The following is a 229,508-nucleotide window of genomic DNA, read 5'->3' on the forward strand; positions in this document are numbered from 1 at the left end:
GGTGTGGGTCATATGGTAATGGTCGACACCACTAGGTTGACATGGGACAAGGTCGACATGGTCTACATTGCCAGTGAAAAGGTCAACATGGGGATTTTCAATGATTTTTTTACCCAAATGTCGACACAGTCGACATGGACACAGGATAAAGTGCACCGCGTCCCCTCGCATGGCTCGCTGCGCACACTATACTCTGCACACTATTTTATTCTTCCACCACACCCTAGTGGATGGTAAGGCATGAAATACCGCCTTTTGGCACATGTCGGCTCAAAAAAACTGAAAAACCCCATGTTGACCTTTTGACTGTTGACCTAGACCAGGTCGACCCAATGTTTGTTGACCTTTCAGCATGTGTTCCCCCCCGAGTCCGAATCTCTTCACTAGCATTCAAGGTGATGTGTACGGTAACACATCCATGCGCATGCGGCTACAAGGAGGATAAATCATTTGATGGTCGCTATTCAAATGCTTTCTCCTGCTTTTGCTAATAAAAGTTAGCCTGAACTGCCTTTTCTAGCTGCCGATATCTGCCACATTGTGGGTGGATGCTGACATCATGTGATGTGAGCTGCCCACCCCAAGCAGGTATCAACAATTGTGCATCTGCCAGGGTACACCCATTGTTTTATGGGCATGCTCATAAAATGCCGAGCATTCCCCTGCCTATTAGCCTTCCAGTTTATTTTTAGATTGTGAGATAAACATGGACTCCCCACAGGAAACCCACTTAAGCACAAGGAGGCTATACAAACTCTGTCTGTGCTGCCTCACAACCTCTGTGCAATTTCCATACTTAATAAACATGTGGTTTCTTGCAACATATGCTATCAACCAGTATTTATAAAGTGCCAACTGTTGGTGTCCACACCTGTAATTTCCTTCATTAACAGCTACACCAATCTAGCCTAGATATCCATATAACTGTTCCAAATCCTTTCTTATGGTACCGGTTGATAGGTCCAACAGGTATTAGGTCAACACATGAAAAGCAGTGGCAAATGCAGGGATTTTTAGAGGGGGGTTTCCAAATATACACCAAAATCTCCCACTCTGCTGCACATTGGAGTAAGTATGGGAGTCTGGGGGAGCGGTAACAGCCCTGAAAATTGGTCTTTTTATACAATGGATACTGTATGAAATATTAATATTTAACTGTAAAGTTGGTCTGTAGTATTGGGGGTTTTAAACATTTAAATAAGATAAATGGTCATGAAAAGCAGTACTGCACTTTATAAGCTCCCATTCTTCCACTTCATGGTAAGGCTTCTGTCTCTTCTTCCTTGCAGCTGCTCTCTGGTCCATTGCGATGTTTAAGGGCACTGATCAGCGCATACAGTAAATGTAAAAGAAGCTGTAACCACTTGGCATGTGTAAAAGCTCCACTCTGTACCTTACACTGCATGATGTGGTGGCAGCTCTATTGATCATATTATATACCAGTGCTATTGTCATACTTTAAGGCACTTACCAAGAGAAGGGGGGTTTCTAAGCAACCAGAACCCCCCCCCCCCCCCCTTCCCCTTCGTTTGCCTATGAAGAGGGTTGACATGCAATTGGTAGACATTGAAAAAAGGTTGACACACCAAAATGTCGAAATGACACTAGTCTATACAGGAAAAAAGGTAGATGTTTCATTTTTTTTTTTTTTTTTAAACCAACTTGTTAATGTCAATCCATGCAGGCATAGAGTGAGATCATAATAGTGTGCTGAGAACAGCGAGTAAAGTGTTACACTTATTGGGTGGTCCATGTTGACATGGACACCAAAAAAAGGGAGAAACTCTTGTCACCCATTTACATGTCAACCTTTTGCTTGTGTTAAACTTTTATCAATGTCGACTTATTGCAGGTTCAGGACTACAACTATCTGACAGCCTACTAGCTCTGTACAGGAGTGCAATTACAAACACCAATATGTATGGCACCACTTTAAACATCTACCAGCTGTGAATGACCATCAGTGGTTTCTAGCTATGACTGGTTGATGGCCAAACTTATGTGGATGTAAAAGGGCATTTGCATGGTTGCTTAGTATTCTGAGTGTGTGTAATGGGCATGTACTGTAGATGGGAATTGCGAGGAAAGATTGTATTTTGGATTTCCGGCAGAGCACATGTACAAAGGAAAGGTTGGAGCAAATCTACTTTCACAAGTAGTTATAACACAGGGTAATGTGGTCACATAGCTGTCGGAAAATCTGAATACATGCAAAGATCCACCTTTCTGAGTGCACAAAGCAGGCAACTGGCATCTCCCAATGAAGACCACTTCACGCATACATAGTGCATTAAGTCTTTTGAACCTTAATCCTGAATGCAGAGTACTTGTTCTTTTCAGTGTCCCCTTTAAGGTCCATACACACTGTGCGACTTTGCCCAGCGTGTATGGACAGCAATGATAGCTTTCATCGCTGCGGGGAAAGCCACTCAGTGCATACACACAGAGACTTTCCCTCTGCCCAGCGCCGATGGAGAGGGGGGAGGACGGTGTTGCATAGCGAAGCGCTATGCAAAGCCGTCCTGAAAGTCGCTCATCTGCTGGTATAACTAGCAGATGAACGGCTTTCCCGGCGATGTTGCGGGAGCGCGCAGCAGCGCTCATTGCCGGGTCATACACACTGGGCAGCTTTGAGCTTTCAGCTCAAAGTCGCCCAGTGTGTATGGGCCTTTACTGTGATAAATACAAAGTCAGTTCTTTGCATAGTCAAAATTGTATAGTCCATAAGCCAGAATTGGTGCACGGTAAACACTGTCTGGGTTATTATTCTTAAGGGGTGTACACACTGAGACCTTTTAACAGGAGATTTTGACTAGATAGTCAAAATCTCCCTATTTTTCTCCTGCTTAGTCAATATTGTCTAGCAGAAATTGCTTAGCATAGATTGACTGTGCAGGCAAGGCAATTTTGACTAGATCATAGTGTTGAAGTCTAGGTGCACACACGCCATTTTGTGATAGTATGGCCGCCATTTTGGTTCACAAAGTTGCGCAAATAAAGTTACCATACCCGAGTATGTGTGACAATGTGGACCAGAAGAGTAGACATACTATCACACATAAATTCATAATAACACACTTACACGAAATGAAATATAGTTAAAAGGTTTAGAACGCCACACATAGCTTAGTTAGCCCTGCACACACCTGTCTATATCGTGTTTAGTACCGTTCCGTTCAGCTCATTATGCGAAGTATTCCGGTCATTGCGAATATTTCGCAATGTACACTGTCCGATAGTTATGGACATATTCCATATCCCAGAGACAGTTTCTGTTGTAAGTGGTTAACAAAGGAAACCAGATAAAACCGGTTCTTATCCTTGCTGACGCCGAAACCACCAAACAAAGGACTCTTAAAGTTCACTCCCCTGCACCTGGTCAGACCAGGTACAGCGTCTAACCTCCAATCACAGTGGACCGGACATATGATCTCTGACCAATGAGAATGGCCTTTGACCTCCCCCTTCTGACCCTATAAGATAGGCGACCCGGAGCAGGCTCGGTCACTTCGGCACAATTACCTTCCCTGGACCTTCTTACCGGACTATCGCTCATTCCTGAACGATAGTGAGCTCTGACCGGACTGCGCTTCGCATACTAGAGTGAGACGGGTAACGGTTGCATTTCACGGTATTTATCTTTGTAGTATCGTTGGCTGATTGTGTCTTGTATTATTGTATTCTTTCCCCTTAGCAAAGTTTGTTAGCATTCATTGTTAGTATATTGTATCACTTGTTATACCTGTTTATTTCTTATTTCTGTAACCCCCTTTTGTCCATTAGGGACTTTAATACAACCTTTTTATGGAGTTCTAACCTCCTTACTTCTATTCAGTGGTCGTGTCTGGTTATTCGCATAATAGCGATAAGGTACATTGCGGACTCTGTCCTTTAAAGTATATTCGCAGAATTAGAGACAAAGTCCTGCGAAGAGATCTCTTATCAAGGTATTGGTTCTTAACTGTATAACATACAATTAATAGGTACGCTACGCTGCGCTACGTTTTGTTCGCACGTAGTTAGGTATAAAGGGTAAGCCAGTTGCGGACACATTACGTAACCTGCGCTTTTCACATATTGTATCTCTGGTCATAGTTTAATCACCATTAACAATAGAATGGGTGAAATGTAATAGGATGAGAGATTCAGAAAGTGGGAGATTTGGTAAGAAATCTCCAGTTTTTTTAAAGTGGCAATCATTGACACAGCAAAATCACACTGGTTTTGCTGTGTAAATGATTGCCACTTTAAAAAAACTGGAGATTTCTTACCAAATCTCCCACTTTCTGAATCTCTCATCCTATTACATTTCACCCATTGGGTGAAATGTAATAGGATGAGAGATTCAGAAAGTGGGAGATTTGGTAAGAAATCTCCAGTTTTTTTAAAGTGGCAATCATTTACACAGCAAAACCAGTGTGATTTTGCTGTGTCAATGATTGCCACTTTAAAAAAACTGGAGATTTCTTACCAAATCTCCCACTTTCTGAATCTCTCATCCTATTACATTTCACCCAATATGTCTGTTGTTTTGTTGATGTCTTTCTATTTATTGCCCTCCCCTTATACTGTATGTGTCTGTCTGGTCAATAAAGCTTCGGGCATGTGATTCCACCCTCCCTCACCCCCCCCCCCCCCTACCCTCCACACCAGGGGTGGGCAACTATTTTGGCTGGGGGGGCCACTTAACACTTCCAGTAAATATTCGAGGGCCGCACACAAAATATCTTGTATATGTATTTGTCTTGTATTACAGAAGTGTTCACGTGCAACATGAGTCCTCCGATAAGGGAGGCTACCGCAATGTGTTTACATTAAGATTATTGCTTAGCTAGCGGTGCACATATCTATTATTCTTATTGTCTGGGTATACAGTCTAGTTATGCTGTACTAATGCTGCTTGTTAACTGTTTATCTCAGGCTCTTAAGCTTAAATGTATAGGTTTGTATCTGTTGCCACGGCAACTTTTAACTGTGTCATTGGTTCATTGTAGATCATATGACGCCCTCCGTGCGTCCGTGCGTCGCGTCCAACATTGATTACGTCATTTCATCGCATCACTCGGCGCCACACCGGGCGGCATGAACGGTATCAGGGGTATATAGGTGAGTTATTTTTTGTATGTAATGTCTTCACAAGCACCTTGATAAAGGGGCAACGCTGTCCCAAAACGTTGGTACACCTACCTGCTTCTGTGTTTTCTGTCCGAGTGCCGCCGCACACAAATACTTTATTGCACCAGCAGTGTGGAGTGCCGCCTCAGGCACACACATATATACAGAGCCGGATTAACAATGGGCCTGATGGAGCTACAGCTCCAGGCCCACTCTCTAAATAGGCCCATTTTGTAGCTGAGGGCCAGGGCTTTCCAACGAGCCCAGCCCTGCGTCTTTAGCCCCCCGGGAACCGGAGATACTGCCAGGCAAACCTGGAATGTTTTCCCCATAGGATAACATGAGACCCACAAATTCCGACTCCCACCTGGTTCCAACGGCATCACAGAAGCTCAAGGTTGATCTCAGTCTAACCCAAATTGCTGGGCCTTCAATCTGATACCAGGCTGGTCCATATGGGTTCATTGGTTCTAGAGATATTTTGTGTAAACCGATTTTTTTTTTTTCATTTTTGAAATGTAATTTCATGGTTGTTCATGTTGTTTGAGGACAGATTTCTCTGGAACCAAATGGCCCAGTTTCACAGGACCAAATTTATTTGAAAATAATTTGAATCCCTCGTGTATATGGGTCAGTTGGTTCCGAAGATATAGCTGGTTGTTTAAAGGGGGAGGGTAGTTTTCTCTCCTCCTCACGCCAGAAAATGCAGGAACTAGGCTGGTGTAAAAGGGGCCAATCCGGGAATGTCCCTGCATGATCCTGGGTCAATATTCCTGGGTAAATCCCTGCATTTTCTGGTGTGAAAGGGGTATTATATCAAATAGCTGGGACCTACATTGCTCTGAATACAGCCGGGCAGCCCCCTGCTCTCTGTCTGGCTGTCAATGGCTGTCATTTCTGCCTGGCGGCGGCTGTCCCTCAGTCACCACAAGCATGTATTCCCCTTGGCATGGAAACTCTGGCAATGAGCATGGAACCCCTGGCAATGAGCATATAGGTAAGCAACACTTATGTAGCATAATTTTTAATAGGCATTATGGTGTTTGGCTTAATACGTAATGGACATTATGGTGTGTGGCTTAACATGTAATGGATATTATGGTGTAATTTTTAATGCACACCTTTGGCGCGCAATGCCCGTTTATGAATCATATTGTGCATTATTGCTCAATCTGTTTGGTATAGTGTGTATTTTGGCTCAATCCATGTGGCAGAATGTGAATTTTTGCCTTAATCTGTGTGGCATAATGTGAATTTTGACTCAATCCGTGAACCATAGTGTGAATTTTGGCTCAGTCAGTGTGAATTTTTTTCTCATTCCATGTGGCATAATGTGTAAGAGTATAAAGGGGTGTGTACAGTATAAAGGGGTTACTATTGTGTTGCATGATTTGTCTAAGGGATATATGGGGTCCGGTATGATATGCTGGCGGTCGAAATACCGACGCCGGACTCCCGACTGCCGCAATGCCGAAAAGGGGGGGCTGTGGATCGCTCCCCCTTTCAGGTTCGCTGCACTCGCCAAGCAGAGGGCACGGTGCCTTGCTACGCTCGGCACACTATTTTATTCTGACTGGAGTGCCGCCTCACCCCGCAAGTATCTTAGGACATCGGCATCCTGCGGGTGCACCTTTGGATATCTCCCTGCATTTTTCCTATGTCAGCCCCCTGCTTTTTCCAGGCATATATAATTAGTTGAAAGTATTTACAAAAATAGAGACACACCCATGAGCAGACCACCCAACCAGAACACTGATCACGCCCCCCACATTATTAGGTGCTGGCCACAACCCCTATTATTGCGCATAATAGGCCCTTGATCATTTTCAGCTCCAGGCCCATTTAGACCTTAATCTGGCTCTGCATATATATATATATATATATATATATATATATATGTGGAAAAAGACCGTCGTTTTGCGCTAATTACAGCAGCTACTCTATAAGACCTCCCTGTTAGTGAAGGTCAACATCGATAGAAATGTGCACAGGTATTGGATATAGAGAGCGCTATATAGAAACCTCCACCTTACTGTGATATTCAAAAGTGGATTCAAATTTTTTACGATTTGTAAACAAGTTTTATTTAAAAAATAAATGACATAGTCAATGTCAGACACTATTCACATAAAACATAGTAAAATTATGATACAAGCATTTCCAGTGAGTCGAGACCCAACGCGTTTCACCGATGAATGGCTTCCTCAGGGGTAGTTGACTCTATAAGAACATAAAAAGCCCTTTAGATACTTTTAGTTGTAATGTACAGTATTTAATGGTATGTGAAGTTGTGTATACATACCGGGATTCTGAGCTTAGGAAGGTCTAAGGTAGAGTTTTTAAAAAAACTTCTTATGACGTTAAGATGACGTCTAAAAAAATTTAAAAACATGTACATAAATAGTCTGGTGGAGGGAGAGCATGTGACGAAAAAAGATAGGTAAACAGGAGGTTGCATGTTGAACCTCTTGGAGGGTACGTACCCTATGATGTTAGAGGATCTGTCATACAGATGTCTGTCAAATACTTATGCGGGTGGCGCTGTCCAAAGGTTAGGAAAAAACCTAAATAATGATGGATTTTAATTTTATATATTGTGTCCATTGTTTTTTCAATAAAGACACTATTAGTAATTTCTCTAGAAGGTTTCCCCACAGAAAATCACAAAAAAACATGTCTGCCTGGGAATAGTTTATCGTGACAAATCCCATGTGTATACATGGTCTTTTTTCCTAGTGGTGGAACAATTTTATGGCACCTATGAAACTGTGCTTAGTACATATATTTTTTTTTTCCCAATACGTGATATTTTCTAATTTTGTGCTGCATGGTAGCACCTTTTTAAACCTTAAGAATTTTAGGGCTATGGCGGTTAATTATGCCACTGTTACAATAGTAACAATATATATTGATTTGCACCTTACCAGTGTCATCTCCTTTATTTGAATTCTGCCGCTGTGATGGAGCACTCTCCAGTTTCTTTAAATGAAAAAAGAGGGTTCGTCTTAGTATTCCAATAATAGGCAAATTATTAGCAATGTGGTGTTACTCTCCATAAATGCTCCGATGTTTCGGTCCTATTAGAGGACCTTTAACAAGGAGCTTGGAGCAATGAGGTACACTTCAGTCAACGTAGTAGCCCTGCTTGGGGCATCGGAGCATTTATGGAGAGTAACACCACATTGCTAATAAATTGCCTATTTTTGGAATACTAAGACAAACCCTCTTTTTTCATTTAAAGAAACTGGAGAGTGCTCCATCACCACCCACCTTCTGGTGTGTGGATTCTGGACTATATTTGGTGCATGTTACCGCATGCATCTTAGATGGGCACCCCATTGCTGTAAGGCTGGGTGAGAGTGCAGGTTTCCTTCTCTCTCTCTCTCTCTCTCTCTCTCTCTATCTATCTATCTATCTATCTATCTATCTATCTATCTATCTATATAGATATACATATATATATATATATATATATATATATATATACACACACACACACACACACACACAGATGTAGTCCCTGCCATCCTTGGTGGCTGGTGAGCGCCAGCGGCAGGGGCTACACTGAACTGGGACGCGCGTGCATCCCAGTTCTAACTCGCTTTGCACTTGTTACATTTGCCCCACCTGCAGAGCAACATAGTTTTGCCCATTTGCTAAAAAATGTGCTTTGTGATCAGGTCAGATTAGAGCTCCATGCGAACAAATGTTCAGTGATTTCACCCGTTCCTAGCATGCATTTTTGACCATTTGGCAGGGGGTTGTTAATGATGCACGTGAGTGTGCATCATTAACAGTATTGAGTGTAAACATTTGACTATATGAATGATATCAGTAAAAATATTGTTAACCATGTATTGCCTAATGTGCATGGGGCTTCAGTGCATCTACTTCAGTGTCTTCCTTTTGCAGCTTCTGACAGCATCAAAGAAATAGAGGGTACTTGTGTAGTTTCACGGTGCCACCGCGCGCACAGTCTGTTAGAAACTTGGCAGCTTGCCAGACTCTGTGCGCGTGCCGCTCTAGCTGTTCTCAGCACTACGTTACCAGCATAGCGTGTGCGCGTGCCACTCTAGCTGTTCTCAGCGCAGCGCTACGTTATCAGCGTAGCGTAATGTACACGCTACAATTGAGACGCTTTATCGTCTGAATCCCGAGTCCTTGCAAGCCGCTAAGAAGGGGGTTATCTGGATTCAGACGCTAATGCGTCTGAATTTCGTAGGGTGTAGGGGTACATAGGGGTGCACTGTGCAAAACACTCCTAAACCTGTTCACAATGACACTAGTTGACGAAACAGCTGTCGACCTTGTTAATTCCACTATCCACGAAAACCCGAAGCGTGGCGAGCGGCGGCGGTACACATCCTACGACCTTTTCATACCCCCACTATCCACGTCGGCGTGGAGTTGAGAACAGAAAGTGTGGCGAGCGCAGCGAGCCACCGAGCCCGAAGCGTATACCTTCGGATACCTGTGAAGCCCGCGAGGGGACGCGGATGCCCGCGAGGGGACGCGGATACCTGTGAAGGTATCCGCGTCCCCTTGCGGGGCTCGCTGAGCTCGCCACGCTTCGGGATCGGTGACTCGCTGCGCTCGCCACACTTTCTATTCTCAACTCCACGCCGACGTGGATAGTGGGGGTATGAAAAGGTCGTAGGACGCATACCGCCGCCGCTCGCCACGCTTCGGGTTGGCGTGTATAGTGGAATTAACAAGGTCGACAGCTGTTACTTCGACTAGTGTCATTGTGAACAGGTTTAGGAGTGTTTTGCACAGTGCACCCCTATGTACCCATACACCCTACCAAATTCAGACGCATTAGCGTCTGAATCCAGATACCCCCCTTCTTAGCGGCTTGCAAGGACTCGGGATTCAGACGCTAAAGCGTCTAAATTGTAGCGTGTACATTTCGGAACCCCCTTTGTCAGCGGTGCGCAGGACTGCCTATTTCACTGTGGAACTACAAGTACCACAGTGACCTGTCAGCGCTGGGCAGCTGCTGCCCGGCGCTACGCTGATAACATAGCTTCACATATGGGAAGCAGCCACGTGCTACGCTGAGAACAGCTAGAGCGGCATGCGCACAGTTAAACAGAGCGTCTGGCAAGCTGCCAAGTTTCTGAGACAGACTGTGTGCGCGGTGGCGCCGTGAAACTACACAAGTACCAAATAGAGTTTAAAACCAGTCAGGTCTGTTTTTCCGAAAATGGCCGTGGATTGTCAAGTTCATGGCCAGACCTTGACAGTCTACTTCCATTTTTGCAGACACGCCACACCTCCTTTTCGCTGCTCCACAGGCGGAACATTGAAAGCCACCTGCCAATAAACGGGCGAGCTGACCGAAAACGGGGCAGGATTCCAACTGTCGAAACATTCTGATCCAGGATTGAATACCCCCATTAAAGGATTAAAAGAGAGTATATGTACCATGGATATAATATGCTGGCACCTTGAGCCTAATATAGATGATATATAAATAACCCATTGGCTATTATGTAGAGTTACTGCTCTGCATTGGCAGCACAGCTGGTGTAATGGTTAGCATGACCTGAGGTCATGGGTTCGATTCCCACCATGGCCCTAACTGTGTGGAGTGTGTGTTTCCTCTGGGTACTCTAGTTTCCTCCCACATTCCATCAATGGAGGAAACTGGAGTACTCGGAGGAAACCCAGATACTCCAGTTCATAGGGTCGAGACATGAATAAGGTCGACATGGTTAAAGGTTCAACAGGAGTTTTCATGTTTTTGGCTGTCTATGTCAACATGGACACCGTATAACTGTACTGCATCCTAGCATGACCCTCTTTGCTTGCCACACTCCCCCCACTATTATAATCTAACTCTATATCTACTTTAGAGGTCAAGTATGAAAAAAACACTCCTTTTTTTGAAGACAAAACATGTAAAACTTATGTAGACCTCAGTAATGAGGTGACCTGGAAAACCCGAATAGTGAGGGGTCCTGAGGACCGAGTTTGAGAACCAGTGCCCTAAAGTGTCGGCACTGAAGTCATGGGTTCAATTCCTACCATGGCCCTAACTGCAAAGTTTGTTTATTCTCCCTATGTTAACCCTAGAATATATGTGCGTGTACATGTGGTAGGGAATATAAATTGTAAGCTCCACTGGGGCAGGGACTGGTAAAGAGCTGTGGAATATGTGTGCGCTTTATAAATAACTAGTAATAAATAAATGCATCGGTTCCACAGACAATCGTGAACTACTTGTGCCAGAGCTTGGTGGCTGACAAGAAGATGGACTCACTGTAATTGAACCTTATTGTTGTGCTCTTGCACTAGTATTTGCAGTTAGTAACAAATAAAAAAGTTTTTAGTAGAGAAAATGAGATATCTCCCTAATTTTCACCTCATCACAGGCCTCACAAAGCTAATTTCACAGCACCCCTGCTAGTGAAGCTGTAGCCTACACTAGGCATATACTCTGCAACTATTCCATGAAAGCAGGGCCGGTGCAAGGCACCGGAGCGCCCCAGGCGAGTCGGGCTGGGGGCGCCCCGGTGCGGGGGTGGGGGGGGGGGGGTGGTACCTGTCGTTCGGCGCAGTCTATTTCAATCTGGCGGCGGAGGCAGCGGGGGTCCCTGCAGTCTATTAAAAATCACGAGCGCTATCCGCCGGGCTATGCGGAAGCGCTTCTAGTGTGAAAACACTGGCAGCACGCTGATTGGCTGAGATCAGCGTGCGCCGTGCTGCCAGAGTTTTCACACTAGAAGCGCTTCCGCATAGCCCGGCGGATAGCGCTAGTGATTTTTAATAGACTGCAGGGACCCCCGCTGCCTCCGCCGCCAGATTGAAATAGACAGCGCCGGTAGGACAGGTACCCGGGCGGCATTTTCCGCCCTCCAGTGGCCGGCGCCCTAGGCAAATGCCTAGGTTTGCCTAGTGGTGGCGCCGGCCCTGCATGAAAGTATTGCTTTTCTGTAGTCAAAGAAAAAGAGGCTGTACACTTTTCTGGCAATGGAGAGGTACGGGTACAGGTACATTGTCTTCATACACCTCATAAGCTCAAATATGCTTACACGAATAGGAAAAACACTAAAATCACTGCCCTCTGCAATGTTACAGGAAGTACACTTTCATACGGTGCACAGAGCATACATCACACAAGGTCAACGTAAGCACATGGTAGTAGAAGAAAAAGGCATCTGCCCTAAATGTAATACAGCTAACGCACTATTCAAACACAATTTTTGGGACTTTATTAAAATCAAGCGATACTGGTATAAGGTGGTAAATTTTATTAATTATACTTTCCAAATACATGTAAGACTAGACCACAAGGCATTATTGTGGGCAGACTTCTCCGAATGGAATATAACACATGATAGAGGGAAGCTGGACACAATACTAATAATAATAGTAACGATAGCAAAGAAAATCATATTGAAGAACTGGACGACAAAAAAAGCCCCTATGTTAGAATCCATGAGAAACATCGGTACTTATGTAGTATCTGGGCTGCCGATTTTTTGATTGTATGCCTTAAGTTAAGGCATACAATCAGATGCTATGCGATGCTATATCGCATCGCATCGCATGCGACCATCGGATGCGATGACCCGATTTTTCCATAGGAATCAATGTTAAAATGGACTGAGTCCATTTTAACATGGAATTCAATGGGAAAAAGGGGTCCTTTTCATACCCCTACTATCCAAGTGGGCATGGAGTTGGATATAAACCTGTGGCGAGCCCGAAGCGTGGCGAGCGAAGCGAGCCCCGCGAGGGGGCGGTATTCTGTGTCCCCTCGCGGGGCTCGCTACGCTCGCCACGCTTCGGGCTCGGTGGCTAGCTACGCTCGCCACAGGTTTATATCCAACTCCATGCCCACTTGGATAGTAGGGGTATGAAAAGGACCCCTTTTTCCCATTGAATTCCATGTTAAAATGGACTCAGTCCATTTTAACATTGATTCCTATGGAAAAATCGGGTCATCGCACCGCATCGCATCGCATCCGATGGTCGCATGCGATGCGATGCGATGTACCCGATTTAGAAATCGGCAGCCCAGATACTACATAAGTACCGAAACATCTTATTGAAAACCCTGTACCTGGAAAAATATAATGCGTTACCAGAAATAGAAGAGGGAGGCAAGAAATTTTATAAGATAGGGGGGACCTTCATCAAAACGTTAGATGGACAAACTCAACACCAAATTATGCTTCCATTCATGGAAACACAATGGTACGTAAGATCTGTAGAAGAGGAGAACCACTAAGGAAATATACATTCAAAATTTTTGGGTAAAGGCTAATTCCACTATAAAGAGAAACTAACCTCTCCTAGTATAGGAGAAACATAAACATCACCTCTCCCCCCTATCCTTCCCTAATGTGTCTGTATTGTCTTGTAGATTGTCGATAAGATTAGTGTGATTATATTCTCAATAATAGTATGGATAGTTGAATACATCCATAAATATTCATACAAGCAAATAAAGACATAGAGATCTGTAAAACACTTAGCAGCATAAATGGAGCTGAATAAGTATAAACCTAAGGGAAACAGCCCGATGACTGGAGATAGCTGCAGAGACGTCTTTATGCTTTTTAACCAGTGTATGATTGTATGTGTTTTTTTTTTATATGTGAAATATGAAATAATAAAAATAATAATTGAGAGGCGCAGAGATGTTTCATGTTCCGCGCCTCTCATCCGAATGATTCTATTGGCCGCCTAGCGGCCAATCAGGAGCCTAGAAAGTCGGCTCCTGATTCGCATCTCAAAGTCCGCCTCTCAAAGTCCGATGGGTACCGGCGGCTGACTACGGCTGAGACGGAGAAGATGAGGGGATCTTCGCCAGAGGACCTGGGTGAGTAGGATTTCCTTCCACAGGTCCCCCATGGATTTCTTCGGATCCAGGACCCCGGACTCTTCAGCCCTGGAGCCCCGAACCAGCCCCGGAACCAAGGCACCGGAACCGGACCCTGGGACCTACCGACAGGCTCAAGATAGGTAAGTATCAGTATGTATGGGCTTTGTATGTATTAAAGCTTTATTTTTAATGGGTGTCAGTGTGTGTTTATTTAACTATTTCTTTTACTGTGGAACTACAAGTGCCAGCGGGCCCTTTAATGCCCCGCATGCTGGGACTTGTGGTTCTCCAAGTCCCAGCATGCGGGGGAGGTTTGCTGGGACTCATAGTTCCACGGTATAAGACAATAGTTTATCTATTTTTTTACACCAAATATCAGCTCGATGCCCACAGCCCAGGGGCATCGAGGACAGCCCCGGGCTTCAGCATGGGCAGGTAAGTTCTGGAGGGGGGGGGGACCCGTTCTTTGAGGGGTCCCCACTCCCCCAGGACCCCTGCCCATGCTAACTGGTCGGGGGGTGAATGCTTTGGCCGGGGGGACTTGTATAAAAAGTCTCCCCCCGGCTGTGGCATTTCCCTGCTGGCTGGTTGGGCCCGGTGCTGGTTTTGTCATTTTGTCCCCCGTATTTTGTGAACCAGGACTGGCCCTTGAGCCTGGTGCTGGTTTTATAAAAATCCAGGGGAACCCTATTTGTTTTGCCCCGTGATTTTATGAAACCAGGACCGGCTCTTTGAGCCCGGGGCTGGTTATTCTCAGGAGAGGGGACCTCACCCCGTTTTTTTTAAGTTTTTTGTTTTTAACTCTATTTTTACACCAGAAACATGCACAGATCACAATGATCTGTGCATGTCTCTGACCAATTCGCACATCAGAGCCTGGTCTGAAAAAAGTGCGATTTATATCAACCAAAAAAGTGTGATTTCCGTTTGCGCATGCCATTAAATAAGCGATTTGTATTCTTTTCTGTGCGAAAACATCTGGATGCGAATTAAGTGCGATTTTTTTTACGCACTTTTAGAAAGTGTGATCTATCGCCAAAAAAAAGGCGAAAAACAGGCCGCTGCGCACCCTATTAAATATGCGATTTGGCCAAAAAATATCGCAAAAATACACAAATTGACTCCTATTAAATGTCAGCCAATGTATCATATATACAAACCTCCAGACATTGCTACTCATCGGGACCTGCAGCCAGTCCAAAAAGGGGACGGTGTTAACAGGAGAGTGGACAGGGCCTTGAGTAAAGGGCATGGCCCAGTACAGTGACTCAGAATTTTATCATTTTCAGGGGCAAGCCCAGCGCCCTCCTAGCGACTGGGCACCCCCTCCCTGGAGTGAAGAGATGCCATACACAGGCATCTCTTCATGCCGCCCCCCCCCCAACTGCCCCCCCGCGCCAGTGGGACATTGCCACTCAAATAACAGGACTGTCCCGCTGTAATCGGGCCAGTTGGGAGGTATGTAACTATGTCGTTATTGTACATCTAGTTAAAGATATCATATAGCGTGTACTCACCTTTAGAAGAGCACAGACGGTATGTTAACGGAAGAGCTGTGATGGATCGGAAGGATCACAGCTCAGCAGCATATTGGAGGGAAAGAACAGAAAATCTGAAAACGTGTTTGCTAAGAGCAGTGACATTGAGAAGAGCTAAGTGCTATTGATAGAGGCACAACCGTACCAAGTGCGTACTCTTCCCTGCAGTAAATGTGAAAAAGCCTTTGTTATAAATGTGTATGGAAAATACAATAAATAGGATTTAAGTTTTATATTATTGTAAACAAAAATTGTATTGTGTGTGGCCTTCGACAGGTTACTAAAACTTGTTTACTGCCCGAACCTGATGTACAGGGTGAACAAATGTGAAGTCATCCAGACTGATTTATATGCATGCTGTGTGAATCAATCTGGACTGGTTACAAAGGGCAGGGACTCCTCTGCCAACATGTAGTAACACTATATATTAGTACAGATTAGTACAGACCAATGTAAACTGTGTAACATTCGTGTGCTTGTGATCAGCAGCCCTTCCACATAGTAAGGTGTAAGGGTCCTTTAAAGGACTATATATTAGCAGCAAACAGCATTGTTGACAAGATTGTGCATGAGGCTAATTAAATGCTGTAATCTGGTGACCTGCCAATAAGAGCTAAACTCCAATCCATTCCCTGGCTTTCCCATGTTCAATTTAGCTTTATGAGTCAACACTGTGTGCCACACTGCAGTCTGGATTCAGAATAAAGCCCCTTACACATGGGGCGACAGGAGCCCTGTGCTGAGCAATGTGCTTCAGCACAGATCGCTGACACACATGCAATGCAGCAGTGATGCATACCTCCCAACTTTCTTGATAGCAGTATAGGGGCACTTGCGCGGCTTATGCAAATTATGCCGCGTCCCCATTTTCGGTCGCGAATAGACGCTGTGCGCATGCGCACAGCGTCTATTCGGTGAGATTGGGGGGAACTCCCAACTGCCCCCCCTCCCCGCAGCGGGACATTGACGGCCGCGGAGGGACGCGGGAACGTCCCTAAAAATCGGGACGTTCCCGCGTTTAGCGGGACATTTGGGAGGTGTGGTGATGTGTGCTGAGTGATTCGAATGGACCAGTGATCTCTGATCAGAACACTGGCGATATGACTGCATTGTGACTGCAGTCGAAATCTAGTCAAGCATTGGTGATGCATGAAACACGCATCACCATAGCTGGGGGGGTATACCAGCGGGCACTGCTATCTACAAGATAGCACATCGATATGCGTGCGGGGGGGGGGGGGGGGGGGTAGTGTATGAAGGGTCAGTAGCACTGACCATTCCAACAACTGCAGCTATCTGCAGTTGTTGCCTACACACCACAGCAGGGATAGTCCTGTAAGTAAAGAGGCAACACAGAGTAATACAAGGAGTCAGTGGCGGATTCAGGGGGGGCACCTGGGCACATGCCCCCTGTCATTTATTGTAGCTGAGGACCAGGGCTTTCCAACGAGCCCAGCCCCGTGTCTCTAGCCCCCCGGGAACCGGAGATATCGCCTGGCAAACCTGTAACGTTTTTTCCCCATAGGATAATATGGGACCCATCAATTCCAACCCCCACCCGGTTCCGATGGCTGCCAGTTCCCGCCCTGGCATCACAGAAGCTTGTGATTGATTTTATTCAATTCCAAATCGCTGGGCCTTCAATATGATACCAGGCTAGTCCAAATCGGTCAATCGGTTCCAGAGATATTGCGTGTAAACCGATTTTTTTATTTTTGAAATGTAATTTCATGGCTGTTCATGTTCTTTGAGGGCAAATTACTCTGGAACCAAACGTTCCAGTTTCACTGGACCAAAATCATTCAAAGCCCACTCAAAAGTTCTTCAATATAATACTTGTCTCATGTAAATGGGTCAGTTGGTTCTGAAGATAAAGGCGGTTAAATGAGATAACTGGTTAAAGGGGGGAGGGGTGGTTTTCTCTCCCCCTCACACCAGAAAATGCAGGGACTAGGCTGGAGTAAAAGGGGCCAACCTGGGAATGCATTTTCTGGTGTGAAAGGGGTATTATTTCAAATAGCCGGGACCTGCAGTGCTCTGAATACAGCCAGGCTCTGCCACTGTCAGTGGCTTTCACTTCTGCTGTCCCCCATTTACCACGAGCATGTATTCCCCCTTGGCAATGAGCATGTAATCCCACATGGCAACGAGCATGAAACCTCTGGCAATGAGCATGGAACCCTTGGCAATGAGCATGTAGAGAAGCAGCACTTATGTAGCATAATTTTTAATAGGCATTATGGTGTTTGGCATAACACATAATGGACATAATGGCGTGTAACTTAACGTGTAATGGACATTATGGTGTAGATGTTTAATGCGAGCCTTTGGTGGACAATGTCCCTGTTTATGAAGCGTATTGTGAATTTTGGCTTAATCTGTGTGGCATTATGTGAATTCTGGATTAATCCATGTGGCATTATGTGAATTTTGGCTCAATCCGTGTGGCATTTTATGCATTTGGCTCAATCCATGTGGCATTATGTGAATTTTGACACAATCCATTTGGCATTATGTTAATTTTGGCTCAATCCCCAGCGACCTGCACAGGGAATCGAACAAATATTGATCATGTTTAAAAGTTCTGATTCTCCGATCCCAATTGAAAGCGGCATAATTTCCCAGATTCCTTTAAGGATCGCTGAGCATCGATTGGTTTTGATCTTGAAATCGGGGCCAAATATTTATGGCATGGTTGCCTACCTGACCCTCTCCATGAGGGAGAAAATGTTCTGTTCCTGGGCTTCCCTGGTAATGTATGATTGCCATCACCTGTGGTGAAGCACCTTTCTTATGCTGGCCACATATCAGTTGCTTGGATGGAATAAAAATATGGTACTGTATGGGAGCAAAGGACAATCAGAAATGTGCTCACAAACCCAGGAAAATTGATTTTAATAATTTGACTGAATGTTTTTGTCCAACAGGTTCAACTACAGTACTGTGAGCGACAGTTTTTGACCTTTTCAAGATTTTGGGAGCAAATTTCTGAAGTAAATATTACATTTGCTCCCATCCAGTACCATATTTTTATTCCATCCCAGCAACTAGTTGGATGGTTAGAGGAAAGTTGGTCTGATGTGTGGCCAGCATTAGCAATTACCTGGGCCCCCACAGGTGATGGCAATCATACATTACCAGGGAAGTCCAGGGACAGAGCATTTTCTCCCTGAAGGAGAGGGTCAGGTAGGCAACCATGATTTATGGGGGCTGATGGATCATTTCTAAGCTTTTTAACATGAACTGGAACAAACTCAAAAGTTGGTCAACCTTCTACTTAGTAGTTTGTGCTACTTGTTGGCATTTGATGTTCGTGACCACATCTGCTTACTCTCTGACCTTGGACTGCTTCTTTTTCCACTTACACCGGTGTTTTCCAACCTTAAGCTAGGTACACACACAAAGATTTAAGCCGTCCAATTTGTCTGGTTTGAACAAAGTTCTGGTTATGTATAGGAGCAAATTACAATCAACATTTGTTCCCAAATACTGAAAAACAGACAAACAATTGATTTAATACCAATAAACAAATTGGGCATATATCTGTGTATTGATTTAAACCAGTGGTGTCAAACTCGTGGCTCTCCAGCTGTTGTGGAACTACATGTCCCAGCATGCCCTGACACAGTTTAAGTAATCCATTATATAAAATCTGTGGCAGGACATGCTGGGACATGTAGTTCCACAACAGCTGGAGGGCCATGAGTTTGACACCACTGATTTAAACAGTTTGTCTGACTGACCAGTGTGCAAATATTTGAATGTCCTTTGCTGCAAATTTATTTCCAGGTTTTTGTTCACACTAGTTGGATTGGGCAGATACATCTGTAGGTGTGTATCCAGCTTTAGTCCTCATGGCACACTAACAATCCAGGTTTTAAGTATAGCCTTGCTTGAGCACAGATGGTTATATCAAAATAACTGGGGGTACTGATGAGGGCAGAGGGAGCAGGAGTGGCAGCGTCATCTGTGCTGGGTCAGTGGTGGCAGTGTTGACTGAGGCAGTTGACCCAGTTTGGGCTGGGTCAGTGGGGGCAGTGTGGGATGGGTCAGTGGATGTAGTGTATATTGTAATACAGGGGTGTGTGTTCTTGCTGTTATATGGGGGGATGTGTGTTTTGTAATATAGTGGTGTAACTATTGGAGGGTACAGAGGATACAACTGCTGTGGGGCCCAAATCTTCAGGAGGCCCCAAGTCCCAGCGGGCACTCCCCTTCATCCTTTAGAAGGTTTTTTATGTAGCGACGCAGGCAGTGCCAGCGAAGTCCCATTATCCCTCCGTAAGCGGTGATGCTGAGGTCCCATTCTGCCACCACAAACGACCCTGCCGCAGCCGGTTGTCCCAATCTCCCCCATCGGCATTGGCGAGCGGAAGACCCTGAGCTGCCAGCCCTGGTGAGCAGAAGACCCAGTGACCATTGGTTCAGGTACACAGTGCAACCTCTCTCACACTCTAAGAAATATCTACCTCTATCTGCACATGTTACATCTGCCCCCCCTGCAGTGCACATGGTTATGTCCATTTGAGAAGGAATTTGCCTCTGATAGTGAACCAGAATAAGGCCCATAGTGCAGAAATTAAGGAAAACTATTGCCATTGCCCTAACAAGCCATACAACAAAGCCTAATAAATAAGGACATACCTCTATGGGCATTTTCTGGCTTAGTAGGTGAAGGATAGTCCTAAAAGATGCAAAATCATGCACTTGGGTTGCAAAAACTCAAAGGTTGAATATAGTATCAATGATATTGTAATTGAAACTACTGAGGAGGAAATAAAGTTAGGAGTCATTATTTCAAGTGACTTAAGGCAAAGAAGCCATTAAACAAAGCAATGAGAAGGCAAGACAGATGCTTGTTTGTATTGGGAGAGTAATACAGTAGTAGTGGGAAAAGAATAATAAAGCCACTGTAGAGGTCACTAGTACAGCCTGATCTTGAATACTTGTTCCAATTCAAAAGAGAATCCAGATATAAATGCATTAGCGAGCATACAAAAAAGGCCTTACATCTAAAATGGTGCATCACACAACTTACCCGGAAAGATTAAAGGATCTTAACATGTATAGTTTGGAGGAGGAGGGACATGATAGAAACTTTAAAATATAATGAAGGGTTTTAACAAAGTTCAGGAGGTAATAAGTAGAGAAACAAGTAAGGTGCTTACCTGGAGCCACAGCTCCAAGAGATAAAGAACGCATGCTAAGAATTGTAAAGGCAGCATGAAAAGATGGGGAGGTGGATGTCATCGTCCACCTAGGCACAAATGACCTGGTTAATGCTGAAGTCATGGCCGTAAAAGATGAATTTAGAAAGTTAGGAATTGCTCTAAAACAGGTGGCAACCACTGTAACTTTTTCAGAAGTATTGCCAGTACACCAAGGGGAACATAGAACTCTGAGAATTAGAAACTTAAATGTTTGGCTAAGGAATTGGTGCAACGAGGAGAGATTTGGATATTTAGGTCAAAGTCAAGCTACCTGTTAAGACAGATCCTTATATAAAAGTGATGGCCTGCACCCATCTTCAAGGGGAACGAGAATATTAAGTGAGAAGTTTGGAAGCTTCATAAGCAACTTTTTAAACTAGCAGAGGGGGGCAGTGAACCAAATAAGAATGAAGAAATCTGCTCCCCCAACCTAGAGGTATTGTCTCTGCAGGCAAATGGAACAGAAAGCCTATCCACTGCAACAGAAGATAATGCCGATCAAAACCGAATAGATATAGGCAGAAAGATGAACATAGCTAGCAGCAGGAGAAGCACAAACACAACTTTAAGAGCTATGTGTGCAAATGCTAGGAGCTTAGGAAATAAAATCCCAGAACTAATTGCAATAATGACAAGAGATGAACTGGATATTGTGGCTATTACAGAGACATGGTGCAATGAAAATCATGACTGGGACATAGCTATACCAGGATATACTTTATTTAGGAAGGACAGAATGGGAAAAATTGGAGGAGGGGTTGCAATATATGTGAAAAAAATATATAAAGACTACCTTAATACAAAGTATTGAAAAAAAAAAGCGGAGGCCCTTTGGGTGACCATAGAAACAGGGGAGAAGGCGATTCTTCGTATAGGGGTGATCTACAGACCACCAGGTCAGGAAGAGGAACTAGACAAGAGCCTATTGCAGGACATCAATAAAATGGCATTAAAATGAGAGGTGATAATCATGGGAGACTTTAATCTACCTGATGTAAACTGGGAGCTGCCTGTTGCAAGTTCCACCAGAAGTAGGGGCATGCTGAATTCCTTGCAAGGAGCATCCCTCCAGCAATTGGTGAGGGAGCCCACTCGTAAGGACGCAAAATTAGACTTAATACTTACAAATGGTGACAGAATATCTGACATAAATGTGGGTGAAAATATGGGATCCAGTGACCATCAAGCAGTATGGTTCAAAATAAAGACAGAGACTGACTCATCGCACACAAAAACAAATGTGTTAGATTTTAGGAAGGCTGATTTTGTAGAGATGGGAAACTCTGTAAGGGATTCTTGGCAGAGTGGAAGAACTTGGAAGGAGTGCAGGATAAGTGGGAAAAATTAAAAAGTGCAATTCTAAAAGCAACAGAACTTTGTGTCAAAAGAGTTAGGAAAAACACAAGAAAAAGAAAGCCATTGTGGTTTGCAAAAGAAGTAGCAAGTATTGTGAAAGCAAAAAAGTTGGCCTTTAACCCCTTCATGACAGAGCCAGTTTGTGCCTTCATGACAGAGCCCTTTTTTTTCAAATCTGACATGTCTCACTTAAGTGGTGATAACTTTTTTTTGCTTTTACTTATCCCAGTGATTTTGAGATTGTTTTCTCATGACACATTGTACTTCAAGTTAGTGGTAAATTTGGGTCGATACAGTCTGTGTTTTTTGTGAAAAATACCAAAATATCGTGAAAAAATGGAAAATTTAGCAATTTGCAAAATGTTAAATTTTCTGCTTGTGAGACAAATAATCATACCACTCAAAATAGTTAATAACTAACATAGACCATATGTCTACTTTATGTTGACATCATTATTTCAACTTCCTTTTAATTTTTTGGGACACTAGGAGGCTTCAAATATGAATAGCAAATTCTCAAATTTTCAAGAAAATTTCAAACACTGATTTTTTTAGGGACCAGTTCAGTTCTGATGTGACTTTGAGGGACTTGTATGTGAGACACCCCCATAAATGATGCCATTTCAAAAACTGCACCCCTCACAGTATTCAAAACAGCATTTTGGAAGTTTGTTAACCCTTTAGGTGTTTCACAGGAATTAAAACAAAGTGTAGGTGAAATTTCAAAATTTCTTTTTTTTTGCAGAGTTTCAATTTTAATACGTTTTTCTAACGAACACAGTAGATTTTACTAGAGAAATGTGACTAAAAATTGATTCCCCCAATTCTTTTGTTTTCATAAATATCCTATATGTGGCCCTAGTGTGCACGTTGACCAAACCACAGGCTTCATAATAGAAGGAGCACCTACTTGATTTTGGAGCCTCCTTTTTATGAGATTTTTTTTTAGGCACCATGTAGGTTTCTAGGCACCATAAGTGCTAAAAGTTAGGAACCTCCCCCACAAGTCACCCCATTTTGCAAACTACACCCTTCAGGGAATTCATTTAGGGGTATAGTGTACATTTCAAACCCCCAGGGGTTTCACCAATTTTGATACAACTGGGCTGTGAAAATGAAAAAAATTAATTTTTCATTTTCACAGCTCAGTTGTATCAAAATTGGTGAAACCCCTGGGGGTTTGAAATGTACACTATACCCCCTGATGAATTCCCTGAAGAGTGTAGTTTGCAAAATGGGGTCACTTGTGGGGGGGTTCCACTGTATGGGTGCTTCAGGGGTCATTCAACCAGAATCTGTGCTGCAAAATCCAAAAATCACTCCTTCCCTTCTGAGTCCTGCCATGCACCCAACTGGTATTTTTGGTCACATGTGAGGCATTGCCATACTCGGGAGAAATTGGGGCACAGATTTTGGGGTGCTTTGTCTCCTTCATTCCTTGTGAAAATGAAAAATTTTGAGCCAGATCTGCATTTTTGTGTAAAAAAATGTAATTTTTTACACAAAAATGCAGTTCTGGCTCAAAATTTTTCATTTTCGCAAGGAATGAAGGAGACAAAGCACCCCAAAATCTGTGCCCCAATTTCTCCCCAGTACGGCAATGCCTCATATGTGACCCAAAAATACCATTTGGGTGCATGGCAGGACTCAGAAGGGAAGGAGTGATTTTTGGTGGTGGAATGAATGGTGGGTGCTATGTCGCATTAGCAAGACCCCCGAAGCACCAATACAGTGGAACCCCCCCACATGTGACCCCATTTTGGTCACCAGCTTTGGGAGGGGGGCTGGCGCTGCGGCTGGTGGGGGGTTGGGAGGGGTGCTGGCGCTGCGGCAGCCGGGTGGGTGGGAGGGAGGGGGGCTGCCGGGTGGGAGGGGGGGGGGCTGGCGATCGGTGGTGATCGGTGCTGTACTTAACAGCACCGGTCACCACCGATCACTGTGTTACCGAGCGGCTTAGCCGCCGGTAACACAGAAAACGCTGCAATTGGCTGTTCACATTTGAACAGCCAATCGCAGCGATCGCCGCGAGGGGGATGTCTGCTGTCAGGGACAGCAGACATCTCCAAACTGTCACCGCGTCTATAGACGCGGTGACAGTTTATAAAACCATGACGTATATATACGTCTTCGGTCGGGAAGTACCTCCCGACCATGACGTATATATACGTCATATGTCGGGAATATCTGTCTGGAAGCATATATATATATATATATATATATATATATATATACATATATATACACATATATATATACACATATATATATATACACATATATATATGTGTATATATATATATACATATATATGTGTGTATATATATATACATATATACACATACATATATGTGTATATATATATACACATACACACACATATATATATATATATATATATTTATATATATATATATATATTTCATTATAACCCAGTTTATTATTTACTGCTGCTGCTGCAGCTTGCGGGGGGGGGTGGGAGGGGGGAAGCGCTGCGTGCGCTGATGCTGTTGCTGCTGGGGGAGCCGGGTGAGCCTGCTGTTCCCCTGGAGCTGCCGGGTGAGTGCCGGGTGGGTGGGAGGGGGGTGCTGCCGCTCGGTGGTGATCGGTGCTGCACCGATCACCACCGTTTTCTGTGTTACCGAGCGGCTTAGCCGCCGGTAACACAGGAAACGCTGTGATTGGCTGTTCAGATTTGAACAGCCAATCACAGCGATCGCCGACCGGGGGGGGCACCCCTGCCCCCCCTGGGCGGCGAGGGGGGATGTCTGCTGTCAGGGACAGCAGACATCTCTTAACTGTCACCGCGTCTATAGACGCAGTGACAGTTAGAAGCCATGACGTACATGTACGTCAAATGTCGGGAAGTACTTCCCGACCATGACGTACATGTACGTCAAATGTCGGGAAGGGGTTAAGAAATTTAAGCAGACGCAGAAGAATGAGGACAAAGAGGTGTATCTTGTTAGACAGAAGGAGGCTAAGAAGGTAATCAGATGTGCAAAAGCACAGGCTGAAGAGAAAATGGCCCAGTCAGTGGGTAAAGGGGGGAAAACTTTTTTTTAGGTATATAAGTGAAAGGAGAAAAACAAAAAGTGGAATAATTAGACTGAAGACAGAGTGGAAGTTTTCTTGAGGGGGACAATGTAATAGCAGATAATATTAATAATTATTTCTGCTCAGTATTCACTGCTGAAAGAGAGGGGAAGGGGCCACAGTTAAGTTGCAAGTATAGTCAGAAAACTGAGGGAGAGACAAGTACATTTACAGAGGAGAAAGTCCTCACAGAACTCTCAAAACTGAAAGTGGATAAATCAATGGGGCCAGATGGGATACATCCAAGGATACTAAAAGAGCTTAAAGGGGAGCTGGTAAAACCAATAACAGAATTATTCAACCAGTCACTAGCTACTGGAGTAATCCCAGAGGACTGGAAAACAGCGAATGTAGTCCCACTGCACAAAAGTGGAAGCAAGGAAGAGGTAAGCAACTATCGACCAGTGAGCCTTACATCAGTAGTAGGGAAATTGATGGAAACACTCTTAAAACAAAGAGTTGTAGAATATCTCAAAACCAGCAATTTACAGGATCCAAAACAGCATGGGTTTACTGAGGGAAGATCATGTCGAACAAATCTTATTGACTTTTTTGACTGGGTGACTAAAGTAATAGATCAAGGTGGGGCTGTAGATGTAGCTTATCTAGACTTTAGTAAAGCTTTTGACACTGTCCCACATCACAGACTGTTAAATAAACTTGAAAGCTTGGGATTGGATTCTAAGATAGTTGAATGGATAAGAGCGTGGTTGCAGGACAGAAAACAGAGAGTTGTAGTAAACGGAGTACAGTCAAAGGAGGTAAAGGTTACAAGTGGAGTACCCCAGGGATCTGTACTTGGACCGGTGCTTTTTAATATCTTTATTGGTGATATTGCAAATGGAATTGAGGGTAAAATGTGCCTTTTTGCAGATGACACAAAGGTATGCAATAGGGTAGACACACCAGGAGGGGTAAAACAAATGATTGAGGATCTAGGTAGATTAGAGAAATGGTCAAGAGAATGGCAACTACAGTTTAATGCCAAAAAATGCAAAATCATGCACTTGGGTCTCAGAAATCCAAAGACTCAATATAGTATAAATGGCACTATAATGGAAACTACTGAGGAAGAGAGGGATCTAGGTGTCACTATTTCAGGGGACTTAAAAGCAGGTAGGCAATGTAACAAAGCAATGAAGAAGGCAAGTCAGATGCTTGGTTGCATAGGGAGAGGTATCAGCAGTAGAAAGAAAGAAGTAATAATGCCACTGTATAGGTCATTGGTACGACTTCACCTAGAGTATTGTGTTCAGTTCTGGAGGCCATATCTCCAGAAGGATATAAATACATTAGAGACTGTACAAAGAAGAGCAACTAAAATGGTGCATGGCCTACATCACAAAACGTACCAGGAAAGACTAAAAGATCTTAATATGTATACTTTAGAGCAGAGAAGGGAAAGGGGGGACATGATAGAAACTTTCAAATATATCAAGGGTTTTAACAAGGTACAGGTGGGAGACATTCTTCACAGGAAGAGGAGCAACAGAACACGAGGACATGCACTGAAACTAGAGGGAGGAAGATTAGGGGAAATGTGAGGAAGAATAACTTCACAGAAAGAGTAGTAGATAAGTGGAATAGCCTACCATCAGAGGTGGTAGACGCAAATACAGTAGTACAATTTAAACATGCTTGGGATAAGCATATTGATATCCTTACAAAAAAATAAGGATCAAATATGGTTTGAGGTAACATGTTTAAAAAAAGGGGCAGACTAGATGTTTCTAATATGCAGTTAAATTGGCTGAAGGTAGGTACAGGGGAAAGTCAAAGCCAAATGACTTCACAACAAGGGTAGTGGCATCGCTTCCTGTCAAAGGTGGTAGTGGATAAGTCAATAGAGCAATTTAAACATGCTTGAGATAGTTATATGAATATACTTACAGATAATGCTGATTATGTACTACACAATGTGTGTGCCAAGTGACATTGCAGTTGATGGGACCCAACGAGGAGAGACAGTGCAAGGGCATGGGGCCATGCTGTACTTGTTTGCATTTACTGTATGTACATATGCCAGAAGATGTCGCTGATGATGTGCAGGAGCACACATAGCCAGCAACAGAGCACACACAGTAAATTATGTGAACATTTTGTTGTTCCGACCCATCGAAATTGGCTAAATTGTTCAAATTATCATCCAGCGTGTACCCAGCTTAAGGAGCAAATAGGGTAAGATTACCTAAAATATAAAAGTAAGGGGCAGAAAAGATGGGAAAAGTAGTTCTTATCTGCTATCAAATATAATGTTGTTCTATAAGGCTTTTTCTTCATCCTTAGGAAACAGAGAAACAGACACTGTCTTGAAGTAGATCAGAGGGCTACGGTACTTGCCGTCGTCTTAAAAATGTGCTTTGACCCTAATCATGCAGAGACTGACCGGCAGAGCATCATGGGAAAGCCCACATTGCATCCTAGCTTGAATCCTGGGACGGCCGCACCCATGTACTCTAGTCTACATCCCCCATTGCCGTAAACAGCACCACCAGCATCTAGCTCCTGTTACCTGTCAACACTCCTGGAGCACAACCACGCACCACACTTTCCTCAGGGCACAACCCTGCTACAGACAGTGGTTCAATGAATCACATTGTTGGGCACATTGAGGGAAGTCCAGCATAGAAAACAAGGTTCATTACTCTCAGTCTAAACTAGGAGACAAAAAAAAGGAGCAGGACTATGGGGGTGATTCTGGTTGGTTTGCAAAAGCAAACTCCTTCTTTAATGGACAAAACCATGTGTACTGCAGATGGAACATGTGCAGAGAGAGTTGGCCCTATGACCCATACCCCTTTCTGTACTCTGAGCCTCAATTCAGCATGGATAAGCTGCTCTCAATGCAAAGCAGGAGGAGGTGCATTTGTGATTGCTAAAACTGCATTCACTTCGCAGTTCTAGGGGAATATACTGACCATAGGTCATCACGCCCTCTGTGACTGCAACCTGAGTAAGTCTGACCTTACTCAGACTTGCAGTTGTAGGGCAGCTTGCAGTGTAAAATACAAAAAGAAAAAAACAGAGAAAAGCAGCGCTCACATTCAATAATGAGTGAATCAGTTCTTAAAATTTAGATGATTTATTTTTCAACCATAATAGTATAAAATTCATGCATGTGGCAAGCACATATATATATCTACAACAATGTAGCATATATTACAAAAAAATTGTGTACACTGTAACAAAAAATATGAATAAAAATGTTGTTTAAAACAAATGGAGGTAACCAGATCTCACGTGTATCGGGGCAATCCCCATACCGGGTGGGGGAACAAAAGGATCCCGCACTGTCCACACTGTGCAATAGTCCCAGAATTGAATAGGAGTCAAGAAACGGCAATTTGTATTCCTGTGGGCACACCGAGGGAGTGGCTGATGTTTTGGTAGCCTACCTTCAACCTCGTGGCCGTGAGTATCCAGGTGTGATGAATTTGAGCCGAAGACTTCTGATGTTATTTGGGGAGTGCAGTGGTCAGATTATTGAGCAGGTAGGTCCTCCAAGAAATACCCAGGATCTGGCATCCAGCAGTACCAACGCGTTTCGCTGTCCAAACGTCAGCTTTGTCAAGGTATACTGCTATGTGCTTTGAGCTGTGTGTGTGTAGAGGGGCGCCTTGCAGGTAACAGAGGAGAAATAACATTTTAAATATTTAAAATATTGGAATTTTATAGCTCCTCTGTTACCCCCTCACAGTGTGGACAGTGCGGGATCCTTTTGTTCCTCCACCCGGTATGGGGATTGCCCCGATACACATGAGATCTGGTTACCTCCATTTGTTTCAAACAACATTTTTATTCATATTTTTTGTTACAGTGTACACAATTTTTTTGTAATATATGCTACATTGTTGTGATATATATATGTGCTTGCCACATGCATGAATTTTATACTATTATGGTTGAAAAATAAATCATCTAAATTTTAAGAATTGATTCACTCATTATTGAATGTGAGCGCTGCTTTTCTCTGTTTTTTCTTTTTGTAATTTTTGTGGAGACTGACCCTCTCCACGGGATGCGGTCATTTGGTCGAATGCATTATGGTCGAATGTCATTACATCGAATCCATTAGGTCGAATTGCTAAAAGGTCGACATGATTCTAGGTCGACATGGGAAAAGGTCGAAATGATTCTAGGTCGAAAGGTCATTAGTTCGACAGGTCATTAGGTCGACAAGGTCATTAGTTCGACATTGTCTAGGTCGACATTCACAAAGTCGACATGGGGTTTTTCACTGTTTTTTGAGCCGACATGTGCTGACAGGCGGTATTTCATGCCCTACCATCCACTAGGGCGTGGTGGGAGAATAAAATAGTGTGCCGAGCGTAGCGAGGCACCGTGGCCGACGCATAGCGAGCGCAGCGAGCGATGCGAGGGGATGCAGTGCACTTTAAACTGTGTCCATGTCGACTGTGTTGACATTCAGGTAAAAAAAACAGTGAAAAATCCCATGTCGACTTTGTGAATGTCGACCTAGACAATGTCGAACTAATGACCTTTTCGACCTAATGACCTGTCGAACTAATGACCTTTCGACCTAGAATCATTTCGAACTTTTCCCATGTCGACCTAGAATCATGTCGACCTTTTAGCAATTCGACCTAATGGATTCGATGTAATGACATTCGACCATAATGCATTCGACCAAATGATCCCAACCCGTATTCAATGAGAATTTTGACGATGTGCAGCGAATCCTGTTTAGGATTCGCTGCACATTCGCCACTGCCCGCCGCGTTCCGGAGCCTCGCCGGCTCCAGTATTCAACGAGTCAGGGGCTCACTGCCCCTGACCGGCGAATTTTAACTCCTGAGGACTGAGGCTGAGGACTGAGATGGAAGTCTCCCTGCCTGCCCCAGAACGTTTGTGGGGGGGAGGTGGGCTCCCCGGGAGCCAGGCAGCACAGGCTGCCCCCCGGGATAGCCAACAGGGGACCGGGTATTCACTACACCTGATCGGGTGCAGTGAATATATGAATATCTAATGAGCGGCTCGGCTCCCGGCCCCCTGTGTTAAAAAAACAAAACAAAAAAAACAACATTTTTTTTAAATTAAATATATATTCATGTGCTTACAGCACATGAATAAAAATAGCATGCCCCTCCTCAGAATAAAATTCCTGATTTTTTGACACCAAATGTAAAAAACAAAACACTTTATTTTAAAAGTTCACATTCCACTTCACCATAAAAAGATAGCGATTGCTACTCGGTGAATCATGGCGATAAAAACCTTAACCCCTTCCTGACAGAGCCAGTTTTTGCGTTCCTGACAGAGCCCTTTTTTTCAAATCTGACATGTATCACTTAAGTGGGGATAACTTTTTTTTGCTTTTACTTATCCCAGTGATTTTGAGATTGTTTTTTCGTAACACATTGTACTTCAAATTAGTGGTAAATTTGGGTCGATACAGTCTGTGTTTTTTTGTGAAAAATACCAAAATGTCGTAAAAAAATGGAAAATTTAGCAATTTGCAAAATGTTAAATTTTCTGCTTGTGAGACAAATAATCATACCACTCAAAATAGTTAATAACTAACATAGACCATATGTCTACTTTATGTTTCCATCATTATTTCAACTTCCTTTTAATTTTTTTGGACACTAGGAGGCTTACAATATGAATAGCAAATTCTCAAATTTTCAAGAAAATTTCAAACACTGATTTTTTTAGGGACCAGTTCAGTTCTGATGTGACTTTGAGGGACTTGTATGTGAGACACCCCCATAAATGATACCATTTCAAAAACTGCACCCCTCACAGTATTCAAAACAGCATTTTGGAAGTTTGTTAACCCTTTAGGTGTTTCACAGGAATTAAAACAAAGTGTAGGTGAAATTTCAAAATTTCATTTTTTTTGCAGATTTGCAATTTTAATACATTTTTCTAAGGAACACAGTACATTTTAATAGAGAAATGTGACTAAAAATTGATTCCCCCAATTCTTTTGTTTTCATAAATATCCTATATGTGGCCCTAGTGTGCACGTTGACCAAACCACAGGCTTCATAATAGAAGGAGCACCTACTTGATTTTGGAGCCTCCTTTTTATGAGATTATTTTTTAGGCACCATGTAGGTTTCTAGGCACCATAAGATGCTAAAATTTAGGAACCCCCCCACAAGTGACCCCATTTTGCAAACTACACCCCTCAGGGAATTCATCTAGGGGTATAGTGTACATTTCAAACCCCCAGGGGTTTCACCAATTTTGATACAACTGGGCAGTAAAAATGAAAAATTACATTTTTTTGCACAAAAATGCAGTTCTGGCTCAAAATTTTTCATTTTCAGAAGGTATGAAGGAGAAAAAGCACCCCAAAATCTGTGCCCCAATTTCTCCCGAGTATGGCAATGCCTCATATGTGACCAAAAAATACCAGTTGGGTGCATGGCAGGACTCAGAAGGGAAGGAGTGATTTTTGGTGGTGGAATGTTGGTGGGTGCTATGTCGCATTAGCAAGACCCCCAAAGCACCAATACAGTGGAACCCCCCCACAAGTGACCCCATTTTGCAAACTACACCCCTCAGGGAATTCATCTAGGGGTATAGTGTACATTTCAAACCCCCAGGGGTTTCACCAATTTTGATACAACTGGGCAGTGAAAATGAAAAATTACATTTTTTACACAAAAATGCAGTTCTGGCTCAAAATTTTTTATTTTCAGAAGGTATGAAGGAGAAAAAGCACCCCAAAATCTGTGCCCCAATTTCTCCCGAGTACGGCAATGCCTCATGTGTGACCAAAAAGTGGCAGGACTCAGAAGGGAAGGAGTGATATTTGGATTTTGCAGCACAAATTCTGGTGGAATGTTGGTGGGTGCTATGTCGCATTAGCAAGACCCCCAAAGCACCAATACAGTGGAACCCCCCACAAGTGACCCCATTTTGCAAACTACACCCCTCAGGGAATTCATCTAGGGGTATAGTGTACATTTCAAACCCCCAGGGGTTTCACCAATTTTGATACAACTGGGCAGTGAAAATGAAAAATTACATTTTTTTACACAAAAATGCAGTTCTGGCTCAAAATTTTTCATTTTCAGAAGGTATGAAGGAGAAAAAGCACCCCAAAATCTGTGCCCCAATTTCTCCCGAGTACGGCAATGCCTCACATGTGACCGAAAAATACCAGTTGGGTGCATGGCAGGACTCAGAAGGGAAGGAGTGATTTTTGGATTTTGCGGCTCAGATTCTGGTGGAATGAATGGTGGGTGCTATGTGGCATTAGCAAGACCCCCGAAGCACGGTGAAATTATGAACCTAATAATCCATAGATGTGTGGTATATTTTAAAACACTCCTTTATACATAGGCCGGGTTTGTCGGGGCAAGTGTCACACTGGAAAATAGTTTGCTTTCTTATTCCCTTTTTATAGCAAACTTTGCACCTTTTTTGTGTCCTGCCCTTTTTTCCAGTGGAGGGGATTTCATCAGGAAAATGCTGCCCTGGTACAATACGGGGGCCAGTACTAGAAGTACTGGGGCCCTCTGCCTGCTGGTTCCCAAATATTAGGCCCTTTATGACTTCCTCTTGAAAGTGCATAAATGTCCCCCTCTGGCTGGTAGAACGGAATAGCACGTAAGCGTTATACAGTGCCATCTGGATGATATACACGGCCAGCTTCTTGTACCAGATTTTTGTTTTCCGCAGGGCACTGTACGGCTTCAGTACCTGATCTGAAAGATCCACTCCGCCCATGTACTTATTGTAATCCAGGATACAATTAGGTTTGGAGGTGTGGGTACTGGTACCTCGTACAGGGACGGAGGTGGTACTGTCTCCGTGAATTGTTGTCAGTATAAGGACATCCCTCTTGTCCTTATATTTGACCAACAACATATTTTCGGTGCATATTCCCCTGCTTTCACCCCTTCTCATTACTTGGGCAATGTGCGTTTTTGGGAGGCCTCTTTGGTTCTTGCGCACAGTACCGCAAGCTGCTGTACCTCTTGAACCAAGGGCCTTAAACAGGGGGATGCTGGTGTAAAAGTTATCCACATAGAGGTGATAACCTTTATCCAGGAAGGGGTGCACTAAATCCCAGACAATTTTTCCACTAACACCTACGAGGGAGGGGGGGCATTCTGGCGGTTCAATTCTTGAATCCTTCCCTTCATATACCCTAAACCTGTGGGTGTACCCTGAGGTGCTTTCACACAGCTTATACATTTTTATGCCATACCTTGCCCTCTTACTGGGAAGGTACTGGCGGAATTTAACCCTTCCTTTAAAATGTATAAGGGACTCGTCAATACAAATAAATTTTTCAGGGATGTACATCTCTGCAAATTTGGCACTGAAATGATCAATGACCGGCCTGACTTTGAATAGCCGGTCAAAGGTGGGATCATCTCTGGGAGGGCACTGTGCATTATCGTTGTAATGCAAAAATTTAAGGATCGTCTCAAATCGAGCCCGGGGCATGGCCATACGGTAAAATGGGGTGCTGTACAGAACATCTGTACTCCAATATTGCCTAATTTCTGGCTTTTTTACTATGCCCATATGAAACACCAGACCCCAAAACGTCATCATCTCTACTGCATCTACAGGGGTCCACCTAGCAAATGATGACGTGGGGTTTTGAGCAATAAACTGCTGGGCATATAAATTAGTTTGGTCCACCATTAAATTTATAAAATCATCAGAGAAAAATAATTTGAAAAAGTCAATTTCTCTGAGACCTGTGGAATCAAATTGGATTCCTGGCATGGCCAAAAACTCAGGAACCTGGGGCTCAAAATTGTCTGGTGGTGGGGTCCATACGAGATCAATTATTGGGGGGGTCTCAGCTGCTCTACGGGGGCGTCTTTGAGGGGGTCCCTCATCACCAGAGGAGGAAGAGGAGCTTAAGACAAATCCTTCAAATTCCCCGCTTGCATCACTGGCTGTGTCAGAGTCAGAGGCAAGCATGGCATATGCCTCCTCCGCTGAATACATTCTTCTGGATGACTGGGATGACATTTGGGATGACATTTGGGATGACATTTGGGATGCCATTTTTATTTTTGTGTTACTGGTAGTGAAATGTTTCAACACGTGTATAGTGTAGGGGGGGGGGGTACAAACTTTATTTCAACCCGGGGGGTATGTAGTGTGTAGTGTGTATGTAGTGCAGAAAAAAAAAATACTTTATACAGGAATTTGATCCCAATAAAAAAAAAAAAAATTGAAGGGGTTAAAAAAAAAAAAAAAAGGTCCTGCGCCAAAAATTGAGCACAGATGTTGGTCAGTAACGTCCGTCACTGAACAGCGCTCAAAGGCAACAGGAATTTGATCAAAAAAAAAAAAAAATAGATCAACCCTGTGCCGAAAAAGCTGATCAGTGATGTACGTCACTGATCAGCGCACAGTGGCCCCAGGACACCCACAAAATCACAGTGTGTGTAAAAAAAAAATTAAAAAAAGACCCCACAGCACTCTCAAAAAAAAAAAAAGGTGATCAGTGATGCGACACTGATTACCAGTGAGGGGCAGCAGGTGCACAACCTTTGGTGCAACTGACAGTGCAACTGGCAGCAACTGACAGGTATATATAAAAAAAAAAACCCTGCGCCCCCAAAAAGTTGCTGATCAGCACAGATATACTGATCAGCACAAAAGGGGGGGGTAGCAGACACAAAATATACTCTCTCTGTCACTATCTCTCTCTATCTCTCACTATCTATCACTATCTATCACTATCTATCACTATCTATCACTCTAGGACACTGCAGCAGCAGCACTGACAGTTATATGTATAAAAAAAAACCTGCACCCCCAAAAAGGGGGGGTAGCAGACACAAAATATACACTCTCTATCACTCTCTGTCACTATCTCTCTCTATCTCTCTATCTCTCACTATCTATCACTATCTATCACTCTATGACACTGCAGCAGCAGCACTGACAGTTATATATATAAAAAAAAACCCTGCACCCCCAAAAAGGGGGGGTAGCAGACACAAATCTCTCTATCTCTCACTATCTATCACTATCTATCACTATCTATCACTCTATGACACTGCAGCAGCAGCACTGACAGTTATTTATATATAAAAAAAACCTGCACCCCCAAAAAGGGGAGGTAGCAGACACAAAATATAGCTCTCTCTGTCACTATCTCTCTATCTCTCTCTATCTCTCTCTCTATCTCTCTATCTCTCTATCACACTGCAGCAGCAGCAGGAAGTCCCAAGAAGTCAGATCCAGGAAGCGTCCAGCACACTACAAGCAGTGATCAGGTGATCAGGTAAGGTATTTGCAAGGATCAGGTAAGTATTAGCAAGGATCAGGTCAGTATCACGGCAGATAGGCACGGTGACCGCTCTGCACGCTATTCCAGACCGGAATGGCGTCTGCAGCGCAGTCACCGTTAGTTTAAATGTCGCGCCTTGGCTGTGATTGGTCCGTGGGTCCCACGGACCAATCACAGCCTTGGGGGCAGGTGGGGTGAGGGTGGGGTGAGGTGTCATCGTCACCGATGACCCCCTCATGCCCCCTGACGCCCGGCGGTGATTGACACCTGTGTTACCGAGCGTCTGATTCGCTGGTAACACAGGAAAACGCTGTGAATGGCTGTTCACACTGAACAGCCAATCACAGCGATCGCCGACGGGGGGGCGGCATCGCAGCCCCCCCTGGGCATGCAGGGACATGTCTGCTGTCAGGGACAGCAGACATCGTCCCTCTGTCACTGCGTCTCTAGACGCAGTGACAGTTTAAAGTCATGACGTACATTTATGCCATGTGTCGGGAAGTACATCCCGGCCATGACGTAAATGTACGTCAAATGTCGGGAAGGGGTTAATGTATTCGCCATCTGGTCATTGAATAGGGTGATTCACCGTTTTAGTCCAAAAAATCGCCTTACAGCACGAAAATAGCACAAAATCGCCATAAAACATGGCGAATCAGCCTCATTGAATACTGAACACTGTATTAACCCAACTTTTGGTGCAGTGTAAAATAAACTGCAGTCCCTCAACACGAATGCCTCTGCCTATCAATCCTGCAGAGGCATTCCCATTAAAGCGATGCAGCATGCGCAGAACAGGTCCTGCTCAAACATTGGGAAACTTCATAGGGTATCGCTTATGCAAGTCCTCCTGAATGAGCGCCTTTGTTCATTAAGACTTAAGGATATCCACTGAATAGTTCGACAGTGTCTAGGTCGACAAAAAGTTGACATTACAATCCAAGCACTTTGTTTTTTTATTCTTTACTATCCACGTAGACCAGGGGTAGCCAACTCCAGTCCCCGAGAGCTACCAACAGTTAACATTTTCCAGGTCTCCTCACAGAATCACAAGTGAAGTAATTAGCTCCATCTGTGGATCTTTTAAAATGTGTCAGTCAGTCATGAGTGCAGTTGTGTACCTGTGAGGTGAGCTGGAAACTGTTGGTAACTCTCGAGGACTGGAGTTGGCTACCACTGACGTAGACTCTGACTGAAAACTACAAATTGACACACAAATAAAAACATTAAAAACTAACTGTGACTTTTTCAGGTGTCTACCATTTATATGCCAACCTTTTGCTTGTGTTGACCTTTTGTCTATGTCTACCTATACCACAGGGTTGCCGACCCTCCCGAAAATCGGGGCCCCCTCCCGGCCCCCCGGAGGGGTGGGCAACCCTCCCGAATTCAGGGGGGACCCCCGCTGTCCCCCGGATCGCGGCATTAAAATGCCGCAATCCTCGGGTCTCAGAGGAGGGGGCGGAGCTAAAATGACACAATCGCGTCATTTTAGCCCCGCCCCCTCCACGGAGATCCCTGAATTTGCTGGTTTACCAGCATAGGGGCGGGGCTTAGTGATGTCACGCTTAAGCCCTGCCCCCTGAGCGGCTACTGAATCTCTCCTCTCCGGGCTTCTCCCAGAGAGGAGAATAAGAAAGTAGGCAACCCTGCTATACCAGTGATTCACAAACTGTATGCCTAGACACCCTGGGGTGCCTCAGGACACTTAAAAGGGTGCCTCGGGTTGGTGATCCAAGATCCAAAAAATATTTAAGCTCAAAGTGATAGACAAAACCAAAGATGGTGACTGCCAATTATAAAAAATGTCTACAATTAGAATAACAACTATGACCACCACATAACAGAATCCAAGGGTAACAGTTAAGCACACTTAATTTATTTTCAAGGCACCCCTGATACGCCAGGGTGCCATGATTCAAGAAAGTTTGGGAACCACTGACCTATACCATAACTCAAAAGTCACAAAGCGGCAGGAGGTGCAACAGACCATAGCTGCCTACCCTCCTGCATTCTGCAGGAGACTCCCTGAAATAGCAGCAATCTCCCTCTCTTCCTCATTAGTCTAGCAATCTCCCTCATTTCACCTAGCCCACATTACACTGTTACATTTTTGGGGGAAAAGGAACAAGAGATAGATTTACATTGAATAATCAGTACCATTTCCCAGCACTTTACCAAGTATAGTAGCTCTCACTAACTGCTTTGGGGCTCATCTACATTTGTATATAAGTTATTTTAAAAGGTTCCTCTCAGATGTAGCCAGGGCCGGCGCCACCACTAGGCAGCTCTAGGCATTTGCCTAGGGCGCCGGCACCTGGAGGGCGGCAGTTCGCCCCTCACCCCCAGCATGGAGGGTTAGCGAACTGTGGTACCTGTGTAAAAAACTTGTGTCCCCGGCGTCCCTGCAGTGCTGGTGCGTGCAGGGGTGTCCATGCTGCTGGGGGAACCTGCGGCGCTGTTATTGTGTATAAGCTGGCCGCGGCCGGCGGGGTCCCTACAGTGAATAGAAAATAACTAGCGCTATGTGCGCGGCGGCGCGGGAAGCGCTAGTTATTTTCTATTCACTGTAGGGACCCCGCCGGCCGCGGCCAGCTTGTACACAATAACAGCGCTGCAGGTTCCCCCGGCGGCACGGACACCCCTGCACGCACCAGCACTCAGCAGGGACACAAGTTTTTTACACAGGTACCACCCCACCCTCCCCCCCTGGCACTGGGGCGCCCCCACCCCGACTCGCCTGGGCCGCTCCAGTGCCTTGCACCGGCCCTGGATGTAGCAGTACACACCCACGCTTCTAGGTGCCATGTTCACAATCTGTTTTCACAATATCTCCGTATATGGAACTAGACACGCCCATTGGGTGGGGCATGACACACCCCCTCAATTGGGCACTTTGCAAAATTCTATTACCAACTATCTTCACCCTGAAACTAGTTTTCAAAAGTAAGCAAGTATGCAACAGACTCTTCCAGAGATTCCCCTCTACTAACTCATCTGGCCTGGTTTTTATATGGTATCTGGTCTTGATTAAGGAAAGGGTTCCACTCTGAGCTGTAGGTGATTAACCATTTCCTCACCATATGGGAGAGACCCGCTTTGCCACACCCACCAACTGTCATTCATATATCACTAAAGCCCCGTACACACGGGGGAGATATATTGCTCAGCAATATATTGCTAGCAATATATTGCTCAGTTTCTACTTTTCATCAGCGACCAGAGATGGTCGCTGATGAAAAAGAAACTGCCGGGGGGAGCCCGGCAGTGGAAATCAGCTGGTTGCAGGAGCATATTCCTGCGACCAGCGATCACTACGGGGGTAAAAACGGGAGCACGCACCTGGCGATATATTGCCGGTGCACACTCCCATTGCGGGCAATATGGTCGCTTAGTCGAAATTTTCAGGGGTGTGGCCTAATTTGGGGGCGTGGCCTATACTTGCGGCTCCCCCCCGCGAGGCCACGCCCCCATTTTGCCGCTATGGGGGCATGACCCAGAGGCTCTGTGAGCCTCTAGCCATGCCCCCAGCCCCCTGGCTGTGGGAATAGACGCTGTGCGCATGCGTGCAGCGTTTATTCCCCGCTACTTAGCAGCTGACACCACAGCCCCCCCACACCGCGGGACACTGCCGCCCGCGGGTGGGACAGCGGGACAGCCCCTGACAATCGGGACTGTCCCGATAAAATCGGGACTGTTGGGAGGTATGTCCTAATGTAGCTTTCACATCACACTTTTAAAACGGTATATTGCCGTTTTTTTGCCTTTTAAAACGTTTAAGGCTGCAGTGTGAAAGTGTCATAGTTGAAATACCATTTAAAGTTAACTGGTATTTCAACACGTTTAAAAAGCAGAGTCCTACCCGTTTTAAAGCCAATTCAGAGCCATTTTTTGTGCTGTCTGAATGGCACTGAAATGGTATTTAGTACAAAATAAAGGTTAGAGCACTGTGATAGGCTGTCCCTTGTCTTGTGTCCCTTCCCTGAACCAGGAAATAAGCTGTGGGTAGAAACGTGTTCAGAGGTTAAACGGCTTGACTGGTGATGTGAATTGTACTTAAACGGTATTTTTAAATGGTAATCTGCTGCAATATGAACACTAGACCCGTTTAAAATACCATTTAAAATTACAGTTTTTCAAAACGTTTCAAAATGTTTTATGTGATGTGAAAGCTACATAAGAGAGGCCAGACTACATGCTTAGCTGTTGTTTTTAAACACTGCAGTGTGTTCACTGTACAACTTTACATATACCACTGGGAGATCCTGCATTTGGATCAGCACACAAAATGCACAGTACAGCAGTCAGCATGACCTTTACAGCAGGGATGGGGAACCTTTGGTCCTCCAGCTGTTGTTGAACTACACATCCCAGGATGTCCTGCTACAGGTTTGCTATTTGGCCATGCTAAAACTGTTTTTAGGGCATGCTGGGATGTGTAGTTCAACAACAGATGGAGGGCCGAAGGTTCCCCATCCCTGCTTTATAGGAAAAGCATGAAAATATGTAAAATAGGCCTAGTGGTGGAGCAATATATTTATTCCATAATTCACAAGGAAGTGTCAGTGAATGACATGTGGATAGCCATGCAGGAAGGGAGAGTAAACCTGAGATTCACACTGTAAGGTACAAATGAGTGCATGTAGAGCAGAGACATTTTAATAGAGATCCAGGCCAGTGTCCAGGCTTTGTGCGGGCCCCTCCTCTGTGGCACCAATGTAATCTCGAGCTCCGTGCCAGAGTCTACTGCAAATGTGAAGGTCTCTTGGAACATGACCCCTGCACTTTGTTGCAGGGAGCACAAATCACCATTAAATGCACCAATTTCACAATGATTTCTGTCTGCAGTGCTGGATGCTGCAGGACCCTGGAGGAGTAGATATAATTTTATGGGTGCTGGGTATTTATTATTATTATTATTATTTTTATTATTATCCTTTATTTAAATGGCACCACATAGCAGACAACACTGAAATAAGAATCAGGGAGGCAGAAATCCATGGAATTTGTTGCCATCAAAGATGGTTTAGGAAGGGAAGGAAAAGTACATGAGGGAAGAGTGCCCTACTCTTGAGTAGTAACTGTAATGGGGAGGGGCAGACACACAGGGGTGACACAGATAAGGTAGATAACAGTGAGCATGGGACAGAGTGTTAGGGTGCCCATACAGTAGTACGCTTTGAGATGATTTCATTGTGTTTAACATCCCATCCGACCCAACACGTGGTTCCATGGACATCGGGTTGGAACTTGGAGATTGAACCCCCTCCATCAGATTGGACCCATCAGCGGCACATCATGGGTGCTTTTAGCACCCATGATGTATTTGGCCCAATACCGTAGGTGTGTGCCAGCGGTGAAGCACTGCTAGCACACACCTTTGTGCAGGGGTGGGCAGGGGCAGACATCTGTGAATGGCGGTACAGGCAAGGTTAAATGCCGAATGGTGGTGAGCGGCAGGTGGCGGGGCAGAAAGCAGCAGTAGAATTTAAAAAACACTTTCAAAAGACTGCCGACAGCTGATTGGCTGAGAGTGCTCTTAATGCCCAGTTAATTCCCCCACTGCTGCCCGCCCCGCTGCTCACTTCTGCCCAGGACTCTTACATGTGATTAATTTCTTGCAATATATCACATGTAAAAAGGCACATCAAGTACCAAATCGTAAGTGAGCCTCCTGGGGCACTGTTGGGGAGCTCAAGGGAATTTGATTTGACTTGTCCTTACAACAAATCGCACTAGTGTATGGGAGCCTTTAGTTTGAGATTTGCCTGGGTTTGGGGAAGAGGTAGAGAATTCCATATAAAATGAGCAGTATGCGAAAAAGTCTTGGAAGTAAAGGTCCCCACACACCAGAACGATTTTTTGGCCTATTGTCCGATTTCCGACTGATCGTCTGATATATCGGGCGATTATTGCCGATTATCAGTAAAAATCGGACGATTGTCCGATATAACGGATGATCGGTCGGAAATCGGACAAAAAATTGTTCTAGTGTGTGGGGGCCTTAAGAGTGGGAAGAGGTATCGGTAGGCAGAAGAGGCAGTGTGCATTAGCGGAGCAAAGAGGACGGACGGGAGTGTAAAGGGAGGTATGTGGTATAGGCCTCTAGACCCAGCTTCCCATGTTCACTCACTGCACACCTTGCACTCATTACAGATACACCCTTGATGTATCATTGACTGGATGCTGTCGATATCTAAGCAATCGACAACTATGCAAGTCCATGTAGATGACAACGAAGTGTCAAAGGCAACGCTACAAAATCTATCACCTGAATTTTACTTCTTAGTGACTTTAAAATCTTGTGCTGTTAAGCTATAAACAGATTGTAAGGGAAGCTGCAGCAGTTCCAGTTCTGCATTACTCACAAAGAATACAAGGTCAAACAGCCTAAGTACAAGTGTTTCCTATCTTACAAAGACATAAGGCAACTAAATGCAAACTGGTATATGCAAGTGACATGCAATAAAGAATGCATGACAAAAAAAAAATCCACTTTTAAGTGTCACAGACAGACAAAAGGAAGTTTTCTGATACATGGGGCAGTAATCAATGAGAAATCTCACCGTGTGCAGCGAATCCTGTTTAGGATTCGCTGCACACTCGCTGTGTTCCGGAGGGTTGGCTGCCACTCGCTCTCTCCATATTCAATGTTGGAGGGGCGAGTAGCCCCTTGCGGCGAATCTTAACCCCTGCAGCGGACGAGTGTCCGCGGCAGGGAGCCGTGGGACGGTGGCAGGCAGGGAGATTGAAGTCTCCCTGCCTGCCCCAGAACGTATGTGGGGGGGGGGAGGTGGGTTCCCCGGGACCCAGGCAGCACAAGCTGCCCCCCCCCCCCAGAGCCAGCAGGGGACCGGGTATATTCACTGCTCCTGATCATGCATATGTAATGATCGGGTGCAGTGAATATATGAATATCTAATGAGCGGACCCCTCCCGGACCCCTGCTGGCTGCTCTGTGTAATAAAAAAAATAAATTTTTTTTAAAAATGAAAATATATATTCATGTGCTATAAGCACATGAATAAAAATAGCATGCCCCTTCACAGAATAAAATTCCTGCTTTTTTTACACCAAGATTAAAACAAAAAAACTTTTATTTAAAAAGTTCACATTCCAGTTCTCCATGAAAAGATGGAGAATTGCTACATGGAGAGACACAGCAAAAATCACTCAGAAAGACGGCGAGAAGTGCACATTGAATAGGGTTGCTCGCTTTTTGAGAGCAAAAGTCTCCATCCAACGCGAGAAAAGAACAAACTCGCCATAAAACATGGCGAATTTTTCTCATTGAATACTGCCCATGGACCTGGGAGTCAGGTGGTCATTTTAATTGCAATGAAGAATCAAGGATTCAAGATCAGATTTGGAGAAGGCAAGTGTGTTGAGAAAACAGGAGAGACTGTGATAGCAACAGCAATCTGGTGCCAGCAATTATATGTCCTAGACACAAAAGAGTGTTGCACAATCACTGTATATGATTCAAGCCAATATATGTGACACAGGCTGCTAGGCCAGCTGGGGTAAGAGAATGCCAAGAAACTCCTTGATGGAACGGTGACTGCAATAGCTGTGAGTGACAAGAGAGGCCAGCATGTGGAATCTGTATAGTCAGTGGGTAATCATACATGCTGTCCTTTCTCATAGTCAGCAACCAGTGCTGAGGCACTCCTATCATTGGTGCATAAAGACATGAGTAGCACGATGAAGTTGAAATTGATAAGTGGATACAGATACTTTCTGAAATCATTGTTGACTTCACAAAAATTAAACCTGTTTACTTCATCAAAAGCCAAAAGTGAAGTAATAAGCAAAACTGCAGTCTACAAGAATTTGTTTAGAAGCTAAAAATCTTGAGAACTGACAATGGTGAAAAATCCAAAACAATAAATGTAGCAAGCTTCCTTCCTGAAGTCAGTGAGTGTGATAAATGCAATCATGGAGAGAGCGCAGACTATTTTAACCCTTTCAGTGCTAACGTTGCTAAGAGAGATGTGCAAAATACCTCCTTAAAATGTCAGGGATGAACTCGAGGAATATGAATCACTGCAGTTATTGCTAGCAAATGATCTGAAGTTTTGTTAAACATTGTGCCCAAACAGAACAGTCACTATGAGCGACTCTGGTGTTTTAGCGAATATTTTGCAGAAGTGCCAATTTTCCAAGGTTTCCAAGGCTGCCATTGTAAAACTACATATGTTCACGGACCAGCTTTAACCCAATGGATGTAAAAGACATTGCTGAAATTCCCCACTGCTTCGTCACACTCCCTCTCAGGGGCGGATTTAAGGAGGTGGAAGGGGTGAGACTGCCGCCAGTTCCTCTTCCACTGTCGGGTGCAAAGTTGGCGGAGGTAGCGGTGACGCCTATCCTGGCTGGGAGGTGGCAATGGTGAAACGTGGCCGGGGGCGGGACAGGAGCGCACATACCGGAGGGTGCATGCTGACTTCATAGTGGTCACTGTGGTGGGTGGCTGCTCTGACTGCACTGAGAACTAACCACAATCATCCGCTTTTTTAATTAACCTTTGTATTTAAAAAAAAAAATTATTGGAGAAATTTTTTTTTTATTGGAAATAAATTACACAAGAAAAGATACCTTGATGAGAGTGACCTTGCCTTACCCACTGTGAGTACGGGTACGAATCCCGATTTCTTTCCTGTTAAAGAAACCCAGATGTGTTTTACACTAACTCCACATTCTGTGAGTTTGGTACGCCTTCCAACTCACACATATCACAATTCAGTACTGTACCTCTAGGTACATTGATACAAAAGTCTAACAGCCCTTCACATTGCCATATTTTTCTTCATTTTCATATTCCAACGTCTGGAGAGTGATACAAATTTGTGGAGAAAACATGAAGTGGAGTACGCGAAACACAGAGTAAAATCAGGGAAGTAGACACCATTTTTATATACCTTATACCAATACGCCTAACTGTCCAAAGTAAAAGGGAGCGCCCAGGTATCTATACCACCCATCCTATTTAGCATTTCTGTTTTCGGGGGTATACTTTGGGAAACCCCTTAAGGTATAGATCAGGCAGATCCCTAGTAGAGATCTACTCTACTCAAACCACAAAAAGACATGCTCTGACTGCACTGTCTGGTGGGAGCTGGAGGCTGAGGATGCACTGCGGCAAGGTGAGTATACCAAGGGAGCCCAACGCATCTATACACAGCCCGTGTGGGGATGTAGGGGAGCCGCAGACAAAGCGCAGCCGGGCTCAATGGTGTCAGATGACTCCATCGATGCTGCAGCCTCCTCTCTCTCCAGCCATAGCAGGTATAGTGACATTTTATCCCACAGTTTCTTCTCTTTCTCTGCCGTACTTCTCACAGCTTGCTCCCAACCATAGGTGCCGATTCTGTGGGTGCTCAAGGGCCCGAGCACACACGGAAATTGATGTGCACCCACGAGCCGAGTCGCGCTGCTGGGCCGACATATTAACTTGCTAATTTGCAGCTGCAGCACCCGCATCGCCAGCCCTGCCGCCTGGCAAACAGTATGCCAGGAAGAGTGTATTCCGTCCGCTCTTTAGTGACCCGGAGGCTGCCGCATAAAAGATGCTGCCCAGCGCCATTAACAGAGCTGACAGAAGCATCTTCCCAGCATTCCTGTGCATGGGGGTACGTACGGTTATCATAGAGAAACAGCTGCAGGTCCACAAGTTATGTGTAAAAAGGGAAACTCTGTTGTCATAATTTGAATATTGGAGACAACTGTGCTGCGTACTGGTATTATTTTGTGACCACGCCCCTTCCCATTGAAGCCACTCATCTATATTTTTGGCTTGAGCACCCACCAGCAAAAACATAAATCGGCACCTATGAACCCTGCAACCTGCCAGACCTTCCACCCTCTGGCTTAACCCCTCCACAGCTGGCATGGGCACTCCTTGTGGTGACAAGTCTCACAATGTGGCTACTCACTGCACCATATAATATACAGAGGGCTCACATTATAGGAAGAAAACTGCTGTTATTGATGTGTTATAACTGCATATGTTTAACCCATACCAATCTGCACATCTGTATGTGTGCCCATATACAACATGCAGCGACAGTTAATGGTGTGCAGCACCCACCTATACCTCACACCTGGTGATTAATGGGTAATTTAGTATTATGCTGCATTTCAACGTCAAGCAACCCACAGGAGTAATAATAGTATTTCACCATCACGTCATATATTTTTTCTTTTTGATAGAGGAGCCAGGACTGGAATGGGGAGGGGCCAGGACTGGGGAAGGGATGGGCCAGGACTGGGGAGGGGTCAGGACTGGAGTGGGGAGAATCAAGATTAAAAGGTAAACCGCCCCACCAGAAGAAAAGTCTAGATCCGCCCCTGCTCCCTGTGATCTGGACCAAGCTTCAAGTAGTATGGACATAACTGGCCCTGTATTTGAAAAAATAATTCAATATTCTTTGCAGACAGGCATTTTCCTGAACCACTTAATTTAGATCTTAAATACATCATCAACTATAGACTGATATCAAACCTTCCGTTTCTAGGAAAGGTTATTATGAAAGTGGTTGCAACTCAACCAGAAACCCATCTGACAACCCATGATATTTATGATCCGTTCAAGTCAGGATTCAGAAGAAGACATTGCACTCAAATGACCCTGGTATGTGTGTTTTTAATGACCTTCTAATGTCAAGAGAAAGAGGAGACTGTCCAATCTTAATCCTTCTCTGCAGTATTTGATTCTGTGGAATTGGAGTATACTCATCAGCAACAGTGCCACTGCTATGTTGTGTTCCACAGGGTTTTATACTATCTCCCATGCTTTTGCCGTATTGTACATGCTACCACTGGATAAAGTAATCAGACATCCTTTGCTCCAGGTACTGAGGACCCTGCTCCAGGTACTGAGGACCCAATAACAAAATGGCTGTTTAGCTGACCTCCAGGAGTGGATAAGTGCCAACTGGTTGTGACTGAATGCCAATAAAAAAATAAAAATAAACCATTAAAAGGATAAGGCTGCAGCATAGTCAACCAACTGAACTTACAGTTGGGGGTTTAGCATCACAAAACACTGATAATGTGTGGAATCTGTGTTGTCGTGGATGGTGGTCTGGCACTTAGACATCAGATATCAGCCACAATCAAACCCTCATTATTTCATCTGGGGAACATAGCCAGAATTCATCTGGGGAGCATAGCCAGAATATACCGGGTTATTACCTGGTAATGGGTTTTCCTCTACTCCGCCATGGCAGCCATCAAGAATGGGTTTCTCCCTGCTGGGTAGTGCTTTGGAAAGGAAAAAAAGACCTCTGGCTCCTATAAGAAGGCTCCTCCTCCGAACACCAGTGTCTTATATTCTTCAGCTTTAAAATAAACGAACATCATTATTCCACATCCACCCCCCCTTTCTGAGCGTTCCACTCAAGGGAGGGAAATACCGCTGCCATGGCGGAGTAGAGGAAAACCCATTACCAGGTAATAACCCGGTATTTCCTCTGCCTCCGCCATGGCAGCCATCAAGAATGGGTCATGCCCAAGCAGTACTGTATTTCGTAGGGAGGGTATACTCACTTATAACTTAGGAACAGGCCACCGGCCATATAATGCATAACTCAATAGAACGTTTCTTCACATTTCAATTTACTGCTGCGCTCAGGATCTTTCTCCCAAATTTAGCATCTGCGGAAGACCAGACGTCTACTCTGTAATGCTGTGTAAACGTGTGCGCTGAGGACCACCCTGCGGCTTTGCAAATTTCTGTCAGTGATGCAGATCCTTTCTCTGCCCACGACGATGCCATTGATCGCGTTGAGTGTGCTTTAAAACCTTCTGGTGGCTCCTGTTGTCTTGTGACATATGCCTGTCGAACACAACTTTTAATCCACCTTGACCAAGTCTGTTTAGAGGCTCTTTGCCCCTTTCTTTCTCCCTCTGATAATATAAACAGGTTGTCGGCTTTACGGAATTCGGCCGTCCTTTGCTTGTAAATGGACAGGGCTCTGACCAAGTCCAGACAGTGTAACCTGTTTTCTTTACTATTCGTCGGATTTGTGCAGAACGTAGGCAATATAATCTCCTGATTGATATGAAATTCTGACACCACCTTTGGTACAAACATCGGGTTTGTCCTTAAGACTACTTTATCCGCATATATTTTGTAAAACGGCTCTTTTATCCATAACGCTTGGAGTTCCGATATTCTCCTAGCTGAGGTCATGGCCACTAGAAATAATACTTTCCACGACAGAAACTTTAAAGCTACTTCTTGTAGTGGCTCAAACGGAGATTCTGTTAGTACCCCTAGTACTAGATTCAAGTCCCACGAGGGTACCGGGCTTCTTATCTTTGGTTTAATTCTTTTTACAGCCTGCATGAATCTTTGTACATATCTGTTCTTGGCTATGTCCCAGTCCAGTATGCATGATATCGCTGAGACCTGCACTTTCAGAGTACTTGGGGAGAGGTTCATCCGTAGTCCTTCTTGCAGGAAGGAAAGGATGGTGACCACACTGCGAGGATTTTTCTTATTCTCCTTTGCCCAAAACGCATACTTTTTCCAAATCCTATAGTATATTTTCATGGTTACTGGCTTTCTTGCCTTCAGCAAGGTTTCCACTACACCTTCACTGAACCCCTTCGCTTTCAGACCTCCGATTTCAGCAACCAGGCCGTCAGTTTCCACGATTCCGGCTGCTTCTTGCATACCTCTCCTTGTACTAGTAGGTCCTTGGTTGAAGGTAGTCTCCACGGATCGTCTATTGCCAACTTCTGGACTGTATTGAACCATGCTCTGCGAGGCCAGTACGGCAGGATCGCTATTACTTCGATCCTTTCCCTCTGCAGTTTCCTTAGTAACTTCTGAATTATTGGTATTGGGGGAAAAACATAAGCCCTCTCTATGTCCCAGGGTACCGACAGGGCGTCTACTTGTTCTGCCAGCGGCTCCCAGAACCTGGCAAAGAACCTGGGTACTTTTTTGTTTCTTGCCGTCGCCATAAGGTCTACCTGTGGACGTCCCCATCTTTGCACCAGCTTTTCGAACACCTCTTGGTTGAGACCCCATTCTCCTGGCAGGCATTCCATCCTGCTTAATTGGTCTGCCACCACGTTTTCTTTCCCTGCTAGGTAAACTGCCGTGATGCTCAGAACCCGGGCTTCCGCCCACTCGAACAGTTTGGTGGCCACATCCATCAATGCTCTGCTTCGTGTACCTCCTTGCCGATTCACATAGGCCACTACCGCCTGGTTGTCGGTCCTCACGATTAGTTCTGTACCTTGTAGTTGGTTTTGGAACCACCTGCAGGCTCTGACCACCGCCTCCATTTCTCGCAGATTGGAGTGAGCTTCCTTCCAGTCCTGCTGCTACTTTCCTTGGGCCACCTGATAATTGCAGGTTGCTCCCCAGCCTGTTTCGCTGGCGTCTGTGGTCAGCGTAACCTGTGGCTTTGTGCCAAAGTATCTTCCTGCTGTCATCCTGCTTTCTGCTGCCCACCAGTCTAAATCTTGTCTGGCCCTTGTGGACAGGATTATTTTTTTGGGACAAATCTTTTGAATTTTTGTTCCACTGTAGGAGGAAACAGTTCTGCAGCTTTCTTGTATGGAATCTTGCCCAAGGAACCACCTCTATTGCTGATGCCATCAGGCCTAGCACCTCCATGCAACCTCGTGAGGATGCAACGCGTCTTCTTTTCAGGTTTTTTACTTGGTGGATTAGCTTTTCTCTTCTGACCTCTGTTAAGGAAATTTTTTGCTCCTTTGTATTTACTACTACCCCCAGGTATGTTATCTCTTGAGCCGGGATCAGTTGGCTCTTTTTGTAATTCACCAGCCATCCGTGTTCCACCAGGCATTGCACCACTCTGTCTGTGTGTTCCTGGGCCTTCTCCTCGGAATCTGCGACTATTAGAATGTCGTCGAGGTAAGGAAATAATCTTATCCCGCTCTGCCTTAGTGCGGCTACCAACACAACTAGTACTTTGGAGAATGTTCTTGGGGATGTTGCCAGCCCAAATGGTAGGGCGTTGAACTGATAACTTTTGCCCATCAGCCTGAACCTCAGATATTTCCGATGGCCTATGCAAATTGGGACGTGCAAATAGGCGTCTTTGAGATCTATCGTCGTCATGAAGTCCTTTTGACTTAAGTCCAGTATTACTGACTTGATACTGTCCATTTTGAAGGATTTCACCTCTATGAACTGATTGAGTCGCCTCAGATCTAGTATGGTACGAAAACCCCCTGTTGCTTTTTTTACTAAAAAGAAACGGGAAAAACATCCCCGAAATTCCTGCCCTTCTGGCACCACGCTGATTACTTCCTGTTCCAGCATCTCTTGCAAACTTGCCATTAAGGCTTTTCTCTCCTCCCTGTTTTTGGGAATTGGAGATTGAACAAAAAACTCTCCGGGAACTCTGTTGAACTCCACTTTGTACCCGGAGGATACTACCTCTTGGACCCACTTGTCTCCAGTGGTCCTGGACCAGACGCTTGCAAATTTCAGCAACCTGGCCCCTACTGTTTGTGACCTGACGTCACTGTGCCTCCTTTTTGGAGGAGAATTTATCTCTATTTCTCTGGGCACGAAAATTGCCCCTTGATACCCAGGATCCCCTTCTATAGGGTCTTCCTGGTCTATAAGCCCGTGACTCTCTGTAGTCCTGGGGCTGAAATCTCCCGAACTTGGCTGGAGGTACTCGTCTGCCCCCCTTATCTTGAGGAAGCCAAACCGACTTCCCTCCTGATATTTTAGCCACAAGCTCGTCCAATTGTTTGCCAAACAAGTAGTCCCCTTGAAATGGCATGGACAGGAGTTTATTCTTGGACTGTACGTCCGCTGCCCATGGTTTTAACCTTAATGGGCGTCTTGCCCGTATCCTCCTTAGGTGCAAACGTATCAGCCAGGGCTGTTTTCAGCATTTGTACTAGGCTCGCCATCTGAGCTGGGGGAAACAACTGAGACGCCTTACAGCCTTCACAAACAGCCCCTACATGTTTGTCCGGCAGCGTCTTGTCACACGCTGTACATTTGCTGAGCACCACTTTCTTCTGCTTGCTTTTCCCTTTATCCTTACTAGACTCAGACCTAAAAAAGGTATCAACCAGTCACTACAAACACTACACAACACCACACCATGTGGACACCCTACACCATATATTGCTCACCCCGTTTTAGCTCCAGACTGCCTGTCTTCCTCCATCATGAGTAGTGCGCCTCTAGAACAATACAGTCACGTCTATTAAGTACTGTTAAGTTAGTCCACACCTTACATACATATGGTACTAACGAAACACAGCCCGCTGTACTCACCTCCGTGTCCGTACACTTCCCCCCGCCTGATCCGCCACTAGAAGCTCGCGCTACCAAGACCTCAGATCAGCGTGACACTGAGCACGCCGGCTGCCTAAGACCCGACGCGTACCGGAAGTCGCGCCCTAATGACGCGCCTCCTCTGTGTACACGCCGCGCGCACTACTCGGCGCCCGCCCTTAGCACAGAGCTGGGGCAGGGGAAGCTTGTGCCGACAACGCCGTGCCTGCCGCCGCATTCCCCCCCGGACGCCGCCGTATAGCTACCCCATGGGGCCCGCATTCGGCATCACGAAGCTTACGCTCCACTCTCCTCTGCATGAAGCCAAGGCAGCTGCAGGGAGCGACAGTCTCCATCTAAGGTGAGCTGGTGTCCACATGCCCTTGCACTACCCGGAAAGGAAAAAAAGACACTGGTGTTCGGAGGAGGAGCCTTCTTATAGGAGCCAGAGGTCTTTTTTTCCTTTCCAAAGCACTACCCAGCAGGGAGAAACCCATTCTTGATGGCTGCCATGGCGGAGGCAGAGGAAAAAGCACTTAAGTCCCTCAGAAGATCTGCCTAAAGTCATACATGCATTTGTATTATCACAACAATACTACTGAAACCCCTCTACCTTGGTTTTCTAGCAAAATAATTGTACCGCTTAAAACTGGCACAAAAACGCATCTGCCAGGCTGATAATCTACCCAACACCATTCCAGCCACATAACACCCATTCTATTCTCTATCCTCTGGCTGCCTAGAAAATGGTAAATAGTACTCAAAATGGGCTTACTGGCTTCTAAAGGCCTATATGTTCAGGGTCCAAGGTGCTTAAGCACCTGCTAAAGCGACTGACTTCTAAAGGCCTATATGTTCAGGGTCCAAGGTGCTTAAGAAGGTTCCCCGGGATACGGTGACGTTTCCCTCGGATGAGGGCATCGTTTCCTTGTTAGGTGAACCATGGAAATGTCCTGATAAAAAGCTCATATGTCAAGGAGGTTTGCTAACATGTACCCAATGCCTGAGGAACATTTAAAATTATGGGAAAAAGTCCCTTTGGTGGACGCACCTGTGGCTAGGTTGTCTAAGGCTACGGCACTGCCTGTTCAAGGGGGTGCAGCCTTTAAAGTTCCAGTAGACAAAAAGGTGGAAGGTTGCCTTAAGGCAGTGTTTGAAGGGGTGGGGTTTACTCTTTGCCCCATTATTGCTTCTGCTTGGGTAGCCAAAGCCATGATTAAATGGGCTGAGGCCTTAGGAAATCAAGTTCAGCCTGATGCAGATGCTTTCACACTGGCAGAGAAGCTTAGGTGTGCTACAGAATATATTTGTGAGGCTGGGGAAGAAGGGGCTAGGATGGCCTCAAAAGTATCAGCCACTTCTATTTCTGCTAGAAGAGCTCTATGGCTAAAATCTTGGGCGGCAGACATCGAATCCAAGAAGTCTCTGGACACGCTGGCCTTTAAAGGGAGAGCTTCTTTTTGGATCTGAGCTAGACTCCATTATAAAACAGGCCACATGAGGGAAGCGTACCTTTCTTCCCACTACTTTGAAACATTCTGGATCCAAGTTTGGGGCCTTTAAACCATCCTTTCGTCCCTCCTTTCAGGGGGGGGGGGGCTCTAATAGAGGACAGACAGGAAGAGGATGGTTTCCTGCCTCCAGGTCTCGTTTCAGAGCTTTCGCTAAGGAACGTGTCCAAGGGAGATGATAAGTCCTCCGCATGATGGGGCGGAGACTCCCCGTTCTGCCCCCCCCCCCCCCCAGGAGATTTCTCCCTACTCCTTTACTGCGAGAAGCTCGCATGTGCAGGGCTCTATTGGAGGTGGCAAGTCTCCTCTAGAGAAAGGGGTAGTGGTCCCAGTACCTCAGGTGGAACGGAAGAAAGGATTTTATTAAATTATTTTCCTGGTCCCCAAGCCGGATGGGTCATTCAGGCCCATTATAAATTTAAAATCTTTAAACCTGCATCTATGGGTGGACCATTTTCGCATGGAATCTCTTCGGTCAATGCTATTAAGCATAGAATCGGGAGAATTTCTGGCTTCAGTGGACATCCAGGATGCTTACTTGCATGTACCTATTTTCAAGGAACATCAGTCGCTGGTACGGTTTGCAATAGGGGAAATGCATTTGCAGTTTGAGGCTCTGCCTTTTGGTCTGGCTACAGTGCTGAGAGTCTTCACAAAAGTGATGGTGGTCATGGCAGCAGTCCTCCAGTTGAAAGGAATAGTAATTATCCCTTACCTGGACAACCTACTGTTCAAGGAGTGAGCAGAGGTACCACAAGAACATCTGACTATTGCAACAAAGTTTTTTCAGGATCAGGGGTGGTTGTTGAACCTCCCAAAGTCTCATTTGACACCCACGCAGACTGCAGTTTCTGGGGGGGATTTTGGACACACACTTACACCGAGTGTTTCTACCAGAATCCAAGGCCGTGGACATTCACCACTTGGTACTGTTAATCTTACAGTCCCCCAATCCGAGAGTTTGGAAAGGGGTAAGACTACTTGGCAAGATGGTGGCAACCTTCGAAACACTGCAGTGTGCAAGGTTTCACTCAAGGATTTTTCAGTGGAACATCCTCTCAAGTTGGTCAGGGAATTCAAAGACCATGAAGCAAGAGAATTTTTTGCTGTCTCGAGAGACAAGGGAGTCCCTGATCTGGTGGATGGATCTGGACACTCTGCAGTTGGGGAGTTCCCTTCGCTCATGGGAGTGGCTGGTTGTTATGACCGACGCCAGTCTCAGGGGCTAGGGGGCGGTGGCCCTTCATCTGAGGTTGCAGGGTCTGTGATCCAGGGAACAATCCAGACTTCCAATCAACATCTTGGAACTTTGTGCTGTTTGAAACACCCTTTTTCAGGCCGATGATCTTTTGAAGGGATCACCAGTCCGTATACAGTCGGACAATGCCACAGCTGTGGCGTACTTAAATCATCAAGGCAGGACTCGCAGCAGGATGGCAATGCTGGAGGTCTCAAAGATTTTCAGCTGGGCAGAGGTGAACATTCCTACTCTGTCGGCTGTGTTCATTCTGGGGATCCGGAATTTAGAAGCAGATTTTCTCAGCAGGGAGGAGCTGCTGGAGGGAGAGTGGACGCTTTATCAGGAGGTTATTCAGAAGATAGTATCTCACTGGGGGCTCCCAGAGATAGACCTGATGGGGTCCAGGAAAAATTGGCAAGTTCCCAGGTTCTGTTCTCGGACCAGGGATCCGACCGCTTGGGCAGTGGATGCCATGACAGTCCAATGGCATTTCAACCTTGTCTATGTGTTCCCTCCATTTCCCATGATTCCCCGGGTGTTGAAGAGAATCAGATCCCAGAATGTGCAAACCATTCTGATTGCTCCAGACTGGCCAAGGAGGTCGTGGTATTCAGACATACTGCTGTTGACGATGGACTCCTGGCGCCTTCCTCTTCGACAGGTGTTACTCAAACAAGGCCCATTTCTACACCTGGCTCATCTAAATTTGACGGCCAGGCTTATGAAACTTCCATATTGAGGAAGACGGGGTTTTCGGAAGCGATCATCCAGACTATGCTCAGTGCTCGCAAGCCTGTGTCCGCAGCTAATTACTATCGAGTCTGGAAGATCTATATCAGGTGGTGTGAGCGTCAGAGAGTGCACACCTCTAGGTTCAACGTATCAAGGCTGTTGGATTTTCTCCAGGATGAATTCTCAGCAGGACTCAGTCTGCAGTCTTTAAAAGTACAGCTTTCAGCTTTATCTTTCTTTCCCGCGAGGGGACATGTATTATGTTACATGTATTACGCGTCCGCTCGCCACACTTCGGGCTCGGTGGCTCGCTGCGCTCGCCACACTATATAAAATCAACTCCACGCCAATGTGGATAGTGGGGGTATGAAAAGGTTGGTCGGACGCATACCGCCACGCTCGCCATGCTTCGGGATGACGTGGATAGTGGGGTGGGGGCAAAATAAATGACATTATATGTCATTTTACCATTAAATGTCATTATTCTAGGTTCCATCAGAACCGATATCTCATCATTTTTTTTATCGTATCCTATCTTTTTAATGGTTTCACAGACACAAAGCAGTGAATACATTACATAGGAAAATCGCATTGCATGCCATACAAAATGCAATGGAATTCCGATGCGATTTCACTACGTTTGCGTACGTAGTTAATTCGGGCGCCGTGATAATACACAAGTACCAATTTTGTAAATCGCATCGCATTGCATGCCTTTATGGTATGGCATGCGATGCGATTTTGACGCTTATAATGGCATTTAATGTACTATAGCATTAAATGACATATAGGGTGACATTCTATGGGATGAGATCTGCGTTTTTTTGCGTTAATTAGTAAAGAAAATGGCGATATCGCATTTGTCCTTCAAAACGCATATTTAATAGGATGCGCTAAGGGACAGAAATCGCATATTATGTGCGTTAATGCATGCTGACCAAAAGTGCGAGATAAATTCGCATTTTTAACGCATCCAGATGTTTTCGTACAGAACAGTATACAACTCGCTTATTTAATGCAATGCGCATTTGCAAATCACACTTTTTAGGTGTCTAATTAGCGCACTTATTTCAGTCCAGGTTCTGTTTGGCGAATGAGCCAGAACCCTGCACAGATCGCAATGTTCTGTGCAGGGTTCTGGTGTTAAAATAAAATAAAACGGTTAAAATTAAAAAAAAAAACGAGCGCGGGGTCCCCCGCCAGAGCATAACCAGCCCCGGGCTCATTGAGCCGGTGCTGGTGACATAAAATCAGGGTCCCCGACAAATCGGGGTCCCCTTGATTTCATGAAACCAGCACCAGGCTCAAGGTCCGGCGCTGGTTCCCAAAATACGGGGGACAAAATGACTAGGGGTCCCCCGTATTTTAAGAACCAGCACCGGACCCAACCAGCCAGCAGGGTAATGCCACAGCCGGGGGACACTTATTATATAAGGTCCCGCGGCCAAAGCATTAACCCCCTGGCTGGTCAGCATGGGCAGGGGTCCTGGGGAAGTGGGGACCCCCCAATGAAGGGGTCCCCCCCTCCAGGACTTACCAGCCCATGCTGATAGTCCGGGGCTGTCCCCGATGCCAGGCATCGGGCTGATGAATTGTGTAAAAAAAAGAATATAAACTATTGTTTTCTACTGGCGAACTATGAGTCCCAGCAAGCCTACCCCGCATGCTGGGACTTGGAGAACCACAAGTCCTAGCATGCGGGGCATTAAAGGGCCCGCTGGCACTTGTAGTTCTGCAGTAAAAAAATAGTTAAAGAAAACACACTGACACCCTGAAAAATAAAAGTTTAATACACACAGAAACCACACACACTAATACTTACCTACCTTGAGCCCGTAGGTCGGTCCCTGGATCCTGGGTCCGGGCTCCGGGGCTCCAGGGCAGAAGAGTCCGGTTCCGGGGCCTTGGTCCTGGTTCCGGGGCTGGTCCTGGGGTTCCGGGGCTCCTGGGCTGAAGAATCCGGGGTCCAGGATCCGAGGTAGTCCCCAGGGGTACCTAAGTAAGGAAATCCTACTCACCTGGTCCCCGGCGACGACCTCGGCATCCTCTCCGGCTGAAGCGCTGCTCCCATCTGGTACCCGGCTTACAGGACTTTCACCGGCGCAGAGATGTTTCTTCCTCGGCGTCTCTAGACAGAATGATTTCTGGCCAATCAGGAGCCTAGAAAGTCGGCTCCTGATTGGCCAGAAATCATTCTGACTGGAGACGCCGAGGAAGGAACATCTCTGCTCTAGATGCGCAGAGATGTTTCTTCCGCGTCTGTATTCAGAATGATTTCTGGCCAATCAGGAGCCGACTTTCTCGGCTCCTGATTGGCCAGAAATCATTCTGTCTAGAGACGCCGAGGAAGAAACATCTCTGCGCCGGTGAAAGTCCTGTAAGCCGGGTACCAGATGGGAGCAGCGCTTCAGCCGGAGAGGATGCCGAGGTCGTCGCCGGGGACCAGGTGAGTAGGATTTCCTTCCTTAGGTACCCCTGGGGACTACCTCGGATCCTGGACCCCGGATTCTTCAGCCAAGGAGCCCCGGAACCAGGACCAAGGCCCCGGAACCGGACTCTTCTGCCCTGGAGCCCCGGAGCCCGGACCCAGGATCCAGGGACCGACCTACGGGCTCAAGGTAGGTAAGTATCAGTGTGTGTGTGTTCTGTGTGTATTAAACTTTTATTTTTCAGGGTGTTTTCTTTAACAATTTTTTGTACTGCAGATCTACAAGTGCCAGCGGGCCCTTTAATGCCCCGCATGCTGGGACTTGTGGTTCTCCAAGTCCCAGCATGCGGGGTAGACTTGCTGGGACTCATAGTTCGCCAGTAGAAAACAATAGTTTATATTCTTTTTTTTTACACAATTCATCAGCCCGATGCCCACCGCCCAGGGGCATCGGGGACAGCCCCGGACTATCAGCATGGGCTGGTAAGTCCTGGAGGGGGGGGACCCCTTCATTGGGGGGGGTCCCCACTTCCCCAGCCCATGCTGACCAGCCAGGGGGTTAATGCTTTGGCCGCGGGACCTTATATAATAAGTGTCCCCCGGCTGTGGCATTACCCTGCTGGCTTGTTGGGTCCGGTGCTGGTTCTTAAAATACGGGGGACCCCTAGTCATTTTGTCCCCCGTATTTTGGGAACCAGCGCCGGACCTTGAGCCTGGTGCTGGTTTCATGAAATCAAGGGGACCCTGATTTTATGTCACCAGCACCGGCTCAATGAGCCCGGGGCTGGTTATGCTCTGGCGGGGGACCCCGCGCGCGTTTTTTTTTTTTTACTTTGCGCTTTCCTGCAAACGTGCGATTTTCAGACATGAAAATCACACCTTTTCAGGACTAAAGACAGCGCACCAATTCGCCGCAAATCGCACCACTTCGCACTTTTCAGACTCCAAAACGCATCACATTAAATATGCGAATTTTGACTGAAAAGTGCGATTTGCAAAAGTGCGATTTGCGGCGATGTGGTGCGCTAAAAAAACATGCGCATTTATCTCAAAGCATAGAATGTCACCCGCTATGTCATTTATTAATGCCCCCGCCCAGTATCGACGTGATCCCGAAGCGTGGCGAGCGCAGTGGTTCGCGTCCGACCGACCTTTTCATACCCCCACTATCCACGTCGGCATGGAGTTGATTTTATATAGTGTGGCGAGTGCAGTGAGCCACCGAGCCCAAAGCGTGGCGAGCGTGGCGAGCGCAGCGAGCCCTGCGAGGGAACGTGTATTATGTTACATGTATTACGCGTCCGCTCGCCACGCTTTCGGCTCGGTGGCTCGCCACACTATATCAAATCAACTCGACGCCGACGTGGATAGTGGGGGTATGAAAATGTCGGTCGGACGCATACCGCCGCGCTCGCCATGCTTCAGGATGACAATGATAGTGGGAGGGAGGGGGGCCAAAATAAATTACATTATATGCAATGTGATGCAATGTGATTTCACTACCCTGAATAGCCCTCTACGCAAATAGAGTAGTGGGCGCCGTGATAATACACAAGTACCACAAAATTTTATAGGTTCCATGAGTTTGCGTCGGAGGACGCTTCATTTGGACAAGCAGTGATAAGAACTTTAAGTCTGAGCGTACCCTCCCAAAGAACCGGCTCTTGAACGTCCCAAGGTTGAAGCTGTGTCACCAGGATGGACAAAAGAGAAAAGGGGATTTTTGTAAGAACTTACCGTTCGAACCCCTTTCTCTGAGTCCATCCTGGTGACACAGCGATCCCTCCCTTACTCTCAGTAAGTTATACCGTTCATGTTTTGTCATGTTATTGGTTATATATGGATTGTGCATATAAGATGTTCAGGTGTTGTACTGAGTTATGTTATCCTAGTGTGCTTTGGAAGTTGAACTGAAGTATCCAGGGATGCAGAAGGGAGGAGCCTGCCTCTCTCAAAGAAGTCAGCATAGGTGCCTTGCTCCTGCGGACCCTCCTACATCCCAAGGTTGAAGCTGTGTCACCAGGATGGACTCAGAGAAAGGGGTTCAAACGGTAAGTTCTTACAAAAATCCCCTTTTCTATCTATACATATTAAGATCTTTTAGTCTTTCCTGGTACGTTTTGTGATGTAGGCCATGCACCATTTTAGTTGCCCCTCTTTATACAGTCTCAAATGTATTTATATCCTTCTGGAGATATGGCCTCCAGAACTGAAAACAGCACTCTAGATGAGGTCGTACCAATGACCTATGCAGTGGCATTATTACTTATTTAAGCAAGCATCTGACTTGCCTTCTTCATTGCTTTGTTACATTGCCTACCTGCATTTAAGTCCCCTGAAATAGAGACACCTAGATCCCTCTCTTCCTCAGTAGTTTACATTAAAGTGTCATTTATACTATATTTAGTCTTTGGATTTTTGAGTCCCAAGTGCATAATACTCCCACTCCTGCGAGTCCACGTCCCCCATTTTTTCCACTATGGAGGGCATGGCCAGCACTCTGAGAGCTGCTGGCCATGCCCCCAGCCTCTCTGAATAGACACTGTGAGCATGTGCACATCGTCTATTCACCGCAGGACACTGCCGGCCCGAGGTGGGATGCAGGGCAGCCCCAAAAATCCATTATGCCACACACCGCAATGCCCCATACACAAGATTCTGCACACACTGTACAATTTTTTTGACTAACTTTTTTGACCAATTTCGTTCATTTCGACCATTCTGAATGAAATTGATAACGAATGACGAATGATGATGCGCATACCGGCCAGTTGTTCATCAAGGTTGTTAGTCAACTGTGCATGCAGCTCACTTTGGAGATCTTTCAAAAAAGAGCCTATAAACTGAAGCTAGATCTTTCGTCTTTCGTCTGTCATCAATATCTTTTGTCAACATCTTTCGTCCAGGACACTGGGTTCAAGGGAAATGTCTTTCAATGAAATTGGTCAAAAAAATTGTACAGTGTGAATGCAACTTAAGGCTTCTAATAAAATAAAATGTAAATTACCTGCTTGCTACAAGGGGTTAATTTTTGTTGCAGGGGTTAATAATCATTGCCAAGGGGGTCACTGCTTGCCCCCTCCACTATGCCCATCTTTTCACATGGGTAAAGTGGGCAGTTGCACCATAATAAATTTCTCCATAATAAACTCATCGCTGCTGGCTGCTGCAGCGTTCGGAGCTCAGCTCCATTATCCCCCTGCTGGCTTAAGAAGTCATTCTTCCCCCACACCATGCTAGAAGTCATATTTAACATCATCTGACAGGGAAAGGCACTGCAGCGTTACCCGGAAGTGCCGGGAGCGCTTAGCGCGGTGCTGCCTGTCAGATGCTGGAGGTCAAATATAACTTCTAGCATCGGTCTTCTCCGGTTCCCGGGACAAGGACTACGGGCCAAGGCGTGGCTACATGCCTGTTGCGGGGCAAGGCGGTGGTGGCTGTAGCGACACAAGACGGGTTCCCGGAACAAGGACTACAGGCCAAGGTGTGGCTACATGGCTGTTGCGGGGCAAGGCGGTGGTGGCTGTAGCGACACAAGGCGGTGGCAGCAGCGGGCGGGCAGAGAGTAGTGGTCGAGCCACCCGTTTTGCTCAGGCGAACTACTAGGAATTTGCGAGCGACAGGTTGGCGACCACTGCCCATGACCATTAATCTAATCTATCTAGATCATCAATTATTTGTTTTACCACTACTGGTGTGTCTACCCTGTAGCATACCTTTGTGTAATCTGCAAAAAGGCACACTTCACCCTCAATTCCATTTTCAATATCACCAATAAAGGTAATAAAAAGCACTTGTCCAAGCAGAGCCAGATTAACAATGGGCCTGATGGAGCTACAGGCCCACTCTCCAAGTAGGCCCATTTTGTAGCTGAGGGCCAGGGCTTTCCAACGACCCCAGCCCTGCATCGCTAGCCCCCGGGAACCGTAGATACCGCCAGGCAAACCTGGAAGGTTTTCTCCATAGGATAACATGGGACCCGCTAATTCCACGGCTGCCAGTTCCTCCTCTGGCATCACAGAAGCTCTAGGTTGATCTCAGTCGAACCCAAATCACTGGGCCTTCAATTTGATACCAAGCTGGTCCATATAGGTTTATTGGTTCTAGAGATATTGCAGGTAAACTGATTTTTTCATTTCTGAAATGTAATTTCATGGCTGTTCATGTTGTTTGAGGACAGATTTCTCTGGAACCAAACGGCCCAGTTTCACGAGACCAAATAATTCGAAGCCCACATGTAAATGGGTCAGTTGGTTACTAGGGACTAGGCTGGTGTAAAAGGGGCTAGCCCAGGAATGTCTCTGCATGATCCTGGGACCATATTACTGGGAAAGTCCCTGCATTTTCTGGTGTGAAAGGGGTATTATTTCAAATAGCCGGGACCTGCAGTGCTCTGAATACAGCCGGGCAGCCCCCTGCTCTCTGCTCAGCTGTCAATGGCTGTCATTTCTGCTATAATGGCTGTCCCCCCCAGCATGTATTCCCCCTTGGCAATGAGCATGTAATCCCACATGGCAATGAGCATGGAAACTTTGGCAATGAGCATGTAGGTAAGCAGCACTTATGTAGCATAATTTTTAATAGACATTATGGTATTTGGCATAATACATAATGGACATTATGGTGTGTGGCTTAACATGTAATGGGCATTATGGTGTAAAATTTTAATGGTGCGCAATGCCCCTGTTTATGAAGGATATTGTGCATTATTGCTCAATCTGTTTGGTATAGTATGTATTTTGGCTCAATCTGTGTGCCATAGTGTGAATTTTGGCTCATTCCATGTGGCATAATGGGCCTTATTCTAGTTCATTCTTTCTGACAAAATCCTTCTTTGATGGACAAAACCATGTGCACTGCAGGGGGGCAGGTGTAAAATGTGCAGGTAGAATTAGATTTGGGTGGGGTTTTACTTCAAAGTGAGATCTATATTGCAGTGTAAAAATAAAGCATCCAGTATTTACCCTGCACAGAAACAAAATAACTCACCCAAATCTGATTCTCTCTGCACATTTTACATCTGCCCCCCTGCAGTGCACATGGTTTTGTCCATCTAAGAAGATTTTGTCAGAAAGAATGAACTAGAATAAGGCCCAATTTGTAAGAGGAAAGTAGGTACTTATATGTTAGTTGGGCGCCCACTAAGCTATTTGCTTAGTTTTCCGCGTCCCCTCGCGGGGCACGCTACGCTCGTCACGCTTTGGGCTTGGTGGCTCGTTGCGCTCCCCACACTATATAAAATCAACTCCATGTCGCCATGGATAGTGGGGGTATGAGCGTACTAACTTTAGTGGGCGCCCAACCAGGGCCGGTGCAAGGTTTCTAGACACCCTAGGCAAAGCTACATAATACCGCCCCTGCATCCCCAAATACACTCTGCCCAGCCACTCACATTCACTTCTTTAAATATAACTAGATTATTTTTTAGATTTAAGAACATAAATACAAAAACAACATGTAATAGCCGTCCCTCCCACTAGGCAGCGTTTGTGATCACTGCCAGTAGAATTGTGAGCTGAGATGGGTGCAGGGCAGATGGGCCCTTATATGGCCTGATCCCTAAAGTAAAAGCACCCCCTGCACCCAGGGTAGTTATGCCAGTGGGAGATGGTTTATCACCAGCACAAAATTTACATTGTGAATAGAGCCCAGGCCATGCCCACTCCATGAGGCCACGTCCATTTACAGCCTCAGGTAAATTATGCCTTCGAACCTACACCTTGCAAATGACAATGTGTGTGTGTGGGGGGAAATATACTGGGTGCGACTGCAGATGCTGGAGGGGCAGGGGCGTGCAGTGCTCCTCTGCTCCCCAGACATTGCTTCTATCACCCTCCGGGCTGCGCCTCTCCATGCCCCTCAGCACTGATCATCTGCCCCCTCCTGCCTTCAGCACTTCTCGGTCAGACCCTACTCAATCAGCTTAAATCCCCACCCCCTACTCACAGCTACCGGGCCCAGGTGCTCCATTAATCCCTCCCCAACACACGCACACCTCCCTCCAGTCTTCATTCAAGAGGACACAGTGAGTGACCTGCACAGGCTGCACATACCCGCGTCCCACTCTGCCCCAGCATCATTCCCCCTAGCCCAGGCGAGTACTCACTATAAAGTCAACTCCGTTCTGTGTCCAGCGGCAGCGTGTAGTTCCCGGTCTGGATCCCGCCTCCCCTGGATATATAGCGTCCGTGTGGTCGCTGCGGCTGAGCTCCTGCACACACGTGACAGTGCAGGAGCTCAGCAGCAGCACCACGCTGATACCATCCAATCAAAGGGCAGCGCATCTGACTCTGCAAACGGGAGAGGGCCAAGAGCTGACTGACAGCCTTTATTCTTCTGCTGGGTAGGCAGGGTTTATTATTCGGCGGAGCGATAGGAGCATCCCTGACTGTAGGTGCTTGAAGGAGCAGAGCGCCCTCTAGTGGCCACCGCCCTAGGCGAATGCCTAAAGCTGCCTAATGGTAGCTCCGGCCCTGCACCCAACTAACATATAAGTACCGGCAAGTACAGTATAAGGGGGTTACTATTGTGTTGCATGATTTGTATAAGGGGTATATGTTGTGGTAAATTTAGGTGACCACATAAAAGGTGCTGAAATGGGGGGCGTGGCTACGGCGGCGAGCGGGTAGGACGTGTTTGGACGGAGCTCCCTGGCTGCCCATCCGATTCCTCATCCTGTGCCTCTTACGACACCTGATCTCCCCGCCAGCGGCTGCCCGGTGACTTAGACTTACCCCGCACTAGCCGCCCGCCCGACAGATTCGGTCCCGGCGTTACCACCAGCCTGCCGGACCGAGGAGAGGACTGCGGCCTACCTCCCCCCGCCGCACAGCACACATCCGCCCGGACGCTCGCTGCTGAAGCCGCGTCACGGGGGTGCCCTCTCTATGCGACTCACCCGCCGGCACCATCCACCTGAGAACGGCGTTCATCGTGGGGAGAATATCCTGCGTCTGTCCACCCGGAGCCTGGTGAGTCCCGTGCTGCGTGCGCCATCTTGGGCTCAGCAGCGCTCATACAAGCATACAGCCTGCAGTAACCCCCTCAGCGGGACTTCACATCCCCCGCCTGCTGCACCTGCCCGGAGATCATCACTATAGCCTCCCATCGCCCTGAACTGTCTGCCCTGGTGAGGGTAACACACACCCGCTGATACCCTCTGCCTGAATACGGCGTCCATTGTGGGGGAAACATCCTGCACCTGTCCTCCTGGAGTCTGGTGGGTCTTGTGCTGCGGGCGCCATTTTGGGCTCAGCAGCGCACATACAAGTATACAAGTACACAAGCCTGCAGTAACCCCCTCAGTGGGGCTTCATATCTTCTGCCTGCTGCAACAGCCCAGGGTACATCACCACAGACCTGCCATCGCCCTGTACTGCCTGCCCTGGTGAGGGTAGCATACAACAACCCACACCCCACCTATTGATCAAGCACTATAATCTGCACCAACAGAGACTGCCTCAGCTGGGGAAGGGGTACATCAGCCTGGCACCATTCAATCATGGTGAAGCAGAATCATAGCACCTCTGCAGCAAAGCTGGCCAAATTTGCAAGGGGGCAGGAGGCGCAGGGCCCGCAGGCACCGCCGGGGGACTCTGGGCAGAACTCTGGGAACTCAGCTGGCTCTGAAGCCCCCCCTGATGACACTTCACCTGCACCCCCATCTCTCCAACAAATCCTGGAGGCCATTGCTGGCACTGAGAAACGTTTATCTGATAAAATGGAGAAGGTACAGTGCGACCTATCCCTCCTTAGACAGGACGTGCAGCGCATGAGGGAGCGGGTGGGGGAGGTGGAGACCCGGGTTTCAACGGTTGAAGACGCAATTGATCCTATGAAAACCACAGTCTCTACCCTGACACAACAGGTCACAAGCATTCAGAATAAATTAATGGATATGGAGGGCCGTTTGAGGAGAAACAATGTCCGCTTCGTCGGCCTGCCAGAAAAGGAGGAGGGCACGGCGCCAGAGGCTTTTTTGGAGGCCTGGCTTATCGAGACATTTGGCAGAGAATCCTTCACCTCCCAATTTGCTGTCGAGAGGGCCCACAGAATCCCCACCCGTCCACTCCCCCCGGGGGCTCCACCCAGAACCCTTATAGCCAAACTCCTACATTATAAGGACCGTGACACGATCCTGCGTCTGAACCGCACCAAAGGCCCTATGATTAGAAATGGCGTCACCATTTCTACGTTTCCTGACTTCGCCATAGAGGTGCAGAAGGAGAGGGCCTTTTTTGTCCCCGTGAAGCGCAGGCTGCGAGAATTGGACCTTCCATACTCCATGCTATTCCCGGCCCGGTTGCGGGTGGTGGCGGAGGGAGAGACTAAATTCTTCAACAGCCCTCGTGAGGTGGCAGCCTGGCTTGATAGATTTGCGCCTGGTGCTCGCCAGTTGGCCCCGGCCTGATACTTTACAGCAGCCAGAAGAAGGACTTGATCCACACCCACTTAGTCATTTCATTCCACTTTCCTATGAGCTCTCCAGGAGATCCCAAGTCACCTGAGTGGAACCGATGCTGCTGATTTCCGTGAATATTATTAGAGCTGTGTTACAATTGATTTGATTTATTGTGCCTTATGCGGGAAAGGGGGGGGGGGCGAGGGGGGGTGGCGGGGGGGAATGTTAATAAATGTTGTGCACTTTTTGCATAAATGTCGTTTTAGGCAAGTGAAGGCCAATATATGGCCAGGGGGCCCCGATGCTTGCATTGGTAGTTATTAACTGACTGCTCCCATAGTTTGGTAGATATTGCGACCTTTTCTTGGTCTCCATAGTTATTAGGTTAGGGATATAAGTATGCCTAGGTTGGGGGAGGTATACAGGGAGGGGGTGTATTTTGTTGGGATTGTTTTTTCTATGTCTTCTTGCTTTTCTCTTTTCTTTTTCGCTATTAGTCATGCAAGGTATTCTGATTCGATATGCATACAATTGGGGGGTGCGATATTTATTCAGGTAATGGTTGTGGTATATTCAGGTCTACAAGGTGACAGCACTGCTATAACAGCTCCTTGTGGCCCGCACCCTATAGTCCAATATGACGCAACTTAATATTTTAGCCTGGAATGTCCGGGGGATGAATGATAGAGTTAAACGTTCCCTAGTACTCAAAATGGTTAAGCAGTACGGTTCGGACATTACCTGCCTGATCAAGACTCATCTGGAGGGAAATAGACTATTGTCATTACGCAGGCCCTGGGTGGGATGGGCATACCACAGCTCCCACACTACTCACTCTAGAGGGGTCTCTGTACTAATTAACAAATCTGTACAATTTGCGCTGATAGATGTGAAGACAGACCCATTGGGCAGGTATGTCTTTCTCCAATGTAAATTATACTCCCAGCCCTTCTTTATCCTCGCGGTCTACGTCCCCCCCCCTTTCAACTATGATGTCTTAAAATAAGCTGCTGCCTATGTGGCCCAATCCCCTGATACACCAGTCATATGTCTTGGGGATTTTAACAAACTAATGAATCAACGGCTAGACAGATGGTGACCCCCTGGCTCCGCCCCTATCGATGACCGCCCCACAGGCTTTGCAAAATATGTAGAGTCAATTGGTTATAGGGATGCCTGGCGACTAAAGCACCCTGCGGTAACTCAATACTCCTGCTTTTCTAAGACTCACCACTCCTTTTCGCGCATTGATCTGGCCCTCGTCACTCCCTCAGTATTGCCCAGACTCCAAAACATCTGCTATAAAGCGAGGGGTGTCTCAGACCACTCTCCTCTGATGCTGACGGTGGGGATGGAATGCCAGAGGGGACAGTCCTTTTGGAAACTACATCCCTCCTGGTTGTTGCAACTTGGAGAATCCTCGGACCTCCAGACTCTGTGGGATGGGTACTTTGATATCAACACAGGCACAGCCCCTGCCCCGGTAGTGTGGGAAGCATTCAAGGCTTACCTGCGTGGCACCCTCATATCTAAAATTGCCTCTATTAAACGAACACACAAAGCTAGGGGTATTGAATTGGAGGATGAATGTCGGAACACAGAGATTACACACTTGGAGGAGGGCTCGGAGGAGTCCAGGGCAAGGTGGGAGCTAGCACAAAATACCTGGGTCTCCCATTTAGAGGAGCGCAACGCTCGTAGCCTGTTATTCAAATCCCACAAACTGTACATGAATGCGGACAAAACAGGCAGCCTCCTGGCTCACCTGGTACACTTGGACCGTCCTGCCAACTCTGTGGCCCAAATATTTGACTCTGACGGAGTACTGAGGACATCCCCCAGGGAAATAGCAGATGTGTTTCTTGACTTCTATCAGGAGCTGTACCGTTCACGCCTAAAATGTTCGCAGGGGGAACTCACCGACTATCTAGACCGTATTGACTTACCTACACTGTCTGGGGAGGCTAGATCTTCCCTCGAGGCACCTATTACAATTACTGAGATAGAGGCCACGATCCGGTCCTTTTCCGGCGGCAAGGCCCCGGGGGTGGATGGGGTCCCAGTTGAGCTATACAGGACGCACTTGGACTCGTTCGCCCCTAAGCTATTGAATCTATTTAATGACCTTATTGACCTTAATGTTCTACCGGACTCTATGTCCGAGGCCGTTATAATAGTTATACCCAAGCCCGGGAAAGACCCCGAACACCCCGACTCATACAGACCTATCTCCCTGATTACCACTGACGTTAAGATCTTGGCGAAGGTCCTGGCTATTCGGCTAAATAGTGTGATATTGTCCATTATTCATCCGGATCAAACCGGCTTCATGCCGGGTATGTCCACCAGTATAAATTTAAGACGGCTGTTCACACATATTCAGGCCACCCATGCTGAGGAAACGTACTCTGCCATTGTTTCATTCGACGCAAATAAGGCCTTCGACTCAGTTGAATGGCCTTATCTATGGCAGGTAATGAAACGTATGGGCTTCGGCCCACAATACTTAAAATGGGTCCAGCTGTTATACCTCCGCCCGATGGCCAGGGTCTCTGTCAATAGCCATGTCTCACCTCCCTTTGCGCTAGGAAGGGGTACTAGACAGGGATGCCCCCTTTCTCCTGGTCTTTTCGCTATAGCTATTAAACCGCTTGCTTGCATTCTTAGGACACACCGAGACATTGTTGGGCTCCAACTGGGTCAGAGGACGGACACAGTGGCACTTTATGCCGATGACTTACTTCTCTTTTTAAAAGACTATAGACTGTCTGTACCGATTGCCCTGCAGTTGATGGAGGAATTTGGCAGTTTCTCTGGCCTCACTGTGAACTGGTCCAAATCCTCCATGATGCCCCTGCGAGGCCCACCACCGTTGGCCCTGGGCACTCCTCTCCCACTTAGCTGGGTCTCCCACTTCAAATATCTGGGGATTATTATCACCAATACTAGTCAGGACTTTATTCCTAGAAACCTACATCCACTGCTGTCAGTCGTCAAGGACAAACTGTCGGTGTGGACCAAGTTGCCCCTAAATGTCATTGGTAGGGTCAATTTGGTAAAAATGATCCTACAGCCTAAGATAACATATGTCTTAAATCAGTCCCCGGTGTATGTGCCTGCTTCCTTTTTCAGGCACCTAAACAGCTTACTGTCTTCACTGATATGGGCTAATAAGCGCCCCAGAATTAGTATCAGCACCCTTACTAGGCCACGGACAGATGGGGGTCTAGCTCTGCCACAATTCAGACTATACTACTATGCTGGCCAGTTCTCGCATATTAGGCATTGGACGCAGGACACTGACCAGAGTTCGCTCCCCACCACATTTCTGCACCAAATATGTCCTGACATCACACCCACGCAGCTACTATTGGGTGGGAGGATACCCCGGGGTGCCCCTCCTCTGGTGGTTCAGGCCATCAAGATATGGCAGGAGGCCCAATCCTTGATGGGATACACGGCTATAGACCCTGGACCTCCCCTCTGGCATTCTACCAAATTACCTGAACTTGTCTGCTTGTCGGGTAGGAGTCTGTGGTCGTCTGGGGGAGTGGTGACGATTGGACAAATATATGAGGCAACCGTGTTAAAGTCCTTCCAGCAGCTGAGGGGGGAGTATGAGTTGTCCCAGGTGCACTTCTTTAGGTACCTGCAGTTGCGCCACGCCCTAAATACCCAGTTTAACAACGGCCCCCCTGTGCTACTAGCCTCCCCGGCAAAAATATTCCTGTCTAATCTCGGACAGGTCAAAACCATCTCTCTGGCCTATTCATTTCTGTTATCCTTTTTACATAAGGACTCGCTTCCCGCCTTAAAGGCCAAGTGGGAGATCGATGTGGGTGCCTTTGAGGTGGAGGAGTGGGAGGAGACACTGGCATCACCACGATATGCCACGGTCTCCGCAAGATTTCAACAAGTCCAGCTATTTATTATACACAGAACATATCTAACACCATGTACTTTGGCTAAATTCGGTGGACGGGCCTCTTCGGCCTGCCCAAAGTGTGGTTTCACACAGGGGAACCTATGGCACCTCCTCTGGGAATGTCCCCTGGTTAACTCTTTCTGGGCGACGGTTAGGTCGGTCATTATATCCACTGGGATATCTGGGCAGACCCTGACCCCCAAGATGTGTATTTTGGGTAGTAAAGCAAATACATCACTAAATAACACGGAGGGACAATACGTGACCAATTTGTGTTCCCTAGCTAAAGTTGTCATAGCTAGGCATTGGATGGCTAGCTTGGGACCCACGGTGATGGAGTGGAGAGCTCTGGTTAACACCACAGTACAGCACGAAAAATATGTATACATGTCTCGGGGCACCCTTCCTTAATTTGACAAGATATGGGGCAGGTGGCTGGAGTCTCCGCACTCCGCACATATTTGATGATACAAGGCTGGGCTGCATTGTTGATTGTGGACGCTGATAACCATACCGCTCACATTCATCCAAGAACTAGTCAACCTAAGACTACATACTGATGTGCCACCCTGAATGGGATTGAACCCCTAATATGCACATTAATTAGTGACTAATGTTCTCTCTCCTTCTTCTACTTCTTCCTCTTCTCTTCTCTTCTCTTCTATCTTTTGTTCTCTTAATGTATAAACTCAAAATTAGCAAAAAAAAATCAAATATTGATACTCAGTCAGAATAGGATGGCGATATCATCTCCTTTTCTATCAATTGATTCTTTATTGTATTTTGACACACATGTAAGGTGACGATACTGTATGTGAATATAATGTACATTTTGATACTCTATGCTTGACTTGGATTGACCGATTCACATGCACAATGTTTGATTTGCTGTTCTGTTCTGTATGTATGACCTGCAAAATAAAAACACTTTATTAAAAAAAAAAAAAAAGGTGCTGAAATGTTGTCTACCAAGTTTTGGCTTTCAGTATTTTTTTTTATGAATGGAGTGCCGCCTCACCCCCCAAGTATCTTAGGACATCGGCATCCCATGAGCAGACCACCCAAACAGAAAAGAACACTGGTCATGCCCCCCCCCCACATTATTAGGTGCTGGCCACAACCCCTATTATTGCGCGTAATAGGCCCTTGATCATTTTCAGCTCCAGGCCCATTTAGACCTTAATCTGGCACTCAGTCCAAGTACAGATCCCTGGGCTACTTCACTTGTAACCTTTCCCTCCTTTGACTGTACTCCGTTTATTACAACTCTCTGTTTTCTGCCCTGCAACCAAGATCTTATCCATTCAACTATCAGAATCCAATCCCAAGCTTTCAAGTTTATTGAACAGTCTGCGATATGGGACAGTGTCAAAAGCCTTACTAAAGTCTAGATAAGCTACATGAACAGCCCCACCTTGATCTATTAATTTAGTCACCCAGTCAAAAAAGTCAATAAGATTTGTTAGACATGATCTTCCCCCAGTAAACCCATGCTGTTTCGCTTCCTGTAAATTGCTGGTTTTTAGATATTCTATAACTCTTTGTTTTAGGATTGTTTCTATCAATTTTGCTACTACTGATGTAAAGGCCCCCATACACTAGGGCGACTTGTCCTTAGGACAAGTCGCCCCCGACTCCCCCCTGAGCTTCCCCGGCTGCTCCCCGGGGGAGCTTGATTAGATTGGCACTTGATGTGCCATTTTTTACATGTGATAAATCGTCTCGATTTATCACATGTAAAAAACCCAAGGAGCAGGGGGGGGCACTACAGAGCAGGGGACGCTGCGGACGCTGCGGGGGACACAGGCGGCATAGAGCCGGGAGCTGTCAGTGCTAGAAAAAAAAAGCCTATACAATGAATGGGCAGCCTGTGATTGGCTGAGCGCTCTCTCAGCCAATTGCTGACTGGCTGAGAGAGCGCTCAGCCAATCACAGGCCGCCCATTCATTGTATGGGCTTTTTTTTTTTCAGTACTGACAGCTCCCGCCGGCTCCCCCTGCCCGGCTCTATGCCGCCTGTGTCCCCCGCAGCGTCCCCAGCGTCCCCTGCTCTCTCTACCGCCGCGCCGCCCCGAGGGTAACTTGAGATCGATCCACACCTGCTTTGAGCGAGTGAGGCTATTCTAGTCCAGGATCCGACCAGCAGCGCTGTGTACAAAGGGGAGAGAGAGAAGCAGCCAGAGCAGCGCTGCGCTCAGTCAGTGCCACATACTACACTATGGAGAAAGAGAAAATTACTATAAAGGTCCCAAGTCGGGTGGTCGGATGTGCAGCAGGTCCGACCACCCGACGCAGATCCGATGCGCACGGGACCGCGCATCGGATCTGAGGGGACATCAAAACTAGCCGATTTTGGTCCGATTTCGGCCAGATCCGACTGATCTGGCTGAAATCTGACCAAAATCGGCTAGTGTATGGGGGCCTTAAGTCTCACTGGTTGATAGTTGCTTACCTTTTCATTGTTTCCACTTTTGTGCAGTGGGACCACATTTGCTGTTTTCCAGGGAATGTGGTATGGTCTGAAAGTAGGCATTTATATCCAAAAGCAAATTCCAGTGTTTCCCAATTTATTTTTTAATCACGGCCCCTATAGTATGACCATTTTTTTTCTCAGCACCCCCAGGGCCAGAAGTTTCTTATTGAGAAATTTTGTTAAAATATTAAATTAAACAAATTGTGTTTTTATGCCATCCATATGTTCAGGAATGTGTGAGGGACAAGACTTGCTTCTGTTTGTGAAAATATGTTAAGATTGGCAGCAACTAACACTACTTTAGTCTGTTATATTTACAATAAACAATTTAAATTTGCCCCAGGCCACCAATCCAAGGCATCCCTAAACATGTTCTGAGGCACCCCAATGTGCCACATTATACAGTTTGGAAACCACTGGCCTATGACCACATGTAAAAAGAAAATATATTTAAGCTGAACCCAAAGTCAGTGGAATGTATCCTGCTTGGATACTGAAATTTTTTTTCTTATAAAATCCAGAGATGTTGTGTTCTGTGAAACAATGGCCCTTATTCTGGTCGGTGCGGCCGGATCCGATTATGCGGCCAGGACCGTGCGTGCGAAACCCCGCCTTCCATACGGATCGCCAACTCCGTCCGTACTCGGTAAGAAGCTTGCCGAACGGACCGCACGTGTATTTTACACGGAATACGCCTCCTCCATCTAAGGGAACCTCCCCCATCATTCGATGGTCGCAGACCATCGAATGCAGGACCGAGTGCTCCACCAGCTCCCGCAACCTCAGACCACACGGACATTTTTCAGTGCAAAAGCAGAGATCTGGGCGGGCAGCTGACATCCGGCGATGTCATATGTCCGCCCCCTACACGTGCGTCACGGCCGCATTACCATACGTACGCCCAGCGTTTGCATGGGAACGCCCATGAAACGTGGGGCGTATGCATATGGTAATGAGCACAAATAGCCCTTCACGCCCCTCTCCACCCCCTGTTCGGAGTGTTCACATATCATGCGGGATTTGGCCTTACGCCCCGCTCGCACATGCGCAGAGACGCCTCTGCACATGCGCAGACACAAAACATCGGCGGCCCGAATGCACGCGGATATATCCGCACCAACCAGAATAAGGGCCAATAAAACAATGCAACCTAATGTGAATCTAAAAGGAAACTCACAACACAAGCTTGTTATATTAGACTAGTAAAAAGCCTGTCAAAATTACATCTGTTTGGCCAGGCCATTTCTCATCGCATGGTAAGCAGCAATGTTCGCTGCTTACAGAGCCAAATAGGATTAGGCCCCATCTCCAGCAAGTTTGAAACAGAACACTGTCCCTCAAAAATTGCTTTCATTTTCTTTCAAGACTTTTTAGCACAGAAAGGTGTAATTTGGTCCCTCGAGTGGCTTCTAGTGGTCAATGGTGGTACTTTACCTCATAGTGGTGAGGAGATATTATGAGGCGTTTGCAAATATTTCTTTCTGTGAACCCTAAGATATCTGAGAAGCAAAGACAAGCAATGACTGGGATAAATGGAATTCAGCAATAGATACATGCTATGGCATCCTTGGATTACCAAAATACAATCCATGGCGTAACAATAGCCCCACTGGCAGGTAGACACTGAGTAAGTGTGGGTGCCTGGGGTCTGCGGGGACTATAGCTCCACTGCTGCCTCTATTACCCCCCCATTGTCACTTGCCACTGCATATGTAACCGGGACACGCAGATCTACTTGTCTGTGGGCCCGGCCCTCCTCCTGGCTCGGCTCCTGTTGCTAATGAAAAATCTCCCTCACAAAATGTCTGCCCCCTAACAGCAGACAGTTTTTTAGGATGATGCAAGATATATGTGGATTTTTTCCCCAGTTCTGTGCTACCTTAGGCTGCCACAGAAGTTATAGGCAAAGGATATTCCCAAATCCTTAAGTATTATAAAACAAAAAGATTATAACTTCAGACGGCGCCCCAGGTGAAAAAGAAACAATGTGATTGACAATATCAACTGAGGGTGATTATGGATAAAATATAGACTTCTACTTATACTTTATATATTTTATTACACTTATACTTCCATTATCATTTGTGAAGATACATCATGTTTCCATATCCGCATCAAGGAATTGTCAATCGGATATGTTGCTCCAATACATGAAAGAGAAAAAGGGCTTATAATAGTGAAGCCAGTTTTAATATGTAAAAAAACATATACAAACAATATCTGATAAAAACAATAGGTACTTGTGTATTATGACGGCGCCCACGAAATCGGCCGAAAATCGGCCGCAAATCGTATGGAAAAATCGGATGCGATTTTGCGGCCGATATTCGGCCGATTTTCGACCGATTTTTCACTTTTTCCGGCCAATTTGCATGCTGTTCCATTATTGCACAACTTGCACACCCCCAATTTCCATCGTAGTGCATCGCATGCAATATAGTGGCATGTGATGCATGCCATGCGATGCATGTGAAGCGATTCGATTTGTAATTGTACAATCACCCTGATGGGTGCTTACAATGTTAAATGCACCGCCATTGTTAACGCCACCCCCACTATCAACGCCAACCCGAAGCGTGGCGAGCGCAGCGAGCCCGCGAGGGGCGGCGGTACGCGTCCTCCGACCTTTTCCTACCCCCACTATCCACGTCGGTGTGGAGTTGATTTTAGATAGTGTGGCGAGCGCAGCGAGCCACCGAGCCCGAAGCGTGGCGAGCGGACGTGGAATACATGTAAAGTAATCCGCGTCCCCTCGCGGGGCTCGCCACACTTTCTATTCTCAACTCCACGCCGACGTGGATAGTGGGGGTATGAAAAGGTCGGAGGACGCGTACCGCCGCCCCTCGTGGGCTCGCTGCGCTCGCCACGCTTCGGGTTGGCGTTGATAGTGGGGGTGGCGTTAACAATGGGGGTGCATTTAACATTGCAAATCACATCGCATCGCATGCCACTTGCTGGCATGTGTTGCTATGCGATATTTAATTGTACAATCAGGGGCATTTTCCCGAAAATCACATCGCATACCATCGCATAGTACCTGGGGGTGTGCAAGGATGGAATAACATGCAAATCATCAGGAAATGGCCGAAAATTGGCAGAAAATCGGCCGCAAATCGGCCGCAAAATCGCATCGCAGATCAAATCGGCCAAAAATCGGATGCGATATCGGATGTGATTTGGATGAAATCGGGCGCCGTTATAATACACAAGTACCAAACAATAAAAGGAATTCAGACAATGGGTGCAAAAGGAACAATTACCAATACAGGTATCAGAACTGGTTTTTCAGCAGTTTGTGCGTTTGTTTGTGAATAGTCACCAGTCCAATGCTCGGGTGCCAGGTCTGGGACAGTTGTAGAAGGTAGCGGTCCTTAAGCCCTCCCTGTCTGGTCGTTCTGTGCCACAAAACTGCGCCACTCCACTAGCATCCTCAAAATGGTCTGCTGTTAGGGGGCAGACATTTTGTGATGAATATTTTTTTATTAGCAGCAGGAGCCAGGAGGAGCGCAGGGATCGCAGACAAGTAGATCTGTGGGTCACGGTTACAGACTCGGCAGCGACCGCAATGGGGGTAAGGCAGGTGGTGGCACTGCCAAAAATTCCTGGCTGGGGGGTGCTATTTTTGGAGGCTGAGCCACCCCAAGGCAGTTAAAAAAAAGTGGGTAAATAAAAAGTTAAATGCTAATGAATGCATTACCCATTAGAAAGTCTGTCTTATTGCAAAATAATATACACAGAAAGGCAGGATGGACTATGGTGAAATCTGCTAGTCTGCGGCAAGGTCAGGGCCGTCTATTCATATGGGCTTAATGGGCACTTGCCCAGGGGCCCCAGATAGCTGAGGATCCCCTTTTTCCATAGATAACAGAATTTTGAAAATCGGCCCTGGGGAACTGGAGATATCCAACTTCAAAGCAGCAGTCCACATCCAACCTGTTAATTGCAATTCCCAGTCATATTTCTCAGGTTCTCTCTGAGAGTATATTCCAAAAGCTGGGACTCTCCCCTTTCTGACACTAGAGCCTTGTCTCTATCATGCCCAGAACCAGAGATATCAGCCTTCCAGCAGCCGGTCCCTGCTCCAGCTCCAAACGTCTGGTGTACAGTTTTATAGTTTTGTCAATGAATTGCTCTGGCTCCTGATCTCTGATCCCCAAGTTCCCAGCACCTCCTGAAAGTTGGGACTCTAGGTTTTTATACTATTGAAGGCTAAGAAATCGATTTCCAGATAATGGCGATATCTGCAGTCAAACAAGCTGCACTTCCACCGGAAAATGACGAATATTAAGCCCACTCCATTATCCAACCCTCCCCTGCGTATAAAACACCCCCTACCTCCCTGGAAGTCATTTACAAGGGACCCTTTATTCAGCTCAGTGTCTCCTTCCACATGATAGTGTTCTCCCTCCCACCACGTGTGCAGTAAAGGAGTAATTAGCAGAAGTTACTGCTCCAGGTCCTAGATGTTGAATGGAAGATAGAGCACCCCCGCCACCCTGGGACATCAAAGCTGCTGATAATAGCACCCCCCACCCCTAGGAGGGGAGAATGGTAAAGGGCCCCAGTGCATTGCTTTGCCCAGGGGCCCACACTGCTGTTAAGATGGCCCTGCCGCAAGGTACAGTGTATTATGTCATTGACATATCTTTAATGCATGATTTGTTGCTACACTAATTATACTTTAACTTTTTCTTAAATGAACAATTAATAGAAGATATTTATATGAATCCCCTGAGTATTACCATACAGTATGTTCCACGAATGGGGAAGTCTGTTTGCTAAAACAGAGTGGTTGCTGTTGGTACTGTACATGAAGTTACACCAGCGGTCAGGGAACAAGGCTAATTTACCCCAAATGGGGTAAAAATGTAATTCCTGGGGGTAATGGACGGTCACACTGTAAAAACACAGCCGGCCATAAGAGTCTGTACTGCCACTGCGACGCTGAGTTTCTTTGCCTGGTTTTAGGCTCCTGTCAAGGTATACCCATCTCTAGTTTAGGGAAAAATTTACACAGACTGTCACTATATTATCTTGAAATACATAATAGTTGTGTGGACGTCACATTATAAATGGCTATACCCGACACAGCCTGGTAGCCATTGATGATGATTACCATGTATAGCTGTGTGTGATACACATTTTGTACCACACACAGCATATATGGTTATCATCATCATTATCAATAGCTGCCAGGCTGTGTACCATACTAGCAGGGTTTATCATCAATTTCTGGGGGTACAGAGTGTATTACAATTATAGGATTTCCTTCCTTTCAAATCTAGGGGGTAACATTGGCGTATCTAAACATATTTTGGGGTAAAAGGTAAAAAAGTTCCCTGACCCCGGAGTTAGACACTGTAATATTGGAGATGGACTTTGTATGTTCAAAAACTGATCACTTTCTTTACGCGTTACTAGTGCAAACGTTATTCATCATTGTGTCTGTGGATGGTCTGTTGCTAGCAGGTCAGAAGAAACACATAACAAGTGCTAAGCATCTTTGCAGAAATGAATGTTAGAACTAAGGCCAGCACATGATCTGTTAGTTAGCCTGTTAGGTCAAGATAATACACCGAGGGCCAGCCCATAAGGCTTAAGGATATTACAAAGCTTGGAGAAAGGAACTGTCACAATTGATGATCAGAATACTTTAAAAGTGCACAATGTCAGAAGCAAAGCCGGGTGGGCGTGTGTGTGTGTGTGTGTGTGTGTACGCAAAGGGGGGACACTTGTGATGGGAATATCTGGAGTTCAATTTCTGTATACCCCTTGCCAGTGCTGTAGTCATCAGTCTAAACATGAAAGAGTAGGATGGTCACCTGTACCTGGCATGTTTTGTGCAGTCTGATACTGTGCGTGTGATGTCATGTGCTGTACTGCAGAGAAGCCTAGCCATCTGTGAAGATGGAGCAGCAGATTCAGCAATGTACAGTATACAACAGGATGTAAGTGAGGGCTGGGAAGACATGGGTCAGGTAATTGAGATATGGGCAGGTTGGGCAACACAGAGAGGCTGACCCACAAAGGGAGGAAACTGAAAAACAGGGGATGGAGAAGTTGCTGAGAGGAACAGAGGAAGGCTGAGCCACAAGGGGAGGGGGAGGCTGAGAGGTACAGGGGAATGGGGAGGCTGAGAGACACAGGGGTGGGGGGGGAGTTGCTTAATCATAAGGGAAGGGGAGAATAATAAACAGAAGCAATTGGGGGGTTGCTGACACAGGGAAGTCTGAGCCACAAGGGGGGAGAGCAGTCTGAGACACAGGGAGATGGGAAGGATGGTGCTGCTGTACAGGTGAGTAGTGATACTGGAGAGAAAGACAGTGAGGCTGGAGAGAGACAGGGAGTGCCAACCTGCTGTAGCCTTATCTACCACTGAGGTGTATTACATGGCACATAAGCTACATATGGCTGATGTGTAGCAAGCCGTGGTCTCAAGCCATGCTGCATCAGCCGAATGTAAGTGCCTCCTCTATGGATATTAGGAGGTTGGCTGTACAGCACATGAGATGTGACCTCTGCCCCAGAGTGTTATAATATAGGTGTGTACTCAGCTTAACACAAACATATGTCCCGGTGACTATTTCTCCCTCTCTCCCTAACCCTCCTCATTGTGGCTAACTTAAACCATCCCGGTGTCTTCTAATGCTAACCAAACTGTTGAGATTTCATAAGGTGACATTTCAGGTATCAGTTTGAGGATGTCAACCTGGTGTCTGTCGGGTTTGAATCATGTCCTTTGGAATATTGACATTGTCATATCCTCCAACTGCCATCCCAAAAAATGCCAACTTGGACTCACTGGCAGTTGGTATGCCTCCCATATTTGAACTTTGGTCTATGCTGCATACACACCTCTGCAACTGGCAAGGCAAATCCAGGAAGATAATTTTGTACCTAGTGTAATGGGTCATGTTTGAGTTGAGGGTATGCATTGTATACTTACATATATATATTTTTTTGGTACTTATGTATTATCTGGACTCCCATGTTAAATGCACCCCATTTTTTCATACCCCTACTATCCAACTACGCATGGAGTTCATTTTATATAGTGTGGCGAGCGCAGCGAGCCACCGTGCCCGAAGCGTGGCGAGCCCCGCGAGGGGACGCGGTCTCATAAAAAAACGGGAGCCCAGATATTATATAAGTACCATTTTTTTTACTTCTCTCTGGGAGAGGCCCTGACAGAAGATGCTGATATGCACTTCAGGGGGCATGGATGGATTCTGGCATCAACAAACCCAGCCACATTCTGCGATTCCTGGGTCTACGAAGGGGGTAGTGCTAAAATGACCCAATTTATGTAATTTTAGCCCCACCCCTCCCTGTAGCACCATGATTGCAGATCCCCAACGTGATGCAGGACATCTGCTGCTTTTCCAGAGGTCCGGGAAAGTTTCCCACAACTTCCGGGAGAGTAGGCAAGTATGATGCTTTTTGTTGTGGACATTATGACCACCTACTGACAGGATACCCCTTTTTAACCCATGCTTGCCTGTATGTGTGGCCATCCATCAACTACAGGTATATTGTCAGAGGCTACTTGCAATTACAAGCAACAGAACTTGAATAACTAGAATAAATGTGGTTTAAGTTTCTTTAGTACAAACAAAATAAAACTACTGGCACATAACAAAAAAAACTGCATCCAAAGTTCCTGGTTATGGTAATGGTAAGGAGAAACATATACTAGATGGACAATGTACACAGTATTGCTATGTACTATTAGCACTGCAGAGAATGTCTGAAGGGACAAACTCCATTTTCATGTGCAACCTTTGAAGTGGGAGCAGTGCTGTTAGTGCCAGTTCCTGCTGACCTCATTACTGACACCTCGGGCTGATGGAGCAGACATCCCCCACTCTTTTCCCTGTTCTCCATCTGTTCTCTTCTATTTACACCCTCCCTTTCCTTCCAGCAGAGTCTGTTTTCCCCAATTGCCTAGCATCTTCTATTTAGCAGTCTCTCCCTTGTTTTCAGTATATCTTTCCGGTTTCCAGGCTCTCCCTGTTACCCTGCCTCCAATCTACCTTTGAACCTTTATTCTCTTCATTAATGTATTTAGGCTGCTCTTTGCTGAATCACAGGGAAACGAGAGACGAGGGTTAGGTAGCACAGAATGTAGAGGGGGAGGTTTGCAAAGGGAGAGAGATAGAGGTGATGGGGAGATTAAAGTCAGGGAAAAACCTTAAATGGACTGCATGAGACAGACAAAAACAGTAAAGGCCTCTTCCTCCTCTCTCCCGCCTTTCCTCTGGTAACCATGGCAACGTGTCACCCTCACACCTTCTGTCCCTGACATGTCACACAGCTCCTGGCTCTGTCCCCAGCCCCTGACATTGAGTGACAGTAGAGAAGGAAGTGCCTTGTACAGACAAAACTCACAGCCATGTCTCACATACACACCATCTATAATCATTTTCTCGCACACTGCTCTGCATCAACACATTTTCATACATCTTTATATATACACTGTACTCTAACTTTGCTTCTTATTCTATAAAGAAAAATAACATAGCTGTATTATCGTGGACAACTTGCACATGACTTGTGTCTAGCAATCACCTTAGGATATATACCAAGCCCAGAGTGTTGTGTGTGTGTGTATTATCATAAAGTATGGTAGCAGAAGCTTTAGTCTAATAAGAAGGCTGCCACATAAGTCAGTCAAGCACTGTGGTACCTGCTGTCACATCTTGGTTAGCATGTTCCTCTGTTCCTCCGTTCCTCCATAGTGCTAAGAGCACTGATGTGAAAATTCTCAACTCATACATCTGAATTCCCAAGTCAAGAAAGTCTGATTATAAACTGTAGGAGTAAATTAACACTAAAGCCACGTGTTCATATTATAAAGCATGCATGTGTCACTTGCTTCTAGTGTATTATTATTCTACCTAATCCATGAGCAGGCTGCATCCACAGGAACACCTTAGCTTGTTTGTTCCTTGAATGCCCAAAAAGAGGTAAAATACAATGTACACAACTACATAAGATGACACAATTTCATATAATATGGACGCTTGAATGAGCAATAAGCAAACATTGTTCATCTGAAGGTAGCAAAATAAATGTCTGTATTTGAGGGATATTTCTGTCACAAATAAAGCATGGCAATGTGAAACAGGCTTTTTGCCAGTTTTTATGTTAAATTTGACCACTGGATGGCAGCGTTCTAAAGCAGTCTAAGGGCTCATGCACATGCTAAATAAAGCATTAATAATATCGAACACATTCATAATAAAACAATGTTCTTTAAAAAAAAAAATTTAACACCCACAAATATAAAGCATCCCAAGGATGTACGTACATGGGATTGCTCTGATATCTGCTGCAATCCCTCATTTTTTTTAATCACAAAAGCAGTTTCTATGGGGTCTGCTAAAATACCAAATCTACCAGCCTCTGGAACATGAAGCATTCCATAATTTGGTTCCAGTGTTTGTAGGATCCCTCCCTGGCAAAGGGCACATGCACAGTCTGATGACCGCACAGGGTCACTTTACTCCTGTTACATTGCAGGGACGGGCTCCTATCAGAGTCCATGGATGTGTTTAATATTAAATCCTGGCCTAAAATTATTATTGCTGCTATAATTGACTAAAAAAAACAAAAGCAAATACTAGTCAAAAGGCGTGCGTGTACAGGACCACTCATGACTATATACCACCTGCTGGTTTGGGCAGACTGGTGATGGCGTGCTTAGAACTAGGCCACACATTATCCCCTTTCCTCAGAACTATACATGAAATGCTGTGCAGGGCAACAGTGAAAGGGGCATATATCCAAGCTTTCCAGGAAGACCGTGCTTACTCAACTGGATTGGCGGTTATTTCATCTATCACCATCAACGTATTTAGACTGAGAATGCACTTTCATTTAAAAAATGTGTGAAGCTTAAGGATTAGAGAAATGTAGTTCCAGGGTATAGAATATAGAAATTTAGGCGATGCTATATACTAAACAATAACTCCAACCACAATGTTTTTCTTACCATTATATTATTATTGTACCATTATAACCAGTGCAGTACCATTTTTTTTAATAGTCTTTATGGCTAAAATGGTGCTGTAGGTCCCAATTTCTATAGCAACACTGCTCAGTGACAGGAGGCTCCCCCTCCAGTCTTCCCTGACAGCATCGGCAGCCCCAGCAACAGCTACCAGTATCATAGATGAGTCTGCACATACCCCTTTTACCTGTGGTCATGCCCCTTTATCAATGGCTACGTTCCCACTACCAGTGGCCACACCCTATGTACTGTTTTTGTTCCTGGTAAATGGAAAATGTTGGGAGGATTTGAATTCACCCAATAACTGGAACTGGATTTATTGCATTTCAGGGACCCTTCCCAGACTAAAAGATCATTTCCCAGACATCGCCACAAAGCTTAATGTGCAAGTGGCAAATAGAAAGGAAACTTTAAACGACACGGTTTCCTTTTCGTTTATTGATTTATACAGTTGCAGCACTATCCAGTCAGTGCATGTATTATAAAGTGTGGTTCAATATGTAACGGTTTCTGATCTACAATGTAAGAGACTAAAAGTCTCATTCAGTTGATTGCTGTTGTGCAAATTCACAATCTGTACGATTATTGAATGACTGTGCATGTGTACCGATTGTAGCATGCATGCGCAAGCCGAAATAGCAACAAAAACAGTGAGTACAGATGGAGCCGCCTTCATTCAGCAGGGGTCTGGCGGTTGGATCGCCACCTGCCAGCCCCCACCACCTCAGAGACAGGTAGGGTTCGCATCCCCCGCCTCCCGGAAACTGGGATACGCGTCCGTGAGAGATGCTTGCGTGTCCCAGTTAGATGGACTACCTCTGGCGAGCCCCAGCGCTGATTGAGAGGCGCTCCATCTGTACCTCATCACAATCCCCTTGCAATTTGAGAGACAGGAAGTCATGGTTAGGTGGTGTTAACCAACTGCATACAGGACCCATACAGTGTATCGTATGCAATCCTGCCATCGGGTAAGCTGGCCAAAAAAAAAAGTGCTTTGTGATCAAGTCTAAATTAGGCCCTATGCCAGGACTGGTGGGGAGTAGCTCACCTATATTTTAAGGTTTCTTGCCCGGAAGTAAAGTTTGGTTAAAAAGCACACATTTATTTGTTATTAAACTTTAAGGGAACATTAAGGGTTCTTTGTAATAATAATACCCCTTTCACACTGAAAAATATTCCACAGGTTATTGCAGATGAATGCGCAACATCCCCAAAAATGTGTCAGTGTGAAAGGGTCCTAAAAGAATATTCCGGGTCAAGCGTTCAAGGATTTCAACCCAGGTCTTGATCAGGGTTGAAACTGGGATCGTACTGGGATGCGGTGCAGTGTGAATGATCCCTACCTGGAATAGCCATAGGAGTCTGGAGCTGGATGTGGAGGTATTGCAGTGAGACATCACACACAGGGACCTCATGCTGCACAGAGGAGGCACCAGATGATCTATATTGCAGTGATTATGCAGCGCAGTTGGCAGCATTTACGTCAGGAGTAGAGGGGGTTGTATAAAGGTCGGAGGGGGCGGGGCCTAGGAGGCTGAAGGCTGCAGGAGAAGGAAAATAAAATCTTATGACATGCATATGGATTTGCAGGGATTTCCCGGTATCAGTGTGAATGGAGCTGGCCCGTGTCAAGTGTGAAAGGGTACATTCCCGGGTTGTGTCCGGGAACACATTCCTGGGGGTGACTCGGCTCTGTCAGTGTGAAAGGGGTATAAATGAGGCACTGCAGTAGTGATAACCTCTGTACCTGCATAACAGAGGAGTTTTTCATATTTGTGAAAGACTCACCTGGGAGAAATTGGACCATGCTCATCTACAGTGTCAGTATCTGTAGCCAACAGAAGGCTGTGAGAGGGATAGCAAGATCCTTAACCTGCAATAATGCATCCAGAACATAGGCATTTAGCAGTATAAGTCATCTGAAGAAGACAAACCATCAGGGCCAAACTCCAAAAAGCTTTATTTTTTGGCGGAGTTTGGTACATATGGGTAAAACCATAGTCCCCATCTATATAAAAAGGCTAACTACTCCTCACCTCTATGATGTGAAATACCACCACTGACCACTAGAGGCCACTTGGCTGACCAAATGAGAGCAATTTTTGCAGGGACACTGATCGGTTTCAAACTTGTTGGATATGGATATAGAGAGCTGTGAAGACAGATTGGCGGTAGGGGCAGACAGGAACTGGGGGTGGGATAAAGAGCTGTGGGCTAAAAATGGTCACAGCTCAAAGTGAAATTTGCAGAATGGATGCCACACACAAGCATCCATTCACCTCCTCCCTGGCACCGCTATCTGCATAGCATAGTAGATAGCAGCAGAGGCTGAGTGTCCCAACCTCCAAACCAACCTGTCCCACCCTCCGAACGTACCACAGGATGCTGAAGTGTGAAGGTATGGACTCTCCCATCGATGTCAAACGGGTACCGAGTCAGATGAACTGGGTTACCCTTTTTCACTGCCCCTGAACACAGGTCTCACCTCTGTTCAACCCGCAACAGTTCCAGAGTTGAATTGCTGGGTATTTGGACCTGAGTCATTTTTAAGGGGGGCATTTACAGTGAGGCCTGACCGAGCAATAACCCAGGAAATTAGCTTGGTGAAAAAGGTACAGTCGCCTCACACTTTCTTAACTCTCACAACTTATTGAACCCACTTCAGTCAGGATTTTGTTCCCAAAATTCCACAGAGACAGCACTGAATAAAGTTGTGAATGATCTGGTCACTGCTAATTCTAAAGGCCACTACTAACTACTAATTCTTCTAGATCTCTCTGCTGCTTTTGACACTGTTGACCACACACTTCTCATACAAACACTACAATTCCTAGGTCTTAAAGACACAGCCCTCTCTTGGTTCTCATCCTACCTATCTAACCGCTCCTTTCGTGTTCATTTATCTGAGTCCACCTCCTTTTCACTACCTCTATCAGTTGGAGTACCTCAGGGTTCAGTTTTAGGTCCTCTGCTTTTTTCAATCTATACCACATCTCTGGCAAACTAATCAGCTTTGTGGGGATTTCAGTATCATCTGTATGCGGATGATACTCAGCTCTATCTATCCTGTCCCCATCTGTTTTGGGACAGGTCTCTAAATGCCTTTCTGCAGTTTCATCCCGGATGTCATTTGGCCACCTCAAACTAAATATATATTTTTTCAAAATATGTTTTATTGAACCTCACAAGTCATAAATGATACATACAATGAAGCTAATATAAAGGTATCAAGTGAGGAACAATTCATCATTTTCAAATTTTCCAAAACTTTTATAAACAGAGAAAGGAACAGAATATGGTAACTCTATTAGTAATTCCGTGTTGGGCATAATATTGGTATAAGGATACACATGGCGTGTGTGAAGCCAGTGGCATCACCAATCATTGAAAGGGGCGTTACCAAAAAAACTAAATATTTCTAAAACAGAATTAATTATATTTCCACCAATAAATAGTAGTTACCAACCAGATAGCTCTATCACTGTTGAGACTGACAATCACTCCTACCACTCAAGCTAGCTGCCTAGGTGTCATTCCTTTGTACCCCACATTCAATCTGTCTCTAATTCATGCCACATGCACCTAAAAATATATATTCAAAATTTGCCCTTACCTTACACAAGACACTGCAAAAACTCTAATCCATGCGCTCATCATCTCACGCATTGATTATTGCAATAGTCTCCTTATTGGCCTTCTCCAATACAGTCCATCATGAATGCAGCTGTGAGGCTAATCTTACTAGCCAGAAGTTCATCGTCTGCAAAGCTACTCTGTCAGTCACTTCATTGGTTTCCTGTGTTCTACAGTATTCAATACAAAATTATTTTACTCACGCATTTACCACACATAAGCCATCAACAAAACTACACCAACATACATCTCTTCTCATATCTCAAAATATCTTCCAACCCGACCTCTTCGCTCCTCACAAGATCTACGTCTCATCCACACTTATTACTTGCTCCCATTCCCGATTGCAGGACTTTCTTTGGGCTGCACCCACTCTGTGCAATGCTCTACCATGCACAATAAGATTCTCCTCCAGTCTCCAAACCTACAAGCATTCCCCCAAAAATTCACCTCTTCAGGTAAGCTTATCAAATTCCGGAAGCAGCCACTTTACCTTCACATACCATTCCTATCCAATCACATCCCCACTGTACAGTCCACACATATCCACTTTTTCACATTTTCCATCCTCCTGACCCCTGGCCAAACTGCTGGGTTCCGTATCATACAGCACAACAGGAACCTTTACATTCTAGTGGATTTAATACCTATTTCCCTATAGATTGTAAGCTTGCAAGCAGGGCCCTCCTACCTTTGACTCTGTAAATATCCTGTTTGTTGCGTCTCTTATTGTAAAGCGCAATGGAATATGCTGCGCTATATAAGAAACTTAAATAAATAAGAGGTATAAGATACAGAATGAGCCAAGTACACATAGATCAGTCTAAGATAGGAGTAGCAGGTTCTGTACCTACTCCATTCTGAGACTTGAGCTGTAGACCTGGAAAGTAAAATTAAGCATAAACAGTAAAACTATGCTGCACTGTATTAGCAGAGTAACAATACCACCAATGCCAAAAACAGCAATAACACATGGCAGGGACTCTTAGATAAACTTATTGAGGGCATAATGAGTAAGCCCTTTTACTGAAATGCTTACTCATTAGGCCCTCAACAAGTTTTTGCTGTTATGCCAACCACAGAGGATAGTGCTTATTAGATATGGTTTAGAGCAGTGGCTCTCAACCTGTGGGTCCTGACCCCAAAGTGGGTCCTGACCTTAGCATGGGGTCGCGACTCCATGTTGGTGACCATCAGGCTGATGACTTTTCTAATCTCAGTCAGTGATTCAAGGACTTTGAAATATCTGTTGAATTGTCTGTTATTTTAGACCTCCCATCACTCTGTGCCTCCACAATGCTGCCATGTATGTGCTGTCTGCTGCCTACACGTGTGATGTGATGACCTCCTGCAGTAACTTGCCGGGGTCCTGTAATAATTTTTATTGTATGATGGGGTCCCAGAGCAAAATAGTTAAGGACCCCTGGTTTAGAGGAAGGTGTATTATTAAAATAATACCCCTTTTAGACATACTACCCGGGATTTTGGCCAGGTTGACCCGGGATTTTCAACCCAGCTCACTCCTGGGATCTTAGTTACAGAACCCCTTTCACACTACACCTCAGACCTGGGAAAATCCCGGGGATATACCCCTTTCACACATAAGCCAGGTTTTTCAGGCATTTTAGTTTCATCATTAAAAAAGGGCCTGTGTGGAGTTGCCATAATGCATTGCTGTTATGGCTGCTAAGGACATGTGGAAGCTGGAGAGTTTTCATGCTCTGCAAAGGGAGCACCATGCAGCCATTGCCTCTGCAAGCGCCTCCACACAGGTCAGTGTCTTCTCCGGCTTCTGTTGATGACCTCTTTAGAAGCCACCTCAGACGCAAACGCATCAAAACACACGATTAAAACTGAAAAATCCGGGTAATACCATTCAGACATAACCCGGGTATTATTCCCGCGAGTAAAATACTGGTAAAAACCCTGGTCAATTGCAGGTGCTCAGTATCCGGGAGTGAAATCCGGGTATACCCTTTCAGACCTATGCTACTACCGGATATGGTCGTATTCATGTGAAAAAACCTGGGATTTTCATGTATGTTTGAAAGGGGTATAAATAAAGGGAACTTTTCCAAATGTTGAATTCTACAAGCCATCCATTAACCACCATGGTTAGCAAACTATGTAAACAACATGATAGGACAGTTGCCTTAATTGACAAGGCATGATTTGTGTGGAGATGTATTGTGTATATGTGTGTTTTAGAAATTGAGGTACAAAACAGATTAGGGCTATCTACATCTATATACATCCCTTACATGTACTTTATAATGCAGAGGGAGCCCATTCATGAACATGATTTATGTTTAGAATGGATATGCAATTTATTTACAACAATGAAATTAGAGACCCCTCAGACACCTGCATTTTGGTTGTAATTCATCATCACGTTTTGGCTTTGGCAAAACTACCTTCAAGTGGTTTGGTTTTTGGTTCAGCTAAACTGATGATCATTGCTAAAAGTTTAATTTCTAAAACAAATTTTTAACTGGGACTGTTCAAAGCTGCAAAATCTGTGTGGATTCTGATTTCTTGAGGACCAAATCGCATATCTCAAGTCCTCAAGTGGTTGCATGTTCTATTATGCCTATATTTCCTCCCTTAACCCTGATTTGTTATCTAATGAAAGAAATACGTGGATTGTGGAAAGACCAGCATTTCACAGCCCTCGTATCTGACTCCCTATGAGATCATCCTCCATTTACCTCATTCAACAACCCTAGCTAAACTGGTTCTGTAGATTGTTACTATTATGTACACATTTTGAAAGGCTTGTTCTTTGTTATTTAATAGAATGATTAGGAGACTATTGGCATCACAATCTATAGATGACATTGTATATTGGGTTCAAACTCCAGAAAGTTTAGCTTCCAGAGCTTGATACATATAGAGATTGCAGCAAACCTCCATAAACTGTAGTATTTAGAGGTTTGAATGCATTTTACTGTTAGTACATTCACATGTACTCTAAGGGGTACATTTACTGAAAGCTTCTTCCAACATAAAATAGGTGACATTGTGCAAAGCCACCAATCAGATTCTGGCTTTTATTTTCTAGGATTTAATAAAGAAATGATAGAATCAGATTGGTTGTTATGGGCTTTAGTAAATTTATGGTACTGTTTACCTAGAACGGCGGCCACGATCTATATCTCGGGTATCTTGCCGCAAATCGCAGGCATCGCATGTGTTTGTAATGTTAAATTCCCTTCCAATCAACCAGATCAACCCAATGGACCCGATTTTACATAGGGAACAATGTTAAATAGCCCCCAGACCACAAATTGAGTTGAAGTACCACCCTGAAGTGTGAAATGCCCCCCCCCCCCATTGTTAACGTCACTCCGTGGTCAACGTCATCCCGAAGTGTGGAAAGCGCAGACTTTTTCATACCCCCACTATCCACGTCGGCGTGGAGTTGAGAATAGAAAGTGTGGTGAGCGCAGCGAGCCCCGCGGATACCTGTGAAGCCCGCGAGGGGACGCGGATACCTGTGAAGGTATCCACGTGCGCTCGCCACAGTTCGGGCTCGGTGGCTCGCCACACTTTCTATTCTTAACTCCACGCCGACGTGGATAGTGGGGGTATGAAAAGGTCGAAGGACGCGTACCGCTGCGCTCGCCACGCTTCGGGATGACGTTGACCGTGGGGTGCCGTTAACAATGGGGGGGGGGGGGGGGGGGCATTTCACACTTCAGGGTGCTTATTCTATTCAATTTGTGGTCTGGGGGCTATTTAACATTGTTCCCTATGTAAAATCGTGTCCATTGGGTTGATCTGGTTGATTGGAAGGGAATTTAACATTGTTCCCTATGTAAAAGCGGGGCCATTGGGTTGATCTGGTTGATTGGAAGGGAATTTAACATTGTTCCCTATGTAAAATCGGGTCCATTGGGTTGATCTGGTTGATTGGAAGGTAATTTAACATTGTTCCCTATGTAAAATCGCTACAATCGCACCCATCGCATCGCAAGCCACTATAATGGCATGCGATGTACATGCGATCAACGCGAAGGGCGCCGTGCTAGGTAAACAGTACCAAATTTATCCCTAAGGCACAGTGGGCCCTTTGTTGTGCCCTATAACAAATTTGATAGTAAAACTACCAGTATAGGTTTGGAACATACAGTAGCCACGCTAGAAATGTACAGAAGACTGATCAGCAATAAATTGCACAGCACTAATGCGGGTGGTGTATGGGTCATTGGGTGGACCAACTTAAGGTAGACATGCATTGGGTCGACAGGGCTTAGGTCCACACATGAAAACGGTCAACAGGGTCAAAAGGTCAACACAAGAAAGGGGTTGCTCTCATTGATGAAGTTAATTTCCTACTGAGATTTAGAGTAATGCTTGGCCCTTTTGACTGTTTTGGAGCCATTCAGTGTGGCCACTAAACTCCATGCGGTTGCTAATCACGGCTCTAGTGCTCAGTTGTTAGGGGAAGGATATTGGGTCTGTTTCATCCTCCAAAACAAATGTAACGTGCCAATAGGAAACCAACAACTTCAGGAGAAACTTTAAATAAGTGCAGACGTGCTACATAGCTACCAGCAAACATAAAACCCAAATACAAACCGTATTTCATGTTTTTGCTTGTGTAAAGACGAGTTAGGACTAATCTCCCCATGTGTAGGCCCCATTAGTCAAACAAAAGCAAAGGTAAAACAGGTTGTGGATGTGTGGGGTTGGGGGTTTCCTTTCCTCCTCTATACTACTTCTATGTCAATGAGGATGCTGAAAATAGCATACAAGGTGTGTATGTATGAACATATGCTTTGCTCCTGCAGTCACTAAAAGAGAGTAAAAAAGTCTCAGTCACCGAGGATGCAGGTACTGCTGTGGTTGGGAGTCAAAATCATATACTGCAAAAATGTAAATGTGTCTGAGACCAGTACTAGGCAATGCCTAATATTAGTGGGCTGGGTGGGCATTATGTTCCACTTCAATGATTTGGTCATCCATGTCTATTTATTCATATTTTACAAATATAGCGAATTGGTACAGCTAATAAGGGAAGCACTATTGCCGGCCATACACAGTGTGATGCGCAAAAGCAAAGTGCATGTTGAACTAAATGCGATCTAGTTAAAAAACGACCTGCAGCACATACTTTTTGGACTGTACGATGGGATGTGCGTGGGAGCGAGCATCGCTTTGGCAGCCCAAAACACACCATGTATGGGCAGCAGGTGTTAAAACTTCCATTAATTTAGGCTATGGCAGGATTCTTTAAGCATTGGCGAGCACTGGTGATTTGGGATATTGCTGTAAAAGGTAGTTAGCTGTAGCTCAGGTATGGGTCATAAGGTCAACAGTAATAATGACGATAGTCAATACCTCAACCACTATTTGTGGACAGGCCATAGGTAGACACATAGAAAAGGTCCACATATCTTAGGCCAAACATGGTCAACACAAGCAAGAGGTCCATAAGGAAGAGGTCGACATAAGTTTTTCACATTTTGTTTGTGTCCATGCTGACCCGTATAAGTGAAGCGCTTCACTTGCCATGCTTCGGGTACAGTGCACATATAATCTAACTATGTCCACTTGGATAGTAGAAGTATGAAAAAAAAAAACTCATGTCGACCTATTGCTTGTCAACCTTTTGACCATGAAAACCTAAGAAACGTTGACCTTATTCATGTGTCGACCTATGGCCTGTTGACCACATGGCCTGCAGATAACCATGTAAGACATCACCATACTTTACTGGGGCTGACCAAGGGATTCCTAGCAAGCTGTATGATTAAATGACCGTAGTGGAGCCCCTAGTTTACATCCGGTCAGTCATCGCGAAGGCTTGGTTTCATCCTGCACATTAGGTGGGACCAGAGAGGAAGCTATTAGTCAAAAAGCTGATTTTATTTTTAAAGACCATCAGAGTCAGAATTCTAAGAAATCTTTTGTTACTTTCCAGCAAAATGCAACTGACCTCCTATGTATGCTAAAAGTACAAATTATTAGTCTTAAAACAAATAGGTCACAAATAAAACACAAGACGATGTATTCACTAACAAAGTGCTAAGGTGTAATGACGCATAACCAGTCAGTAATTTGCTTTCATGAGGCTAGTGCAAGCTAGACAAAGTCTGGTAGTTTGCTATGTGGTCCTGAATATTTGCACTTTGTTAGTGTATAACCCCCAAGGAGCAGAGCCAGTGTCCATGACGCTCATAAATTGTGCTGGATAAAAATGGTGACAACAGCTGTGACCTCGAGTGAAAGCTCGACTGCAGCATCCTTATGCTTGTCCGTTCCAGCTGCTAACTTCCTTCCAGCTCGCCCCCTGCCTTGTGATGGCAGAAATTATGCTTACATTTCACATTTGCACATTCCACTTTAAATGCACTGGTAGGAAAAAAAAAATAGTTCTATTAACAACACCTTCGAGTGACTCGAAATGCAGTAGTATACATACACGTAGAGAGTTAAAATATACAAATGTAATTTCTATATTATGGCAGGTCTGCGTCCTGTTGCTAAGCTGAATGTGGGCCATGTATGGCACAAAGGGCATGGTGCGCAGTTGGAAAAAAACTGGGCATATTTTGCTGCAAAATGCTGCCTACAAAAATATGCATATAGTAATCATCAGTGCACCCCTAAACTAGGCACAGTAGCTACGCCTCCTAACAGGTTTTACATTGTATGAAAGACATTTGTAGGGACACATCCTCTGTAAATGTGGCCTATATGACACTTCTTCACACTTCTGGATATTAATCTCAAGTTCTACTAAACTGTGGAAATACAATAGCGCAAATTGAGTGCTTTCTTTCGAAGAAGAGATGCTCTTATGCTTAGTAAAAAACTAATATATGTAACTGGTCTCACAAATTATTGTTAGTCTATGAGAAGCTTAAACAATGGTTCTAAAATTGCTATAATTAAGATACAGAGGGTAATGTAAATGACGGAGGTTTAAGGAGTTAAATAATGAGACATATTTAGAGTGTAAAACGGAGTGAAGTAACTACTGTACAGTATACTGTTATACATATAGACACAGACGGTTTCTCACCGCTCCACAGAATGAGGCTGGGTGCTCAGTAAGTGTACAGAAATATGAGGATAGAGAGACCAGAATGTGGATTCTAAGTGTTCTCATCTATATTTGGAGAGTACAGATCTCCCTGCTCATTTTAAAAAATAAATTATATACCAGACTACTATCATAGCTCTTGTTCAGTCACAAATATACAAGGTATTTAACGGTCTCTTTTCACACACATGCATGTTATTATGTGTATGTCCCTTGAATGTTTAGGTTACATATGTAAACTTCACGTACAAACAAATAACAGATTTCAGTCACATACAGCCGTCTTGGAAATATTTCTCATTCACAAACACATCTATTATATCTCACAAACAACCCTCTTCTCCCTCTGTTGCATGCACACCTCGCACACACAGCTGTGTCAGTGCACATTGTACAGGGTCAGACATCTGGGCTGTTGCTCGGCAACGCAGCTCCCCCCCCTCTCTACTCGCCACTTACCTGGCAGTGAGACACTCCCCCCCCTGGGCAAATCTGGAGGAGCAGCAGTGACCTCCACCCCCCCACTAATCTACAAGGCCAGAACAGAGGATTAACCAGAACCCTGCCAGAGAGAATCCTGCAGAGCTTAGCGAAGTAACCCTTTCCCAGCCAAAGACAGTCATATAAAGCACAGCAATGTGTACCCTGCAAGAGACGAAAACCAACAGAACTAATCAGAGTTACCTCTTCTATGTCAGAAATAGCTCTTAAAAGCAGAGTAATGTAAAACATCACCGAGAAACATTCAAAGCAAGGTAATGGCAATAACAGTTTTAGAGACAAAACCCGTAACTGTCACAGATAAAGCCTGGGAGAGAGATGTATTCTGTGCCTGTACAAACATTTTAATTCAAGTGCATATTACAAATCTATATTATATATATTAACACACATATACACACACACATATGCACATGTTTTACTGCAATGTTTGAAAGGCTCCCAACAAGCAATAAGGTGTATCTGGGGTAATTAGTATTGGAGGGCGATAGTGACACAGGCCTGGGGGGATTGTGGGAGGACAGACTGTTCTGAGTAAGAAGGGTCATAGAGCAGCAGGAGATTGGCACTGCTAGGAGATAGAAAGGGAGGATTGGGACATGAAGAGCCTGGTGTGAACTGGCGAGGAGGGGGGGGGGGGGGGGGGAGAGCAGGGGACAATGATCACAAACAGAGCAGAGGAAGAGGCTAATGCGAATACAAAAAAACCCAAGCAGTAGGCATATTATGGAACTCAGGCTACTATAGGAATGACAGATTGTTGGGGGGAGAGGTACTGGACTTTTTGGCAAGGTCATGCAAGTGAAGGTCAATAAGATTAGGGGCTGATAGAAGGGGACAGAAGCAAGGGTAAACCTTATGTGCATGCAGATTGGGAGCTGGAGGGATGTGACAGAGCAAAAAAAGGGGAGAGTGACATGAGCGGAGAGGGTGGTTGTGATATAAAGGGTAGAATAAAGATGATAAACGATAATAGGCAGGCAGAATATGTGAGGGGGAGATAAGGAACATGTGATGATGTGAGATAAAAGATGGAAGGTAAGCCAAAAAAACATGGAAGAGCTAGAAAAAAAGGGGAAAATCGGAGTAAGGTAGGTAGGGAGAGTAGAAAAGAGGAAAGAATGCTGATGAAAGGATAGAGCTACAAAGGAGACTAATGGAAACAGAGTCCTGATCACTGTCACCTTGGATTATCACACTGCTCAAATAACACTCTGTATACAAATTCCAGAAACCAAGCGTGCTCTCTCTCGCACACACACACGCCTGCTATGTAACATCAGCCATATCTACCCATTCGCTCGTACTGAAAACACAAAACTGGTTTTGGACAATACACAATTTATGAGAAATCCTTATTTACAATAAATAGTTTTAATCGCCGAGGGTGGTGGTAGGGCTTTAACATACGCAAGTTCAGTGCAGCCGGTAGAAGGGGGACAAAGGGTGTTGGTGCAGGATTGGGGGTGTATGTGAGGGAAAAGAACTGTTTAACCCTTTCCTCTTGACAGAGGCGCCAGGGCATTTCAGGCCACTCTGCTTACATGGGAATAAGATCAGACTTTCCACTCTTCCGTATTCCCTACCTCCCCCCTCACATACTCCCCATCTCCGCATAATTTTTTTTTTACATTTTAAAACATTTAAAAAAAATTCTTATGTACAATTTTTGCTGGTTTTGTGAAGAGAAAATAAAACAAAACAAACAAAAAAAAAATAACGAAACACAAAATTTCTTCTTAGGGGAGGAACTGGAGGGGAGGAGGTTCCAGAGCTCAGGGGGGAGAGGGAATGCACTTGTGATGTAGCTGGTGCAGGCTCAGAAGGGGATCCCATGGCGTTTCTTCTGGCTTCAGGGGAAGGGTCTCAGCTGCAGATTTAAGAAAAGAGAAGTATTATTATAACCAAACTTAAAAAACAATGAATAATACAATTAACAATAACAGAAGACAAAAATATGTATATTGAAAATATAAGGCAGCTTACAGGTGTGTGTGCGTGCATACACATAACCATACACTTCATGGGATGAAGGGTCCGATTCATGACCTGCTTGTTGGGCTGCAAGAATTCGGAACCCAGCAATCAGGTAAATGCTACCCCGCCAAGCAACCTCTCCTGTACACGGCTGCGAATGCGATCACAGCTGTGAACACAGTGTTGCAAGCTTTGGAAAATCATTGAGTGATTTTCCCCCTAAGTGTAGACTCACTTGGCACTGCGAAGGCCGTGGGGAGGAAGCCGCCGCTTGGGGAGGATGACCGCCGTCAGCAGTCATCCCTCCCACGGCAGGGGAACTCCTGCATTTTTCAGGTCACTCCCGGAATACGCCAGGAGTAATGCCCCCAAATGCTTAACACCAGTAAATCACCTTGCAAATTGCCACCGAAGGCTAGCCTTCGCATGGTCTGTTTGCAGGGACCATGAAAATATGCACAGTGTACAATGCACATCCACGGTCTTTTGAAAATCAGTAGGGGTGCGTATTCGCAGTGCTGCTTAAGGGTCTGAATTAGGCCCAAAGTACAATGGCCTAGAGTTGACCGAACTTCGCTTATCAGCATAAAATATCAGTAGCTGACAGATGGAAGGGAAGAATGGTAATGTTAGATTTTTATGTTAGGCCATATTATAACTATCAGTTTGAACACCAGAAGAACATTCCAGTGAGGTCAAGGATAATCATAGGCAGGTTGCTAAGGTAAGCCTGTGAAGATTTCTCAGAACTATATTGGAGGATGTAAAACAGATACAGAGAATGAGGTAATTAAACTAAATAAGTATTTATCAGCCACTCACCCAAAAAGCAATTTTCAATTTAATATGAGTTTTTCTGTTAAATAACCAATTAATAAGCATACATTTAGGGCAGTAACATCTAGAAAGAATGGTCATATGTTGAACAAAAGTACAAGAAAAAAAATGAATGGTTATATTTGGCATGTATGTAGTACCTACATCTAACCAGCAGGCATCACTATTCCATCAACCTCTATAGGGAGTATTTGGCACACTCTGACATCAGAAACGGTAACATTTTATTTTAACCCTTTGAGTGCCAACATGACAGACATGCAAAAAATCTGCTAAATGCCAGGGTCACTCACATTTGTTATATAAATTCAAATGAAAAATGTTGTGTAATAAAATACTATACTTCCTATATAAGGGCAACATTATGATGAATAAAAATGTTTGCTTGGCAATTTTCACAGCTATTTTGACAAATTCACTTGGCACTCAAATGGTTAAAGTAGTGGAATAGACATAAAGGCTCTCTCTCTCTGCTTTCCATATATATAGGTATAAAGGTGGGCACTCCTGGTCAAAGTAAAGTCTAGATGCTAGAAATGTTCATGGGAACTCAGTTTTAGTCTGCTTTAAACAAAAATCATGTTTATTTAAGCAGTTTAAGCATACCTTTTGCAACCGTACTGAGTACTGTACTCTAGCTTCATTCATATGTATGCTTGTGTGGGTATATCTATGTTAACACAAATCAAACAGACAAGGCATCAAGTTAGACCAAACAAAGAATCTGTAAACATGCAGGTAAAAGGCATTTACGGAAGCCTTGTTAGGTTTGTCTTGAAAATAACCAACATCAGTGGCCTAGCGCTTGGAGAGACAGGACGGACATAGCCTGAGCTCCTGCCAAACACCCTCCAAAAAACGAATAAATCCAGCCCCAGATCGCCCCACTGCCCTGGAGGCACAAGCACCCTTCCTGTGAGACCCCCAGACCAGAGGCGAGCAGCGCTGCGGAGCCGGGGGTAGGGGAAACCCTGCCCTGCGGGTTGCGGCCTACGCCTGTCTCAAGCCGGGGACTAAATTTCAGCAACCAGCCGGCTCCTGAGCTCCGTGACCCGCAAATGGCGATATCGGGACTCCGGAGGGTGCCACTCGGCACAGTGAGGTCAGCGGGACTCCCCCCCTCCCTCCCCAGACATTCCCCCCCCCCCCCCGACCTGGTGCTTCCAGCGTGCCTTGGGGAGTGTGGAGCCCCGGCGTCTCTCCCCTTCTCCTGTCCCGGCGGCCATCTTGAAATCGTGTGTGCAGCAGCTGCACACACGGTATTAAGCAGAAATAGGTGCAGGCGGCCGGGGCGCTTGGGACTGAGTGGGGGACCCCAGCCCTGCTATAGCACCAGCCCGGTCCCCCCCCAATTAATTAAGTGACTGAGGCATACACCCTCATATAATAAATAAAGAAATATACTAGAGAGAGTTTGCTGAGGTTGGGGCAGTGCACAACCAAGCCGCAGGAGCTACCCATAGTCCCATATAGTGACACGAGGGGCCCCAACACGTGCACCTACAGCCCCTTGCCATCTCCCTGAGGGTACGTGCCCTAGATGTCCCTGTATGAGCGGCGCCACGGGCAGGGCTGCAACTCTTCAGGAGTTTAGACTGAAAGAAGTCTCTCCCATCTAATGGCTCTCTAATTTCAATTACCTAAATGGGTCTCACACCATAACCAGCATCTCCTACACCATGGGTGTTTAAATCCTGCACTCTCTGTGGAGCCTCTATAATACCTCAACTAACCCGGTAAGCCCCAGCTACCTCCCCCTAAGGGACCTGCACCCCTACAATTTGCCTTTGTCTATACAGCCTTACTACAATGCCGGGGAAAAAAGGGAGCAGGACCTCCAAGATTCCTGCACTTATACAATTCCCAAAAAATACGCCCACAAGTCGGGGTGTCTCCTCGGGCACTTCCGCACGCCCCGCCACCCCCTCAACCACGACTGGTTCCCCACCCTCTGATATTCCAACGGACCTAGGTGCGGGCATTGACCCTCAAGCACCTCTAACAACCCACACGATGCTTACAATGCTCTTTGCCTTTCGTATTGATATCCTCACAGGCCTGGACACATCTATACAGTCCCTCAGAGCCGATCTAGTGAGCATCTCAAGCCGCACCGAACATCTGGAGGATAAAATGCAGGAGTTCGTAACATCCCACAACGATCTGCTCTCATCACACTCGGAGACCCAAAATGAAGTGGCCTCCCTCCGAGAAAAGATTGCGGATATCGAAGATAGGTCAAGGAGGAACAACCTCAAGATAAGGGGGATCCCCGACTCAGTGGCGCCTTTAGAATTGAGGGACTATGTCACCAAACTATTTCAGAAGCTCCTCCCGACGGCCTCCCCACAAGACCTGATCATTGATCGTGTCCACCGCTTGCCGAAACCACGAAGCGGCTACTCTACCTCCTTTCCCCGAGATGTTCTCCTTAGAGTCCACTTCTTCCACGTGAAGGAAGATATCCTCAAAGCAGCTAGGGACGCGGACTCCTCCGACACCTTGGGAGGCATCCAAATCTACCCCGACTTCTCCCAATTCACCCTGGACAAGAGACGCTCTTATCGCCCAATTACCACGGCTCTCAGAGACAATGATATCCAGTACAGGTGGGGATTCCCGGTCAAATTAATTGTCCGCTATGACTCCTCCACATTTGTAATCTCCTCAATTGAAGCCGGAATGAAACGAAGAGTGGGACATCCAGATCCCGCAAACGAAAGTTCCAGTGCCGGCTCCAGTATCTTCGACCTGACCGTAAGACACCCCCACTGACTGCATGTCAAACATAGTGAGGGTATTGTGCCCTATGCTTTGTCTCTGATTTGGTTTGTTTCTTTTCCATGTGGTCCGGCTGGGACCGCCTGTCTCCCGGGGCAGCCGTCCCCCAGCCCACTGGACTAACATGCCCGTTATAAGTAAGTTGATACATGTTTATCTTCACTGTTAATAGTAGCCTTTATATAATAGCTCTATTGCATTTAGGGGATGTGTCGTTGATCGAGGCTCCCAAAGTTTGCTTAGCAATGTTGTTAATTGTTCTCATTTGTTATTCAATTACGATAAATCTGTGAGACCCATTTGAGGCCACCCCCCCAAATGGTTTTTGTTTTGCCACCACCCTTTCCATGTGGCAAACACAGTGGCCCTGATTTCAGGGCTTATTCTGTTTCCCTGTCCCTGTCTCTCCCCTCCCTTGCTCTCCCATCCTCCCTGCCTCCCCCCTACTATGGGATCCAACGTGCACTCACCCATCATTAGATCAAGGCTAACTCGATTTCTCCCTCCCAATGGTTAAATTTCTGTCACTAAATGTCAATGGCCTAAATTCCCCAAACAAAAGACGTCAGGCTTTAGACACTTTCCATGCCGAACGTGCCAAAGTAATTGCTCTCCAAGAGACCCACTTCATGGCCTCTGCCCCTCCCAAGTTCCACAACACTCGCTATCCCATAGGCTATTTTTCAAATGGCCCTGCTAAAAGAAATGGTGTAGCACTCCTTTTTCATAACTCTGTACAGTTCGTAGAAGGGTCCCAATACTCGGACAAAGAAGGGAGATACCTGATCTTAGTGGGGAAATTGGATGCCGCGGTAATTACCCTGGTATCACTCTATGCCCCAAATACAAACCAAATTGCTTTCCTACGAAAACTCTTCGAGACAATCCAACAGGTCCGTAAGGGTCGGGTAGTTATGGGTGACTTTAACCTGATACCAGACGAAAAACTGGATAAATCCCAAGCCCCTTCCAGGCCTCTCCAGAATACCCGTACAACTCCCACACTCAGCCGCCTTCTGAATGAGTTTGACCTCTATGACGTATGGCGAACACATTCCCCCTCCACAAAAGATTATACTTTTTTCTCGCATGTCCACAACTCATATTCACGTATAGATCTAATCCTAGCAGATAAATGGTCATTGCAACGAACCGCTAAAGCATGTATTGTGCCGATTACATGGTCCGACCACTCGGCAGTGACATGGGTGTGGAGCTCCAACCCCTCCCAGTTTTTCCCTAAACCATGGAGACTTACAGATTACATCTTAGACTCCCCCGAGACCTTAGTAACCATATCACATACCCTTTCCTCGTATCTAGAACTTAACCATACATCTGACACCTCAATACCCACCCATTGGTGTGCACTAAAAGGAGTCCTTAGGGGGGTTTTCATCCAAACCGGAGCCAGGTTAAAGAAGCAACGCTTAGAAGAACAAGAGGAGTTGGAGATGAAATTACTCCAGGCCGAGTCCCTTAACAGATCTCTCCCATCTAGAGCCCTGAAACGGGAAATAGTATCTATCCGCAATCAGCTTCAAAAACTGTTTCTAAATCGCATGAAGTATGCGTACTCCAAACTCCAACAGAAATTCTACTCCTTGGGTAACAAATCAGGCAAATTTTTAGCACATAAGCTCCGACTTCGCCAAACTAGAAATAGAATTAAATTTATACGGACGCAGGAAGGAAAGAAGCTCCTAAACCCTTCTGACATAGCAGCAGCTTTTGCCAAATTCTATAACAATTTATATAACCTCAACACGGACTCGACTACTCCCCAACCCACCCCAACCATAATAACCTCCTTCCTAGAGGACCTAAATTTCCCCAAAGTCTCCCCAGAAGATTTAGTAACTCTTAATGCGAAATGGTCAGATGAAGAAATTATTAAGGTAATCAAATCCCTCCCCCGTGCAAAGGCCCCAGGCCCGGATGGCTTCTCCAACGCATTTTATAAAAAATTTGTTAATGAACTGGCCCCTTCCCTTACCTCCTTGTTTAATTATGCTACCAACACGGGTACTCTCCCAGAAGAAATGCTACAGGCCCGGATTATTACAATCCATAAACAAGGAAAGGACCCTTTCTCTTTGTCAAAATTACAGACCTATAGCCTTACTCAACACTGACCTAAAAAAAATTCTAAATTGATTGCAAATAGATTGGCCCCCTTGGTACCCAACCTGGTCCATCCGGACCAGGTGGGATTTGTTAGAGGTCGCCAAGCAAAAGACAACACTAGAAGGGTTTTCGACCTGGCGGAATATAGCTCTCATAAAGGAGAAGAAGCGGTTTTTCTATCATTAGACGCTGAAAAGGCCTTTGACAGGCTTCATTGGGGCTTCCTTACCGAAACTCTGTATAGATTTGGCCTTCAGGGGCCGATCCTCTCCTCTATACTAGCTCTGTATAGTTCACCTAATGCGGTAGTGTACAGTAACAGCTTCACAACACCTCCTTTTAAGATTTCCAATGGAACAAGACAAGGATGCCCCCTGTCTCCCATCATGTATGTCTTAGCAATAGAACCTCTCGCAATGAAGATCCGTCAGTCCCTAGACTTCCCAGGTATAGAAGTGGGCTCATCCCTCCATAAAATAAGTTTATTTGCTGACGATATTCTCCTCCAGCCCTACACGACATAATTGACCGGTTTAGCATAGCATCATTCTACAAACTAAACACAACCAAAACCGAGGCCTTACCTTTTAACCTAAGCGATGATAAACTAGCCACTTTCCAACAGACCTACAAATATCAATGGAAGAAGGACCACATTGTATACCTTGGAATTAACATCCCCAACTCATTAGCTACCGCCATAGAAATCAATTTCTCCCCTTTAATATCCCAAATAGATGCCCTATTAAAAGCTTGGTTTAGTCTGGAAATATCATGGTTAGGTAGAATTGCTGCTTTTAAGATGTCAATTCTTCCCAGATTAATGTATCTCTTCCGTGCGATCCCCTACCAAGTCCCACAGAAAACCATTACCCAAATCCACTCAATCATCTTGAAATATATATGGAAGAAAAAAACACGCCGTATAGCATATAAGAGCCTAACTAGACTGCGGAAGCATGGGGGATTGGAAGTCCCAGATCTAAAGAAATACCAACAAGCATGCCTGGTGGCCCAAATAAATGACTGGTCCCTACCTAAAGGCAAAAAACAGTGGGTAGACCTGGAGAGCCAACTGCTCTCACGCATACCACTGATGGATCTGTTGTGGACCCCCTTCCAATTAAGACCCCCCTCACTCACTAAGATTCAAGCTATCTCAGATTCCCTCTCGGCATGGGACACATTGATAATAGCCCCCAAATAGGTCTCCCTCCCCTCCAGCACTCTTTCCCTACAGGCCCTCTCAAAATTGATGCCTAATATAAACCTAGCCATTGGATGGTCCGCGGCATTGACTCTATTGCCGCATTAGTAGATGGTGTCTCCATAACCCCGTTTACCTCGCTGCAATCCCAATTTAACCTCCCAGATAGGGAACTTTTCTCTTACAACCAAATTGTCCATTGGATCAAGAGTGCTATAAGATCGTCAGGTCCAATATTGCTCCACCCCACAAACGTTTTGACAAAATTAGGCATGGGTAACTCTAAGGGTTCAATAAGTTTTTGGTACTCTGGTTTGCAAGCTGACACCACAGAGGTGAGATCCCCTATACAAACAAAATGGGAGGAGAGTTTGGCATGCTCTCTCTCCCAACAACAGTGGGAAAAAATCTATAATACATCACACAAGATATCGAAATGCAGCAACCACATAGAAATGCATTTCAAACTCCTGCATAACTTGTACTTCACCCCTGCTAAATTGCACAGAATCTCCAACCTATGTTGGAGAGAATGCAACGAGATAGGAGACAGCTTCCACATTTTCTGGGCCTGCCCGAAAAATAAGACCATTCTGGAGAGAAGTCTTCGCCCTTGCATCAAAGATCCTGGGAGTTCCTGTCCCCTATGCCAGCGTTACTCCATGCCTACCCATCAGATATCCCCCACCCCAAATGTTACGTATTAGGCCACATTTTCATAGCCGCACGAGCCGCAATAGCTCAGGATTGGAAAAAAACCTCTCCCCCCCACTCAGTAAAATCATTAGGAAAATCCATCACTCATTCCAAATGGAAACAATGGGCCTACCCTCTTCCATTAATCCATCCCACTCAACGTCATGGTCTTGCTGGCAGGATTATATTACCTCACCCGAAGGGGCGAACCTATTATTTGACATTGCCTAAGTAACTGGAGAACTCTCCCGGTATAGTACCACATATCATTCACCATGCTTTATTGTTGACACCATTTCAGATTATTATTTTATTTTTATTTTTTTAACAGTCTTGCTCTCTGTGCCAAGTGTGACAGTGTTAATGCCTATTACACCTATTGCTGTTTCTCATGTATATCGTGTATGTTGACTTGTTCCCATTCCCCCCTCCCCATCTTTGTTCTGTATCCCCCTCCCCTTCCGTGTTAACGGAACAAAACCTTTAATAAAAACTATCTTGAAAAAAAAAAAAACAACATCGACAATGTGTGATGTCCTCTGATGGCTGATTACAGTCTTGTCTTCTTTTATATGATTGGGGAGTGCTCTCATTTGGGCTTAACCTGGATAATATTGGAACATTGAGTGTTACCTTAGTGCAGTGGTTCCCAAACTGTGCGCCTAGGCTCCCTGGGGTGCCTCGGGACACTTGCAGGGGTGCCTCGGGTTGGTCGTCCAGGACCAATTCAAATTATTTATGATCAATTACTGGACAAAACCAGTGCTGGTGGCTGCCAATCATAAAATGTGTACAATCAGATGCAAATCCTGCCCTTTACCACATAACTGAACCCAAGAAGCACATATAAACACAATCTACTTAATTTGATATATATTTTTTGGGGCCTAGGGGTGCCGTGGAAAAATTCTGATACTCTAGGGTGCCGTGATTAGAAAAAAATTGGGAACCCCTGCCTTAGTGGACCACCCCATTCATTGATGACCTTTCTTTCTTGAAACATATCTGTAAGGAGTAGTTTTAGTAGAATGTGTATAATCTACTACTCAATTCAAATTTGTCACATTTAGTTATATGTATTTAGAAAACCCGTAGACCAGGTGGTGAGAACCAATTGTTTTGCTTAATTTACTTAACCACAAAGTAAGGGATTAAAGAGTCTTTCAGGCCCTTAATGTTGATGTATTGTATGTGTTGATGCATCAATGAGTGAAACCAGTAGAGAAGTAGAACATTGGTGATGTTGATCATAAGGAAGCAATCAGCTTCAAGGAAGCATTTATTAAAGTACATATATAAAATAATAGGTAGATGGTTGCTATTGGAAACCTTTCCACTGGTCCACTTCTCCCCTCTTTTCACTGGTTGATACATCAGCCCTTAGGAATGAAATGGAACGCTCTATTACAGTATCGCTTTTTCAAGGCATCCTAAATGATCACAACTTCATCTCAATACAGGGAATAAAAAAAAGGGTGTAAAAGGAACAAAAGTTAATTAATGGAAATGTTCAAACCTCAAAAGTGTAAATGGGACACTGACCAGAAGGGGAAGGAGTGTAGGTTATAACATGACTGATGACAACTATGCAGCCGACATTTAAGATATATTCAGACATGCTTTGCATTATACACAGAAATACGTTCGGCTTTTAACTCGTTTGTTAATATATGTTGATTAAAATGATGGGTTCTGCAATGTACATTCCCTTTAAACTGTGGCAGATTTTAACCCACAATCTCTCCACCCCACCCCCAGTTGTCATCTGCCCCAGTCTCCAATCTCCTCTCTCCATATACAGCAAGTTTTAAACAGGTCAGTGTCGCTGCTAAAATTGCTTTCACTTTCTCACAAAGGAGTCATTTGGTCTGTCAAGTGACCTTTAGTGGTCACTGGCAGTTCTTCATTTTATAGAGGTGACGAGTAGTTAGCTAGATAAAGGTAAAGCTACTTTAACAGATATTAGAAAACTAAAAGGTTTTAAAATCTACACAAAAATGTCTACAGCAGTGGTTCCCATTCTGGGGAGACTTGGGGCACTTGCAGGGGTTCCCTGGGTTAGTGGTCCAGGACCCTTTCAAGCTATTTATTGTGAATAAAACAGTGCTTGCGGCTGCCAATCATAACATATGTGGACAATAAGAATCATATCCTGTCTCTCACCACATAACAGAACATAAGGATGACTAATACCACTTTTTTTGTATTTACTCTGTAACAAACTTCTGACGTAGGTGTGCAATGAAGTAAAATATATTTATATTCTAGGTTGCTTTGATTTAAAAAAAAGTTTGTGAACCATTAGACCATAGCAGTGGTGTCAAAATCATGACCCTCCAGCTGTTGTCCAGCATGCCCTGCCACAGATTTTATATAATGGATTGCTAAAACTGTGGCAGGGCATGCTGGGACGTGTAGTTCCACAACAGCTGGAGGGCAATGAGTTTGACACCACTGGTCTACAGTATCAATATAAAGATTTAAAGCATTTGAAACAAAGCGGGGTATGTATCAAGCAGTGAAAAGTGGACCAGTGGAGAAGTTGCCCATATAGTGTATTTATTTATTTAGTTTCTTATATAGCGCAGCATATTCCATTGCGCATTACATACTTGTTTAGTGCTACCTCAAAGCAAATGGGCTAACTTCTCCAATCTGTTCCCTTCTTGATACAAAGCCTTATTGTCCTTGTGCTTCATAAATACACTGTCATTTTAGTCCAATACAGTTAGTAAACTATTCAGCCATTAAACCGTGAATCAAAATCTCAAAAGGTCTCAGAAACCAAAAAAAGATCAGAAATAAGCAACGAATCTCAACAAAGCTATTCTTTAGAGAAGCAAGAACTTCTTTACCCTGGAAAAGAGCCTTGCTTGCTATTTTCTGGAGTCTGTGGTGGACCAAAATAATAATAAAATAAGGACATATGACTGGATTTCTATGAAGACGTCTACTAGCTACTTTGCAGATCCAACTCCTTGCATACAAATACGCAGCAGTGATGACAGATTCTTCAATAATCGTCTCTTTGAGCAACCCCATGGTCATGCAGAAAGGCTATGAGAATTGAGAAGCTGACACCATGTGTGTGGAAGGCCACGTTCCCGGTGTTTTTGCCTCTACTCTCCTTTACCTACCACAATGGCCCCCAACAATAACTTTGCAAATAAAAGTCTCAGGGAGTGGATTTGCTAAGTCATGCTGGCATACACACTTTGTGACCATGCTGTATAAAAGTCGGCTGATAATTTCTCAACCCCGTATATATCGACATTGCATATACATATCTGAATCAGGCCCACAGTATTTACAGATCACATCATTTATACAGGTCTGTGAATCAGAATACTTGTTAGGTCAAATTTCCAGAAACCACCAGAAACTGTTTTTCAGAAAAAAGCATAAACCATAAAACCTTGTATTTTTGTCAAATGTGTTTTCGGTTTTATTTCTTTATACTGCCACTAATATTTTCCCAGTCATATAGAAAACAATTCTGTTGATGTAGTCCTTATAGGTTATACGTCAGATGTCACAATCGCCGAGTAGTGGTTGAACCAATTATTATTATTTTTTTTTTATTAGAAGACTCTAAAAGTATTGATACAAGATTTAAGGTTTCATGAAAAGTATGCAATCATAATTTACCACCATCAGGCTGAAACAATTTTTATAAAAAAAAGGCAGCCTACCAACTCATAGGAACCATGATATCCCAGAGGTACACTACTGCCTCTTCATTTTGGATAGCTGTAAACATAATAAAACTGAGTTTGTCACGTGTCTACACCTTTTGGTTAACCATTTTGTGAAGTTAACACAAGATTTGTTTGAATATAGCCAATTCTCCAGGACAGTCTCTTATAATTAATGTCACTACTGACGGATTACACAGCTATTTGGGTGATCGCTCAGATATCTGCACTGTGAATTTGTGAAATCTCAAAATATCAATAGATTGGACATGCCTAATTATACAGAATGTCTGTCCAGTGCAATATTTTTGGAGATTTAAGTAGTCAACATCATGCACTGTACTCTACAGGGAAGGAATTGGGAAATGTATCCTCCTCATAAAACACGTTTTGTGAGGCAAATATATAATGACCACATTGTTTAAGAAATGCTGTAGTGTGAACTTCAGAATTATTAAGCCCTAGAATTTGGATAACTCATCACCTTTAAGCCCCATAACACACTAAATCAGGGGTTCCCAATCTTTTTTGATTCACGGCACCCTAGAGAATCAGAATTTTTTTCATGGCATCCCTAGATCCAAAAAAAATGTATTAGATTGGGTTTATATGCAATTCTAGATTGGGTTTATATGCAATTCTTAGCGGCAGTTATGTGGTAAAGGGCAGGATTTGCTTCTGTTTGTACACATTCTATGATTGGCAGCCACCAGCACTGGTTTTGCTCATAAATAATTAACCATTAATAATTTGAGTTGGTCCTGGACCACCAAGCCGCGGCACCCCTGCATGTGTCCCGAGGCACCCCAGGGAGCCACGGCACACAGTTTGGGAACCACTGCACTAAATGATCTTATTTAGTCTGTTCTGACCTACAGTGGGGTGAAAAAGTATTTGGATTAATATTCTTGCGGAAAATAAGTATATGGACACCTACCAACCAGCAAGATTTCTGGCTCTTGCAGACCTGTTACTACTTCTTTAAGAAGCTCTTCTATCCTCCACTCGTTACTTTTATTAATGGCACCTGTTTGAACTGGTTATCTGTATAAAAGACACCTGTCCACATCCTCATATAGTCAGAATGCAACCTCTCCACCATGGCCAATATCGGAGAGCTGTCTAACGACACCAGGAACAAAATTGTAGAGCTGCACAAGGCTGGGATGAGCTACTCGACAATATGCTCGGTGAGAAGGGATCAACTTCTGGTGCAATTATAAAAAACTGGAAAAAATACAAGATCACTGACAACCTACTTTGACCTGGGGCTCCTTGCAAGACCTCAACTCGTGGGGTATCAATGATCTTGAGAACAGTAAGGAATCAGCCCAGAACTTTATGTGGGGACCTGGTCAATGACCCCAATAGAGCTGGGACCTGGTCAATGACCCCAAGCGAGCTGGGACCACAGTCACAAAGGTTATCATTAGTAACACACTACGTCGTCATGGATTCAAATCCTGCAGCGGCTGAAAGGTCCCCCTGCTTGAACCAGCAAATGTCCAGGACCATCTAAAGTTGGCCAGTGACCATCTGGATGATCCAGAGGAGGATTGGGAGAATGTCATGTGGTCAGATAAAAGCAAATCAGAACTTTTTGGTATAAAAACATCATAATCACTGTGAAGCATGGGGTGGAAATAACATGCTTTGGGGCTGCTTTTCTGCAAAGGGGACAGGAGGACTGATCCATATTAAGTAGATGATGAATGGGGTCATGTATTGTGAGATTTTTGCCAAAAACATCCTTCCCTCAGTAAGAGAATTGAAGATGGAATGTGTCTGGGTCTTCCAACATGACAATGACTCCAAACACACTGCACGGCAACTAAGGAGTGGCTCCGTAAGAAGCATTTTAAGGTCCTGGAGTGGCCTAGCTATTCTCCAGATATCAACCCAATTGAAAATCTGGAGGGAATTAAAGTCCCTGCTGCCTTGCGGCAGCGCCAAAACATGACAGATCTAGAGAAGATCTGCATGGAAGAGTGCGCCAAAATACCTGCTACAGTGTGTGCAAACCTGGTCAAGAACTACGGGAAACGTTTTACTTCTGTAATTGCCAACCGAGGTTACATTACAAAGTATTGAGTTTAATATTTTGATTTTCCAAATATTTATTTTCTGCAAAAATATACAAATGAATTGTTTTTCAAAATCATACGTGATTTCCTGGATTCCCCAAACATTTTATGTTACCTGTACAGGTAAAGGAACATGATAAATATGGAATTGAGTATATAACACATGAGTCTTTAATCACAGTCCTCCACCAACAGGCCATGCTTTATGGATTTTTTTACTCATACATAGGTGAGAAATTCTATATTGCTTGGTCAGTAATTAGACCACCTGCTCCTACAGACCGAAATCCTCAAAACTTGACCTTTTGGAAAAAGCGTAGAAGTTAAACACCACGGATACAGAGTTCAGTCAGTATTCATATCTTATGCACATATTAGATCTTAATGATGCTATGTGTTACTAACAGACTGCTGCAATGGATTATATACGGCAGATAAGAGCCACTTGGCCCATCTAGTCTGCCCCTTTTTTTAACCATATTGTTACCTCAAACCGTATTTGATACATATGTCTATCCCAAGTATGTTTAAATTAATCTACTGTCTCTCTACCACCTTTGATAGGAGGCTATTCCACTTGTTCACTAACCGTTCTGTGAAGTATGTTTTCCTCATACTTCCCCTGAACCTACCCACCTCCAGTTTCAGTGTATGTGATCTAATACTGCTCTTCTTTGGTTTCCTCCATGTACCTTGTTAAAACCCTTGATGATATATTTGACAGTTTGTCATGCCCCCCCTTTCCCTTTTCTGCTCCACATTAAAACTATAAATATTGATATTTAGTCTTTCTTGGTAAATTTTGTGATGAAGGCCATGTACCATTCTAGTTGTCCTTTGTACAGTCTCTAATATATTTATATCCTTCTGGAGATATGGCCTCCAGAACTGAACACCATAGTCTAGATGAGGTTGTGCCAGTGACCTATACAGTGGCATTATTACTTCTTTCTTTCTGTTGTTAATTCCTCTTCCTATGCAACACCTGACTTGGTTCACTTGTTGCTTACCTGCCTTTAAGTTCCCTAAAATAGTGACACCTACCGTCGATCTCCTTTCCGCCTCCATAGTTTTCATTACAGTACTGTTAATACTATATCTAAGACCCTGTCCTGCCCCAAGCTAATCGGACTTGGGAAAGAGATTATAGCATTCACATCAATTTCCTAAGTACCCCTATTCCGTATGACCTCAAGTATATTTTGCTTCCTTTAAACCTTCTTGCATTATCCAGGCATCAAAATAAATTTCTTTGACATGTAATTTCAGCCACCACTTGCCAAATAGCGGTGGATTGGAAACAAAATGACCCACCATCACTGCAATCTATCATATCCCGTGTGTGGCATGTTTACTGCATGGAATTTATGACTAGCATTATTAACAAATCCTCTAAATCCTTTCATAAAAACTGGGACTCGTGGTTGACCACCCAAAAAATCTTTTCTTAATGGCTAATAAAACGATTAAGGCCCTTCTATATAATATTTAACATTGTTTTTGGATTCATGTTCCATGTCTTTGGGCAGTATTCAATGTGAAATTTCGCCGTGCGCAGCGAATCCTGTTTAGGATTCGCTGCACACTGGATGTGTTCCGGAAGGCTGGCTGCCACTCCCTCTCTCCGTATTCAATGTCGGAGGGGCGAGTTGCCCCTCGTGGCGAATCTTAACCCCTGCAGCTGACGAGCGTCCACGGCAGGGAGCCGTGGGACGGTGGCAGGCAGGGAGATTGAAGTCTCCCTGCCTGCCCCAGAACGTATGTGGGGGGGGGGGGGGGGGGGAGGTGGGCTCCCCGGGATCCAGGCTGCCCCCCCCCCCCCCCGAGCCAGCAGGGGACCGGGTTTATTCACTGCTCCCGATCATGCATATGTAATGATCGGGTGCAGTGAATATATGAATATCTAATGAGCGGCTCGGCTCCCGGCCCCCTGCTGGCTGCTCTGTGTAAAAAATATATAGATATATATTTTTTAAATTAAATATATATTCATGTGCTATAAGCACATGAATAAAAAAAGCATGCCCCTTCTCAGAATAAAATTCCTGATTTGACACCAAAATGAAAACAAAAAAACTTTTATTTTAAAAGTTCACATTCCACTTCTCCATGAAAGATGGAGAATTGCTACACGGAGAAAATCACTCAGAAAGACGGCAAGAAGTGCACATTGAATAGGTTTGCTCGCTTTTTGAGAGCAAAAGTCTCCGTCCAATGCGAGAAAGCACAAACTCGCCATAAACCACGGCGAATTTTTCTCATTGAATACTGCCCTTTGACTTCATATACTAAATGTACCTTAATTGTATGGATTTTTGTATATGCTAATGAACGGTTGTCTATCCTGCAATAAATATCTGATCTATTCAACCATCTAGAATCAACTTTGTTAAACAGTCTGCAACGTGGTACAGAATTAAAAGCATTAAACTGTAAATAATCAATATCCAGCTAGGGCTGCCAATCCCAGGAATCTGGATTGAAAAATGCTCAATCCCAGAATACATGGGGGAGCGGGGCAGACAGCAGGAGGTGGTGGTGGTCGTTGAGGCTTACGCAGAGAGCAGTTGTCGGGATGAAGAGGGTTCTGGCGGTGGAGGTATGGCCTGTGCGGTGTGACCTATGACCTAGTTATGCTACGAAGCCCACACACCAGGGTCGGCAACAACTGGGCAGCGCTTGAGCGCATGCTGTTCCCGTTAATGTCAATAAAATTTGTTTGGCATGATTTCCTCTCTGTTAATTCAGATTTGTGATCCTGTAAATCGCCGAAATTGAGATATTCTAAAGGGGCAAACACAGGGGGCAATATGGGCTTAGCGATGCATTCTAACCAGTTTTATATGCACTTGCTAGGCAATCTAACTTGGTTTGCCTGCATATGCTAAAGCGCTGAGCCTGTGATGGGACAGGACCGTGCATCACCATCATTATGGCCAGTACACACAGAGCAATTTGTGCTTATTTTCTAGGCAGATCGCTTAGAAAATAAGCAAAAATCAGCCTGTGTGTATATCCCATTAAACTCTTTCTTTAAGAGTGTTTCCATCAATTTCCCTACTACTGGTGTAAGGCTCACTGGTCAGTAATTACTTGCTTCTTCCTTGCTTCCAGTTTTGTGCAGTAGAACCACATTTGTATTTTCCTGTCCTCTGGAATTACTCATGTAGCTAGTGACTGGTTAAATAATTCTGCTGTTATTTTTATTAACAGCAACATGTGGCAGGTATTTAGTATATTTTGATCATCTGTTCAAATTAATATACCCTATTTGAGAATTCTGTTACCACCTCCTCCTTGTAGATGTACTTGTATCCACCTAATATACTAACACCTTAACTGGTCCCTTCCCCTCTTTTCAGTAGAGAAGAGAATACTAAGCAAAAATTATTTTATTAATGGTATAGTAAGGAAAACTCGAAGATAAATACATGTAAAAGACTAGAAGATTACTAAAAAAAGAACGTTTTTTAAACCCCTAACATCCATATTACACTTATTAAAAGGGAGACTGAGATGTCGGACTAATTACACAAGTGGCAGTATCCAACACGGTACATTTGTAAAATGATTCTATGACGACCTAGCTATGTCCCAATCAAGCTACAGGTGTCACAATTAAATGCATTTTCCTGCAGATACCATAATTATAAATATACTGGATTGGAATAATAACGAATCTGAAATTATCACTACCTAATAAACTTTCTTCTCTATCAATTAATGGAATATATGAATGAATATATATATATATATATATATATATATATATATATATACATATACACACACACACACACACACGGACATGCTCATATGCAAAAGAAAAAGCTCAGTCTAACATCTATCTATATAATCTCAAGACCTAAAAGTCATCACTGTATTATAGCATTTGATTAATGTAATTTTTGTACCAGATTTTACAATGGCAATTACCAAGGACAGCTAGTCATGTGTGAGCAATTACTTAATAGTCACATGGTATGAGGCACCTCTGGTCCAGAAGTCATGTGATTTCACCATGGCTACCCTTTCATATGTCATTTTGTTATGGTAAAGTAAAAAAATTCAACCATACCGAATTAGGCCTTGAGCATGTTTATTTTTTTAATTTACAATTTCTATAATAACTAAGTGGGATGTCCTGTTATTAGATTGAATTTCTCAGATTGGTTGTAAATGACCCTGTAACACTATCAAGAGACTAAAGGTTCCCATACACGGTACTATTGCTGGGTGCGATGAGATGCACGCTCCTGGACACATCTCATCGCACAGCTCAAAACTACGTGCTACACATAGTTTTTGTATTAGAATGCATCTCATTGCATTGCAAAACGTATGCAATGTGAGCTAGTCCAAATTGCATACAATAATTGTACCGTGTATGGGCACCTTAAGTACTATTGCTGCTCGGCTATCACAACCTTTATGCTCAAGAATGACCTGTATGGCAGCACTTTCTGATCACTAAAAAAAAATAAAAGTTAATTATCTGCCGCCTTATCTTCTATATAGATACTGTAGGTATGCTCCACAACATCCACTCAAATATACATAGAGTATAGTGAATACAGTGTAAACTGTAAAACTTCCCACTATATTGCAGCTCCCACAATAACTAGTGAAGCCATTAGACACCTGGTGCAAGTAAGCAGTCATATTGAGACAGAGATGCATTTTAACATGAAGACATCCAAAGCCAGCAGAGTTGCAGGGGATGCGGTATGCTGTAACATCTATTGGGAGGTCTTTAATTTAAAAAAAAGGGGAAAACTAGGTGCAACAGGCTCTGCCTATAGGAAGAACTTCTTGTTTCTTTAAACTTCTAAAAACATCTGAATATTCCAACTTTCTTTAACAGGGGTGTCCAAACTTTTTGAGACGAGGGCCAGATTTGGTGAAGTGTAAATGTGTGGGGGCCGACCATTCAGCCTGACATTCTTTGAATCATTAATCACATCAGAATGGTCCCCCACTCTGCCCCCATTCACTCTATTTCCCCCAGCCTGCCACTTCACTGCTTTTCCCCCATTCACTATGTTCCACACTATGCACCCATTCACTCTGTCCCCCAGCCTTCCCCCCTTTTAATGTCCATCAGTGCCTCCATTCATTTTTATGTCCCCAAGCCTGACCCTCCTTCACTGTATGACCCATTCACTATGTACCCCACTCTGCCTCCATTCACTGTATGTCCCCCAGCCTGACCCTCCTTCACTGTATGTCCCCCACTCTGCCCCCTCCCTTCTCTGTAGGTTTCCCAGCCCCTTGTGTGAGCCAGAGGACAGAGAGGCAAAGCAGGCACTGCAAGGACAGGAAATGCTTGGTCTCCCGCTGTGGCCCTCCTCCACTTTGCATGTTACAGGAGCAAGCTTCCCCCTTGCTGCCCCTCCTCCCCAAACACTGCTGTCACTGATTGTGGAGTAGGGTGATATACGATTGTAGCAGCAGGGATAGGACGCCAATCACATCTGACTGTGGCGGCTGGCACCTCACTGCGGCAGACAGCAAGGTAAAGGCGCGCTCGCCGAGGCCCCACCTTTAGTGTCCTGTGCGGTGCTTCCCACACCTGATGCTCTGCCCGCTTCCAGCTGGAGGCTGCTTGAAATGACAGCACGGGCCGCAATTGGCCCCCGGGCCTGACTTTGGACATGCATGTTCTAGAACCTCCTAAAGATTCTCTTTAACCACCTCACAGGGCATTCTATTGTCAATGGGATTGACTCAGTCGCCTCTAGGACAGCTTTGTATGTTGCAATACTTTATTTATAGCAGTGGTTACCAACCTCGGCCCTCAAGTATTCAACAGTTCTGGTTTATATAGGCCTATATTTGATTTGAGAAATGTGTCTATTTCACACAACTGTGGAGTTGGATCATAGCGTTCCAGTGTCCTAGAAAGATAACAGTACTCCAACTTTAGTTTTACATATATGTTGTTCTTTTATTAATGCATTTAACCAGCAATGATTAAAACACTGAAACATGCTCAGCTTGGATCTGTTAAGTGAGTATATTCCTGACAGGTCAGTTTTAAAAGGGTAAGGAATTTAATTAACAAAGAAAAAATGGCTCCTTATCGCTTAGAGAATTAGAAGAATCTGCTAAAGAATGACAGGTTGCAAAACGTCAACACAACACATACTCAATGTAATGTTTGTGATCAGGACCATTTTATGGCATAAAACCTTCTTTGTTTTAGGTTTATTGGAATGTGGTTGTATTGAGATGTACATACTGTATTAAAACAAAATGGTCAAACAGAGACCCAGGAACACATTTGTAATAGTACATATAAATGATATACTCAATGTCTTTATTTTAATATATCAAAAAGATAAAAAGGTGTGGAGATAGATTACGAATTATACCAAAAAGAAATCTACAGTATGGAAAAGATAAGCTTAAAACATTATCTCCAAAGGGTTAGAAAAGGTTTGTGAAATTATCCCGATTACAGTTTTCACAAGCCTCCAATTTTTAAATTTAAATTTTCGGGACATTTTTTAAAAAAAGTTTCACCCACTGTCTCTTTTGCAAGGGATATGGGACAGACATAGGTGGGTGAAGAGAACTGGCCACCAGGACAGATGCAAATATGGAGCTGGACAAGCACTCTCATATTAAAAGAAAGCTTCCTGTAAATCACCCATCTGCTATGGTCATGTTGATGCATGGTACAGGGGACACTAAGCAAGGTTGACAGAATACGAACCCTAATCACTGTGGCGAGCAGTGGTAGGAGACTGTGGGCAGAGCTCTTTTGAGTGATGTTGGGCTACTTGATTAGATGTGGCCAGCACCAGCATTTTTTGAAACGATTTCCCCAAAATTGTCATATATAAAGAATTCATATAAAAATATCTGTCTAAACTTGATTTGGTCTTTGAAGTTGAACAGTGATCGGGACACTCTGTGTGTGGGCTGACTACTTAGCTGGGGCCTGCCGCTGGCTGTAGTGGCCAGTAGTGATCGGTACAAATTGAGGGCAGAGCCCAGTGAGATGGACAGCTGCTGGAAGAATATTTTCTTACAACCACCCGATGACTGGTCACATCAGATGCGACCAGGTCAGTGAACAGTGTCCGCTGTGGTGGCATCTGTGATTTTAGATTATTTCAAAATGCTGAATTAGGGTGTGTTTTTATTAAGGCCAGCTATGGTTTTCAGTAGTTAAATATTTTGTGGCTCTATACAACCACTGGCCCTTATTCAGATCTGATCGCAGTACAAATTTGTTCTCAAAATGGGCAAAACCATGTGCACTGCAGGTGGGGCAGAAGTAACATTTGCAGAGAGAGTTAAATTTGGGTGGGGTGTGTTGTAACTGAAATCTAAATTGAAGTGTAAAAATAATGCAGCCAGTATTTACCCTGCACAGAAACAAAATAACTCACACAAATCTAACTCTCTATATACATGTTACATCTGCCCCACCTGCAGTGCACATGGTTTTCCCCATTTTCAGAACAAATTTGTACTGCGATCAGATCTGAATAAGAGCCACTGTCTAACTAAACACAAACTGTTACAAAGCATGTGAAAAAGAACATTCGGTACTTAGCTTTGTGGGCACCCAACTAACATATATTTGCTTAGTTTTCCACGCCCGCTCGCCAAGCTTCGGGCTCGGTGGCTCGCCACACTATATAAAATCAACTCCATGCTGACATGGATAGTGGGGGGGGGGGGGGGGGGGGGGTATGAGCGTACTAACTATAGTGGGCGCCCAACTAACATAAGTACCGAACATTCCTTTATGGGAAATATACACAAATCAGCCATAACATTAAAGCCATCTGCCTTACATTGTATAGGTCTTCCTTGTGCCACCTGTTGGGGGACTAACTGCTCAAGACCTATGAAGGTGTCCTGTGTAATCCTCACAAAGATATTAGCAGATCTTTTAATTATTGCATGGTTGAAAAAAGTAGGGTCTCTATTGACAGGTTTTTCCCCAGAACATACAGATGCATGCTTGTGTCCTTGCTGCAGGAGGCTGCATATTGTTGCAGTGCTGCGATGCATAGCACAGCCTAAGATTTCCTATTGCATGAAAACAAATGGGTAGTTGAAGCACAAGTTCTCACTAAACCTACTATACCATCTTCACCAGCACCAGCCACGTGGCTTCACTGCTCTTTATGAGGTTATAAGTGGGAGCATGTGTGTGATTATATGCTATATTGAGCTGTTTGAGAAAAGTGGCAGAAGTGTACAAGGAACCAACTGTATCACAAATTCTCAATCATACTGAGATCTTGGGAATGTGGAAGCTGCCAACACCTTGAACTCTCATGTTCATTAAACCATCAATTTACATTTTTTGTAGTGTGCAATACCCTGCTGGTAATAGCCTCGCCATGGAGAAGTGTCTTTGGTCTACAAATATGTTTAGGTTGGTACATGTCAATTTAACACGTACATAAATGCAATGCTCCCAAGCAGAACATTACTTAAAAGTTCCTTCCCATAGTGTATCCTGGTTCCCCAGGTCAATGAAACACACACACACATCCCCGACCATCTGTATGACGTAAAACAAAGAAAAACTGATTCATGAGACCAGATCTACATATTTTATTACTCCATGGTGCAGATGCCTTTGGTGGTTAACAGGGATCAGCATGAGCACTCTGTCCAGGGTGCAGCTACTCAGCAGATAGCAATCCTCAGTGTGTACTGATACATTTCGATCATAGCCAGCATTATATTCCCCAGCAATGTGTGCTACAGTAGCCCTTCTGTGAGACAGCCAAGCATACAGTACCCAAGCACATCAAAGAACATGGGGCTCCCATGACCTTGATGCCTGTTCACTGGCTAATTGTGGTAGGTACTAAACATTGCAAAGAGAAAACCCCATGAAGAGCTGTTTTGGTTATGCTCTGATCCAGTTATCTAGCCACCACAGTTTGACCCTTGCCAAAGTTGCTAAGTTCCTTATGTTTGCTCATTGTTCCTGCCCCCAAAAACTGCCTAATACATCCCACCTCATGGCAGATGACATTGTAACGATAAATAGACTATTCATGGCTTATGGGTATACGTAGGATCAAGAGGTGAATTTAAAGGTCACTTTTCAAAGCTGCAGCTTCTTCCACTGTTGGGTATATAAAAAGGACAATAATATTTAATGCAACACACTCCTGGTTTTGTGACGGAAGTACATTGCTCATTTGAAGGAATAGCATTATCACGCTTCATAGATGGCAGCAAATGGACTGGTACAGCACTTCTAGGACATTCTACTTCACCAAATTGAAATCCTCCCTATTCTTCTGAACCCTACATAAATGATTGGGTGTGGTATATTTCCCCGACAGTCGGGATTCCGACAGTCATTACTCAGATGTCGGTATCCCGACTGCACAGCGTGGGGAACGCAATGAAGCCCCTTGCGGGCATGGTGGCAAGCTGCGCTTGCCACCTATTTTATGCTCCCTCTATGGGGGTCGTGGACCCCCACGAGGGAGCAGTCGGGATTCCAACGTCGGAGGAATGACTGTCGGGGAGCCGTCCGGCACCCAAATGATTAGCCCGTTTTAGTCATGTAAGTATTACCCCTTTCACATTGCACCTAATTACCGGGTACAAGTTGGTTTCTTGCCAGTTCACCCCGGTTATTAGTGTGACATGAAAGGGGTTACCGGTTACAGCTAACCAGTTGCAACAAGGCAATCCAAACTGGGTAAAAAGCAGAGTTCTTACAGTTTTGTTGCTGTGCAGTGTGAACGGGTTAAACTGGTCAAGCGACCCATTTCCTGTTCACACTCTGGAGGCGCAGCAGCAGCTCTAAGCGAAGCCTCCTCCCCGTCCCCCTATGAAGTGCCACCACCAGCCCCCCATGTCGTCCGCAAATCGGCAATATTGCCGGTTCGCTGCTGCGATCTGTAAAGACCACACATGCAGGGTCGCACCAGGACTGAACCGTTTAAAAGTCCCGGTACAACCCTGCTTTTACAGTCTCAGAGCAGTATCAGTGTGGTGTCTATAAGGAACTAATCTGAGAAGAGTTTTATACACTATATTGGTGTTCGTACGTGAACACACAAATTGTCAACACCAACAAATGATATAATCAATTACTAGACACTGGGCGACATGTGGCCAGTACAGCCAATGTGCATGGTAGTATTAATTCTGTCTAGCAATGTCTGGAATTGTACAAGAGGCATGCAATACTGATCTTCAACTGGAAAGTCACAAGTGATAGGAAATGGTCCAGGTATTATTCAGAACTGGTGACTGAGAAAGCACTGACAAATGAAGAACCCCATTGCAAAGCAAGATAATCCCACTTGCTCTGTGGATAAAAGCACTATCTGGCAAGGTAGTCCTGCCATCAGGAAAGAAACCGGGCACAATGGGATGAAGATCACGCTGTGCCATAAAGTATCAAGAAGTACTGAAACATAAGGAAATGACTGCAACAGGAGTGGGAATTGGTCCCTACAACACTACCACCAGAATCATCTTCTTTTAAAAACATGTTACGTATGATCATCATCTGCTCATATCCCCTCCCCTTGGCATATTTTGCAACTCTCTTCACTAGTAACCCATAAAAATACAGAGGTAGGGGTTATGACATACTAAGCCTTGGAACACAGACTGAGATAGTCAATTGTTCGACAGCTCGACAGCTGCTCGCCTGTTTTGCCACCTTCCATCAGCAGGGACTCTTGCCAACAATCATCTGATGCTCTTGAGGCCTATACCAACAATATCACCTAGGGTGGGCCAACATATCATTACATAGGTGTCCTCACTCTTCATTGCTGCAGTAGCACCAAATAGCACACCAGCTCCCATGAGCATCAGGCATCTTTTGCCAAGAATGTATCTTCATTGCACCAGGGAAATATGCAGATTCATTTGATATGCAACACCTGTAGATCTGTGTGATGGTCTACAAATCTGTATGAAGTGTAACAACGTAACAATTGCATCTGTGTTTGATTATCAAATTATTCTGCAAATCTGCAGGATTGCACTAGTTGCATTACATTGTGAATAACAAATTCACAGAGTTGCACAGGACCCTTTAGCGCTCTCCTGCTGCATGGTGTATTGATGTTAGATGTATGAGGCCATATCTGTACTATGTTTCTAAAACTGGATACACACTTATGTAATTAGCAGGTTGGGCACCTGATATCAGATGATTAGAACTATAATTGTATAGGTTTGTATGCAGGAGCACACATCTTGTTATAATTAGCCGATAAACTACGTCAAATTCTCCTGCAGCTGACAGATTGAGAGATTGCATCGTGAGCTTAAAAAAAAAATTAATAATAATTTAGATACCTGACCTTCCAATCCCACTGGAAGAGTACACAGAGGTAAATAGTCAAGTGGGTATGAGACGCACACTGAGGAGATAATCGCTCTGAAGATCGGACCAATTATCTGATCTGCAGAGCAATCCATATATATTTGGTACCCAGATTTACTTATACCCCTTTCACACTGGAAAGTGATTGCAAGCCGGGTACAAAATCCCAGATAGGACACAGCTTGCAAGCACTTTCACACCAGCCGCCTGACCCAGCATAAAGCTGGGCGGGTGATGAAATCATGAAACTGGGCCGTCACTGGCAATATAAGCATCTCCCAGCAACGCCTTTACAGTGTAGTGTCGACCCGAGATACCTGTTCACACTGACCCTGGACCAACGAACATCCCGGGTCCAACACTGGCCAAGACCTGGGATGAAATCCCAGAACATTGAACTCAGGACAATCTTCCAGGGCCCTTTCACACTGACCAGTTTCCCAGGTTGTTGAACGTTCATGTGCAATAACCTAGGAAATATTTGTCACTGTGAAAGGGTTATCATTGTTTGACTCTTTGCTATCTTGTCCAGCAAATTTTTGAAAGAAGAGACTTTAATAACACATCCACACACCCACCTACACACTTCATTCATCTTTTTAACAGTAATTCTTATATAAAACATTAAGAATGTTATGTTTATATTTACAATATTTATATATCCATGTCACAACTTCATATAGACCATGTACCTAGCTTCCTTGATTGCATTTACACTTGGCAACACAGATTAGTGGACAAACTACAGGAGGACAGAGTAAGGAAGTTTGAGGTATCAAGTGCATTTCAGAGTTGTGAACCACCTCACATATATGTTACCATAAATCGACTCGAGGTGAATGAAGAAATCACTGTCCAATTAAGATTTTAGCTTGCAATTCGCTTTGTTTGCATGCCAGGGTAGAATGCCAACCTTTCAGTACCCAATAAACCTTCTAAAAGGCTTCATTTGCCTAGGTAATAGTTGCTTAGGTGGTGTTCACTCTGCTCAGGGCATGCTGTGTGTACTTGTTGCAGCATGTGATGAATTGCATATGGAATATTTTTTCTTTTATGTGAGGTTTTAGAGATTATACCATTACAATCTTAAAACTAAAATGAAAGTGTATAATTTAGATATTTTCTATCTACATGTAAGCAACTAAATACACCAAGAACATTTCAGTTTTGATTTCACACACACTGACCACAGTGCTGATACATGCGTACACACCTAAATAGTGATCTTTCACCCCCCAAAAATAATCTGACATGTATTAAAATTCTTTTAATCTATAGTAAATGAAATAGATTTTACTTTAGTTTTCATCTTTTTAATAGTAATAGGCACAGATCCTACACAGATATCAGCAGCCCCAAAGTACCAAATATTAGTTGTCAAATGCAGACGTATACTCTGAGGCAGTGGTAGCCAACCCTAGCCCTCGAGAGCTACCAACAGTTCACATTTTCCAGACAACCTAGCTGCTGCACTCATTAATCACTGACACATTTTAAAAGATCCACAGATGGAGCCAATTAGCTCACTTGTGATTCTGTGAGGAGACCTGCAAAACATGCACTCTTGGTAGCTCTCGAGGACTAGGGTTGGCTACCCCAGCTCTGAGGCATATTCAATGCCACCTGCAAGAACCTGATGGCGAGCAGTGCTGTTAGCAAGTGAAGGGAACGGTGTTGAATACTCTGTTTCCACCTCCCTGGAAACTGCAAGAGCGGCCATCAAAACAGCAGGGCTCACCACAAAATGCAGTGGGCTCACTGCATTTGTGGCTAACCTTGCCGTTTAAAGGAATCCCCGCCGTCCACTGACAGTTAGGAATTTGCCAGAACAATGAATATGGGGAGTGGCCCGGCGAGGGGGTTAGACTGCAAGGATGACTTGTTTCTTGTGATACAAAATCAAACAAAAAAGAAGCAATCCTCGGTGTAAAAACAACCATGCCGGTAGCATTGAATACACCTGCTAATAGAATTTGTCTTTGAAGACAAAGAATGACATTCATTATAATCATAGTGTATACTCTAGCACCCGCTATCTTTGAAAACCCACGCAGTTCCTCTTCCCTGCCTGGGGTGTCGCTGTCTGCCGAAGTGCTTCTTGCACAGTGTGGTCTGTATATCAGCACTGACATGCAAACTAGACCTGTGCTAGAAACACCACAGCAGACAGTGGCACCCCAGGTGGGGGAAGAGGAACTGCATGGGTTTTCAAAGCTAGCGGGTGCTAGAATGAACACTATAAACATGTACAAAAAATTATTTTGGGGTATACACAAACTGTACTTCAAATGCCAGCTTGGTGTTCCTTACCCAAAGAAATTATGTGAACACTTGACATGAGAATCTAAATGTTCCTGTATGAGGTGCATACAATAGTGACAGACACCTTTACTGTATATAAACACTGAATGACGCGATTTCACTTGAATACCAAATGGCTACTTACAGTACATAGAACAAAAAAAAGAAGTGTGTTTTAACATCTTAAAGCTTATGTTCCTTAAATTACAATCTGCTAAATGGTGCCCACACAGATTTTTTTCAACGATACGGCCATGTCCATACAATACTTTTAAAATTTACAGTGTGTCGAAATGAACACTATCCAATGTGGGAGACAGGGAGTCATTCATTGAGCCTGCTGAAAGATGAATGACCAGTCGTTCATGATATGGCCACATTGTTCATTATACATACACACAGAACAATGTTGCAATGATATGGTATATGATATGGGTTAGATGTGTCATCACCACATGTAACTGCCCCCAGTCACTATGCGATTTTTGGCCGACATCACGCGGTTTTGGCACTTGGTCCGATAAATCGCGTGAAAATGTCCTAAAATCGCGAGCGTGATATTTGATCCGATCCGCATGAGACCAGATCAGGAGGTCTGACGTTCAGCATGTACGATGACGTCCGACCTCCTGCAGCGGGCGGGCAGCAGCGGCTCTGAAATGAGTGCCCAGCGGAGGGTGCCAGTGACATTGGGGCAGGTGGCGGTGATAATCAGTCAGCATGCTGTCACTGTCAGCGGGCGGGCAGCGGCGGCTATTACATCTTTAAAATAACATCAAATGACTATCTGGCTTCTGATTGGCTGAGATAGCGCACTCTCAACCAATAAGCGGTCCTTCCCAGCGGCCGCTGATTGGCTGAGTGCGCTCTCAGCCAATCAAAAGCCAGACAGTCATTTGACATGTCATTTTAAAGTTGTAATAGCCGCCGCTGCCCGCCGAGTGACAGCATGCTGATTATCACCGCCGCCCGCCCCACTGTCACCGGCATCCCCCCGCTGCACCCAGATATGCTGCTGCCAGCCCGCTGCACAGTGACAGCACGTTGATTATGACTGCCGCCCGCCCCACTGTCACCCCCCGCTGCACCCAGCCCCCACTACCGCCGCTGCTCACCGGCAATGCCAGTGCCTGCCTCCCACACTACTCCTCACCGCCCGGCAGCTCCCCGGTTTATTTTATATGTGATAAATCGCATGCAATTTATCACATGTAAAAAATGGCACATCAAGTGCCAAATTGTATGTGAGCCTCCTGGGTGGCTCGCAAGAGAATTGGGTCCGACTCCTAATGTATGGGGGGCCTTAACACTGATCGTTTACGCATATGTAATGTGTGTGGACATGATCAGGAGTGTTCTAGATTTAAAGGAAAATTCGATAGACATTGGACTGAACCCAATATCTAACCATTTGTGGACAACTTAAAGGTGCCCACACACTGCTAGATATTGAATCCAATATCTATCCAATTTCCCTTGTAATAATGTTGATCTCAGATGCAGACCGTTTTGGATTTCAATACCTAGAGATAAGGGGTATAGTATGATTTACCTACAGTCCAGAGTGAGGCAGCATGCACGGCGCAGCAATCCATGTGAGGGGATGTGGCACTCTTACAAAAGAATAGTAAATTATGTCTACAAAAATACCGATCACCACTGGCTGATGATCAAAATGCTGACAGGTCATAAAGTAGACATGATTTACTATTCTTTTGTAAGAGTGCCACATCCCCTCACATGGATTGCTGCACCGTGCATGCTGCCTCACTAAGCTCTGCACACTGTTATATTTACCCTCTACGTCCAATGATATGAAATATGAACAAATCGGTTAAAAAAAAATTCTGACCTATTGACATTTTCAATGACAGTACTTTGACAGTGTCGGTATTTTGATGGTAGGTAAATTGACTGCATCCATAGACAAGTCATCTTTCACAAGGATGCCGATATATCTTGCATATGTATATATCAGTATATTTTCCAGTGTACAGACTGACGGGGAGGAAGGGGATCGGGTAGCAGGAAAGACACGGGAAAGAGACCCCTTATTTAGGTAAGCACTTCATGTTTACTATTGTAAAGCACAACGGAATCTGCTGTGCTATATAAGAAACTGTAAATAAATAAATAAATGTATGTCTTTGTCTTCACTGTATCCTTGAAAACGGAGCGTGCAAGCTCCGAAACGTCAGACACCTGCATTTTACAATAAAATGCCTTCTTTTTGAATATATACACAAGTCCTCTGAGTGCCGCTGCATGATACTTCTCTGCATTATATCTAGCTGTATATTTTCCGGTGTGTACAGACAACTAATAACTGACCCATATGTCGGCAGCAGAAACTGGTAACAATGATGTCACTACCGTTTCCTGTGGCCAGCCATGTCGGCATCAGAACTTAAGTGTGTAAGCATAATTTGTTATTACAAAACAATTTACAAATAATTGGCCGGTACTTACCCAACCTAAAGGCCACCATCCACTAGGGCAGTGGTTCCCAACCCTGGTCCTCAAGTACCCCCAACAGTGTACGTTTTCCAGGTCTCCATACAGAATCACAGGCAAAATAATCAGCTCTACCTGTGGATCTTTTAAAATGTGACTGAATAATGAGTGCACCTGCCGGGTGACCTGGAAAACATGCACTGTTGGGGGTACTTGAGGACCAGGGTTGGGAACCACTGCACTAGTGCGATATGTCCCCATTTGTGATTCCGAAGCATTGCTGAGCCAGATCACATAAGTGGCTTATCTCATGTAATTTACCTGCGATTGCGATGTGAGGCGCGTTCCCACATGCCTCGCTTATCCTACGGGCTATTATCAATATTTGTCACAGCCCCTTCTAGGATCGCATAAGATATTCATTGTATGCAGTCCTTTTGCATACAGTGTCTTATGTGATCCTGCCTCCCGGCAGCTACTCAGTATTGAATGCCACTATCACTCTACCTGGCTGTGGTTAAGCAGGAGAGCTATAGCAGCATCATCTGTACACCTATCCCTATGCATTGTGAAATCTGTACTGTGGTTGTCAAACCATGGTTCCAGATGTTGGGTCAACAGACAAAGGGTCAGCATGCACTAGGTCAATAAGGCAATGGACACATGACATTTTTTTTCATTCACATAACTTGTTCATGCTTTACGATCTACATGGGCTACACTTAGGAACGGTAGTGTGCAGAGAGAAGCTAGACACCTTGCCCGAAGCATGGCGAGCTAAGAGAGGGTATGCGTGTCACACTAATTGGGGGTCTGTGTCAACTGATACCAAAACAATGATGTTGACCTTTTCATGTGTCACGATTTCCATTAAGACCTTTTCACAGTTGACCAATTGTAGTCAACTAAATGATTGTCAACCTTCTTATTATTGACCTAATGATTGACACCCATAACCCCCTTTCTCCCAACACCTATTTCATGATTACCTACTTTTCCATGACTGGATTAAATAACTCAATACCACCCCTTTTACACCGCTGAAATAATCTATTGTCTGGTCAACTCTGTGTAAAAGGATCCACAACAAAATAACACTAGTCCAGGAGCCCAGGAATCCAAACTTGGATAGTGAGCAGGGTTGGACCCAGGAAAAACCCAGTTACTGGGGAATTGTAAATGAGGAGAGGATCATCTGACCCAGATCCTGTCACAAGGATGTCAAGTGCTAGCTACAAAACGATATCCTGCACCCAGCAGTGTAGTCTGGGTCTGTCACAGGTCTTACACCCAGGATTTAGGTGCAAAAGTTTATTAACCCTTTGGGTGTCAAGTAAATGTGTCAAAAAAAGGTATAAAAATTGCAGAGCAGACATTTTTATTCATTATAATGACCTTTAATGTTTACCTTATATAGGAAATAATAAAAAAAATATATATATATTTTTTTTGGTACTTGTGTATCACGGCGTCCGTTACGTAGTTAGCGCTGTCAGAATCAGTGTAGTGTTCGTGTGCCCAGCATAGTCAGCCTGTCAGATTTGGCATAGTGTTCCCGCGGCCAGCGTAGTTAGCGTTACGCGTCCTCCCGACTTACCCCCACTATCCACGTCGGTGTGGAGTTGATTTTATAAAGTGTGGCGAGCGCAGCGAGCCCCGCGAGGGGTCGCAGATTACTTCACATTTATTCCGCATCCCCTCGCCATGCTTCGGGCTCGGTGGCTCGCCACACTTTATAAAATCAACTCCATGCAGACGTGGATAGTGGGGGTATGAACAAGTCGGGAGGATGCGTAACACGTGCGCTCGCCACGCTTTATAAAATCAACTCCATGCAGACGTGGATAGTGGGGGTATGAACAAGTCGGGAGGACGCGTAACAAGTGCGCTCGCCACGCTTCGGGCTGGCGTGGATAATGGGGGTTTGAAAAAAGAGTCAGTATGTAACAGCACTGGCAAATGCCTCCTTTATTGTGCATAAGACACACTTGCATCCGCATACCCCCTTTGTGCAGGAGACGCACGTGCGACTGAACCCCCTAACCCCGTCTCTCTGAAGCAGACACGGGCAGGGTTGCCATACCCTGCCGCAATAATTACTGAGACACAGGAGCGTCGGAGACGCACCAGCGTCTCAGACTGCTGGAGCGCCTCTCCACCGGCATTCGCCAGCGGTTACCAGCGCTGTGTGAGAGGCACTCACTTGGCTTGCCATGGACGACTGGGACAGAGCCATTGACGCGGATTACTTCACATGTAATAAATCTGAAAAACGTAGCGTAGCCGGGCGCCTTTTTTTTTTTTTTTCACACAACATTTTTCATTTCAATGTGAGTGATGCTGGTATTTTTAGCAGATCTTTTGCACATCTGGTCAGTCAAAAGAGTAAAGTACCTTTAAAGTTGTGCTATCAAACTGCAACTGCTAGTGAACAGATTCCACATTTTTAAAGCAGTGTCCTCTTCTGTTCTGAACTACCTCATGGAGACCCTCATAATTCAGTGACAATCTGCTCTATAGCCATCTCCTGTACCTTAGCCCTGTTTACTACTACAGAAGTGTCCGCCTACATTTAGCCTCCATACACCATGCAGCAAGAGATGCCCTGTGTGAGTGAGCCAAAGTCCCATTTAATAGCATATGGCATCTTTTGCTGAAAAATGCATCTTTGACGTAATGTAGTGCTTCTAGAACGTGCTAGAAATCAGTGATGATTTCATATGCAACACGTGTATATTGTAATGGACTTGTATTGGAAAAGATGTGGCATTCTGTATTCAGATACTCAATCACATAAAGATATACTCGGGTCACATCAAATGAATCAGCAGTCTCCTTGTTGCATTGAAACTAAGATGCATTTTAAGCCCCTCAAAAGACAAAAAAAAAAAAAAAAAAGCCAGATATACTTGTAACGTTGAATGGGACCTGGCTGTGTTTCTGTACCAAAAAGTGTGCTGCATAGAGAAATCTTGTGACATGTACTGTAAGTCAGAACCAGGGGGGCATCTTTCATATAAACCTGCAACTGTCTGGTAAGCAGGTAAAGACATGGATGAAGTATCACTTTTCTCCATTGTGCCAATAAACCATGAAACTAAATGTCAGCTGAGCCGGTTATATCAGAAAGAGAAAAGGGCAATTGTGAAGTTTAGAGTACAACTGTTCTCAAATGAAGCAGCATTTATTAAGCTCCACTACATAATTCAATTTATATAAACCTTTGGCTTGGAGTAAACAATACATTTGTTAGCACAATAAACGTAATGGTCTTTTCCTGCATAAGATTATTTAAAAAATTGGAAATCGTAGCAAAGAAATGAACTGAGAAAGGTCGATAAATACCTAAATATTATCAGAAGGCAGGTGAATGTAACAAACCGGAACTCATAAGAAAACCAAAACATATACCTAAAATGTAAATCGCAGCATTAGTTAATAATAATAAAAATAATAAAGTCAGGAAGAACTGAAGTTGGGACAGATTTGATTCAAAAACCATTATTTTTCATAAGTATAGCTAATCACCAAAAAACACTCAACTGCTTCTCACCTTACCCCTTTGACTCTTCCGCTCCTGATGACTCTGGACATGCCACTCCCCCTAGAGGGAGGTGACCGTGAAGTTGTCCTCTGGGATGTTCTCGGGTCCCAAGAAACCACCCTTCAGGTTTGGGGGTGACAGGACTGGGGGACCCTGGGGAGGGAAGGCTGGGTAACGATAGGTATCCTGGAGCTGCACCATAGAGTCTCTCTGCACAGGGGAATGGGTAATATCATTAAGCAAGGGGCAGGGATATGTGGCTCTATGATGCCCCCTTACAATGTCCAGCGTCTCTTTGTCTCTTTTGGGGCTTGGGATGTGGGGGCTCAGGCAAGAAACTCCATCTCCCCGCCTGCCCATAAAGTCTGAGAGTAACCCACCCTTACCATCATAAGGGGGGCTGCGGGGTGGGTACCAGTAGCCGGCGTTCTTGCAGCTGGGTGGGTCATAGCGATGGTGCGTTGAGGGTTGAGAAGGCAGCTGCTCCCTACAAGAGGGCAAGTGGGGAGGCAGGCTATGTTTCAGGGGATCACAAGATGAGTGGGGAGGGGGTACAAGCTTTCTTCCCTCCCCGGGCCGTAGCTCTAGAGTAGGGGAGCAGTTGGGGGAGAATGGAGAGTCCTGTAGCGGGTGATCATAACCAAGACCAGGTGGTGGTGGATGAGGTGCACCAGTGTTGGTGTTGCCAACTGTAGTGAGATGGGAGAAGTGTTTACCAGGATCAAGGTCTGTGGAGGGAGGGCCCAGCCCTGGAGAGTCACTCTGGAAGCCAAATGTGCCATCAGAAGGGGTAGATGGGTTCATGGAATAGGGTCCAGAGAAATCACAAGGAGGCTCCCTCTCACCCACCCCATACGCCCGCGAGTGGGAGGGCAGAGGTGACATGCTGCTATCCCCACTATAGCAGTCTAGTCCTAAATCTGACGTGTCCTGAAAGAGGGAACTGACTGTGGAGGATGGTGGTGGAGCAGGTGGTTTGGGGGAAAATTTGGCCTTGCCTGACCCTCGCTCTTTCTTGCTTGCTGCACAGCTCCCTCCTCTACCACCTCGTGGGCCCCTGGGGCCCCCCCCTCTCTTAGTAGGAAATCCTGCTGGAGGAGCAGTAGCAGAAGATGATGAAGAAGATGGGGAGGATGATGAAAATCCTAGATGATGGTGGTGTTGATGAGATGGTTCAAATATATCTGTTTTCTTTCTGCGGCCTCTGCCAGGTTTAGCTGTCTGGTGAAAAAGGACAGTTTGGTTCCAACTGTACCCTGGTGCAGATGATGTATCATTCCAGTCCATCATTAGTTTTTCAAGGCTAGAAAGACTTGACTGACCTTCACTTGATGAGGCTTCACTGTTGGCTCTGCGATAGCCAGCACCAGGTTGTGTGTACTGCGTGCTGTCAGAGGATGACTCTGACATGTTATCTGTGTTTTGTTTGGCCTTTTGTGGTGTATAGTTGCTGATATCCAAGATAACATTGGGTTCAGTCATGTGGCAATCAAACCCAGGGCCATAAAGTTGCCCAAAGCTCTCAGAGCCCCAATCGGATTGACCATAACCTTGCCGAAATCCCCACTGTCCTGTACCTACATTTCCTGGGAAGGAGCGATTGTTTTCGCCAGGAAACATTGGACCAGAAACCTTGGGCATCATGTATCCAGCTGGTGAAGATGTGCCTGATCGGCTTTCACTCCTAAGTGGTGGGAAAGGTGGCAACTCTGTTGTGTTGAAAAAGGGATTTTTAGACATGTTAGTACCTGACCCTACTGCAGGCAGCTGTTGTTGCTGGCTGAAGCTAGTGCTACTATGGGCACTGCTTGGTGATGAAGGGAGACTATTACCACCACCACTGAAGGAAAAGCTGCAGTCTTTGTTACCTAAACAGTCAGAGGGTACTGGATAAAGCTTGTTTGGTGCAAATATCCCATGACCAGGCAAGTTCTGCGCACTAGATCCAGAAAAACCACCAAACTGGCCAAAGCCTCCTGTATTTTGAGAGGTGGGAGAACGTGACAAAAGCTTCTGAAAGGCATCGGAACCACGGCATTCTTGTTGAGCAATTGATACATAATTTGCATTACCCCTGTTTGGAGGGAACGGTTGCCTGGCAGTTGTTGAACTTTGGTATGGTGATTCTTGGGTGCTAGATTTTGCACCTCGGGAACTAGAGTAGGACTGGAGAGCCCTTGGGTTTGGGGATGCAGAGGATCCAGAGAAGGTAGATGCAGATTTTCTTGCTTCTTGTCTCTGGGCAACAGAAGAAAAATCTACAAGGTCTGAAGAGTCGTCAGAGTCTAAGAGAGACCGAAAGTAGCCTGTAAACAGTCCATGATGATCCTGCCCTCCACTCTCTGACTGAGACACTGATCCAGTTCCACTATAGTATCCTGGACGAGATGGTGATCCACTGTGCAACGCAGAAAAACTTCTGTGCTCAGGCCCCTGGTAATTACAATGCCGGCCACTTGTTTGACTATTTGAAAGCTGTGTCATCCATGGTCCACCTTTACTCCCACCACCCCAATCAGACATGCCTTGGTATCCTAAACCAGCTTCTCCAATGTCACCAAGAAGTGCACCATTTTTTCTTGACCTTCTCTTGCGTTTGGGTTTAGCATTGGGATCTGGTTCAGCCTTTGGCTGTCTACGCTTGCGTGGCTTTAATGGATCAACAGGTCTTGGCTTTGTCTTTTTCTTCCCAATTCCTTCAAAGAATTCACTAAATGAACACCGAGACAGCTCTGCATTGTGACTATTGCATCCTCCTCTGCGACCTGGGCCCCCTCCACGCCCTCCTCTTCTCCGGTATCCCTGGACTCTGTGCAAGTATTGGGAGATATTATTAGTTTCAGGGGCCTGGTGTACAGACTCTGGCAGTGTTGGTGTCCAGCAACGAGGTGGAGAAGTGCGTCCTGCTCCTTGACTTTGACGATTTAGAAATGCAAGTTTTGCTAGTACATCGCTATATTCAGATTTACTATCATTCGTGTCTGCTACATAGGAAGGCTGTGGAGATGCCAATTTTTGCTTTCTCCTCCTCCTTTTCTTCACAAACTCTCCTTCTGCAATGGATGAAGGAGGCTGGGGTGTCGGAGGAGGTGGCAATGTGGGTTCAAGAGGAGGAGGCTGAGGCAGAAGAGGTGGGTTTTCTCTAGCCAGAACCAGGTTTTTGGGTGGTCGGCCTCGCCGCCTCTTAAGGATGATCGGAAGCTCACCTGGCGGAAATACCATTACAACATTGCGTCCATTGTTTTTCATTTTTAGAAGAGAGGTGGGACCTGGGCCTGTTCCACCAATTAATTCTCCTCCTTCAACACTTAGAGTGCTACTGAATGAAGACACTTTATAGCTTGTTTTGTTTCTCCTTCCCATTGGCATCGGTATTTTGGCAATCCGCACAACCATCTTGCGTATACCTTTGCGTTTTGGTTTTTGTGGAGGGCCTTGTTCCTCATTAGCTTCTACTGCAGGGGGCTTCTGATTAAGAGTTGGAAGTGGAAATAATGAGTTTTCAACATGAGGCCTGTAAGCCCTGTGCTCTTCTGATGTTCGGTGGTAGGTAGGCATCACAAAAGCACGAGACATACTGCTCTCAGATGCTCGTGGTCTACCAGGTCTTCTCCTACGACCTCTTCCAGGTCTATCACCCCTACGGCCTCGGAGACCAAACCTGTGGCCTCCACGAGTGGAAAATGGCGTTCGTCTGAGCGTTTCTGATGTTGGCGAAAACAGGGGTAGCATCCAAGGCATTTCTTCCATTGGTGGCTCTACCATAACTTCCCTTCTTTTATATTTTTCTACCCTTTTTCTGCATTCTTCTAAACCAATCTTGTCATCTGGTGTTTCTTCTTTGACATCCAAATCTTTTTCACTCTCTTCTTTAATATCTAAATTCATCTCCTGGCTTACCATATTATCCTGCTCCACTTCAGGTTTTACATCTTCCTTGTTTTCTTCTGTAATTTTGACTGATTCTTCTTCTTCATGTTCATCTTCGGATGACTCTTCATCTTTATTTTCCTCCTGATCTTCCCCTGAATCATCTGGCTGTTTATTTTCCTCTTGGTCCTCCCCTGATGATTCTTCTCCCTCTTTGTCTTCCTGAAAACCAGGTTCCTGTTTATTTTCCTCCTGCTCCTCGCCAGAATCTTCCTGTTTATTTTCTTCCCGCTCTTCCCCAGATTCCTCTGTTTCATGCTTACTATCATCACCCTGTTCATCCCCTGATGACTCCTCTTTATTTTCATTGCTGTCTCCTGAGTCTACTGTATTTTCTATAACCTCCACCCTTTTGCTACACATTTCTTCATCTTCCCTCTCCTGTACATCTTCCACTGGCTGTGGTTCCATCCAAGCAAGGGCAGCTAACTCTCGAAGGACATTTGAACTGGCAGATTCAATAGAGTCTGGGTGAGGTGAAACAGAATTTTGTTCCTTATCTACTGTCTCTGAGGGTTTTTCTTCAGGACTCCTTAGTCCACAAGCAAGGCTCTTCGAAGAAAAGAAGCTGTATTGTAACCCTGGCTCTACATCTTCTGGCTCGGATGGAGGACTAACAACATGGGCATAATCAAGACGGACACCACTGGATTGTAGGTCATTGGAGAGCTGGCTAAGGTCCTTCATGATATCCATCAAACGTACAACAGGTTGAAGATTTACACGACCATTGCCACATTTGCTTTTAAGTAGGGCAATTATTCCATCAACACCTAGCTTGGGGGTTGCAGTTGATGAACGGCAGAAAGATTTGCTTGAACGACCCCAAGAGTGCTGGGATCTGGCGTCTTCACCTTGGTGTTCAAGAAGAGCAGGTGTAGAATCTGTAAGAAAAACCAAGATTAGTGAAATCGGCAGTAGGGATCTTGTGTAGCAGATAAACTTTATCTTGATATTTGCTAGACCATTTTATCACTTGACTGATTGTCTTGACTGAAACCTGGCTGCATATTACATCTCAACGCTCAAGTTATGGTGAAAATTATGTAATTGCAAATTCTGAATTCATGAACTGAATGTTTAATCTAATAGGGTAAATATATTATGTGGCCTGTATATTAAATGCAAGTTTACTTACTTTCTTGTCTTTCACTTCTCCCGCTGTACTTGTGGTCTCTGTGGATAGACAAGCATTATTAGCCAATGACAAATCCTTTGCTTAGACTGACAGCGTGTGAAAATATTGGGCATGTAAAATCATGTAAAATTTGTGTACTTTAAATAAGCAATATCTGTACTTTAATAAGAACGTAATTATAATGTATAAAAAAGCATATTTACGTTATTTTCAGTATGTAAAATTCTGTTGTCTAAGTATGTAACATATTATCCCTAGGTTATTGTTTCATGGTTCTTAAGACAATCATATGGATAATAAATGAATCAAAAGAATCCCGATTCCCATGACCTCAGTCAGCTCTAGGTGGCAGAATTTCTATCATTGCACATAGACTATTTTTACATGAAAATTAACTAATTGAAGTACAAAACAAAGTGTGCACACATGGTGTGATGTGTGGTGTGTGTTTTGTTCTAGAGCTCATGGTATCTCATTCAAATCACGTGATGCACTAAAACAGCAATTTGAACTAGATTCTATACGATCTAGTACAAAAGGTACTGCCTGCACATACTTTTGTAGTTTGTAATATGCTATGTGCCGGAGCGCACATTGCATCGCATCCCATATAAAAGCACAGTTCAATGTAAACGTGCAATGCGTTTTGACCTGAAGTTCAAAACGCCCCCCACCATTGCACATGTATGGGCACCTTAGTAAATGAGATAAAGCTTTCCTTAAAAAGCACAATGCTGATTTATATATCTTTGCAACATTAATCTGCTAATTAAATGGCACTTTGTTTTGGTCTAATTTTTTTTTTTTTTAAAAGTACATTTTCACAAATAAACAGTTTAAGTATCTGCACACTAATCCAGAGTGTGGGCAGTAACCAACTTAGGAAGTACCGTGTTTCCCCGATAATAAGACACTGTCTTATTTTTTTTTTTTCCTCAAAAAAGACCATAGGTCTTATTTTCGGGGGAGGGCTTATTTTAATAGATGCTCCATGTTACATACAATACATCCTGATAAAAAAAAAGCAAATGCCCTAGCCGGAGAGTGTTGGAGGGAGCCAAAGGCTGAGAATACTTGCCGTTTGATGCTCGGAGAGTGCAGGACTGAGCTGGGCTGTTTTATCGTGTGGCTGGCAGCTTGGCTGGCGGCAGTGCAAGCCGGCTGACTGAGTGAGGACGCGGGGCGCACAGCAGTGACGTGCGGCAGCCACGTGCTGTCCAGATAGTGGAGAAGCCGGAGAGGCGCTACGGGAGGGGAGCTGAGCGGCTGTACGGGACCTTGAACTTCATCTACAAGAACCAGGAGGGGAGGTGCAGGCTGGAAGGATTGCTGCATGAGGAGTGGCTACACAAGAAAACTCTGTGAGTGAGAGGAGGTGAGCGGAGGGCAGCGGGGGTCAGCGGGAGTCAGCGGGGGCTACACATATGGAGTACATCAAATCACATGGGGAAAATGATAGGGCTTAATTTCGGGGGAGGGCTTATTTTGGACCAGCGTCCAAAATCTGGGGTAGGGCTTATTATCGGGGTAGGTCTAATTATCGGGGAAACACGGTATATGTATGTATATATATATATATATATATATATATATATATATATATATATATATATATATATATATATATATATATATATATATATATATATATATATATATATATATATTTATTTATTTTTTTTTTTTTTTTTAATGTGGCTTTAGGATGGAATTTCTGTAGCAAATTTACACTTCTTTAGGTCAGTGATGGCTAACAAGTGGCCCTTCACTTGCAGTCCAGTTTTGTATAGACTTTATATTGCAATGCTTGTTTAAAATGCCTGGTGATAAGTTATAACCGATAAGTCTTTTTTATTACCCAAATGTATGCATATAACCATGGGTACAAACCTGATTGGGTATAAGGTCATAGGGTCGACAGTAATCAGGTCGACAAACAAAAGGCTGACCTGGTCACAAAATCGACATAAGCAATAGGTTGACATGAGTGTTTATGTTTTTAGGGTGTCTGGTCACCATATAAGTGTACTGTATCCCCTCGCATGGCAAACTTATACCCCTTTCACACCAAAATGCAGGGACCCCCGGAATACAGCCCAGGGACAATGCCCGGGTTGGCCCCTTTTACACCAGAAGTCCCTGCATTTTCTGGTGTGGGAAGGAGGTGGGATGGAGGCGAAGGCAGTGGACAGTACTCACCCCAGGTTGCCGGTCTTCGGTGCATGCGGTCAGGCCGGGGACTCCACACAGGCAGCAGGCGCAGATGACACAGCTCTGCAGTGAGGGCGCCAGAGAGCTGTGTCATCTTCATCCGCCACCTGTCCTGTCATCTGCGCCCGCCGTCTGACCGCATGCACCAAGGACCGGCAACCCGGGTGAGTACCCCTACCCCTTTCACACCGGCCAGGACCCCGGCTTGAACCCAGGAACAACCCTGCTTCCTAGCAGGGTTGAAATGCTGCCAAATTTTCCCGGGATTTTGGCACAGGAACCTTACAAACCAGTGCCAGTTGTGGGCCCAATACGGGAATGTAGGATTGTGTGAAAGGGGTATTCGCTTGCTATGCTTTGGGCACACTGCCTCGCTACACTCCACACACTTATATTATCCCTCTATGTCAGTGGCTCCCAATCTCGTGTAATACTACACCCCCCCCCCCCCCCCTCGGGGTACTCGAAAATAACATCGGTAAGGACGGAAGAAAAAGAAGTCCCTAGAGATGAACCACGCTGCAGCACTTCCGGATCTGTCGGAAGCATCATCAGCATCCCCTTGTTCTTTTGCCTGACCAGCAATGCACTGGGAGCTTCCCTTGCTGCCCTCACACATGGCGTTAGTGGAAACCCTGGAGACCATACACAGCTAGCGGCTAGACACAGATGGACCTGTTTACTCCTCCGCCAATCCTTTATATATAAGGACATACATTCTGCTCACTTCCAATCCACTCGAAAGTACTGTGGATATTTCAAATGAAAAGCCTAATCAAGGGGTATAGGAGAGAAAAAAGGTTGGGAACGCTGCTCTATGTCTAAGTTGATAGTTAAGTATGAAAAACTCAATTTTTAACACAAACTCATGTCGACCTTTTGACCATGTCGACCTTTTTCAAGTGGCAGCCTTTTGCCTGTCGACCAATAACAGTCAACCTATTGACTGTCAAACGCATACCACCTAATACGGTATGATTGCAGTGGCAATCCACTGCAGATTACAACATTGTCAGATGTATTGTATAGTGTGAATTAGGCTTAAGAATTAAATTATGTCATTTACTTAGGATTCTGATCAAATGCCTTGTCTTGTGCGCTTCAGATTGGAACTGTAGACTGTCACTGCTACAATATGGATATATCATAGTGTCCATGCTAGGCTGTTTTAGCAAGGAGCTGGGCACTGCCCAATTTTAAAAGGCCAAATCGTGCCCTGCCCATTTAGCAGTGCCCTGCTAAAACAGCAGGCCAGAGCCTGTACAGCCCCTCCACCGCATGCATGCAGCGAAAATGCAAGGGAGAGCTTATATAGACTGTGGCAGCTGGGAGTCCACACTCCTCCGAGCTGGAGAAACCATTGCCAGTGTGCAAAGGGGGTATTAGTTATGCAGAGACCCGACATGTGAGCCAGGGTAGCAGCGGGTGTCCCGGGCCGCTGCCAGTTACTGCCCTGTGTGCGGCATAATGTGTAATGGGCACTGCGGTGTGCGGTACAATGTGTAATGGACATTACGGTGTGCGGCACAATGTGTAATGGACATTACGGTGTGCGGCACAATGTGTAATGGACATTACGGTGTGCGGCACAATGTGTAATGGACATTACTGTGTGCGGCACAATGTGTAATGGACATTACGGTGTGCGGCACAATGTGTAATGGACATTACGGTGTGCGGCACAATGTGTAATGGACATTACGGTGTGCGGCACAATGTGTAATGGACATTACGGTGTGCGGCACAATGTGTAATGGACATTACGGTGTGCGGCACAATGTGTAATGGACATTACGGTGTGCGGCACAATGTGTAATGGACATTACGGTGTGCGGCACAATGTGTGCTCGGGCACCCTGCCCTAAAAAAATTCCTAGAGTGAACACTATCGTGTGGGATCACATAAGATACCATCGTATTACAAAATTAAGGTAAAACGTGATACTTCAGGCTAATATATGGGGGCCTTAAAAGTAAATTAAGTTCCTTTTGCAGGGTAGAGTGCAGTCAAATGCGACCCACATGCGCATCAAATTGTCCATAATGCCAAAGATGGAACAGTATTACTTAGTTTTATAAGCGTTAAACGCATATTGCTATACTGAAAATATTTGCCACTAAATACCGGTGATACATAAATTCATGGAAAATTCACTCACCTTGAACGCGGGTGTCTGCACACCAGGGTCACTCTGCGGCCCCTCTCGGCCTCCTTTGGGTGTGGAGGGTGTTTCTCAGCAGGTGTGTCTCCATTTTCCAGGGTTGGAGGAACAAGGCCAGCATCACTGACATCTGCAAGAGAGACCATATGAAATCAGGTATGTGCGTCTTCATGCGGAAGTGCTGTCATATGTGAGAGCTGCAAAAACATTACCCAGCTTACATTAACTGACTTTGCTTTTCATGTAAATACCCATATGCGATAGTTTTTACATTTAGGTAAGGTTCAAGTCACAATGCAGGATTTCCCCTCACCTGTCTTGCCACATCCCCTTTCAAACCCTTCTGGCTGTTTAGTTTTTCCGTGTCCCTCTCCACGTTCCAATTTTTCCCAGGTTCTCCCTCCCTTTCCTCCCCCTATTTCCTCTACTCTTCTATCCCCTGCTGTCTCTCTGCTCCTGCTTCTCTCCCTCTTTCCTGTTATCTGTATCGCAGTATCCAGCAGAGTGTGTATATATAATGTGCCTCTCTCTCTCCTCCATACACTGACACAAGACCTCACCTCAGGGCTACATGCTCTCCCCCCTCCATTCTTCAACTTAATCCCATGATCTCCTCACGCCTTTCCTCAAGGCTTTAAGCTTTTCTCTGCATCCAACGTTCTACCATTTAACTCACCTCAGACTACAAAACATATATGCCTCTATATGCAGGATCATTTATCCTAGTCGCCGTCTTGTTTTCCATTCTATACCTGTCAAATCACTCCACTCCCCATTCTCCTCCTTTACACCCTCCCTACATGTTGGCATTGTACAATGCCTGCTATTCCTATGTGCTGTTAGCATGCTTAGCCCAGTGATGTGTGTGTGCACGCATGTCTGCCTATAGCCAGAGAAAAGAAGTGTGCACCTGCCACACGTGCCATAGAAGGGTTCCTTTCCCCACAAAAAGCATGCATGTTTTTATGAGGAATATGCAGAGATTTCAGCATGGACAGCACATCTGTCCGTCCATTTGAATTACTCAGAGCACATGTAATGTTTAACCGTATGCATTAAGCTAAATTAATCATCACTGATCTCTGCCACACTGACATATCTCCGTGGTCTTTCATGTAGTAATGCAAAAGCATTTCCAGCAACATACACTATGAAAACCTTACTGTGTCAAACAATACTTGGACCATAGCCACAAGAAGCAGATAGTTACAGTACACAATACACATTAATGGGTGATCTATTTTCTGTGATTTGATATTGGCGGGAACCCGGCATCGGCAAGTGGAGAATGAACTGAGGCATGACCAATGTTAATGAGGACTCCCTCGTTTGAACATGTTATAAAGTTATACATGTTATAGATGTATATAAAGAAGATGGCATAACAAAACAGGGCTATAAATGGACAAGCCATGCATCTCCCATGAAATTATTATTTATTATTTATTTATTAACAGTTTCTTATATAGCGCACACAGATTCCGCAGCGCTTTACAGAGAATATTTGACCATTCACATCAGTCCCTGCCCCAGTGGAGCTTACAATCTATATTACCTATCACACGCACACACAGACATTCTAGGGTTAATTTTGTTGGAAGCCAATTAACCTGCCAGTATATTTTTTGGATTGTGGGAGGAAACCGGAGTACCCGGAGGAAACCCACGCAAGTACGGGGAGAATATACAAACTCCGCACAGTTGGAGCCATGGTGGGTATTGAACCCATGACCTCAGTGCTGTGAGGCAGTAATGCTAACCATTACACCATCCGAAATGCCTTGTGTCATAGAAGACAAGGCCTCAGAGAAAAAAAAATTGAGTCATCATCTCGGAAAGGACATGTATGCAAAAAAATGAACAGACAGCAGAAGATGAGAAAAGGAGAATTGAGAGGACATGGGCAGTTAGAACAAAAAAGCAGAAAGAAGACATCACCAAAAACATACAGACTTGTGTATAGAGACAACATGCAGTATAAGAGGCCTTCCACACACACATAGAGGTGTCAAGAAGTAAACATAAGCATATTGAATACTCATATTTACATTATCAATGTATGTGTAGAAAATGGGTTCTACACCTATACAGTCAGACATCAGGAAGTGTGGTAGCTGAGTATGTGTTGGGGGAGGGTACAGGGCAGACAGATGGTGCAGTGATGAGAGGAGGGAGCAGGCATTGGATTCCAGGCACAGGACTAATTATAGCTGCCCTTCTCCCAGAATGCTTTGAGGCAGAAAGCACTCAGCCAGGGAACCACATCCTGGCAAAGCATTCCCTTTCCAGCCAGAAAGCCCTGCAGACTTTGGCATTTTGACCAACCTCTTTCCTGCCTGAGCGCAGCGTGTGACAGAATAACCCTTTCTGTTCCAGTCATGTGTCCTAAGACCTCTCCAACAGTAGCTTGCATTATATTTATAGCCCAAACATATAAGGTAGCGATGAACAAAGGCAGAAGGAAAGAAACACAACTTTATGCTAATGCATGAGGACAAATTCACATTCATTTAAAGGCAGGGATGGGGAACCTTTGGCCCTCAAGCGGTTTTTTAACTACACATCCCAGCATGCCCCATTACAGTGTTTCTGATGGTGTTATTGTGTGTCCTGTGTACACACTGTAGAGCCATCCTTAATGATGCCTGTGGTACTCCACATCGCATCATCCCATCTGACACACAGCAGATCAGATGGGCCCAGGCAGTGAGTAATGGGCCCAGGCAGTGAGTAATGGGCCCAACGCATAGCTGTACAGTATTGTACAGCCACAAGGAAGTGGTTGTGCAAAACTCTACAACTAATATGCTAATGCGGAAGGAGGAGCCTGTAAGAATAAGACACATCCGACAGCATCTGCAATCCAAGTGCTGTGCCCGAAGATGCAGCATCGGATTACTATCGCAATGGTCCTAGCATCAATTTACTCAGATTGACAGCAGGACCTGCTTAGTCGGAGCCAGCAATCTATGTTTGAAGAAGTAGACCCTGGCCTCACCACTCCCCTGACAACCTTGTTTTCATAAATGCTGGCCAGCTCCCCCTCCCCCAAATCCCAGCAGCCTGCAAATCAGGTTGTGGCTTGCGTGCACTCACGCAGTACCCATTCTTTGCATACGCATTTGTCCCACCATTAAAGACTTCAACCCTCTAAAAAAATAAATATATATATATATTACAGTAGTCGCAAGGTACAACGAGTGCACAACAAATAGTGGGGCAGATGTATTAAGCCTTAACAAGAGATAAATGCAAGGGTAATAAGGAGAGATAAACGTCCAGCCAATCAGCTCCTTGCTGTCTTTTTTCAAACACAGCCTGTAACATGGCAGTTAGCAGGTGATTGGCTGGACTTTCTCTCTCTTTACCACCCTTGCATTTATCTCTTGTTAAGGCTTAATACATCTGCCCCAATGTGTATGCAGCGTAAACAATAGAAGACGCAAAGGCCACTAGTATGTGAAACTAATATGGAATTCAGAACAATTCCTAAATGAACAGATCAAGAACAGCCAGATTATTATCACATGTTAAGTGACAAAATAGTTTTTGGGAACGTAGGCTGTGTACCTCTTTACATAATATAAGTGCATGAATGTTTAGCCTTAAAAATTTACAACAGACCTTCCACGTTAATGAGAAATATGGGCTTAAAAGGACACATTCTTAATATAAGTTTAACTGGTATCTGGATTGGCGTTTGTGTCCATGATGAGGCCTGTATTTATTATACAGTCCCAGAACTGATTTGATTTCTAAACGCTTTAAAATAGGGACACAAGCCCCATGAAGCAAGCCAAAATAATAAAAACTCAAAATAATAAAAAGTACAATACAGACATCTGCATTACTTCGGCTTCAGAGCCAAAAATCTACAAATTCCAAATTTGTATATTGTGTTTAAGGATATTTTCCTTATGTTAAATTAGAGAAATGTGCATGAAATGGGCAAACTTACATGTACTAGTGGCACTGCATGAGGTGATTATTGTAGGGAAAGCGCTTAGTGCAAAAAACCCTCATTTTAATGGTATTTTGAGAGTTTGGCACATATCTACTATTGGTACAAGTACAGATGTGTCCTCAATGCACCACGAGATGCCTGGTGAGAATGATTTGTGCCAAGTGGTCTTGGGTATTTTTCTCCTGAATGTGTTTTAGTTGCAATGTGATACAACTACACAGCATTTCCAATTTAACATGCAACACTTGTATATCTATGTGCAACAGAAGAATATGTATCTGAAGAACACCACTGCTTGTAGTGAAACCCCCCCCAGCAAATGCTGCATCACAGAACTTCAGTTTCTGACCCAGTCACATGCAGATACACAAGTGTTTCATAACAAATGAGCAGTCTTGTGAAGCAGTTTACTAAAGGCCCCCATACAATAGCGGCATTTGCTCCTATTTGACCAGATTCTGGCAGATCGGGCTGATAAAGTGGACCAAATCTCATGTGTTTGACATACCGCCTGTCCCGAAGCACGGGCTGCATATACAGATGGGGCCACTCATTGTTTCAGCCAGACTGCCATCTGCAGGTTTCTGGAAGAAGGCGATCTGGGTCAGGATATGGATGCGCGAGTGTGTGCTGCGAATGGCGCAGCGTAGCAGATGAGCGGCCCTATCTGTAAGATAAATCTTATGTGAAGCCCAGAGCAGGGTGGAGGGGCCCTGGGATGCAGAGAGCCAGGCTGGGGAAGCCAGGAGTCAAGCAGCAAAAAAAAATAAAAATAAAAAAAAAATAAAAAAGCCATGGCAATGTATGGGCAGTCACTGATTGGCTAAAAACTCAGTCAATCAGTGGCTTCCAAATCATTTTCATGGAGTTTTTTGCCACTGGGCTCCCTCTGTCTGGCTCTCTGCACTGCCTGGCTGCATTTTTATGCAAATATAATGCCCGGCACAAGCTGACAGGATCTTGCGCACCAGGAATGGGTGTTTTGGATTGACTGCAGCACTAGTGTATGAGGACTTATTCGTACAGGTGTCTGTAGTCTTTATAACTTTGAAACAGCCTTAAATGTGTGTACAGAGAGAAACACTATTGAAATAAAGTAGAAGTTTTGTAATTATTTGTTTGGGGTACATGTTTATACAATTATGTTTCTAAATTATTTGAAAAATAATTAAGATACAGAAATTCTTGATTCTTTTCATAAATTAACAGCGACCATGGAGTATTGGTTTTTTAAGAAGCAACACACTACTTGCTAAGTGATCACATCTCTCTGCAATGTAGAAAACAGAACAATCTATTCTTTCCACCAGATGTCTCGCTTTACTTCTTTTCCCACTACAAAGGCCTGCACACTAACTCCTTCCTTCCCTCCCTTTCTCCTGTCTGTCCTGTCTCCTCTGTCTCTCTCATCCTTTATTTATCTGCTTCCTCCTGTGTGCACAGATTAGCTGCTCCCCGCTGGATCCAGGATCTGTCAGACAGGCAGATAAAATACACAGCTACAAACAGAGAGGGGGTGTGCAGATACTCAGCATCATTATACAGCTCAGCGTGTGCATTTTCTGTACAGATACTCAGTGCCACTCTCTGTTCTAACAGGATGCCGCTGTACCGGGCGTTACATGAGGTAGGGCAGAAAGAGCAGGAGCATGTTGCCTGGATACCGAATGTGGAAGTGGGTCATACAGCAGTGGGGACACGGTGACATCCGAACGGGGAGTGCTCACCATTAACCCTTAGACTGCTAGGGACCTGCTATATTGGGGAAGCACTTTGTATGGATATGGAAGGTCTGCTGGAAAAATTAAATCCAAATGAACAGTGAAAAAACAGTAGCAAACTAACCAGGAGAACATATACCTAATATTATGGAGAACCAGCATAAACATGTTGGATGGTGGAATAGAGTTCAGAATTATGTTAAGACAGAAAAAGTTCAACTCCAATTTATACATAGATTTCTCCTACCAACATGGCAAGTTTTTGTATATGTATTTTTTGTATATATTTTTTTAATCCTATATGAATCACTAGTTATTGCTGGCAAATGATCTGAAGTCAATTCAATTAAATTTTGTTAAACACTGCGCCAAATTATTTTGCATATCTCTCACCGCAACGTAGGCACTCAAAGAATGAATCAATACCATATGATAAGTTCTGAAGGAAAGAAAGAAACCTTTTACAACTGGCTGTGTATCCCACCTACACACCTATGTGGTCATCAGCCTCTTTCCACTTAATATTGCATCTTTTCTCTTCAATGCAAACCTAGAGGTTTTTTTTTTTTACTACAGACCTCAATCCACTCTTTACATAAAGCACAAAGGTGTACCAAGAGCTGTATTTTCACAGGCAGGTATTCAATTAGTGGGATTGCCCATAAGAAGAAAAGCCTCTTCTCTGGCATCTCGCAACAGCTTACATATGTGATCTACCACATAGCATCTCTGATCAGGGTTATTGCTGGGTTGGCAACGTACGTACCCGGGTCGAGGTGCGGTGTGAAAGCACCACAGCTTGTAACACGGGTCGACCTGGGTTATAAGAAAGGGCACCATCTGTATAATGGGCTACCAAGGTTTAGTGTGAAAGCACTGGACCCGGCTTAACTACATTAAAGAGGTTATCAAGCTGATCTGTGAAGCTGCATTTGAAGACAGCAGACTACGTCCCCCTACTAAAAGCGGTCCAAAACAGGTACTTGCTGTTTAGAATACATGTAGTACAAAAAAAAAAAATTAGAAAATAAAAGACTAAAAAAGCCACAAAACCAGGTAGTCTTCTGAAAAGTGTAGAAAAAGCCTGGGGTAATTCAAAATGAGCTGTGTGAAGACCACAACACCTCTACCACCAGGTTTTGTTAACATAAGCCAAAAATAAATATACTGAACACACAATGGCCACCTAAAATACATGCACCATGGCAAAGGTAAAGGTTGTGCACACACTTGTACTATATCCATGTAACACGTTTTTGGGTTACGCATAGTATGCAGACTAGTATATAGCCAAGTGCGAGGAGCATTTTGTAAAGAGGATTGATTTTCCTTCCTGATACTAGTACAGCTCTGAGAGCCGCTGTACATCTATAGACACATTATGTGTGCAGGAAGCTTTTATTCCAAGCTGTCTCTGGCTGGAAGGTGACAAGGTCACATTCTCCCCAGAGCTGACAGTGACATCATATGACAGGGGAGGGGTGTTTTCTTGCTGCCAAGGTGCTGTGTTACCATAGGTACTCTGCTGCACTGTACAGAGCTCAGCAAGCAAAGTGTTACATAGCTACGCTCTGTAGGGTGCTCTATGATGCAAAGCTTCGCAGATCTCTCTGTGGCAGGAAAGAGCTGACAGGAAAGGCTTACACATTGCCACACTGCAGTGAATGGTCTCTCACAGTCTGACCTCTCTCAGTATAATCAGTTCAGTGATTCGGACTCTGACAGCTAGAGATGGCTATACTGCTGGAGCTTTCGAAATAGAGAGCAGATGGGCTCCAGTATAGCTGACTTGGCCAGTGATCGCTCTGATACAGAGAACAAAGCCATGGAAGCGCATTTCTGAAAATGGACTTTTATAGCATTTTAACAGCTAAAGTTGTCATCATAATCATGATCCTCCAATGAATTTCCATAACCCATTTCCAGTACCAGACGCACACAAACCCAATGTGGCACAACGGAGCAGAATTTGAATGTAATAGTTAGAAGGGGACTAGGAAAAGCTAATTTAGGAGATTTGCTTTTAATAGAGAAAGCATTTCAAAATAAACACCAAATACATTTGTGACGTGTCGACCCGGGTCAATGTGTGTTGTGAAAGCACCAAAGCTTACAACCTGGGTAGTTGAATATGGCAATACATGGGTTAGAAGAAGATTAAACCCTCTGTATAATGGATGACCGGCACTTAGGGCGGGATGTATTATTATTATTATACATCGCCACCCTTCGCCTGCCAGCCGCCGCGATGCTACCGCATATGTACTAACATATGTGGCTAGCGGTGACGGAGACCCCCGCGATACCTGTAATGTGGTGTGTGGGGGTCTCAGTCACATCCCGGCGGCTGTCAGTGTCCCCCTGCGTCTCCTCCTCCCCCCTGCAGCCGGATGTCCTCCCGGCTGTGACACCTGCTGGGGGAGGAGATCGATGGAGGATGGGAGGGGGGTCGCGCAGGCGGCGATAGAAGCCCATAGGCTTCTATAGGGTATCGCCACCCAGAGAGTGGCGATACCCTGCCAGGCGGAGACAGGGCGGACGGCTAATGGTACATAGGAAAATGCGGTAAAACCCCCGTTTTACCGCATTTTCCCTTTAGTACATCCCGCCCTTAATGTGAAAGTGCCGTACCAGAGTCGGGCCCGGGACTCAGCACTGCAATGTGAAAGGGTTGGGATTGTTTGGTTTACAGCATGTTGGTCGACAAGCATTCGGTCGACACTGTTAGGTCAATATGGTTCTAGGTCGACAAGAGTTTAGGTAGACAGGTCGACACCAGCATTACGTCGACATGGGGGTTTTCCATCATTTTTTTTACCCGAATGTTGACAGTCGCCATGGACATGCCCTAACATCGCTCGATATGCTTGGGGCAAGGTGCCGCGCTGCGCTCGGCACACTATTTTATTCTGCCACCACGCCCTAGTGGATGGTAGGGCATGAAATATCGGCTGTCGGCAAATGTCGGCTCAAAAAACAGTGAAAAACCCCATGTCGACCTAAACCCATGTCTACGAACATACTGTAGACCCAATGACCGTATCCCATGTGAAAGGGGTATAATATTGTAGTACATCTCTCATACAGCAGAACATTTACAATATGGGTGATCAGTATTTATTTGTATGCATTCACACAAATAGGTACCACCATACTGTACCTCTAAATCCTTGGGGTCCTAACAACATTTTTTTGAGTCCATTGGTATGTAAGGGTAAGTGTAACATCTAAAATGGTTTGAGCCTTTACTCCACATAACTCCCTCACAAGGCCCTTAAATGCATTTAAGACTGTCCAACATGGCAAGAGACTTCTCCCACAAAGCCCTTAAATGCATTTTAGACTGCTCCACACAGCCAGAGACCTCTCCCACAGTAATGGGGTGTGGATTTTTTTTAATTCTAAGTCAGAAGCTATGCTGAGATTCACACATATTTCAAACGTGCAAAAGTCACATTGTGCATTCATTCCATGGTACAGTAACAGAACCAACTACGATGCAGTGTTTCAGAAGTGTATTGGTTGATAGCCCAGAGATGAACTTTATCATGAGCCTGTAATGGGAGTGCCACTGGTTGCATACTCAGTGGCTGAGTCGCTCATCCTGGAGGCCAGATAGAGAAACCAGAGTTTCTGCTCCTAGCATGTGGCTGGTGCAAGCTTAGATGGTTGAGTCTAAAATGCATAAAGTGCAAAAAATCTAAAGAAGGTCCAAATGGGCATCTCACTCTCTGCACATTCAGGCATGTGACTGTATGCCACCAGGGAAGGCCTACAATATTTTGGTGATACCATAGTTGAGCTGATCTCACTACACTGGTGAAGCTGAATAAAAATAAAGTGAACATACCCGAGTCCTCTTCCATATCTCATAGCCTCAACAGTTGCTAACCTACCTCTAGCTATTGGAGGGGTAGATGTGGCAGAACCCTATTGGCTGCAGAGTATAGCAGTGTGCTAGCATAAGCTGCAATGTGTCAATGGGAGATATTTACCGCTGTAGTCACAGGCATGAAGTAAAATGGTTACATTTTGCATTTCCTAGACTCATTCATTTTATAAAAGAGTTGCCAATCATAATTTCATGGTAAAATACATGATACAGATTTTCTTGCGCTCAACTCTTAGCCTCTACTAAAAGTTTCTCCCAAAATGGCCACTGCCTACAAAAGTGTCTTCCGAGTCTGTGGCCATTTTGGGAGGGACATTTTCACCAGTATTTCATGCAGACAGCAAGAAATACTGTCTTGAGCAGCCATTGCCTCAAGCTTGCCCAGCCCTAGACAAAGCCCTGTTGAAAGTGTTAGCACTGAGACTATTCTACCTTAGTATCTTTATTCCTCTAATTTCATAGTATACCCCAAAGCACGTAACACTTCTGATATAATTGAATGTTTTAATCATCATATCAGCAATACAGTTCTTTTATGCCCTCCTGGCTAGTTTTGGCATGTAGACCATGCAGTATATGGGTAAATTTACTAAGATAAGAGTTCTATTGGAGATAGGATGTTGCCGATAGCAACCAATAAATGCTAACTTCTAGGAGGTACTAAATAAATAGGAATCTCATTGGTAGCTATGGGCAAAATCCCATCTGCAATAAAACTCCCATTTTAGTAAATTTACCCCAAAAATTCCACTTGGTCCAGTGGCAAGGGTCTTAATGTTGACATAATTACATTGACCATGGGCAGTACGGATAGCGTAATGGTTAGCATTACTGCCTTACAGCATTGAGGTCATGGGTTCAATACCCTAACTGTGCAGAGTTTGTATACTCTCCCCGTACTCCAGGTTTCCTCCCACAATCCAAATATATTGGTATGTTGATTGGCTCCCCCCCAAAAAAATGTATCCTACAATGTCTGTGTGTGCATGTACATGTGGTAGGGAAGCTCCACTGGGGCAGGGACTGATGTGAATGGTCAAATATTCTCTGTTAAGTGCTGCGGAATCTGTGTGCGTTATATAAGAAACTGTAAATAAATAAATTGACCATACATTCCTGGTAGTCTAGCAGTGACATACCTGTTTTCAAGTCCAGAGCCACCAGTGGCCAGCATGGTAATGTGATGGTGAAGATGACATCTATCAGCTAACTGTAACCCATCCCTAAAGCGCTGTAAAAATTAGAGATTTCACTGGTCGACATCCTAACTGTTCCCCATGAATTTCATTAGTATCTTTCCGTGATATTTTATTGTCTATTGGGGGTATATCATGGTATGTGGCATATCAACTGCTAGGCTATGCTGGTTACTTTCCCTCATATCACCTTCAATTAGTCACTGCCCTCTGTTTCTTACAATACTGCACCATACAGTTGGGTATCCAAAATGCATCTTAATTTTATGTATTGTGTTGTGTTGAAGAGAACGCCAATTCAGTGCTTTCCAAACCTTTTTGAACAATGGCACACTAGATTATTACAATATGTTTCACGGCATACGTAGGTCAAAAGTTTGTTGATAAATAAAAAAAAATTATGTAGTGAGGAACCAGCTTTGTTTGGCAACATATTTCATGATTGGCAGTCACCAACTCCAGTTTTGCCTATTGCTTTGCCCATAACCATTATAAATTAGTCCTAGACTAATACAGGTCGAGTATCCCGTATCCGAATATCCGTTATCCGAATTATTCCGAAATACGGACATTCCAGAAAGTGAAAAAAAAATTTTTTTTTGCTAAAAACTCACTGGGCACATATGTAACAGCATCACTGGGGACATGATATGTAACTGGCACTATATATGTGCAAGACAATGATTGCTTGGCATTCAAATTCAGTGCTGAGATAGTACACACATTTTGTTTCACGTTTTGAAACCTTGTTTTTTGAACAATTAAAATATGTTTGTGTGTATTTTATGTGGTAATAAAATATATTTGTGTGTATATTATGTGTTTATACAGCATAAATGCAAGATACTTCAAAATACATAATTGAAATATTAAAATATTCCGAAATACGGAATAATCCGTTATCCAAAATTCTCCTGGTCCCGAGCATTTTGGATACGGGATACTCAACCTGTACAAGGCACCCCTGCAAGTGTCCAGGGCACCCAGTTTGGGAACCACTGCGCTAATTAGATATTTGTGTTACTTTTGGGATATAAACATAGTTACAAAAGACCACAACATCATCAATAATCAAAACTATAAAAACAAAACCACAGACATGGGATGAGGTACTTTGTTGGGATGCATGCCTTCATCTGACCATTAACTACAACACTGTCTACTGTTCTTTAGCTAAACCTTTATCTATTCACTATCAAATACAGACTTTCTGACTGAATTTATTGCCATATGAATTGCCTTGCCAACTTTAAATAACCTGGGCATAACACCATACAGAAGCCAAACATTGATAGGTTCCGGCATATTATCTCAATTTTTTTTATACCACTATTCCTACATTAAAATCAGCCTAAACCGCAAAAACTTTGCCAACGTTGAACAATGGTCAATAGGTACCAAGGTTTATTACTGTGAACAGTGCTACTAGATTAAATGCTGAGCTTAAGTTTTTGGCTATCCATAAAACAACTTTAAGACAAAGTGTCCAGATGCTGCCACCGACCTTTAAAAGGGTGCATAATTATTATTATATTTCAGGGTGCAGGATAACAATACTTGTCACTGTTGTCAAAAATAAACTTAATTATGTCTTCAGCTTAAAGAATTAGTTGTACAATTTATATTAATCTCCAATATTAAAAGCCAAGCAACTATATGCAGCCAACAAACCAAACACATGGCTTCTCTGTATTCATTGGATGTGTTTGGCGACACATCTCGTATTTCCAACATACGGCGCAGTGTTTTCTGTCCCTTTTGTATTGTAGATTCTCTGTAGTGTCCAGTCTTACAGATAATGGTCTACCTAAATAATAGGGATGGAAACATCTAGAATTTGTAGTCACAGCTACAGGTTATTACAGGGAGCATTTCCATCGTTATAAATGCCTGTGTCTACAGTTCTAGAGCATTTTTTGGGTGAATATTCATTTAAGTATATATAAAATACAGGGTGATCCAAAAGTAGCATTAAACCCTTTTATTTCAAAAACTGTGAAGGAAATGGAAAACTGAATACAGGTATGGGTGAGGTGGGCTATCTTTTAGGGTATGGGCCGAACATGGGCGCCATCTTTAATCTTAAGTAGTTATCCCATTTCCTGCACAGTTTTTGAAACAAAAGTGTGTACTGCAAATTTTCAATCATCCTGTAGAAAAATCACAGCATGACCAAAAGTCAACACAAAAGTGCTTTTATACAGACAAAAAATAAAGGCAATTTTTTATCTGATTTTTGCGGTAGAGTATACACTATCGGATCAAACCAATTAGGTGTGAAGGGTGTGATGTGCTGCTACTGCAGCGCTTTATTGCTGGAAATGGCAAACTGGCATTGAGCACTTTTGTGCAAATTTATACAGCTGTACAGTGAGCCCTATGTTTTATCATACACATTTCAACTGAACAAAACTGATGCAACTGTGAAATCCACAAAGTAAATTCATTGCATATAATACCCCTTTTACACTAAGGAAAAACCCAGGATGGACCCAGGTCAGCATTGGTGTAAAAGGGGCCAACCCAGGTCCAGTGACACTGGTCTCTTACCCAGGTCCCGACCAGGGTTGAACACTGGTTTGACCTGGGTTGTGGGCGGTGTAAATGGTCCGAACCCAGGTTGGGACATCCGGGTAGTGCTGAAAGGATACCAGAAGCGCTGGACGCCTTTCCACAGTGTGCTGCAGTGGCAAAAGACAGCAGCCAGGAAGGATACGGGCAGTGCACACAGAAATCATAATTGGATAATTGGTTGCAGTATAATTAGTTAATTTCTTTTTTTGGGGGGGGGGGGGGGGGGGGGGGGGGGGGGAGAGAAGGAGTACATGGGAGATTCGCTCTGCTGCTGCAGGGGAAGGGGCTGGGGAGAGCACATTTGCACTTTTATACCGCTACGTGAGCTTGAGCACTAAATAGAAACTTTTTGAAAAATATTTTACAAAATAAACAAACCAACATTTTTCAATGCTAACTAGTCATGTCTTTTCATTTTTATTTTAAATCATTGAGGGAAGGTTGGGTGGCATTTTATCAGTCCTAAAATAGACAATTTTAATGTCATCCATAGGGAAAAGCAGGGCTGACCCAGGTTCAGTGTAAACCTGACAAGTTAGCATTGAAAAATGTTGGTTGGTTTATTTTGTAAAATGTTTTTTCAAAAAGTTATATTCAGTGCTCAAGGACACATAGCGGTATAAAAGTGCAGCATCTCCCATGTGCTCACCCCGGTCCCTTCCCCTGCAGCAGCAGACCGAAACTCCCATGTGCTCCCCCCAACACCCCCACCTGTATGCTTCCTGGCTGCTGTCCTTACAGTGCTACCCGTATGTCCCAACCTTGGTTGGGACCATTTACACCGCCAACGACCCAGGTCCAACCAGTGTTCAACCCTGGCCAGGACCTGGGTAGGAGACCAGTGTTACTGGACCTGAGTTGGCCCCTTTTACACCAACGCTGACTTGGGTCCAACCTGGGTCTTTGCCGCAATGTAAAAGGGGTATTATACCCCGTTCTCGCTGCTGCAAAAACCCAGGAATTTGCCAGGGCAAGCAGTAATTACCTGTGTTGCGTCTCGGTGTGAATGGGTAGGAGTAAAATTCCCGGGTGTAATGCCCCGGGTATTGCATACAGGTTTTTTGCAGGGTTATTCCAGGGAATTACCCAGGTATCAGCCATTGTGAACAGGCACGACCAGGGTTTTTCACACAGGAGGTGAAAAAGCAAGCTGATTGGGGAAGATCAGGGGACGTGATGTCCATTTAATGCTGCAGAGAGATGAGACCTGGTGCACTGGAGGGATGAGGAGGTGCTGGAGATGCTGGCTGTGAGAGGAGAGAAGGAAATAAAGAAGCAAACAACTGGCACTGCCAAGGATTCAACAGTGTACTACAACATATCAAATACTGTCTGACAGTGGCAGCCATAAAACCCTTAAAGTACTTTGTAAGCAGTACTCCAAGGTGCATGATCTCAACCGGAGGAAGAGAGCGGTGGTGCCCGTATGGAAAATCAAAGCTGCTCTTTCAACAGGCAATATTAGCTGCTCTTCGATTCCTCACACTTGTTCGGAGGGCAGACCCAGGAACCAGTGTAAATGGGGCAGACCCGGGAATTTCCCGGGCATAAGATGCAGTGTGAAGGGGATCTATGCGCTGAAATGATCTGTGCCCCATGGAAAACTAGGGTCTTCGCAAGGGCGGCAATGAGAACATGGTATTGTCATCGTTACAACACCACAGATTATCCAAATTCTCACAGCCAGCAGAGTCAACACGCAACTATGGGGGTTCAAGCTAGTTATATGCAATGATAATGTGGGTACAAGTCTTTGCAGCAGCAACTGCTCTTTACAGCTGCATGAATTTGCACAAAAGTGCTTACTTATGGATCAAAGAAACAAATAGTACACAGAACTTTAGGAGGTGAATAATCAGACTTTCTTTGGAAATAAAAAATGTCAAGAGGTCACAGAAACATGGAAAGGATGCTTTGTACCAGGGATGGTTCTAAACCAAGTAGAGCTCAGGACAAAAATGTTCCTTTGCAACATTATTCCAACCCACCTCACACACAGCCCCCAATTGCATCATTTCATTTACAATTTTAAGGCTGCATTTCCCTTTTGTTTATCAGGAAAAATGTAATTGCAATGCACAGCCCCCTCCCTTATCCTTAGGAATCTTGTGTGCTGGGATTTGGTGTTCCACAAATGCAGGTAACTCAATATGTGCTGTAACCTTGGAAAAGTAGAACTACAACTACTAAATTTACAATTTGGGTAATTGTAAGTAGTTTAGATGCAGCTGCAGTAAACCTGGAAGCAACATTTTTATGAGAGAATGTCCTTTACCTATCTGTAACCATGGGGCATTGCCTGTAGGCACCCTACAATAATGGCTGTACAAGGGTCTCTGTACAATGTTTTTGGGTACTCACCAGAATGATGGCCTGGACAAATTCCCTTCGCACCTAGTATTCTTTCCATCACCCTGCACCTTACAAAACCCATGCAGTTTCACTTTCCTGCCTGGGGTGTCACTCTCTGCTGTGGTTATCTGCATTTCAGCAGAAAGAAGCTAGAAGCACCACAGAAGAGAAACATTCCAGGCAGGAAAGGTACAGGGTGCTAGAATGAACTCTATGCTCCAAATAGGGAAGCCAATCCCAGGGCATTTTTTCAATCCCGGGATTCAGTGCTGCCGGGACAAGTCAGGCAGCGTCTGAGCGATGCTCAGACGCTGCCCGGCATTAGACTGCGCGCATGCGCAATCTAATCCCGAAATCCCGGGATTGGAAACTCCAATCCCGGGATTGAAATCCCAGCGTTTTGGGGGCCAAATCCCGGGATCCCGCCGATCCCGGGATTGGCCACCCTAGCTCCAAACCATGCGAGATTGGCTATACACACTACAATGTAATAAACCTTGTTTCATGCATCATTACACTGAACAGCCGTGGATATGACATGGTCTGACTGGATGTGCAGCACAACCAGCCCATGTAGCATGCGTGGGGTGGGTGTGCACAATTGTGCATACACACTTCATTTGTCATTCCAAAAGAGCAAATTGAACAGATCGTGTGTATCTAGTGTGTATGTCACTTTATATGGGAGTTCAGGCTCGATAAACTTTCATTCCACCTCTTGAAAGCAAGCAACAACTTTCTTTTGCAACAGAGAAAATTCTGAGTGTATTACACTAGCACAGTCAAATTGTATCCATTACTTAAATCAGGCAATTTGTATACTTACAAATACGATAGTTTACATTGCAGAGCAAACCAGAAGTACACAGTAAAATAACCTCACAAGCAGAACAATGAATTGCAAGTATCCCAAGTTTTATGAAAACATATATTTCAATTCCAAGATCATCGGCCCTGAATGTGTCTTGGACCATACCATCTGCCTTAGCAACAAAGGCATATGTATGGATGTGTCCTCATACACCAATGCCACATTAACGACACTCTTTAAAGCAGAGTCCTACACGTTAAAATAACGTTTAAGAGGCAGTGGGAATGCCTCTTAAACGTTATTTAGCTTCCAGGCAGTCCCAGTGCCTGATGAGAACTAGTAGTTCTCACTTTGTGCATGTGTAATGAGTGCACGTGCATAATAATGAGCCGCTCATTACATATGTGCATATGTAATGAGCGGCTCATTATTATGCACGTGCACTCATTACATATGCGCAGTGAGAACTACTAGTTCTCATCAGGCACTGGGGACTGCCTGGACCCCCGCTGCCTCCCCACTGCCCTGCATCCCCGTGCAGGTAAGTACAAGGGGAAGGGAGGTGGGGGCAAAGGGGGGGGGATTAGGCACTCTTTACACTGGGGGGGGGGGGGGGGGGGGTTAGGCACTCTACATTTTACACGGTTCACTGCAATGGGAATGGTACTTAAGTGGTATTTAAAACGGTAATCTGCTGCAGTGGGAATGCTAATACCGTTTTAAATACCATTTAAGATTACCAGTACTTTAAACTGGTCTGCAGTGGGAGAGCAGCATAAACGTTGTGCTTCATCTGCACTTTGTATATGGAACATAATGAGTGATGTTTTGAGGTGTCCAAGGTGTGGGGGAAAAAACTCACTTGTAACAAAATATTGCATTGCTACAACAAAAACACTATGTGGCGTATTGTGCATGAATTTCACCAAGAAGTTATACATTGGCGGAACTTTCCTGCGCTCCAAATCAATGTTAACTCTTATGATGGATAAACATGTATCTACATGCATGCAGAACACGATGTAACAATTATGATCAGGGCCTGCATTTAATATGGATTGAGCTTCCCAAATAATATGGAGGAAAAACTGGGGAAATTGGGATCTAGAGTTTTTAAGATAAGGTGCAGGCCATTCAGTTGAAAAGGGTCCGCTATTTTGAGACCAATGAAAACATCACTCAGTAGTAAAGACCCTAATACCACTTTCACATCGCCGACACGTTTTAAAAACCGGTATTTTAAAACGGTAATTAAAACGGGTCAGAGCCTTAACATTGCCGCAGATTACCGTTTTAAATACCGGTTTATACCCCTTTCACATCGCACTTTTAAAACGGTAAATTGCCGTTTTTTTTCCCTTTTTAAAACGTTTAAGCCTGCACTGTGAATGCATAGCATTGTACACATTCACATTGCACAAAAAACGGCAAGGAACCGTGTAGGACTCTGCTTTTTACACGGTTCGAAATGCCAGTTAACTTTAAACGGTAAATCGGCTGTGGTGCATTCACAGTGCAGGCTTAAACGTTTTAAAAAAGGGAAAAAAACGGCAATTTACCGTTTTAAAAGTGCGATGTGAAAGGGGTATTAGGAAAACACCACCAGCCGGTCAGAAAAAAATAGAGCTGCATAAACATATCGAGCACAAACAATCAAACAAACAAACAAGAGACAATTACAATGAAAACATAGTACAGAACAGTACAGAAGTAGCCTTGGATGTATGAGTGGAAAGGGGGTGAGAGCATGAGTTGAGAGGTTGAAGATGTAGGAGGGACGGGAATTATTTGGAATTAAGGGCTAGGACATTGAATCAGATTTTGTAGGGGAATGGGAAACCATGAGGGAGAGGTTGGAACAATGGTGAGGAGCTGACCAGTAGTATTAAGGATACTTTTGAGAATAAAAGTTAGAAAAGAGTTTGAGGTTATAGCTTTTGAGGCTGGAGATAAGGGCATGAGTAAGTCATTTGGAGAAGGTGAGGCTGAAACACGCAGGGGATTTGAGGAACAATAAAAACAACAGTTTTTACCTAGAATAGATCGAATTCAAATTTTGAAACGGTTTTTCATTTCTTCTGACTTTCGGAAACAATCCAAAAATGGGAAAAGTGGAACCGAGATTCCATGTGGAAATTGCCATTTATCTGAAAGTGGCGGCTGTTTCTACGAATGCAGATTTGGCTTTTCAAAGAGCTGATTCTACAGGCTGATATTTCCACCCAGCAGAAACTTTGGTGAACATTGTATACCCTCCCATAGTCATACAGAGTTTAAGAAAGTGCTAAAGTGTCAGGACATGAAGAAAAAATAGTGGTGAGTAAAAGGTCAGGGAGAAGCAGATTTGTGAATAATCATAAAGGTGGTATTGTAAAACAAAGGAGCAGGAGATGGAGAAAGAACGAAGGGGACAAAGGATGGTGCCTTGGGAAATATCAACAGAAAGAATGTAAAGTAGACATACAGAAAGAGCAGTTACAAAAGGTATGAGGAAAGCCATTAGAGGGCAATAGAACGGAGCCAGAGAGTGTGGTCAACAGTGTCAAAAGCTACAATTTTATGGAAGATAATGGAACACCTGTTCAGAATCAATGGTAAAAAAAAACAACCATTGAGGACTTTAGTAAACATGGTTCCCCTGGAAATAATGGACCTAAATCCATGATTAAGCATGTTGAGGCAAGGTAAATGGACAAATCTCTACAAGATTGTAAAGGCAAATGTGAGGAGATTGTGTTCATTCTAGCACTCGCCATCTTCGAAAACCCATGCAGTTCCTCTTTCCTGCCTGGTGTGAAGCTGTCTTCTGTAGTTCTTCTAGCACAGTGTGGTCTGTATATCAGCACTGATATGCAAACAAGACCTGTGCTAGAAACACCACAGTATGCAGCGACACCCCAGGCAGGGAACAGGAACTGCACGGATTTTCAAAGTTGGCGGGTGCTAGAACGAACACTAAGGAGAGGTATTAATCAATAAATTGAGAGGCAGGATCCAAAGAGTTTTTATTTTCTAAACAAGAGAATTTTTAAAAGGAGGAGGGTGGGTAAAAGTGAGGTGGAAGCAAGCATTGAGAAAGGAGTGCAGAAGTTGGGAGGAAATGAGTCAAGGGGTAAAAAGATTGTTTACATGTCTTCCAAACAATGGAAAAAGCATGTAAATGGCTTCAGAAATAGAACATTCTGGCACCAATAAGCATATAACCGATTGCACTTGTAGTCCAGAGAGGATGTCTTAAATGCTGGCACATATTCAAGGTGGTAAAATGAGTGGCACTTAATTACCTCATGAGCACAAGTACTGGCGCTTAACAGTCAGTGGGTAACCAACCTTTTTTTTCAGACTAGACCAGTGGTTCCCAAACTGTGCGCCTCGGCTCCCAGGGGTGCTGCCAGTGCAGCCTGGCAGCTGCAGGTCTTTCTTTTTGTGTGTGTGTGTGGGGGGGGGGGCTGTACAGTTATTATTATAGTGCTGCACAACTATGTATTTTATGTTGCTCTGTCTCTATCCCTCGCTGTCTCTCTGACCATCCTTGTCCTTCCTTTCTCTCCCCATCACGGTGCCTCTTTCTGTCTCTCTCTTTATCCCTCCTCTCTTTCCGTGGCGCTGTCCCTCCTTTTCTCTTTCTCCTCATCCCTGTTACCCCCTCTCCACATTCCTGGCCCTCCTCTCTCCCCATAATTGTCCGTCATTCTATCTCCCCATTGCTGTCCCTTCTATCTCTTTCCACAGCTCTTGCCCTCCCGCCCTCTCTCCCCATCCCTATCCCTCCTTTATCTTCCTGAAGCTGTCCTTTTTTCGCTCCCTGGGGGGGCCCCATTTTGTATTTTGCTTTGGGCCTATGAAGTTCTTGTTACGCCCCTGGTGGTAGCACGAAGCTGTGGTTTAGTGACCGTAAGCACTATAGACGTGGCAGTTCAGCACATCCTGTTTTCCACATTCTCATGGCTCTGCCCCTTATGCCTTGCCTCCCAGTCACAGCTCCGCAGTATGGCTAATAGCCTGAATGACAGCAGCTGCCACCAAATCCAGTCCCTCATTTTTTTGATGAATGATGGAGGTGCCAACCTATTAGCACTAGCACCTTACCTTCTGATCAGTCAATGCAGGGAAGAGGACCATTGTTCCTGCATGACTGTCCAGGTGTTATTAACATTTGCCTTGTCAGTGCTGACAGGGACTGGGAACCTGCGCTGGCTCTAGGCAGGACCGGATTTAGGGGTCAGTGCCTCCCAGACCTAGTGGCAAATGCGGCCCTGGCACTAGGTACTGTACCAGCAGTTTGTTATTTTTATAGTATGTGCAGCATTACTACTGTGGGTGTTACTACTACTGTGGGCGTTATGTGTGCGGTACTACTACTGTGGCCTTTGTGTAAGGGGCATTACTACTGTAGGCGTTATATGTGTCACTACTACTAGAGTGCAGGTGCGAGCAGGCTGAAGTGGCCAAGGAGTGCCCTGACAGCTGAATGAAGTCCTTGCCGCTGTCACAGGAGCTGGCTCAGAAAGTGACTAAAAAAATTTATGTGATATGTGAGATGCTGCATAGGGAAATCTATACCCCTTTCACACGGAACAGTAAATTACCAATAAATAAATTGCAATACACAGGCATTTTCTTAGCAATATCACTAGATTGCTTAGAAAATGACCCTACATCGCTCCGTGTATAGGGGCCATAGCGATAGTGATGTGCGGCACCGCATGTCACTATTGCCCACCAATAATCTTCACCGGAGAACACTAGCCCTGATAGATCATGTTGAAAAAGGGACAGTTCGGTAAGTATTTTGGCTTAAGGGTGCCTTGAAAATATTATGAAGACCAAAGGGTGCCTTGGACTGAAAAAGTTTGGGAACCACTGGACTAGACTATTCTATACTAATGTACTTGATACGCACATTTAAGATGTTATAACCTACGGACATTGAACAGTAGTGAAGTCAATTTTGCATTGCTTAAGCTCACAGTATACAGATGGCTGACCATGTCTAGGTTGACACAAGCAAAAGGTTGACATGGGGTTTTTAGTGATCCCCCATTTTTAATTTTCTCTTTATACTTTATCATCCACATGGACTCAAATTAGAAATGGTAAAATGTGCCACGGAGGCACCTGGCCCAAAGCGTAGCAAGTGAAGAAAGCCATGCGATAGGACACCAATAATTCATCCTGGGTCCACGTGCTCATGAAAATCTCATATCGGCCTTTTCCATGTAAACCTGGACATGGTCTCTAAACTATACCAATCTGAAACTAATTTCTCCAATTAAAAAAAAATAATAAAAAAACCGCAATGGAAGTCCTGGATGGGTGGTAGTCATGCAAAAGAGCTTACAGAAGACCTCAGTCAACCAGGTGCATGGCAAAGATAATGTCACAAAATTATTGGCGGCCAGGCAAAAGCGTATGAAAACCCTTGCTTGCCAAGATGAAGAACGAAGAAAACATCAAAACTGGTTCTGGAACCCTGCTCCAATATCACAATTTTTCAAATAATATACAGCCCTGCTAGTTAATTAACCATCAGGATTGCCCTATACATTTAAAAATGAATTGCTCTTTACCACTACTTTAGTCAGCAGTGACCTAGACCCCCTCATTATATACAGATACTCCAGCAATCAATAAATACATGGCCTAGTACCCTCGCGCCAGGGATCCAACATACAGTTGCAGTTTGCCTGTGTCTGAATCCTGAGTGCCGTCTTGGTCTCTTCACTGGGGACCGAGGGAGTAGGGAATAGGTTCTCAAAGTTAGTCCTCAGGACCCCACACAATGCATGTTTTGCAGGTCTCATCACAGAATCATATGAAATTAGCTCCTCCTGCTGAACTTTTGAAATGCGTCAGTCAGTAATAAGTGCACCTGTCTGGTGACCTGGAAAACATGAACTGTGTGGGATCCTAAGGACAAAGTTTGAGAACCACTGGACTAGGGGCATCACCAGCAGTTCCGAGAGCACTAGCCATGCCCACATAGTGATCCCTATGCCGCCAATGTCACTTTGGGGGCATAGGGGTCACTATGCAGGCATATTCCCCCATAGTGGCGAAAACCAGCCATGGATTCCGGCAAAGCCATGCCCCCTTTCAGCTAGACCATGTCTGCATTTAGGATGAGAATCCCACTTTACATTATTATATTTACATGGCTGGACATAAATAAACATGTGACTTCCGCTAAACTCAACACAGTGTGTAAGTTCTTCCAGCCACATTCCGCCCCACTGACACGCCACTCACATCACCTTAGAGTGGCATGTCAGCTCTTCCAAGTAGCCCCCTGGGCCATTACCCCCACCCTGCTTTAAGTTATTGGGAGGGAAATGCCTGCTCAGTGATGATAGGGAGGGATGGTGGGAGGGAAAGCCTGCTCCATGATGGGGGTGGGGGGGATGCTTGCCTGCTCAGTGATGTGTGGGTTGGGGGGGGGGGGGCGCTTGGGGGTAGCACCCTGCCCTTAAAAAATCCTAAAGTGAACACTAGTGTAGCTCTGCTCCCTCCCTGTAAAACAGTGCCATGGGACCTCTTAGAGCAGGGCTGGGGAACACCGGCCCTCCAGATGTTGATGAACTACACATCCCAGGATGCTTTGCATTAGTTTTGCTATGTGGCCATGCTGAAACTGATGCAAGGCATGCTGGGATGTGTAGTTCATCAACATCTGGAGGGCCGGTGTTGCCCAGCCCTGTCTTAGAGGGTGGTTTGTGTGGGGAGAAGATGCAATAACAAACTTTATGACTTTGGCTACAGTACCATTTTACAGCAGTGTTCAGAGTGACAAAAAGATACTTCACACTATAGATCATAGTACAGCTTTACACACCTAATGTGTGACAAATGAGTTATACAAAGAAAAGCTTTTATTGAAAGCATAGCCAAGGAAATCTACCTACTTTATTTAAAAGTTGTGTTTTACTGACTTGAATATTATACCTGAACTAGGCAAATAATATTTAATTTGGTTAGTGAGAAAAGCTCTGTTACACTAGAGCAGGCATGTCCAAACTTTGGCCCTCCACCTGTTGTGAAACTACATATCCCAGCATGCCTTGCCATAGTTTTAGCATTCCCTAATAGCAAAACTGTGGCAAGGCATGATGGGACTTGTAGTTTCGCAACAGCTGGAGGGCCATAGTTTGGACATGCCTGCACTAGAGATATCATAGCAATACTTGTTTAACTGATCAAACTACCGCTGTACATTGAAATGTCTTGAAGCATTAAACCACTTGGAAAAAAAAAATCAAATAACTGTAGCAAGCTATAAGTAGTAGCTTAGCAATTACCATTTCACCTGGTTGGTTTCTGTAGACTGCTATTGCTGATCAATTTGACATTTTTTTCTATCAAGTTATGTGACCATGGCAACCAGTCTTAAGACACATGTGGGCAATTCAATTTTTTTTCGCGTCTGATCTCCCATCAATTTATACAATTGCCAAGGAAGTCCACGTTTTCACATAAAATGGCTAAACTCAATAAAAGTGCTAATAATGGCATTAAAAGGGTCTTTCAGTACAGACGGTGTAATGGTTAGCATTACTGCCTCACAGCACTGAGGTCATGGGTTTAATTCCCACCATGGCACTAACTGTGCATAGTTTGTATATTCTCCCCATACTTGCGTGGGCTTCCTCCGGGTACTCCAGTTTCCTCCCACAATCCAAAATTATACTGGTAGGCTAATTGGCTCCCAACAAATTAAGCTCCATTGGTGCAAGGACTGATGTGAATGTTCAACTATATTCTGGAAAGCGCTGCGGAATATTTGTGCGCTATATAAGAAACTGTAAAAAAAAAAAAAGAGGGTCACTGTTTGCAGGCTTTGGCTCGCCACCACAGAGGACTGAGCTGAAATGTCTCTTCCTATGGGCTCAGCTCCAATGGGTGCAATCTAGTGGCAGATGCGGGGAGAAACAACTGAATTCCCCCCATAATGTAGCAAGGTTTAGAAATGGCCCTCAGCTTAGTTTTAACCATGAAATAACTACATTTCTGCAACTCTACCTTCACATAATATCAGTCTGAGAGCCTGTGGCAGCCATACTTGGCATCTGCATGCTTTAAATGTACTTAACATTTGCAATATACAGTATAGTTCGGTACACAATATGTGATATTTGCAAATGACCTGCACGAGAGCGAGATAAATATGGTGCATATTGTCTATTGTGTACACCAGTGGAATTCTGGACACTATCAAGAAAAAAATGTTTTCGTATTTATGCAGAAAATGGTACTTGTGTATTATAGCGGCGCCCCCGATGTGCATCGCACAATGTTTTCATCGCGTCGCATGGCATGCGATTTTTGCCCCCTATGCGATGAAAGATCGTATAAGCACCATAAAGGGTGCTTTTAAGCACCGTAATGGGTGCTTACAATGTGAAATGCACCCCTACCCCACTATAAACGTGAACCCAAACCGTGGCGAGCGGCGGCGGTACGCATCCTCCGACCTTTTCATACCCCCACTATCCGCGTTGGCGTGGAGTTGAGAATAGAAAGAGTGGCGAGCGCAGTGAGCCACCGAGCCCGAAGCGTGGCGAGCCCCGCGGATACCTTCACAGGTATCCGAGTCCCCACGCGGGCTTCACAGGCATCCACGTCTGCTCGCCACGCTTCGGGCTCGGTGGCTCGCCACACTTTCTATTATCAACTCCACGCCAACGTGGATTGTGGGGGTATGAAAAGGTCGGAGGACGCGTACCGCTGCGCTCGCCACGCTTCGGGTTCACGTTTATAGTGGGGGGGGGGGGGGGGGGGTGGCGTGGGGGTGCATTTCACATTGTAAGCACCCATTAGGGTGCTTATACAATGTTTAATCGCGTCGCATTGCATGACATTGTATGCCATGTACAATGTCATACAATTTTACAATTGTATGACATTGTACAGTATCGCGCGATATCGCATACCATCGTATGCCTTATGGTATGCGATTGGCGCCCCCAAAATACACAAGTACCCAGAAAATTCATATTCTGCAACATCAAATCAATACTTAAATGTTTTTATTTTAATCTAGGTTTCTTCTTAACCCTTTGAATGCCAAGTAAGTCTGGCAAAACAGGTGTGACAATTGCCAAACAAACATTTTTATTCATCATAATGACCTGTAATGCTTTTCTTGTGTAGGAAATATGATCCTTTTTTTTTTTATACACAACATTTTTTTTTCTTTGAATTCATATAACAAAAATGAGCAACGCTGGCATTTTTAGCAGATATTTAGCATATCTCTCAGAGCTGTTTGCACTCATATTTTGTGCATCTGAGTTGGCACTCAAAGGGTTAATATTTTTACTGCTGCAGCGCACATTAACGCTGCAGCACTAACTGCAATCATTTTTTTTTTAATAGGGGGGGGGGGGGGGGGGCACGGAGGTGCAGTCTCTGACAGCATTACAGAGACCCTGGGGCCCTCCAAAAATGTCCACCACCACAGAGGTGGCAGGATAGAAGTACTACTGCAACGGTTACAATTGCAGCGGCAGCCACATTTGGAGGGGCACAGGGTCACTAATGCTGTCAAGACACTGCGCCGATCCTTCTAGCAAATAAAAGATTTAACTACCCCTGGGCAACAAGCATTTAACCCCCTAATGCAAAGGGACCCCATATGGCAACGAGCATGGAACACCCTATAGCAACAAGCATCTAATCTCCAAGCATAAACCCACCTGCAGCCACAATGAGCATCTACAACCCCCCCCCCTGACAACAAACCCACATAAATAAAGAGGGTACTCTTAACCAAACCACCCCTTCACAACCACCCTGTGATATCTCCTGGAATGGTTGGCACTTATGTAAAGCCTATTGGTAGATAAAGCTCCTTCCCCCAAGGACAGGTCTCCTTTCCAGAATACCCCTTCTCTTGCACACACGCACACACACACACACACACACACACACACACACACACACACACAGCAAGCTTTTGCGGCACACAGGGTGTCATCAACACCAGTGAAGCCACTGTTCTTAAGCCCTCCCACTTATACTATTATAGCAGTGGTTACCAACCTGGGGTACTCTGCAGACCAGTTGGGGGTACTTGAAAATAATATTGGTAATGGCGGAAGAAGAAAAAGTCTCCCAATGGCAAAAGAAGTCTACCATTGACATGGAGACGAACCATGTTGTGTCAGCGTCATCCCCTCGTGCTATTACCCAACCAGCAATCCACTGAGAGCTACCTGCAAACATCTGCCCTGCACCGACATGGGTGGAAGAAGCATTCATTTTACAGGCATTAGCGGGAACTCTGGAGACAATACACAGCCAGCGGCCAGACAAAGACGGACCTGATTCCTGACCATATACTAGTCCACGGCTACTCCTTAATATTAGGACACTTCCACTCATAAGTACTGTGGATATTTCAAATTGAGAGGAGGGGTATTTATAAATGAAAAGCCTAATCAAGGGGTACTGGAGAGAAAAAAGGTTGGGAACCACTGTATTATAGTAATGTCGGTGCAGTTATATATTTGATTTTAGGGGTATTAAAAAAACCTGTACACAGCAATATTTCAATTTAATCTTTTAAAAAAGGGAATGGTGACAGATGTGTGCAATGATTTGAACTTAAAACCTCTCATTCGGTCTTTGCAACTTAAGACTAATTTCCTTGGATGTGGTGAACGACACTTAAATATTAATAACTGCCTTGATCTGTAGAATTTTACAGTTTCCTATATAGCACAGCATATTCCGTTGCACTTTACAATTGGAAACAGTAATAAAACAAACTGGGTAGTAACAAACAGACAAAGGTAGGAGGGTCAACTGTATCTCTAGCATTTAGTACTACCATTGGTGCAAACCAGAAACGCACTGCTCCAGTCTCTAAGTAGAGCAGACACATGCGTTACTCTTGCTAAGCAGGGCACATCTAGCAGCAAACTAAGCAAAAAGTAGTTTCCCAGGTGGCATTTTGCACTTTAAAGTGCCCATACACAATTCACATGTGATTTGGTCACTTTTCATGCAATTGCTGCAATAAATTGCATGAAAAGCGTCTAAATCACATGTGATTGACCGCAGATCCGATGAGATGTACGGTCCTGCGTGCATAACATTAGTGCCAGCGAGTTGCACTGACCGAGAAATGTCATATTGCAGCCAAACAGGATTGACCTATCGTATGCAAAAGGGCCGCATATGATATAATACACCTTCCAGGGCAGCTCAAGGGGGGGATCCAGTGTGACTTCTGAGGGAAGAAGATGCACAAGTGTATGGCCAGTTTTACATTCAAATTTTGTCCAACTCAGCATGAACCCCATCTCTGCTGAAACCACATGCCTGATTCTTCGGGTGGGACATGCAAAAAACAACATACATTAAATATACTCCAGAATTAACTAGGAGTGCTCTAGAATGAGTGGAACAAAGCTTTTCTGAATCATGGTCAAAACATTTGAATGTTAATTGCGTTAACCCATTAATAGAACAATCTTTAAACTAAAAATCGGTACTTATGTGTTAGCTGGGCGCCCACTATAGTTAGTAGGCTCATACCACCACTATCCATGTCGGAATGGAGTTGATTTTTTTATAGTGTGGCGAGCGCAGCGAGCCACCGAGCCCGAAGCTTGGCAGCCCCGTGGAAAACTAAGCAAATAGCTTAGTGGGCGCCCAACTAACATATACGTACCCTAAAATCAATAACAAAACTAAATAGAAAAATATAAAAAAAATATACCACTCATTATGAACATACCTGAAAATTACGTTTAAAAAAAAAAAGAAAAAAAAAAAGGATTGTCCTATGTGCCAGTGATTATAAATTAATAAGATGAGACTTGTCATAAACATTGAAAGATAAACAACAAGAAATGGTGTGCTGACGGACCTGTAGTTGTGCCTGTATTTCTTGAAATCCTGAACATTTCCAGCATGCCTCTAATCATGCAAAGCATGCCAGGTTATGCTGAGCATCCCAACACAAATCGAACACTATGCAGCATAACATGATGTGCATTGGGATAAGGAACATAAAGCGTGTATAATGAAGCTGAGTAAAGTGCTCAGTACCGGTATATACTGCACCAAGAATAAGGGCCTCCCTCCAGGCATGGTGCTGAAGGTTATTCTAATGGATGTTGGATCTGAAACAGATCCAGGGACATCTGTTCCACCCTGTAATTATGGAGAGCCAAGAGGGAGAGAGACAGAGGGAAAGAGATTAGGAGGCAGGAAGATAAGGCCAAGGAGAGAGGGAGGAGAGTGCCCTCAGCGTTACAGCTATACACAACACATACCTCACACATTTTACAGCTGGACTGGTACAAAATACCATCATTGTCCCTGCAGAATTCCTACCTCACCTGCAATATGTCCCCCTCCCCTTGGCACACAGTGCAGAACTCTCCCAACAATCCTACACAGAAAGCCTATGCATATTGACTCCCCAGGAAACGGTACAGACCCCATTAGTGAACATCACGCTGAGAAATGTCGATTTACGGAATTTCAACGTGCAATACAGTATTTGGCATGTGTCCTGTGTTACAATCCTCTTTGGCCTTTTATTATATACTGTGGACATGTAAAGCAGACCTGTAAGGGATAAACAAGCCTCTGTAATCTCACACCATGTCTGTGCTGCCCTAACACCACATGGCCATCACTCCACCCCCTTCTAATCCGGCCTGGAGCAAGAGAGGGCAGAGCAGGGATTCCAGGCCTCCAGCCCTGGGGAGAGGGGGGAGTGGAGAGGATACTGCCTTCTCAAACATATGTGAAGCAATGTCCAGAGAGGAAGGGAGGGGGAGACAGAGAAAAAGACGTACAAAGAATGAAAAGGGGGAGTTGTAAGACTGACGGAAAGGACAAAATCAAATTGGAAAACATGAATAGACGGAGACATTGTAGAAGTGAAGGAGGAAAAAGTATAAAAGGTTAGGGTAAAGATAAAAAAGACACACTGAATTAAATAAACTTGGGAGAGATTAAAGGAGGAGAGAGAGGGGTGAGTGAAATAAGTGAGAAAATGAAAGATGGGGAGCGCTTGGGGCTGGAATTCAAGACACAGACAGGAGAGAATAAACAGAGCGAAAGGGGGGGTGTAGAGAAAAGGGGGAGTGTGGGAGAGGAAGAGCAGAGGGAGGGAGACAGTTCCGCCAAGCCATTATCACCTCTTTCCAACATCTAAAACAGACCAGGAATAACCACACAGGCACAAGAGGGAACTGGGAGGAGGGGAGAGGGGAGTTACAGACACTATACAGTGTACAGCATGGGTTATATTGCTTTGCTTGCTGGCCAGGAGGGGGTCATACTGCAGGGCTCCCAATTTAAATTCAACACTATATAGCCTTGGTAATCTTAAGTCTAAACTATGGCCCTCCGGGTGTGGATCGTATTGTCGACCCGACTTAGGTTGACAGTCATTAGGTCGACACAGTTGAGTCGACAGGGTTCTAGGTCGACACAGGTTAGGTTGACAGGTCACCACAGGTTTTTTTCACCGTTTTTTTTTTTTTTACCCTAATGTCGACATGGACACCGTTGGAAGTCAACCGCATCGCTATGCTTCGAGCATGGTGCGCTCGGCGAACTACTTTATTCTCCCACCACGCCCTAGTAGATGGCAGGGTTTGAAATACCGCCTATCGGCTCAAAAAAAATAATATATATATATATAAAAACGTTATGGTGATATGGGTTAGGTCGACAGGTCGCAACCTGTCGACCTAAGCCGTATCAACCTAACACAATTGTCGACCTAAAACCATGTCGACCTAGACACCTGTCGACCTTCATCCATGTTGTCCTAGAACCCTGTCGACCTTCATCCATGTTGTCCTAGAACCCTGTCGACCTAATGACTGTCGACCTGAGTCGGGTAGACAATATGATGGTATCCAGGCCCTCCAGCTGTTGTGAAACTACACATCCAAGCATGCCTTGCTACAGTTTTGCCATTAGGGAATGCTAAAACTGTGGTAAGGCATGCTGGGATGTGTAGTTTTACAACAGCTGGAGGGCCACAGTTTGGACATGCCTGCAATACACATTACAATTATTGTATACAACATCGATGAGATGCAATAATTGTACCGTGTATGGGCATCTTTACAGAGGGCTGAAGAGGGTAATGGCAAGTAGACAAGCAGGTGTGATAATACTGTAACCAGTTCTAGTCAGGTGAAATAGAACCTGCCTTGTGAGTGTGATGACCAGCTAGGTAATTTCAGGGTACTTGTTTCCTAGCACGGCGCCCCCGATTTTGATCGTAGTACATCTTATACAATCGCATTGCATGCGCTATAGCGGCATGCAATGCGATTTTTAATTGTACAAGCACCCTGATGGGTGCTTACAATGTTAAATGCACCCCCATTGTCAACGCCACCCCCACTATCAACACCAACCCGAAGCCTAGCGAGCCCACGAGGGGCGGCGGTACGAGTCCTCCGACCTTTTTCATACCCCCACTATCCACATCAGCGTGGAGTTGATCTTAGATAGTGTGGCGAGCCCGAAGCGCAGCGAGCCCCGCGAGGGGACACTGATAACTTTACATGTATTTCACTGAAAATCCAGATTTAGTAAATATATGAGGTTCAAGATTTTTTTTTATTTCGGCTCCATAATTTAGAAATTTAGCATTGGATGATCTATTCTTGAAATTTAGAAACATTGCTTATGGTTGCACAATTAAAAATAAAAAAAAGCTGTGGGTTCTCTCAATCAAATATGTGCCTTAATCACAATGCTAAGCACAACAGAGATTGGTGTTGCATCATAAATTAGTTTTCCAATGCAAATGACTATGCGCACTACAGTAAAGGTGCGAAAAGCCCATACTTGGGATGGATTTCTGCTCACACATCAAGAATGATGGGCACCCAAAAACAATTGAATAGCTCTGTCACTTTAGATGGGAACAATCAAATACACCCCAGGGAGTCAGTAAAACCTGTAATCTTGGTGAAAGGTGCCCAAATTGTGCATACAAATTTAGACACACACAGTAATCTATACAACTCTGTCTTATGCTTGGTACATTACAGATACTCAATGGCTTGGAGTCTGTAATGGCCTACACTATAGCGTTCTCCTAAAAACATCTGATTGAATAAACTCATTGAGGGCAATGCTTCACATTATGTGTACAATGTGTCTGTATAAATACCCCCCCCCCCCTCATTTTGTACAGTATACATAATATATTGGTGCTTTACAAAGGATGATATCAAGCAGTAGACTTTGGTTTCCCTTTTTTAAAATGCAGTAGAAAATGTAGTAAGAATCCAGTTATTGTCAAAACTGTATGACAATCTTCATAAATGTCTCAATGTCCCCAAGCTAAAAAAAAAAAAAAAGGGTATTCAATCATTGTAGGTTAGAGTGCTATACCAGCTTGGCCAGTTTTTCAATCTTGAGGTAGCAGGCCAGGTTTTGAGGTTTTATCCCACTATGTGCATGAGGAATTCAACAGCCTCTAAAAAGGGGAAAACTGAGGTATACATACATGAGGTCTCAGATACTCTGCCTCCAGAGGCAAATCACATTTTTATTGGGTGCCCATCAGAACAATTCTGTTGTTGCACTGATGCGGCACTCACTGCAGCTAATCCCAACTAAAATCCAGGTTAGTGTACCCAAACCACAGACTACACACACATTTCCTCTTGCACTTCTGCAAGGAAAAATGTCATCCCTATGGCTAGCAGGTTTCTCAACAGAGCGACAAAAGAATTGCTCAATTTTGCAGCTGCTGGTTAAACTGGCCATACTAGAGTGCAAACTTAAGGCACTTTTCATCCAATTCCGAGGAATCAGGCCGAGAAAGCAGGTGAAAAGTGGCCAAATTGCATGTGTTTGATATCAGATCTGATGAGCAGTCCCCTGCACATCAAATCGGAGCTGAAAATTTAACATGCTGCACACCTGACCTCTGACTTGAACGGCCTCCCAGCAGCAGGGAATGAGAAGGCATACGATATATCGTATGCAAAATGACTGCATATGATATATCGCTCATTTTGGCCCTTCTGAGCAATAGCCTTTAACATATCAGCCAATGTGTATGCAACAATGAGTGCTCCCATGTGTTGTTAATAAGGGTTTCTGTCATCATTTACATGCAGCTCAATTTTGGCTATGTCGTTCACAAAAAGGTGCATATTACTAGACTAGCTAGATTGTTGGTCATATCGCTCAGTTTGTTCAGAAAACTGGAAAGATCACTTCCAGGGTCATTGTTCTGGAAACTCTTCCACATCTGCAATCTCCATAACACAATCTTTTTCTTCATCGCTAAAACGTTTTATTCAAACTAATCAACTATCCACCTACTACAGACATGGCCAAACTATGGCCCTCCCGTTGTTGTGAAACTGCATGTTCCATGCTAAAACTATGGCAAGGCATGCTAGGATGTGTAGTTTCACAACAGTTGAAGGGCCACAGTTTGGCCATGCCTGACCTACTAACTCTATAAACTCAAGATGAACATGACTGGATTGGGCTTGCTATGCTGGCTAGAACGGTTTGCTTTTCTAGAGAATCTATATGTGCTTTGGCTCCTCCTGGGGTATAGGGATTTCTCTTCATTATTAGTACTCAACTGTAATAAACTCATCCCATTTTGGTAGGGGAACACTGCCACCATAGGTCTCCTACAACAGTACCTGGAACATCTTACTACTGGGTATGTGGAGATACATTGCCAATTAGGAGATGTAGCAATAGCGTATCAATAAGAACAATAAGTTCCAATGGGCTTGCTTTATACCCCCCTCCAAAGCATAGCAAAGACAATGGGGTCTATGTACTAAGTATTGTACAAAGATCATATGGACATGGATAACATTCCAGCCAATCAGCTCCTAACTGCCATCAGGCCTGATTGGCCAAAGTCTGATCACATGCAATGAGTGCTAAAATTAGCTGCATATGAGAAATGGTTCTACAGTCAGTCCATCTGCTCATATCATGCACTTAAAATAAAAATTTTAGGAGCTGGTTGACTGGCACCAAGGCTAAGGGTGGGTACACAATACAACTAATTTAAAAAAGGGGGGAGGGGGGGTACAGACTAGATAGGCAAGTGGTTCTTCTTGCCATCAAGTTTTATGTTTCTATGATATTGGACCAATTTGTCGTCTTTAAGCAAATTGGAACAGCAAATTGGGCATATAGTTAAGCATTTTTGGTCACAAGCAACATCTGGTCAGCGGTGCTGCAGGGTCAACCGGTAGATATCACTAGATCATTGTTTAGAACACGGGTGTCAAACACAAAGCCCGCGGGCCAAATCCGGCCCTCCAGACCTCGTCATGTGGCCCGCGCAGCCGCCGCCAGCCTTCACCAAAATCCAAGCAGCTCATATTAGCCCAATAAGTCATTTTTAGGTCCCCAATCTCCCCTATCAGGAAGGAATATCTTTCCTGAGAATTTTCTCAAGTATTATCCAGGTAACTCCTCCCAAAATCATTTTTCAAAAAATTGTACATTTGAATATCTACTTGTCATTATTCTGACTATGTTTTTGCTTTCAGAGCTAGTTATTACTTACATTATTACAAAAAACAGTAATAATTGAATGCAGTGACAATAATTTATGATAATAAAGAGTGGACACATAGTCCTATAGATACAACTGGCCCTTTGAGGGTGACCAAACTGCTGATGCGGCCCCCGATGAAATTGAGTTTGACACCCCTGGTTTAGAACATACTTCATGCAGGGATTATTTTCTTGACCTTGTAGATGAGCTACTTTTAAATGTGACCTAAAATCCCAAACATGAAGAATGCTATTAAGTTCTTTCCCAGGAATTTAATTCCTGAGTTATTCAATTATATCCCATTCACGCTGACAAATATTTTCCGGGTTATTGCATATGTGCAATCAACCTTGGAAATTGGTCAGTGTGAAAGGGTCCTGGTGGATTATGCTGGGTTGGACCTTAAACGCGCACGGGTCCAGGCGCAGTGCAATCCGGTGTCACCCAGGTCCCGTTCACTACACTGTAAAGGAGCCACGGGTAGATGCCGTCATTGGGCAGCTAGTGTGAAAGCGTTTGCAGGCCGGGTCGCACCTGGTATTTTGTACCTGGCTTGCAGGCGCTGGCGAGCGTGAAATGGGTATTAATTCTTATGACTATATCAGAGGCTGCACATACTGCAGATTTCTGATTTTACCCTCCAAGTAGATAGTAAATACCTGTACTAGGGCTTCAGGGCTAGTTGTAACTTGACAGCTACATCGCGCCTGGTGCTAAGCTCTGGAACTGCGGCTTAACGTGGCTAACTTCAGGCATTGATCATGGGAAATATAGTGCATCACGGGAGCTAAAATCCAGATTTGAATCACTTTCCTAAGCTTATGTTAAAAACACACAAGATGTACATTTTGTGCAATAAAATTCATATGAATTACTAGCTGAATAGAGATAAATAAATATAGCTAGATAGGTGTGCCTCCATAGTGCATAAATAAATAAAAAATAATATCTATATATAAGTCCACACTTGCAATAATAGTCCTCAAGGAGGGGGTGTTCCACTAGAGATGTCTAAAACACACAAAAAAAAACAAAAAATGTAAATGCACATGCATCTCTACACTTGCATACTCTCCATTTAGGTACCTGCACATTTCTATACATTTATCTCTGCATTAACTCCCCAAAATAAGTATGCACTTCCAGAGACAAACAAGGAAACCAGGTTACATTTAATGAAATGTGTTTGGACAAAGCATTCCAGTGTCAAATATTCCCAGGAAAAAAGACAGCTTTCTTTAAACACCCATTCTCAACCCATTACTTAGACTAAACCTTCTGGCAAAGCACATCCATTGTTTCTGACCTAAAAAGTGAGGCACATGGCGATTGACCATAGACAGTGTTTTTTGTTTCTATGCATATATACACATCATGTAGCTTGTAAAACTAATACCTGGCTGTCACAATGAGTACAGGCCAGGAACCAATCGTATTTTCTCAATGTGTGGAAGCCTTTGTATTTAATATTCTTGCTCCCCCCTCATTTACGAAGGTTTGCGAAGTGTAGTAATAATCAAGCCTGTATAGTATAAAGTCACATATTTCGCCATCTTTTATTGTAGAAATCAATCTTTATAAACCAAACAGGTGTAATAAAGCATGTGCATAACAAATGCACATACTGGATTATACTTTGGTGTGACAGACCAGGTATATTTATTTTCTAAAAGCATAGAGAGCAGCAGAAGTTCCAGTCAAACCATACACATACCAAACAATACATAAGCAGCATCTGTTTTCTAGATTAAGAAATGAAAGGTGGTGGCATAGTGCAGTGCCAAACACAGATAGGGGGTTAAGTGTGTGTGTGTGTGTGTGTGTGTGTGTGTGTGTGTGTGTGTGTGTGTGTGTGTGTGTGTGTGTGTGTGTGTGTGTGTGTGTGTGTGTGTGTGTGTGTGTGGTGGTTTACTCAGGACTGAATTCCTTCCCAGCTGCAGGCTTGGCTGCGCCTCCCCCTCCTATCAGCACACACCTGGCAGGACACTGTGTAGCCTCACAATGCAGCGCTCAGCACACAGGAGCAGCATTGTGTGGGACCTGTCATGGGAATAAGGAGAGGCAAGAGGACACAGAAAGACCTGTGTCAGATTCAAAGTGACAATTGACAGACATGAAGAATATCAATATTAATCTTACTTTGCAGAACATTTATATCAGACTACACATACATACTGTATATCAGAATTCTATACGAGTTAAACTAAAAAACATTAACAGAAGCACTAATGATTGGTGCGAGGGAGTGTGCATAAGGGGACAAAGTTTCCAGCAGTAGGACTACAATGATTGCAGCACAGGCACTGTCATTGCAAAGGTTTTTTATAAGGTTTTTCTTTTCTTTTTTTTTTTAATTCCTCCCTTCCTGGCACTATTTACAGGGTGGGAATTCCAAATAAACACTTCCTCCCTGTAGACTCTGCCTCAAGGGGGACACAGAAAGCCACATGGTAACCATCTGCTTAATGCAAAAGTGTATCCCATATACTGCAACATTATGAACAAAGCAAAAATTATTACTTAATTTTGGAAATACTAAGACCAATTACTTAGGTGTATAATAGCCCAACAATGGTGCAGTGGACAGTCTAAAGAAACATTACTAAGCAAGATCACACAGAGGTAATGATGGAAAGACGGTACAGAGCATTGGGGTATAACCACTTACAAGGGAAGAGGTGTGTTTGGAGGAGGGGGAGGAGTGAGAGTAAAGGGTTGGTGGAAGTAGCAAAAGGGGGCATGGTCGGGACAGTCAGTACTGAGTAGGTTTATACCATGCAAAGGTAAAGTGAAAATGGGGTCAATAATATTTCTATAAGAAAATTATTTTGCAAGGAAAATAAAAACTGCATATAAAAAAAATATGGGGGGGGGAGAGAGAGAGAGAGAGAGAGAGAGAGAGAGACTGATGTGTGGAGAAAAAAAATGATGTGAAGCTCTGCAAGTTTGATTGGAGGAAAAACACATCATAGAGTAAACCCAGTAGAGAAAAGCTGAGAGCAATGAAAATCAAAATGAGAAAAGTGCAGAGGGAGCACAAAGAGGAAAAGCGCAAGAAAAGCAAAATGAAGGAAGGAGCGAGCGGAGGGGAGAGGGCAGAGCAAAATAAAGGATAGGGGGTGTGAGAGGGAAAAAGTGCAGACGTGAGTGACGGGAAGGAAAGGGTGAAATGAGAAGAGTAAATGAGTATGGAAAGAGAAGGAAGCGAAGGAGTGTGAAAAGCAAAACTGAGACAGGGTATTGAGCAAAAAAAAAAAAAAAAAAAAAGACAGACTTGAGGAGCGTGAAAAGCATGTTCGGAAAAAAAAATCTGAGAACGCAAAGGTGTTGGGGGAACGTGGGCAGGGAGGGGTGGATGAGGGGGAGGGGAATTGTAGTGCAGGAAGTAGAGATGGCAGGCAGACAGTATCAAACTACAGACAGGTGGAGTAAATGGAAAGGGTAGGAAAAAAGAGGCATAAAATGAGGGGAGAATAATGAAGCAGAAAGGGATCCATTAAAAAGGGGGGAAAAAACAGATAGAAAAGTAAAGGAGGGAGACACAGAAAGAGGAGTTAGAAAGGCAGCAGTTAGCAGCAGGCAGGGGACCTGGCAGTGCCAGCCCTCAGCATGTAACACAGAGCACAGATGGGGGGAGAGAGAGAGAGGGAGAGAGGAGAGAGGAATAGCATGTTGTTCAATCTCCTTTCAGCGTCCAAATCCTACTCCCCCCTCCTCCTCCTCCTCTCCTCACTCTCTCGCTCCCTCTCTCCCCGGCTGCAGGGCTGGAATTTTCCACTGGTTTTTTGCACATCCCTCAGCCTCCAGGAATGCGGCTGGCTACTTCTCCATCCATGCACAACCAGGGGAGAGGAGGCCAGGACACCAGTGGCTGTATGGGGGTGGAGGAGAGGAGGTGGCAGGACACAGCTGGCCAGCCCCCTGGAAGGGAGGGCTCTGACTACTCAACACATGTGCTTTTTCCTTAACCAACCCCCATAAATAGCCTCACAGCATGCAGACACACAACACTTAGCTTGGACCCCGAGTAACACAGTGTTCAGAACTGTTGTCTAGAAGGAGAAAATATATTTTACAGAGCAAAAACAAGTTTATTGCCCAAAATATATATTTTAGCCACCTCTGCGTTTGCATGCTATTAGTAAATAATGCTGGGTCATAACATAGGATAGCTATGAGTCACAGAAAGTTGCGAAATACCTTACTACATGAAAAGGAAAACCTGTACTGGCACAGTTTTAGTCTCCAAGGCCTCTGGCTGACAAAACAGAGCCTGTTACACCTATTTGCAGTTGCCATTTTAACTGCTGATGCAAGAAAACATCTTAAAAATAAATAAAATATTTTGCGTTGCTTCCACAAAGTGGCACAAGCTACTTTCAATGCATTAAACACACTACTAGTGAAAGCAGATTATATTAATGAAGCTATATAAGAAACTGTAAATAAATAACAGTGAATCTGACAAGCACATAGAAAGTATTTGTTAAAAAAAATACCTTTACGGAGATTAACCTATCAGCTTATTGCCAGGTCGCTGTGGGCTCCTAAACAGGTACTTGTTTCCTAGCACGGCACCCGTCGTGGGTGATCGCATACCTTAACTTAAGGTATGCGATGGATGCGACCAACGCGATTTTAGGGCTATTTTTAGCCTTTTCCCCGACAATTAAAAGATCACGTCCATCGCATGAATTAAGTTAAGGCATGCGATGCGACTGACACGATTTAACATTGAATGCATTGTATTCAATGTTAAATTCCTATTTAAAATCGGGTCCATTGTATGCCATTATAATGGCATACAATGCGACCGATGCAATGGACCCGATTTTACATAGGGAACAATGTTAAATGGGCCAATGGACCCGATTTTTCATTATATACCCACCCTGATGGGTCATTTACATGACAAATGCCCCCCATTGTTAACGCCACCCCACGATGAACGCCAACCCGAAGCGTGGCGAGCGCAGCGGTACGCGTCCTCCGACCTTTTCATACCCCCACTATCCACGACGGCGTGGAGTTGATTCTATATAGTGTGGCGAGCGCAGTGAGCCACCGAGCCCAAAGCATGGCGAGCGCAGCGAGCCCCGCGAGGGGACGCGTAATACCTGTGAAGTAATGCGCGTCCACTCGCCACGCTTCGCTCGGTGGCTCGCCACGCTTCTGGTTCAGTGGCTCGCCACACTATAAAAAATAAACTCCACGCCGACGTGGATAGAGGGGGTATGAAAAGGTCGGACGACGCGTACCGCCGCGCTTCGGGTTGGCGTTCATCGTGGGGTGGCGTTAACAATGGGGGGGCCATTTCACCCATCAGGGTAGGGAAACAATGAAAATTGGGGTCTGGGGGGCATTTAACATTAGGGCCAATGTAAAATCGGGTCTCAGGGACCATTTTACATTGGTTCCAATGTAAAAATCGCATCGCATGTGATTTGGTTGCATGCGATGGATGCGATTTTTTGGGACCCGATGGATACAATTTCCATCACTGGTGCCGTGCTAGGAAACAAGTAGCCCTAAACATTGCAACTGCCGGGACAGACCTGTATCCATATCACAGGTGTGACCTGGCATTTGCGATGTGAAAGGGATATAAAGCTGTGTATACACAACACCAGGGGTCCTCAAACTATTTTGCTCTGGGACCCCATCAGACAATAAAATTACAGGATTCCAACAAGTTACTGCAGGTGGTCATCAGCATTGTGGAGGCACAAAATGATGCGAGGAGTCTAAAATAACAGACCATGCAATAGATTTTTCAGACTCCTTGAATCACTGACTAGAAAAGTCATCAGCCTTATGGTCAGCAACATGGAGTCGTGACCCCATGCTGAGATGGCCGGGACCCAGTTTGAGAACCACTGCACTACACAAATCGCTCCCTGAGTGATACCGTGAACGATGTTGGCAGAGCTCCTGGGCAAAGGATTTAGTGCACTCACTGTGGGCAGTATTCAATGAGAATACTGACGATGTGCAGCGAATCCTGTTTAGGATTCGCTGCACATTCGCCACTGCCCGCCGTGTTCCGGAGCCTCGTCGGCTCCAGTATTCAACGAGTCAGGGGCTCGCTGCCCCTGACCGGCGAATTTGAGCTCCCCGAGGGTGCCAGCAGGGGACCGGGTATATTCACTACACCCCATCATGCATATGTAATGATCGGGTGCAGTGAATATATGAATATCTAATGAGCGGCTCGGCTCCGGCCCCCTGCTGGCTGGTCTGTGTAAAAGAAAATAATTATTTTTAAAATTAAATATATATATTCAAGTGCTTACAGCACATGAATAAAAATAGCATGCCCCTCCTCAGAATAAAATTCCTGATTTTTTTACACCAAATGTAAAAAACAAAACACTTTATTTTAAAAGTTCACATTCCACTTCACCATAAAAAGATAGCGATTGCTACTCGGTGAATCATGGCGAAAAAAACCTTGAAATGTATTCGCCATCTGGTCAATGAATAGGGTGATTCACCGTTTTAGTCAAAAATTTGCCTTACAGCACAAAATCGCCATAAAAACCTGGCGAATCAGCCTCATTGAATACCACCCTATAAATTGAGTCAAACAGATGCATGAACAGACAACAGGAGAGGTCGTTAACGACCCACAGAGCACGCACTGTAAATGATAGAGTGCACACATTAGACAATATTTCAAACAATATCGTTCAGGAGGCCCAAAATGAGCAATATTGTTTGTAATATCGCATAGTGTGTACACACCTTTAGAAATGGCTAGCTGTAACAGTTAAAATATTGGACCATGTAACCAGTCCTATGACTGTAGTTTTACTATTATTTATTTATTAGCAGTTTCTTATATAGCGCACACATTACGCAGCGCTTTACAGAGAATATTTGAACACTCACATCAGTCCCTGCCCCAGTGGAGCTTAAAATCTATATTCTCTACCACATGCACACACACACATTCATTCTAGGGTTAATTTTGTTAGGAGCCAAATAACCTACCAGTATATTTTTGGATTGTGGGAGGAAATGGGAGTAGCCAGAGGAAACCCACGCAAGTAAGGGGAGAGTATACAAACTCTGCACAGTTAGGGCCATGGCGGGAATCGAACCCATGACCTCAGCACTGTGAGGCAGTAATGCTAACCATTACACCATCCGTACTGCCCCGGATGCTATGCTAAAACAATGTAGAAAATGAAAAGCTGCACATAAAAGAAGGGTAGTAATAAAGGAGAACTTAAAGGACATGGAAAAAATAAAAATTGGTTTAATAAAAATCTAATTATTTACAGGAAGAACAGGTCTCAAAAAGACCTGTTTAATCATTACTTCTCAACTCTGTTATACACAGCTGATGCTAAATTTTTAAGAGCGATCTAGAGTACACGCCAATAATCTGAGAGCGCAGTATCCAGTATTAATGTTATATTTGGCTTTATGTAAAAATGTACTGGTCACAAGGTCCTTAAGTGTGCTTTATTCCTCTTTTCCAAAAAGAGGACTCTCCCAGGTGACAGGGCTGTTGCTGGTAGCAGCATCAGAATACTAGCAGTGCTGAGGCAAAATCTTCCTGCGCAGCACTTCAGTAAGTAGTTCCCCTAACCCAGGCATGGCAAAACTGTATCCCTCCAGCTGTTGTGCAACTATAAGTCCCTTCATGCCCTGCTAGAGTTTTGCTATTAGGGAATGCTAAAACTATGGCAAGGCATGCTGGGATGTGTAGTTTCACAACAGTTGGAGGGCCACAGTTTGAGCATACCTGCCCTAACCTTCCTGCTGGATCCTAATCCTAGCTTCTCTTCCTTCCCCCACCCCACCTAACAAGTGGAATCCCCAAATGTTGACATTTCACATTGGGACATTTCATTTGCCTAATTATTAATGCCAATAATGCTGCCCTGTGAGAAAGATAAAGAACTTATGGCTAAAATGGATAATAACTAAAAAAAAAAAAAAAAAAAAAAAAGTTCTACATGGAGGTGTAACCAGCACAAATAAAAGTGAGGACAAATTATAATAGTCCTAGACATTATAGGCCCATGGAATTGGAATTGAATTGGAGGTGAAAGCTACACAAACTTGGTGTTTTCGAGCGGCTTTCATCTCAAAGCCACTCAGTGTGTACTGCACGGCAATGAGCAGTGATATGCGCTCCCGCTTCATCGCTGGGAAAGTCGTTCATCTGCTGGTATTACCAGCAGAAGAGCAGCTTTGTGGACTGCTTTCCATAGCACTGTGCTATTCAAAGCCATCCTCCACCCACTGACAGCGCCAGTCAGGGGGAAAGCCGCTTAGTGTGTATGCACAGAGCAGCTTTTCCCCAGCGATGACACTGCTGGCCATAATCGCTCAGTGTGTATGGACCTTATGCTTCCCAGTGCCTCACTTACACAAAAAGCTCAGCAAGGTATTTTACAGCTAAGCATGTCATCATTACTACTAATTGCAGGATTCTACCACACTGCCTTACATACATAACTATGCCTGTCTGATTAGGCAACGTAAAACACAGACATTCTCTTCTGAAGCCAGGCAGGAGGTCTGCACTGTAAAAATGCAGGAAAACAAAACATGACTGAAGTTAGTCTGTTTGCCAGTGACCAAAATGGAACGCAATGTATAGTTATATGAAAGAATTCCAGGATTTTGCGCAGGGACGTGCATCAACCTTTTTTTTTTTTTTTCAAGTGGAAACGTGTCCCTAAGCAACCCAGTATGCGCCCGGGTCCAGGTCAGTGGAAACGGGTAACCTGGGTTGATGAGACCTGGGTCCAGTTCGTGGTAGGGATGGCCAGTCATGGATGGTTTATGACCAAATCTATTTTCACCAAGGGACCAGGACACTGAAAGCCCCCCCCCCTCATGTTTTAAGAAAATGAATGACTATCGATCTGTAAAAACATCAATGGTCATCCATTTTTTGACACTATTAATGCCTTCGATGGCAAAGGCAACGATGGCCATCCATAGTTCACTGCAATACAAAGCCGCCTCTGGGAGATGATCAGATCCCCGGGTACAAAATATTGGGTGCGACCCAGCTTGCCTAGTGGAAAAAGGGTATGAGCTACAGTAGTAGGTACATTTTTTACATGAACTGTAGAAAGCTGCAATTATTTAGGGGTATTACATTACGGATGGTGGTTTCAAGGGATGAAATTCAATTTTTCAATCGTTAGCAATGGGTGCCCGACAGAACTATTAACTTCTCTGCAACGCCATAATTATGTCAAATCCCCCACCCACCCAATTCATTAAAAGTGTGATATTTGTTTCTAGACTTAGCAGTGATATGCGAGAAAGCGCATAGCCACTTGTTCAGTGCACCACACCTATACGCCTGTTAAGTTGAACCTCACATGTAGCCATGTTTTGGTCTAACTAAATTAGCCATTTCATTACAGTGCACATATATAGTATAACTGCATGATGTTATATTGCAAATACTCTTTAGTGACCACAGGCAAAAAAAATGGATTAGATGTGTAATGTGTTGCCTCCAGCAAGATATACTGTAATGGGGAGACTCACATCATTGTGCCCTGCTTGAGACATATTTCTGTATCGATGAGACTACTTTCAGAAATATTGATGTCTACCAACTGCAGTGTCGGGAGCAATTTCTAGGTGCAACGCCAAAAAAAACCACTGTGATAAAGAACAATTATATGTAATAGCATAGTCTTAATGCATTTATTCACTACCTATAAAGGGAAACCCTAGTCTATTAGTTCTCAGTCTGTTTTTTTAGGTCACTTATTACATCATGACAAACTGCTCTAAATTAACAGAATCAAGTAATTAAATATTTTATATTAAGGAACAGATCGAAATGGCTACAGATTGTTCTAGCCAGAGCCAAATAAGTTTACACCCCTATTAATATGGCATAAACCAAATAGCTGTTTGGTTTCCTAAAAGAATGTATGGAATTTCCAAATCCAGGCATCCCAAAACTATTCTATAGCAGCATCAAATGAGTTAGCATTTCTGCTGATTTTAGTTCTACCAGCTATACCCCTATTTATGCTCTATTTTATTAACAAACCCTGTATTTTACCTTGTAATTTGTTTGCTATGTACGGCGCTGCGGACACTTTGGGCACCTTATAAATGAACTACTACTACTACTACTGCCTCAGTACACAGGTCTTGGATTTGATTCCTACACCCTGTGTGGAGTTTGTATGTTCTTCTCATGCTTGTGTGCATTTCCTCCCACAATCCAAACTAACTGGTAGGTTTTGACAAATGTGGTAGAGTATAGATAGAAATCTGCACTAGGGCAGGGACTGATATGAATTACACTCGAGAGTACGTTGCAGAATGTATGCACTTTATAACTAACTACAAAAAAGTAAATATGTAAAATAAGTTAACTACATAAAACAATGTATTAAAAAAAAAAAAAAAAAATCTTCAAAGTACATGAAATAAAATCAAACTTACCATTCAGGTAAAACTACTTAATAGGCACAGTCACACAATTTTTGGCATATGTATAATGTCTAATTAAGAAAACATTATAAATCATGCAGTATATAAGCTTTCCTCAGTAAATACGTTACTAAGCCTCCTGGCAACACTTTGGCCTGGTACACACCAGAACGATCCTGATTGTTAGTAGATCGTTAGCAGATTGTGTGCTCCAACAGATCGTGCGAGCATCACACAATCTGCTAACGATCTGCATCCAATCTGATCCCAATCCGATCTGAGTCTGTATCCAGTTGAATGGATCTTTTACAGATCCTCACTGCAGCAGGTAGGATCTGTAAAACGACCAAACGACAGCGGGGACGCGCATCGGATTGGAATCGGATCGGAATTGGACCTAAACATGCCCAATCTACATACAATCTGCATCCAATCGGTCGGAATTGGATCCAGATTGATGGAATTGAGCCCTAATCATTCTGGTGTGTACCCCCCTTTCTCTGGAATAAAATACCAATGCTTTTGTCTAGTCTCACATAAATGGGAAAGAATTGCCATCACTGAATATGGGCCATAATATGAAACATGTCAAGATGGAAGGCAACCTCCTTAAAAGTTTGCTTCTAGGATGTACATATACACACACACACACACACACACACACGCCTTGCATATGCATGCCAAATTACTAGGTGCAATAAGAAAAGAAAGAAAGGAAAAAAAAGGCTGAAGTGCCTTACAGCAAAGCAATCAGGATGCATTTACTATATGCCACTTAATACCTTAAGCACCAGAAATATATTAACAGATTCAGCGACTGGCGCCTTCAAAAAGTATTTAAATTCTTTTTGATTTGCAGGATTTCTGTAAGTTCTGGTGTTTCCATAGTAACCAAATGCTGTGGAGAAAGCCTATACAGCCCTCCTTTAACGTCAAGGGAACGGTGTCTGAATCAGACTGCAATTCCTTGCATTGTCTTTCACTCAACACATCCATCTACTACAAAACCATATTCATTACCAGGTCTGGACCCATTCAGACAAAAATTACAAGCCAGCAATGTTGTCATTTACATTTTGCTAGCAGTGCAAACATTGCAAGGGGGTGGCACAAAAATATATTGCAAACTAGCCTTTTTATCCAACAATAATAAAAACCACTAAATACTTATTTCTCACCATCTAAACAATAATGCATTACTCAGCAACTGGCACATACATCATTAACAACAAATCACCCATGTGACCACACCCAGTCTCTGACATCACTAGCAATAACAGCAGAAGAAGCTATGGCCATAGTAAAAGTAAATGAACAGGAACAGTGTTTCTTGCCTGGTGGGGGCTTCAGACACAAATTCTAATCAATGCACAGATAGACAGCTGTCAATGCATGTTCTGTCCTTTTACTGAGAAAGGTGTCAGGTCACTTGCAGCTAGTTTCCAGGCTGTGGATGTAGCTCTGGACCACGTTACTGATAGAACATACCATGTGCATTGGCAGTAGCAAGGTCAAGGTAACAATTTGACTCTCCATGCCACCATCTATTCCTTTTTGGCAAGCAAAGGAATCCTGTGAAGATACACTTTGGGTGTTTTCTTGCCAACTTTTAGGCTCTCCCTGCCCTCCCGCTTCATATGGTACATCCCATCAGCAGAAACATTTACTGCATGGTATCTATATCCAACCCTTTTACAATAGCTGGTCAATGAGAAGACAGTCTCATCTCCATGAACTTGCACGTTCACTGCAATTGTATACTAGCGAACGCTGGGTTATTTACTAGAAAAATGTATTTCTCTTTTATACTAAAGATAAAAAAAAAGAGATTTTGACTACATCAAAATCGCTTAGTTTGCCTTAATTGCCCCGAGCGTACAGACTAGAGTGGGCAATAGCTATGCGCAGCCCCAAAGTCAAAATCTCCTGGTTTAAATCTCACTGTATGTACATCCCTTAAGTCTTCACACAATCATACTGAGATACAGATAATATTACGCTGCCAAGGTTGGACTGACCCCACAGGGAAAGCCCCGGTGAGCCAAACTGCCCACCACCTCTTCTACAGGTCACGTTTCAGACTGTGCAATTGATATATATACACACCTGCTACTTTATACTGCACAGGACTTCTTTTTGCAGTGCCGTTATTAATCGGACATATCATGCATGGACTAGCAGTATTTACCACACATATTCATCAAAAGGCCTAGCCCATGTATTCTCAAACTCCCACTAGAGACTGGCCACACAAAAAAACAAGGGCCCCTCCCAGTGGACCCTTCATGTCATAGTCCAACACTACTCTTCACTTTTTATTCTGTAATGCGAAAATAAGTTATGTAACCCATAGCAACCATGTTATGCTTCTTAGTCAGTATGTGCTATATGGCCCAATAAGACCTGTTCTCTTCTTTACTCCTCTAAAGCTAAAAAATAAATAATACAAACTAAATTGTAGCAGGATGTATCCACATATGGACACTGCAGGCAAGTCATGCAATGAAGCACATCCAATAAGTGGGAGGGGAGAGATTGCAATGCTTTCTACACCACATGCTCTCTCCCTCATTTCGCTGCAGGCTCCAGCTGTGCAAGAATTTTAAGACATGCGTGGTATATGCCTGAGTAAATATAGTGGGGTCTGAGCACATTGGAGCATTTATAGGTAAGAGATGGTCTGAAGTCATATGGGTTATTCTGCAGTAAGAGGTGAGGGCCATGCTGTACAATTCAGAAAGGCGTGTCATGTGGGAGGTCGAAAGGTAATATGTATCCTGTTTGAAGACCAGACTGCCCTAAACCCTCAAACACGCAGAGGACAAAAATCGGAACAAACTTGGAAAGGGGGGCAGGGCCACATGTAAAGTCGGCTTGGTCACTTACCCTTCCCTATACTTTCAATGGAGTGGGAGACCCAGAAAACCAGTACAAAGCCCTTTTTGGCCGGTACAAGACAAAAATAAAAAACAAGTACCGTACCAGCCGAAAAGGTACAGTTGGAGGGTATGCTGCCCACATATAGCCCTTGAAGGGTATCAGGTTACCCATCACTGGTCTTCCAAATAATAGCACATTAACTGCTCTAGGTTAGAGCATAATTTATCTTTATCAGCTGGCATAAACATCCACCAGGTTTATGGACACATTTCAATAATCTGTATTTGAAGCCCGTTCATCAGGTGAATTGCAGCTACAAAATATGAATAAAAATGTAAGAATTGTTAGCTTGAAAGTTAATGGGGGCATCCCATAAATTTGAGAGCAGGGCCCTCCTACCTTTTGACTGTCTGTAAATACCCTTGTTGTATCACGGCCTCCTTTTGTAAAGCGCAACGGAATATGCTGCGCTATATAAGAACCTATGGTACTTGTGTATAAGCACGGCACTTGTTCCGTAGTTAGCGTAGCATCCCTGTCAGAATCAGCTTAGTGTTCGCGTGGAAAGCGTAGTTAGCGTCCCGGTCATATTCAGCGTACAGCGTACTGAAGAATAACTTAATATTTTCTTTATTATTATTTTTTTTACTTCTTTATTATTCACTAAAATCCAGTTACCAGTTAATACATATCATCATTACTGTCTCAGATGTATGATATGGCAGGTGTGAATGTGTTCCTGAAACACTCCCACCATCCACGCCAGCCCGAAGCGTGGCGAGCACGAGCCCCGCATTACGCGTCCCCCCGACCTGTTCATACCCACGTCAGCGTGGAGTTGATTTTATAAAGTGCCCGAAGCATGGCGAGCGCAGCAATCCAGTCTGCCGGCACCCACATGATCCCCTCTCCGCTGGCCTCTGCCAGCGCAGGGGATCTGGCGGTTACCAGCGCTGTGTGAGAGGCGCTCACTAGGCATGCCATGGACGCCGGTGGAAAGAGCAATGGATGCCGTGGAGTCACAACACTAGGCAGCCGTTGGGCTGCCACGGAGTCACTACGCTAACTACGCTAGGCACTACGCTGAAAATGTAGCATAGCCAGATGCCATACTATTATACAAGTACCGAAACTGTTAATAAATAAATACTAGTTAGCCCCTATTTTGAAAGATTTTATTATAGATATTATGTTTAAGGTTCTCTCCTTATATCTGTAGGACACATTGATATTCTGTAATGTGCTTAATTACATGGCTTTGTTTTCTTGAGGAGGTGTTTATGATCGTTACTCTGTTTCAACCGTACAATATAAAATGCAACCTTACACAAGTCCATTCATAGAATGGAAGAAATATTTTGAGCAAGATCTTATTTAGTTTTAAAATCTAGGCCCCTATACTACATGTGTACCTTTAATTGAGGCTTAGATTATGCAATACAAGAAAAGAGAAGGGAGGAAGAATCCTCATTTGCAAATAAAGAGGGGTTATATTTTCGGTCCCATTCTACCATAAAATTTGTCCCCAAGATAATTAGAGTACAATGGGTTGCATAGGAGTGTAAACTGCATACATTTTCCATTTCTTGAATGTCAACACTTGTATCCAACAAATGTGAAGGGGGCAGTACGGATGGTGTAATGGTTAGCATTACTGCCTCACAGCACTGAGATCATGGGATCGATCCCCACCATGGCCCTAACTGGGCGGAGTTTGTATATTCTCCCCTTACTTGCATGGGTTTACTCCGGTTTCCTCCCACTATCCAAAAACATACTGGTGGGCTAATTGGCTCCCACCAAAGGGAATATAGATCTTAAGCTCCACTGGGGCAGGGACTGATGTGAATGTTCAAATATTCTCTGTAAAAACCTGCGGAATGTGTGCGCTATATAAAAAACTGTGGTACTTATGTAGTATCTGGGCGTCCGATTTAGAAATCGGATCGGATCGCATGCGACCAAATCGTATGCGATGCGATGGTCAAGATTTTTCCATAGGATTCAATGTTAAAATGGTCTGAGTCCATTTTAACATAGAATTCAATGGGAAAAAGGGGTCCTCTTCCTTTCCCCACTATCCAAGTGGGCATGGAGTCGGATATAAACCTGTGGCGAGCGTAGCGAGCCACCGAGCCCGAAGCGTAGCGAGCCCCGCGAGGGGACACAGAATACTTTTTAAGAAATATGCGTCCGCTCGCCACGCTATATAAAATCAACTCTATGCCCACTTGGATAGTGGGGAAATGAACAGGACCTTCTTAACATTGAATCCTATGCAAAATCGCATCGCATCTGATTGTATGCCTTAAGGTAAGGCATACAATCACAAAATCGGACGCCCAGATACTACATAAGTACCAAAACGGTTAATAAATAAATAATGTTACTAATTACAATTCAATGACTGCCTACCCCACATCCCTAATCTCCTAAATGAGCAAATGGAACATTAATGGATAGTCAAAATAAACAAATTGTTCAATGTAGTTTAAAAATAAAAAAATAAGTATTTAATTCAAAGCAACATGCCATGGGCATCTATAGTTTCCCGGCCTGAGCACATAACTCTTTATAGCAGTTTATGGGGTGTGAGGGAAAACTATTTTGGGGCTATTGCTGCCAACTATATTGCCCTCAATGTATATTAATTTAAGCATGAACAATTGTTACACTTCGTATCCTTTTGAATGGATAATTACTATTTATAAATACTCAAACATTACAGACTGACTAGAAATGGGATGGACATCACAATGCGATGGTTCTCTGCCATCAATGTTTTTGTTCCGATGGTAGTGTTTTTACCATTCAATGGCAGCGTTCTGATGTTTGCCACCATCAAATAGTAAACAAGGGCTAGCCATGACTCGACTGCTGCATTGCAACCACCACTACATCTTAATGCATCTAGCCCCAGCCATAGTGGGAACAGGTGATTGTCATGGCACGTATTCAAAAAGCTCCCAGGAGCTAAAGCCCCACTAAAGAATATAATCACCCCCATAAATTCCCAAATATTGTTAATAGACTCTGGGGTAAAAACCTTTAGCAGATTTACTTTGTAATTATACAAATAAAACGATGTGTGACAAGTAAGCAGTAACTGAATGTCATCAAACGTGTTATTTTATGGATTCATTATAAAAATAAGTTTGACCAGAATTTTTTTCTATAAAGCCAGGGATGCAAGCTTAACTAAATAAAAAGATAATAAAAAATAAATTTAAAAAACGCTAAAAAAAATAAAGTTAATGTAACCTCTGAGGAGTTTAAAAAAAAAAAATCAGGAAATTTCCTCACAGTAATAGACATACACTAAATACATACAGAGTAGAATGAAGTAAGGCACGCAGCTTGCAGCATAGGGAAAAGTAAAGTTTTACATCTGAAACTATCCAATTGCTTAGTACTTTCCCCAGTCAAACTATTAGTTAATGCACAACAATTCCACGCGAAGTTCTGGAATCTATGGGTTTCCTTATGTGCTAAAAATTCAGCGTCTGCACTTCATTGCAGATTTTTCCTCACATCTCTTCCAGCTAAGAGAATTCCTGCCTCTGGGGATCAGCACCGAGTTAGTGCAGCTAATTGAATGGGGCGGGTAGGGGGAATCCCAGCAGTCAGTATCCAGACATCAGAATCCCGACGACCGGTGCACCAACAGGATGGGATCCTGACTCACAGGGGATATTCTCCCTTGTGGGGGTCCATGACCCCCATGGAGGGAGACTAGAACCTGTGGCGAGCGCAGCGAGCCACCAAGCAGGCATCGTGGCAAGTGCAGCGAGCCCGCAAGGGTCTTCATTGCGCTCGCCCACCTGTCGGTGCACCGGCATTCTGACGTCGGGATACTGACTGTCAGAGCACCATACCACACCCGAATTGGGCAGCATGTTTAATTAGCTGAGGAGTCAAACCATTGCCTGAGTCTCACCCACAGTATATATTACATAGCCAGCATAGATATGCCAAAATATGAGGGGGCCTAAAAGTCAGAATGGAAATCAGGGTACTCTTTACCTAGAAGGGCGCCCGTCGTGGTGATCGCGGGTACATTTATGTCTGGCCGCGACGCGACCGACGCGATGCCCGCGATTTCCCATTGAAACCCATGTCAAACATGGAAATCGCGTCGGTCGCGTCCGGCCATAAATGTACCCGCGATGCACCCGATTTCCCATAGGAATCAATGTTAAATGGCCCGACCGACGCGATTTTACTGTTAAATGCCTCAATGGACCCGATGTGGCCATAGGAATCAATGTTAAATGGGCTACAGAGCCCAAATAGGCACAATTAACCCTTAAATGTCCCCCCAAATTTTTAACGCCACCCCACGATCCACGCCAACCCGAAGCGTGGCGAGCGCAGCGAGCCCGCGAGGGGCGGCGGTACGCGTCCTCCGACCTTTTCATGCCCTACTATCCACGTCGGCGTGGAGTTGAGAATAGAATAGTGTGGCGAGCGCAGCGAGCCACCGAGCCCGAAGCGTGGCGAGCGCAGCGAGCCCCGCGAGGGGACGCGGATACCTTCACAGGTAAACGCGTCCCCTCGCGGGCTTCACAGGTGTCCGTGGCCACGCGGACACCTGTGAAGTCCGCGAAGGGACGCGTTTACCTGTGAAGGTATCCGCGTGCGCTCGCCACGCTTCGGGCTCGGTGGCTCGCTGCGCTCGCCACACTATTCTATTCTCAACTCCACGCCGACGTGGATAGTAGGGCATGAAAAGGTCGGAGGACGCGTGCCGCTGCGCTCGCCACGCTTCGGGTTGGCGTGGATCGTGGGGTGGCGTTAAAAATTTGGGGGACATTTAAGGGTTAATTGTGCCTATTTGGGCTCTGTAGCCCATTTAACATTGATTCCTATGGCCAAACCGCAGGCATTGAGGCATTTTACATGAAAATCGCGGTCAATCAGCCTTTTTAACATTGTTCCCTATGGGAAAATCGCGGTCATCGCGGGCAGCAGATTTTTATGTACCCGCGATTTACCCGCGATTTTACCCCCGACGCCCGCGATTCCAATCGCTGGCGCCCTTCTAGGTAAAGAGTACCGAAATCAGCCTTTAACCTAAGAACAGTACTTTCAAACTTCCATAGAACCAACATTAGAATTTTTTTTTATTCTGGCAAAAACAAAGCCAAACTTAATATATCATTGTTTAAAAGTGGGAGTCAGAGCCAAAACCCAGTTTCTAGATTTTTCCTGGCGTTAAACAATATTTCCACTGTCAATGTGTGAGTTGGTGCTGTACATAGTGGGGTGAGACTACATGTAAAAAGTAGGGATACAGCATAATTTGTTTTGTTTCGTTTTTAATTTCCTATTTTGAAAATAAACTTGTGTAAAGTTGTGCTATAGCTTTTATTAGATATACATTTTAGGTACAAATCTAGGGAAATTGTATAGACTGCATCAGCATGTGTTTGCAAGTCCCTCAACGTGAAAATTAAAACAAACTTGTATTGGTTTATCACAATTTTCTTTTACCAAACCTGTAGGCTGAATTATTTTCAACAAAACCTGTTGACTTTTTAGGTCTTCCTAATACTACTTAAATTAAAATCACATTTACCTTAAATAGAACAATTTGTATCCCCATAGACATCTATAGCATGTGATCCACGGCATGATAATCTTGCAAACCACCCAACCAAAAAACTGGTTTAAAGGATTAACTATTAGTATATGTATCTGAAATGTAATCGTATGCAATTTGAAAACTGCTGAAAAACCTAGGCCTAAAGGCCCATACACATTGGGCGATTTTGAGCTGAAAGCAGCCCTGTTTTGTCGTTTGAGCGGCTTCCAGCCCAAAAGCTTCCCAGCATGAAAGGGGCAGTGATGAGCGCTGATACACGCTCCCGCATCATCGCCGGCCACCGCTGCTCATGAGACAGGGGCGGTCAGCTTTCCATAATGCCCTGCTATGGAAAGTAATAGTGTGTATGCACTGAGCAATGTTCACATCATCGCTGTCCAAACATGCTGGGCAAAAGAGGTGTACACACGGGCTGCAGCTGGGCAATCTCCAGTCGCTGCCAGAAATAAGCCAGCAGCCATCCGCAGCATCGACCCATGCATACAGTCGAATAGACACTTCAACATCTAGCAAGAATACTGTTGCTTGCAGTTTCTATTCGGCCGGGTGATCGCAACGCTGCATGGCCACACATCGCTATCAGCCGCTGTGCACAAATGGGCAATTTAGGGGCACATTTCTTAGCAATTTTGACTCTTAGAATAATCGCAGTGTGTAGTTGGCTTAATGCTTCACTTCTCAATTTGACTCCTGCACTGCAATACATTGAAAAACTGTACAAATTATGGCTATCGAGGACCAAGCGTGCACAGTACATCTTCCAGTCCCCATAGAAACCTATGGGGGCTGCTTCTGCAAATGGAAAAAAGGTAGGCACTGCAAGCAGACGTTGAGGGGGATACAAAACAGAATATGCCAACTACATATCCCCCTAAGTATCTCACAAAAAAACTTATAACATGCTATCATCAAGCTTATGAAAATGTTAGATACAACGGTGGGGATTATTTGGAAATAACGTTTTACAACGTGGTCTACTTTTTATTACTTTTACACACAAATTTGACAGGCTGCAGCTACTGATTGAGAAGAGGACAGATCACTCTTAAGAAGAATTAGAACGGATGCTAGCTGGATCTAAAATATTAGGTACATGCATTGTATTTGCTAGTTATAGTAACAGTGCGGTCTCAATCTGGACCTAGACTACACTGTACTCAGGAACCCCTCACAGTAGACTCCAAATTATGGGCATTTCCTGACATTGTACTTTAATAGACAACATTGATTCAGCAGCAAATTACTGGTCCACAATAATACCCCTTTCACACCAGAAATGCAGAGACAAACCCGGGAATTAAATTCCAGGGACATTCTCGGGTTGGGACCCATTCACACATGCTTTTGAAGCAGGGACAACCTGGGTCAGCACCTTTCACACTGAACCCGGGATGACCCTGCATTTCTATGAGAATAGCATTGAAAATGGCCTTTTTTAGGCTCACATTATATTATTGATTATTAATAATTAAGACACAAAACATTTGTAGTGTTCAGCCTTTGTTTACTTGTATAAAACCAATGAAAAGGCATATGAAAGCATCTTTCCCTCTAATGATTAATAGCTCTCACCTCCTCATTTGTCCAAGACGTGGCACACATTGCAGGCTTTCAGGGGTTAAAATGAACTTCTGGGGGTCTGTGGTGCCAAAGAACATGCACACTTGTCTCCCTGCATGCTGTATGCTGTCTCTGGGCGTGTGAGTGTCCACCACAACAGGAAGTTGCCCTGGTAGCAAATCAGCAATAGCAGAGGCAACACAGGAAGCAGGGACATGTCCCTGCATCTTTCACACCAGCCAGAAGGACCCGGGAGCAACCCTGCTACCTAGCAGGGTTGAATTGCCGGCATATTAACACAGGTATTTGTCCCTGGAACCTTTCACATGAGAGCTAGTCCCGGGTTGTTCCCGGACCCAACCCGGGAAAGTAGGCTGGTGTGAAAGGGGTATAAATGTACTACAGCTGGTAACAGACAATACCTGGGTTTATTTATTTAACAGTTTCTTATATAGGGCACACATTCTGCAGAGTATAGTTGAACATTCACATCATAGCCTGCCCCAGTGGAGCTTACAATCTATATTCCCTACCACATGTATACGTACACAGACATTCTAGGGTCAATTTGTTGGGAGACAATTAGCCTACCAGTATATTTTTGTATTGTGGGAGGAAACCGGAGTACCCAGAGGAAACCCACGCAAGCATGGAGAGAATATACAAACTCCCCATAGTTAGGGCCACGGTGGGAATCGAACCTATGACCTCAGCGCTGTGAGGCAGTAATGCTAACCATTACACCATCCGTACTCCGTAGGTTGACAGCCATTATGTTTACATGCACAAGGTCGACATTCTACATATGCAAAAGGTCAACCAAGGAAAACAGAAAAAGGTCAACTTGAGATTTTCATGTTATTGTGGTGCCAATGTCAACACCTGAGCACGTTGACCCCCAATTAGTATACTGCATTCACTCACCATGTTTGGGACGGGTGAATCGCTCTGCTAAATGCAGTTAGCACACTTTTCCTTTCCCAACTGGAGCCCACACAGACAGTTAAGGATAAAAAAATTCAAAAAACACAAGCAAAATGTGAAAGACTGCTGTTGACCTTGCGCATGTCGACATATTAACAGTTAACCTAGACATAGCCAGTGAACCATCCGAATACTGTAACAGACAATGGAGTAGATATATGAAGCAGTGATAAGGGAGAAGTGGCCCATGGCAACCAATCAGATGCTCTGTACAATTTTTATATTATGCAAATTATAGGCGTTCCCTTCAGTGATGTTTGGTTGCCATGGCCCACTTCTGATCTTTTTTCACTGCTTCATACATCTACCTCAATGGGATATATTAATTAAAAACTAGCATAAAGAACTTTGATGTTGCCCATAGCAACAAAGGCATTTGCTTTCATTTTCCAGCCAGCATTAAAAATAAAATAAAAGCCAGATACAATTTGTCAGTTTGCGATAAACCAGGCATGTCCAAAGTCTGGCCCGGGGGCCAATTGTGGCCCCTGCTGTTACTTCAAGCGGCCCGCAGCCTCCAACCTGAAGCAGACAGAGCATCAGATGCGGGATGCACAGCACAGGACACTAAAGGTGGGAACCCGGCGAGCCCGGGTCCCTACCTTTAGTGCAGCAGTGAGGAGGTGCCGGCCATCAGTTAAGGCCCCTATACACTATGCGATTTTGGGACGATTTCATCCGATTTCGGCACTTTGGGCCGATAACCGGGTGAAATGTCCCAAAATCGCAGGTGTGTGATATCTGATACGATCCGATGCGCGGTCCCGTGCGCATCGGATCGGGGAGGTCGGGTGGTCAGCACATAAGATCACGTCCGACCTGCCTGTATGCATATGCCTGCCCACAGGCATATGCATGCAGACTGACCGGGGGAGCAGTGGGTCCCTGAGCGCTTAGCTGGCGGCGCCGGAGAGTGCTGACCTGGCTGAGCGGTGTGATGATCACAGATATCATTCAGCAGCACTGCGGGACGGGACGTGCAGTGGCGGGTATTACATTTTTAAAATACCTGTCAAATGACTGGCCGTTCTCTTATCTGAAAACGGCCAGTAATTTGACAGTTATTTTAAAAATCTAATACCCGCCACTGCACGTCCCGTAGCGCTGCTGATATCTGTGATCATCACACCGCCCGGCCAGGTTAGCACTCATCGGCGCTGCCAGCTAAGCGCTCAGGGCCCCACTGCTCCCCCTGATGAGGATCAACGCCCGCCCCCTGCTTCCCGACGTGATAAATCGCAAGTGATTTATCACATGTAAAATCTGGCTCATCAAGTGCCAAATTGTATGTGAGTCTCCCGGGCCTAATGTATGGGGGCCTTTAGATGTGTTTGGCGTCTTTCGGGTGAGTATGCATCCAACCAATGCTGCTACAATCGTATATCACCCTCCGCAATCACAGTGACAGCAGTGTGCGGGGAGGGGGGGCAGCAAGGGGGAAGCTTGCTCCCATAACATGTAGAGTGCGGCAGCGGGAGCCCAAGCATCTGTCTCCTGTCCTTGCAGTGCCTGCTTTGCCTCTCCATCCTCTGGCGCACACAAAGGGCCACTGTGAGCCCCTTGTGGGGCAGACAGGGAGACATACATTCAATGGGGGCAGAGTGGGGAACCTACAGTGCAGGAGGGGCAGGCTGGGGAATATAGTGAATGGAGGCAGAGTGGGGGACATACTGTAAATGGCAGTCATACAGTGAAGGAGGGGCAGGCTTGGGGATATACAATGAATGGAGGCAGTGATGGATATTCGGAGAAGGTGGGCAGGCCGGAGGACAGAGTGGGGGACATGCAGTGAATGGGGGAAGGCTGGGGAATATACAGTGAAGGGGCAGGCTGGGGGACATACAGTGAATGGGGGCAGAGTGGAGGTCCATTCTGATGTCATTAATGGTTCAAAGAATGTCAGGCTGAATGGTCGGCCCCCACACTTTTTCACCTCACCAAGGCCCTTATTCTGGTTGGTGCGGCCAGAGCCGCACACGGTGCTCTGGCCGCACAAACCAATCCCCGCCCACGAGACGGATCGCCACGGCCGTCCGTACACGGACGGCTGGCGATCCGCATAAAAATGGTGGAGGCGTACGCCTCCACCATGGTGGGAGCTGCCCCCTGCATTCGATGGTCGTCGACCATCGAAGGCAGGTCCGCACGCCCCAGCAGCTCCCGCAAGCTGAGACCACACGGACAATCGTCCGTGTGCTAGCTTGTATGGGGGCTGAGAGCTGACATCCGGCGACGTCAGCTTTCCGCCCCCATGAGTTGCGTCATACCCTCATTACCATGCATACGCCCCGCGTTTGCATGGGAACGCCCATGAAACGCGGGGCGTACACATAGGGAAATGAGGGTATGAAGCCCCTCACGCCCCTATACGCCCCCTTTGCGGCGGACGAAATACGTCTGCGGCGAAGGGGGCTGCACATGCGCAGATTGACCTCTGCGCATGTGCAGAATAAAAACATCGGCGGTACGGCCGCACGCGGGCCGTACCGTCCGAATTAGAATAAGGGCCCAAATCTGGCCCTCATCGCAAGAAGTTTGAACACCCTTGCTATAAACAATACTAGTTTTCCTATGCACTAGTTTTTACATATAAATGGTATATTCAATGGATGTAGGATCCATTCCAAAATTATCTTTACGTAATGGATCCGGCATCAGTTATTCAATGCAGCGGCCAAATCCGAATGTCGGATATGTAAACTGCTGTGCTCACATGGCGCGGGCCTCCCTGCCTCAATCCGACATGTTTTCGTGTCGGATTGAGATTGCCAGAAACATGGCCAAAACCTTTCAGTTTTGGCTGTGTTGCCATCATAAGCAGGTGCATTGGCACCTATTCCGCCAATCCACCTGGTTTTCAGCAGGTCGGAACATTGTGATCTTATGAAGAAAAAAATATAACAACAGCTAGCAATGAATAGGTCGGAACCGCTTCCGACCTGTTATTGTCGAAAACTTTTCGGCAAGACGGCCGTTTCCACATCAGTTGAATATATTCCATATTCACATAAGTATCGGATACAGGATCAAGTTGAAATTGAGACAGGTAATGTGCAATGTCAATAACCCTACCTTATGTACAAAACTCATTAAAAAGTGGATTTCTATAGAGTTAGAAGCCATTACTTCAGGGATATACAATTAAACTCCGTAATAAACTGCATATGAATGAATAATATAGAAAACTGAAGTCAGTCAAATGAACGAGTCAGCAAGCCTTGCCAGGGAGTACATGCATTTAGTACATGTGCAGGAGATACAATTGTGTCTGCATAAATTATTGCTGTGCTAGGTCCTATGTGACACTGTGTGCAACATAATCTGTATACAAAGCAGAATGGAACTTGGTGTGGAAAATATCCGCGGCTGATGCATTACAGCACTTTGGACTCAGGTCGCATAGACATATACAAGTGTTGTATATATCAATGAATCAGTCCGCTCTTGTGAAGCAGTTGGTCATCAGTTTGACACTAAAGGGGCGACACCGGGCATTTTTAGCCCTATTTCAAAGAAATCTGTGCAGATTGCTTAGAATTTAAGTACGGAGCGCTATGTGTGAATGCCCCCGAGCGAGGGCGTAACGCCATCGTCTGACTAGATCTTGACTACATGTAGAATTGAATAGCTCTGGAACCTCCTTCCCATTTCTACTCAACTGCATTGAAATTAATTGACCACATAGTATATAACACAATACAGACCTCACAAAAAAAACCCATAGTTATGACATTCAAGGTTACATATATGGAGTCAAGGCACTTGCAGCAATTACACAAACTAAAGCAATAAACTTTGTATTTTTACCAAGTACAACATATTGTAAAGAACTCCAGCTGTATCTTCAAATTAATGTGCCCTTAATAGTTATTTACACTAAATGATATGCACATGGCAAATGTTAACAGAAAACTGCTTGTAACTGTTAATAAAGCTTGCTATGACATACATAGCCAAACTCTTTGAAACAAAGAGGTTTAGTATTACAAATGGCTGCATCACATTTCAATTCTATTTGATAATAGACACAAACTGTAAAAATAAACACACCTAGAGGAGTAGTAACATTTTATTCTCACATTCCAGTTTGAATAAAAATGCTTCCTAATTCCGTTACTCTCTTCTAACCACCCCTCCCTATAATATAAACAAACACACACCAAACACCCCGCTTTTCTCAGATTACTTTCTTCTATCTCCCCTGTATCAATGTGACCCTTCCCTATCCCCCCACAAAACCTTCTGCCTTATTCAGGAATATCAGCCCAATCTCTCCTCCCCCTCTCCTCTGGGATGCGGCCTACTCTCTGATGCCTGCTGTCTGTCAGGTCCTTGCCACATATTTTCCGCTGACCCCCAACCGCTCCTTGCTGCAGCAGAGTGTGCATGTTGGGGGGGGGAGCACCAGCACAAGCTTCAGGGCACAAGGAGGGAGGAGAGGGGGAGAAATCTGACAGAGCTCTAACATCGATCTGATAACCGAGCTTAAGCTGGCACCTCTCCCTTCCTGTGCAGATAACACATGAAAAAAGTGGGTAAGAACTATCCATTGGAATAGGCTATGTAAGACTGCAATATGAACGTCATAATTAAGAATTGAGACTTTATTTGAACAGAGTATAATTTAACACTTAAATTACTGACCAGAGAATCTATGAATCTGCCCAGCATTTGTAACCAGACATGTACACTGTATATATGTAAGCAGTCAGGAGGATAGGCCTACACTCTCTGTATCATGATGCATATATAATTATAGTACAAAGTGAGATAGATAGATCGATCTGTTTAACAACGCAACACAGAATTCAGATGTGGATATTTTCAAGTGGGGCAGAGACAATATACCCAGCTATTAATATTTAAAGGGGGCAAAGCAATAAGACATGGGGTGTTGCCTAGCATTTGCAAAGATCTGACAGCTACAGCATCAATGTGCTTGTCGGCGCACTTTTATAGGAGCAAGGAAAAACAAGTAATGTTACTATTCGCTATGGCCCCTGGAATATTGTGGCTAAACAGAATTTCGCTCACAGAGGAATACTTTGATACTCTAGTATTGTGGCTGTCATCCCATTTGGACGCGTATGCGATGCAATACCAGTACCTGCCACAGAGCCAATACCAGTACCTTTTTTATTTTGGTCACCACACAGGAATTTAAAGTATAAAAGGGTTGGTAGAAAAATTTGCTGCCAATCTAAGTGCCCAGGAACAATTCAATCACGTCCCGTGATGTGCTTTTTTTTGTGCCCGAGTTCCCATGAGCAGCTGTGATAAGCAGCTTTTGCCATGCCAAACACTGGAAAACTCATCAAGAACAAAAATATCGGTTTATTAACAATTATGTATATGGTGAATATCCCAATACACATCAAGCAATATTTTAAGAAATGTCGCTCATTTGGGCCTCCTGAGCGATATGGTTAGAAATATTGTCTAATGTGTATGCTCAATATAGTTAGCGACATTCGCTCCTGTGGTTCGTTAACGATGTCCTCCCTTGTTTGTACATGCAGCACAATTTTAGCTATCGTCAACGACTGCACTTACGGAGTGGGCATAGGATGACATAACTGAATGATTGTCACTATACTGTTTGTCCAGGGGTTTGAGATCATTAACAACATTACTTGTGGAGCGTATTGTCTAGTGCAGGGCTGGGCAATTGCGGCCCTCCAGATGTTGAGGAACTACACATCCCAGCATGCCTTGCATCAGTTTCAGCATGGCCACATAGCAAAACTAATGCAAAGCATCCTGGGATGTGTAGTTCCTCAACATCTGGAGGGCCGCAATTGCCCAGCCCTGGTCTAGTGTGTACCAAGCATAAAGTTACTATGCAGAACTTAATTGCAGGACTTAGAACATTAAATCATTTGCTGAACCTGTGAAGCTTGCAATCTATATCCTCTATAGATGAACACACACACGGGGTAACATTTGTCAGACACCAATCAATTTACTAGTATAACTTTGAAATGTCAGTCAATAAAAATGCACAGGCAGCATTTGTAGGAGTGGAACCCATGACTCTAGTACTATAAGGAATTTCCTCTACTATGCATAGCAAACTTACTTACACTTTTCAATCCAATTTAGAATAGGAAACAAAACACAAAATGCTTTTAGAATAACTAATAAATGTCAGTTATGTTTTATTTTTGCACAACCAATAATATCTTTGTATTTGAATGTAACCATGTGCAATCTGCCATGTATGTTCGATTACAAGAGGACCACAAATATTCTTGCTTTGTACTACCCACAGTGGCAAATTAAAAAAAGCCTCATGGGATATTGTTTGAAGTTCTTTTTTTAAATTTGAAGTCACCAATTTTCTTTCATACATAAAATATAGCTGGTGTTGTCTTCCCCAATACTGTGCATGATACCTCCTTCTAACCTTTCAGTGGGCTATACTCCACATCCAAATCATATTAGCATTTGAGCAGAAGAAACAACATTTTTCACTAATAAGTTATATGGATGCCATTTGATTCCGCCCACCTGCCATTCAGAAAAGATATGCTTATTTTAAGTAGGAGTGATAAACTCATGATAACCACAGTAACCGGTGGACAAAGGAAAGCGCTCTACATGCTTGTCCTCCATTAATGTGGAGTTTGTATATTCTCTGCTATTGGGGCTTCCTCCGATTTCCTCACACAAACCTAAAATATGCGCATAGGTTAAATGGCTGCCCCAAAAAAAAGAAACCTAAAATGAATGTTTGTACACGTGGTAGGGACTTTAAGCTCCACTGGGGCAGGGACTGATATGAGTATTCTCTGTAAAGCAATGCGGAATATGTGTGCCCCACGTAAATAACCAGTAACAGATAATCTTCATGGTCATTGTAATCAGCTTTGGGAATGCTATATATAATGAGTATACAGTTTTGCAGAATATCTCTGACCGCTCAAGCAACCCCTAAAATGAATGCTCAAATAATTATCCAAGTATGGTTATCAATTTAACAGTGATTGTGTGGACACAGTAAAGGCCCCCATACACTAGGGCGACTTGTCCTTAGGACAAGTCGCCCCCAACTTCCCTCTGAGCTTCCCCGGCTGCTCCCCGGGGGAGCTTGATTAGATTGGCACTTGATGTGCCATTTTTTACATGTGATAAATCGTCTCGATCCGGGGGAGCAGGCGGGGCTACAGAGCAGGGCTGCTGGTGGGAGCAGGGGGGGCTGGGGACGCTGCGGGGGACACAGGCGGCATAGAGCCGGGAGCTGTCAGTGCTAGAAAAAAAAGCCTATACAATGAATGGGCAGCCTGTGATTGGCTGAGCGCTCTCTCAGCCAATTGCTGACTGGCTGAGAGAGCACTCAGCCAATCACAGGCCGCCCATTCATTGTATGGGCTTTTTTTTTTTATTCAGTACTGACAGCTCCCGCCGGCTCCCCCTGCCCGGCTCTATGCCGCCTGTGTCCCCCGCAGCGTCCCCAGCCCCCCCTGCTCCCTTTACCGCCGCGCCGCCCCACTAGGTCCCAAGTCGGGTGGTCGGACGTGCAGCAGGTCCGACCACCCGACGCAGATCCGATGCGCACAGGACCGCGCATCGGATCTGAGGGGACATCAAAACTAGCCGATTTTGGTCCGTTTTTGGCCAGATCCGACTGATCTGGCTGAAATCTGACCAAAATCGGCTAGTGTATGGGGGCCTTTATATAAACTTTGTAGTCATTGGTGTTTATACTGATTGGGACACTCAATTTACATGATTAACTTTTTTATAGGTAATGGGCAAAGCATGTTATCACAGATATATTTACTTTAATGATTACTCAAACTCATCAATAGGTGCTTCGAACAGATTGCAAATAGATAACAAGCCCACACTTTAAACAGAACAGACAAGACAATACTGAAATATGCCAATAGGTTTACTGGTTCCTTTTTTACCTATCCAAAGTGCTATGGGTCTGAGCATGTGCAAAACAAGTTTGAGATTGTGCTGAACCAGAACCATCATTAAAGTCCCCACACACCAGATTAGAATTTGAAAGATACTGCTCAGAAGATCCCATCTGAGCGGTATCTTTAAAGAAAAAAAAAATACATGTAGCAGGTACACTCAATATCAGCCGTCAGCTGAACATGCAGGTTCATTCTGGCTATGCACACAACAACCTGCATGTTGAGCGGGTGCCAGTGATGTCACTGAACGATATCGTTCTGTGTGTAAACTCAATATCATATGGCCAGCGGCATTGCCAATATAGTTAATTATATTGGTGGTGCCCCTAGTCGTTTAGGGTGTACTGAGCTTAACGTTGGGATGAAATTAAAAAAGGAATAAATATATTTTAGGTTAGGGAAAATTAAAGTAATTCAACAAGGAAGCAACTTCAATAACGCATTAAAAAAAAAGGGTTTTGCTTAACTTGAAAAAAAATTCACAAGAATTAGTTCTATAGATGCATTATATACCTGAATACAATAACTGTAAAATTATTTTGTTTGTAAAGTGGCTATATTTAAAGCCACCTGACTTGTGTGGAAGGATTATTCCAGGTGGAGAGTGTCCTTTTCATGTAGTAGGTTATAGAAGGTCAAATATTTTGTTTGATACCAGCTCCTAAGGTCCTGAGCGACCATATTGCCAGTGATTTGTGTGTGCTGTCGGCGATGAATCGCCGGGTGCGCGCTCCCGTATGCAGCCCCTGATGGACGCTGGTCGCAGGAGCTTGCTCCTGCGATCAGCTATTTCCCTGCCTCTTCCCCCGGCAGAGTCTCCTGATTATCAGCGACCATCTCTGATCGCTGATGAACAGGAGAGACACTCAGCAATATATTGCTAGCAATATATCTCCCCCGTGTGTACGGGGCACTAGGCTGTTCAAATGTTTCCAATGGAAATCATTGGGGGGGGGGGGGTTGGGGGGAACAGACCTGAAAAAGGTTACACGCAGTTCATGTATTTCACCAATAAAAAAAGAAGCAGGCGAGTCATTATTTTATATAAATTTACACAGACTTCTCAGGGCAGAACAGACAGAATCCAAGGTAAACTCATGCAGATACCCATATAAACATCCGATATGCTCGCAGATTGACACATGGCCTTAAATCTGCCAAATACCAATGTAAATACAGGAAGGACACCTACTCCACAAAAATAGTACCAAAGTGAGTAGAGAACCAATGGACACAACACTGAGGCAGCCTAAGTAATCGCTTTGCATCTGTGCCACCCAAAAATAAAATTTCCTTCATTCTGATAAATATGAACGCTTGTGGTTTTTTTTTCCTTCATGAAAATAAATTATCCTCCATGTTTGTTGACACATATACACTTTACCAGAACTATAGCGATAACACACATTGATGCAAAAGGAATGTCATGCATCAGTCTAAAATTTTAGAAAATAAATGGTGTGAACAAGTATATAAGAAACTGTTCATCCTATTTTAAATGCAGTTTTCAGGTGTTTACAGCTTATAAAAAAAAAAAAAATTAAACCAACAGACATTTGAACAAGCCATCCATACATAAAAAGAAAAAACTTACACTACGCCACTGTTTTAAAGTATGAAATTTAAGTATCAGTAAGGTCAATTATATGTACAATATTCACTTCTAGTGTTCATTCTAGCACCCGCTATCTTTGAAAACCCATGCAGTTCCTCTTCCCTGCCTGGGGTGTCGCTGTCTACTGTAGTTCTAGCACAGTGTGGTCTGTATATCAGCACTGATATGCAAACAAGACCTGTGCTAGAAACACCACAGCAGACAGCGACACACCAGGCAGGGAAAAGGAATTGCATTCAAAGATAGTGGGTGCTAGAATGAATAATAACTACACTGCTAAGCCACCACCTATCAAGTAAGAATGCATATAACATGGGTCTTCAAACTGTGGCCCTCCAGATGTTGTGAAACTACAAATCCCAGCATGCCTTGCCACAGTTTTAACGCTCCCTTATAGCAAAACTGTGGCAAGGCATGCTGGGATTTTGTAGTTTCACAACATCTGGAGGGCCACAGTTTGAAGACCCATGGCATATAACATTTGTCAATGATACATGAGCTGTAGACTCTATGACACTAAAGAATTCAAACGTGAAAAGGAACATGGATCACTATTATGTTGGGTTCACACAGAACGATTTGGGCTCAATTCCCGCAATTTCAATGCAACGTCGGCCGATTGAATGTAAAAAAAAATTGAGCATGTTTTCAATGCGATTCCAATGCGTTTCCCCAACGGTCATTTGGTTGCTTTGGAGATTTTACCTGCTGCAGTAAAGATTTGTCATCTATATTAGATTGGAAGCAGGTCGTGTGCTCCAACAGATCATGCAACCATTTTACGATTTCAAGGAAATCATCTCATGAACATGGTCATTCTGGTGTGTATCCTACATAAGAGATGCTATATCAACCTATTAATGTAGGCATTTCTTATAAGTGCAGTTTCAGTTTATGAGGATGTACTTGACAATATTAGTACAGACTAAAATGTCTAAATAACTAAAAAAAAAAAAAAAAAAAAATTGAAAAAATGTCAAATAAATAGCGGATAATATTTTTTTTTTTTTGGGGGGGGGGGGGGGTTTGAATATTTTTTTTATTTTATTAAGCCTTTGAGTGCCAACATCTGTGAGATATTCAAAATATCTGCTAAAAATGCCAGTGTCTCACATTTGTTATACAAATTCAAAATGTGTAAAAATAGATTATATTTCCCATATATGGTAAACATTACAGGTCATTATGATGAATAAAAAGGTTTGCTTGGCAATTAAATTTTTACACTTTTTTTGGGCAAATTCACTTTGCACCCAAAGGGTTAATATGAAAAAAAAAAAAGCATAACAGTACTATTAATGTTGTAGTCCAATTTTTTTTTTATATTTTTTGGGGGGGAGGGGGGGGGAATTAATTCAACTCAAGAATAAAACGGTCAAAAGGTCTCCACATTTCACCAAGAGTGTCCTAGGCAAGTATAGGGGCAGGACCAACCACTGGGCACTAACCCCCATTCCAAGAATGGCCACTGGCATAAAGACAATCATTTTACTCTGCTGAAGACACAAAAGGCTTTCACAAAATACTAATATTTTAACAGCTGCCCTTTAACAATTATCTTGAAAAGGATTGAAACTACAATCCATCACAACTATAGACAGAGCCACAAATTTCCCCTCTGCAACAAAAAGACTAGTATCTCCTTACCATATCATTAGCAAGGTTTTCAGGCACTAATCAGCTATTTCAGAGTCATCTTAGTGATAAGCACTATATTCATATACTTCTATATAATCAATGGAATAGTTGCGATGGATGCGGTTTACCGGAAAGCTTATGTAGGTCATATAGACATCCATTTAAAAACAAAATATTTTTTAATGTGCAATTTCTTTTTTAATCAGGAGCTTGCATAGCCAGAATCAAGTAACAGGAAATAAAGGAAAACTATTTTAAACAATGTATATAGCATACAATCTCTTAACAAAAACAATTGCCTTTTAGTTTTTATTGTTGCTTATATACCTCAGTCACATACATCCATTTTTACGTACTACATGAACACAAAAAAATAAATCCAGATAAATATCAAAATAAGAAAAATAAACTCTGGTAAACATGCATAATGTACGATCAAAATTCTAGAGCCCTACAATGCTACAAGAGCACAAGTAGACCCATTACGCAAAAAAAAATAAAAAAGATAAACGCCTGGAATAAATGAACACGGACGCCCATACACTTATGTCTAACTTACCCTGTTCCCTTCTTTCTGCCACCTCAAGCTCCTCTGGACTGTGTAAATGTAAATATGTATATATGAGTGTGATATTTTCCCAGGCACCTCCCCTCCACACTGATTGGCTGCAAAGCCCATCATTGTTTTTGCTTAGGACACAGACATTTATATAATACACAGAAAAAATAAAAACAGTTCATGCCACGAGAATTCCTTAACTGCTAGATTGTAAATATGGATTTTGTTTTGCCATTAATGATTAGATGTCATTCAATTAATGCACATCATGACTCTTTAATAGGCAACTAACATTCAAAGCAACAGACTACTCCTGCATATTTTATTACTATACAGTCATTTAAGTATATAAGTAAAATAAAAAATGATTACCAATTAATTTTAACCTAGTAGAGAATTTTAGAAATCTCACGTATGTACTATGCAATAATTAAAAGGAAAGGTAAAACAGGCACTGACTGACCATGTTCTCTGCTGACAAGTTTTGCAGTACCAAAAGGGTTAAAAGCAAAGGGAGAAATGAGAGGCACTCAGACAATGAATGTCACCTGAGCTGGGACATATGTCCCCTGACCCACCGCCCCTCCTCCACCTCTGTGAGGGTATAATGGCACCTTTTTAATTAGAAAAGAGGGGGCAGGGATGAGAGATAAGAGTTAGAGAAAATGGTGTCAGCCCTCCTTTTAGGTACATTAGTGAAATAAACTACAGCAATAAACAGATATGAGGGTGACGACTATGTGGAAGGTGAGAATGGTTAACAGGAAAAAGAAAGATCGCAGTTTTCAGATTACAAAGAAAAGCATTTCACAAGTGACAGCAGGGAGATTACTGAAAGACTAGGTAACTAAGCAGATCATGTACAGAGGGGAAGGGAGACTGAAGTGATGACAGCAAGTTTGCGGCTACAAATTTGTGAGTCTGCATAGTTATAGGAATATGCACAGATCATATCAAGAAATAAAACCACGAAAAGTTTACAAATAAATACAGAGACATGCAGGTTAGAAGCATTGTACAGTGATCCAAAGAGACAGACAAAAATGGAGAGAGGCCTAAATACTATACACAGCTGTAGTGTCAGAAGGAGGGCTGAGGTACAGGCAGAAACATGAGCTGAAGTCGTGGACAGACACATGCCTATCTGCAGAGACCATTCTATATTAGACAGTCACATAAGGTTGCTATTACCAGCAGACATGCAGAGACAGATCAGGACAGAAAAAAAGACGACATGATAAGAAGGCAGCAGCTAGAATGACACAGGGAGAACAATCCAGATTAGGAGATATTTAAACTAGTCACAAGGGTGTAGGAGAGAGACAGGCACAGAGAGGGGGGAATTGGAGTAGTGGGGACTCGGAGGAAATAAGAGACTGCTGCTGTGTGCATATCCACTAGATGAGACAGCCCCCGGGGTATATATAGTGTAGAAGACTGTATCAAATTGGACCCCCTGAGAATTAATCCTCCTTCAATACTCTGCAGCCTACTGTGGGTATTTTATAATCGATTTCAGGAAAACAGAGGTGACGCCAGGCAATTGTCAGCCATGGAGATACCTGCGGTGCCCTGCACTGCCCGGCTACAGTGCCCGGTGCCCCCCGGCGTGCACACCAAATGCCCCGAGATAACCCCCTGGCACTGGCCAAGCCACCACCCTCCCGGTAGGACGTGTCGCTATGCCCGGTGCCCACACTGACCGCTCCCTGCCGGCTCCGGCTGTTCTCGGCCGCTCATAGCTGCTCCAGGTCCGGGTACGCTCAGCATGGTCACATCATCACGGGGCCGTGCAGCCCCGGGGCCCTTGGAAAGCGGTCGTTCCCCGGGGAGGGAGACGGGAGGCAGCCTCCGGTGCTCTTTGGACTCTCCAGGCGTTGGTGGATTGGCTGTGACACCCCGGCGTGCCCCGGTTCCCCCTGGCTGCGTCCTCGCTTCCGTCTCCAGGTATCTCCCAGGTGACTTCGGCCAGACTCGCTGCGATACGCCGGCCTGCTCTGTCCTTGTCCGCGCCGCCTCCCCCCTGTGTGTGTGCGTTTTTCTGGCGCTGTGGCCGCGGTCTATCCGGTATATTCCCGGTCCTGGTGCCGCTCTCCCCTCTCCTCCTCCTCCGAGTCTCTGCGCGGAGTGTCTCTGAGCCGCCTCCGCCCGCCGCTGGCGCCGCCCCCTCTCCCTTGGTGCCGCGGAGCATGCTGGTACATGGAGTCCTCCCCGCTGGGCCTCTCACGGGGCACCGGTGCATGTTGGGACTTGTAGTTCGTAGCTCCGGCACACCCTGTGTGCGCATGAGCCAATCTGCCTTCCTGCAGAAAGGGATGTGCTTATTACCTTGGTAGACGCAAAGGATTCCTGGAGATGTAGTTTGTGCCGTGTTTACCGCTGTCGGGTAGAGGATCAAGGAAACGCATAATAAGATCAGTATTTACATGGACGGCGTGTCAAAAGCAACATTTTTTTAATGAATATTAGTCCTTATTAATTATTTCGATTTAATTTCTACATTAAACGGCTTGCAGTCCCGTCATGTAGTGCATGCTGGGGTATGTAGTTTTTGTGGAACAACAGCAATGCGTAATGGAAGTTGTAGTACGTACATAAGAAGAGGCATACTAGTTCAAATGCAAGCTGCTTCCTATGTATTGGGTACATTTATTAAGATGGAAGTTCTATTGAAGATGGGATATTGCCCATAGCAATAGATTATATCTATAATCTCCTAGACGGTGGACATACCTTACAACTGTCCCACTTTCCGCGGGAATGTTCTTGTTTTTAGAGACATTCTTGCGTCCCGCCAGGGGCTGGCAGTGTCTCGGGGTGGAGGGGGGGGGGGGCAGTTGGTAGTCCCATACCCTCCAACATGACCCATGCATACCTCCCAACAGTCCCGATTTTATCGGGACAGTCCCGATTGTCAGGGCCTGTCCCGCTGTCCCACCCGCGGGCGGCAGTGTCCCGCGGTGTGGGGGGGCTGTTGGGAGTCCCCCCTGTCAGCTGCTAAGCAGCGGGGAATAAACGCTGTGCGCATGCGCACAGCGTCTATTCCCGCAGCCAGGGGGCTGGGGGCATGGCTAGAGGCTCACAGAGCCTCTGGGTCATGCCCCCATAGCGGCAAAATGGGGGCGTGGCATCGCGGAAGAGCCGCGAACATAGCCAAATTAGGCCATGCCCCCTGAAAATGTAGACGCGCCTCCGGCGCGCAGCGGCAGCGTCCCGCCTGCTGAACGACCAAGGTTGGGAGGTATGCATTGCATTCGGTACACATTGCTCTGCTCCTGGACTTTCCTGGTAATGTATGATTGCCATCACCTGTGTGGAACTAGGTAATTGACTAGAACAGCGGTTCCCAACCCGTGGTACGCGTACCACCGGGGGTACGCGCTGGTCTTTCAGGGGGTACGCAATGCAGATGTTGGTAATGGCGGCTGCGTGACCCGGCACATGTGCAGGACGCCGGGTCACGCCGCCGCGGCTGGAAGGACGGATCCCCGGCGCATGCGCAGTCGCGTAAGGAGACCGCCGTGCCTGGAAGAAAGCCGCCGCGCCTGGAAGGACGGACCCCAGCGCATGCGCAGTCTTGCTGAAGGACACTGCCTTGCCGAGAAGAAAGCCTCCGCGCCTGGAAGTATGCCTGGACGGAAGGACGCTATCGCTGGATGTGTGGATTGATGCCAGGTGAGTATGCTTTCTGTCATCTCTTCCACATTCACTCCCTCTGTCTACTCTCTGTGTGTTCTGTTCGCTTCCTCTCTGAGACGGTTCCCCATATATATATATATATATATATATATATATATATATATATATACACACACACAGTGTGTGCAGTCTGTGTTCTGGTTCTGCGTGCACTCCGTCATACATCAGTGCTGGCTCTATGTAACATGCATACATGGAGGCATACCATATTGCTGGCACTGTGGGGGGCATTGCTGGCACTGTGGGGGCATACCATATTGCTGGCACTGTGGGGGCATATTTATTGCTGGCACTGTGGGGGCATACCATATTGCTGGCACTGTGGGGGGCATTGCTGGCACTGTGGGGGCATATTTATTGCTGGCACTGTGGGGGGCATTGCTGGCACTGTGGGGGCATATTTATTGCTGGCACTGTGGGGGGCATTGCTGGCACTGTGGGGGCATACCATATTGCTGGCACTGTGGGGGCATATTTATTGCTGGCACTGTGGCGGGCATTGCTGGCACTGTGGGAGCATACCATATTGCTGGCACTGTGGGGGCATACCATATTGCTGGCACTGTGGGGGGCATTGCTGGCACTGTGGGTCATTGCTGGCACTGGGGCATACTTGTTGCTGGCACTGTGGGGGCATACGTGGCACCATTGGAGCATATGTGTATCTGGCACTTTTGGGGGCATATGTGTATCTGGCACTATTGGAAGGCTAACGTGATCCCCTGGAATGTCTGTTGCTTCAGTAATAGAGATTTGACAGTGTTCTGTTATTTTATATGCTGTCCGCAGAATGGGCTGAGCTTATATTGTGGTCAAGTGGTTGCACTTTTTTTTTTTCTCGTCATTGCCAGTATGAACGCTATGTTTTATATTTGGTACCAGAATGATTTTTGTAGTATAAACTGGGCACTAGAATCTTTTTGGATATCATACATCAGCATGTTCTTAAATTAATCTGAAGACATGGCACATACCACCACAGTGAAAATGGGGGAGTGACTTGCCCCTGTTAAGCCACACCCTTCAAATGAGGCCACAACCCTTTTTAAGCCACGCCCCCTAAAATTGTCACGAGGGGGTACTCAAAAATGAAAAGCCTAATCAAGGGGTACGGGAGACAAAAAAGGTTGGAAACTACTGGACTAGAAGGGTGTTTCAACACAGATGAAGACAATCATACATTACCAGGGATGTCCACGAACAGAGCATTGTGTACCAAATGGAAAGGGTCATGTTGGAGGGTATGGAGTCCCCCCTGTTACCAACTGAGTTCACAGTGTCTATTCCCACAGGCAGAGGGGCTGGGGGCCGCTGGCCATGCCCCCACAGCTGCAAAATGGCCTTGTGGAAGTGATGCAATGGAATACCTCCCAACCTGACCCATTCCAGGAGGGACAAAATGCTCTGCTCCTGGACATCCTTGCCAGTTGCAGTTGCAGAGGTGGAACTGCACCACTTTCACAAATTCAAATAGGGGAGCTACACCTGCCAGTGAGTCCGGACTGAGCTGTTTAGGGTGGCAGTTGGTGGGGCTCCCCTATCTGAATTTTGGACAGTGCTGCAGCCCTGAAACTCTGCAACTGCCACTGACATGGATGTCCAGAAACAGAGCATCTTGTCCCTCCTGGAATGGGTCATGTTGGGAGATATGAACGCCACCTTGCTGGCAGGCCACGCCCTCAAATTTTGGGTGTCCCTCCTGTAATAAACTGGAATTTTTTTCTACTGCTTTAACACTTTCTTCTTTTACAGGTTATTCTTCTTTCTTCATTCACCACAAGAATTGTTCCAATTGTGGTAAGTATAGGTAATTTATTTTATAGATATGTAATTAATCATAGATATGCAACATTTAAAACATTTTAACTCTGACAAATTATGCAGCAATAAGTTACTATTGATATCACACAAATTTAGCATCAATATCTCTATCAATAAAGTTAACCTCTCCTAAAACAAACAATTACACATAGGATAATATAGCAAAATTCATTCACTTGCTTATAACCTGTCAATTACATAAAAATCCATAACTAATACTCAGCAGTCAGTTTTGCGGGGTTAAATCACACTATTTATCCAGTGTTCTGGATGTCACATGCAACTTTCTTTGAAGTTTAACACTTCTGATACAATGTATAATTCTGTTACTGTGTAACAATTTCCTAGTTTGTGATGGCTACAGCTGGAAAAGGATTTATCCTGTTCACTTTCTTAAGGCCCCCATACATTAGGTCGACTTATCCTTAGGACAAGTCGGACCCAATTCTCCTGTGAGCCGCCGGCAGCTCCCCGGGAGGCTCACATACAATTTGGCACTTGATGAGCCAAATTTTACATGTGACAAATTGCTTGCGATTTATCACATGTCAGGGAGCAGGGGGCGGCCGGCGGTGATCCTCATCAGGGGGAGCAGTGGGGCGGGCAGCAGGTCCCTGAGCGCTTAGCTGGCGACGCCGGCCAGTACTGACCTGGCCGGGCGGTGTGATCACAGATATCAGCAGCGCTGCGGGACGGACAGTGTAGTGGCGAGTATTAGATTTATGAAATACCTGTCAAATGACTGGCCATCCTCTGATTGGCTGAGAGCTCTCAGCCAATCAGAAAACAGCCAGTCATTTGACAGGTATTTTAAAAATCTAATACCCGCCACTGCACTGCCCATCCCGCAGCGCTGCTGATATCTGTGATCACACCGCCCGGCCAGGTCAGCACTCGCCGGCGCCGCCAGCTAAGCGTTCAGGGACCTGCTGCCCGCCCCACTGCTCCCCAGGTCAGTCTGCATGCATATGCCTGTCAGGGAGGTCGGACAGGATCTTATGTGCTGACCGTCCGACCTCCCTGATCAGGTCCGATGTGCATGGGGCCGTGCATCGGATCGGATCAGATGTCACACACCTGCGATTTTGGGCCGATTTCACCCGGTTATCGGCCCAAAGTGCCAAAATCGGATGAAATTGTCCCAAAATCACATAGTGTATGGGGGCCTTTAGTTTGTACTCCTACACGCAGTAAAGAACTATGCTGTATCCTCTCCGGTCTGTTTTGTAAAATCTGTGCTGTCAGATCCCTGAAGATCAATAGCCTTTTCCTAGCAGGTACTTTTACTTTCTCTATTACCAGAACAGGTACTGGGGTATTGCGACTTTCCTTTAAGTGGAGCGTCCCACACAGTGCTCAGATTTCAGCACCTTGTACAAAGTCTGTGGGTGGGTTTACTAATCAATTAAGGGGCAGACATATGATTGGTATAGCTGTGGTCCTCAGTCTGCACTTTATCTGTCCATCACCCAGGGGAGGGCCTAACTGCGTCACAGCACTTCTCCTCCTCCCACTGCCCAGCTCCTACCCAGGGTCAGTGCAAGGGTCCAAGGCACCCTAGGCAAAACCTCTACCAACCCCCCCCCCCCCCCATTAACCCTTAGGAAAGAGGTATTATTTAATTATTTACAGTTTACGATATAGCGCAGCAGATTTTGTTGTTATATATATGCAGGGCCGGTGCAAGGTTTCTTGGCGCCCTAGGCAAAAATTATGCCTACTGCGTTGACTTGGAGATGCCCTGTGTTTTCCTGGGTCACCCATCGTTTTTGTGGGAACACCCAGGAAATACTGGGCATGCCCATGCACCTGCCCCCTGCCAGCCCTGATGATTGCGAATAGCTTTCCGACTATGCAAGCCATTTGCATAGGGGGCAACACATGCTCATTATAGTGCATGCGCAGTCCCAAAAACATCGGCATAGGGCTGAAATTGCAACATTGCGAGTCAAGCGGAATCAGGCCCTAGTCTAAATATATATCACATAAGATATAGATCCTGTCCTGATGACGGGCTAGTCCCAAAACGCCATTGACCCAGTAAAGCAGTTTTGTTTCATATAAACAAGACTCAGAGAGAGAATTTTGTTTGTGTGTTTGTGTGTATGTGTGTATGTGTGTGTGTGTGTGTGTGTGTGTGTGTGTACACACACACACACACACACACACAGAGATATATGTATATAGAATCAAAAGTCCTGCAACCTCACCCAAAAACAATATATCACACACACATATAATCTATCTGTCATATAAGGCTAGCTCCCAGTGACAGTGCTGTGGTGACAGGCACAGTCAGCACATTAGTTACAGTACCTCGTATGCAGAGGTGCAGGACCAGAGCACCAGTGGGGGAAGCATTCTCTCAGCCTTATTCTGGGTGCTTCCTGCAGTGTGTTCATACAGAGAGGGGCTGCAGGTGGACCAAAAATGAAACTTACTGGCCTTGGGGGCACCCTATCCCAGCCGAGCTGTCTAGTACTGAGCACAGATGATAAAACTGTCTTTAATAGGCAGTCTGCGGTGCGCCCTCTAGTGGCCTGCTCCTACCTTTGGTCTGCTTTGGCCAGGCCGCGCCTCTGTCCTCCCCGCATCACCCGTCTCTATCAGTGGCTGCTGCTCCGGAACCGCCCGGGGGGCGGAGTCGCACCTCCTGGCGGACCAGGAAGTAACCAAGCTTCACACCCGGTCACCGGAGCTCCAGGTTTTCAGCAATTCGACACTGCTTCCTCCAATTAAGGCTTATCTGTCACTTCTGTTCAGCAGTTCACCTGCTCTCATCAGCTCCTTCCAATGCTCTCCACAGGTTCTGCTACACAGCGCCCTACTTTCGCATTTCAGCTTTTCTCAGCCCCTCTCCACAGCACACCAACCACTCTTTCTACTCAGCAGCTCTATTTATAGCCTCTGTTCTGGGGTTTCCTGATGAGCAGGGGCTCTGCCAACTGTCAGAGTATATTTTCCTTTCTGGAATGTTCCTCACAGTTCTCCCCTTTAAAGCATGGACTATGGTATAGTCCACCCTAATAGGCTATGAGGACAAGTCCATTGTCAGTTCAGGAAAGGGGTAAACAGTGTTCAGTTCCTCACACTGGAGAAATAGGAAAATTGTATCCTCCCCAGGGCAAGAAACCAGATATTGGACCCCATTCAGCTTGGCTAATAGATGGGATACAGTCATTAGGTCGACATGACTGAATGTCAACACAGTGTTAGGTCGACAGGTTGATTAGGTCGACATGGGGTTCCTCACACTTTTATTGAGCCGACAGACATGTGCCGACAGGCGGTATTTAATGCCCTATGGCATGGTGGGAGAATAAAATAGTGTGCCGAGCGTAGCAAGGAACCGCGCCCGAAGCATAGTGAGTGCAGCGAGCCATACGAGGGGATGCGGTGCACTTTTTATTGTCAATGTCGACTGTGTCGACATTCGGGACAAAAAAGGTGAAAAATCCCATGTAGATCTTTTGACTGTCGACCTTCCCCATGTCCACCTAATGACCCTGTGGACCTAACCCCATGTCAACCTTCATGCAAGTCGACCTAGTGATGTCGACCTAATGCTTGTTGACCTAGTTGATGTTTATCCAAATTGTAGATTTTTGGCAATCTGCAGATATGCCAGTAGCAACAGGGGGCAGTAAATAGGCTGCAAAGGCACGGGACTAGCGTTATTTTAAAGCGCTTCGCTGTTCAGCAAAGTGCTCACATTTTAGAGGGGGTAGGTCTCAGCATATGGGACGCCTTATATTCTTTTGACAGAGTTAAGCAGGAGCAAAACAGAAGAGTAATAATATAACAGCCATCCCTACTTCTAAAGGACTGCTTCAAGTTCTAACAAATTAAGTGCCTGAATCCTTACCATTTGTGCATACCCCAGGAGCAAACGGCTTTGGTGAGTTTCACATTCACCGAGACATTCGCGCCAAAGGGGGTTGACATCAGGCTGCACCGCACCAGAAGAACGCCCAGCATTTTATGGGCATCCTCATGAAAACACTGGGCATTGTCCTGGGCGTTCCCCTTTGGTGGACACCGAAGGGAAATAAAAGTCGGTCTAGACCAGGGCTTGACAAATTTCATTAAAATCTAGGAGCCAGGATGAAAATGTAGGAGCCAGACAATCTAAATTTAGGGAAAAACTAAAACCGTACATGCCTTAGACGCGCATCAAAAGTTTGCACACACCATAATGTCCATTAAATATACCAAATCCCATAATCCCCATTACACATTATACCAAACATCATAATGATCATTACACATTATGCCACATATTGTAATGCGTATTACATATAATACCACATGCCCTAATTACATATTATGCCACACAAGTTCTGCTTACATACATGCTTGTTGCTATGGGTTTCATGAATGATGCCAGGGGTTAACGTGTTCTGCCAATGGGGTAACATGCTATGCCAATGGGGTAACATGCTATGCCAATGGGGTAACATGCTCTGCCAGGGATAACATGCGTTGCCAATGGGGTAACATGCGTTTCCAATGGGGTAACATGCGTTGCCAGTGGGGTAACATGCTCTGCAAAGGGTTAACATGCATTGCCAATGGGGTTACATGCTCTGCCAGAGGCTAACATGGGTTGCCAATGGGGTAACATGCTCTGCCAGGGGTAACATGCTCTGCCAATGGTTAACATGCATTGCCAATGGGGTAACATACTCTGCCAGGGGTTAACATGCATTGCCAGTGGGGTAACATGCTCTGCGATTGGTAACGTGCTCTTTACCATGGGGTTACATGCTCTCCCAGAGGCATTGAGGAGGCATCGGATTCCGTAGCAGCAGCTGTCGCACTAAGGGGGTCGACAGGGGCAGGAGGACCACAGCACTGCAGGCGGTTGGAGGTTCAGCAGAGAAGAGTTGCGCTGACACATACGCGACTTCCCAATACTGAGGCCACGGCTGTAGCACATACGTCTTCGGAGAGAGAAAAAACGCTCCTCAGAAAGAGCTCCATGATGCTGCATGGGGGGTCTCGCAATTGTCCGGTACTCCAAGATGCTGCATGGGGGGTCACACTATTGTCCTCTATGTATGGCCTCCTTATGCAGGACCTCAGACACACTGCCTCTGCATCCTATGTCCTATCTCCGCAGCAGGCCACACCCCTCACAGAATCTCGTCGCCAGGGAGGAAATTCTGGTCACCCTGGCAACCTGACCCCCGGGGTTTGTCGAGCCCTGGTCTAGAATAACTCTCTTTCTGAAGAGGAGGGACATTATTCGATGTTCATTGACCAATGAATGATTTCTCTCCCCTACAGCCACATGCAAGGGAATGTGTTCCCGTCCATCCCCTCGCATGGTACTGAGCGGATTCAGAGGCTGGGGTGCGGGCTTTCAGTCGGGTGATGTTAAGGGGCTTGTTAAGCAGCAAACAACCGCTGCTTAACAGGCCTTACTGAATCAGGCCCTAAGTACATTATTTCCATCTTCAATGCCTCATACATTTCCTTTCAAGAATAGTCTGTATTGAAAGTTTGTTGCTACAACTTTCTTGAGAAAAGTGCTCAAAGCACCCCTCCACCGAGTGGCGTAATAATGGCAATGCAACCCAAGTGGTGGCTTGGGGTAGCCGGCGCTGTGGGGGTGCGTGGTCTCTGCAGATTTCAATGGGTCTAGCCATGCGTTTAGAATCTGCGAATGGCTCAGAACGCTCAGCAAATCTCTACGTGCGTAGGCACTTTAAGTCTTCCCAGGGGCGTAACTCCCAGAGGCAATGAAGACTCCTGCCCCTTAAAGGGCACCTGTTGTTTCACAGTAGGACCCAAGTTTGACCGTAGCTCTTCCAATGGAGCTTTGTGGTGCACTCGCTGCTGCTGCATAGTTAATCATTTATGTCCTAGGAGCCCTGCTAACTCCTGCAATAGGGGACAGGAAAGCTTCTGCCTGCTACAGCTCAGCCTTCAATGTATCAACCAACGGTGCACCCTCCGCTGCTGCTGGACTGTTAGATGGGAGGGGGCACCAAATTTCGACTTTCCTCCAGGTAAACTTATGCCTCTGAGTGTTCCATATATACATATTCTATTCTTCGATAAGCTTGAGCACAGACTTTTTAGTAAAGTGCTAAAGGCCCAGGGTACAAATTTAAAAGCCAAAAAGAGGGATCTGAGGGAACTAGCACCCTAAAAACTGATGCAGAGCGGGAAATAACTTTCTCCAAAAAGGGATGTAATGGTTGACAATCCCACCAAATATGTAGAGGTGAACCTACAGCAGATTTGCAGCCCCAACAACCTTTGTACACAGCAGGAAACATTCTAGTCAATGTTTGTAGGTATCTGTACCTGCTGGAGATCACTTTATACAGGGTCTCAATTAAGTTTGAGCTGAGTATACCGCTAAATCTCTGCGGTCAGCAAAGTCTCTTTGGTCTTAAGGGTACCAAAAAGCAACAGACATCGCCTGCTGGCCAACTCAAGAGACTCCCTCTGCCATCCAATAACTGAAAGTTTACTAACGTTATTCCATTTTTCACAGTGCTGTCACCATTGTTTTAATACTGATGTTTCCCGCCTTTGTATTCAGAGTCTCAATTATTTTTCCTACACATGGATGTCATGCTTCCACTAATTGCACACAATACCAGATGTAACCTACGCGGTGCACACCAGAGGGTTCTTTCATCATGGGCGGGATGAACAACACATGGATCGATTCATTCACCACATCATATTACACATGCTTTAGTCAACTGTATTTCTCCCTCGTATGGCTTATCCCACAAATTGCAACATTTGTAATGCACCCTATATAGCTGTCTTACCTGGGAATTGGATGTAAAATACATGGCAAAAATTGTTATATAAAAGCTCTGCTTCTAGCTTTACTACTCTGCAACTTCTCCATTTTGTGTAATATCTTGTAGGCATTCCATATTTGGAGTACATATGGATGACAGCAGTGGCGTAGCTACGTTTTGCCCCCCCCCCCCGCCGCCGCCCTGCCAAGCACCCGCCGCCCATGCAAAACCCCCCGCCCCCAATCCCCCGCAGCCTTACCTATCTCGCCGGTCCCGGCGGCTCCGTTCTTAACTTCTTCTGCTGAGGACCACCACAAAATGGCCGCCCCCATTCAGCAGACAGTTTCAGAGAACAGTGTGCTATATGGGGGCGGCCATTTTGTGGTGGTCCTCAGCAGAAGAACGGAGCCGCCGGGACCAGCGAGATGGGTAAGTCTGCGGGGGGATTGGGGGGGGGGGCGGGTGTAACTATAGAACCGCAGCCCCCGGCGCCCCCACATGCACAGCACCCCCCCAGCGATGGCGGGGGCTACGGTGCTATAGTTACGCCGCTGGATGACAGTACGGATGGTGTAATGGTTAGCATTACTGCCTCACAGCACTGAGGTCATTCACTATTTTCAAAATCGTTTTCTTCGTCCTGTAGTGATAAACCTCTGTGCAATATTTTTGATGCTTATAAAGCGATTTTGAGCTGTTGAAGAAAAGTGCTATTTAAATAATTTTTATAATTAAGCTTATTTATTTTGCTTATATGAGTATTTGTATTGTTCCTTCTACTTTACCTTTGTATACAACTCTCAATCCATACTTTCCATCTAATACCCACATCCACAGACTGTTTTCTTTTCCTACTTATTATTATTGTTCATTTATATAGCTCCACAATGTTCCTAGCAGAATACATAAATGAGCAAAAACATGAAACAACAATGTACAATACAAGGCAATTTAGGAATGTGGTAAATAAAGATTGTTGCATCAGGGTACAGAACATCACAAAATTAACATCTGCCGTTGGGGCATCGCCAATGCAGCCACGCATTGCATCCTTTGGATCGGGGATACCGATGGCTGCCGTGGATGTCCATGGACTGCCAGGGGACCAAGTGAGTATGCAAAAAATCCAAAATCTGAAAAAAAAACCTTATCCAAAATGGTTGTGGACCCGAGCATTTCTGATAAGGGATAATCAACCTGTTTATATTTCTATGAGGTATTTTGAGGGTGGGACCCATATATGGACACAAAATGCATTTATGTTGTATAAACACATCAAACACATGAAATGCATACAAATATATTTTATTTGTGTATGAAACAAGGTTTCAAAACAATAAACAAAGTTTGTGTACTATCTGGTTATGTTATAGATGATAGACAATATCTAGGTTGACACTGAAAAAGGGTTGACATACCTTTGGTTGACACTGCCAAAAAGTTGAACACAAGCTTATGGTCGACATAGGCAAGGTTGACAGTAAAAAGGTCAACATGCATTATGTTCCCACTCTATGCCCACATGGATAGTAAAGTATGAAAATAACATCTTTAAATAAAAAAAAAAACATTGGATACTCATGTCATCTTTTTTGCAGTATCGACCTTAGGTATGTCGACCATTAATGGTCGATCTAGTGACTGACGACCTAGACATTGTCTATCCACTAACTGCATACCGTACTATCTTAAGCACTGTATTTGAATGCTAAGCAATCGTTTACTTGCACATATTTAGTGCCAGTTACATAGAATTTCTCCAGTAGTGTTTTAGAAAAAAGAAAAAGGACATCTGAGAAACTATGGTTTTCAGAACAATTTGGATAATTAATATCCCAGTGGTTCTCAAACTCAGTCCTCAGGGCCTCACACAGTTCACAATTTCCAGGTCACCCAACAGGTGCACTCATTCCTGACTGACACATTTTAAAAGATCCACAGGTGGAGCTAATTATTTCACTTGTGAGGAGACCTGCAAAACATGCACTGTGTGGGGTCCTGAGGACCGACTTTGAGAAACCGTGAGATATCCGGACAAGGGATATTCAACCTCTATTAGAACACTGGAAATGAAGGGAGGCAGGTTCACAGGAAATTTAAGGAAAAATTACTTCACAAAAAGGTAGAGGTTAAAGACGTGTACACACGGTGTGACTTTTGCTAGTTGCCGATTTTGACTAAGCTATTTTGACTATATGCGCTGCCAATTTTGACTAGATGCACAACCAATTTTGTCTATGTTCACTATGATAGATAATCTGTAATCTAGTCAAAATTACCTTGTCTGACTTAGCTGGGCTGCTATTTTAGCTAACCTTCTAGGCGATATTGACTATCTAGTCCAAATTGTGTCACAAAATCATATTGTGTGTACACCCCATTAGGCAGAAGAGCCATTTAAACATGCCTGGCATAGGCATTTTAATTTCCTTACAAGGAACTAGTAATGGTTCAAAAAAGGTTTAGATTGATATAAGGTCCGTATACACTGGGTGACTTTGAGCTGAAAGCAGCTCGGTTTACTCATCTTTCAGTTTGAAAGCTGCCCAGTGTGTATGAAGCAGCGATGAGCAGTGAGCGCTGATGGTATTACCAGCAGATGAGCAAATGGGGTGGATGGCTCTCCATAGCGTCCTGTGTGATTTTCCCCCAGCATCGTTATCCATACACAATTCTATTTGTATATGTTTAAGGGCACTGAAATAATTATTAGGGTGACAGAGACCTAGGTTTAGGTGCCATTGAAAGGAGTAAAGCTGGCCATACATCAGAAAGATCGATCTTAAGATCGATTGCGCTCACGATTGTGTCCAATTTCCCTTGAAATCTCCGGCAGTCCTTGGTGGTTTTTGGACACACAATCTACTCACAATCCATCATACAATCAGTCATACAATCCATCTGCTGCATGATTATGTACACAAGATGTGCACACAATCTGCATACAATCCATCATACAATCAGTCATACAATCCATCTTATGATTGATTGTATGATTGTGTACACAAGATGTGCACACAATCTGCATACAATCCATCTTACAATCGATTGAGATTGTATGATTGGGTACAATATCTTTCTGATGTATGGCCACCTTAAGAGACGAAAGAGCTCATGAGAAAAGGGGTCCTGCTCGTGAGAGTTTACATTTAACCTATCCTTATCTTTCCACTCACTACCCCATTACTGCCATCTTAAATCTCTTCAACAAGCTCTGCTAAACTTTCATATTTTCAAATTAGTAATATTCTTTTTGACCAGCTTAATTTTTCTCAGTATATCTACTTTGATGTTAGAAGATTGGCACATGCGCAGTATCTGTACTGCATATGTGCCGGTCTTCTTCTGCAAGTTCTATTGCAGTTCCACAAAACCAGTTTCCTGGTCTTGACTAAAGAGCTATGATGTAAGTAAATAAGTTTAATTTATATAGCGCACTTTCTCCGGACAGGACTCTAGGCGCTTGAGTAGTGTCTAAAGGTGCCCATACACAGGTCCGATTTGCACTGATTTAACCAGTTTCTGATGGACCAGGACGATATATAAAGTGCATTCTGCACAAATTGGAGGTGTTCAACATCAGATCGGATCTGCTGCATGTTCCTGTGTGCATCAGTTGGTGCCTAGTGATTTTATGGGAAGAACATAAGATCAATCATAATCAGACCATCAGCACTCGCGATGTATTGCATCCAATTTCCCTGCTTCATATAGCGGTGACCCTCGTAGTTTTGACAGCTGTACTCGCCATTTCCACCATGCTGGGAAAAACCCAGCGAGGTGGAAACGGTGAATGCAGGATGGTCAGTTGAATACTGTCCCGCGAGCTGTGACGGCGAGCAATAGACACTGTTCGCCGTCACAGCTCGCCATGGGACATTGAATATACCGCAATGAGATATTTTTTGCCCATCACCGGGGTGAACTGCTTTCCATAGCAGGTAATACCAGCAGATGAGCTGTGGCACACCACATCAGCGCTCAATGCTCATCGCCAAGCCATACACACTGGGCGGTTTTTGAGCTGAAAGCAGCTCAAACGATTAAAGTGAGCTGCTTTCAGCTCAAAATCACCCACTGTGTATGGGCCTTAACACTTCTTAAAATATATTTTGTCACTATTTTCCAGCATAGTAGTCTTAAGGCCCATACACACTAGGAGACTTTGAGCTAAAAGTCGCTCAAAACAGCAGGTTTGAGTGGTTTTCAGCTCAAAGCCGCCCAGTGTGTATGGCTCAGCGATGAGCGGTGAGCACTGCTGGGCACTCCCGTAACAATGCCTGGAAAGCCGTTCATCTGCTGGCTTTTCCAGGAGGTGAGCGGCTTTCAGGACGGCTTTGCATAGTGCTTCGCTATGCAACCCCCCTCCCCCTCCGTCAGCGCCGGGCAGGGGGAAAGTTGCACAGTGGCTTTCCCCGCAGCGATGAATGCCATCATCACTGTCCATACACTCTGGGCGCCCAGTGTGTATGGACCTTTACTCTCAAGGGTACTTGTGTATTTTCAAGGCTCCCAGTAAGCAAATAGCTTAGTGGGCTATTCTGCATAGGAAAATCGCATTGCGATTGCATACTGTGCGATGTCCATATTAAGTGCACAGGAGTGCTTATACAATGAAATATTGCATAGGATCGCATGGCACCAAATGCGATGCGATATTGTATTGTACAAGCACCCATGTGATGTGATGTGGTGGGTGCTTAATATGAGATCAGCTATGGCATTGTTTTGCGTCACCCACAGTATCCACGCCACCCCGAAGCATGGCGAGCGGCGACGGAACGCGTCCTCTGACCGTTTCATACCCCCACTATCCACGTCGGCGTGGAGTTGATTTTATATAGTGTGGCGAGTGCAGTGAGTGAGCCACCGAGCCCGAAGCGTGTAAAGTAATCTGCGTCCCCTCGCGGGGCTCGCTGCGCTCGCCACGCTTTGGGCTCGGTGGCTCGCTGAGCTCACCACACTATATAACATCAACTCCACGCTGACGTGGATAGTGGGGGTATGAAACGGTCGGAGGACGCGTTTCGCCGCCCCTCGCGGGGCTCGCTGCACTCGCCATGCTTCGGGGTGGCGTGGATAATGGGGGCGTTTTCTGGACACCTTCACACCTACAATACCATACATCTGACACAGTAATGACCACGTGTGTTAACGAATAACTGGTTTAATTTAGTGAATGATGAAGAGAATATTAAAAACAATAATGACAATAATCAGTAACAAAATAAACAAGATAAAAGAATAGTCAATCTGCCTTTGGGAGCAGCGTCAGCGTATGAAGTGTTCGCTGAAAAGGCTGATCTGCAGCCAAACTTTTACGCCATATAAATTCTTGTAAATGAGACTCCAAATGGTGACGTGCTGTTCCCCGTTGCGGCTTGTTCTGCCATTTGCAGGAGCCCCATAAGTGTTCAATCGTTTGTGTATGCGCACCAGTATCGGGGTCTACAAAGTTGTATTTATGATTAACCCTGGCATGATGATATCCTGCCCGCTCCAATTCTTCGGTGCTATGTGCCCACCAGCAATCACTATAAATGGTTGTGCCAGGCTCGATGTTTTGATGTATGGCAGACGTCATACAAGAAGTCCAAGGCTGACATTAAGCACGGACGAAACGCGTTGAGGGACCTCTTAAAACTGTATTGGACGCCTGACTGAACGGCCGTGGAGACTGTATCAGATAAGCGCCATTTATTTTATAACACTGTACACATTATATTTGTCATATTTGCGGTGACATTAAAATTGTTTTACAATATTACACTATTCTGCTCTCTATATCCCCCCCCCCCTCCTCCTACATGCATGGTTGATAATAAAAATATTGGGGAGAATTTTAGATGAGAAGTACCCTCACCTGGGAGGACCATTAAACCATATTGAGCTCAATAAGCAGTGGTGGGATACCACTGTAAACGGTACTAATATAAGTGTGGGGTGCCGGTGTGTCCCTTTGTGGTGGAGAGAGACCTAACTTTTTTGGAATACTGCACTAGGTTTGAGAAACACCTATTTCCCTTCTATATGTTTTTTCAGGCTTGCTCAGGAACCGCTATCTTCAGGCGGGTCACATCGCTCCAGTGTCTGATCGGTGCTGAGTGAACGTGGTCATGGGCTCCCGCGATGTCATCCTGGCGGGGGTTGTTTGGTCGCGTCTGCAGCCTAGACAGAGCGGCACTCAGCGCTAGTCTCCCACTCCAGCACATGCCTCAGGCCTGTCCACACAGATGCCAGTTTTCCCGCCAGTCACCGGCATGGGCACATCTATATTGGATCTGCTCACATGATTCTCTCAGCCAATCCTAGTCAGACCATTTGTGAAGTCACTCCGTTAAAACCAATATAATGTGCGCTCTGCCTATAAATAAGCAGAGGCTGGTCCAGGAATTCAGTCAGTGCAATGTTGTCCTTAAGTCCCCCATACATTAGTCGGACAAGGACAAGTCGGACCTGATTGTCCCGGCAGCTCCCCGGGAGGGATCACAAGCGATTAGGCACTTCATGTGCTTCGTTTTGCATGTGATAAATAGCAGCAATTTATCACATGCAACTCCCGGGGAGCTGCAGGGACAATGGGAGCGGGGGTATATCCGCGACCAGAGAGCCGGACAGGGGGGGCAGTGCAGGGAGCTGGGCAGGAGAGGAAGCCGCTGGTGTCAGTGGGAGCATGGGGGGTTGGCGGGGCGCAGGGAGAGAGGTCTCAGCCAATCAATGGCTTCCTATTTCTTTGTATGTTGCTGCTGCGCCACTGCAGCATCTTCTCCTCCCCAGCTCCCTGGTTCCCTGCTCCCGCTGGCGTACTGATGGCAGTGGCTTCCTCCCCAGCCCGGCTCCCTGCGCTGCACCCCCTGCTCCCTCCGCCCGGCTTATGTGCAGCCTGTCTGACCTCCCGACTCCGATCCAATACGCACGGGACCGCGCATAGGGTCGGAGGGGATGTCTACACATGCGATTTTGGCCAATTTCACAGCCCGATTCATCCGAATCGGGTGAAATCGTGCCCAAATCGCATAGTGTATGGGGGCCTTTAGAGTTACAGCATTCCTGTTTCCTCTGAGTACCTCCTGCTATTCACAGCATCTGCGGCTTTCCACTCTACTGCAGCCTGACTCCCTCCAGTGTCCTGATTGGGATATTGCCTCAGTCATTAAAGTGTTATCTGTTTCTACCTTACCATCAAGATCCTCAGTCCTTTCTACCTGCAATAGTCTCCTGCTCATTCCCCAGTATCATTGTATTTACCAGTCACCATTCAGAGAGTCAACATCGATATCACCACCATCGGTAGACATCTGCGGTTGCCATCATCATCATTGGTGCACCTCTCCTGTGCCTGTGATACTGATACTCAGCAGAGCATACTTATCTATAGTGCTTTCTCCAGCCAGTCTCCCTCGATGGTCTGCATCAACTAAAGCCAGTCCATACTTATCAGTGATTTCATGGCTCCAGTTCTTCAGAGACTTCCTCATAACTCCTCCTCTGGGTTCCTCCACTGTCCCTAGTGGTCCCATGTGCAGTCTAAGCTCATTAAAGAACCCAGCTTCCCTTACACTCCAGCTCCAGTTCAAAGTCACCCCTCAGACGTGACACTCAATGTCCATCCGGCATATCCTATCTCCTTGGTTTCTTTCTTCATTCACCACACATCCCTCTCTCTCCCGGTTTCTGTCCGTAGTTTACTTACAGTATGCCTAGAAAACATATTTGCCCTGCACCTAGCTGTAATGGATTTATAAACAGCCCACCACATGACAGCCTTTTTTGTGAGATCCACGTACACCTGCTGAGCCGGGAGGACACCTTTGCCGGGATCGCTGTGCAGCTTGCCTAGTCGGAGATTGCCCGGGACATCTTGTCACTAGTGCTTGTTTGAGAACTCCTTTCCAACGAGTTCTCCATCAACTCCGGTAATTGTGTTATCCCCCTCCCAGCATCATGAATTGTTTTTAGAAGATTTTATGGAATTCTACCTGTGTTCATTTTCTATGCTTTTTAAAAATTAAATACAGTGTCACACTATATTGGTTCCATTGTTTATTTTCATATGGTATACCACTACTTGGAGCCTGTTCGTGTGAAACCATTAAGGACCCTGTGGAATTCTCACTATTTGAAAGCTTAGACCAGTCGGAGAAGAGGATACGCTTATCCCAGATAAGGGGTGTATTTGGTGTTTTATGTCACTTTTGAGGGAGCCTGAATCTTGGTGAAGGGTCCACTGCTGTATCTATTGTCCAGTGAGATCGTTGCATATTACTAGAGGCGGAGAAGAGGAACGTTCTATGTAATTGAGGAACGTACCAGTTTATATTCCAATTTTAGGTCGCAGGAGGGATAAGAACAAAATAGATGTGTTTCTGATACATCTTCCTCTTTTTGTCTGTATCTTCGTTTGTGGTACGGGGTTACCACACCTGTTCAAATCCCCCCAGCAGACCTACAGCGCTGAAATCTTTGTAGTTCAAAACACAATTTTTTGCATTCCGTAGCCTTTTTTGTGACTCATCATTTGTTCCAGCTCCACCCTGCAACAGTACGTACTCACAGCTTCGAGTCTGCATCACCTGAGAAATCCATCTTCAAGACAACATAAATCATAGTTGCCTACCCTCTTGCATTCTGCAGGAGATGCCCTGAAATAGCAGCAATCTCCCTCTCTCCCTCATTAGTCTAGCAATCTCCCTCATTTCACCTAGCCCACATTACACTGTTATGTTTGTACATTGAATCATCAGAACCATTTCCCAGCACTTTACCAAGTATAGTATCTCTTACTAACTGCTTTGGGGCTCAATTATATTTAGATAGAAGTAATTTTAAAAGCTTCCTCTAAGACACAGGTTCTCAAACTCGGTCCTCGGGACCCCACACAGTGCACATTTGGAAATCTCACAGAATCACAAGTGACATAATTAGCTCCACCTGTGGATCTTTTAAAATGTGTCAATGAGGAATGAATGCACCTTTCGGGTGACCTGGAAAACGTGAGTGGGGTCCTGAGGACCGAGTTTGAGAACCCCTGCTCTAAGATGTAGCAGTACACATCCAGGCTTCTAGGTGCCACGTTCACAATCTATTTTCACAATCTCTCCATATATGGAACTAGACACGCCCTTTGGGTGGAGCATGACACGCCCCCTCAATGGAGCACTGTGCAAAATTCTACTACCAACTATAATCTCTCTGAAACTAGTTTTCAAAAGTAGCCAAGTATGCATAAATAAATATAGAAGACTATACTGTTTGCAAAGTGGTTGCAACCTGTGAGGCCTGGAGAGGTAAGTCAGGTTCATTCATGTACAGTATAACAAATGTACAGTAAGGACATGGACTTACAGGGGTGAGGTAACCCATTTGGGTGTGGCTGTCTTTGTTTAGGCCACAACTCCAGTTATGTCTTTTAACAGGCATATATTTTATTGGTATCTGACAACTGGTGCTAAGTTATGCATTGTGGGCAAGAACATGGAAATTCCCTGAAAAAGTGATCTGCATCAGGAAATCATGTAGTGTGAGATCCCCTGTAATAGAGGGACTGACTGTTCAGCATGGAACTTAATTATCTATGGGTATCCGGACCACAGTACATATATGCAATGCCAAACAGCAACACAATTCTGAGATTTATTTAATTGCCAGTCGCCCACAGTTTGAATGACAGTCACTATTTGGGCGTGAACACGTGCTGTTTTCTGGGGTGTCAGGTAAAGCACAGGCATGCCCAGTCATTTTCAGGGCATGTGACATCAGCTCCGGCATCGATCAGCCTGTCTCTGTGGCAGAGTTGTGGAAGGGTCAGGGTTACGCAAAGACTGCACAGACTGGGAAAGTCATTAAGTGGTGAGTGAATTGCGTTTGGATGTGCAGTTGTACAACGACTGGTGACATTTTTGCAAGCCAGCGGCTTTCTGATCACAGGGGTCTATCACTAAGCAGTGATTAGCATAGGCGAATCTAGAATTATGGTAATGGGTGGTCCCAGATCTAGACATAACAGTAGGGGGACCTTTGTGCGGCGTAGCCGCGCAGCAAAAAGGGGCGTGGCTGCATGGGAAGGAGGGGTGGCATCACAAAAAGGGGTGTGGTATTACACTTTAGACCATACACAGTAATGCCCATTACACATTTTAGCAAACTCCGTAATACACATTACACATAAAGCCACACGCCGTAATGCCAATTACACATAAGGCCACACACCATAATGCCCATTACACATTGTGCCACACATCATGATGCCCATTACATACTATATAACAAACCGTAATGCCCACTACATATTTGCCACATAAGTGCTGCTTACCTACGTGCTCATTGCTAGGGGGTTCTTGCTTGATGGCACCATAGTACCCATTACACATGATGCCGCACACCATAGTACCCATTACCCATGATGCCGCACACCATAGTACCCATTACACACGATGCCGCACACCATAGTACCCATTACACATGATGCCGTGCACCATAGTACCCATTACACATGATGCTACACACATAATGTCCCTTACACGTGATGCTGCACACATAATGCCCCTTACACATGATGCTGCACACATAATGCCCCTTACACATGATGCTGCTGCACACCGTAATGCCCCTTACACATTAAGCCACACATTATGCGTAATGCCCCCACATACCGCCACTTGTAGCGTCCCTTAAGCAATGCCCCCAAAAGTGCCACTTACTGTAAATTTTTATATGAGCCTTCGCTGCTGCTGCAGGGAGAGATGGAGAGCGGTGCAGCTGCTTCTATGGGGAGAGGAGCAGAGCGCAGCGTAGAGCACGCTCCCACTCAGCCGAGTGGACATTTGAAATATTGTGCGCGCTGTTGTTCTGCGTGATGTCGGGGGAGCACGGTGGGCGCCGGCACCACATGATTAAAGGGGGGGCGGGCTGAGGTGAAAGCGGGGAGAAGAATTGGAGCGGAAGCTGCAGGGGTGACAATCATTGACAGCTGGGCAGAGAGCAGGGGGCTGCCCGGCTGTATTCAGAGCACTGCAGGTCACGGCTGTTTGAAATAATACCCCTTTCACAACAGAAAATGCAGGGATTTACCCGGGAATATGGTCCCAGGATCATGCAGGGACATTCCCAGGCTGACCCCTTATACACCAGCCTGCATTTTCTGGTGTGAGGGGGAGAGACAACCACTCCCCTCTCCCTACCCCCCTTTAACCAACCAGCTATATTTTCAGAACCAACTGTCCCATTTACATGAGACCAGTATCATTTTGAAGAACTTTTGAGTTGGCTTTGAATGATTTTGGTCCCGTGAAACTGGGCTGTTTGGTTCCAGAGAAATCTGCCCTCAAAGAACATAAACAGTCATGAAATGACATTTAAGAAAAAAAAAAAAACGGTTTAACCTCAATATCCCTGGAACCAATTAACCCATATGGATACAGCCTGGTATCAGATTGAAAGCCCAGCGATTTGGGTTCGACTGAGATCAACCTCGAGCTTCAGTGATGCTGAAGGGGGAACTGGCAGCCATTGAACTGGGTGGGGGTCGGAATTAGCGGGTCCCATGTTATCCTATAGGGAAAACGTTCCAGCTTTGCCTGGCAGTATCTCTGGTTCCCAGGGGGCTAGAGACACAGGGCTGGGCTCGTTGGAAAGCCCCATCCTTCAGCTACAAAATGGGACCACCCCCTAGATTCGCCTATGGTGATCAGGTCTGAATAACCCCAACTATTGTGGCACAATTTAGATATTATTATAAATTATAGTAATCGTTAAGGTGGCCATACACTTATACTAGGTATAACATGCTACCCTTAAATGCAATATCCCCCGGTAGCTCCCAAGTGGCTGGATCACATGTAATACATCATATGCTATCATTCTGTATACGATGTATCGCATACGATCTTATTCAGCACACAATCTCCACATCTGATCTGATGTGCAAGGGACTGGGCATCAGATGGGAATCATACATAAATGACATATGATTTGACACTTTTCACATGATTTATTGGCCCAATGCGGCAAAATCCTGTAAAAAAGGGTCAAATCCTACTATTGTATGACCCTCTTTAGAACTATACTTTACGATGAGAAGCCTGAAGTTGGCAACTGTTAAACCAGTTTAATTAATAATACTGGTAATGGGTTAATACGAGTAGTCCAAGCAACACTGCGTCCTACAGTTTGTGATTTTATCCCACACAAGTGGAACTGAAGCTAGAAATACAACACCTGATGACTGGGTGGTGCATATATATAGAGTGGGTATCATTAGTTCATTGCAAATCTAGGTAGCATTTACCAACCATAAACAGAAATGCAGTGATATAATTTAATTGCGTGGGTTTTTAGCATCCGTACCCCCTTATGCTGTGCTACACACACACACACACACACACACACACACACACACACACGTTCACTCTCTCTCTCTCTCTCTCTCTCTCTCTCTCTCGCTCTCTTCAGCATGTGACCTGTGATTAATTATGTGCCTAATATTTTCCTGACAAGCATACCTTTCCAAACACTCCATCTCCTCATGACCTCCTACCGGCTAACCCCCCCTGCCTTTTCTCGCCTCCTCAGAGCTTTCAATCACTTTTAGTCACCCCTAATAACTCTTTATCACCACCATGCTGCTCCTCACCTTCCCTCATCACATCTCCTATTACTGGTTCCATTCCAAACCCCCTCCTCCCTACTTCTGTCTAACCTTCCTCTTCACACACATGATGCCATCTGCCCCTCCACTACCTCTTCCCATCCTCTGTTTCCTTTCCCTTTACAGCTCCCAGAGGTGTAAAGGGCGGCAAGGGGCTGGCACTCTGTTTGTACAGGGAAAGGGCTGGTTTAATGCCAATCTGTCTCTGCACACACAGCAGAAAAATCTAGTCTGGGAGTTAAAGGGAGGAGG

The 229,508-nt window shown here is 44.7% G+C and overlaps 1 protein-coding gene across 2 annotated transcripts; it reads right to left on the reverse strand.

The window, feature by feature from the left end:
• Nucleotides 1-93,907: 93,907 nt before the first annotated feature.
• AHDC1 (AT-hook DNA binding motif containing 1) lies at nt 93,908-206,491 on the reverse strand. Of its 2 annotated transcripts, none has more exons than XR_014470410.1 (5): nt 206,024-206,491; nt 137,069-137,201; nt 132,699-132,736; nt 127,640-132,444; nt 93,908-94,453 (listed from the first exon to the last, which is right to left on the reverse strand). XR_014470410.1 is itself a non-coding variant. In XM_083173325.1 (5 exons), the coding sequence occupies exons 1-4, from the start codon at nt 206,088-206,090 to the stop codon at nt 127,691-127,693; spliced, it is 4,992 nt and encodes a 1,663-aa protein (XP_083029451.1). In that variant the 5' UTR covers nt 206,091-206,491; the 3' UTR covers nt 93,908-94,453; nt 127,645-127,690. The 2 variants fall into 2 exon arrangements, 1 of the variants encoding a protein (XP_083029451.1); XM_083173325.1 differs by having other exon boundaries at nt 127,645-132,444.
• Nucleotides 206,492-229,508: the final 23,017 nt, after the last annotated feature.

The sequence above is a fragment of the Crinia signifera genome, chromosome 2 (assembly GCF_055691185.1).
Source record: "Crinia signifera chromosome 2, ASM5569118v1, whole genome shotgun sequence".
NCBI lineage: Eukaryota > Metazoa > Chordata > Amphibia > Anura > Myobatrachidae > Crinia > Crinia signifera.

Excerpts from the sequence above, each read along its gene's own strand:
- AHDC1 (XM_083173325.1), bottom strand. The coding sequence starts at position 206,090 with ATGCTGAGCGTACCCGGACCTGGAGCAGCTATGAGCGGCCGAGAACAG. Across the intron at positions 132,737-137,068 it reads TGCAGACACCCGCGTTCAAG|AGACCACAAGTACAGCGGGA; the intron begins GTGAGTGAATTT and ends GTCTATCCACAG. Across the intron at positions 132,445-132,698 it reads GAGAAGTGAAAGACAAGAAA|ATTCTACACCTGCTCTTCTT; the intron begins GTAAGTAAACTT and ends TTTTTCTTACAG.